General features: G+C 47.1%; 1 protein-coding gene across 1 annotated transcript; it reads left to right on the top strand.

Moving 5' to 3' along the window:
• The first annotated feature begins 102,109 nt into the window (after positions 1-102,109).
• Positions 102,110-241,670, top strand: LOC119432741 (uncharacterized). The gene is made up of 11 exons (XM_049658375.1): positions 102,110-102,283; positions 103,913-104,132; positions 105,205-105,336; positions 105,803-105,945; positions 106,617-106,797; positions 108,665-108,790; positions 111,429-111,539; positions 112,334-112,447; positions 113,334-113,438; positions 162,202-162,242; positions 241,632-241,670. Exons 1-11 carry the CDS (start codon positions 102,110-102,112, stop codon positions 241,668-241,670), a joined length of 1,386 nt encoding a protein of 461 aa, XP_049514332.1.
• The last annotated feature ends 1,750 nt before the right edge of the window (positions 241,671-243,420 follow it).

Genomic DNA, 243,420 nt, shown 5'->3' with positions numbered 1-243,420 from the left:
GTTCTGATTATGAGGCACGCCGTAGTGGGAGACTCCGGAAATTTGGACCACCTGGGGTTCTTAACGTGCACCTAAATCTAAGTACACGGGTGTTTTCGCATTTCGCCCCCATCGAAATGCGGCCGCCGTGGCCGGGATTCGATCCCGCGACCTCGTGCTCAGCAGCCCAACACCATAGCCACTGAGCAACCACGGCGGGTTCAATATTGTTCAATGACAACGAACACATGTAGGATTTCAAAAGAACGCATCGATTGTAAGAAAATGAATTATTCTAGCAGGTTACTAGATATATTGAGAACGCTTTGCAAAAGAGTCAAACGACACATTCTTCGAACGTTTTTTCCACTTTTCCATAAAAGATAATCCAGCTACACTGTGGACGCTCAGAAAGCGAAGCGATAACTTGCAGTTATCAGTTCCCCTGCTTGATCATAATGGTGTAATGATCGACGACGACCTCGTGAAAGCCACCTACTTCAATTACTCCTTTAGCTCGGTGGTCAACTCATGCGCATGTCTTATGTAGACGTTTCTTATCTCGGGAACACGGAGAGAGAACTGATGGTCTGCGTAATGTTTGATCAGCGTAGTCTATACAGAAAACGATACCGAGCAAGCTTAAAGCGCCGACAGCTGCAAAGCGAGAAGATCGTTTTTACGTCTTGCTCTTCTTATGTGCATGCTCATCATGAAATGAGTACACTTCTACAAATTCATTAGAATAAGTAGCCGTATATAATTGAATCGGAAGGTTGAGAAGGTTGACAATGCGGCTTTTGCAGCGGCTATTCTTCCATACACAGCTCACTGAACTCGCGATGAATCTGACGCGGTTAAATGTTTCTCGGTTGGTTGTATATATATATATATATATATATATATATATAATATATATATATATATATATATATATCGGCCGTATAAACTTGGAAACATTCGCTTACTACTAACTAAATTAACAAGCATGGTGTCACGCGCGCACAAGCAAACATGAACACATCTCACTCGATCACCTCGGAAACTCGCTGTCAAAACGCTGTAGTGAGGAAGCACGGCAGCAGCAGCAGCGAGCGAATTGACCTTCGTACTGCCTCTCGCTCCAACGCGAACTAAGCGGCGAGAACACAGCTCACACGAAGCTATCAACACTCGGCGCACTTGCCCCCATCGCATATCGCTTTCAAGATAAAGGCATGCGCGGCCGCGTCATACGCAGCAGCCACCAGAGTAGAACGCCCCCTTTCCCTTCCTCCAATACTTTGCACGCAACGGAAGACGGCGCGATTCCTCTCCGCTTTCCTGCCCTGTGCGTGCGAGATTGAGCCGCCATCTTCGCTCTCTATCGCACGCTTTCACTCGCACATAGAGCCTACGGTGTACGGCGACGGTGTTATCGCCCTTGGACTTTATACGGAAGATCAGGGCGACCACGACGGCAGAAATGCCAATGCAGTGTCCATATAATTGCAATATGAAACATTTCAACCTGTTTCCTGCCCACTTTCCGGCCCACTTTTCAGCGTGACACCACCACCACCGGCGAAACTTGTGAGCCTATAAAGCTTCGCTTAAAGCTGCGGCGCTCACCCGCATAGGATACGCTACACGTGATCACGTGACACGCGCGCGACCAATCAGGTTCGTTTGGTGTGTCGAGAGGAGGGACATGGAAGGAAAGCGGGTTGGCGCGCGCTTCTCCGAGCTTCCCTCGCCTCAGATCAGTTTCGGCGAAAAGATGGGAAGGCCACGCGCGGTGCGTTCTGCAAAGGAGCAAGCTACGTTTGATGAACGCCGGCGTGCACTCGCTCGGGAAAGGGCTCGCCGTGGACGCGCCGATTCGTCTAGCGTGAGGGCTTTCGAAGCCGAGGCCCGCCGTCAGCGACGAGCAGAGAATCCCGAGGCGACAGCTTCCGAACGTTACCCTGACGAATGTCACATCTAGATACACACACAAGCTTCGCTTACCCCCATTTTCTCGACGGTGGAAGGGCTGTTGCTTTTTCTCCGCGGCTCATGTATGTCGTTTTAGTGTTTAATATTTTAGCAGCTAACTGCGGGCTCAGCGTTGGTTGTGTCTAGTGACTTCATCTCTAAAACGCTTACAAAACGTGACCTGTCAAACTGCCACCACATTGTCTTTTTTAAGCGAAGCTTTATAGGCGCTAGTAAGGTAGTGCGTTTGGCGAGTTGGTGCATAGCTAAACAAATGAATTATGGCGCGAGGAAAAGAAGAAGCAAAACCAAGGGGGGACAGGATAGGGCACCATTGGCGTCCGATCCCTTCCCCCCTTGGTTTTCCTTCTTCTTTTCCTCGCGCCATAATTCATTTGTTTAGCTTTATCGGCTCGGCTCGCATGTTTCAGCGGCGGTGGCGGTGGTGTCACGCTCAAAAGTGGGCCGATCCTGGGGATAGTGCAACAAAGGTCCAAGCTCAATGGCACAGTATCATCATCATCATCAGCCTATATTTATGTCCTCTGCAGAACGAAGGCCTCTCCCTGTGATCTCCAATTACCCCTGTTTTGCGCTAGCTAATTCCATTTGCCCCCATTTTCTCGACGGCGGAAAGGCTGGTGATTTTTTTATGTTTGCAGAAATAAATGACGAATTACACGCAAAAGTAGGAAAGTTGCCCTTTTAGATTATTTCACATTCGCTATGCTAAATGTGTGAAGAAATAAGGGGGAGTCGCAAGAGGAAGAGGGGAGGGGGGAGGGTTAGGGTTGCACGCCGAACCTCCGCAGTGGGCGCCGGGAAGCCGAGTGACGCCACAGATGCTGCGGTAATAATAAAAAAGTTCTCGCAGTTTCACCTGAAAGGCGAAGCATCAATTGCGATAGCAAGCTTGTTGAGAGCTATACGGAGTAATGATAGTAGCTTTATCAGCTGTATAAACTTGGATATGCAGCAGCACCGGCAGCACGCAGAACTGTCGTCGACGCCGTCGGCGTTTTGCCCGCGTTCGCACAAAATGCGTGCGGCGTTGGTGACTGCTGCCGGAGCCTCTTATATAAATAGGCACTTGGTGCCGCAGCTAAACGTCGCCTCCCTTCCCTCCTCCTCCCCCCCCCCCCCCCCCCACGGCCTTTCGTGCGTCAGAAGAAGGCGCGTTTGCTCTACATATATGGTGATTGTAAAGGAGGAAAGAGACGCCTACTTCTGCAGCCCTTAAGGGAGCACGGCACAGAACGCGCGTTTGTTCTCCGCCGTGCGTTCACTCCCCGTGAAAGCGCGCGTCCCTCGCGCCCTTTCACTCGCACATACAGCGTTCGGCGGCGCGCGGCGTTTTGGCGCTGAGCCGTGCTCCCTCAAGGGCTGCAGAAGATAGCGCCAACCTTTCCCTTTCCCTCAAGAACCACTTATCATCATCATCGGCGCGCGGCGACGATTTCATCTCCATTGACGTCATACGGAACCTCACGGCGACGGCGACGGCGACGCCGACGGCAGAAATCTGCTTTGGAGTGTCGATATAATTGTTATCGCAATAATAAAAGTTGTCGCAGTTTCACCTGAAAGGCGAAGCATCAATTGCGATAGCAAATTTGTAGAGAGCTATACGGAGTAAGGTTAGTAGTTTTATCAGCTGTATAAATTTGGACACGCAGCAGCCCCAGCAACGCGCAGAACTGTTGCCGACGCCGTCAGCGTTTTGCCCGCGTTCGCACAAAATGCGTGCGGCGTTGGTGACTGTTGCCGGAGCCTCGGATATAAATAGGTACTTGGTGCCGCAGCTAAGCGTCGCCTCCCTTCCCTCACCCTCCCCCCCCCCCCCCCCCCCCACGGCCTTTCGTGCGGCCGGAAGAAGGCGCGTTTGCTTACATATATGGTGATTGTAAAGGAGGAAAGAGACGCCTACTTCTGCAGCCCTTAAGAGAGCACGGCGCAGAACGCGCGTTTGTTCTCCGCTGTGGGTTCACTCCCCGTGAAAGCGCGCGTCCCTCGCGCCCTTTCACGCGCACATACATCGTTCGGCGCGCGGCGACGATTTCATCTCCATTGACGTCATACGGAACCTCACGGCGACGGCGACGGCGACGCCGACGGCAGAAATCTGCTTTGGAGTGTCCATATAATTGCTATCGCAATAATAATAATGAAAAGACGGAATGTGAGTTTGATTCAATGAGGTATCTCCACGTCCTTTGGCCAGAAGTTATTTCAGCAACTGTCGCGCTTCGACGCGCGATCAACGCTCACTGTGCACTTGGCCAAGCATGACGTTCTGCCCTTATCCCGCGGGCGTCAGCCCGTTAAACAATGACGCAGAAATGCTTCGCGTGCCAATGCGTCACCTGCCGCAAAAATCTGCATGCGGAATATTTCTGCCGCTTCTCTGTCGTCCGTTAGTTTGTGTTTTTATTCATTCGCGGTGTGCTTTTGATCTTTCACATAGCGGACATATTCACTTTGATAGCTTGTGTATTCCTGGACACCTTGCATGCCCGGACTATTATCAACGTTTAAAATTTTGCTACCAATGTGCAAACCACGTCAAGAGGAGTGTGCGCACTGGTTGTCTTCCAGAGGAGCCCTTTACCTTACTTCAAATGATAGGCGACTAAATAGTGGATATACATAATCGAACCCGGACATATCTATTCTGAAGGAGATCACAAGAAAGTTCGATATATAGGTTATACTATATGGAAAAATAAAGGTGTTATACAAAAACTATCAAGGGGATTTTACTGCTGTTTGTTACACACAATAATTCGTTATATATGGGTTCGATATATCCGGGTTCGACTGCCGAACAGAGGGCAATCGCCAGGCCCATGCGCCACGAGTCCTTCACAGGTCTGCTACCCCCGGTACAGTCGTCATCAAGGCGCTGGGCGTTGGCCATGCACAGGGTTCAATCCCACGAAGCCACATTCCACGTGCGGCTACAGCGCACCAAACACATGCACGCAGACGGCCAGCAGCAGCTTTCCGCACTGAAAGACGGCCGCCCTGGGTTGACTAAACCACTTTGCTATTTCAAAGCGAAAGCCTTAGGCGCCTATGTTGGCGGTGCACTTGGTGAAACTGCGCCGTGACGCAAAACGGCCAGACGTGACGCAAAGTATGCTCAGATTGACGTCACATTTCTCAGGGAGGTTCCTGTGCACAAAGTAAATTGGTGGCTTTGAAAATAAAATTTCGTTCTGGGTGGGAAGCGAACGGGAGCGAGACGAGCACTTTTCCCTGAAGCCACGTCTGCCCCGTGGTACTGTATTACTAAAGGAGTACCTAGTGCGTGCGTGATTGAACACCTCACGTCGGAGCCATCTCGCTGACTATAAAGGTGTGGCCTAGTGCGTGCACTAACATTCTTCACTTTAGGCACTATGTTAGGTGTTCATATCTGGCGTTTCGTATGTAGTTTCCTTACGATACGTCCCAGAAGTGTCCGGGCTGGGTATACTTCTCCCCGCCATGAACCTTAAGTTGCGTAGCTCTTCGGATATGTTGCAATGAAACAAAATTGGCAGTACCAAAAACGTGGCGATATAAATTGGTCTGCTGGCCGTTAAAACGACATTTTCCGTGCGGCGCGCCGTATAGCGCTCGGTTCATATTGGCAAGACCCCTCCGTGCCAGGCCTTGGGGTGAAGCATAGGAAAACGAACGTGTACTGCAGAAACCAAAGGCAGGTAATTATGTGCTGAAGAGGCGCGTATCCATTGCTAGGCGACACCTGACTGGGCGAAGCATACGCAGAGAGGACGCTTCTGGACCCTACTCTAAGGAACTTTTTTCACACCGTAGACGTACGTTGTAAAAGGTAGCTGAAATAACAACGCCAAAACGCAAAATTTATATTTTTTACCACAGGAAGATTTATTGAGCGGTAAAGGCAGGTGTTCTTTCATTTAGGAAAGCAATTGTATTTGAGGATGAATGACGAATTTGGCGTTTTGTGGCGCAAGGGTCCAGTATATGACCAAAGAGCGCCAGGCCACAGTTAATGGGTTGGCAATGGGGTAATGAATTACGACAATTGGTTGTGACATGGCTGAAGAGGGGCGTAAAATACAGTCGCTTTAAAGTCCGTAGCAATTGTTCTTCTGTTGAAGGAGTTGATACCTATAGGGTAAAGTTGAAATGGCGCTGTGAATACGGAGAGCGAGATGCATTTTGCTCGTTCTCTTTTTTTTTTTTTTTGCTATACACAACGAACACTTATACATGGCTTCAAAACCCACGTATGTGTATAGGCGGACGGATCTCATAGGCGTAAGGCAATCAGATTGAATTTCTAAAGAGGGGGGAAAAAAAAAGCGAACCCAAAGAGGTCTAGAATAGTTAGCCTTTTCAGAGCCCTGTCTAAGTCCGCGTAGTCGTGCGGTGTTCAGATTTGCAGAACGAGAGATGAGAAAAACGCTTCATAATAATAATAAAAAAAGAAAAAGGGCGAACAATTCACGTAGACGTAGGTACAGTGCATAAACGCACGAACCAGGCTCTGTGATCCGCCGTAAGGTAAAAAAAAAAAAGTCGCTGTTTCTCCCGAAAGGCAAAGCATCAATTGCGATAGCAAATTAATAGAGATCTATTCGGAGTAATGATAGTAGTTTTATCGGCTGCATAAACTTGGACACATTCGCTTATAGCTGAATTAACAAGCGTGGTGTCAGCGCGCACGAGCAAACATGAATAGATCACACTGAATGACCGCAGACAACGACTGGGCGGAGGTTCGTGGGGTCTATCGCTTCAACGCAAACTGAGCGGCGAATGCACAGCGCATACAAAGGTCCGATCCGTGTGGATATAAGAGAGGGTGCGGGCGACCGCCACAAGCAGGCAAAGTACAAGCCCAGTTGTTGGCAGAGTAGAAGCTGTCCCCCCCCCCCTCCCTCTCTCCCGCGCAGCCTTCCCGCTTTCGCGTTGGAGATTGAGTGTCCCGTTGCGCCCGGTTGCAAGATGCGCATTTGGTGCCTCAGTACAGCGTCGCCCCGCCTCCCTCCCTCCCACATCCCCACATCGTCTTGCTGCCGAAAATATACACTAGCAGCGAAGTAGAATACACTTGGTTGCTGCAATATTAGCTGTTTTTGTCTGTTTGATCTCTGCGTCACCAGCTAGCAGCACCATACAGGCCGCTCACGCCTCCGCCCCAACGCCCTGTCCCGGTGCGTTTACCCAATTACCGGACAAGCTAAACCTCTCTAATATGACACTCCTTTCTGCCATTACCTTTCCAACACCAGCTGTAATATATCATTTTACGATTTAAATTTCGCTTCTTTTCCAGTGAATCTTCCCTGTGTTGGGTGGTGTATATAACCTAACCTATTCTGGGCGACACGCAAAGGCAACAACCCTCACGGCGTGACATCGGAGCGTTGCATGGCGGCGTTTCAGCCAATCGCGTTCAACCGCGGTTGCTAAGGCGCTGTGCCTGCGTGCGTGTCTGCGTGTCTGCGTGTCTGCGTGTCTGCGTGTCTGCGTGTGTGCGTGTGCGTGTGTGCGCGCACTCATGCGATTTTAATGGATTGTGAATTTACATGCAGCTGACCGAAACCATAACGAATTCGAGGATGAATACTCCTAACCTTTCGTGTCATAAATAACAATTTTCCTTACGCCCTAACCCGTATGTGCGTCCTCACGGTTAACCAGACATCGTCACTAACAATCTATCAGGCAAGAGCAAACGTTTTCAATTTTTCATTTTTTCCCCGCACTATTGGTCAAAAGAACGCTCTACCCTTGTCATTGCTAAGCAGTACTGATCCTTTAGAACAGATTAATTACTGTCTCACTTTTAGAAAACTTGATTATAATTTGTTTTCTGAATTCGTGTATATTTTTTTCTCTCTTCTTTTGTACTTTTACCCCTCCTGCGAGCCCAGATGGGCCTGCAGTATCACGGAAATAAATAAAATAATTATTAAAGAAACTACGTTTATCCTTGACCGTGAATGATCGACGCCGCTGCCTCAAGCCCGACCAACATGGAGCGATTTTCTCGCGAAAAACTGGCGAACGGCCGCGCTCGGCGTCCGTCCTGCGGCCGGCGGCTGTTAGCCGTCGATCAAGGCGGGCTAGACACGGCGAATGAAGGCTGTCAGCGCGGACCAATCAGAACGTGGTAGCGTCCGACTTCCTGCCGTCGCTTTCGAATCGGCTAGCCAGCCAAGGAGCCTAGAGCGAACAAGGCGACAAAAGCTGCGCGCATGGCGTACAATGATCGACTGATCACAGCTGTCCAGGCGCGACCAATATGGTTCAGTTGCAGAATAGAATAATAGTTCAGTTGCAGATACAAAACTATTTTTTCACTGTTTACTGGGAATTGAATCACGCTGTTTCTAGCAACATTGAAATCGTGGCGGTGGCGGCCGCCCGTTTTTCGCCGCATGTGGGTGCAGCACGGCGGTGGCACGCTGGCGTTCCGCCGCGCTGGTGCAGGCCGCGCGAAGTTCACCGTCAAAGTTCGCTCCATGTGGGCCGGGCTTTACAAAAGCATTTTTTTACCTTCCTGCGGATCACATAGCCTGGTTCGTGCGTTTATGCACTTTACCTACGTCTACGTGCATTGTTCGCCCTTTTTTTTTTTATTACTATTATGAAGCGTTTTTTCATCTCTCGTTCTGGACATCTCAAAAACGCACGACTACGGGGACTTGACATGGCTCTGAAAAGGCTAACTATTCTAGGCCTCTTTGGGTTCGCTTCCCCCCCCCCCCCCCCCTTCTTTTTTAGAAATGCAATCTGATTGGCTTACGCCTATGAGATCCGTCCGCCTATACACTTACGTGGGTTTTGATTGATTTGATTTGATTTGCTTTATTTGTCTTTCCAAGAAAGAAAGGAGCAATCACAAAAAGATACTGCAATGAGTAGCTCTACGGGGTGACAGCCCCCTTAGAATGACAGCAACGGACAGATTGTAGGACAAAAAATATATATATAAAAAATGAATAAGATCGGAGAAAATGAAAAACAATATATACACAGGAATAATTATACATGTTGATAGAAGATTGTTAAACAATAGGATAACAGGAACCTGATGTAAACAGTTTTAGCTACATTAAACAAATTATGAAATGAGGCAACATAGAGAAAAAGCGGGAACATTGGAAGGATTGGTGCAAATACAGTCGAATGAAATCAGGTAATGTTATAGAAAATTTACAAGAACAAGTCACGAAGCTCTTGCCATGTTGCATGAAGCCTTTGCTAATGCATGAAGCCATGTATAAGTATTCATTGTGTATAGCAAAAAAAAAAAAAAAAAAACCCTGCAAAATGCATCTCGCTCTGCGTATTCACAGCGCCATTTTAACTTTACCCTATAGGGATCAACTCCTTCACCAGAAGAACAATTGCTACGGACTTTAAAGCGACTGTATTTTACGCCCCACCTCAGCCATGTCACAACGAATTGTCGTAATTCATTACCCCATTGCCAACCCATTAACTATGGCCTGGCGCTCTTTGGTCATATACTGGACCCTTGCTCCACAAAACGCCAAATTCGTCATTCATCCTCAAATACAATTGCTTTCCTAAATGAAAGAACATCTGCCTTTACCGTTCAATGAATCTTCCTGTGATAAAAAATATAAATTTTGCGTTTTGTCGTTATTTCAGCTACCTTTTATAGCGTAAGTCTACGGTGTGAAAAAAGTTCCTTATAGTAGGGTCCAGAAGCGTCCTCTGCGTATGCTTCGCCAAGTCAGGTGTCGCCTAGCAACGGATGCGTGCCTCTTCAGCACATAATTACTTGCCTTTGGTTTCTGCAGTACACGTTCGTTTTCCTATGCTTCACCACAAGGCCTGGCACGGAGGGTTGTTGCCAATATTAGCCGAGCGCTATACGGCGCGCCGCACGGAAAATGTCGTTTTAACGGCCACAGACCAATTTATATCGCCACGTTTTTGGTACTGCCAATTTTGTTTCATTGCAACATATCCGAAGAGCTACGCAACTTAAGGTTCATGGCGGGGAGAAGTATACCCAGCCCGGACACTTCTGGGACGTATCGTAAGGAAACTACATAAGAAACGCCAGATATGAACACCTAACATAGTGCCTAAAGTGAAGAATGTTAGTGCACGCACTAGGCCACACCTTTATAGTCAGCGAGATGGCTCCGACGTGAGGTGTTCAATCACGCACGCACTAGGTACACCTTTAGTAATCCAGTACCACGGGGCAGACGTAGCTTCAGCAATAAAAAAAGACGTGGCTTCAGGGAAAATTGCTCGTCTCACACCCCGGAAGCTCGAGTTCGATTCCCACCCAGACCGAATTTTACTAAATTTTATTTTCAAAGCCACCAATTTACTTTGTGTACAGGAACCTCCCTGAGAAATGTGACGTCAATCTGAGCATACTTTGCGGCGTCTACATTACTACATGACTACTACATGCCTGAGCTTTACGACAAGTCTTATTGCACCAATTGTAATGCATCCCTTAACGTCTATCATTTACTCTGGCCGTGCTCGCAAGCTCACATAAACTCCGAACCGGACAAGTGCAAGTTTGAAGAAGCAATCTGGAGCGAAGAACTCGTTCCCCAACTCTGGGCCGTCCAGCAGGTCCACGACGCCGCCAGGAAACTCAACCTCCCTGTTTCGTCGTGGGAGACGCCCGCTCCATGAGAGTCCCAAAGCTCTCGTGGCCTGTAGGATCTGGGATAAAGTTGATTTCCTTCCTTCCTCCCTTCCTTGCGGCGTCGGCCGTTTTGCGTCACGGCGCAGTTTCACCAAGTGCACCGCCAACATAGGCGCCTAAGGCTTTCGCTTTGAAATAGCAAAGTGGTTTAGTCAACCCAGGGCGGCCGTCTTTCAGTGCGGAAAGCTGCTGCTGGCGTCTGCGTGCATGTGTTTGGTGCGCTGTAGCCGCACGTGGAATGTGGCTTCGTGGGATTGAACCCTGTCCGCTATGTGAAAGATTAAAAGCACACCGCTAATGAATAAAAACACAAACTAACGGACGACAGAGAAGCGGCAGAAATATTCCGCATGCAGATTTTTGCGGTAGTTGACGCGTTGGCACGCGAAGCATTTCTGCGTCATTGTTTAACGGGCTGACGCCCGCGGGATAAGGGCAGATGTCATGCTTGGCCAAGTGCACAGTGAGCGTTTATCCAGCGTCGAAGCGTGACGTGGAGATAACTCATTGAATCAAACTCACATTCCGTCTTTTTATTATTATTATTATTATTATTATTATTATTATTATTATTATTATTATTATTATTATTATTATTATTATTATTATTATTATTACCGCAGCATCAGTGGCGTCAATCGGCTTCCCGGCACCCGGTGCGGAGGTTCGGCGTGCAACCCTCACCCTCCTCCCCTCCCCTCTTCCTCTTGCGACTCCCCCTTATTTCTTCACACATTTAGCATAGTGAATGTGAAATAATTTAAAAGGGCAACTTTCCTACTTTGGCGTGTAATTCGTTATTTATTTATGTAAACATAAAAAAATCACCAGCCCTTGTTCGGTCGAGAAAATGGGGGTAAATGGAATCGGCTAGCGCAAAACAGGAGTAATTGGAGATCACAGGGAGAGAGGCCTTCGTCCTGCAGCGGACATAAATATATTCTGATGATGATGATGATGTGCTAAGGAGCTTGGACCCTTGTTGCACTATCCCCAGGAACGGCCCACTTTTCAGCCTGACACCACCACCACCGCCGCCTAAACTTGTGAGCCTATAAAGCTTCGCTTAAAAAGACGATGTGGTGGCAGTTTGACAGGTCACGTTTTGTAAGCGTTTTAGAGATGCAGCCACTAGACACAGCAAACGCTGAGTCCGCAGTTAGCTGATAAAATATTACACATTAAAACGACATACATGAGCTGCGGAGAGCGATGGAACGAAAAATCTTAGGACTAACGTTAAGAGACCGGAAGAGAGCGGTGTGGATCAGAGAACAAACGGGGGTAGACGATATTCTAGTTGACATTAAGCGGAAGAAATGGAGCTGGGCAGGCCATGTAATGCGTAGGATGGATAACCGGTGGACCATTAGGGTTACAGAATGGATACCAAGAGAAGGGAAGCGCAGTCGAGGTCGGCAGAAAACCAGATGGGATGATGAAGTTAGGAAATTTGCAGGAGCAAGTTGGAATACGCTAGCGCAAGACAGGGGTAATTGGAGATCGCAGGGAGAAACCTTGCAGTGGACATAAAAATATAGGCTGATGATGATGATGATGACGATGACATGAGCCGCGGAGAAAAAGCAACATGAAAATGGGGGTAAGCGAAGCTTGTGTGTGTATCTAGATCTGACCTTCGTCAGGGTAACGTTCGGAAGCCGTCGCCTCGGGATTCTCTGCTCGTCGCTGACGGCGGGCCTCGGCTTTGAAAGCCCTCGCCTCGGGATCGTAGGCTCTTCGCTGACGGCGAGCGTCGGCTACGGAAGCCTCACGCTAGAATCAGCACGTCCACGGCGAGCCCTTTCCCGAGCGAGTTCACGCCGGCGTTCATCAAACGCAGCTTGCTCCTTTGCAGAACGCACCGTGCGTGGCCTTCCCATCTGTTCGCCGAAACTGACCTGAGGCGAGGGAAGTCCGGAGAAGCGCGCGCCAACCCGCTTTCCTTCCATGTCCCTCCTCGCGACACACCAAACGAACCTGGTTGGTCGCGCGCGTGTCACGTGATCCGTGATCACGCGTGTAGCGTATCCTATGCGGGTGTGCGCCGCAGCTTTAAGCGAAGCTTTATAGGCTCACAAGTTTCGGCGGTGGTGGTGGTGTCACGCTGAAAAGTGGGCCGATCCTGGCGATTGTGCAGAAAGGGTGCAAACTCATTGGCACATACCAGGGACAAAAAAGAGAGAGAGAGAGGCTGAAAGAGAGAAATAAATGAAGATAGAGAGAGAGAGAGAGAAAGAAAGAAGATCACGAAGATCAGAGAAGGAAAGAAAGAGATAGAGAGAGAAAGGAAGAAAGAGAGAAATAAAGATAGAGAAAAAGAAAATCACCACGAAGGTCAGGGAAATAAAGAAAAAGGAAGAGAGAGAGAGAGAAAGGAAGAGAGCGAGACACAGAGAAATAAAGAGAGAGAGAAAGAAAGAATATGTCGACGAAGGTCAGATACACAGACGACAAGCTTCGCTTAACCCCCTTTCCTCGACAGGGCAAGGGCTGGTGATTTTTGTTGTCTGTTTTTTTTTTTTTTCGCACGGGGTCAATATCAATGCTATGAAACTTGATCCGGCCAGTATAAGCGACATCGCTGCGGTGACACAAAGTATTGCGGACGACGGCGCAAGGTGAATTGATAACGCAAGCAAACTACTGCAGATGGCGGCACCAGGTGCGCTCATGACGCTCCGATCATTATAAGCCGTTATCGCTCTTTAGCGCCTTATCCATCCTCGTCGAACGCGTTCGACGAGGATGGTTGTCAACGCAATGCTCATCATCATCATCATCCTACCGCGGTAGGATGATGATGATGATGAGCATTGCGTTGACAACCCGGACCGACTCCCGGTATATAATGTAGCGATTCCGTTCTCTCGATTCTATGCCACTCCTCACGACCGGCTGATAACGCGGACGGAGCGTGAAAAGGCAAGGCTTCACAGTAGAATCGTTACATTATCCCTGCCCATTTCTACTTCTCTGGAATGAGCGCAATTAATAATCACTATAGTGCGTCATACGTGCACATATTCTTCAATCCAGGCACTTAGAATTTACATTGCAAAGAACGGTAAACAGGTTGAAATGTTTCATATTGCAATTATATGGACACTGCATTGGCATTTCTGCCGTCGTGGTCGCCCTGATCTTCCGTATAAAGTCCAAGGGCGATAACACCGTCGCCGTACACCGTAGGCTCTATGTGCGAGTGAAAGCGTGCGATAGAGAGCGAAGATGGCGGCTCAATCTCGCACGCACAGGGCAGGAAAGCGGAGAGGAGTCTTCCGTTGCGTGCAAAGTATTGGAGGAAGGGAAAGGGGGCGTTCTACTCTGGTGGCTGCTGCGTATGACGCGGCCGCGCATGCCTTTATCTTGAAAGCGATATGCGATGGGGGCAAGTGCGCCGAGTATTGATAGCTTCGTGTGATCTGTGTTCTCGCCGCTTAGTTCGCGTTGGAGCGAGAGGCAGTACGAAGGTCAATTCGCTCGGTGCTGCTCCTGCCGCGCTTCCTCACTACAGCGTTTTGACAGCGAGTTTCCGAGGTTATCGAGTGAGATGTGTTCATGTTTGCTTGTGCGCGCGTGACACCATGCTTGTTAATTTAGTTAGTAGTAAGCGAATGTTTCCAAGTTTATACGGCCGATGAAACTACTATCCTTACTTCGTATAGCTGTCTGCTAATTTGCTATCGCAATCGTTGCTTCGTCTTTCGGGAGAAACTGCGACATTTTTCTTAAATCCATATACATATATACAACCAACCGAGAAACATTTATCCGCATTAGATACATCGCGAGTTCAGTGAGCTGTGTTATGGAAGAATAGTCGCTGCAAAAGCCGCCGTTGTTGAGGAGTACGCAAGAGATCCACAATAATAGTAAGGTATTAACGGGGCTCATATCACACTATTTAAGGAAAATCTCTGACTTGCGTAATGATGCAACATTCTCAATTTTCCGATTAAAGTATATACGGCTACTTATTCTTATGAATTTGTAGAAGTCTACTCATTTCATAGTGGGCATGCGCATAAGAAGAGCAAGACGTAAAATAGATAATCTTGCCTTAAGCTTGCTCGGTATCGTTTTCTATATAGACAACGCTGATCAAACAGTACGCAGACCACGAGTTCTCTGTCCGTGTTCCCGAGATAAGAAATGTCTAATATGACGTCCGGATGAGTTGACCACCGAGCTAAAGGAGCAATTGTAGAAAACCGCGAGGTTGTCGTCGATTATTACACCATTATGATCAAGCAGGGGAATTAATAACTCCAAGTTACCGCTTGGCTTTCTGAACTTCCACAGTGTAGTAGGATTATCTTTTATAGAAAAAAAAAAAACACGTTCGGTGAAGGTGTCGTTTGACTCTTTCGCAAACCGTACTGAATATATTTCGTAACCTGCTACAATAATTAATTTTCTTACAATCGATGCGTTCTTTTGAGATCCTACATGTGTTCGTTGTCAAACATTGAACTAAAAATTGGAGGACGCTTAAGCTTCGCCTTTAAAACACTAGCTCTGCAATTAGCGTTCCAACTCAAGCTGTTAAAAATTTCTTTACGATTTAAATTTGGTGCCTCTTCAATTCAGTGTCCCCTCTGCTGGGAGGGTGCAATATGGTTTCCTCCTGTCGTGTGACTTCACTGCCCATGCGTTATCAAAACACTGCTTTAACGCACCACCAATGTTCCCACTAATTGCCATTAATGCATATGTTGTTAGAAGGGACTGCCCTCTCGACTCAGTCAGAGTACTTGGGGACGCTCAGCCGTTATATTTAAATATAGTTTTCTAAAAATGTTGTCCATTCACTTATGCCTGTGTATTGCAATGAAGTTCCACAGAATTGTGAAGGGGCAATGTACAGAATTCCTGCGTATACGTTTGTTTGACACACGAAAAAAGAAAAAGAAAAGAAAAGAAAGAAAATTCGTCGACCCTTCCACTCCGTGAAGATGGTTAACCAGCGAAGCTGAAACGTGCAGCCCCGGTGTTTATCAATGCGTTAATTCCGACGGTTAGTTAAAGCATTTCTCAATTATGAAGTTACACGCACGTTCGGATGCGACGGATAGAACGTCGTCACTGACGGTATGCCCGCAGGCCGCCGTTGTCGTTTGTGTTCGATGTCTCGAGTTTTCTCGGCGGCATGGTCAGCAGCATTCGCCCGCCTTTGCCGCTTGCGATTCTTCGAAATTAAATTGCTTCAACATCAAATCTGTCCGTCACGTAAGACAATGAATGGCTTGTAACCCTTAAGCAATGGCTCAAAGCCTCGTAAACGTGGCCTCCCCGTAACGACGAGAGAAGTGAAATCCTTCGCTGGAATTATGAGCGGCAACGCAGCCAGCTGTAGAAGACGACGACGAGGACGAACGCGGGAGCAGTGGCACGAGTGCAGGCCGAGCACGAGCACGAGCGCAACCCAAGGGGCGCCAACGAGCCAGCTGCGGAAGACGACGGCGCTCGAACCAATGCTGATGATTATAGTTTTCGGTACACAGGCGATTTCGCACAAAGCTTTGCTTTAAAAGCTCCTTGCATATACATATAATAGAGCGTGCAAAAGATAGAGCAACGGCAAATTGATGTAATTCCGTACAGGTATGCGCAGGAAGTCGAGGAAATCTCTGGAAAAGGAGATTTCTGCTCATTCAACTTGCTATTAAAGCCAGCACGTCGGTTTTCAGTTGCGGGGCTTCCGGTTACAGGTGGAGAGAACGCGTAATGAAGAAAGAAAGGTAGGGAGAATAACCAAGTACGATGCCCGGTTGCCTACCTTACACTTTGGGAGGGGGAACGGGCAAGAATATATAAGAAGGAAAGACAAGAAAAAAAAAAAGAAAGAGGCAGTAGTTTTGAATACATTCGCAGAGGAATGTTCGCTAGCATTATGAAGCGTTCGTATACAGTGCAGTCGCACTTCAAGAAGTTTCATGGGGCTTGCGTGGCCTTACGCATGTAAGAATGCTTAGGCCAATGTCTCAGGAACGTTTCCTCCGAGAGAGGTCTGTCATCCCAGGATTGTCCATGCAGGCAAGTTCGCAGCAGATGAGGCACATCCGTTTCGTGTGCCGGAGTTGTATGGTTCAGGTGGCGTCGCACCTAATGAACGTTAGTCGATGTGTCGCTTACTGTTTATTCTTTTTTTCGAGAAGGGCTGCCCTATGGCACAGAAAAAAAAAGAGAAATGAAGCTTATGAATATGAATGCATTTCTGCATCGTTTACTTGCTCACCCGTTGTCCAATGTGTTGTGGCTGTTGAAATGCGCGATGTTATATCATTGCCGTATTTGTATAGAATATCATTGCGCACATTTTTTCATCCTTACAGGAATGTGCAGTTTGAATTTCAGGCATCTGTTGGTGCTGTTCCCACGCTTTCCGTGCTGCGCGTCCTCGTTTCTACAGCAATACTATGATAGCTGTTAAGAATGGTTCAACCAAATTATTTGTCCTACCGGTGATAATAATGACCAATGATGAATAATTACCGGTGTGTTATCCTTGGTAGATCAGGTGGGCGCCACGGCAGCAGCAGAGATAGGCTTTGAAGATCAAAATCTCAAATGCCAGTGCGTGATATTGTTGCGTCCCGAATCGGCCGGGCGCATTCTTTGATTGTTTCCCATCGAGGCACGCCCTTTCATCAGCGTCGCCCAGACGGCGACAGTGCCCGACACCGACGTTGACGGGCAAACAAGCGCCCCAAATCGGCAGTGCGCATCATTCTGAACAGCGTTCAGAACAGCGTTCTGCCTTCTGCTGCTGGCATTAGTGTTGTGAGCACTCATCCTACAGGCACACCAGCGTTCCTGCTAAGCTACTGTTTATGAGCGGCAAAGATAGTAATTGATTATGGGGCGCACAATTTTGACCACCAGGGAATCTTTAGCGTGCCCCCATGCACGGCGACACGGGCGTTTTTGCATTTCGCCCGCATCGAAATGCGGCCGCCGCGGCCGGGTTTTGATCCCGCGACCACGTGCTTAACAGCGCTTCAGCTAGCCGTTAAGCCACCACGGCGGGTAATAAGCGTTGTGGGAATGCCGGTGGCTGCCTTCATCTTCTGTTTCTTCTGTATTGAGCAGGGCCATGTCGCGCCAGCATACAGTTAGAACACCGTCCGATGAGTTCGTGCGCAGCGCAAGAACTTGCTATCGAGTTCAGTGCTTCGTGCGAAATTGACGAAATATTAAAGAGCTTTATATGGCTAGGCGAAATCGTATATGGCTAGGCGAATTCGCCTGCGTACAGAAAACTATCATCATCAGCATTGGCTCGAGCGTCGTCGTCGTCTTCTTCCGCAGCTGGCTTATTAGCGACCCTCGGGTTGCGATCGTGCTCGTGCTCGGCACGCGCTCGTGCCACTGCTCCCGCGTTCGTCGCCGTCGTCTTCTTCCGCAGCTGGCTGCGTTGCCGCTCATCATTCCAGCGTAGAATTTCACTTCTCTTCTGTCGTCTTAATGGGGAGGCAGCGCGCTTACGGGGGTATAAGCCATTGCTTAAAGAAGTACGAGCCATTCATTGTCTTACGTGATGGACAGGTTTAATTTTGAAGCAATTTAATTTCGAAGAATGGCAAGCGGCAATGGCGGGCGAATGCTGCTGATCAAGACGCCGAGCAAACTCGAGACATCGAACGCAAGCGACCACGGCGGACTGCGGGCATACCGTCAGTGACGTCGTTCGCTCCGTCGCAGCCGAACGTGTGTGCAACCTCATAATTGAGAAATACTTCAATGAACCCTCGAGATTACCCCACTGATGAACACAGGTGTCGCACGTTTTAGCTTCGCTGGTTAACCATATTCATGGAGTGAAAGGGCCGACAAGCTTTTTTTTTACTGAACTCCTGCAAAAGATATTTCGCCTCACCTTTTCTAGGCGTGTCACCGCGGCAAGATTGCACGGTAACAGCATTTCGCTCGGTGACGATTCAGGCTCCTTTGAGCCACTGAAGGCCGTCTTCCCTCCAAAGTGCCATTTCCTTGGCAAGCGACGGCGAACAGTACGTCGGCAACTCAAGATAAACACTCTCAGCACCACCGTTCTCTTCTGAAGTTGATCAAAGCGGAGCGATTAATTAACGCTTTGACGCTGCCACCTCTCCTCTGTTCGGACAAAGCTGGAAGCTCAGTTGGTACTTGTCGGACGGCTTGTGTGCGTGACAGGCATTGAGGCTTGAAAAGGAGGCCCCGAGTTGGTGACGGGCTCTGCAGGCGGACTGACATGCGACTATACACGCCCCTTCAATCGCCTCGGGTACGGGCGACACTTTGTTAGACGCGCTTGTCCGATGCGATTTTGCCTTCGCGTTTTGTGTTCTGTCTCATTCACTATGTACTGGGTCTGGAATTACCTTGAGTTTCGTCGTACTGATGTTGCCCCATTTATTTCTTATCGAAATGCTTGTGCTATGGCAAGGCCTTCGGTCAATTGGTGCTGTCGGTTTTCTTTCACTCCTGCCCCCGTATCCCTGCTACGTAGTAAGCTTAGCATGAACATGTTTGCGCACATAGGGCTGTTTCTTTATCTCGTGAACACATCATTTCTTCCCGACACACCGATTTTGACGTTTCCATAAGATAAAAACTTCTCTTTCGTCGCTCCTTCTGGTTCCCTTTTCGAGTGGCGCAAATCTGTTAAGTCGCACGTGTCCTTGAAGTGATCAATAATTTGAGCATACGGAAATTTCGACGAAACAATGGGTTCAGTATTTCGGTGCAACATGCGTGTCTTCAATAAGCCATGTAGTGGTACCATATCTCGATAAGTTGCCTGTCGTTGTCACTTTTCTAAGCTCACAATTACTTGTAGTTTTTGCGTGGCGCACAGTGGGCTCAGCGTGATTTATAGGTGCTTTCTAGGCGATGAATGCGCCATGTGTGGCTAGTGCTCGCACGTTTTTCGCGTATTGTACGACGAAGAAGTGGCTCTTGTGTGGAACCTCGTTTCCTACTGCTCTCATTTGACAAAGTATTTTTGCGTGTTTGCGAGAGGCGCCGCTCCCGAGACCTTCCGCGATGGAAGCGGAGTCAGCTAGGCGTCTGGACGAGACAGACGTCACAGCGTCAAGCGCTCCGAGGAAGCGCAACCACCTCATGAGCGTCTCAGGCAGCGAGGACGCCATGCTGTACTACTCTGCTTTTGAAGAAGACGTGTCGGATGACAGTGACTACTTAACAGTTGTAAAGCAAAAAGGAAAGAGGAGAATCGTCACTGCTTCCTCGTCTTCAACAAGGACGATGGCGACGGCAAAGAACACTGACACGGTCCATACCATCCTCTTCTTGCACGAGACGCCAACCGATGACCTGAATCGGCTAAACAGGCAAGCCATATCTGTCACACTAGAGGCTCTTGTTCCGAGTGAGATTATGTATGTGAGAATATTATTGGAATCGATGTCAAGAACAGAGCAGCGCTGGACATCTTGAGCACAGTCAAAGTGCTGGGCACGATAAATGTTCGCAACACAATACCACAGGACAGGGTACTTCATCAGGCGTGATTTATGATGTCGGTGAGTCAGTCAACGACAACGACCTGCCTAGTTTGGTTAAATCCGCCACAGCAGATGTAAATATTATTGAAGTCCGTCGCCTAGGAGAATCTCGTTGTGCGAAGATAACCTTCAAGGGAGGAAGCTTGCCGCCGTACGTGAAAGTTGGATTTTTTCGTCATCCAGTGCGACCTTTCGTTCTAAGACCACTTCAGTGCCGGAATTGCTTGAAGATCGGGCATGACTGTGACAATAACTTTTATTGGTCCTGAGAAACTGTGGCGGCTAACCTAACATCTCCAACTTCACATTGAATTAAGCGACTTCATTATCATTTTGTTCCCGGAAAAAAACAAAGTGTCTACGGCTATACCCGTCATTTGGTGCTAGCCTCTCTAGACTGAAAAGTAAGTTGTAAATTGCTCCTCTACAATTTCAAAAGAGCTACTCTTACAGTGCGTGGAGGCTTAATAAGCCATAAGAGATGCAAAAACGAGAGATAGGTGGCGACGCCGCCGTGAAGTTTCCGCGCCAGCTCATCATGACGTCGTGAATTTTGATGCCGTCTGCTCGGGCTTAGTTAAATTACTGTGAGGAAAGATAGGATACGTTGCATTTCAAAGGCACCAATTGACTGAACTTGGGAAGTTTTGGAAACGTTTACTTCACCACAACGGCTCGAATACGTAAAGATACGTTGAAATCTATGACGTCACACTTGCGTACCGGTTTTGGAATTGTGGCAGGAAAAAAAAAAAGAAAGAAAATGCTAGGCTTTTTTTTTTTTTTGTCCCAGCAATCAACCTCGTACTGTGAAATTCTAATCAAGAGTTTTGAAAGATTTATTAGAATATTGATTAAGAAAATTGATTTAGTGCTTATCTTTATTGGTCCCTCCTGACCTTTCAAATCGATGTCGTTAAGGCATAACCTATAGACTTAAATTCTTTCTCATGAACCTGGATAGTTTAGAGATTAGTTTAGTGAAAAAAAAATAAGAGAAAAACGAAACGCCATTGCTATCATTTTGCAGCTGACGATCATCAGTAACAGCGATTGAGTGAGATATAAAGGAGCTGTGGTTATATGCTTACGTCATGCTTAACCACCCCATTACAGCTTCCTTCATTTTTCAGGAGAGCATATGCTATCGAAGCGGATAGATCTGCACCGGCCAATTTATTTCCCTGTTTGACATTTCATGCGCGACCCTTAGAACATCGCTCTTTCTATTGCACCGACGCCCGTCATCAATCATTCGGTTTTAATACTGCGAGAAAAGGCAGCGATTGTAAAACAAAGAAGCAAGACCGTAGATCATAATATACTGGGTTCCTAAAGCCCTAAAAGGTGAAGTAACATTTTTCCGTCCGTCAGGCGAACATTGGCAATCTGCGAAAAACTTCTTTTTTGTTTTTGATTGCTGGGAAATGTTCTTTCCGTCTTAGAGCCGAGAGAATTGTCAACGTTGTTCCGAATATAAATCAAAGTTCAGAAAGTTCCATCCATCACTTTCGAAAATAATGAAACATTGGTCGCGAGAATGAGGGACCGCAAAATATCAACTCTGAGATCTGCGCGAATTGCCGGATGTCTTACTGTCGGTGTTTGCTTTTATTTGTGTTTTGATTATCTACACTCTGCGTTGTCCATCTTGCGCGCCATGTAGGTACATTGTATCGATGAAATATACGTGGATATAAGCGTACGATGAGAAGCAGGAAGAAGTTGCAAACGGCTGTGCTTTCAAACTACGATGAATAGAAGTTGTTTTTAGAACTCTAAAACTATATGAAGGACAATGGTCCATGTGGTGCTTGCTAGTGTTTGATTTATTTTGCGTCAAAATTGCCTCATAGCCAGAAACGCGGAACTCCGTGAGACGCCTGGCGCCCTCTCTCGGTGGTCGTCCGCTCGCCGTTGTGTAACTGAATGTACACATGTACACCTTTATAGACGTTACGAACTTAAGCAGCGTACATAGAGCTTGCAGCGCGAAGTTATCATGAGAGCACTGCCCTAAAAGTTCCCTTTTAACGGTGGACGGCAGTCCAGTCTGTCAAACATCAGGCGCATTGCTTGCCTCTCGACACTATAGCTTGGAGAAACAGAAGTGTGTGAATGTGTCCTCACAGCTGTACGTGTCTCACGTGGGGCTGTGGACCATTTCAGTGAGAAAGGCGCTATAATCATCATGATCGGCCTATCTTTAATTAGAGTGCAGGACCGAGTGCAGGACGGCTTCCCTTGGCACTCACTTTGTAACTCTACTGGGAAGGTACTCTGTAAGAGCCCACCTAGTGGACTTGTCCGTTCGTCTGCTGTTGAAGTTCTGATTGGCTGGATTGGGGTGCGCTTTAGCAGTAGCCATGCGCTACGGCCAATCAGCACATCAGCAGCAGACGAAATGGACATCTCCATTAGGTGGACTCTTACAGAAGATCTCCCCTGGACTATCGGTTAACTGCCTTACTCACCACGTGGCCGGCCCTGCTCCACGTTTCCCTCTTATTATCAACTAGAATATCGGCCACCCCTGTTTGCTATCTGATCCACTCGGGATGAAGGCGTAGGACTTGGCGAATGCGACGCCGAGCCACAAATCACACAACACGGTTTCTTCGTGTCGTGGTAACCCAAGTGGCAGACAGTAGTTTTGCTATCACGGAACAACGAACGTAAGCGACATATTGCGAAAAAAAAAAAAAAGAAAAATCCGCTAACTTCGGCCCTGCAGTTTGGCTTCACGACGATAAATCACGGAATCGGTTCAGGCCCTTGTCGCACGGTCATGAACATATCGGAACGCAGAGCAAGAAAATACGGGAACGATGCTCGCTCTGGCGCCTAAGCAACCTTACAAGAGCGCTTGCATTATGCATAGGATCTCTGCGGCTATAACCTGGGGCGTCGTGTAGTCGTAAATATCGACGCGCACAGGCCGTGCCGTGGGCCAAATTGGCCTTGATTTAATTAGCGCCGCCGCCTAGTCGTTCCTCACCCCCCCAAAAGAAAGAGAGAGCTAGAGAGAGAAAAAACAACAACAAACAAACAGGGAAGTTGTCTGGCCTTAGGTGGGGTCACGGACACGTCGCTTTGTTAGTTTGGGGCGATCGGCAAACTTGTATCGATCACGCATGTTCGTTACGGTACATGGCCACAGCGGCGTAGTCGTAAACATCACTTGGCGCGGCGTTTCGGAAAAGTTATTAACCGTATCAGGGTAGAACGGGGAAATTTAATTTGCGCCGTTCGGCGACCCGTAAATGATTCTATAACAACACCGAGCATGCTAAAATATGTACACCGCTTGCCAGGATAAGTGGAGCCGCATTTCGTGCGTCACTGTACTTCTGTGATCAAAAGTATACGGACATCAAGATCGCCGAAGAAGAGCTGATTTTATTCCTAATTCAGACGCCCACACCAAAATTTACGAGTGCACTGAGAAGTTTTCGATGCCAAGTTTGGACTGGATTCCTCAGTCTGGAGTTGCATTTGAATGCGAAGAGAAGGCCAATAATAATAATGATAATAAGGACCGCACAAACAGCGATGGAACGAAATATGTTAGGCCTAACGTTAAGAGACGGGAAGAGAGCGGTGTAGATCAGAGCAAACTGGGGTAACCGATATTCTAGTTGACATTAAGCGGGGAAAATGGAGCTGGGCAGGCCATGTAACGCGTAGGATGGATAACCGGCGGACCATTAGAGTTACCCCTATTGAAAAATCCATATGCCCCATAACTCCCATAACCAATAATCCGATATGAAACATATAGGATGCCATACAAAAACCTGTTTTTCCTATGTGTCATATGATGTTATTGGATATAGAAGTTATGGGGAATACGGGGGTTTTTCAGTAGGGACAGAATGTATACCAAGAGAAGGGAAGCGCAGTCGAGGACGGCAGAAAACTAGGTGGGGTGATGAAGTCAGGAAATTGGCAGGCGCAAGTTGGAATCGGCTTGTGCAAGACAGGGGTAATTTGAGATCGCAGGGAGATACCTTCGTCCTGCAGTGTACATAAATATAGGCTGATGATGGTGATGATGACGAAGGAAAGAAAATAGGCTTTACCACGGAATCCGTCGTACGTATGTTTTTGCTCAGTATAGCGTACATGTCGTAGGATTTCTCTGGTACTAAGTTTAGGTTAAGCGGGTTGCAGCGTCTCTCGTTGCAGAATTTTTTTCTTTACTGTCCGTCTAATCGTCGTCATGTTTGAGGTGTTCCATCACGCGGGGGGGGGGGGGGGGGGGGGGGGGGAGCGAGTACGTACTACTCCGCTAGTAGCTTGCAGTCGTACAGCGTGTTATATGTTTATCGTCGATAACGCTACGAACGTGCTGCTGTATACATTTGGTTCCCATCACCTGAATAGCCCGTTGAGTCGTATCCCGCTGCGTATACTATGCGTGCATTTCACAGTAAATCCTGTAGGCCGCACCATATTCCTAAAACACGTTTACTTTTCCTCCACAGTATTGTTATTGTGTCCCCAAGACAAGTTCATTACCAGGACCAGCATTGATCACGCAGGAGAAGATTGAAAGAACACTCCGCAAGATTGAATGAAGGAAAGAATCAAAAGCAGGGCAGGCAATGAGAGCACAATTCTTATTGGGCATACTTCACAAAGAAAAAGAAAAAAAAATAATTCACCGTGATCGGCACCCCTACAGGCACAACCTACCGTCGAACTTCTCTCTTTATGCGATCTTATTAATGCGAAAGCATTATATGGCTCATGAGGCTGAAAATCCGGTGTTGGCGGGAGCACGATGCTCAAATGTCCAAGTGAGCCAATCGAGGCAGTTGGTGACGTCAATTAAGGCAAGGCTAAGTTAATTAAAGCAGGTGTAATTAGGATAGAGGTTATTACGGCATTCGACCCCACGACCATGGGTGTTAAGGCTATGTTGATTAAGGAGCAGTTAAGAGATTGTTAATTAAGACACTCGAACCCACGACCTGTGATGCTAATTAAGGCGGAGTTAATCAAGACGCACCTAATTAAGGTATACATAATTATAAGGCGCGTATTTAAGATTGAGTTCATTACGACACTCCAACCCACGACATTTGGTGGGAGTGGAACCCAACGGTCGTGGGTTCGAGTGTAAAAGTGTTTTCCGAGCGTCAAAGAAGCCCGCGAATACACGCAAGATTGCCGCGCGACTGGCCGCTCGAGGCACTCTGCGTGTATTCGCGGGCTTCTTTGACGCTCGGAAAAACAATTTTATGTGAAAGCTGTATCGGAAGTTTTAGAGCGAAGCTCTTTGTGAATAGGGTTCCGTGGATTTTTTGTGTGCGTAAACAGAACCTTGGGTCCCGCGCGAACGCGCTCGTGCCACTGCTCGCGCGTTCGTTGTCATCGTCTTCCATAGCTGGCTCGTCGGCGTCTCTCGGATATGCATTTCGAGTAAATTAGTTAGCAAGAGGCACCATCTTTAAAGATCAGTAGTCTCCCAGGTAGGCGATAAAGGTTTCTCAAAGATTTGCCGCTGTGCGACCCGTGTCGGCCATGTCTACATTCGCACCGCCCTCTCTTTGTCGGCGATCCAAGCGCTTGCGTATCTAGTTTCCTCTCCCTCCGCTCTCCCGTGGTGGCGGCACATAAACAAACCAGAAAGACAAGTTGCCGTGCTCCATTTTGAATTTCGCTTTTCTTCTGTCGGCGTAATGGGGAGGCTGCGTACTGTCCGGACTCTCGAGGAGCAACGCGCCTATGAAGAGCGACGGCGAGTACAGATGCGAGAGTGTAATTGGCCGGCGGGCCGCAAACACCAATTGTCCACCGATCGAGACAAATAATGACCACCGATCACGACAATAAATGTGTGTGCGTACCTTTCCTCTCGATGACTCCCGATCTAGATTATAAATGTGTTCGTACTTTTGTTCAAAATTATGTGTCATGTCGGTGTCGTATGCTAAACAGCTTCGCTGGTCATCCACCTTCACAGAGTGATATGGCTCATGATTTTTCATGTTGCTCTACAATTTTCTCATTGACACTTTTCGTGTACTTATAATATTTGACGAGTTGATTAATAATTAAGACTCATTATGCAATTAGGTAGAATGCAAAAAAATATCCGAGTATCTCCAAGCGACGCCAAACAACATTACCTCGGTTCTGTACAGCTATGTGGCATTTGCGTATGTTGAAATCTTGGTGCATAATAGTTGGGACACCCTGTATACCACAAGACCTTGGAAGCGACATTAAAATATATTTTAAACGTTTTCTGTCTTTAGAACACTTCATGCTGAGTGTCCTTGCATACAGAGGAAGCCAACAGCAGGCTTTCTATAGCCTCAAAATTTGGTGTCTCAATCCTTAAAAAAAAAAAAAAAGGAAAAGATTATCTCAGGACTGCTGCGAGTATTTCTCGGGCCTTGATTCGCAGCTACTCCCCGATATAAATTTCGATCGGCATCAAGTTTGCGAAGAGCTTCTGTCGTTCCAAGGAGTCGACGCAAAAGTGCATTACCGTGTAGGTGGACCAAAGTGCTTTAGAGATGCTGCACGAGTTCGTGCATCCATATCGTATTCTCTTTCATCATTCGACGCGCCGCCGGTGAGGACGAAACTCTTATGAATCGAACCACCTTTGCTTTTTTTTTTTTTTTTTTTTTTTTTGTTACCAGCTTCCGGTATTCCAGCTTTATTCCATATCCGAACTCCGGCATTTTCGAATTTAATTATGCTGGGAATATAGAACCGTGACCATGATTCTGAGATTTAAGATTCAATATGAAGGATAAATTGTAGACGGGAACGTCCGGCACGTGCTTTGTGACGTGGCGCCTTCTATTTTGTGTAAGTTCTTCTGCCGTTCAGCCTTCAGGTCTTGTCAAATGTTTCAAAACAACTCTTCTTGTTTTATGTCCTTGGATATTGAAAACGAACGTGCCTCTGCCGTCTTTACACTATCTGGTTTGTATGGAGAAGGTGCTAGATGAATTAAAAAAAAAATAAGGACTGTAGTGAACGCTGAGGCAATGACAAAAGTTCAAAGGTACCGTTTATCGCAAAAGTTTACGGGATGAAGTTTCCCCTGTAAAGGTGAATTACTGCATTGGTAAGGCGTGGCACTTCAAATTTAATTAATCACTGTGTATGTTGCGAAGGCTGCTGGAACATTTTTTTGAGGTTGTGTGACCACGCTTCTCGAGAATTCAGCTTCTTGGCAGATCCTGTGTCCCGATCCAGTGTGCCATCCTGGTTGATGGTACACCCACTATTATTATTATTATTATTATTATTATTATTATTATTATTATTATTATTATTATTATTATTATTATTATTATTGCTGTTATTATTTCACTTTGCGTATTTTCAAGACAGCACGAAGTGAAACTATCTAGACTTAAAGCCAAGTGATGTGCGACGGAACTGAACATTAAGTGAAGGGACGTAGAGACATTTCTTCTATGCTGACCTAGTGTTGAAAATGGAAATGCAGCAGTGGTTGTTTGGTATGTTCGTTGATACGCCAGACAGCGATAATGAGCTTTACTAAGTGGGTTTTCTATAGTTCGCTGTCTTCCTATTCGATGTCAAATATGGTTGTATGAAAGACTAGCTTCTTTTCTTAAAGCTAGCGCTGCCACAAGCGTTATCGGATGCTACCTTTTCCCGGATCTTACGTTTATTTTCCATGGTCCCCTTAAAAAAATTCAGTAGCCCTGTCGAGAAAATGGGGGTAAGTGAAGCTTGTCGTGTTTCTTCGTTGTTCCTCCGAACGTATTGCTCTGACGAGTACCACGCTGAGCTCGAACCACGACCGGTCACACGCACTGCAGCTGGTTTCAAAGTTCCGGTTGAGAAACTCGCGTTAAAACCTGGCCGTAGCACCGGCGAAGGTGGCACCAGTGTTGCCGCGCGCGGCGTGCACACCGGTTGTCGGGTTCCTGGAGGGCAACAAGACGCTGCCGTTTAATCTCAACATCGCGCTCCCGCAACTCGGGCTCGGCGGTCTTCGCTGACCTCAATTAACATTGCGCTCCATCAACTCGAGGTCCGCGAGTCTTCGCTGACGTTTCGCCAGGGCTTCGTAAGCCTTCACGCTAGAATCGGCGCGTCGACGCGGAGCCCTTTCCCGAGCGCATTCATTGTGGCTAGATTTCCATGAAACTGCTGCAAAATTAAATCTGTCCGTTACGTAAGACGATGAATGGCTCATACCTCCTTAAGCAGTGGCTCATACTCTCGTAAACGCGGCCCCCCCATTACGACGACAAAAGATAAGGGAAATTCTACGCTAAAATGATTAGCGGCAACGCAGCCAGCTGTGGAAGCAGACGACGACGACGAACGCGGAAGCAGTGGCACGAGCGCGTGCCGAGAACGAGCACACGTGCAAACCGAGGGGCGCCAACGAGCCAGCTGCGGAAGTAGACGACGCTCGAGCCAATGCTGATGATGATAGCTTTTTTGCGTACATGGACGCCAACAAAATCCGTGATTTATAACAAGCTTCACTTGAAAAATCGGGCTCCAATCCATGTAGTGACGGGGGTTGGCCAGCCAAGCGTTGGTGTCACTTGATCCGATAGACCAGTGTGACATAGCCTTGAACTGGATCCTGCCGAGCCCGAGCACGACGCCATTGTGCATATTGACGTAACTGTTCCTTACGTCAGTCAATGTATTCGCGCTTCTCTTCAGGTGTCCTTACTGTGCGTGGCTCGCTTTGGCCAGAAACAGCTGCGTCCTGCCTAGCCTGAGCACGAAGCCGTTGTGAATATTGACGTTGCTGTTCCCGTTGCCACTCATCGTATTCACTCTGCTTTTCGGTAGTCGTAACTATGCGGGGCCTTTCCATAGCGCTATCACAACCCAAATGAAATCATTTGCTAGGCGGGTTTTTCTTTTATTGCGATAGCAATTATATGGACACTCAAAAGCAAATTTCTGCCGTCCGCGTCGCCGTCGCCGTCACCGTCGCCGTCGCCGTGAGGTTCCGTATGACGTCAATGGAGATGAAATCGTCGCCGCGCGCCGAACGCTGTATAATGTGAGTGAAAGGGCGCGAGGGACGCGCGCTTTCACGGGGAGTGAACGCACGGCGGAGAACAAACGCGCGTTCTGCGCCGTGCTCCCTTAATGGCTGCAGAAGTAGGCGTCTCCTTCCTCCTTTACAATCACTTTTCGCCTATTTATATCAGAGGATCCGGCTACAGTCACCAACGCCGCACGCATTTTGAGCGAACGCGGGCAAAACGCCGACGGCGTCGACAACAGTTCTGCGTGTTGCCGGTGCTGCTGCATGTCCAAGTTTATACAGCAGATAAAGCTACTATCATTACTCCGTATAGCTCTCTACAAATTTGCTATCGCAATTGATGCTTCGCTTTAAGGTGAAACTGCAACAACTTTTTATATATGAAAGTCCAGTGACGTCACTCCCTGCTTTGTGTGCTATAGTTGCCGCTTCCCGGCAACTGCAGCTTATGAAACCGTAATCTTTACCGGAAAATGCTTGCCGCGAGCTCTATGCGCGTCGGCTGCCTTTCCGACTCTTTTTTTTTATTGCGATAGCAATTATATGGACACTCAAAAGCAGATTTCTGCCGTCGGCGTCGCCGTCGCCGTCGCCGTGAGGTTCCGTATGACGTCAATGGAGATGAAAGCGTCGCCGGTGGTAAGTGGTTCTTGAGGGAAAGGGAAAGGTTGGCGCTATCTTCTGCAGCCCTTGAGGGAGCACGGCTCAGCGCCAAATCGTCGCCGCGCGCCGAACGCTGTATGTGCGAGTGAAAGGGCGCGAGGGGCGCGCGCTTTCACGGCGAGTGAACGCACGGCGGAGAACAAACGCGCGTTCTGCGCCGTGCTCCCTTAAGGGCTGCAGAATTAAGCGTCTCTTTCCTCCTTTGCAATCACCATATATGTAGAGCAAACGCGCCTTCTTCCGACGCGCGAGAGGCCATGGGGGAGGGGGAGAGGGAGGGAAGGGAGGCGACGTTTAACTGCGGCACCAAGTGCCTATTTATATAAGATGCTCCGGCAACAGTCACCAACGCCGCACGCATTTTGAGCGAACGCGGGCAAAACGCCGACGGCGTCGACAGCAGTTCTGCGTGTTGCCGGTGCTGCTGCATGTCCAAGTTTATACAGCTGATAAAGCTAATATCATTACTCTGTATAGCTCTATACAAGTTGGCTATCGCAATTGATGCTTCGCCTTTTAGGTGAAACTGCGACAACTTTTTTTTTTTAACTTTTCCACGCACGGCCGGTGCCTCCGCGGCGTGTGCCATCTGGTGTTGCTGCAAGAAACCCAGTTGGGCACGCGGCGCGCGCCTTTCGCTATTATCGGCTGAATTGTCTGTCGACGGAGACGAAGACATCGCGGGATCCTAGTCATCTACGGCTTCGCCGTAAAAATGTGTATCAACGTAGTTGTACTGCATACTTTCAGAAATACCTATGATGGCGGCGTCGTACGTCATAGCGGGCAACATTCTTGTAATTATAAGTCGCGGTTATCGTTTTTTTAAACAACCCTCGACGACAGTAAGCCCACACGCTTTTGCGTGTGGGCTCTCAATAATTCTGTTCTCAAATGGTCAACAGCTTCCATGCACTACCGATAGGCAACACCTCCTGCCAATCAATTTAGAAGTGAAAACACGTTCGGACAGAACTGCGATCCGCTGACTTGATTTGAGCAATCATGGTTTAAGTAATTTTTATCGCTTTCGTCGCGTGGCGGTGTCTAACCCTCGTATTCATAAATCCATCTTAACTTGAAGCGCATGCATGACTTTATTTAAATTATGCCTGACGTGAACGCGCTGACGGAAACGCAATGAGTGTCCTGGGCATGTTTCATGCCAAGTGTCATTTAGATGAAGTCAAGCATGGGCTTAGAGTTAAGATGCATTTATGAATACGTGGGTAAGTCTTACGAAGCAAATGGTATCACAGTCACGACAAACGAACAGATAATAAGGCATTGATCTAGAAACGTATACGGCACATTGTTGCTATATTGTGTAACCTTCGATATTGATCAGGGATGTATCCGTGACTGTATTCAAATTTTCACCGAACTTGTAAAGAATCCTAAATGTTTAAAAATAATTTGCTATGTGTTTCATTAACTGCATCTGCTTTTTAACTCATATCCTTATTACGAGCAGGAAATGGTTAAGCAGAACAATTTGTTTGCATTACAAATCATCATTAAGGGTCGTTTTGTTGGCGCCGTATTCTTGTGCCGGTTTAACAGATTCCATTTCAAAACAGGTGCTAAGAATATCTGGGTCCGGACAGGCCGCTACTGGAAACTGAACCTGGCAACGTTCAACACTCGCACCCTATCGAATGAGGCTGGTTTAGCAGGACTATTTGAATAATTATCAGCTATTGCCTGGGATATTATTGGCCTGAGTGAGGTTAGAAGAACTGGTGATACTTATACATTACTGACTAATGGCCACGTCCTCTGCTACAGAGGTCTTCCAGATAAGAGAAAATTCGGGGTAGGATTTCCAGTCCATAAGGACATAGTGGGCAACATTGATGAATTCTACAGCATTAATGAGAGGGTAGGAGCCGTCGTAATAAAGCCTAATACGAGGTATAGAATGAAGGTAGTACAGGCATACGCCCCAACCTCCAGTCACGATGATGAAGAAATAGAACAGTTTTATGAAGATGTTGAATTAGCAATGAGAAAGGTGCAAACTCAGTATACTGTAGTAATGGGCGACTTCAATGCAAAAGTGGGGAAAAAGCGGGCTGGTGAGCAAGCAATTGGCAACTACGGCATCGATTCTAGGAACACTAGAGGAGAGATGTTGGTAGAATTCGTGGAAAGGAATAGGATCCGAATAACGAATACCTTCTTCAGGAAGCCCAGCAACAGGAAGTGGACCTTGAAAAGCCACAATGGAGAGACAAGGAATGAAATAGATTCCATACTCTATGCCGATCCCAGCATAGTGCAGGATGTAGAAGTGTTAGGTAGGATAAAGTGCAGTGGCCACAGGTTAGTGAGGTCTAGGATTTCGCTCAATTTGAAGAGAGAAACAATAAAATTAGTCAAGAAGAGACAGGCCAACCTATATGCAGTAAGGGTAAAAGCAGACCAATTCAGGCTGGTGCTCGCAAACAATTATGCAGCTTTAGAACAGGAAGATGAAGACAACATAGAGGTAATGAATGAAGCGTAAATAGGCTGATCTCAGAAGCAGCAATTGAAGTGGGAGGTGAGGCACCAAGGTAACCAGTAGGTAACCTCTCCCAAGTAATAAATGACCTAATAAAGAAACGAGAAAGCATGAAAGTGTCAAACTCAAGAGATCAGATAGAATTCGCTGAACTGTCAAAACTAATAAACAAGAAAAAAGTAAGGGATATTCGAAATTATAACGTGGGAAAGATTGAGGAAGCCGTAAAATATGGAGGCAGCATTAAATCAGTAAGAAGAAAGCTTGGCACAGGACAAGGTAAAATGTATGCACTGAAAGGTAAGCAGGGTAATATCACCAGCAATTTCGATGACATAGTAAAAGCAGCGGAAGAATTCTACACTGACCTATGCAGTACCCCGAGCAGCCAAGCTACTTTCATTCGAAGTAGTGATGAACAGGATAGAGAGCCTGCTTTTATAATTAGCGATGAAGTTAAAAGGTCCTTGAAAGACATGACCTGGAGAAAAGCTGCCAGAGAAGATGCAATAACAGTCGATTTAATCAAACATGGAGGAGATATCATGCTTGAAAAGCTCGCGGCCCTTTATGCGCAATGCCTCACGACTTCAATTGTACCAGAGAGCTGGAAGAATGCCAACATTATACTTATCCATAAGAAGGGAGACGTTAAAGAAATGAAGAATTACAGGCCCGTTAGCTTGCTTCCAGTATTGTATAAAATATTCACCAAGATAATTTCGAATAGAATCAGGGCAACACTTGACTTCACGCAACCAAGAGAACAGGCTGGCTTCAGGAAGGGATATTCTACGATGGATCACATCAATGTCATCAATCATGTAATTGATATTATCTGCTGAGTACAATCAATCTCCCTATATGGATTTCATAGATTATAAAGAAAGCATCTGATTCAGTAGAGATACCAACAGTCATAGAGGCACTGCGAAATCAAGGAGTATACGAGGCATACGTGAATATCTTGGCAAATATCTACGAGCATTGCACAGCAACTTTGGTTCTGCACAAGAAAAGTAGAAAGATACCTATCAAGAAAGGGGTCAGGCAAGGACACAATCTCTCCAATGATATTCACTGCATGCTTAGAAGTATTCAAGCTCTTAGACTAGGAAGGTTTAGGAGTGAGGATCAACGGCGAATATCTCAACAACCTTCGGTTTGCTGATGACATTGTCCTATTCAGCAACATTGGGGACGAATTACAGCTAATGATTGAGGACCTTAACCGAGAAAGTACAAGAGGGGGGTTGAAGATTAACACGCAGAAGACAAATATAATGGTAATTAGCCTGGCAAGAGAACAAGAATTCAGGATCGCCAGTCAGCCTCTAGAGTCTGTAAAGGTGTACGTTTATCTAGGTCAATTACTCACAGGGGACCCTGATCATGAGGAACAAATTTACAGAAGAAAAAAATGGGTTGGAGTGCATACGGCAGGTATTACCAAATTCTGACTGGGAGTTTACCACTATCGTTGAAAAGAAAAGTGTGCAATCATTGGATGCGACCGCTGCTAACACTTGGAGGTTAACAAAGAAGCCCGAGAAAAAGTTGAGGACAGCTCAAAGAGCAATGGAACCAAAAATGTTAGGCGTAACGTTAAGAGACAGGAAGATAGCGGTGTGGATCAGAGAGCAAACGGGGATAGCCGATGTTCTAGTTGGCATTAAGAGGAAAAAATGGAGCTGGGCCGGCCATGTAATGCGAAGGGCAGACAACCGGTGGCCCATTAGTGTTACAGAATGGGTGCCAAGAGAACGGAAGCGCAGTCGAGGATGGCAGAAAACTAGGTGGGGTAATAAAATTAGGAAATTTTCGGGTGGAAATTTGAATCAGCTAGCGCAACACAGGGGTTAGAGGAGATCGCTATGAGAGGCCTTCGTCTTGCAGTGGATGGTGATGATGTTAGACAAGAGTCTCTCTGGCTGCTGCTAAAGGTAGCCTTCAAAAACATTAGTATGATTTTTCCAGGAAAGGCTTCTCAGTTTGACCACCCAGAAATCATTACGGCGCCCGTCGGGATACCGAGGTTCGCGCAGGCCGTTTGAAGTGCTTCGTCACTTGACGCAACCAATCGCGTAAGCTGAGTGAGGGTTGACGCAGTAGCATGGCGCCGAGTGGCAATACGGACCACACAGTCGTTTCGACCATAAGTGGTGCTTTCATATAACCATCTGCTTTTGATAGGCGTGATCGAACGTGCCTTCACCTCATTCGCCTCAATATCGCTAGCACGAAAGATTAAATTTATTTTTCCTGCACCCATGCTGTCCCACATGCGGTGTTGGCGGGGGGAAGGGTGAGGGGAGGCTTAGACCACTTATTATTATTTATTTTTTGACATGGAGACGCTTTAGAACCTCAAGGTCTGCCTTGAGGAACGCTTTAAACATGAGATATATAAACAGACGATTTAATCTGTGGGACGTTCTTGAACCGTGGCAATGCCCTGGATCTAAACTCCGCCCCTCTGAAGCGCTTATAGTGCGAAATACAGCTAGCCTCAAGGATTGTCTGCAAACAACTTTTGTGCTATAGTACATTTCGCTAGCGTACATGTGTTAGATAGATAGATAAACTTCAATTCAAAGATAGTTTTGTCTTACCCCAATGGGGCATCGCTAATGGTCGGGGCCTTTAGTCCAGGGCTCTGCTGGCTCTTGCCATCTTCTCTGCTCTCTGGATCAGCTTGAGCTGGTCCTCGAGGGCCGAGCTGGACAGCAGTGCCTCCCATCGCTCACTCGCGGTGTTAGTGTCATGGTGTTCTATGTTTTGTAGCGTGCACTCCCACGTAATGTGGTATAGGGTGTGTCTACATAGGGTATAGGGTGGTATGTCTACAGGGACGTACATGTGTTAGTGCGTCCGTTTTGTCACAAGCCTGTGGCTAGGCTAACCTCTCCTGATAGCATTGAACTCGCTTGCTTAACTTTTTTTTTTGTGCGTACTGTACATTAGAGGAAGACGTGTGGCGATCTACGCCCGCAAGTGACAGCGAGCCCTCGATCTGCCCTGCGCTCTCGCCTGTGAATGAGAAAATGAGAGAGGAGTGCGTCAGCCATGAAAGCTGCCGCGCTATATATAAGCACCCACGCGTGATTACACGGACACTTTCCTCGGTTTTTTAAGCGATGGGAACTCTTACTTCTTTTCTTATCGCCCGGAAATGAAGAGTCGCGTATTCCGTAAAATATTCAGCTCGTGTATTTTGAAGAAGAATGGGTGTCCCACTTTTTTGGACACTTCTAAACGCTTTCCCGTTATCCTCTGAATGTTCTGTCTCAGTCTTTTTTTTTTTTGTATAGCGATGGAATCCTGTGTTGTCGGTGTGGCAAAATAGTGGCCACACTTCACCCAAGTGCGTGATGCTCCGCTTCTTGTTTTAAACAGCTTTTTTTTTTTTTTTGTCACTTTACTCGAACACTTGGTAACGTCAGAGAGGTGTTTACCGAGAAAGCACCTCGAGCATTATTTATCCAGTGGTCACCTTTGTTTTCTTTTTCAGCTCTGAAAACTCTAAACTCCAGTCATGCCGTCAAAAAAAAAAAAAAAAGAAAAAGAAAATTCCGAAGGGACGAGATACTTCTAAACGGCGACCGAGCCACCCATTTTCTCCGCTCAACTCCTTTTGACCTCGACTCTGTGATGTGCCAGGGAGCTGTATTTCTCTTGCGGTATGTAAGCTTGCAGCGCGCTCGGCTGACCGTGTAATAAGCCTGTAGTGGGGTTCTCCACTGAACTGAACTTGACAGAGTGGGGTTTTGCGTACTCTTATTCGTCATAACGCTTGCGTGAGAGCGATGTCAGTAGTGTGCTTTAACTTTAACGTTACCATTCGTGTAGCACGCCGAGGACCCTTGCACCAGCGGCCAAAGTCTGCAAAGTGTGTAGAGCACTTGGGCAATAGCGTGGACCGACGTTAGATGGCGAGTGAAGTTTTCGTCATGGCGTTGTTATCCTTACGATTATATTCATTGTCATATTTTTAGTACATTGATGCTATTCGTTTGTTTATTTCTTTGTATGTTGCTGTGGAACACGGGAGGAATGAAGTTTCCGAGGTACTTCCGGCACCCTTTATATCCCCACAGCAACCGACTTAGAACAGAACTGTGACGTGAACGTACAACTAAGTGCACCTCAGCCGGCTGCATTTAGGTTCTCCAAGCAGTTAATATCGTTATTACTTTCGGCGTTGTCTAAATGAATTTTTCACATAGAAATCTGAGTTAGTCAACGTGTGCGACGTGAAAAGTGAACTATGGAAAGCGTCGTTCGGATTACGTTGAATTAAAAAAGAAAAGGTGTGACGGCAAATATAGCCCGCTTTTATCTCCGGAAAACGCTAGTTTAATAACTTATCTGACTTTTACGGACTCCCAGGTAGTACAAAATAGAAAACTCCGGCTACTTTCCAACCTCCTGCGAAAAGCCCACAAATATGAAACTTCCTCACCGTGTTCATCAGGCTGTCTACCTTATTCCTACGAAAGTTCAGCCCCCCAAACAGCGAGTAGTTCGTTCGCCGCACTTTAAAACTTGAGAACGTCTCGGGAAGCAATTTTTTCTAAAAATGTAATTGCGCACGACACGCACAATCAGTTTCAACAGTTGTCATATTGCACACACATCCACCACGCACGCACGCTCACTCACAAGTTGTGAGTGTGTGCGTGTGGTTTGTGTGTTTTTTCTAAGTCCTGTGTGTCTATAGCGCTCTACGTTTTCTAGTAATGCATTACCAATTAGCCCACCTATTATAAAAAGTTGTTTTGGTTAGTGTTACCAGCATGACGTACAAGATGTAAGACCGGATGATTAAAATAGTTTTTTTTTTCTGTTCGTGGTCTTGTTCGGCCCGTCCAGCTGTTTTGTGTAAATTGCTGTTTTGTGGAAATTGCATTGAAAAAGAGCCGTCGCATTCTTTGATGCGGTGCCGAGTAGATAGCATTGCTTTGCACGGCAAAACTTGCGTAACATGTTGTTTTGCCGAACGCAGTGATCACTCTGTTGAGCTAGGCGATCGACCTCATACACGAGGCCCAACGTAGACACAGTATTTGATCACAGAGGATATTTGAAATACGTGAGAAGGGTACGTGTAGCGGACTTGAGTATGCTCATGATGTACCTTTAGATGTTTCGGTGTTGCATGGAGTCGGCCATAAATGAGCACCGTTATCTTCCGGTTCCCGCACAGAGCGGGCACATAATGAATTTAAAAAAATTCAATTAAGGCTGCCAGTGTATGCAAAGACGCCGTTGCTCTTTGTTCAGTGGAAACTGATGCAGGGAAAGTAGGCTCACAGCCACACACACAGGCGCCACAGCTGGTTGTGCACGTCGCATGTTTGCGCATAGCCAAGAGTTTCCGCTGTTTGTAATTGTTGCTTCAAGCAAAGGCTACACAGTTATTACCCGACGCCTTTGTGCACATTATATAGAGAGCGCGAGGACTAGGCGACTGAAATTCTCTGGAATTCGCTCAGTGGTTGTTTTAAGGACATCACATGTGCGATTCACACCTTCTTTCTAAGCAAAAGTGGTGTTTTCACGTATCTAAAGCTTTCGTTAACCTCTCGGACATGTTGTTTCAGCACGCAGTTCTTAGGTCTTTTTATGCGGTTCTCTATAAATTCGCTCGGATTTATATTGCCTTCCAGCGAATGTGTTCTGGAGAAAATCGTACATCGGTGTCTTTTTTTTTTAAATGTACAATCGCAGAAGCAAGCGTAAGAGATAAAACCAGATATGTGGGAGGGAGTGCAACGTCTTATGACCATGAAGATGCTGTCACGTTGTAGTGACGGTAGAGAACCAGACAGTACCGAAACTGTGAATCACGAATGTAACTCTTTATTGAGTGGACAAGATTCCTTCGCTATAGAATGGGCGCCAACATTCGAGAATGTTCGGATACATGAGGGCGTGTCTTGCGGCGAGCGGTGAGTTTGTAACAGTTGTCAGTGGGTTAAAAAAAAAAAAAAAAGGTCAATGGAAAAACGATAAACATTGCACACCTGTCGGTACTGTGTTGACACATTTCTTGAAATAGAACCTCTCCTTTGGGCCAGTTGAACGTCTGCATTAACTATTCCGCTTGCGTCAAGCGTCTGCGTTTTAGCGATTGCGTCAGACTTGGAAAACGCCGGCTGCCGTTTCTTTGCACCAGGCGCACTATATGTGGATATCCCCAGCTCTAAGTATAATAGACGGCACGCTAGGAGATGGTGGCTGCACATCATGTAGAGAGTACGAGGAGTGGGTGATCAAGCGCTGCACAACAAAACTACCCTTGCCACCTCTATTTCTTCCGCTGTACAGAAACGGGACTTTCATGCACACAATGACGCCGGCTGCCCTAGTGAAAAACCGATTCCCCATTCATCAGCTGTGCGGATTTGGGCAACGTTTCAAAAGTTACGAGTGACCCCGAGGCACTCTCCAGTGTGTGCAGTGTGTGTGCAGCCGAAAACAACGCCATCTTTCTGTCATATTCATGCTTATGGCCACCGCGAAAACGTAGCTTTCATGCTTCCTGGCACGGCTCCCCACGCACTGTCGTCTGTTCAGCCTACTTACTAGCAGACGACGCGGGAGCCTCAGCCCAGAGGAAACAGGGTCCAGCTTGACGCCATGTGCCTGGCTCTCGGGAGAGGTCTCCATAACGTCTGCGATGCTGTACGCATTCAGTGCACGTCCCGTTATGCCTCTATTAGCCGCGATCGTTAGCGCGCACTTCGATACCAGGCTTTCCGCAGAGCGCAGCTCGTTTGAACAACTGCGCCAGGCTGTGTCCTCGGATCACGAATGTGCTTTGCGCGCGGTCTCTTGGGTTCTTTGAACAGGGCACGGGAGTGCTAGCGCATGGGTGTGCGTGTGTCCGATCATCGCGAGTCGACGTCCTGCTAATGCGCTGGGGTCGCGAGTTTGGCGACCCCTTTAGCGACTGGACGCTCGCTAATTGGGAAGTTTTGGGTGTGGGAGTCGGTTTCCTTAGCCCGCGCGCTGCGCTTCCCACTAATGATGAAGTTCCATGTGCCGTCCACTTTTGACTAGGGTTTAGCGTGTCTATTTGCGAGACACTGAAGGCGCCCTGTGTCCCGGAGTGCGGGGGCAGTTGACAGTTTTTTTTTTTTTTCGGCGGGTGCTGCCTCGGCTGCGTTTAGTGGTAAATATGTGCCGACAAACGGACAGGCTAGTCCTTGAAGCGGGATTTGGATGTATTGAATCGCAAGAAGCGAGAGAGAGAGAGAGAAACGTTTAATGATACGAAACGCAGAGGTCGGTCTCTGGTTGTCCTACGTACGACAGACTTAGGCTGGGGTTGGCGTTCGAAAGAAAGAAGGCATATGTTAAGAATGGGCTTATGCGGGCTATTATAGAATGTTTGTACGGTGTCTCCTTACATCGAAATTCTATAAATCGTGTTCGTTCTTGGGAAGTACGTGGTATAGCGTTGCCATTGTGTTCGCACTCCACTTTTAGCACTTCTTTATTGCCCAGTTTTCTTTTTTTTTCTTTTGCGTTTTTGCTCTAATTCTATTCACGCTACCTTTACTCTTGTGTAGTACTGATTTTACACTGTATGGAGAAGGCAGACGTTTTGCAACAGTCGATGGCGTTTTCGAACCAGCGCGTTTCACATTTTTCTTCCGTCCTGCGATTTCCTTTACGCTAGCTAACCTGATAATACCAACGACGTGTGCCGTATGCGAGGCAACCCAAAGGCTTCACGTCTTCGTCGTACTTTCATATCCACTGCGCGTGCGTAGTAATATCCGCCATCTGCCAGCTTTTCCGTTGCTCATACCGAGTACGCGACCCAGACGGGGCACCTTATAAAATGGCAGCGGCGACGGTGAGACCACTGCTTCCTACTTCCACTCTCTAGGACAAACGCTGCGAGCCGGTACGACCGTTAGTCATTCACACTCGTTGGAAAATTGGAGTACCGCACATACACCTAATGCGCATTAGACTACAAACTTGACCCTCCGCTGCAGCTCCGACCAGCAGCCAGACTGTAGCGAAGCTTGGCACCTCTTCTATCTGGGCTACGGTTAGGAGTTACCCTCACGAGAGCTTATTCAGCGCTAATTTGAATGGCCGACAGCGCTGTATGGTGATGTCTGCCGGCGGCGAAAACGTTGGCCACTTATATTTGATATGCAAAGACAATCAATGTCCAATGCGTTGACGCTACTAGAGAATCGTCGGCTGTCCCTGTTGGCGCTACTGGGACACCGTCCCTGCCGATCATCGGCCCAGAAAGCCAGTGTAGGTACTTTCGTGCTTTCGGAAAACAGCTGGTTTGGGCGAGAACCTCTGACTGTATGCTTCTCTTCCAGCGAATTCACACATTCTCCCCACCTTTCCTTCCAATATTTCTTGTTTATGTTCTTTTTCTTTCCTACACCGTAGGGTAACAAACGGGACGCTTTTCCGGTTAAGATCCTGACCTTCTTTCTTTCCTGGCTGTCCCTCGTGGGAGGCTTAACGGGAGCATGTCGCCACACTAGATAATGAAGGCGCGTACGCCGAAGAACTGTTTCTGCAGGCTTACATGATGGTTCAGTGCTGTCTGGCAGAAATACTGCAAAAGAGAACACACAGGGAAAATTTTAAAGAGAGATAGACAAAGGGTAGAAAGAAAAAGAGGCGGAAGCTATAGCATTAACGTCCGAACTGCGCCGGAAACGTTAAGAGCCTCCCCGGCGAGAAATTGTTCCTTTTACGCCAAACGCTCTTACAATTTCTTCGTAATGTCCACATTTCGGCGAGCGCTGTTCCCGAAAACCAACGTTTACCAGCCACAAGGTGACAGCCTTTGTTGCTTGATCGCCGCAACTTCCGACTAACTACGTTGGAAATTAAGGGGTCCAAGGTTTCGCGACGTTACACGTTGTGCTGGCGCCAGAAGTTTCTCTGCAGCTGTGGCAGTGGAAAAGGCTGAACTACAGTGAACTAATAAATCAAGTGGGAGCAAAGTACCAAACTTAGGGACCGAATACGAGCGGCTGCAGTTAAGTTTAAGGGAGTGTTGGGATAATCGGTGCAGATTTTAGATTCTTCTTTTTGTGTATGTGGAATTGAGCGCGTTAGTTGGCGTTGAAAACGAAATAGAAACACGCAGATGGAGGTTGATTGTATTCAAAAGCAAAATAACACGGCGTCTTTGTTAGCTCCCCCGTCTTTAATCTCGGTGAAAGCGTTCTTCTGGATGCATCTTCGGAAAGTGCGCTGAGCTTAGGTCGCTGGTTAGGGAACTTCTCTGCTTCGCTTTACTGGTTCCTACTGGTTTAACCATTCTTCGCGTTCTACAGGGATTCTTTGAAAACCTTCTTGTACTTCTACAGGGACTCTTTGAAAACCTTCTTGTACTTCTACAGGGATTCTTTGAAAGCCTTCTTGTACTTCTACAGGGATTCTTTGAAAACCTTCTTGTACTTCTACAGGGATTATTTGAAAACCTTCTTGTACTTCTACAGGGATTATTTGAAAACCTTCTTGTACTTCTACAGGGATTATTTGAAAACCTTCTTGTACTTCTACAGGGATTCTTTGAAAACCTTCTTGTACTTTAATACCTTTCTGAACGTAGAGGTAATACGTGCTTCTTTCAACATCGTGCACTCGGTACGGTTGTAAAGAAAAGATAAACGCGAGCTGGACAACATCCTATTTCCTACAGGCAGTGAGTCTAGAGGTGATCAAGTTCACTGAATAGAGAGAGGTTCTTGCAAGAATTACTAGGTTGAACTCGGGCGTTAGTGTCCGAGGGAGTAGAAAGTGTGGACGTTCAGGAATCGTGGAAATCACGCACTGTGCATTGACATGCCTAAAATTCGTCCTACTGGCTTCCAACGGCATTGTTACTTTTGTCCACTTCGACTAAATTACTGCTTTATAAACGCAACAATTTGCAGCCATTATACATGGGCTCATTGCCGTGTTTAGAAAACTATGACTGCTTCCAAATTTAGAAACATAATGTGCAAGAACTTCTGAAGCCGCGGGCACGAATATCTGAAAAATACCATCATTTTTTCTGGTACCGTGGTTAAAACAATGTCCTCGTGGTACGGTTCGAGATTTCTTTGCGAGCGCACGATAGTCTTCATTCAGACAACAGTGAAACTCTGTTATTACTTTTCTCGCGACGACGCGTCTATGTGGCCGCTAGGCGTCGCGACGCGACAGCGTCTGCCTGTCGTGTCGCTTGTTGCTGTCGCTTGAATATCGCGTGGATGTGTTTGTCGCTTTTGAGCAGCACGGCTGCTGTGCTCAACGACAGTGGTTTGATTTCCACATCGGTCACACATTATTTTATTCTTCTTCAAGCAATGCGAGACAGCAACCCGCCGTAATGTGTCAAGAATGAGGGGGAAAAAAGCTTCTTCCAATAAAAAAACCGGTATAAATCTGAAAGCAATGGGACTCTTTTCAAGATAAAATATCGCTGTGTCGCAACAACACTGCCATAAGCGTTTCGCAAGCCCTAAAATCTGTCTCCTAGACTCTCCGCTAGTGTACGATAAACTCCAGGAAAAGTGCGTCGTGTTTCCACCTCGAGTAGTTGCGAAATAAAGCAGCTTCAAATCGGCTCTGTTCATAACATTTCTTTTTTTTTTTTAGCGTATCTCTTTATGCCTGAGAGTATGCCCCACAGCGCTTGCAGAATAAGTCTTGCGGGTTGCGCAATCAGGTTAATTTCACGACAATTTCGAGAAGCGTTCTTTCTCGTCTCCGCATCTTCAGTGCTCGCGGCGCAAGGAACGAAGATTTAACGTTTCTTTTCTCGGGGTAGGCTGCGCAGCTACACGAATGCAAAGAATTGTGGGCAGATATGGCGACTCCCTTGACGACGTTTAATTCCGCGTCTTGTTCTCCCCGGGAGTATCTTACGCAACCGCACTTAGAGCGAGATAAAGGAGAGCAGACGACAAAGCAATGACTTCACTTCTGCGATTCTAAACTTTCGCGCGAGCGCATCAATTAGAGTGCTCGCCGTACGTGAAAGAAACCGTAAATTCTTTGTTTCTTCGAATTTTTTTTTTGGAAGCTCGGAAACCGAGATTGATGTTCAAAGAAAGTTGTGCTTAAACACTAGCGCAGATACGTCCGTTCTTAAGTCATATGAATGACTCCGCACAGAGTCTTGATGCTCGTTGTTGCCGAGATGCCTTTAAGACGAGCAATATCCGATTAAATAGGAGCTTTCCGCGTTGCACTGACTGTTGGCCTATTGACAGACGCAAATGCTTCTCCTAGAATGGTACGTTTTCAATCGAGTTCCTTTCAGTGACCACTGTATTTCTAGTTGGGTGGAGAATATGGTAAGTAATGTAGGGATAAACTGGGCAGCTCTTTCGAAAAAAAAATCACAACAAACGTCTCGTTTTTTTTAAATATAATTTCACCCCCAGCTACCTTGCAGCCTAAACTCGAGGGGGGCTAAGCTGACTTCTAAGGCGATCAGAAGAAATAAGCAGCTTAGGTAGCAAGCGCAGGCGCAAAGCTTCAAGCGCTAAACACGTGCTTCACGTGCGAAGCAAACAAAGCGATTGCCAGTGTGCGCGCTGGAACTGATAGGAAAGAAAAACACGTCTAGTTGAACTGGCATGGTTATGCCTCTTCGCATTCTGACATTCGCATTCTGACATTCGCATTCTGACATTCGCATTCTGACATTCGCATTCTGACATTCGCATTCTGATATTCGCATTCTGATATTCGCATTCTGACATTCGCATTCTGACATTCGCATTCGGACATTCGCATTCGGACATTCGCATTCGGACATTCGCATTCGGACATTGCATTCGGACATTCGCATTCGGACATTCGCATTCGCATTCTACCTCTTCGCATTCTGACGCTCCCGACGGAAAAGGAAGTTAGTAGCAACAATGGCCATCTCAGAGGAGATGCCAGAAGACCGACCACGCGCCTCTTTTCGTTAGACGATACTGCCTTGCTATGTATACCTCCCATTAGATTACACAGCTTCAGCGAGAGTTTTTTTTTTTTCCCCTTGGTGCTTGGCTCAGCCACAAGTTCGCCTGACACTACCAGGAATTCGAACGAAGGCACAATTCTCATCACCAGCTCTCAAGCAACTTTCGATGATCTTGCTGTGCGAAATATTCAGTGATCATAACCATCTATACACTGATGGTTCAACCACCATGGACGGTTGTGCAGTATCAGTGATATTTACTGCGAACGTCACCACATTAGAGTTCAAGACATCACACCAGACGACATTGACAGCCGTGGAGCTTGCTGGTCTTCGTAGCGCACTTCGCATAATTCGTGAGGAACTACTGCTTGCTTTCCACCTTAAGCCCTGGACCCTACGAACAACTATTCCTAGAAATCCGAGAGCTCCTTCATCGCCTCATCGAGTCACATTTCAGTGGCTCCCTAGCCACTGTGGCGTAATGGGCAACGCACATGCCGATGAAGCTCCTCTATCTGCTCATGAAAATGGCGTGCAGGAACCAATCCCGCTCTCAAGAACATATGCAGCAGCGAAACTTCGAATTCTTGCAAACGATGCGACATACTCGTTGTGGAACACACCTAGTTTCCAGCACACACGTCTGCATCGACTGGACCCCTATCTTCGACTTCGGCCTCCACCTGGACTATCCCTACCCGAGACAACCGTACTTTACTGACTGTGGCTTGGCGTGGTTTTTACTAAATCCTTTGATTTCCGCATCAAAAGGGAAGATAGTGCTGCGTGTGACCACTGCGGCAGCGAAATAACTATCGGACACCTTATTTGCTGTTGTCCCCGATCCAGCGAACACAGGCAGTAGCTTGCGACCGCGCTGGCGCGTGTTGACGACCGGCCGCTCTGGGGGCAGACCGTCCTCGAACGCCGGCCTATACAGTTGTCACACGAAAGTCCGTCAAGGCACTCGTGAAGTTTTTGGCGTTCGAGTGGACTATCCGACAGACTATAGTTCCCACGGACGCTTCCAACCTCCTCTACTTTTTTCCTGACCTTGCTTTTTCTCTACGCTATTGTTTCCGTTTTTCATTTCCCTTACCCTTCCCCCAGGGCAGGGTAGCAAAACAGAATCTTTTTGGGTTAACCTCCCTCCCTTTGCCACCCCGTCTCTCTCTCTCTCTCTCAAAGGAGTCGGTGAAAAAAAAATCGACACCCCTTCCACTCCGTGAAGATGATCGAACAGCGAAGCTGTGAACAGCGCTACTTGCGGGGGATGGGACGCGTCGGCGTCCGCGGGCGACGGCGTTCCTAGCGTGTTCCTCACGCTTTTTTTTCTACGACATTCCGAGACAAGAGTCCTTGATCGTATATACAACCGACGCTAACGCGAACTCCTGTCACACCCCACTTCTCCGTTGACCTACTTTTATGTTCATTTTATGTTGACCTACAGGGGTAAAGGGCTCACTCCAACCCCTTACCTCCTGTTGAGCTCTTCTTTTCTTCTACTCTCCCTCTAGGTCACGTGGTTCCCATTTTGGGGAACGACATCAACGGCACAGGGTCTGCATAAACAGCTTCGCTGTAATTAAACAGTACTAGCCAGGTTTCATGTGCTTTTCTTTCCGACTAAGTACATTCACACACTTTGAACACCCATTAAATGGCTGTGACCAAACGGCACCTCTTTAGCCATCTCCTCGGGGCGCGGGTGTTCGAGGCTTTGATAGAATTCCGCGTTGGCGTTTTTAAGCAAGTTCATGTGGCGTAGAGCCGATGCCACTTACTATAGTCGCCATGTCATATATTAGAAAATAAGCAGTATAGCACACAAAAAAAAAAGAGAGAAGGAGAACAGTGTCTACAACAACCTACTCGCAAAGCGGCGTCACAAAATTTACTAAAAAACTAATGTGGCGTACAACAAAAGCATTTCTTAAAATACATTTGCGGGTGAAGTTATGTTGACCGGAAGGCCCCGCAACGTAGAGTTTGACGTTGTCAAATATCAATCGACGTTTTGTGTAAACTATTCAGCCAAGCGCTTGAATAAAGCCGCGAGGAAAAATGAGCTAAATGCACTGCCCGTTACCCCAAAAATATCTTTCAAAGCAAAAAAAAAAGAAAAAAAAATCCGGAAAGAGTTTGTGGACTTGTTGAACTGACGCTTATCCTACAGAATCTTCATAATGATCACTTTCTTTTCTGGTACTTTTTCTTTTTTGCTACCTCCATGTTTCCCTCAAACTTTTGTCCCTTCACAACCCCGCTTCAGAGCTTCTCGGTGTCGATACTGTGAGGTATTCTCAGCACTCCCTCGCAAGTTGCCGAAGTTTCTCCGATAATCCCTTAGCCGTTATCCACTCCTATTATAACCGTCATCCTTTTTCTTTTCTTCTTCGTCTTGGCTTAAGTGTTTATATTCGAGGCTTCGATCTCCGACTCACTTCGGAATGCTTGTGATATCTCTTTGCTTGTCTTATTTATATCGTCGTATCTGGAATATCGCCCAGTGATCGGGGCAGCGTGGGGTTGCAGTGACACCTATATCGATTATCACTCTCGCAGTGCTTCAACTGCCCGTAGGTTCTTTACGTCGCACGCGAAATTTACATTAGCCACCCTGTCGGAAATAGCGACACAGGCAAGACAGCATTAATGCCTCTTGTGACGTTGACACGGTGGCGGCTGTACACGGCGCCAGCTACGCCTTTGCTGTTAATGCACAGGTTTGCACCAAACGTCGCAAACGTTTCATGCACGGAGGAAGGAAAAAGATAGGAGAGAGCATTACGTTACGCAGCCAGCCTTGGCAAACGAACGCTCCGTGAAGCCATCCCTTTGCACAGTGTCGGCCCAACACGTGACCTCTTGCGTCGAGATCACGGAGCAAGGATCGAGATTTGCCGAGACGTTTGGTGCCCGGTAGCTATGCCGGTAGCTTTTAATCGGTGCGCGCTTGTTCGGCTGCCCTGACGTGGCTCTGCCTGCAGAGCGGGAACACTAAAACCAACCGCGCACTATGACGTGCGATCACCTGTTGTGCCACCACGGTCGGCTTAAATCGCGTTGCGCGATGCTCCCTCCTATAATTTTCCTTCCTCCACGGTTTCATGCAAAAGATACAGAAAATAATATAGCGAAAACACTTCTGAACTTCCCATACACACGCTGCTCAGAACCGTTTGTTTGTGCGGCGTTTTGCTTCTGTTTTCCTCCGTCTACTCGCCGTGCAATTTTGCTCGTGGCCTTGCAATTGTGGGCATGTGTATATGAGCTTAGCGAGTTACTGTACACCAGAAGCGGCGTAGAAAGCTTCGTTTGGTGTTTTATAATGTGCTCCGTGTTCGGGGAAAATTAATGCTCGGAATGTGTGCACAGTTCTATTTCAAAGTTGAACCACTGCTCCGACTGCGCTGGGGGTGTTCTCCTGCTCTCTTCGAAGTCTTGAATCGTCCTCTGGTACTTAGAAAGTTGCCATCGAAGATTGATGGTGTCCTTTGGCTGTGCAGTGTGCTTTGGGGAAAGAGTAGTGGATATTCCTGCATAGGATGACAGAGGCAAAGGGTGAGCTATACCGGAGCCTTTAAAGCTTTTGAACGTATATGCTGCTTCGTACAATGCACATTTCTCTGATCTAACATAGCCAGCGACTGTCACGGGTATTAAAGCATTTCATCAAAAAGAATGACTGTTAAGCAACCACTCTGATAGCCGCTAAGAAAGAAGAAACATTCTGTGGTAAGGACTCTATAGACAAGATTTAAAAGCTATATTAAAAAAGTCTGAGGCCTGCGCGGCACACGCAGCACAGTCACAGCATAAGCTTGTTGAGCGGCACAAGAGTAGCTCCAATTTCGGCAACACGCACAACAAGGTCTTCGCGGCAAAGTGTCTTCCCCTCGATTTTGACGAGAACGATCTGAACTGACCGCCCGGCGACGGCGAGCTGCTGTTGTAATGCTCTCTGCACAGCAGTCTGCTGAGCCCGATGATGCCTGGTTGTAGCAGCGCACGTAGCTCTACGATTCGCTTCTTTAGCAGCGGTTCCGTCCTTTCTGTCGGTGTTCTTTTCACCGGCAATTCAGCGCTCTTCTCCCTTCAAATGCCCCACGTTAGAGCTTCTACATCCTGTATCCCTTTCTTTTAGAACTTCGTCATTGTTTCGAACGCGCCGGGCAGCTGGGACGATTTCGCGCCGCTGTTTTTGAAGGCATCGCCACTCGCGCGGCGCACGATAAAAAAAAAAATGCAAGATAAAATGTATAACGTTGTCAACTGGCTGCAGCTGTTTATGGTTTCAAGGCCGCCATGCCTAAAGCCCCTATATATAAAAAGTAGCGTCACGCTTTGAAGAATGCCGCCGCCTCCTCGCACACCCTGTCCGAGGCCGACTCCGCGTCGGTATTGGCCTAATGGCATCACGTGGACCGTCGAGCCCCCGGGCGCTGGCTGCGTTTGTTTACGATCACGCTCCATCGCCATTTTCGCCCGAGAAGCGTCTACCGACAGGCGAGGAGCATGACGATAGCGACGAACACAGTCGGCGATCGTCGAATCTGATCAGCGGCGAAAGATAAACAAGTGCACGTGTTTCAAGCGGTGTAGGCGGCGCAACGGTCGAAAAAGGAGCGCGAAAGAGAGGAGAAACGAGGAGGAGGGAAGGCGGAGGAGGAGAGTGTCGCTACTTTTTACATATAGGGGTTTTAGCCATGCCCCCTCCGTCACTCCTTCATGCGGCTAACAGTGACACAACGAAATAAGAAGTCAACAAGTCTTCGGCAACGTGCAAAAGAACTGCTTGCGCTCTTAGCATGAAACGGTGACGAAGCAGTAGATAAAGAAGCTGGCAGCTAGAAGCACCCAACAGAGATCTTCGGACGCGATTTATAAAATAGTGAATCCGGCGACGGGGTCTGACTGGGCTTCGCACATGCTGGGTCGTGCTGCCTATCACGCTGCTAGCCATGACCGCAGCCATATTCATCGGTAAACATGCAGGACCACCTTCCGGAATCGGGGGACCCTCGCGCTCGGCCGCGAAACGTCTAGTCATCATACCTGTCCGAAGAGAAGCGAGCTCAAGATATCAGCCCGCTACCGCGATGGCGACAAGCAGCAATCTCTAGTCGTCCCCTGCCGCAGTGAGAAGCAAAACATGATGCCTTAGTTTTGGAACGCCCAACATTGTGCACTGTAATGTGACGTCGCCGTGGCTCATATCTTCCTGTGCGTCACGCACGTGGCGGCTTCGGTGCAGCTCCGGCGATGGCCACTCTGCGGGACTTCGTGTGAAAACTGCCACGTCATTCGTGGCCTCGACGATCGGGCTTCGCGGCTGGAAATGACGTGGCCGTTCTTTCTTGAGGCAGCCAGCGAACGTTATTCCGTGGCAGTGTTCGACTTCTGAAAGGACGCTCTGCGCGGCGGGTCGGCTTATACAGGAAGGGTGAGATCGATTCCCGCAATCTTTCGCCGCACCAGTATGCCGCGAGGAAGCTGGAACGCTTCGCGTGCTTTCAAAGATTCTTCCGTGTTTTCTGTTTCCGATAACTTGCTCTCAGCACGGCGTACATGCTGCAGGCGACGTTCACGGTGACCCGGCTTCGGCGCTGGGACCTCCAGAGGCTGTCTACGGTGCACGGGAGTTTCCCACGCAGCGAAGAGACCATGACGCGGGACGGAAGGTTCGTGAAAACAGCTCTTGATATCCTCCTCAGACCTGAAGCCAGTTCAGGGACATAGAATTGATTTCGGTGTTTGCTCTTATTACCGACTGGCATATTACGAATGTGTAAAAGTATTTTCTTGTTTATATACTGGCGTTAGCCGCGAAAGGGGGCAACATCTACACGTACGTGGAGAAGATAACCATTTCCTCATGTTCATTGCCGAACAAAACAACTTTTTTTCTATAAATAAGATAAAGAAAAAGAGATAGATAAAGAGAGCTAGCTTTAATGTTAAAAAGGGAAGTGTCAGCCTTAAGAACATGCGTCTAACTTGCTACTCCATATAGAGGAAAGGGGAGAAATGGGACACAAAGAGAGGAGAGATAGAGTAAGCAGGGAGAGTAAAGGCATGGAGGTCAACCAGACGATCGTCCGGTTACCCCACACTGAGAAGGGTAAGGGACCGAAAATGATGTGAAGGGCTTCGTTAAGGTGGTGATGAAAGACGGGCATGATGTCATGCACATGCGGGAGCGATGCTATATGAGAAGGCAGGTTGACGTGTTGCCCGGTAGGGTGACACGTTGAGGCTGCCGCCTGTAATTGTTTTGCCAACTCGCGGTATTCGAAGCGCACTTCACGGTTGTTTTTTTCGTCTTCTGCGGTGGCACAGCGGTGTACAGATTGTTGCTACTAATTTTTGTTAAAGATGACGGCATGACAATGCTTAAGCCGCGTGCATCCAGCTTTATATCCGAGATAAATATTCCTCGTAATCGTTTTCGAATTACTCGCACGAGGATTGAAGGAACCGCTTATCACGATGCCACAACGGAGTTGTAAAAAAGTTAAAATTCCATTATTATAAATTCTGGAGTAGTAGATGCCAAAAACGACGATATGATTATGAGGCACGTCGTAGTGGGGACACTCCGGATTTTTTTCGACCACCTGGGGATTCTTTAGCGTGCATCGCAATCTTGGTACGCAAGCGTGCTTGAATTTCGCTCCCATCGGATCGAATGCCACGCGCTACTGCCGCAGCCGCTATTGAACCCGTGACCTCGAGTTGAGTGGCGTAATGCTGTAGCCACTAAGCTACCGCGGCGGGCGAATGACGACGTTGTTTAGTGCTTCAATGTGTAGAACTCGGCTTCAGCGCATATCTGTCACAATGTTTCAGGATCTACAGCATGCGCATGTGCGCTCTGGAGTGCCTCAAATGCGTAGGCTCGTATTGTGAGTATAGCAGTGTCGTCAGTAGCGCAGAGAGGACGTAAGCTTAGAAACAAATAGACAGGAACGGCGCTGTGCGCCTAAAGGCGCTCTGTGCAAATTGTTCTTATCGCTTATCCGTCACAGTTATAAGATTTGCTGTTAGTATACTGTAGTTTGTTTGCTTCCTGTTCGTGTCAGAACTTTCACAAGGGCGATAGTGAAATTTTGGGCGGGCTATGCGGCCTTATAGTTTTTGAAGGTGATGATTTTTAGTAAGTATTCGTAGGGACGTGATTAAAAAAAACTCCCTGGGCCGCATTTACGAATGTCTTCATTGAGACTTGACTAGCCTCTTATGTTATTTAATTGTCGCAATAGTCTGAACAGACACACAAGGTAGGTAGGTAGGTAGGTGGGTAGGTTGGGTGGGTAGGTAACGGATGAAAAGGGTGGGTGGGATGAAAAGGCATAGAAACTTTGTTCGTCTCCCCGCAACAGTGTAAATAGTCTAGGGCACAAGAACTCTGGTTATTGAGCGGAGAAGAAGAGAGAGGAAGCATAGAAAGCCAGGGGGGTCAACAAGTCAGACACTCGGTTGGCTACCCTCTACCAGGGAAAGGGCGGGAGGAATTGAAAGGAGAAAGGAAAAGGGGAGTCACTAGCACAATCGTAGACACACGGCGTCTTATAAGTGTCTTCTCAGGTACGTTTATATTAGCAAAGTCGAGCTCGCTCTGCGACGGCGGGCGTATGGAGGCTAGCTACGATGATCACGACGACGATAATTTCTTTTTGCGTCGCCTTCGAAAAAAGGCAGCAAATAATCAGCGCAAGCGAGCTATAGCCCGCTTGCGCTAATCATTTTTGTATACAAGCATAGCAGTCTAACATTTTGCCCATGTCTTCTCTCCTTAGTCTTTCCTTCTATTCCACAATAAACGAGGAGGATAGGCATTCTAACTAGACTACAATATACACCCGCGCAAATTATCATGGACGAGTTCGCGCGGATGACATGCAAAAAATTTCAAGACCAGTAACCGAGAAATGTCTTGGTAATGAGCGTGCACGAGCTAGTCCCGTCCGCGAAGGGACTTGCGCCTTGGAATCGGTAACGCGCGGCGCAGACAACGTTGGCGCAACATCTAGACATTTTTCATAATTTTGCCTCAAATGATTAACGACCACGTCCGGACAAACCGCGCCGAGCATCGCGCCTTCCCCATTTTTAAAGATTTTTAGCATTCCTTACAGTAAATACTTTATTTTTCAAGATTCTGAAGCTCTCCGAGCACGCTGCCTGTGCAGTTTACTTTTTTTTCTCCGTTTTTCTTTTTGTCTTCATAATGCCGAAGCCGCCATTAGATGCTTTATGGTCGTCTTCGTGCTTTTTGCAATTGATAAGATTGAACCGATGGAACAGTTCATAACTTTCCTGAGGAGCTTGGGCAACATTGTTATAACTCTCTTTTGCACGTCTGTTGCGTTTTAGCGAAACAAAGGACAAAAACAACTGCAGCCCCTAGCGATATTGGAGTGAAAGGCAGCGGATAATTGATGACGCGAATCCGCAAGGAAACCTTCTCCGAGATATAACGTCTGGTTCGCGTTTTGCATACCTTAAAGGAACGATTCATTGGAATGTACGACGGCCTGGAAAGGGTCTTCATTAACTAGCGTACGGATTCGAACTATAGAGAAAAACGGAGCGGTTTTTTACGAGCGCACCTGAACGAATAGAGCACTTTTTGCACCGAGGCATATAGCTGCCTTTTGCATTAGTTTGACGAAGTCTGGTTGATTTCTTTGTGTTTTATTACTACGGCTTTCTGATGGTTTCGCATATGCTCCGCTTCAAAGTCTTCCTCAGCGTGATACGACATCTCGTGCCGGTATAGTTCTTAATGACCCCCCCCCCCCCCCCCCCCCCCTCACGCTATTTGAAGGAAAAGAAAAAGTTCCGCTGCGGCTTCGAAATGAAGATCCGGAGGGCGCACTCGACTGTGGCTCTTCGTCGTTCTGGTTGGTCGAGCAGTTCTGACCAATAACCGCCTCGAAATCGTAATTTTGAACGAGTACCCGTGTTTCTTGCATTTATCAAGTTTTCATGCAATTGGACGGCAGTGGTCTGGGCAAAGTGGTGAGGAAATTGTGTCTAAATCAGCCGTGGAACGACTTGAACACGCGGAGATTATTCGAATTTTTTTTTTTATTGGAGATGTGACTCTGTCGGGGTATTCTGTTGCTCAGGTGAACGTTTTTTTTTTCTTTTTTACTAATCTTTTGGCTCGCATGACATTTTCACGTTAATATCAAGCACTCGGGATTTATATTCAAAACGGGTAGATATATAAGGTTAAATAGCACGAATTGCGAGAACAGTGCGAATTTTTGCGGGTTCGAGGTGGACGCCAGGTGAGTTGAAGCGATGACCGGGGAAAGTAATTTAGCGGCGACCAAAGTGGCACTTCGAAGAATTCACTTGTAGCCCAGCAGTAAGGAAGACAAAGAATAGATGAAATGCGTTCAAAGTATGTCTCAAAGGTCGGCGGGAACACGATGACGTCGTCGAGGTAACAAATGCATATAGACCACTTGAAGCTGTGCAAGAACGTGTCCATTGCACAAGCCGAACGACATGACTCGAAACTATTAAAGGTCATCTGGCGTAACAAATGCGGTCTTCTCATGGTCCATGTCGTCGACGGCAATCTGCCAGCAACCGGAGCGCAGGTCTATTGACGAAAACTACGTCGCCCATGTGGGCAATCCAACGCGTTGTCTACGCGTGGCAGTGGATGGACATCTTTATCTGTTGTCTTGTTTAGAATGATACAACCTCCAGTTGTATCATTCGGCGTGGGGCACGCGATAGGGCCGTCTGTGAATAGGTGGTGCATCGCCCGTTTGTATGTGATGAGCTTGCCGAAGGAGATTTGTCTCAAAGGCCTGTCGTCAATGTCAAAAATATGGGAATAAGACGCGAGCAGATGACGAAGGTCGGCGGTTTGTGTGGGTGTAAGGTCCAGGCCTATCATCATGGTAATGTCGTCGTGCGCTGGAGGCGACATTGCGAAGCGAGCATTGCAGGCACCGGAAGAGTTGGTGGAAGACGGATGAGGCGAGAGGGAAGAAAGTTCGTACCCGTGCGACGGCGACAGAGTGGCAAGAGAGATGCCTTTGGGTAGTACCTGAGGGCAGAATCCGAAATTCAGGAGTGGAAGGTAAGTTTTGTTAGCCTGATATGGTCACAACGGTGTGAGGAAACGACATGCCGTGCGAAAGTAAGGCACTGGCGCAGGGAGGGAGGGCGGTGGTAGACGAACAAAGTCGGCACAGCATAGCTGGATCTGCACTGTGTCAGGAAGGTCAGTAACATCAGGGAAATCAAGTTGGACTACACCAGCCGAGAAATCAAGTCCAAGGATCAGGTCATGAGGGCAATGGTCAAGTACATGGCACAAAACAGATGTGTGGCGACCGCCGACGCCGACGCGAGCGGCACACATTCCCAGCACAGCGGGAGTTGCCCCCATCACGCGGACTCGGCAGGAGTGAGCACTTTCCTGAGCCGCTGCCGGAGATCAGCGCTCATGACTGAGATGTGTGCGCCGGTGTCGATCTGGGCGGTTACGGTTACTTCCACGGCGATTAGGCTCTGATCTGTCGGCAAGGTAAGGAGAGGATTTGCAGGTCGGCGGTCCAATGCAGCGTCACCTCCGGGAGCTGCGTCCTTCAGTTTTCTAGGAATGAGCGTACAGAATGAACACAAACACAAGCACTAGGAGCCCCACAAAGTGTCACAAAAAATAAACAAGCCTGAAATCTCATCAATTCTGTAGATATTCACGGACATGATAGTTCTAAAATGAACATGAAATGCAACTAAAAAAAATTTCATTTTCGAGAGACTCCGCCGTTGCATTCACTTACCCTAGTATCGGTAGATGATACGACTGGCACAGCAAACCTTCCTTTAATTAACGCGCTGCTATATTTGCCCAAGGACCCCTTGTTCGCAATGAGCTTTGGCGCGAAAGGAACCAGCCTATGAAAGCTTGAGTATCGGCAGCAGTGATATGGCGCGTATCTTATTTTTGAGAGGCACCTTGGCTTCTTTTCGGAGGTCCCGAGGCAGCCCTCATCAAGAAGAGGCAGCAACGGCTGACGAGAACAAAACACTACTTAATAAACAAACCTGACAAACTGGAAATACGCGCGGGAAAACGGTGCCGCAGTAGCTCAATTGGTAGGACCATCGCACGCGTAATGCGAAGACGTGGGATCGTTTCCCACATGCGGCAAGTTTTTTCATCCATTTTCATTTCTATAATTTATCATTTTCTTTAATTCACTTACTAAGTACAAGTTTCTTCCCCAGTGTTGTCCTTGGTGTCGTTTTTTTTGTTGGCTTCTTACGATATAATCCGCAGGAAGAACGACGTTAAAGAGTTCAAGAATTATAGTACCATTAGCTTGCTATCGGTGCTGTATCAAATATTCACCAAGGTAATTTCCATTTGAATCAGGGCAACACTTGACTTCAGTCAACCAAGAGAACAGGCTGGCTTCAGGAAGGGATATTCTACGACGAATCATATCCATATCATCAATCAGATAATTGAGAAATATGCGCAGTGCAACCAACCTCTCTATGTAGCTTTCATGGATTATGGAAAGGCATTTGATTCAGTAGAAATACCAGCAGTCATGGAGGCATTGCGTAATCAAGGAGTAAAGGAGGCATACGTGAATATCTTGGGAAATATCTGCAAGAAATGCACAGCTACCTTGTTTCTCCACGAGAAAAGTAGAAAACTACCCATAAAGAAAAGGGTCAAGCAGGGAGACACAATCTCTCTGAGTGTTTACAAGAAATATCCAAGCTATTCGACTTGGAAGGATTAGGCGTGAAGATCAACGGCGAATATCTCAACAACCTGCGGTTTGCAGATGACACTGTCCTATTGAGTAACAATGGGGTCGAATTACAACTAATGATTGAGTACCTGAGCCGAAAAAGCGTAAAAGTAGCTTTGAAGATTATTCTGCTGAAGGCATGCAGCGATAATGTTCAGTAGCCTGGCAAGAGAACAAGAATCCATAATTGGCAGTTAACCTCTAGAGTCTGCGCAAGAATACGTTTATCTAGGTCAATTATTCACAGGGAACCCTGATCACGAGAAGAAAATGTACAGAAGAATAAAAATGTTTTGAGTGCATGTGGCAGGCATTATCAAATCACGACTGTGAGCTTACGACTCTCATTGAAAAGTGTACAATCATTGTATTCTACAAGTGCTAACTTATGGGCCAGAAACTTGGAGGTTAACAAAAAAGCCCGAGAACAAGTTAAGGACCGCGCAAGGAGCGATGGAACGAAAAAAATGTTAGGCGTAACGTTAAGATACAAGAATCGAGCAGTGTGGGTCAGAGAGCAAACGGCGATAGCCGATTTCCGAGTTGACATTAAGAGAAAGAATTGGATCTGGGCAGGCCACGTAATGCGTAGGGCAGATAACCGGTGGACCATTAGAGTTACAGAATAGGTGCCAAGGGTCGAGGGCGGCAGAAAATTCGGTGGCGCGATGTGATTAGAAGTTTATCAGGTATAACTTGGAATCAGTTAGCGCAGAATAGGGGTAATTGGAGATAGCTGCGTGATGCCTTCGGCCTTCAGTGGAAATGGAAATAGGCTGATGATGATGACGATGAATTATATGAGGACACTTCTGAGGAGCTACAAAAGGCAGCGGTGCTCATATAGGATGCAGCTGATAATGATTGGAATACTTTGGCGCATTTTAACAACATGAGCACACCGAAAAATATTTCAGCAGAGTAGGGTAAATGTGACCTGTTTACGAATGCAGAGGGAGTTTTAAGCAGTGTTGCTTTATGCCAATTCATGAAACATCTTTTTCTACATATGCATTCTGGCTTTAAGGCTGATTGATTCATGAGATAGTTATTTGATTGATTGATTGATTGGTGAGATTGATTGAACAGGGCGGCAACGACCAGGACTAGAACACTCAACGTCGTGCCGAGCTTCATAGCGGCAGCTTTTGAATCACCACTGTGGATGATGGAAGGGCAATGGATGATGCTGGAGTGAAGCACTCGCAGTGCATTTTTCTCATTCATCCTTTGCTTTATCTTCTCGTTATTCTCTTCTTTGTTTTCTAAGAGCGGGGAGCTTGGGAGGGGGGGGGGGGGGGAGGAGGAAGGAAGGCGGCCTAGCTTCTCTTGTTTCGTAGAAGCGTTTCGCTGTTCACTGGCTTGGAAAATGGCCTCCGGCGAACTCGGCTCCGGGCACGACGCTCTTCTCCGATCTCAGCTCGCAGTAGATCCCACTAATTCTTTCGCCGTACAAAGCTGCACGCTTCCGGAGACGGAAACTCGACGACAGGGAATGACGACTTGGAAAGGGCGCAGAAGACACACGAGGGAGAAGCTTAAGACAGAAATGTTTCTATACTACGTGGGCAATCTCTCCTCCCGGAACAGTTTCTGCGTATGCGTATAAAGGTTTCCTTTCGAGATTCTGTGCCCGTCTGATCTCGATTTTGCATTACGCGCACGGGTAACTCACTGTACTGCTAGTTCTACTTTCCTTCTTGGAAAGGGCATACGCCGTGTACGCCTGGCGGTGCGCTACGTATATGTTACATTTATTTCTCGGTGGATTAATGATTTTGTTGCGACGACTGCTTCGGGTGTGGTAGCAAACTCCATAATTACTGTAGGGACTCATTTTGAGCTCACGTCATGTTTTCGTGCAGCAATTCAACTTTGTGGAGAGGGCGACAAAATATTTTTGCCAACGTTTTTCATTTCCATCCGCCCGCCCTCCAGCTCGCTCACCCAACTGTCAGTGCTGTGTCACAGATGGTCGCGCATTCCGACTGGATTTAGAAACCGCAGCAGCGCTTTTGTGGCCTTTTGCAGCAGCGACATATGGGACACCATGGTCCCAAGATTATGTTAAATTAGGAACGTCATCCGTATACCAGTTTTTGAGCGTTGGAAGTGCTAGACATCCAACAAAATAGTGAAAATAAACGCGAAGAGGACAGGTGAAACATCAAGCTCACGCGAGAGGGTGGTGCTGACACCGAAGGCGACGATTTATGGACCTGTTCTCTCCGGTGCGACACTTCGAGCAGCCGTAAGAGTGTTTTGAGAGGATGTGTGTCGAAATACGACGTGGCGCATCGCCCACTGCCGTCCCCCATTTCCTGCATGCTCTATGCGTGGAAAGCCAACGCGTGCGTGGTAGAGCTTCCTGTATCAACGTGGTGGGACGGGGCCGGATGCCGAAATCCTGGAAAAAATGGCTGCCGCTTTATGACACCTGACTCGACGAAAAATTTGTGTTTTCTTGTGAAATTTCGTCCCATTTGGCTGAGATTTATCGGGAGATGCTATCCGTTTAAAACTGAAAATAATGGAGCCTGAGGTAGGCGCTCCGTCTTCAAGCGGACGCCTCAACTTTCCGCCAGCGGCGCCGCCGCCAACCTCATTCTCATTCACGATATTTGACGGAGTGTTGCAAAGGTTACCGTCACAACGCGCAGTTTTGTTTTCTGGCGCCATGCAGCAGGGCTTTTTGTGTCGTATATATAATTGATTAATGCAGTCCATTGTAGGCATGTATTTTAAGGTCCCTTGCGATGCCTGGTGAATGCTCGCACTCCGAAAGCGGCTTATGATGCAAACGCAGTTCGTGATGCATACGCGGCTTGTGGAGGAGGAGGAGGAAGGAAAGAGAGAAGGCAGAGATGTTTACCCAGAAATGTGTCTGGTTGGCTACGCTACGCTGGGGGACGGGAAAGGGGGAGTGGAAAGATGGGATAGAGGAGTGTGGGGGGAAGGGGGGGGGGAAGCGCGGTGAGTTCGCGCACGCGAGCGGAGAGCCTCACCAAGCCAAACGTCTTCACACCGCAGACGTCGTACGCAGCACTGTCGGTCACTGTAGCCGTGGCCTAGTGGTAGAGCGCCCGTCTCGGCTGCGGGAGGCTGTGGGTTCGATTCCCACCGCCGCCGGGCACCCACTGGTTCAAAAGGGTACAAGCGTACCCCGGCCTGGCGTTCGGCTTCCTTCAGGGGTGATACGCTTGGGAAAGGAGCCTGCGCCCTGAATTCGCGTCGAAACCAACGTGAGCACGGAAAAAAGTGGTGTCTGGGCCGCTCCCATGGCGATCATTTCCCATGTGGCGCCCCAAGCACCTATTGAGGTGGGGGCACCTTCGGGTTGAGGTCAAACACCCATTCACTGTAGTGTAAAGCCTTCGTGAAAACCACTCCCAACCACACTGTGGCACAGTGAATTCTGGTATTTGCGAATGCGGCAATATCGACGAAGATTACAGTGCTAGATGGATAACAATGTGAAATGTGTTTGTACTCATGCACGGATGCGAACCAGTGCCAGATTAAACCCACTGTCCATGACTGGCGAATATTGGCAGAAATACAGTTATATGCATAAATGAGAGCACGAACCTGTTTTGAATAGCCTTTAAGGATAACTTAATGTATGTCAAATAAGTTCCCCCTGCCTTTACTTACAAAGATACCGGGACGGCCTTAATTATCGGAAAATGCGTGTTTCTTATCGTACAGATTACTTGACTGTAACTTGTAACGTTGCACCTTCTGTGATTGTGCCCTCGGAACACCATAGTCACGAAGCCTGTCGATGCGGCATAGTATTATTTTCTCAATGTAGCGTGTAGGAGCTTGATTCGATTCGACGCAGTGCAGCGCTACATCTCTCAGGATGTGCTAGACAAAGAGTGTTACTAATCTGGGCCCGAATTCACAAAACCTTCTTACGCTAAAAGTGTTCGTAAGAGAAAATTTCCGCCAATCCTGATGCTGGACATATTATTAGCTAAGGCGGTTGGCCAATGGCAGAGAGTACTTACGAAAGAAAAACTTTGGGAATTCGGACCCTGTTTCCATTGTTCTCCGATTACGAGGTCGCCGTGAAGGAGCGCTTTCCATTCATCATACGGTTTCTAGCAGTCGAGACGACACGAATGTATAGGGATTAGGTGTCGAGGAACCTGGTGCGATAATAAACTATCCTTCGGATGAAGCTCGCATTAATAACGTAGCAGCGATATTTCGATAACAAAGGGCCGTTCTGGGCTCTTGGCTGGTTGGATCGGATCGCTTCCGGTAATTGATTCGCAATAGAGATTCGCCGGACTGTAGCGGCGCCCGAGTGAAGACAATCCGATACCAAATAGTGCAGTACACATCCTGCTTAGAGGTTATTACGACGGCGCACACAGTCGAAAACTCTGTGTCGTCGTCCTCGAAATGTATGGCGCTGCCCTGATTCTCTGATCAGGAGTGTGTCGCGATCCTCTTGACAAGTGCTGATCGTCCGATAGTTAATAGTCTCTTTTGATTATACGGTTTCATTACCTCGGGAGCAATCGAACGGCTACGGCGGCTAACTCGAGGGCGTATATCGGCGCTTAGAGCTCATCATTTACTGGTACATAAATAGGGGATCATCATGATTACACTATGGAGAGTCTGGGATTTAGGTTCTGCGGGGCTAAAAATTTACATCTCGAATGTACCCCCCCCCCCCCCCCCCCAGCTACGTTTCTTTCTTTCTTTTTTCCCCCCATTGACTCCATGTGCTTTGAGAACATCGCTCCAGGCTGTTGTGCTACCACCTACGTACGTACTTTTCGTGAATTAAAGAAATATTATGCATACCCCACCCACCTGTTCGAACTTATGTGTAGCGAAGGTTTCGCGGAACTGGTAATTAAATGCTATTAGGCTGAATACAATGCGTACAATTAATTGTCTTTATTATCCTCATATGCAACACGCAATCTCATGTGATGTGTATTTTTTAGCGACATAAACATAGAGGAGTTGACGGCATTTGCTGGTGACAGCTGCAACTCTAATTTTTTATTAGAATTTAGAATTGAGTAATTGTAGTTATCTTTCCCGCTGACCGTCATTCACCGGCCAAGGAATGTTCAAAGTTTTTCATTCATGTACCTTTATTAGTTTTAAGCCGCAGCTTACGTAGCTTTAGCACCTTCCCACAAAAATGGGCAAAAGTATAACCAGAATTATAAATATTGCTTAAGGTGGTGGTCCCACTTCGGCGGCACGAGCCCCCGTTTTCAGTACTTTTGGAGCAACCGTGGCGGCTCTTCTACTCAGGATATGAAGTTGTGGTATATACCATAAAAATCTTAATTCTTGTAGATTCCAACTATATATAATATAAGGAACTTGATTAATGTGATTTAGAAATAAATGTTCAAGAACAAGCATGAGATACATGGTTTTTGCGAACTGTGTCTCAGTTGTGACCATATTTAGAATAAACTACCGCACTTACTGCATTGCGGCTTGCTCTGTAGCTTTGGGACTATATTTATCTAATTCCTAGACGCAGCAAAATAATTGAGTTTTTACTTTTTGGATGATTTGCTTTTGAAGACTGTCAAATATCGCAAACTTCTGTTGTAAACAGCCCGGCAACTACACGCTCAAGGAAGCTAAATTTTCGATAAGTAGTTAGAGTTCAAGGAATTTCCATCTAGGACACAAAATTTTATTCATGTACCTTTCTTAGTTTTGCTAATAATGCGGCCAAAATTAAGCAATATTTAGAATTCTGGTTTTACTTTTGCCCATTTTAGCGGGAAGGTACGAAAGCTACGAAGCTGCGGTTTAAAACTAATGAAGGTACATGAATGAAATTTTGCTTCCTATATGGACATTCCTTGAACTCTAATTTATCGAAAATATACCTTCCTTGAGCGTGTAACTAGTTATCGGGCTGTTTACAACAGAAGTTTGCAATATTTGGCAATCTTCAAAAGCAAATTATCCAAAAAGTAAAAATTCAAAATTATTTTGCTACGTCTAGGAACTAGAAAAATATGTCCTAAAGCTACAGAGCAAGCCGCAATGCAGTAAGTGCGGTAGTTTCTTCTAAATATGGGCACAACTGAGACACAGTTCGCCAAAACCATGTATCTCATGCTTGTTCTTGAACATTTATTTCTAAATCACATTAATCAATTTCTTTATATTATATATAGTTCGACTTTATAAGAATTAAGCTTTTTTATGGTATATACAACTTTATATCGTAAGTGGAAGAGCCGCCACGATTGCTCCAAAAGTACTGAAAACGGGGGGCTCGTGCCGCCGGAGTGGACCGCCACCTTAATCAACCACGGTGGGTTACGCCAACACCACCTAGATAGCACAAGGCCTACACACTCCCTCCGATCTATGACGTCATGCTACCTGGCCCGAAATTTCCATTGCCAAGGCTGGCGTGACGAAAGCGGTGACGTCAAAATCACCGTTGCTTACGCGGGAGCATCCCCATTAGATTCTATGGCAGGCGGGCCAGGTGGCATGACGTCATGGACCGGAGTGCGTAGGCCTTGTGCTATCTAGGTGGTGTTGGTTACGCTGAGACCTTCGACTAGTCATCTATAAATAGCCATCGCGCTTGACCCGCACATCGGATTTGTCGATGATCGAAGAGCGGGCTCGCCGCTATCTAGGTGTTCAATGTTACTTGTTTTGCTGGGCACAGGTTCGCCCAATAAAAACGTTAAATTCGTAAAGCAGTTTTCAAATTGCATCTTGTTTCACCGTCACTACTACATGACAATAATAAAAGGCGAAAGAAAAAGTAAGAGTTGTTAATATAAGAATGTAAATGCCTAAACAAAAGGAAAGAGCGTGTAATGACACTAAGACTAAATGTCCCTCACGAAAAGTTCTCGCTGAAACGAAGCCCGCGGGTGTCAGTGGTACACATGCTTCAGATGCACGAATGAGGCACTATAATTACACACGATGCACTAGAGCCCATATTTTCGCAAGAACCAACGTCTTAGAAGAAGCGTGGAAGCGCTTTTATTGCTTTGTAGTGCAGCACTTTTGATGACCATCGGCCTAGCACTTTGGCCGGGGAAAAAGTTCGATGTCAGTGAAGTATGTCTTTTTTCTCTTTTTCCTTTTTTTTTTTTGCGCTCCCCCGTTCACAAGCTATGGCGACATCCAAACAGCAGTTCTTGCAAATGTACATAGCCAGACGTCAATGAGTGATGTCATGCGGACGGAGGCGATGTTTACTTTTCTCGATGGAACAGCGCTGAGGAGAGGTGTACGCAGAAAGAAGTATACGGTGCAAGAAATTCGTCGGCCCAAGGGGGCACGCGGAGCTTTTCGTCCTCTCAAAATTGGGTGTCGCGTTCCCTGGCCTCGGGGTTCGCTGCCCTTCGTTGACGCTGGGCTTCGGTACGATGGGCTTTTAACGTGGGATCCGCTGCCTGCCACTGCGACCGAGCCTGGGCTTGGGCTGTCTTTAACGCAGGATCCGCACGGCAAGCGCGAGCCTGCTCCCGGTGACGTTGACGGCGTTTCTCGTCGAAAGCGGCCTGTTCCGCCGCCGATCGAACAACGCGAAGTCTTCCCATCCGTTTGCCGAGCGTGCACTGAAAAGGAGACTCCACGCAACGCGCGCGTGGCCATTTTCTTCCCTTTCCCTTCCCCGGGCGTGCGCCCGCTCCTGATTGGATGCTCCCGTCACGTGTTACGGGCGCGCGCCTCACGTGTTTCACCAGCAGTCTAAGCCTTTCCCGCCGTTTTCCTTCACTTGCGCGTAACGGTTTTTGGCGGTCACACATTCAACGGCACCGACACTGTTAAGCAATACAAGCATCGCTTGAAAAAAAAAACAGTGGCTGACTTATTCTCCCATTTTATTCTTGCGTCTTTGGCTTCATGAAGGCTGGCGTACGCGCGCGTGCTACGCGACTTGACGCACCTGCCAATTCTCTTGAAAAGTCTGTTTTTTATGTCCATGTTCTATGGCGGGATAGTACGGATTATGTCATGGCTAATCCGGTTGGGAAGTCTACATGGAAATATTTTGTACAGAATTTTACCCGCGTAAGATCAGTAGTTGAAGCTACAAAGCAAAATCTCATGGCTGGATGGTCTGCTTGCAAGACAATTTAGTGCGCCGTGGCGCAGATGAATGCATTGCTGCTCACAGTATAGCTGCAGTATTACAACAGCAGACAAAGATCGTAGATATATTCCATCCTCCCTAGGGTATGTCGCGCACGCGTCTGTTGAAAATCTCTCTAAAAAATCACCGACGATGACGATTGTCCCTAATGCGAAATTTGAGCGCAGCTCTATACGTGTTTTCATATCGCGATATATTGAATGGCGCAGACATTCTGTCTCGTGCGGCTCGTTGCAAACGGACCGAAGTGTGGCGCGACTGCTTCGTGAACAGACGACGCGCGCTTCTCTGGCGCCATGTCGTAGCCATCGTCGCCGCAGAACAGTTGTTGCGCAGCACTACGCCTTTCTTCTCACGCTTTTGACATACCCTCCTCCTCCGTTTTCCTCCTCGCGCCCTCTTCGCCATCGCCGTCTTTCATCCCCGGTGCGCTCCACGTTCGCTCGGTTGCGCCGAGGGACGCCGACGCTCAACGCAGAAAGGGGCGCTTAAGAGCTGCGCTCTGAAATATTAAATAAAACGTGTTAGAGAAAGAATTGCTTGACGTTGGCTTGACAGAAGTATGCGTGAGATTGTGGCCTAATGTCCTTCGAAGAACCACCGAACTCCTTCCACGGTTCGTACAGTGGGATCAACGTGTTAATGACACGGACGGCAGAAGGAACTGATGCGGGAAGATTAATCCCGGCGGATGCATTCATTCGTAACCATAACTGGCACCAGACGCGCACTGCGACAGGCAAGCTCTTGATGGGATGAAGCTTATGTCTAAGGTTTTGGGGAGAGTGCGACTGAGACGGACGTCCGGAGATTAGGGAACCGGATCAGATGGCTGCATGACACCGGGCTTAATGCCGCGTGCGCTTGGCGGATCGGTGAGCACGCGAAATATCCGTGACGCTGTTGGTCTATCTCTGGCGATGGGCAGCTTAGCGCTGAGACTACTGCCTCCTTGACTGGAATACCGCGAAGAACAAACCGTCGTGCGGGGTTTCCTTGTCTATCCACGACAAAGCGACTTTCTTTGGTACATTCTGCTCATAATTACTCGGCGTAGACCTGACTATTGTAAAGGACCACTAGAAAGAAAAATAAATTGAGTTGCATTAGTGAATTAGCATTCTGCAATACAACAGGGGCACTTTTGTTGGGAGAAGAGGCTTGATGAGCGACAAAAGACGATATACAGGTGGTGAGATGGCCTTGAAGTTCCCGCACCAGCGTGCGGTTGAACTCGTGACCTGGAGCTCAGCAACGCAACGCCATAGCCACTGGGTTACAGCGGCGGGTGATACTTGTTTCAACTATTTGATACGGGAATCCACGCATTTTCATAGCGAGAACTAAGTTTCTCACGTCATAGCCGATTTGACTGAATTTAGGAACCTCCCAGAGCTTCCAGAACTTTAAACCACGTGTGCCTAAATACGAGAATATATGCTTTAAGATCCCTAACGTCACATTGATGTCCCGGCGATGGAGTTCCGTCGCAAAACTGAACTTTGATGTGTTTTTTTTTTCTTGTAGTAATCAACATATAAACGTGACATAAAGAAAACAAACTTTTGAAAGATTGCTATCCGTTTAATCTAATTGTGTTTCTTTTTAGCGTTCCTTTAACGCTACTGAAGCGGCCAATTTTTTTATGCGATTAGCATTCTGTGCCTACTTCAAGCGTTTTGAATCTGTCTCTCTGTCTGTGAGAGACAGACAGACAGACAGACAGACAGACTCTACCGCAGCGATGGCCTAGCGGTAGAGCATCGGCCTCGTATGCGGGAGGTACCGAGCTCAAATCCCGGTGCCGCCGGGAACCCACCGGTTTTTCTAATAGGTAGAGATGTCCCCTGGCCTGGTGCTCGGCTGTCGTGGGGGTTCACATCTCGAAAGAGGGCCCAATAGAGACTTCAGGACTTGTCTCTGGGCGCCTCGATCTTGTCCAACCAGAGACGGCCTTGTGGACGAACATCCCCCTCGGCTGTGGGAAGCAAGTGCTGCCGCCGGGTACCTACCGGTAAAATAGGTACAAGCGCCCTCCCGGCCTGGTGCTCGGCCATTATGGGACCTCAACGCTTGGAAAGGGGTGTTTGACCCCAACCCGAAGGCATCCCCACCTCAATAGGTGCTTGGGGCGCCACATGGGAAATGACCGCCATGGGAGCGGCCCAGACATCACTTGTTTTCTGTCCTCACGAGGGCTTCGACGGGAATTCAGGGCTCAGGCCCCTTTCCCAAGCGTTCACCCCTCAAGGAAGCCGAACGCCATGCCGGGGGTATGCTTGTACCCATTTGAACCAGTGGGTGTCCGGCGGCGGTGGTGGGAATCGAACCCACAACCTCCCGCAGCCGAGGCGGGCGCTCTTCCACGAGGCCACGGCTGTCTAATCTTAACAAAATGATTTATCGGCAATTTTTCATAATGATCGACAATTTTCGGATTGACAATGTTGCTGTGATTATAATATTTGAGAAGTTTTGAGAAGTGAATTAATAATTACTCATGTAATTAGGCGAAATAAAATAATAACCTGACTTGCTCCAAGCGAGGGTAGAAACAGCATTACTTTTCCAGCTACGTGGCACTCGTATATTTTTATATTCCGGCACAAGACATGTGGGACACTCTGTATATTAAATGCTTCCCGACTAGCCGTTGACTAGGGGTCCAGGATCTTTCCGTACGCTTTTGTATGATCCTCTTTTCTGAATAAATGATGATGATGATGACGTAGGTAATGCCGTGTCCATTAGCCATGTCGCATCTCAAAGACAGCTTTTCTTTCATATGTCAGTGTTCAGCGAGTCCCAAATCTTGTGCACGAGAATGCGGCGGCCGTTACAGCCATGCCGTATATTTGTTTCAGGGTCATTTGTTTCATGAATGTGGTTGTGGTGAGCTTTTACACTGGAAGAATGAAAGACCACGAAAAGGGAACTGGGAAGCGCAATCCTTCCTTCTGCAGCTAGAGGTCAATTGTACTACTAAACGTCAGCTTTTCGCACGCCAAAAGAATAAAACCAAAAGAATACTTGCTGCAGTGCGCTTGGTACACATTTACCTAATGAACGTCCCTGCCCAAAATGGCTCTCTTATTTCGGTTACTTCTGCATTTAGTTCCTTGTCTTATTTACTTCTTGTTAGCTCTTGCGCTTTTATCTGCTCTTCGTGCATAACCTTCCGCAGATACAGAGCTTCTTTCTGTGGTGCTGACTTTTTGCTAGTGTGAATGCAGAACTACGTAAAAGTCAAGTGAGACGAGCGAGAGATTAGAAAATTAGAGCAGCAACATTTAGTACTCGGGCACGTCTCGAAATGTGAATGTGTTTTGAGAGAGATTACGACGTAGATGAGTTCCTCTGGGCATCGCACATTTGCTGAATGACCCCTGTGGAGGGTTGTGTATACTGTACTTCCACTGACTACAGTAACGGCTTTCTTTATACTGTCTATTACTTGGAACTCATCTACCTGCCTAGCTCAATTACGATTACGAGGTGTTCTTTGCGAGCTACTCAGAGCGATGTATCGTTCTGTATTTTATTTATCCAGCGCAGACGTCTCTCTTCCTACAAGCTGTGATGTTCACAGTAAACGCAAGTTCCTGCAAACATGATTAATTCTGACGATGGCAATGTTTTCTTTATCGTTCTTTCCTCTTTTTTTTTCTTTTTTCATGGTTGGTTAATTCAGTTAGATCTGCTCTGTCAGACTGCGTTGCGAGAGCTTAGGACTTGTGTAAGTTCCGTTCGTTGTTTCATGTTAGATTATGAGCTATCTTGCATTCCTTATCTGTGCTTCATTAGCGTAATGCTCTAGCTATTGCTTATTATTTCTACATAATTATTTCAGAGCTTGTAATGCCACTGCGAATCGTTCTGTGCGAATTCATGCGTTTATTAATTTTTTTTCTTTACGGCTCCACCATAGTAATCTAAACTTGGACTGACGAATGTTTGAGTAATGGAATAAATAGTATATAAGTATCTTGCCTAGTATCTGCCCGGTAATTAAGTAGGTGACTTAGTAACAAGAGAGAGAGAGAGAGAAAGAAGCTTTATTTTGATTGGGCACGGGTTGAGGTGGATCCCCGTGGTGGGTGGAGCCTTCAGTCCAGGACCCCAGCAGCAGCGGTGGCCGCACTTTCGACTCTGGCAATCAGCTTTCGCTGATCCTCCAATGTCGAGCTGGTCATTACCGTCTCCCACTGCTCGTGCGTTGCATTTCGGTTGCAGAAGTTATTAGGGGTTTTTTTTTTTTTGGCAGGCCCATGTGGTATGGTATGGGGTAGCTCGCTCTGCACAGGAAGAACAACGCGATTATTTAGTGACTGAAGAAAGTAACAATGCGCAGGGTGCAGGTGTCCGACTGTGTAAGGAAAGCAAGTGTTTATACCTGCGAACACTGAGAATTCTTGCGTAATGTTTACGAACTTAGGGCTCGTTCTACGGTCTAACTAATGTCGCTGGAAGTTTTAGTCAAACTCTCGTTGGAAGTATTCTGCATGTCGGTGAAGAAACATCTGAGGGCTACCTGCTTTAAGCAAGTTTATATAGACAAATTCCGGAAGCAGGATAAATCCGCAACAGCAGAGTCACTAAAAATGAAGCTGTGATCTGAAAGTAATGTACTGCTTGCTAGTCCCTCCTGTTCCAAATTTGCTGTTACTTGTGCGCTGCGTGTGAAAGGAAATCACTGTTAATAAAGTGCGTGTGTATTCCACAAAAGCCGCGTGTTCAGGTAAAATTAAAGCAACGATGCGTGCATGATTAACCTTGCACGTAATATATTGCGTGCGCAAGGTTAATGTTGCTAACCCTGGGAGTGTTAGCCAGCGCCACTCGCTGCCAGGGCGGTCCCAAATGTGACGCATACGGCGGTTGAACACGGAACGTCAGTTTCGCGATCGCGGGTCTCACGACTACGAGTTCATGTGCGACTGCTAATCGTCATAGACACATATCGAAGCGCAGTGAATTCGCTGCCCCTCACGCGAGGGCTATTATAGTTGATTCGGTTAGCGCAATTATTTAGCGCTTGAGAAATATCGCTGCACGACTGATTGTGCGCCAGATGTTCTTTTTTTATTTTATCGGATATTCTTCCCGGGGCTCTTGCGGGGGAGCTTTTGGCGATACTTAGTGGAAACGACAGAAAGGCGTGCGTTTTCTGGGCGAAAGCTGTGAAACGTGTCGGCGTTTGGACGCTAATTACTACGGCGAGCGCATCGCGGCCGAGGTACGTACTGCCATGATAAGGTGAGAATGCGATTTCGCGCACGTGTTGACGATTACGAGCTGTAACGGCAGGTCTTGTGAGTGCGCCTCTCTAGTGGACAGCGTGATCTGGCACGATGGTCAGTTTGAGTTCAAATATGCGTGTACACTGGAACGAATGACCGTCCTTACGTCGCAGGAAGAAGAGAGAGAGCATTTTAGTTATAGAAAGGCAGCTTGTGCGCTCTAAGCTGTTACTCGGCGCTGGTGTAGGGGCGAGGGAAACTGAAGAAGGTAATAAGCATGGTGATTACAAAAATACAGAATCTGAGGGCACCTAAGCACTTATGAGTTGTGAATGCGAAAGCATTAACGCAGGCGAGAATTTGCGCGGACAAGGAAGGCGCGGATAATAATGGCTTGGGAGAGTGAGGGTGACGTGGCGTCGCGGCGATGCCCTCTCCCGTCACGCAATGCCGCGGCAGCAGGGGTTTCCTTTCCCCCACTCTGCTCCGTCGAGGCCCGAGCCAGCAAGCGCGAGCCAGCGTCACGAAGTGCACTCGTGACGTTACGTCGCAGCCAATGGGAAGTTTCGCTGCTACAGACACCGCCGGCTTTTTCGCTCAGTGGGTCACTCGACGCTTTTGCGCACAAAAAACAAAACTTTATTACGTCCATAAAACATTCAGCAAGGTGCGAGATCGAAACAAGGTCGACATATCCACTCGAAGAGTTTGGAGCCCCTGCTTACTAAGCAGTCGGCTTGATATTGATATACGTTGTGTCTGCAGTATATGATATAACGGCCAATGAGTATGTGCACAGCCCCAGATTGGATGTTTTTGCAAGAGTATATTATACAACAGTGTTACGATACAATGCTTAGTACTATACTACAAACAAAGTGCTGGAAAACAGTACGTACGTATATAATAGGATTTTAGGAAATACCAGTATCACCCTTGTGTTACAAGAAATTGAACTACATGGCTTGAGCATTCTGGTACTCACGTGCCCTACGTTAATACTGGTGTGATGAATGCTGGTCATCAACGCAGCAGCTTGGATATTTCAATCGCATTACTGAGTCCGGTCTTGGCGTTGTGCAGAAATTGTAGCACATAGCCCGTACTGTTAGTGTAGCACATCTCGGGTTGTTCCTTTCTAACCTCATTTTAGTATCGTGAAAACTTTTTTAGAGTTAGTGACTTCTTATACTCCTTGCTTTAAACTGACCTATTTCAACATTAGCTACTCGTTTTTGGCACAAGTTATATACGCAGACTGCATTATGCATGATCTGTATAGATTTACTTTATATCAAGTTCTGTATATACTTTTATATAGTGCATGTAGGAAGTTTTTATATTTCTGTTTCTTTTTTATTGATATTATTCTCTCGCGTCTGTGTTTAGCTATGATTTTGGAATCGCGTGCTCTTGAATAGGCCAACCTTTCCATACTGTCGCAGTTAATAACCAACGAGTGCATGTCGGGTGAGGCTAAGGACCCGAAATAAAGTCCTCTGAGAATGGTCGGAGGACTTTATTATATCAGAGAGGAGGCTAAAGTCTGTCCCTCCGGCGTGTAAGCTGGGCAGACGCAAAATATGTGCGTGAGTGTGTACGAAGTGCAAGGCATCCGTCGAAATCTGGGCTCCTCCTACGACCGACGACCAGATTGAACTTCAGAGAATTCAACAACAGTCGTGCGAGTGTTGGTTGTAGTGGTAGGCACGTTTACTATTTAAAGAATTTATGCTGAGTTCCGAAATGTTCACATTGAAGCATGCATAGCAAAGGTCGCTTTCGCGTTTTCTGAGTATGAGTTTCCTTTGTAGCGTCGTACTGGACGGGTCGTTCTTACCTTGTACGTATTTCGACGTCGCCTCGCAAGCTATCTTCTAGCGGTGTTTCATGCGAATCCGGAGGTAGGCCAGCACAATGTGCATGACTTTTTTTTTTTCTGGGTCGTTAAAAATTCCACTGCTCTGCTGCGCTGAAAAATGTACACGACGTTTTTGCTTTCGAAGTCACGGCGCCCCGTACGCGAACAGCATATATGAAATAGAATATTGTGAAATCTCTGTATAGAATGACCAATTTGTGGAGAGCGGAATCGCCTGGGCTTTCACATCTGCATGCACCCTCGCTCCTGGGAAATAGGCGCAGGATTTTGATGCGTCTTTGTTGCACCCCTGAACTTAGCTTTTAGGCAGAAGTGTGTTTTCCGAAGGTGGTCACGCTTCAGGCGTAAATTCTGATTCCGAACGTTATGAAAGGGCCCAGTTTGTCCATACACGTGCCACCAGCCATTGCAACGCCTATGCTATGCAGTCTCAAGGTTCGCACGCTCAAAGCAAAACATGTTTATTTGACCGTGCAAAGTATCTTGTACATGGTTTTCATTGTAGAGACTGAAACATAGCATACCAGAATTACATATATAACAGCCAATACGTGCGCATTCTTGAATTGCTGCACGACCCGCAGGTCACAATGAGTGTCTTTTATATTGTGTCCACGTATGTATTGTGTGCGTATGCATGCAGAAGACAAACATAATGTTCAATAGCCTGGCAAGGGAACAAGAATTCAAGATCACCGGTCAGCGTCTAGAGTCTGTAACGGAGCACGTTTATCTAGGTCAATTACTCACAGGAGACCCTGATCATGAGAAAAAAATTTACAGAAGAATAAAATTGGGTTGGAGTGCATACGGCAGCTATCGCCAAATCCTGACTGAGAGCTTACCACTGTCGTTGAAAAGAAAAGTGTGCAATCATTGCATTCTACAGGTGCTAACATATTTAGCAGAAACCTGAAGGTTAACAAAGAAGCTCGAGACCAAGTTAAGGACCGCACAAAAAGCGATGGAACGAAAAATCTTAGGCCTGTGAGGCCTAACGTTAAGAGACAGGAAGAGAGTGGTGTGGATCAGAGGACAATCGGGGATAGCCGATATTTTAGCTGACATTAAGTGGAACAAATGGAGCTGGGCAGGACATGTAATGCGTAGGATGTATAACCGGTGGACCATTAGAGTTACAGAATGGATACTAAGAGAAGGGAAGCGCAGTCGAGGACGGCAGAAAACTAGGTGAGGTGATGAAGTTAGGAAATTTGCATGCGCAAGTTGGAATCAGTTAGCGCAAGAGAGGGGTAATTGGCGATCACATGGAGAGGCCTTCGTCTTGCAATTATCACGTTTACTAGGACAAAGGAACTGCGATTACTTATAGCGCATTATGCGAGATCGCTGAAATCGTGTACACTTAAAGTGTGTAAAAATGGACCCTTGACGTTTTTAGTTTTCCTCCTAAGAAATAAATTTGGCTCCTACGTATTGCTTCAATGTTAGGCTAAAGGGACGGGATAAAAAAAAATCTAGTGTGACGTTTACTTTGAGCCCACGCGCCTTGCAGTAATCCTGAAGCTGCCAGGCAAAGCCCCCCAAACTGTTCATGAAACTTAACACATAAAGAAAGTAACCATACTTCGAAATTATTTCTCTTTCCTTTCTCCTAACGAGAAATAATTCCATCGCATGAACGCAACGTGTCGTAATAAGGGTGACGATGCAGTCACTGCACTCCGTCAGGGTTGTGACACTTGGCGCAAGTCCTGAAATTGCGCGTCGCTTCTGGGGCCGAACATTAATTTTAATATTGCGTGCAACTAGTGTGTCATGCATGCGTTGTGTTGGAAACCCGGTTGTAATCTTAGGATGGGCCACTTCGCTATAATGTGCGCTAAAAACGTGCAGCTTGGTTAAAGCAAGGCATGGCACTGAACTGAAGGGAGCGGCCGTTTTCTAGTATAAGGTTGCGCTTACCGCTGCTTTTTTTTTTTCGAATATCTCGCATTTTGGCGTCCGAGTTGTTTAGTATAACACTTCACACTGTTATTTGCCTCTTTGCTGAGAGAAAAAAAAAATTCTGCGAAGTTGCGTTCGTCGGCACCCCTCGCAGGAAGTTATGCCCGAAACCTGGCGGCTATGACGTTACCTGGTTGCTTCCTGCGAGCTTGAAGTAGGGGAAAGCATGGCCTTCGAGATTCGTTGCAGACGCCAAGAAAGGAATGGCGACACAAACCAAGGCAACATCGTTTTTTTTTTTTTTTTTGTCATCTTTACTAACAGGCAAGCAACAACGCGAAGGTCGATGCGGACAATGCGACGAGATTTTTCTGCATATTTGGAGCAACAGCACAGCAAGCATAAGCGTGAAATCTTTTCTGAATATATAGTAGAAAAAATACGCAGATCACTCTGTCAGATCTAACTGGCCATGGATCCCTCTAATGCGGCTGAGTTGCTTCGTGAAATTCCTGCAGCGTCTACTTTGCTCGAAGAAAATGGACGATGATTCTGGAAGCTTGCAAAAGTGAGCCGGAAAAACATATTGGCATATAGCCTTCGTAGTGTTTTAAAACCGTTCCTTACGGCTAGATTCGTACGAGAAATATTAATTCCTGGTTAAGACGCAGGTGAAATTATGCACACATTTACGCCGCGCACAATTAGCTACATCTCATGGCTCGTAGCTTCAACAGTAATGCATCTTATTATTCGTAGAGGCTATTAATGATAGAAAAGCACGTGGACACGTGACCTGAAAGAACAACAAGAACAAAGGATAAACTTGGTGGACTGCCGCAAGTGAAGAAATAATGAGTACGAGACCACAGCGGCTGGAGGCGCACCGGGAGCGCTGAATATTTCGAAAGCTATTATTTTTTTGCCAGAGCATCATTCGTCGCACAGCTCTAACGAGGACCGCATCACGCGGCGACATTAATTCCCATTAGAGCGCGACCCAGCATGCCATAAAAAAAGGTTGCGTAGGGACGACGCACGGTGCAAATCCCGTAATAAATTTCTTAGTATTCACGGTAAGCTTGCCCGTGTTAACCCCGAAAGTGCACGAATAATGGGGTGCTGAGGAATGCGGGAGTAATTCTTGCATAATCACGGCTGTGAATGGGTTGCAGGGTTGCATCACGCTGTTGTCTTTCTTTCTTTCTTTCTTTCTTTCTTTCTTTCTTTCTTTCTTTCTTTCTTTCTTTCTTTCTTTCTTTCTTTCTTTCTTTCTTTCTTTCGACAGTGTAGCTAATTAAGAGCCAAGCCGTCCGCTGCGACACGCGCTCTGGGGTTTCGAACGCAAGGCTATGGAAGTATAGATCAAGAAACAGAACTATAATTACAATTTGACATTTCCATACCGAACAAGCGCAGTTTATTTAGGCGCATAGACATATCGATATTGCACTGATTGCATGACTAAGGCCCAAAGTGCGTTTGCATGTCGGACGATCGTTGTCTGAAGGCCGCCGCTTTTGTAGACTAGGCGTGCTGTGACGCGAAATCGAAGGTAAAAAGAATACAGCGCAAGAAGAAAATGAAACGCCGAGGACACAAGATCACGCCTTTCTTTCTTCTTAAAAGCGTCAGGCGAAACACGAGAGACGCCGCTGAAATATCAAGCGACCTGACTTCCTGTATTTTCTTCTTTTTAGCGAATAGCTTTTTGTGGGCTCTTTCGCCCGTATGCGTGTTGCCCCGTGGTGGTGCATGGTGGTGCATGGTGGTGCATGGTAAGTGGTGGTCGGACTTTGAATGCCGATACAAAGGCTCCCATGCAAAGGACACATGGGGTGTGTTCCAATTCTGGCCAGCATCAGATATACTCTAAGATGACAGCTAAGCAGACAGCTAAGCAGACAGCTAAGCAGACAGCTAAGCAGACAGCGAAGCAGACAGCGAAGCAGACAGCGAAGCAGACAGCTAAGCAGACAGCTAAGGAGACAGCTAAGGAGACAGCTAAGGAGACAGCTAAGCAGACAGCAAAGCAGACAGCAAAGCAGACAGCTAAGCAGACAGCTAAGCAGACAGCTAAGCAGACAGCTAAGCAGACAGCCAAGCAGACAGCCAAGCAGACAGCCAAGCAGACAGCCAAGCAGACAGCCAAGCAGACAGCCGAGGAGACAGCCGAGGAGACAGCTGAGGAGACAGCTGAGGAGACAGCTGAGGAGACAGCTGAGGAGACAGCTGAGGAGACAGCTGAGGAGACAGCTGAGGAGACAGCTAAGGAGACAGCTAAGGAGACAGCTAAGGAGACAGCTGAGACAGCTTCGAGCCCAAGTTATGGAACGCGTCTCGAACCGTCGGGAAGCCGCATGGAGTCAGGGCACGGCAGCGATCTCTGAACGAACATGCATCACCTTGCATGGCTTTTTGTTCTGAGGCCTTTCGTTATTCGACCGCTGCCAAGCTGCGCTGTTGTCACCAGCCCTTGGCATTCGCGACGGAACGCGCAACCTCATATCTTTAATACAAGCCCGTCATAGTGCAATAACAACGTGGGATCACCGCCCACATGAGGGCGTTTAGATGGTTTAGATCTACCGGCATCTGTGACGTCACTAGACTGAGCCATAAAAGGGCCGGGCGATCGCTTGATAACATGCCTAACCTCGCATGCCTTCCCGTGTGCGTCAATTTTCACAGCATGTTTTTCAGGATTCAGACTACTGTATATGGTCCAGTGTGGGCAGTGCGGTGTGGGTCAGAGAACAAACGGGGGTAGACGATATTCTAGTTGACATTAAGCGGAAGAAATGGAGCTGGGCAGGCCATGTAATGCGTAGATGGATAACCGGTGGACCATTAGGGTTACAGAATGGATACCAAGAGAAGGGAAGCGCAGTCGAGGACGGCAGAAAGTCAGGTGGGATGATGAGGTTAGGCAATTCGCAGGCGCAAGTTGGAATAAGCTAGCACAAGACAGGGGTAATTGGAGATCGCAGGGAGAGGCCTTCGTCCTGCACTGGACATAAATATAGGCTGATGATGATGATGATGATGATATTGATATGGTCCAGTTATCCTGCCGTATACTGATGGATTGTTGGTCTGTATTATTGTTGCTTTTTTGCGGGGACTTTAGCCACTATCTTGAAGTAATTGAAGGGACCCAAAGACTCGAAACAAAAATGCGGCGCCACACTAGCCGAAACAAACTAAAAAGCCTCAAAGCTAGAGGAAATGGTAAAACAAACGTAAACGCGAAAAAGAAAAGGGAACTCGAAAACATCTTTCAGCGCCTTGAAAGGGCGGTAGAGTCACAGGACATAAAAAAAAAAAAACTTAATAATTACGAGGACTGATCTTGAAGGAACAATCTTATTGCTTTCGGTGTGACAGAAGTTCCTATTGAAAACAGAGCAATCTTTGAAGAAAACGCCCTGTAGGAAGTTTGCAAATATAGAGTTTATTTCAGTATAAGCGCTTTTGAACGCATTCACAGAATTCCAAGGGCATCCGGCCAAGGCATACTATCTTTAACGTACAAGGTCCTGCACATTTCGCTTAGCGTGTCCGAAAAATTATTTTGCACTTACCGCTGCACTGTTATCGCTGAAATTTTGCAGAAGGATCGCATTTTGGAGTCCACGTCGTTCTGTGTAACACATGCCACAGTTAAATATCTTGGGTTTCTTTAAGAAAAAAGTGCGAGAGCGAGAGATAATGGAGGAAGGAAAGGCAGGGAGGTTAACCAGACTTAGTCCAGTTTGCTACCCTACACGTGGGGAGGGAGATGGCGGAGTGAAAGAGAGAGAGAAGACACGGGAGTCTTGTTGGCACTTTCACATGCACTAAGCTAGGTGCAGCATGTCTGCAGTCTGGCACACAATTCAACTTTGCCTTCGCTCAAGGGGATGCGAGCTGCTGCTGCGAAGGCGCAAGAATAAACTGGTGTCACAGCCTGCCAGGCAGCTACAAAAAACAGCCGGTCAGGGAGGGAGCGGGCAACAGGCGGAAACCCTGCCTTCTTTCTGCAGGGAACGCTGCTTTCTGCAGCATCCGGCAGGCGGCGACACAAGTTTATGCTTGTGCCATCGCCGCAGCAGCTCGCATCCCCATAAGCGAAGCAAAATTTTCACTTTTTAAAAGCGAAGCTTTATATGTCTAGGCGAAATCGCATATGGCAAAGCGAAATCGCATGTGTACAGAAAACTAACATCATCAGCATTTGCTCGAGCGACGTCGTCTTCTTCGGCAGCTGGCTCGTGCTCGTGCTCGGCATGCACTCGTGCCACTGCTCCCGCGTTCGTCGTCGTCGTCTGCTTCCACAGGTGGCTGCGTTGCCGCTCATCATTCCAGCGTAGAATTTCACTTCTCTTCTGTCGTCGTAATGGGGAGGTCGCGTTTACGGGGGTATGAGCCATTGCTTAAGGGGGTATGAGCCATTCATTGTCTTACGTAAGGGACAGATTTAATTTTGAAGAAATTTTATGGAAATCTATCCAGAATGAACGCGCTCGGGAAAGAGCTCGTCGTCGACGTGCCGATTCTAGCGTGAGGGCTTCAGACGCCCAGGCGAAACGTCAGCGAAGAACCACGGAGCCCGAGTTGAGGGAGCGCGATGTTGACGCCAAACGTCAGCGAAGAGCCGCCGACGCGGAGTTGCGGGAGCGCGATGTGAATTGAGGCACAGGCGGGGGAATGCTGCTGACCATGCCACCGAGCAAACTCGAGACATCGAACGCAAGCGTTTGTGGTTCGGCAACAACTTGTCTCTCATCAGTGTGATCCAGGCGTCGCAGGCGACTGGCAAGCGCAAACGCGCTGCCGCCCGCTGCTGCTTGCGCCGTTCCTACAGTCCCCCCACCACCATCACCATGATGGCCAAAACATGGCGGCCGCCCACAGGCGCTGGAAATTCTGGTCTTTAGCGGATGCTTGGCTGATGTGCCTATGGCTTGTGATGTTTGCCGAGGGAAGATTCTTGATTCGAGATGTATATGCACAGAGAAGTCCGACGCATATCTAAATATTTTAAAGGCTTCTGTGCCCCTTTTGTCAGAGTGGCAATTATCCATTCTTGCGGATTGGTCGAGAATTGGCGCATACCGAGTGTCAAGTATACAGTTGCACCTACCCGGTGGACCAAACAGTTGTCTGTTCGTTCACCTATCCAACTGATGTTTACGTTAACCTCCATGCTCGGCAAGACAGCAGCCCTTTGTCTATTCCGGCAAGTACGCGGTGACCAGATTCTCTGCCCGGCAAGGTGGCAGTCGGCAAGTTTTCTATTCGGCCACGCACCCGTCGGCACATTGCCAGGGGCCCAAATTGTTGTCTGCTTCGCAACACGGCAGCCAGCAGCCAACAGCAGCCCGCCAGAGCAAGCCGGCAGTACGTCAGCAGAAGAGGCAAAGCAAGCAAAGGCTTTAATAAAATACAACGACAGACCGAGTTCCGGGGAACAAAATGAAAGCCTTCTTCCTGTGTCAGCTTCGGAAGCAGATCGATAGAACAAAAGAGCAAAGGCGTAACGAAAAGCAATCGATACGCAGAGTTCCTTTGATCACGCTGCCATCGTGAGAAAAATGCGCGGCATTCGGGACAAGACGAAAGTTCCTTTTTTGCTCTTCTTTCCTGAAGCCCACGCTAACGAAACCGACGTCGTCGAAGCGTCTGCACACCCCGTCGTCGGAACTTCTCGATCGATGTTCGTCCCGTCTGGGCTAACTACTCCTCCGTGAAGGAAGGGGTTAATAAAAATGACGCTCGTGTGCTGGGATCTAGGTGAACATTAGGGATCCAGATTAATCTGGAGCCCTACACTACGGCGTCCCAGGGTTTTTTTTTTTTTTTTTTGTGGATGCTAAACTCACTCACTCACTCACTCACTCACTCACTCACTCACTCACTCACTCACTCACTCACTCACTCACTCACTCACTCACTCACTCACTCACTCACTCACTCACTCACTCACTCACTCACTCACTCACTCACTCACTCACTCACTCACTCACTCACTCACTCACTCACTCACTCACTCACTCACTCAATCACTCACTCACTCACTCAATCAATCAATCAATAAACAAATCAATCAATCAATAAACAAATCAATCAAGAGAGAGAAAACTTTGTAAGCTGACGCTGCTTTTAACGTCTGCTTTTTTATCTTAAAGTGTTGTTGCTTTTAGAACGTAGAAATAGGAGAATGTGTTCCACGTGCACCCTCGAAATGTGGGATTCCGTTTCATTTTCACTTTAGTGCCCTAAAGGCCCCTCTAGGGGGTATTATGGAAGTAGGGGGGTTACAAGAATGGAAATAATAAATGATGAGCACTTTGTTACGTTGCGCATCGAGAGTTAAATTATTCCATGAAAGCAGGTGAGCTGGTGACAGCCGTGATATCGTGAGCAGGGTCGTTCCGGTCTTGGCCGTTTGAAGAAGAAGCAAAAAAAAAAAAAAAAAAGAAGTTGCAACTGCCCTCCTCGTAACGAGGCTAGCATCCAGAAAGACCCATTGTGCACCTTTCACGAGATCGTCTCACACTACCGCTTGGAAAGGAGGTGGTTCTCTCCTCCTCACCAAAAACTAAATAAACCACAAGCTAGCACGCTCAGAATGTTGCAAACCCGCACGTACCCCACTCCGTGGTCCCTTAGCAGGATAGACCCGCACTTCCCGTAGTCGTGCCCCAAATGCGGAGCCGACTCATGCTCTTTCGATCACATGCTCTGGCTGTGCCCAGCCATAGAAAACTCTATACTTGCCACAAAGGAACAGTGGGAGGAGTTCCTAAGAAGCGACCACCACCACATCCAACTCTAGGCAGTCCAGAGGGCCCACGAAATCGCAACGGGATTTCGCCTCCCGGTGCTATCGTGGGTGGAGCCACCGACTTTACCTGAGGGAGCCTTCGGCTCCCCCTGGCCAGTTTCTCAGGACCAATAAAAGTTCTTGTCACTGTCACTGTCTGCAAAAGTGACAGTATACGCAACAGTGACTGTTGCTTTGCGCAGTGCTTCAACTGAGAAGAGAGAGGGAGGTGGGGGGGAAGGAAAGGCAGGGGGGTTCACCATAACCGAGTTCGCGGTTGACTCCCCTGCGCTGGGGTGGGGGTTATAGGGGTTGGAAAGACGGGAAAGAGAGAGAGAGAGAGAGAGAACAGGAACGGGTAACAGAAAAACCGTTCCCATTACAGTCGTTGACACAGACCTGTTGATCTCAAGAAGCGCAGTTGCGCTTACACGACCTTCTGATGCGATGTTAAGTCCCGTCGAGGTTGCAAAATTCTTTCATCCGGCAGAGGCTGGTCATCCAACTGGTTGAGTACAACGGAAAGCGGTTTTCTCTGCACACTCTACTGCGGGCACTTGCATATGATAGACCATGATGAACTGTTTCCTCGTCGCCGCAATCGCCACATCCTGCAGTGTCGGCCATCCCTATGCGGAACGCGTAGGCATTGGTCAACGCGACGCCCAACCATAGCCTACACAAAAAGGTCGTGTCTCTTCGGGGAAGTCTTGGCGGAAGTCGAAGGCTTAGGGTTGGATACAGGTTGTATAAACGGGCCCGCATAAAATGTGATTCATTCCACACCATGCATTGGCGTGGCGGAGCATCCTTGCAGCATCGGTCCTTGACAGCGAGCGGGATTGTTAGGCGGTGTTCTTCTACATGAGCTAAACGAACAGCTTGATCGGCATGTTCATTGCTGATAATACCACAAGGACTTAGCAGCCACTGAAAAATGATTAAACGTCCTTTCTCAGTCAGGTGGGGTATGGCCTCTGTAATTTCGAACAGCGACGGTCCATGCGTGCCGCGCCGTAAGACTGACAATAAACACTCGAACTGATAAGGCCCTTTACTAGTCCAACCTATTAGAGAGATTTAGACACTGTAAATGTATATCAATCAATCAATCAATCAATCAATCAATCAATCAATCAATCAATCAATGTTTATTTCACCAGAAAATTTTGGATGGTCTTCAGGGCTAAAAGCTGCTCTATAGGCAGCTTGACTGGGTCCCTGAGGGCCCTTATATCGGCAGCATACTACGTTCACAGACGTCATATGAGGTCACTGAAATCGTTTGTGTACAATCTTTTGGGCGTTCGAAGCCTCCGCGCACGGTAATATGGTTTTTTTCGTCATTATAAAAACAAAATAAAGAAAACGAAACTGACTACTTGATTCTTTATAGGCGGCTATGTTTCTTCCAGGTAGCAGCAATCTTGTCACGGTCCACCATCACATAGCTAGACGCTAGAAGCCAACCTATAGTATTCTCTTGTGCTCGCTGTTCTTCACACACTGCTTGGTATTAATATCGGGCCTCCCGCATCGCGTCGCTTACTGATGGCGGTGCGGTTATCACGGAACCGTCAGCAAGGCCCCTCTTTTAACAGAGCGATGAATCGGGCTTGTTTGTGTATGCGTTCATTGTTCTTGGGCTATGTATACAGCACACACTACAACGGGGACGCGAGAAACACCGACCAGGACCGTGTCAGTTTCTGTTTTCCTTCATGGCCGTTGTTCCTATCGTGCCCCTTATAACGTGTGCTGTACAAGGACAATGAAAGCCCCACTCGTACGCGCCAACGAGAGCTCCCCGTGATATTGTCCTTGCTGCTCTTCTAACTTTCGTTTTTCCTTCACTTACTATAGTGTAGCTGATGGGACACGTTAATATGGTGTGCTTCTTTTCTCGTTCGCTCCCGCCTTTCCGCACGCTCAGTTACGCCCTTGTCGGCGTAATAAGTTTAAGGTACATAACTTTACGGAAAGAAGGCAGGATTGTGCCATTGTCGCCTTGGTGTGTGTGTGAGTGAGTGAGTGAGTGAGTGAGTGAGTGAGTGAGTGAGTGAGTGAGTGAGTGAGTGAGTGAGTGAGTGAGTGAGTGAGTGAGTGAGTGAGTGAGTGAGTGAGTGAGTGTGTGTGTGTGAGTGAGTGAGTGAGTGAGTGAGTGAGTGAGTGAGTGTGTGAGTGAGTGAGTGTGTGAGTGTGTGAGTGTGTGAGTGTGTGTGTGTGTGTGTGTGTGTGTGTGTGTGTGTGTGTGTGTGTGTGTGTGTGTGTGTGTGTACACGTTCGTGCGATAATGCTTCGCTCTTAGTGAGGGCCTTAAAGTACAGTCTCGCTGTTTGTGTCATATTTGCTCATGAACGATCCCCAGCAACTTGCGGAACCTAAATGTTCCGAAGGGTTCTGTACACTGTCGTGGTTGTCCGCTGGTAACAGCAGCCACGGCAACCGTGCGACCACCTAGGGCGGACATAAGGTTCAGCTCGGGTTTTCCACGAATGCGTGTTGCGTTGGCACTGTCTAAATAGCACACAGCACATTTGCATCATAGAAGCCGAGCCTGGCGTGGGGACTGGGTGGGTGCCGTGCCTAGATGCGACACAGATCGTTTGTTCCCGTCCGCGCCACGCTCATTGTGCCAGCGTTCCGCTGGCAGGTATTGTCCGGACCACTCGCTTGCTGGCCGGAATTAACGCTGGTCAGCAAAGGGAATGGGCGGGGAGAGGGGAGGAGAAGGGCCAGCCGGCGAACATGGCCATTTCTCTCCTGTCGCAAGCACATGGACTGTTTAGTTTTGTGTTGTGCGCCAAATGACACCGTCAGGCGGTGCTGTTAACATTTTTGGGGGCGTACTCGTCGTGGTGCCACTCAAAACACTTCATTGTTAGCGAGAAGTCGCTAAGTCATTATTTTGCACGTATATGCGTTATGCTTGTTCTCAATAACATTTATATATTATTCCTAACTGTATTGTTATTGGTTTGTGTTATAGCTGTTGTGAGTGTTTCTATATAATTTTATACTTGTAATACCGCGTTTGTATAGCTTAGTTTTTTTTTACCTTAAAATTTTTTTGCGCACTGAATACATTTTATAATATTGTGTATTCGAAATTTCCTATCACCTAGGAACTCAGTATAACGATGCTGCGAAAATTTTAATATACACGCGTTAGATATTATAATTAATCTTGTTTATTGTTCTTATGTTCCTCATCGTAACCGCCCACTACCCTCTCTAATGCCCTTGCGTGGGTCATGAGAGTGGTACTTGGAATAAATAAATAAATAAATAAATAAATAAATAAATAAATAAATAAATAAATAAATAAATAAATAAATAAATAAATAAATAAATAAATAAATAAATAAATAAATAAATAAATAAATAAATAAATAAATAAATAAATAAATAAATAAGGGCTGATTTTTAAAACTATCTTGGTTGTTTCGAGATTAATTTCTTATTTTTTTAAAGTGTAGCTTCTGAGTAGCTTCTGTGCCGGCTAGTGAATGATTATAACCGGAAACTACAAAACAAGGCGCGATTTTTCGATACAATCACACATTCTCGAGACTTGTTTTCTCTTGAAAACTACTTTTAATGGACCTGGATGGGTCACTAATAAGCACTTTGGCATGGTTTTAGAATTTGGGACGAATGGATGCGCATGTAAAACCCTTGGAATAAAATGGGGTCTAGGCACCGAACTTAAGCATAGCTTCTTGAGTAGGGTAGTATTCGAAGTTTCGAATACTAATCGAGTATTACACACTAACTATTCGTATTCGAAAATGAACGATACGGTGCTTTCTAATACTGAAACTAAACAAATATTTCGCAACTAGCGACTGTTAAACTCAGGTTACTGTTCGCCGTCAGATTAACAAAGAACCGCAAGTTATCAGAACTGAAACAAAGACAGAAGCTTTAAGCAATGCAGAAAATAATGGGTAATGCTAGCTGTGCTTTCGATTTTGCTGTGGTAGCTACCTACATCGAAACCTCGGATTTTTGTGTGTAGTGCGTAATTTAGCGTTTCTTGCGGTCTAGTCATGTAGCATGCAGTTTGAGGTTTTAAGCTACAACCAGTGATGGTTTTCTTGGAACATGTCCTTTTTACATGTGTCTGCGCACAAAAGTTATTGAGCAGCTTTTCCTTTTGTTTTTAGAGCGAAGTTTCATATGGCTAGGCGAAATCGTCTGTGTACAGAAAACTAACATCATCAGCGTTGGCTCGAGCGTCGGCGTCTTCTTCCAGCAGCAGGCTCGTTGACGCCCCTCGGGTTGCGCTCCTGCTCGTGGTCGACATGCGCTCGTGCCACTGCTCCCGCGTTCGTCTTTCACAGCTGGCTTCGTTGCCGCTCATCATTCCAGCATACAATTTCACTTCTCTTCTGTCGTCGTAATGGGGAGGCCGCGTTGACGGGGGTATAATCCATTACTTAGGCGGGTACGAGCCATTCATTGCCTTACCGTAACGGGCTGATTTAATTTTGGAGCAATTTAATTTCAAAGAATCGCAAGCGGCAATGGGCGGGCGAATGCTGCTAATCGCGCCTTCGAGCAAACTCGAGACATCGAACGCAAGCGACAACGGCGGGCTGCGGGTATACCGTCGGTGATGTTCGTTCTTTCCGTCGCAGCCGAACGTGTGTGTAACCTGACAATTGAGAAATACTTTAATGAAGAACCCTCGGGATTAACTCAGTGATAAACGCCGGGGCCGCACGTTTCAGCTTCGTTGGTTAACCATCTTCAAGGAGTGGAAAGGCCGACGAATTTTTTCCCAACCGTTTGTCGCTTTTTAAACAACTTATTTATCGTTTTTAGAAACGTAGTCGTACAGCAGCCATTCATTTTTGAAAAGCTCGTTTGTATTCTCACGGTGTTCACTTCTCTCCCGCTTTCTTCTTTCTATTCCCCTTTCCCTTCCCCTAGTGTAGGGTAGCAAACTGGACGCTACCCTGGTTGACCTCCATGCCTTTCTTCTTCTTGCTTTCTCCCTCTCTCTCTTGTTGGCATTGAGGCTCTAAAGAAGTTGAGAGGCTATTTGTGCAGTTATTTAATTGACAATTAGTGATCGTTTGTTTAAAACTAATGGTAACTATCCGTGATAATAGGCTTTGTCTTTTTTTTCTGTAATTAGTATTCCTGCTACAAATATGTGCGTCTGCTTTTGATTATTCGATATTCGACTCGATATTTGCTAATTTCTATTCGAATTCGATTCGTATTCGAAAATTTTAGCATTCGCCTACCTCCTTTCTTCAGTAATTTTAGCATGGAGATTTACTGGCTCTTTACGCCATTGAACAAGTCAGTGAAAAAGTCCCTGGGACACTAAGCAAGGCATTGTTGTCATTGACTTGACAAAGAACTCGCTAAATTTAGCGACTTTCCCGATAAGGTGCCAACTTTGCAGCGCACTATATATGCCGGACTTGCGAAATGGAGGATAAGGATGATTAGCCGTTTCTACGTCAATGTGACAGTAGCGCGTCACATATTTTAGCGTGTCACGACAGTACTACGCGACAGCGTTTGCAAGTGGTGCATCCTCCTTCTCGTGAAACAATCCGGAACACATTTTCGCGATTGCATTGTGTGGATTGAGGAGAGCACACTTCGCACATTCATGCAAACTCGGCTAATGACAGTAGCAGCAAACCACAATGGGTAAGGCGAACTACTGTTTTTTTTTTTTTTTTTCTTTTTGCGTGGTTAGACATACGGCGCGCAGAAGGAGAGGATTCAGATGGAATTACACGGTTCAGTTGTAACTTAGTGTAACAAGCAAGTATTTCACGTGATAATAGTTAAATACATTTCGAAGGCACGCATGACACGCAAAAAGCGTCAGCTTTGCAAACTGTTTTATCGCAAATTGAAGGACGTGTTGCAGTGTTTCAGTATTGCGCAGGCTGGCACCGATAACGTCCGCACGAGAGGAGCCAAGCCTGTTTATACTTCAAGCGAGGTGAAAACGAGGTTCTATTTATGTTGTAGGAGTCCAGTCCGCACGCATCCAAGTGTATAGACGAGAGCTCGCGAATAGCCACCGTGTTCAGCGATGGCAAAGTGCAAGACCAAAACTCTTCCGAACCGCAAGAGTAGCAGTTTGATAGGAGACGCAAGGAATGCGAGGAATCTAATGTGAACACGTGAAGGACTTTTACAGACGATGAAAACGAGCAAGACACGCAGGAAGAACTCAACAGCAACATCAAGGAAAGCAACAACGAAAACTGCTACGCCGACGAATGAAAAAAAAAAAAAAAAAGGTGGTGCACGTAAGTGGCGAAGAACAGCGTAATCTCGTGGTCCCCGTGCCAAGTGCGATCGAAGAAAGCCGAGACAACACAAGCAAGAAGACGCCAAGAACGACATATATAAAAAAAAAGCTCTGGCAATTAGAGGGATTCTTTTGGGTAGATAGAGCTCTTCCTGGTTGGGGCCAGGGTTATACAGTTGCTACACGACAAGTAGAGAGGCACTACAAAGAACACTGTGGCCAGCGCCCAGGGAGAAGCGGACAGTCGGCACTTGCGTTGGCCTCTCGTCGGTCCGTCCGTCCACTCGCTATCCTGCTTCACTTATCGCCGGTTCAGTTCTTGCTCTTGTGCGTCGCCTTCCTTCCGATTGGCTGCCCAGCGCGACACGGTCCTAGTTTGGCGACGCGAGTATAAAAGAGAAGCAGCTGCTGGTACTCGGCACAACGATCTCGTCTTGCCTATATCTCTCCTTCGTTCAATTTGTGATGCAGGCGATTGAAAGCCTCGCGGGTCGAGAACGCGAGTGGCATGGAAGGAATAACCGAGAAAAAGATGCTTGCAGAAAGCTTGAGCCGCCTAGGAGCGGATCGCGCTAATAGCAGGAGGTTTCGTGAAAGACAAAAATTGTCGTCCACCCGAGAGTACACGGCCACAAAGCTTCGTGTGATTTCCTTCATCTGCGCGGGTTCCCGCAGAATTGATTTGCCATACTGAGCGTCCCTGCAGTTCGAGTTGTCGATTAATTCGGCCGCGGTCCGCGATCTGGTAGCCTTCGATATTAGCTCAGGTGTTAGAAAGACGGTTCCGAATATGCGTTGGTCCCTGGGGCAATCGCCGGACCAAGGCGATATTTTTCTTCAACTGCGAAGCTTTCTTTTCTTAAAAAAAACGTATTGGATTTCATTTGTATCTGCCGATAATTTCGTCCCGAGTTCGTGATGCGCGTATTATTGTGCAGTATAGTAGGCGCCATTGTCGTCATTATCGTGGTCATCGTCGTTATCTAACATAAAACTAGTGAAACTTCTGCTCAGATGTTTCACTTTGCGTAAAACCATGGCAGATTTCGCGCCTGCAACACATTACCAGCACAAAATAAAACCCCAGAAAGAAGGAAAAGCAGCAACACCATTACCACGCGCCGTGCAACTTGTAAATGTAGGGCTGCAGGCGGAGCCTGCGGCCCTACATTTAAGGGGGGGCGGCGTTGGGAAGAACATGGCTTCCGGAAGGAGCGCCGCCCAACGAGATTCGTCGGCGGTGCTTCAAAGGTTGTCGCTACGTTGAAAAAAAAAAAGAAAAGGAACAAAAATATCTAGGGACTCTACTTCATACCAGAGCGGCACGCACGGAAACAAACATTCGCATGTAAAGCGCCCTTTGTAACGTGAATCGGCGAATCGGCTTTCCTGAATCGGCTAACAAGCGCATTGTGCGAAGAGAAGTCGAGTACGCGGAAGGTACTGTGCACTGCCGTCCCACCACCTCCGTCTTTGTACTTGTTTAAGAGATCTCTTTTTCCGATTACCCGCGCGGTAGCTTAGTGGCTATGTCATTTTGCTGCCGAGCCGATGTCGTTGGTTCGATTCCCGGTCGCGCCAGCCGCATTTTGATAGGGGCGAAACTCAAGAACGCTCGTGTACCTAAATTTAGGCGCACATCAAAGAACCCCAGGTAGTCAAAATTAAGCCGGAGTCCCCCTATACGGCGCACCTTGTAATCGGATCGTGGTTTGGGCACGTAAAACCCCATTTCTTTCCCCCAGTGACAGTGCATTAATCATACCACCACTCTTCTCCTCGCCGGCCCCTCTCCCGTTATCATCTATACTAGAAAAGAAAGGAAAGAACTTATGCAACGTCTTCTGCCTAATTTGCCTGGGAATCCAAGCGATTTCATTCTCAAGGGTCGTTAAACCCACCCGCCTGCGGATCAGCGGCCGACCAAGCGGATAATTGGAGAGCTCTCGATTTGCCGCTGCTGATTCATTCTTTTCGGTTGCTGCACGCGATTCTCTAGACAGACAGAGAGAGAGAGAGAGAGAGATTACTGCAGTTTTATAATTGTTATTGCTTGCATATATGGCTCCATCTTAGAAACTATATAGAAGCACCTTGAGGGTAATCGGCGCCGCAAGGAAGTGTCAAGAAAGAGGAGATTTTCTTTCTTGTCCTTGTTTATTCTGTACGAGTATGTTGCGAGTTCCAACGATCAGCCTAACCAACTTCTTCAAACCAACAGCTCCTTCTTTTTGCACTATCGCTCGCGGATAGTGCGATTAGGGGGGGGGGGGGGGAGAGGATTATGTGAAGGAGCGATTTGTCGGCGGCGGGCATCGGCTACGCCAGTGTTGCAGAGCGCAAAACTTCGCTTGAACGGATTTCAAAAATGAGCCTGGCTCCACTGATTAAGTTCGTTCAAGTGAAATATTCGCTATTCAGAAATTTGCTTAACTGAAAGATTTTTGCATAGAATGAATAGGAAAACCACCGGGGATTTTCTAGAAGTTCGTTATTCCTAAATATTCCTTACACCGACGTTCGTTCAACTGAGAGTTTACTGTATCACCATTTATTACTGCGATGTGGACACTCCAGGAGAATTTCCGCTGTCCGCGTCGGCGTCGCCGTGAGGTCCCGTGAGATCGCGGCTGCGCGCCGCATGCCGTAGGTGCGAGGGAAAGCATGCGAGGGTGAGCCGAGAAGGATGGTGGCCTGTTGAAGCGGCGTGTTCTCGTGCGCGCACGGGAGAAAGACGGAAAGGGAGCGCACCGACTTTTCGCTCGCGCAAGGGGAGGGGGAGCGCTGAGATGTGCGCACGCTAGGAGGCAGGGTAGCACCGGCCGCGGTTGGGTGCCTCGATGTCCTCCTCCCCCGCCGATCCGTGCAGGGTGGCGACATTCATTGATGGGTTAGGTGCCGCCGATGTTAAGCGCGTCCGCCATTGAGGTACCCAAGCCTTCGCTGGCGCGCATGCCAAAGCAAGCTCGCACTGTGCGTTAATCTCCGCGCTCCGAAAATGATGCCTGGATGTGGCGCGCCCCTGTGCACGAATCACTCCAGTAATGGTTGGAGAATGTTTTCATTTCCGAAAGAACCAAAACGAAGACTTGTCTGGATCGTCCTAATCAAGTGAGAGAAGTGGCTACCGACGAACTACTCGCGCGTATGTAATGCGAGTACATAAGCGTTGAATTCGGCACGCCTTTGCAGGCACGTGTGAAGTTTTTCCGAGAACTCTAATGTACTTTTTCTTGTTTGCTGCATGCTGCATCTTTCTTGTAGTAATTTTTTGGCATTAGCATTTTTTTTTGCTTAACCCGCTTGGGCCCGTGCAGTGCCTGCTGTACGTAATAAATAAAAAAAATCAATAGGATACATCTTAACGGCCCATTATAGTTATAGTTGAATCCTACTGCGTGGGTGGCCTTGTTTGTGTTCCACTCGCAACTGAGTTATGTGCCTGCGTAAAACGTGAGCTCGCTAGATTGAGGCGCACCTTTTAGTGTACCGCGAGACTTACTATTTGTGATAGAAATAAGATCCCCTTTTCATCAGTACAGCAAGTAAGCTGGTACATCTGATATAAACGATGACCTAGTACCCAGCTATTTTCTTTTTTTCTGTTTTATCCTCCGTTTTTCGGGCGCTAAATTTTATTTTTGATTGGTATAGCCAGGGGCCCATTGGTGACCGTAATCTCATTATTTATTTCTTAAAAAGCCGGATGACGGGTCGAGTTTTTAAAGTGTTTATTTGCCATGGATTGAATCAAATATAATAGTTTTTAATAGAGTGGCAGGCTCACTTTTAGAGAGCAGTTTTGAGCAGAACAGGGTAGATCGGTTGAAAAACTGAGGCCAGACGCTGGTGTCACAGGTGTTCCAATTCAGAGGTAAGACAGCTTATTCCAGCATGCTCGTTCTGTGAGAGATTGCACATGCCATCAGGGACCATATGCAAATTCTTAGGCTGGCTGCCCTACATGACTATTTTGCAAGCAGAAAAGTATCTCATTAAGTGTTCTCACAGGGAAAAAGCGCGAGCCACAAGGCTAAAGGACATACTTCGCTGCAAATTAAGACACAGAAAAGGCAGAAACATAGACGACGCATGAGCGGCTTGTAACTTGCGAAGTCACTTCAGGTCACGGCTGTCACTTGAGCTTGATACTTGTCAAAAAGCACAACTGCTTTCTGACAAGTGTCCTGGAAATTCCAGAGATGCCATGTGACGGTTCGCTCCATACGTGTCCCCCCAACCCCTTCGGGAGGGCATCCATTGTTCCTTTTCAGTAGAATTTACCACCGCCGACGAGTAACCGCAGCATCGACAGGTCATAGTACAGCTAGGCTTTTTACGTATACCGTGTAGCAATACCAACCAAAAATGTCCGACCACGGAAAAAAACACCGCATATCCACGGGGTGAATAATGATGAGTGGGCGAAGCTCCGGAGGGAATCCTCGGTAAACCGTGAATCTTCCGTGTAATTCGCCCAGTCTCGCCGCACTAAATCGAACGATTGACTTCCACCAATGACACGCGCCATAGGTGACGTCATTCCTATTTGATAACAGCGCCCTTCATTATAATTGCACCATCTCCCGCTTAAGGGGACGCTAGCACAAACGCGTTGGAAACGTGCAGTACTCTCTAGTAAGGGGGAGAGGCCACAGCGTCTTACGCAGCCGTTTACACATGCCGGAACGTGCACCGCGTTTGCCGACGCCATCACATGACTGCTGAGAGAGTATAACCTCCGTATTCATAAACGCTCCTCGACTTGAACTTGACTTGCCACCGCCTTCAACGCGTTTCGAACGCGCTGCCCAAGGCGGTAGCAAGTCAAGTTCAAGTCGAGGAGCGTTTATGAATACGGGGGTAAGGCGGAGAGGCCACAGCGTCTTACACCAGCTTCTTAGACGGGCCGTAACGCGCTAGCACAAACGCGTTAGAAACGCGCAGTCTTTCGTTAATGTTGGGTATTTATTGTCATCGTGGTGCGTGTGTCCATGTGCGCTTCGTGGCGTAATGGTTAGCGCCGCGCGTTCGGAAGCGAGGGATCCGTGGTTCGATTCCGCGCTACGGACAAAACTTTCGGAATTTTTTTTTCTCATAAAAGTAGACGTGGCTACCTAGTACTACGACGACGACGACTACTACTACTACTACATACTACAGAGGAGGGACAGACCCACACCCTAAGGAGCTTCGCCCCTTAAAACCAATCATAAAAACAGCGCAACAGCGGGCGGAAGATAGAAAGAAGGAATGAACGAACACAAGCGCTGGTGCACGAGTTGGAAGTCAGCGCATGTGCCCAGTCATTCCTTATTTCTGTCCTCCGTCTGCTGTCTTTTTCATGGATGGATTACAAACTAGCCCATTCATAAACATTGAAGCTAAAACCGCTAAAACCGGCTAAACCGGCTAAAACCGGCTAAACCGGCTAAAAGACCACCCCATGGTCAAAATTAATCCGGAGGCTCCAACGATGGTGCCTCTCACATTGTAGTACTAGTAATTGATTGTTTATCTAAACAGTTAGATAAATGAAGGAAAAGGAATGGGAGGAAAATCGCTACTGACCACAGTAACTGTCTATCGCAGTATGCTGACACCTGAAATGCAGTGCGCCATTTTCCGGACGTTAAACGCCATGAAAGAAAACCGATGTGCGGAAGAACTTGAATAATTACAACAAAAGTTGATTTGTTGAACTTTGGTAATTAGCTGACGTCAGACTGCGATGTGTCGTGCGAGTATAACGGCCGCCTCTTCAGGCAAACTAGCTGATGCGGGAGAACTTCGCTGCCTGCTATACAGGACAAGATGCATAAAGTAACATATGCATAAGCCGTGAACGTTATGTTTCCGCATTAAATTCACCGATGCTACATTGGCGTTGTGGGCCCTGGTAGAACGGTGCTGTCGTTAAAGAAAGAAAATAGGAAAGAAAAACACTAGTAGTACAAGAAATTCGGTGCGCGGAAGCACGTCGTGCTGACAAAAGCGAAAACTTGTGCCCAAGAGAGAGAGAGAGAGAGAATACAAGGAGAAAAGTAGTTCCTCGTGTTTTTTTTTTTTTTTTAAGATTTATTTTTCTTGCCAGCTATAAAAACCCGACATGATGGATGGGCCCGGGTCACAAACGCAGTGCTCGCGGTGCCCTTGCTGTCACGCTTGGTACATGCATTTAATTCCGTCCTTTCTAGCTAGTGTAGCGCTATAAAACCGAGCGCCTTCATATAGAGGTCTTCACACCAGGCTGAACACGTCTCGGCGTTACGGACCACGCGGCTGTCAGTCTGCGGAAGTGGGCTGCACCGTTGTATGAGCTCGCGCGCGATAAGAACATTAAAATAAAGATAAAAAAAAGAAACCATTGCGAAAGTTTAAAGCCGAGTTTTCGGAGTGTCCGGAGGACTACGCACGGTACAAGAAAAAGTTATGTGTGGATACATCGTAGAAAGTTACACGCTGGAAGTAATGAGAAGCGCGTGGTAACTAGGACTGAGAAAAGTTTGCTGCTCCAACTTTTTTGCGTTCTCGTTGAAGGGAGACAAAATCAATATGCCAGGATTAGATACAAGTATTGCACTTTTGTAATGAAAAACGAGTGAGCTAAAAAAAAAAAGATCGGGCCGAACCCACCTACTGTGAATATCCGAGTACGCGAACAGCCGAAACGCGTCATGTGTGAGGCGTTTACTGCAACTGGGTTCCTCTCTTACGTTTCCCTCGGGGCAGGCTGTGCCACATACGGCCGCCTCCGCTAAGTGGCAACCAGTGGCACATATAACCAGCGACCCAAGTTGGCGTCAAATAGGTTCATTGAACAGCGAGACGTACCCAGTGGCGCAAACGCAGTTGCACTTACCCACGGGAACGACCCACATTTTTAGACTGCACTGGCTTCAGAATCGGCCCATATTTTTTTTACCGTACTATCTTCGTGATCGGCCCATATTTTGCTTACACTTGATGCCCTGAAAGAAACTGGTCTGACAATGCCAATAGTGCGATTCGCAATTAAAGAACTGGGGTTGGTTAACCATTGTTGTGGTGCCACGTTCAAACTTCGAAGCCTCGCGCTTTTCGCCCAAGCATTCTTTTTCCTGTACAAAGACTTCCTTGGTGGCTCGTACTAAATGTACATTTTCGTTTATTCCAAGTCGTCGAAGCAGTCGGTTCGTGATATTCTAGGCCGCCGTTCCTGTACATAGCTTTTTGCAGGCAGGAGTGCACTTACGCCCAGCATCGAGGTACAATTTAAAAGACAACTAAGCTACACTATGTTTCATACGTAGAAAAACAACGCGGCGAAAACAACGCGAGTGGTTCGGTCATAGAATTCTTGCTCCGCCGGTCACGCAGTGTGCTTGTTCTTGTTCTGCGACCCATTTCTGCGGAGTAAATACTTGACCTACTGCAACTACAACTTGTCGATGTAAGGCTACGTTAAATGAAGTGTCATTTGCGCACCTATGCGGTTCCAGTATGCGACGCACTAAGTTTTGGTCACGAGCGCAGGTGGTGCGCTGTGGCCACTAGTCGCAGAAAAGTGTCACTCCGCTCGGTCGGTGGCGAACTTATAGTCAAATCAAATCGTACGAAGGCTATTTTCTTTCATTACAAAGGAAGGAGCGCCTCATAAAAGCTGCTAAACTAGGCAGCCTGATGAGGCTCCCACCCCCATAACTGGCAGCTGGGACAGCAGTTACACAAATGCACACGCAAAAAACGTATAAGCAAGCACTGTTTCGCTGAACTATGGGGGAAGTTAGACATATATAGGAATAACGAGCAGCATACATAGATGTAAAAAAAAATGAAAAAATAAAACTCAGCGCCATTCCACTCTGTGAAGACGGAGGACCAGCGGAGCTGTAATATGGTGATAAACTATATTGGTTTAAATAAAGACACATGCCACATCAATTTATAATTTTCTACCGTCCTTATTATTTTGTTACTAAGGTGACTATAGCTTTGTGGTCGCTATGGTAGACGGCCATGAGTTCTGTAACGATGCTTGAACGGGAACGGGCGCGAAGGCGGCGGGAGGCAATCCCGCTTCTGCTCACGCCGTCATTCTTCGTAGGCATGCCGTTCTTCCTTGGTCCGCACATCCCGCTCATCCCGCTCTCATGTGTAGGGTAGCAAACCGGTTGTGCTGAACTGGTTAACCTCCCTGCCTTTCCTTCTCCACTCTTTCCTTCCTTCCTTGGTCCGCACAATACGCGGCCTAACCATTACACGGTCGGAACGCAACTGAGATAACGTGGCTATGCAGTGCGTGACGTCACCAGACAGAGACACGCCCATTGGCTACTAAACGCAGCTGGGGCACACCGGCGATACGCTTTTGCTTTGTATCGAGGCTACGGCGTTTTTGATGTACGCACTCGGTCTACGCACGCAGCGATCCGCTGGAAGCTAGCGTATATCAGCTCCGCTGTAAAAACAAAAATAAGCACGAGATTAGGCACATGTCCTAATAAATTGTGTAAACAAAGCACAATTCTTTTATTACAAAAAAAAAAATGGGCAGAGAGAAATAAAGTGGCCTTTAGGAATTTCTAACAGATCTTTGTACGAATATGTCACGTAGGTTCTTCAAGGAAATTAAAGAAAGGCCTATGTTATCATCACACTTAAGCTCATTTAGCGATGTGGGCAGTGTAAAGTAAACCGACGCACTTGTTTCCATAATTAATGCGGCAACAACTAATATACCGATGTTCAGGACGGCCAGTGCTATATACACAGGGTGTCCCAACTATCATGCCGCAAGATTTAAAAAAATATGCAAATGCCACGTACCTGGACAGAACCAAGGCAATGTTGTTTGCCGATGCTTGGAGATACTCAGACTATTTTTTTGCATTCCACCTAATTCCATAATTAGTGTTAATTAACTAATTAATGAACTTCTCAAATATTATATGTTGACGAAAGGTTTCAATGAGAAAATTGTAGAGCAACATGAAAAACTACCGATGCAGCTTTCTGTTGTTCAACACGTGCTACATCGAAGTGTTTTTTCCGAGCGTGAAAGAAGCCCGCGAATACACGCAACATTGCCGCGCGACTGGCCGCTCGAAGCATTTTGCGTGCATTCGCGGGCTTCTTTCCTTGATCCTTTCTTTCCTTGACATCCTTGAATATTGAGTCTAACGTTCTGTACGAACCCTGTTACCGTGTACATACATCTAAGTACTCGAGCATTTTGCATTTAGCCATCGTCGAAATGTGGCCGCCATGGCCGGCATCGAAGCCGCCATCGCGTGCTCAACATCGAGACGCCATGGCCAGTAAGCTACCGCGGCGGTTATTCACCTAGCTGATGGAACCTCGAACTCCGCCTGCGCTACACTCTACCATGCACCATTTAAAATTGTGGAAATGCTGCAGGTTTTGTATGCTTTGTCTAACTCGTTAAGCTTCCCCAATGCGAATGCCTTCACAATACGATAGAGCAAAGTCTGACGGCCAGCCGACCAGGCTTTAAAGTTGTTAGGTTGGTTTTTCTGCTTTTATGACCGGCCCATACCCACTATAGAGGGTTGACGAAGAATCGGATGAGTTAGCAAGACAAGTAGTCAAATGTGAAACAAAACACGACAAATTTTGATCACATCAAAAGAAAAGTGAGAACTGACAATGGTTTATCAGTTTAATAAAGGAAATCGTCCATGATTCGGTTAGAAACTTTTCAACAGCTGCGCAAATGTCCCTCTGGAAATGTCCTCAAGACGAGGCTCCCAAAGACAGACTATCCTAAGGGCAATGTTCAATCAAATACAGATGAAATGGTGTGACTAAAATATTTTTCCTTAATGATGAGCAACACGTCGCCCGTCCCTTTTTTTTTTCGGTAATCGAATAATCGCGATTTGACGACCTCCGGTTGAGACGCAGAGAGCACGCTGCATCTGGCACGTGCCCAGTATTGATCCCAAGGGATCATTACACAGCGCACTTTTTCTGATTCTTAAAAAAAAGAAAGAAAACAAAAGGTGATCATTTACTTCACCGGACGCTATTAAAGAGCCATTATTCAGTGAAAACGCTTCACCGCGATTCGTCTTTTTTAGTTATTTGTTGGGCTATTTTTGCGCAGTCATCCTGGTATAGGGGGCATGTTAATGGCAAACCGATGCGACGCTACAAGGATTGTGTAGTAATTACATATCGGCGGCATCGAACAACGTCTTCACTGCCCTTGTTTCACTTACAACAAACAAAAAAGAAGAGAGAGAGCGAAGATGAATCTAATTCGATGCTTTTTTTTTTTTTTTGTAACATGTACATTTCACTTGTGTTGGTGGAGTTTATGTCACCGCCACTGAGTACGGCACAGCGTAGTGTTTAGACCGACTTGCTTATTTCTTTATAGTTACTTTTCATGTATCGTAATTGATATTGCGCTTTATTTATCGTTGTGCTGTGGTAGTAATATTGGATGGTTTGTTCCGTTTAACGTTTGCAAGCAATACAGACAGCTGTTACGAGAGATACCTATAGGGGAGAGTTCCCGACTAATTTTGAGCCGCCGAGGTTTTTAATGTGCACCCGAAGCTCTCTGCACATCTGTATTTTGTATGCCACCTACATGCGGTAGGGTTAGAGAGAAGAGCCCGTGACCTTGGGGTCAGTAGAAGAAACGCCGCAGACTTCCCTGCGATGATTTTGCCCTAATCTTACGTGTATAATCATTGAGGAGTTGGCACTTGATTATGTTGATGTACTACTGTATTTGTCAAAATTGTACGGGATACGTTGCCTGCGATTGCCAAGCCATCGACAGGCTGTTTAACAGAGTTGTTGTGGCATGCCATAAGGTGCAGTGGCCTGAGAAATGAAAAAGAACTCTCATAAAAGGTCTGGAGTGTCAGCAACGCAACAAAACCGTGCCAAACACCCGAACGACATATATGGTGATGGTGTGAAACTAGCCCGTATAATTTGACAAAGGCTGTACTTTAATTCCATTCTGTTTGTGACATTAACGTGATGCCGTTCATGCGTAGTACTGACTTTGGGGCTGTAATATCTTATAAATAAGTAAGTAATAATCAAACCGATGTACCGTTTAAAACTCCTTTATTCAGATATATAGTATAGTGCTTCATTCCACAAGGACTCGAGCGTCGGACGCGTTGTTTTGCTTTTTCTAAGCACTTCCTACGGAGCAACTTAACCACGGACAGTTGCTTCGGCATGCCTTCGGAACCTGGAGCACAATCATTTGGCAAATAAAGAATGGGAACACAGAAAGATCAAAGCAAAATGTTAAACGTTGTGGCTTAGCGCATTAGTGAAAAGCGAACAACTTCGTTCGTTTTGTCATCATACTAGTTTCGCGAATGGACCTCGCCCGTGCATGGCTGTCATAATTAGCACAACACACAACTGGAAGAAGAAGAAGCTGCAGCACTCTGACGCTGGGATGGACTACTGCTACAGGGAATTCAAGCTTGCCACGTTTCTGCTCACGGCTGGTAAGATTAGATCGTACACAGAAAGGACTTGTGGTTCTTTAGGTTTCATTTCTGGCACATATATATTTTGTTGGTCATAAGAGGCAGGTCTGCGCTATTGTGATGAGCTAGGCACGCCTACAATGGCTTGCAAGCTGTAGGCTTCTGCTACTTCACTGATTATATATTGTGTACTTTGCTAATGAGCTTTCTTGAGCTTTACTGTTTATTGATGAATACTCATATGGTAGGTTTTCGAATATTGTTCCTTTCGGCCGGCTGATATTCAGTAGGGCTATTCAGTAGGGCTATTCAGTAGGGCTATTCAGTAGGGCTATTCAGTAGGGCTATTCAGTAGGGCTATTCAGTAGGGCTATTCAGTAGGGCTATTCAGTAGGGCTATTCATTAGGGCTATTCCCGACTCCCAGGAATTCAGTACTCTTGAAAAGCCTCGCCGTACCAAGACGGCAGGAGGGCTTTCTTGGTCTCTAAGAACAACAACAATAAAGGGATCACTATGGAAAATATGAACACGTCTGAACAAACTATCGAGCTTGGGGTGATTAGTTTTACATTAGGAATGAGAAAGCACTGTATTGTAGGTGTATGATACATACAGCGCCTATGTGTGTCTCACGTCTTCCCTCCGTCCATATCTCTTGCACTGCTTTCTCATTTCTAATGCGATAGTGGTCATGGTTTTCTTAGGCTTAATCTCTGCTGGTCGCTTGCAGATCCGGTCAGGGATAGTCTGAACCGGCTCTTCTGAGCTGACGATAGCTTGCAGCCTTGGCTATAAACTCATCGTTTACTGCTTCAATGAGTGTTGATAGGTTGTTCAAACGCGCCAGAACCTTTCTTCGCTGCCGCCTCCGTCGAGCATGTTGCCGCGTGTGTAGCCGAAATGTCTGTTTGCGCTACGTTCTGTCTCGATTTTGCATGCATTTGCATTCTCTGAGAAGCATGTCAAGTTTGGCGTCGACTTCGAATCTGTAGGGCTCTTGTATTCTCCGTCCCATATATATATATATATATATATATATATACACCTTAAACTCACCCGACTTCTTACGTAATGTTTACGAATTAAGGCTCATTCTGCAACTTTACGACTGTTGCATCAAGTTTCGTGAAAATTTTTGTTTTCGTTTTTACCTCACCAGTCTCCGACGATACCCTCGGAATCCTTACAATGGCTGAATGAACACCAGAAGAGCAATTGCTTCGAGCAAGTTTATTTAGGCCAGTTCACGTAGCGGGCGAACTCGGCAGCACCAAAGTCGCTAAAAAGGTCACTGCGATCTTTTTTAAAAACAATGTGTAGCTTGTCAGTCTCGGCTGTCCCGAGTTTGCAACCGCTTGCGTCGGCGTCTAAAAGTAAATCATCGTTAATAAATGCGGCTTTTGCTGTCGAAGCAACCGTTAAGAAATTTTTGTGTGTAAATCTGTTTTACAACCGCGAGCAATATGAAGCAGCGCAACCGAAATGATTTCAAGAGGCCTTAGTACCAAGACGAAAAATATCCACATGTATTTCGTGAGTAAATGTGCAGCAGGAAAGCTACTTCTACATGTTAACATGTCACATTCGAATCTACATATCAAGAGTCATTGTTGGCAAGGAAAGAATTAGGCGTTTCCCGGCATACTGCTCACGACTGTACGCAGTGGAAATAAAATAGTCTCGAACAGTTTGTTCCACAGTCATGAACGGATTGCAGTGCAGTAGTTAACCGGACAGGGCTTGAACAAAGTGTCCAAGTGGGCAGACGAAAACGGGTTCAATGTGAACCCCCCACAAAAATTCTTGTGTTCTTTTCACCAGGAAGAAAAGGCTTATTGCAGATCCTGAGATTGTTGCAAATAACTGTGAACAATCGGCACAAGTTCCTAGGCATCACTTGACTCTAAACTTACGTTCATTCCACACATAAAATAACTCAAGGTGAAATGCCTTGAACAATGGAATAGGAGGAATAAACTTTTATTGCGGAACCAGCACTTTAAGATGGCCGGGCCTAAGCCTCCCATGAGGGGACGTCGAGGGCTTGCCTCGCCGCCGCCTCACGGGCGTGCTGGGCCGCCCAGCTTTGGTCGTCGAGGGCGGAGCTCCGCAGAGCCTCACGCAACCTCGACGAGAGGGTCGTGGTGTTAATTTGTGTGTACTGTGCTGGGCACTCCCACAGCATGTGCTGAAGCGTAGCCGGATGAGTGCCACAGCACCGGCAGTTGGTGGTATTGTACCCTTCAGGGAATATAAGGTGGAGGCGGGCGGGTGAAGGGTACGTATTTGTTTATAGCAGACGTAGGGTGGTAGCCTGCGCCCGGCTGAACTTGGGGTGAGGTGGGGGGAAGGTTCGGCGACTAAGGTAAAATACCTTAACGAGATCGTTATAAGTAGTCCGATTGTTCCTGGTGTCCAACTCGTCTCCAATGAACTTACTGAAAATTTCATCTCACACATCCTGGGGCAGCGACAGGAAGGTTTAGGGAATCTTCAAAAGAGCCTCATGCGGTCACGATTGGATTATGGTGCCGACGTATATCACTCTGCCACCCCGAGCGCGCTAAGTATGCTAGATCCCGTCCACCATTTAGGTATCCGCCTGGCCACTGGCGCATTCAGAACAAGCCCTGTCGAAAGTTTATACGTAGAATCAAATGAGTGGTCACTCCATCTGCAGAGAACATACATCAGCTTCACCTATTTTCTCAGAGTGCACTCTAATCGGGAACATCCTTGTTCTGTAACCGTTATTTATTTGACGTGGGCAACGCTTTTTCATAATTGACCCTCTATGAGGCGGCCTTTCTCACTGCGTGTGAGAGAACCTAGCGAAAAGTTAAATCTACCACTTCTCGAATATAGCCTAATGGCTCCAGCTAAGCTGTCACCCCCCTGCAGTGGCACGTGATAGAATGTGATTTATCCTTTATAGAGGTCACAAAGCACGCTCCCGAGCTCAAAATCGCAATGCATTTCCGCGAACTTCAATCGAAGTGCTCGTGCTCGGAATTCTACATCGACGCGTCAAAGTCACATGCTGGCGTATCTTACGCGGCTGTTGGCCCCTATTTTTCTAAATATGACGTATTGAACCCCCTCACAAGTATCTTCACTACAGAAGCCTATGCAGTACTGTCTGCGGTGAAACATATAAAGAAATTAAAGCTAGAGAAAGCAATAATATTCACAGACTCGTTAAGTCTTGTAAAATGGCTAACATATATCTTTACAAAATCATAAAAATCCTGTTTTTACTTACTCTTGTGCAACATTTATTTATCTCATAGACAGGGAATAATATGCTGGGTTCCTGGCCATAGAGGAATCGAGGGTAATGTGCTTGCCGATGAAATCGCCAAATCAATAGCATCACAAGGTAATAACTTTTCCGCTGCGGCCCCTGCCATAGATCTGAAGCCTTTCCTAAGAAACAAACTGCGAAGCAACTGGCAACGCTTGTGGGATGATGAAACGAACAATTAGCATCATGTGATTAAGCCTAAATTAGGTTTCTGGCCCTCCACTACGAAAACACGAAGAACTGATGTCCTATTCTGTCGTCTCAGAATAGGACACACATATGGTACTCACAATTTTCTATTGAATGGTAATGATCCTCCAACCTGTGGGAGATGTGGCGAGAGGCTCACCGTCCTCCACGTCCTCCTGGAGTATCGGTAATCTGAAACAGAGAGAAAGAAATATTTTCCTCTAGCATACCGCTATCACGTCCCTCTACATCCCATTATGTTTCTTGGTGAAGAACCGCTTTTTAATGCCAAAGCAGTCGTCGATTTCTTGAACGATGTGGTCCGGCATGTTATTAGCCCAATTAATTCGTAGAGGATGCTGCTGTGATAGTAGTTTTGTATAGCACATGCTTCCAGGCCCTTGTGTTTCAATGGCTCTGTTTAGGCAGTAGTGCTTCTTGCCGATCCTTGCATCTGAAATATTTTGTATATCGTATCATTCTTTCGCAATGCATTTTTCATGTTCATAGCACACCTCATTATTCATTGCTTATTACCTATAGATTTTACGAATTTTACAGCGACTATTTTTAGGCCCCTTTACAGCCATGCCACATCTAATGTTTTGCCCACACCTCGTATTCACCATACATGTACCACTGACAAGCCATTGTCATCGACTTGGTGCGCTTTGGCCTATCTGGCGCTTGCGCCAATAAACCACACCAATCAATCAATCAATCAATCACACAATCAATCCATCAATCCATCAGCAGTAGTTAACCGGAGGAATGACAGACATGTACTCGCTTCTTGGTGCAGTATTCTTCGTGGAAGGGTTCGGAGAGGAAAGCCTGGAGCAACAGATCGCTGCACTGCGCCCTGGCCTGATCGTCTGCAGCTCCAGCGGCAGCTCCATGGGACCCGCGCAGAGGTTGCGAGCGGAAGCCGAGAGAGACGTGCAGGTTTGTCGAGTCTCCCTGCGTACACGCGAAGCTCGCGCCGACGGACGCGCCACTGGTGGTGGCCTTGCTAAGTACACTCGGGAAAGGAAGCAGCCGTCCGCCATTGGTTTCTGTCGTTGCTCGCGCTTCTCTGTTTGATTCGCATTTTCGGGGCCAAATAAGCAACATCCATCGCATGTGTGTGGTGGCCGCGGCTTTAAGGCACCTTGAAGAGCAATTGTTGCGCGGTGGGGTGCTCAAATGCCTGCAAAAACTTGCCGGCGCCGCGATTCAAATCATTCTCACGAGGCCTCATGAGCGGGAGCAACAGCTCTCGCGCATCGTAAGTACGCTTCCAGGGCGTGAATTGTGTAACGTACAGGGTCGGCCACATTTTAGGGGCCACATTTTAGGGGCCGCATTTTAGGGGCCACATTTTAGGGGCCACATTTTAGGGGCCACATTTTAGGGGCCACATTTTAGGGGCCACATTTTAGGGGCCACTTTTTAGGGGCCACTTTTTAGGGGCCACATTTTAGGGGCCACATTTCAAGATCTCATAGTAGCTGATGTTTAGCAAAAAATTGAGAAACCCATTCTTTCATTTATCGACATCACCATTGTGCGTCTTATCAGGCACATTTCCTCCGTGATGTAGAAGAAACATTGAAGTTATACCGGCTTGAATACTGATGACGCGTTTCCCCTAAAAGTGGACGACGCCAGTATACAACGCTTTCAATGCGCTGTTTGACAATAGTAGTGTGTAACCAGTAGTGTGTAACCAGTCTGAGAAAAATGAGAAAAAAAATTCCGAAGTTGTTTCCGTAGCGCGGAATCGAACCAGGGACTCCTCGCTTCCGAGCGCTTGGCGTTAGCTCACTACGCCACGAAGCCGACATGGACACACGCACCACGATGGCAATAAATACCCAACATTAACGAAAGGCCGCGTTTCTAGCGCGTTTCTAACGCGTTTGTGCTAGCGCGTTACGGCCCGTGTAAGAAGCTGGTGTAAGACGCTGTGGCCTATCCGCCTTACCTTCAACGCGTTTCGAACGCGCTGCCCAAAGCGGTGGCAAGTCAAGTTCAAGTCGAGGAGCGTTTATGAATTCGGGGGGTATACTCTCTCAGCAGTCATGTGATGGCGTCGGCAAACGCGGTGCACGTTCCGGCATGTGTAAATGGTTGCGTAAGACGCTGTGGCCGCTCCCCCTTACTAGAGAGTACTGCACGTTTCTAACGCGTTTGTGCTAGCGTCCCCTTAAGCGGGAGATCCGATGTCCCCGACGCCAGTATACAACGCTTTCAATGCGCTGTTTGACACCACTTTTTTTACACGCCTAGCTTACGCGTGCGTTTTGGCCACTCCCTCGTGTCACGGCTGCCAAGCGTGAGCACAGCTGCAATGCCACGTGATTGAATTTTATTGAGATTAAGTTTACTTTAATGGAACACGTTGAATAGCTTAAATTAATGGTCCGAGGAACACACACATGAAGGACCCACATAAGCAAGTTATTCTTGACCTTAATTTGAGGCAGCGTCGTGCGGTTGAACTTCTGTGTCGAATTTAATCTACACGGCTCCTCACCTTCTCAAAGACAGGATGCACTTTGCACCACCCACACTAGCTCTTCATTCACGCAGGTGTGCTGTCTGCGTGAAGACGTCCTGGAGCGCGTGGACCAAGTCGTGGTCCCGGCCTCTAACGGCACTCACGTGACGCTCACCAGGGGGGCGCTGTTCGACAACATGGCTGCTCAGCCCGACGGACGCTACGCCTGCGTCGCCATGGTTCGAAACCGCTCGGCGTCCGCGGCCGCAACCCAGTCGGGCGGAAGCAGCGGCGGAGTCACCGTTGTCGGAAGTGAGCTATGACGACAGTACGGCTGAAATGTGAAGACGTCACTGTAACTTTTGCACCGCTGTTACCGTCGTGTTCAATTATCATGGCGACAAAAAAAGTCGCTGGTGGGATTCTCGTAATGAGTCAGCGTTGTACAGGACCGTTGGTAGGCTTCGTGAGAGGTGTCAACGCGATAATCTTATCGGGAGATGGAGTTGGCACGAGCGAAGAAAAGAAGAGAGAGAGAGACACTCCTCCGAAAGATGTGGTGTAGAAGGAGTGACAGAAGTGACGTGAAAGGAGGAGCGCGGGCTGAGGATTGTGGATGCGCGAGCGACGTGACGTGTCATTGTCACGTGGTAGGAGCGTCAAATGTCACGTGACAGGAGGAGCGAAAACGCAGGTAACCAGAGGAAGAGAGAAAGCCAAGAGATAGACGAGAGATGGAGGCAGGTGGGAGACAGAAAAAGCTCGCGGGTGACCATGGATAGAGATCGATGGATAATCATTGAATGATGAGAAGCACAACGCTAACGCATTTCAATCGTCCAGGTATAGCACGAGGATCTCAGGTTTTCATGTCTTTATTTAATCGTGAAACTATAGTAAGCTCTTGAAAGGAACTTCCGATCTTATGACATTCATTGATTATTATAAAGACAAACGAACACAGGTTATTAGCTTTGCTGAATTACTAGAGGAAATGTGTTATTCCTTTCAGCTTATCGGGGAAAAAGTCAGCGCAAGCTTAGCAGCACTGGTACAAGATCGTGAATGACTGTACCCAGGACTGTTGTGTAGACTGAAGGTCATTAGACCAGGTAATAATTTATCTCCCTCTCTCTCAATCTGTCCATCTCTAAGCTGTGACAGTGTGTGGCGCACATGTATAATCAAGTCAGTGTTTCGGTCAAAGATCTGAGCATTTTATTTGTTCGATTCGTGAATTGACGGCTGCGTTTTCAAGGGAGAGCTTTTCGATATAATAATCGGCCTTTATAGCTGGACATTCTTCACGCTGGCTCAGGTTGAAACACAAACTGGCACCGCAGTATGCGTTCAATAATTACTCATTGCATTCCCTGTATCGCAGCTGTCCTTCCGGCTTGTGCGGATGGCTGGCGTTGCAACTCTGCAGTCGCCAGCGACAAATGCACGTCGGTCTGTCGCTGTCCTTTTGGAATGCACGCCATCGAAGGCATATGGAGGTGCAGTTACTCATCGGGTAGGTCCTGGTATTGCAACCGCATTTACGCCTTGCGCCTTGTTACCACAGCCAAAAATTCAGAAGTGGATCTGCTGAGCTTCCGTAAAATGCCGTGCATTTTTTTTCTTTCTTATACTTGGGTTCCAGGGTGTCTTCCTAAACTCCAATGTAGACCGGCTTCAGTGCTTGTAAATATTGAAAAAAAAAAAAAGAACCGTTATCTTTACAGACTTTAAAACCATAAAAGAATATGAAGCCTATTGTTTGTGTATCGTTCACAATGAACTTCTCTTCAGTTATACGCAGTAAATTTGTACTGTGCTTTCCTTGGCTTCATTGTCTTTTCGACTTGAGATAACCGTTATTAAAAATCTAGCCTCTTGATTCCCTTGACTCTTGTGACTTCTGCTCACGCGTTGCGTCGTTAAACGTTCCTTTAAAGGCGCATTCGTTGATGTCAACGACGAACTTGGTTTCGTTACAGAGCCTTCCAAAGTGGAGCTCGAAGTCCTGGACGAATTCGGGAGCCATTACGAAGACGGCGACCGCGTTCTGGTGGTGTCGCACGACAGCTTAGTCCTGCGTTATCGCTACGGAGTGAGCGCCGACGCAACCTTGCTGGAACAGGTAAAGCTTCGTGGCTGACTAGCTTCGTCAGTATATACTCCGTTTCGTGCATAGCGGGCAACGGTACGAAGACTCAAGAGGCTGCTCTTACTGCTCGCATTCGCGATGAAAAACTAGTGCGTCACATATGAACCGGAAAATATAGGTACGCGTCATCTAATTGTACGTAACATTAAGCCTCACTATGTTGTATCGCATAATATGACGTAAAATTACCAGGAGGCCGTCGCAGATCTTAAGCTATTTACCCCTGATCGAGCGGAGGGAAATATTCACTTCTTCCACCACTGGCCACAGCGCAGCGTTTCCGGTCGCGACCAAGAAATATTACGTCGCATACTGGTATATGGCACGAAGAGACACAAATATTACGGAATTTGGCGTAGCATTGCATTCCCAGGTTGTATTAGTCATATATAAAGTAGCTTTTTTTTTCTTTTTCGTGTAAAGCATCGTTCATGAAAAACAAGTGGACTGCGAAACTGCCAGCGCAAAACATCATCTGTGACCGCACTACTTACGTAGCTCGTATAGCTTCGACGGCGCTGCCGCTCGCGTTGCCGTACAGTTAAGCAATGTTTATGACGATTACGAATGCACTCAAAGTCGTGATGAATGCGCGCTAAGTCGCCCAGTGTCGCCCGCGTCCGCGCGTGAAAACGTCGACGCAGGTCTCCGGGGAAGAGCCCTGGAGGCGGCCCGTATCGTTCTCGTCCAAGTCCGGCATCCGGCGACACGAAGGGAGTCTCGTCCTGTGGGAGGTCGCCCGACCGCTGGTAGTGTTCGTGCAGGTGACTCTGCACAGCCGGCCGCCTCTGGCCAAATCTGTTATGCTGAACCTCGTCGTGGTCCGTGAGTGGCATTCTGAAAACTTTGTACCTTGGGGCCGCAGTTTCACACTTCGTCAGAAAACGTAATATGTCACAAGACAGGTCTGACCAAGTCTGCGATAGTGAAGGTAGTTGCTGTCCGTAAGTGCACTGGAAAAATTAGCGTAGCTTGCACTGGAGGCGCAATGCTAAAGAGACAGCGGAGCTGATGGGCACCTAGCTAGTCCTGACTTTTGGGCTAGGCTAAGCACGACCAAGTCATCCCGAGGATTTCCGGAATTTATCGATTATTGATCGATTATCGATTAGCTATTGATTGGCTATCGCAAGATATTGGCCACGTATTTGGGCTAGGCTAAGCACTGCCAAGTCATCCCCAGCACTTCCCGGAACTTATGGATTATTTGTCGATTGTCGATTAGCTATTGATTGGATATCGATGGCTGACTAAGCTTAAGTAGTCCCAACCATGCTTAGCTAGACTTATCCAGGCTCAGTTCGCTAGTTCACAGAGGTATGTGCCATTGTGCTTGGACCCTTTCTGCACTACCGCCAGGATCGGCCCACAGTTTCTGTTCGCATGTTACGGACTAACGCTCGGCAAACAGCTCCGCTATTAAACGGCTGCTTTCTGATTTCAGGAAGCAGGCTTAATATCGTAAGTCGTCAGTGTCTAAATCTGAGATACCGAACCGTCTCCTAAAAGCTTCGTACATCTATCCCGCAGTTCTGTTTTTAACAGAACCGGCGGTTAGTCCGTGGTTCGCGAACAGAAAAATGTGGGGTGATCCTGGCGGTAGTGCAGAAAGGGTCCAAGCGCAATGGCACATACCCCTGTGAACTAGCGAAGCTGAGCCTGGGTAAGTCTAGATAAGCATGGTTGGGACTACTTAAGCTTAGTCAGTCATCGATAGCCAATCAATAGCTAATCGATCAATAATCAATAAATTCCGGAAAATGCTGGGGATGACTTGGTAGTGCTTAGCCTAGCCCAAATACGTGGCAATACTTTGCGATACGCAATCGATAGTCAATCAATAGCTAATCGATAATCGATCAATAATCAATAAATTCCGGCATATACTGGGGATGACTTGGTCGCGCTTAGCGTAGCCCAAAAGCCAGGACTAGCTAGGTGCCCATCAGCCCCGCTGTCGCTTTAGCATTGCGCCTCTAGTGCAAGCTACGCAATTTTTTGTACAAAGCCAGATCAAATAACATTCACGTTAGTATTTTCAAGATATTGAAAAGCTGCAAGTAAAACACGGACATGGCGAACAGCAGCGTAATCGTATGTCCTACGTCCGTGCTATATGTGTTGGAGCACTTTGAATCTATCCAGCGTAATCAGACGACTCGACCAAGAACATGAAACTGTAATTTCATCTACATTTTTTTAGAGAATGCGATGCGAATGCAGTCGCGATGTGCATGCATGGAAAATATGCGCTGCACCAGCATCGCTTCCTGCATTTTCTTCTTTGATAAACGCCTACTCGACTTTCCAGCAGCCGATAGACAACCTACCTTCGCTAGTTTTTGCTATGATTTTTAAATTGAATACCTGTGCCCACGAATCCCATGAGGGCAGTGTCTATCGAGCGTGCGCTTCGTTTCCTGATCTCGAACAAGAGCAGCTCATGCGCTCTAGTGCCTGTCAGATACGAAACTACTTGGACCTGTTTCTTTCTTAGTCTTTCATTCACAGACATCATGATCCCTTATTTATAATGACCTGCCATTAAAGCAGCGGTGTTTCTGGGCGTAGTTGACAAAGTTTGAAAAGAAAGCTGAAGTTTTGCGTGTCGCTTTGCTCGGCTGACGTTTGTAGCCGAAAGCTGCAGTCCGTATACCCAAGCAATCGTTATGAGCCGTCGTTCTTGGCGCAGCACGCCTCACTGTCGGCATGCCCTGCCACGAGGACGGCGACTGCCGGAGCGTCAACGGGCTCTGCATGGAACGCCAGTGTCGGTGCTCGTTTGCGCTCGACGTCAACGGAACCTGCGTTGTTGTCGGTGAGTGAAAAAAGGCCTCTCGTGGAAGCCCGCATTCGCCGGATGACGCTGTTGTCGTTTATACAGGGTTCGTACAGAAAGTCTTTTGGACTACGCGAAAAGAACTCGGACTACGCGATTGTTTGGCTAACGTAGAAATGAAGGCTTGTACGTGGATTTGTCTAATCTTCATCCTTTCGGCTTTACACTTTACTCGCAACACTTTACACTTGACATCGCAACTAATCAATCAGCGCTTAACAAAACATTATCAGTCATGGCGCTCTTTGGCCATACCTGGCCCTTGCGCAAAAAAAAAAACACATATCATCATCATGATAATCCTTACGGCTTCAAACTTTTTTGGGACATTATCTATTACGGGTTAGCTTTACACATTTCGAAGCACTCGTAGCTCTATAAATAAAATGTAGCAATTAGACTCTCGGCACACATCCGTAATAATGGCGTATTGTGCCATTTATAACAATTGAATCCTGAGGTTTTACGTGCCAAAACCACAATTTGATTATGAGGCACGCCGTAGTGGGAGACTACGGATCCGGGACTCCGGCCGGGATTTCATCCCGTGACCTCGTACTTAGCAACGCAACATCATAGCCTGCTAAGCCACCGTGGCGGATCATTTATAACAGTGTTGTCACAATATTGACGAAAATTATCAAACCGCGAAATAAAAAAATCCTTTTAGAAAAGCAGATTTTCTGAGCGCCAGCTTCGATGTCTTCCACGCAGAACTCTTGTTCTGTATGGTAGACAACGAAATGAGATATGTCTTTATTGGATTTCTTGAATCGCACAGCAGCCACGACTGCTAAATTGCGGAATCTGCGGAACCGTTCTTTCGCGAATAATTCCAGACGTTAATTGGAAATGGTATAAAGTTCGACCCAAAATGAAGTAAACCAAAATGAACTCCGTATTCGAAATAAGCGCAACATTTATGTACATGGTTTCAGCACCATAAATAGAATAACGATTTTCAAGAACATTTGGTCGAAAAACCAGCGCTCTCCTTTTAAAGTAACACTAAAGAGCAACGCCAAATTAGTGTAGACTGACAGAGTATCGTTTCAAAACTCAATTTTTATTATTTTACGGTATTTTACTCATTATTAGAAGAGAAAATAAAGGTAAAAGTTTTATTTCATGAATTTTGCACTGGTACTTCCGTGTGACGTCACTCATTTCAAAGTATTTCTCGTACTTGTTGAGTTGGTGGCGCAGAGAAAGGTCTTGAAACTTGCTAAGTTCAGTTTTTGGCTCTTAGAATACGATATAGTACAGTCAAATCCGGATATACCGAACCCACATATAACGAATTGTTGTGTATAACGAACAGCAGTAGAATCCCCTTGAAACCTTTTGTCTAATATTATTTTATATATCGAATTACCTATATATCGAACTCTTTTGTGATTTCCTTCAGGTTCGATATATCCGGCTTCGACTGTAGCCCATCTTTGTGCCGAAAAAAATAATTAACCAAACCGAAGGAGGCGCCGTCAGAATCCATGACGTCGCGACGAGTTGGTGCTGGAACTTCAAGGCGTCGTCGCTGCTGGTCTATCCGTCCTTCGTATTTTCTGGATTACCAGGCGTGCTCTCACTGCAAGATTAGATATTGTGGTATTGTAGAAGGGTAAATTACTACTCTGAAATAATTTTTCTCTTTAGTGTTTATTTTATTGCGATTGCAATTATATGGACACTTCAAGCGGATTTCTGCCGTCGCCGTCGTCGTCGCCGGCGTGAGGTTCCGTATAAAGTCCAAGGGCGATAAAATAGTCGCCGCGCACCGTATGTGCGAGTGAAAGCGCGCGGGGACGCGCGCTTTCACGGAGAGCGAACGCACGGTGGAGAGCAAGTGCGACTTCCTGCGTCGGGCGAAAGGCCGTGGGGGTATGGGAGGGAGGGATGCGGGGGCGACGCTGTACTGTGGCACCAAATGCGTATCTTGCAACCGGGCGCAAGGGGAACTGGTGATGCAATCTCCCACGCGAAAGGAGGAAAGCGGGAAGGCAGCGCGGGAGGGAGGGGGGGGGGCGACTTCTACTCTTCTAACAACTGCGTACTTTGCGCCGGTGCGGGCTATCGTGTGCACCGTATCTTAAAAGCGATCTCCAGACGGCTCTGACCTTTGTTTGCGCTGTGATTTCGACGCTCAGTTTCCGTTGAAGCGATAGACCACACGAAGCTTCGCTCGCTGCGGCGGCCGCGCTTGTTCACGCCAGCGTTTGACAGTGGTTGTCTGCGGTCATCGAGTGTGATGTATTCATGTTGGCTTGTGCGCGCAGACACCACGCTTGTTAATTCAGTTATTAAGGGAAAGTGTCCAAGTTTATGCAGCCTACTACTATCCCTACTCCATATACTATCATCCCTACTCCATATACTATCCTAAACTACTATCCCTGCTCCATATAGCTCTCTACTAATTTGCTATCGCAATTGATGCTTCGCCTTTCGGGCGAAACTGCGACATTTTTATTTTGAACTAGGTGTTCTTTAGTGAACGATTTCTAAATAGATCACTCGCCTATATAGGCGTCTAAATATAACGTATATATACACGTTATTAGTGAGTGCGCAACCATATTCAGCGTAATACTCGACCGGCGGCTATACTTTCGCCCAGGTTGCGCGAAAAATGACGACTGCGCAAGGAATCCCGGGACCACGTGCGTGGACTCTACTTGCCGTTGTCCCACGGGAAGCGACTTGAGAAACGGCAGATGCTGGCACCGCGGTAATTTCATAGTGTACTTGTTAATTGCAATATTCATTCGCATGATCACTAACGGGCCTTTGCGTAGCGTTTTCCTTCAATTTTGTTGCCTCGTCTGTGATCGCAATATGCACATGAAAAAAAAAAAAAATCTGGGCCCGAATTCACAAAAAAGTCTTACGCTAGAATTGTTCGTAAGAGAAAACTTCAGCCAATCCTGACGCTGGACCTATTATTAGCGAAGGCTGTAAACCAATACCAAAAAAGCACTTGCAAAAGAAAAGCTTTGTCAAAACTGCGCCTGGTTCTTATGCTTCACTGAGTGACAGTAATCATATAGCATCATGAGATCCTGTTATTCGATGATTATCAATCAACAGCCACATGATTTCTCTGTCATCTGTGAGTTACGTCATTATTACTGACTTCTGCTGCCTATTGTGTGGCTGTTTTCGAGTTTATGACGTCACATATGAGTTAGGACAGAAGAGCATCGGCGGTTTTCATTGCGATATCGATCACGTAACTGACAATCAAGGTGCGTTTGTGTCGTCGCCTCCGCCGGGCTGTGCCGGAGAGGTTTAACTTGCGCGTAAACGGTATTAGCCTTAACGGAACACTGGCTTACTGGAAACGGGAACTACAGTAACAACGCTGGCAGTGACATCGTCTGTCGATTTGTCGAACCACAACATGTTGGACGCGTTCTCGAGACTTCGATGCCGAAAATATACTCTAGCAGCTAAGTAGAATATGCATACTTGTATGTATAATGACCCTGACAACTTGCGTGCTCATTTGCCTTCTGCTTGCAGCTTGCAAGAGTCACTTCCAGTGCTCGCACGAGCGCCTGCACACGGTTTGTTTCCGTAACTCCTGCCAGTGTGCGCACGGCTTTCGAGACGTTGACGGGACCTGCACGCCCATAGGTGAGTACGCTTTTGTTACTTCCCGCTTGCGTTTTGTCTAAAGCCACATCATCCACCTGGATGGAGAGTTCGGGCGAGACCACGAGATCACAAAACAGTCATTCCTGATAAAAACACACCTGGTACTACTTTAATAGCTTTATCAGCAACCTGACTGTGGACTCAGCGGGGCCTATTTGAAAGGATCGCAGTGTTGAGGTGGTTCTTATTAAGTAATAATTGAGAAACGGGCAAATGTAGGGAATCGGAAAGCCAGTGTAGAACTGTCGACACCGTGCCCTTCTTAGCGTACTTTCATCTTCCTATGGCACGTGATAAGTTATTGGTCCTAATTTCTTTTTCTTTAGTTAAGGTGGATACAGCACAAGCAGAGCTACTAAACTTAGAAGGCGATTTGATGAACATATTACCCTGTTCATGTTAGACCTAACGTTAAGCCTAATGTTAGGCATAACGTTAAGAGACAGGAAGAGAGCTGTGTCTTATCAGAGAGCAAACAGGGATAGCGGGATAGCCCATATTCTAGCTGACATTAAGAGAAATAAATGGAGCTGCACAAGTCATGTAATGCGTAGGATGGATAACCGGCGGACCAGTAGAGTTACAGAATGGATACCAAGAGAAGGGAAGCGCAGTCAAGGACGGCAGAAAACTAGGTGGGGTGATGAAGTTAGGACATTTGCAGGTACAAGGTGGAATAAGCTAGCGCAAGACAGGGGTTATTGGAGATCACAGGGAGAGGCCTTCGTCCTGCAGTGGCCATAAATATAGGCTGATGATGATGATGATGATGATGATGATGATGATGATGATGATGATGATGAAGATGTCTTACGCACGCATTTTTTTCACTTGCCGTTTTTGTGTAACCTTTCTACGCTTTCAGAGTGCTCGCACGATGTTGAGTGTCGAGATCCCCTGATGCGCTGCCGAAACGCATCGTGTGACTGCTCCGAAGGTTACATCGACAACGGTGAACGGTGCACGCCAAGTGAGTTGTTTTCAGATGATGCATACGGAGCCGCATGCAGGTGTGAGCGTGCATTGATCAACTATAGCCGAAAAGGGAAAGCGCGCGTATGTCCGGAACCTACCTTTCGACAAGGGGACGTGTGTACTATTTGTGCACAATTCGAGTGCCAACAATTCGGCAACTACGGGTTGTACCGTTTCCAACTTCACCCGTATTTGTAAATTTATAACGGAGGACTAATTCAGACTGCGAAACGTATACTTGGGATTACTGCATGGCTAGAAACTCCGGCTACAGTGCAATTAGATTTCTATCTAATTACGCGTAACAGGCATTGTAATCAGAAATTTTCTTTTCGCGTTGAAATTTGCGCAGATAATATTACGTCTGCGGAGCAGTTGCAGCCTTTGCCCTGTCGAAGACGAGTCGCCTTGTTGAAACGTTGGTTACAGCCCGAGGCATTCATTCTTCGATCACCCATCGTGTACCTGACATAACTCTGAAATTTTAGTAAAGCTTGCGCACCTGGGCTCATTCCACGATTTTACGAACGCTGCGTCAAGTTATAGGAACAGAAGAATAAATTCTGTTCGCGAAAATATTTTAAAGCTCTTCAAAGATGGGGCGGCGCAAGATTGTGAGAAATTCACGCCGAGAAATGTGGCGGTACCTGAAACGCCATCTTGCGACAGCGCGAGACGCCGTATAAGCCAGGGAGTAGTTGTTTCGAGCAAGTTTATCCAGAAAAGTCCCTTAAGCAGGCGGGATCGGCGACAACAAAATTGCTGAAGAAGTCACTGATCGTTACTGTACGTGTCGCTTGTCAAAATCTCCTGTGGTAGGTTTCCTGGTGCTCGTGTGCTTCTTTTAAATGTAAATGATCGTTAATAAAGTGTGTACGCAGCACACAATAAGTTGTTCGCTCAGGAAAGAGAAAAGAAGCACTTAGCTGCTCCTAATTGCCAGTGGATTTACACGTTATACATTTTGGAGTCTTCAGATTTCAACTAAATTTTGCTTATGATCATTCCAAGCATGACCAGTGGTTATTGGAGACAGATACTTGGTTAAAATGATAGTAATACTTGACATCATGGGCATCGCGCGAAAAACAATGGAATGCTCGAGATTCTCTGTTACGCTGGAGTAGTTGTTTGCGCGTTCGCACCATTTTGCAGTTCTCCTGCACTCTGCTGTGGAATGAATTTACTGTTCCTCAGCATTTTATTATTTAACCTTCCCGATGCTTTTCTTGATATATCACCTTATTGTCTTTCTTTCCCTCAAAGATGTGTGTTAACACTACTGCGTGTTCATTTCGAAAGTGCTATACATGCTTCTGCACTGTCTGCTATTGCTAGTCCCCATTATTTCTGTTGAACTTAGACTCAAGCTAAGTGCCGTGTTTCTGCTGTTGTCCTGCCTGAGAGCGAATGCATTATTTCCGTTGTCAGGACATTATTTTGCATTTAATCGTGGGACCCGAAGTTTGGGTGTCTGAGATATTCATCAAATAAACATCGTAAAAATATAAAATCGTAGCTAACGTTAACGGCTGGCGGCGACGGTAACTCTGGCAAAACTAGTTGCAGCTTTTCTAAAGACGGTGTTCAAGTTAAGCAGGTTTAAAATGTTAGCATTTTAGAATAACAGCAGCGTCGATCGGTTGTAGCGCGAACAGCGTTACCTTAAGCCTGAGGAGACGCAAAAACGAAATATGGTTTTGAAGTTCATGGAATAAGCTCCGCGTGTCTTGAAGATATGGGCAATGAGATCTTGAAACTCTAGTTCATATTGTTTATGAACCAACTAGGACAAACTAGGACGGCATTCTAAATTAACCAAAGGCTTAATCTAGTAAACGCTGCGAACACTTTCTTGAGAGGAAGCTTTCGCTCGGGGCAAACTCCGCTTCCGTATTCAGACACGTATGAAACGATGGAATGCTGTCGTTATACAACCATTGAATCGATCAGAATGCAAAATGTTAGGGACAAACATGAGTTCTACCGACTGCAGGAAGCAGAATTTCGAATTAAGGGATCAATTTTCTTATGAAAACAGTAGAAAACTGGTAAGGTAAAAAACTCATCGACGCTTGAAGTTAAACATATCCGTGTCTCCGACCCAACAAAAATATCGCAGTTTTCTAAACTCTAGATGTTAGATCAGCTCAAATGGACAAATTTGATATACGAGTTTTGTAGCTTACGAAAAAGTGTAACGATGTTCACGAGCGTTTTGAAAAATTCCTATTCGCAAGTTAGTGGCGTAATTAAAAGCATAGTGCATAATACTTCGATTTTAACCTGTTTAATTGTACTATATTAGGCGCAGTTTATTGCGTAATATCCTTTATTTAATGGGGAGTTACAGATATGCTTATTGTGTTGTCTGTGTGTGTGTGTGTGTGTGTGTGTGTGTGTGTGTGTGTGTGTGTGTGTGTGTGTGTGTGTGTGTGTGTGTGTGTGTGTGTGTGTGTGTGTGTGTGTGTGTGTGTGTGTGTGTGGAAGGGGGAGGATTTGAGTAATATTTGTAAAATAATTGATGGCCTAATATAAAAATTGCTTTACCGTCGGGGAATTTGACTTTGACTTTTAAATGGTACAAACCTACTTTTAGATAAAACTTCTAAAGGGAACTCTTTACTTTCAAATAAAACAAAAATGGAACAAATCACGCAAAGAACTGAATCCGAGCAAGACAATCTCTCCGTTCCCGTGCATTGAGATATGCGCTGCATGATGCAAAAGCTTCCTCTTGGCTCATTTAGGTTCCTCCTAGTTATCGCCCTGTTTCTGTACCGTATATTATTGAGCGCACTATCTTCTTCAAACGACAGCCTTCCATAGGTGCTCAGTTGATGCGTCGACTTTTTTTTTGTTTTGTTTTCTTCAGATACACGGCATTACTCTCTCTACTTACACCCGCAGGGCACAAGCAGTGCGAGGGGCTTAAGAACTGCTCAGAGCCGAAAGCGCTCTGCACCGGTGGAAACTGTTCCTGCCCCGAAGGGTTTGCTCCGGTTGGCAACAGATGCGTCCGAGGTGCGACTGTCTCGCTAAAGACTATTTCCTGCAGCTCTTACGTGCATTTAGGATCAAAGCTTTTACGAGAGCCATTGAAAGCCAGACAAAGGCGGCTTACGCTGAGCGCAGAGGCTTCGGCTGAGCTGTCGCGCACTACGGTGCTTTTTACGTCATGCCTCAAAGTCGAAATCAGTAAGGCTATGTCTCTCAGAGGGAGTTGTTTGCACGTTACGCAAGGCGGTGCCCAAAGAAAAAAAACAAGTGTCTTAAAGTTATTTTGTTACTAGAGTTTTAGCTTACCGCAGACGGGGGGGACTACAGTAACGAAGCAGGTAGCCGCACATTTTGACGGTTTGTCCAACCATAACACACTTGACCCGTTTCAGTGCGAATGCACTACTAACCTACTACAGGAAGCTATTTCTGAATCATTTACTGTAGCGGTTGGAAAAGCCAGTGTTTTTGCGGTGAAGTTCGGAGTAACATGGTGGTGGTTGCAGGGTATTACCTATCAATGCCTCCTTTACTAGACGCCTGCCGCGTGGTCCAACAAACCCGGTTCCGTGCCCTCTCCCTTTTCTCGTCTGCGCGAAAAGGCAACGAGCGCCGCTTGTGGCGAACGTCTGCAACCTAGATCACGTGCTGCGGCCTCTGGGATCACCGTGGCAGGAGCCGAAGTTGCATTGTCGCCGTTGCGACCGTTGCGAAGCTCCATGGCGAGTACGGGGAACGTCCACCTCCACGAAATAATGTTACGTGTAGCTGATACCCAAGGCTTACGTGTAGCTGATACCCAAGGCTATTTACAATTTATTTACACGCAAACCAACGGAGGTCAACATGGCGTCACGCTATATCAAGCGGGAACACGTCGTCTTCCTCCTCTTCAGTGCAGCCAAACTGTGGCGGCTGTTCCGTATCAGTATTTATGAACGACAAAAAAAAAAAACTGCTCTCTGTGATTACTCATATGCTTTAAATTGAACAACTAAAGCTTTTTATGTCTTTTTAGCTTCTAATTTTTTTGAGGTAGAATTTGTCCCGCTGACTGTGGAACCACCGTCCGACTGCAGTCTTGGCTTCATCGGCCTCTTGCGAACTCACAACACCACCACTTCACACGAGACATCTTTCCCCATACGTGGGGTGCCTTTCCCTGTGGATTTTGATGGGCGTTCGTCCCTTGCTCACAACGAGTGAAATGTATAACGAAATAAAAAGTTACGGGTGCAATTGAGGGGATCGCTATTCGTGACGTCACAGCATTTTTACGCAGAAAGATACTTGGACAGGCCAGGATTGCAATGTGGTCAAGTTGATTCTTCATGTCAAGGCGAAATAATGCGCAAAAAAAACGACGTGGTGCCAAAAAACCCAGACTAAACAGAAGCTCACAGGAACATGGACTTGAAGTGATCAACAGCAGTCGAACAAAGGAATTTCTCTGCAACCAACGTGTCTACAAGTGGACTTGTCCCTGTCGTGACGTAGGCAAGTCCCCTTGTCGTAACGTGGACGACAGAGACATCTCTTGTACGACCGCTGAGGACGACACAAGAAAACACATTGGAACTGTGCTTGCGTACTCGCCGTTTTCGGCACTATAACTGGGCCTGTTTTGGTTAGGAACAAAAAGTTGTCGCAGTTTCACCTGAAAGGCGAAGCATCAATTGCAATAGCAAATTGGTAGAGAGCTATGCGGAGTAATGATATTAGCTTTATCAGCTGTATAAACTTGGACATGCAGCAGCACCGGCAACACGCAGAACTGTTGTCGACGCCATCGGCGTTTTGCCCACGTTCGCTCAAAATGCGCGCGGCGTTGGTGACTGTTGCCGGAGCCTCTGATATAAATAGGCACTTGATGCCGCAGCTAAACGTCGCCTCCCTTCCCTCCCCCTCCCCCACGGCCTCTCGCGCATCGGAAGGAAGCGCGTTTGTTCTACATATATGGTGATTGTAAAGGAGGAAAGAGACGCCTACTTCTGCAGCCCTTAAGGGAGCACGGCGCAGAACGCGCGTTTGTTCTCCGCCGTGCGTTCACTCCCCGTGAAAGCGCGCGCCCCTCGCGCCCTTTCACTCGCACATACAGCGTTCGGCGTAGATAGCTTGGGCGGGTTCCTTCCGGCTCTAGGTGTATAGAGGGCAATATGAAAACGTTTTTCTATAGCCCTTCTTTATTTACACAGTTTCTACCTAAACTTTTTTTTCTTTCTTTAGCGCAGCTTCTATCATAAAGAAATGTTTTCCGCAGCATCTGACAGCCCCAAGAAGTGCGTGACCAACGACGACTGCAAATGGAGCGACTTGTGCCTGAATCGCCCGTGCGTGTGCCGTCGGGAGCCGTTCTCTTTGACCGGTGTATGCCTGGAATGTGAGTGAAACAGTAGAACACTGTGTTTTGCGTTAGCTTTTCCGAGCAGTGCCCGCGTCAAACAAAAGCCGCGCACAACAATAAGGGGGAGGAATATCTATAGGAAAGGCGGGGATGTCAACCTGACGCGCATCCGGTTTGCTACGCGACGCAGGGGAAATAGATTAGGGGATGAAGAGCAAGAAAGGAGATGGTAGCACCAGCAGTGCAAGCGTATCGGGCTGCCCATCACGCCTACATTCAGTCACTGCGGCCAGAAGATTTCATAAAGTGAAATAACGCCCGCGTTGCTTTGTAAGCCTGCGACACATGGGGCCGTGGTCCAAGAACCCTTTGACAGCGGAGCACTTCTTAGTCGACCCTTCGCCGTCTGTCCGGCATCACGCAGGTCACGTGTGCAGGAGAGGAGGAGAGGCGCGCTGGGGGAGGAGGCGACCAATGAGAGGCCGCGCTGGGCGCGAGGAGGAGAGGCGATAAGAGAAGGTGTTTCTGTGCGGGCGCGTTCTTTCGGATAGCGCGCAACGCGCAGAACTGCTGTCGACGCCGTCCGCGTTTCCCGGCGTTCGCGCCGAACGCGCGCGGTGTCAGTGACTGCAGCCGATGCCTGTGGCGGCGGCGCAGCAGGTTTTGACCAGAGAACTTGACACTCGTCGAGTAGCGTCGGAAGTCGCTGCCTCTTCTCGCCACGCAACGTTTCCATATAACTTTCATGTTGTACATCTGTGTTTACTTGTGTTTACGCAATTGCATCACGCGCAGCACATGCACATGTAACACTCGTAACACTCGGTGTAACTAACCTAGCTTCGCTATTCGACCATCTTCAGGGAGCGGAAGGGACGGGGATTTTTTTTTTCTCAAAAGCGATCTACGGTGTGGCTCGTTTAACGCAGTCTGAGGAATGTCGCCTTTAACTTTACAACAATTAAAAAAACACTAAATATGTGTGTGTTTGTCTCTTCTGAGTAGCTCGAGTAGCACATGGATGTGTCTGCCATTGCAAGAAGAATCGAGTAAGCTCTCGAATTAGGCTTTCAGTGCTCGATCGTGCGGAACGCGTGTTTTCTATCTTGTACTTGGGGTGAAAGTTTAGTGACAAATGAAGCTTTGCTTCCTTCGAGGAAAAGGAGGTAAGATAAAAATCTGCGATATGAACTTGAAAGTGGTCGCGGCCTCTTGTTGCGTAATAGCAGAGAAGCACTGCAATAGTGACAATTTAATGCACTATAGCACAAGTAATTAACTACAGACGAAAAAAGAATGCATATGTGCCTATGTAAAGCTCAATACATATATCCATACGCATTTGTCCTCTTTGGTATAAGCGCCCGATTTCACTGCTATCGTAAATGTATTTCTTCGCCTCATCACTAGTAAATGCCCTATCCCAATGCGGCAAGTTTTGTACATTGAGCAGGATGGAAGATTTCGATTACAATTGTGTTCTACGTGCGCTGTTCTGGTGGACCTGCAACGTGTTCTCTCTGCCAACGGCCGCGGCTGTTTTAATGCAGTCAGTCTCTAATAGTCGCGTTAAACTTGCAATGCAACTCCAACTTCGACATTTGAAACCCGTGCGGCCCACGGAGAACCACCGCGTTCGCGTTGCATTCAACGAACGCGCATCAAGCGTTCCCGAGGGCTGCGTATCTTAATGAGACATTGCGAATAGCTTTATTGTGCGCGTACTAAGGTTGTATTGTTCGTTGTAGATATCGTCTGATCCTCCACCCAACGCCTGGAGTAGCCTGTATACGATGTTAGGGTGACAGGTGGAGTAACACGCCCCCGGTTGTCAGCCAATCCAGCGGCCGTGGCCATACTAACATCTTAATCTCCTCGTCAGTGCCTCGTTACAGCTATTATCTGCCAATCAGTTCTGCGGAAGACCGCAAGATGGGGTAAGAATTATGAAAGGAAAAATTTGTCATTGACCCGACAGTAGTAGCCGAAGACACGAAGAAAGCCCCGTACTGGTCTCACAGAAGTTACAGGTAAAAATGAAAAATCACCAGGACTTCCTCGGTCGAGAAAATGTGGGTAAGTGAAGCATGTGGCAAGATGACGCTGTCGCAGGCGTTCTGCTTCGTTCGCCCAAAACTCAGGATCGGCGGCTCTTCGTTGACGTTTGGCCTGAACATCGCGCTCCCGCAACTCGGGGTCCGCGGCTCTTCGCTGACGTTTCGCCAGGGCTTCGGAAGCTCTCACGCTAGAATTGGACGAGAAGCTTCGCTTACCCCCATTTTCTCCACAGAGGAAGGACTGCTGATTTTGTCACTTTAAGTCCCACGTGTGTCAAGGGTAGTTCAAGGGCCTGATACAGGTCACCGAGCCCACAGGGTTATCTGCCATTGAGCTTGGACCCTTTCCGCACTATCACCAGGATCGGCCCACTTTTTAGCAAGACACCACCACCACTGCCGCCGATACTTATAAAGCTTCGTTTAAAAATTTCGACCTGGTCTGGGAATAGAACCCGGGACCCACGCCTTTCCGGGCTTGTCGCTCTACTAACTGAACCTGAACCAGGAGACTAGCATATTACAGCGCGATAGCGAAATAATCGACAACTCGAAGCACTGTGACACTAAATATTGTAAAATCAGTTCTGCGGAAAGCCGCAAAGTGGAGGAATAATTACCGTCAATCATCAGTTCGTCCTCGGACCAGGACGAATTTTTCTTCACCTGCAAAGCTTTTTATTTCTTTTTTTTTTTTTCTGAGAACCTCCTGAGGGTTTCCTATGTAGCTGCGGCTATACTGTCGGGTGGATTGCACTTGTTTCTCGCGCAGCTGCCATCTCTTTCTTTGGTGACCGTATTCAAAAATCAGCAGTGCAATAACAGCGTGAGTTATCTTAGCCTATAGCGCTAGATATATTAGAGAACCGTCTGTTAGCTGCGGCTCATCGCGCACAATCTTGCTTGCCTTCCGTGTCAGCTGACCGGCAGTCGAGTAGCTACGGTCGGAGCACCACAAGCTCCCACAAGCTTTTCGTCGCCGCGGCGGGCATCGGCATTGTCATCGTGACGGCGGCCGCACTCGTGCTGTTCTTCGCTTCGTTCTCGAAGAAGGAAGGCGTCGAGATGGAGTCCATCACTGGTCGGGACGACGGTGGCGACCGACCCGCCAGCGAGGAGTGGTGAGCGAATACCGATGGGTCATGTAGGCCCAATCCACAAAGCGACAATTTAGAGAAACGCCAAAGGAGTTGAAAAAGTATTGTTCTATGACGGCAATGTCGCATTAATAGGTTCATTATGCAAATATAATAATAATATTCTAGAGATACACTAAAGCAGTTATAAAATGTTTTAAGACGGTAATTTCGCGGTAATAGGTTCATTATGTGAAGGCAGCCCTAATAATAAGTTATTTGCAAAAATAATAATCGAGTCCACGCTCTCATTTTTTTTAAAGTTCGCGCTGAAACCTCTGCGTCGGCCGTATACGTCACATATTTCTAAGTATATTTTCTTAATTGAGCCGTTGTGGCCCTGGAAGATGTCCTGAAACCTGCTAAGTTGACTTATCTCCCCTGTAAAATGCAACGTAGTGTTTCTTTACCTTAGAAAGGGTGGCAGTTTGGGCTAGTTAGTATTCCATAGTCTATTAAGTTTAAAAGCGCAAACGAAAACGGGACGACAAGAAACACAGCCAAGCGCTTTATTTAGTTAATATGTTATCTTTACCGATAGAATAATAACTATACCCCCGACTAGGCACCGTCAGAAACTAGTGCGGTAACTTGAAGGATGTCTCCGGATGTCTTTATTTTTTTTTGGCGCCTTTTTCTGGCTTATCAAACCTCCTGTCACAATAAAAGCGGACTTTTTGGCATAATGGGTAATTTTCTTATTCGTCTTTAGTGTCCCTTTAAACTCGTGCACACACTCACACGATCTCACTCACAATGCGATTGCTATCTGCCGAGTTTAACACGTTATCTCGCAAACTAACTCACGCGCGAACATATATGCTCCGAGGTTTACTTGGGCCTTTTTGTGAAAAGGGGTGTGTGAAAAAGGGGTGTCTGAGCCCAGTGCGAACGTTTCGCCAACAGGACTTATCTTCGTCACTGCCTTGATAGCCTGACGAATCCTTCGTTAATTGCCTGAAAGCCTTGTTGAAGCGTTGGCACCGGGCTGATGCTTCCATTGTTAGTACACTGGTGATCATTTTAAGTCTTTGTTTTCCTTGAGCGTCTGTTGTCTATGTTTTGAAATCGTACTGCCTCATATACACCTTGGTTTCGATTCGTTCTGCATCAGTCTACCGGTACGTACATTCGGCTGGTTGCTTTTGAGTGCTCTAGCGTCGCCGTTTACTTTCGGCTGATCTAAAACAAGAGCTTGGAACACGATGGCCTGGTCTTGTCATAGCGCCGCGCTGCGGCCCAGCTGGAGCGCTCCGACGCTCTTTCACCTTGGACCTAAAAGCGCGACCGAGAGCTGGTGGTGTTCCGGTCACGTGGCTCCTGCAACTTCCGTTGTTGGCGCGGATTGTGCGTGCGCTGGAGGAAGGGGAAAAGTCGCCGCCCCTCCCACTGCGTGAAGATGTTCGAACAGCGAAGCTGTGCATTCGCGGCCGCATGTCTGGCCCGAACGGCGCTACTTGCGGGGGATGGATTCGCGTCGGCGTCCCATACTAGCGCGTTGCGACGGCGTTTTTATAGCCCGCGCCTCCCCTCCTCCTCCTCCTTGGCGTGCGCTCCGATTGGTCTGCTCCTCTCCACCAGGCGAGGGGGTCACATGAGCTCTCCGGCTCTGCTCCTGCGTGACGCCGCCGTCATCGACGGCGCACGCTCGACTAATAACAGCTCCGCTCTTAAAACTAGGACGGAGCATTGCGTAAGGCAGCTGTTGTCTGCAAGCCAACCTCCCGCTGACGCCGTTCCTTCGTTCCTGGGGGGCCCATCTGTGCGTTGACTCTTGGGAAATAGGCCCTCCAATGTTGCTGAATTACAAGGCATTGGTTAGCTCGTGGTAGCTTTTATAGTGTCACCCTCCTGACGATCGGAATTCGCCACCCGTTCTCCGCTCTAATCTCCCGCGTACTCTCGGAGGGCTCGGCAGCTAGAATTTATCGCTTGCTTATTCCGTGGTGAAGGTCCATTTTTCATTAGCCTTTTTTAAAATATTTTTTTCAATCACTAGGCATCAAGATTGTCGCATGACGGTTCCTCCTAGCTTTTTTTCGTTTCATTATGGTGCGCGCCTCGCATGATTTTTTTTTCTTTCCTTCATAGCACGGTGTTACGCTTTTTCGAAGTGTTTGCTTACAACATATGAAAGGAGACGTGTTTCCACTTCAGGCCTCCGACGCTCTGGCGAGCGGCCGAACGTTTGGCTCGTACACGCATTCTTTGGGTCCAATCTAGCGCGGGCTCTGCGTTGTTTCAATCAGAGTCGGAGGACGGTAGGAACCAGCCGAATGTACCTTAATCTGAATAGCTGCCAACCATCCCGAATATGTCGTAACGTTTACGCATTTTGGTCCATTCTACGCCATGTTTTAGAAATAAATAAATTATGTTCGCTAAAAAGTCCTAAAGGTGTTTCTAAAATTGCGTGCTGCCGGGGGCTCAGCCAGGCCTCGGCTATATTGACATGCTGATCTGAATCTGAAAGATTGTGTGGGTGTGATCGAGAGCGACAAATTCGTGCGTTCGCTGAACTTTTCTAATGAGGGCTACGCGCAAGACTGAGCATAGGCCGAGGCAAACCGTGGTGGTTTGCCCGAGTCTTAATCGAGTCAGCTGCGGCAACTTAATGTACTCAGTATTTCAACGGCGTCATTATTTGCGAGTTATTTGCTCGTCGACTACACGAAGCCGTGTTACCGCGAGATTTCGGGTTATGTAACGCGCAACGGTGAGCAAAGAGGCCTGCTGTAGTTTCTGTTTATATAGTCTGTATACTCTACTCGGAAAAAGAAAAATGCGATGTTCTAGCACTATTGTGTCATTAGGCGGGACTATGTGCAGGCCTCTCAATATTATAATATGTTAAATGTACGAAAGAATAAATATACGAAAATTTGATTAAATATTCTGAAAACTATTTGATTACTCGACAAATTCTTTTTTTTTCCCTAAAGATTTTTTGCTAAGATACGCCTGTGAGCAGGCACTTTGCTTTATGTATAGTCGCAGTAAGAGTGGTCTGCGCCAAAAGCAGAAACCTTTGTAAGCCTTATTCATAAATTATTCACGTAACGGCGGTTAAACTTTCTGTTGCCGTTTTACATTGGTTATAAAATATGTGTCACCTCCGTGCAGGCATGTTTGTGAATGCGTGCTAACTTCCTGCCGTCGCTTCTATAAGCAGGCAGCTATAAGCGCGAGACCGTACTCAAAATTGAAATTCGTGTTTGCATTTATTGTCAGTATTTCTCTGTGACATCATCTAGGATAAAGCCGTGGCATGTTCCGAGTTTCGCGGGCTTCTTGGTCGTTTAGCTTCGCGGTGTGTCGGTCACAGTTTATTCGTTCGAGCACCTATGACTTGACCGTCAGCTACCCCTGAATGCGATGATCGACGCTCCTCGCTCGCTTAACTGACGAGGTCGGTGCGGTGGCTGCGATTTGCGCGCTCGCAGGTACTCGGAGAACCAGCACATGGACGCCACCATCGAAGAGCCTCCAGATACATTCAGCATCACTCCCACGGAGAGCCAGCTCAGCTTCCAAGATAACGTTATTGTGCACACGACGTAGCGGTATACTAAATTTCTTGAATATCACGAGTCGTCAAATGAGATTCATTAAGACGTTACGGTTACTGCAAAGGAGTGTTCCCGTCTGCATCTGTTCAATGAGTGATCGCGAGCTTAAAGATACTTCGTTTTCTCTGCGTGTAAGTGCCTCCGGAAGCTTTGTATCGAAAAAGAGAGGCAATAAGAAGCGATCTTTACATGCCTTAGTAGTCTTGTATAAATAAACGCAGGCCCTATGTTAAGCGGTGTTATCAGCGTTCAAGTATGGGCAAGTATGGCCGTCAAAGTACTGCGGCTTTCTCAAAATATTAGCTAGTAAGAACTAAGCCAGAAAAGAACAGTAGGCAATAACGATTCAAGCACATAAGCTACGCACGGTATATGAATAATTGAAACGTGGTGTACTCGTATTGTCGTGAGAACTTGCACACGAATAAACGAATACGCCGGTACGAGAACACACGTGTGTTTGTGTGTGAACGAGAAATTTTGCTAGTTACAACGGAGATGTCAAACCGGAATAAATACCGATTTGGTTCAGCTTCGGTTTCAACGCGTTCCGATTTCATTCCGGTTAAGTTTCGGTTCGGAGAAATAAAAAAACTTATAACGGTTCGTGAACCGGTTCGCAGCACTGAACCGGTTTGCGAACCGATTTGGCACAGCAAAATTTATCTTGCCCTATGGTGACACGCTGCACAGTGCTATCGACTTGTCCGCACTGTGGATTCGCAAGATTTTTCAGGAGGCTCCACTGACAGCAATCAATATTTTTGCGTTAATATCAGTGAAGTACAGGAGGCATGCACATCTTAGAGAGTGGCGTCGCAAGAGTGCGCGGAATGCGGTGAAGCGCCTCGACGTGAATTGAAGCTCCTCTTTCCCACAATTTATTTTATTGTCATTCATACTGAGTACGGGCAAAACAGTATATAATTCGTAGTGGTGTTTGAACAACGAAGTTTTGTAATCGTGTCGAATACGAATATTCGAGAGAGAACGACCGCCGAATAGTGAATCGAATAGTCAATTAAAAAAGTGAAATGAAAAGCTTCGTGAAGTCTGTTCGTCAGCAAAAGTCTTGTTCACATATTCGTCATCTTGATACGCGTGCACTACATGTGATGCAGTACGTTCCCATCCGGTGCACCATGACAATGAAACTAATGAAAAACAGGAACAGCATGTCATCAAATGCGGGTAGTATAGAGCGTATACGTACTGCTCGCTGAAAGAGCTAAGGGCCAATACTGCCGTACCGCGATTCGTTTTGAAGGAAGGCACGCACGGTGTGATTGGTCAAATAATAGATTGCTTTGTCGGAATCGAGACGGGAAATTTATAGGCTGCCAGAGACGAGACATACTCACTCAACGGCTTGGTAACTATTGTGCACAAGTGAGCTCCTCCGTGTGTTTGTTCAGGAATTCGATCGCCTGCGCAACTGCGTTCCTCCTAAATTAGAATCAATCAGACGCGTCTCCAGGTGCATGAGTCTTTCTCCCAGTACGCAGAAAGAACTATTGCCCCTTTTAGTGTTCGAACGAAACGAATATTCGACAATATCGAATATTGAATTCTCGAGTCGAGTACGATCAAATAGAAAAGACTATTCGATTCGTATTCAAAATTGCGAATATTCGCACTTCCCTAGTAGAAAATAGCCTTCCTAGACGTATAAGCGGGCTTATTTCGGTCGGCAAAATTTCACATTCACAGCCGAACTATCGTAAGTTGTGCTTTTCTTTGTAAATCGCACATTGCAATTTAGCGGCATAACACTGCAGGCATTAAACAAGAACTTTGTCTTCAACATATTGAAAAATTAAATTATTATTAGGCTATGACAAAAGACACATCTTGAAGTAAAATGACGTAAACTCCTTTGAACGTACAATTCAAAGTGCCTTATTTTCCATTCACCACTATCTCGACAAATCAACTATAAAAGTGATCATATATTGAGCATGTAGTACGATCATCAGGTGCGCAGCTGAAAGTATCAAGCAGTCGTATTGGCTTTGAGGATGCAGCGTGATCCGGTCGTCGAGATGCCGACAACGCGAGCAGCTGACCGCGCGGTTCCGTGCTGTAATCCTTTTCTCCCTCTGTGCACTCGCTCAAAACTACGATGCCCGTCTTTTCACTGAATTTCTCGCGTTGCCGCTATCGCCACCATTTTAGCGATGGAGCTTTCGAAAGTGAGATATCGGAAATGAGCCGAGGCGCACTGATAAGCTCTAGTGAAGACGCGTTTTTTCTACAAAGGGGTGTAGTTTACCAATATAATTACGTAGATACGGATAAATTTACATGTACATATTAGAGATGAGCCTTAACTTCCACGCCCTGACAGCACCATAATCGGGTTAAGTCAGCTAGTTTCTCTTTTGCTTCAAGTAATTACTACTGGAATGGTGGTACGTGAGTGCACTCTGGCATATGATCTGTGGTGTCGCAGAGAGCGGGGATTCATTTTTAGTACTTAAATTGCAATTAGAAACTTGAAGTCTGTAGCAAAGAAAAAAAAAGCTTGCAATTGATTTTTCGTTCAGTTTCCTGCTTTAAAAGAAATCAAAGCAGGTTAGGACATTCATGCTTCTGAACGATGGACGAAGGACCGTTGGTGTTAAACACCGCGATGATGTTTCTTACGCAGCTGCATGGGCCGCAAAGTCTTGCGCTGACTAAGCACGGACAATAAAAAAAAAGTCTAAATCACGCAAATTGTGCTCCAGGAATGATTTGTGGAAATGTAAGAGCGCTGTACTCTGCTTGGAGTTGCCAAATATGCGACGAATAAATGCGCGCAATGACAGCATATTTGCCCCGCCGTTTACAGCTGTTGTTACCACGCACTGAGAAGTGTTATTATGACTAGAAGCCGGGCTGACGAACTCGTTGGTTTTGCAATGTTTTTTTTTTTCCTTCTCGCGGATACAACCTTTTTTTATCGCCATGTATCATAGGGTTTGTTTTACACTTTATCTTATTCTGCGGAGGCTCTGAAACAATGTGTCGGCCGCAGAACGCAACTGACGTCACCGAGCTCAAAAGTCCGAGCGTTTTCGCTTAGGTGGCCCTATAGTTACCAGTACATTTACCTACCGTCATCCACCATTCTCGCACACACCGCAACTTGTGAGTCGCAATAATGTCAAAATCAGTTGTAGCACGCACACGCACGCACGCACGCACGCATACAAATACACACAAATAGTTTCGTTCTCATTATATATATATATATATATATATATATATATATATAATGAGAAGGAAACTTTATTTGTCGCCCACTCCCAGCAAGTTGAAAGTACGGCAGTAAGTCAAGGCGTAATGGTCATTTTCGGGAACATGGAAACTAGAGTGGTAAAAGGCTTTAAAGCGCGATCATTGCACCCTGGGCCAGACCACTTTATGAAATGACGGCCCGTCGTGCGAAGCCAATCGAAACACATTAGCTTGCTTTCAGAAACATTTGCAATCTTAAACCCCATGTTTCTGCGGCACCACATCTCAGCGTCTTAGTCACCGACCCGGTGTTTTGTAATCTCTAACGCACGTTTCAGTTCATTACTAGAGTGCGAACACGCTGTGCCCAAACTATAGTATAACTCTGGTACTTAAGGCCGCTGCGCGTAAGTACTACATCTCTCAACAAAACAAAGTTACGTGCGCTTTAATCTTCTAAAGCGCTCGCATTTCGTTAACTTCGGTCTCTAGTATTTCTATTTTTGTTTTATCGCTTAGGTTACCGTATAGCCTTCGTTGAAGACATGCTTCACCGTGTGTCACAACGCAGCGTTTTCCAGGAAGCCGTTCATCTGTTCGCAATTTTCTCCTACATTTTTGAACTTGGGTCGTTCCTGCTGGGACGAGGGAGGATCTCGATGCTTTCTGCTCGATAAATATAACGATGACGAATGCTTTACTACCCTCCATCCGATAACACCTCCCCGCCCCCAAGCATTAGACATCTCATGTGATTCTTTGTTCTGTTATTTTTTTTCTTGCCGAGTACAGTAGTCAATAATTCTGGGAATACAATGACTCGAAGTGATGAATGATAGACCGATTGGCATAATTTAAGTTTGATGTGTCTCTAAATTGATGTGTGCGACAAGCCATGTTCATGTCATCTAAGACTGCGTTATTTAATGATCCACTATCTTTTGCTACATTCTCTAGCTTTCGTTCTGGTTAAGCTTCATTGATATAATGTACATCGAAGCTGGGCGCCACATGTGCCACGATGTCAAGCCCTGTTTTGTGTCCAGTTTCCGGGCCTCTGTCAAGCTGTAGACCGCAGATTTCAGTCCAGAAAACCGTTGCAAGATTATTTACGAAAAGTAAAAGTAAATTTCATTCAACTGAAAATGCGTGCGGCAGTCAGAGACGATAGAATAAGAAGACTGCGGTTTTGTTTCGGTCAGTGAAACCATTTTTTGAATGTTGGGGTTCTTCAATGTGGCACACCAAAATATTAGCGCAAGAGCATGTTTCTACTTCCGTCCTCGGGAGTGTGACCTCGGTGGACCGAAATGGAATTTGTGGCAACATGTTCTGCAATAGGCTTATCCTACGAAAGCCATCCTGGCCGTCGCCATATAATGCCCTCTGGACTGTTGCAATTAGGATATTTAAATAGAAGCGATAAGCGATATTTAAATATTTGGTGGCCGGTTACCACGAATCGCGTGTTATAATTAGCCTCTTGCCCTCCGATGCCTAGCTACGCTAATCCCGGCACACTTCACCGGGCAATTTTCCTTGCTCTGCGGTAACGAACCGTGCTCGTCGTCAGCGCATTCCACCTGTGACTGCTGGGTACAGGTATTGGGCACTGGTGCATATAACATTTTTTTTTCTTTGAATATGTTTCGCTGTCATGACTGTAGAGAATATTATGGCAGGCATTGCTGACTTCGGGAAAAACTTTCTGCTGACACCTTACTGACCCGTTCCCTATAATAAACGTGCTCTTAATACCCGTCCATTGAGCCGCTACAACCATTTCAAGCTTGTCAGCTGTAGATTACCTTTAAGAAAGTAACTGCGGGGATATGCAGCAACACCGTCTATGCGAGTCTTTTGATATGACGCGTTGACGCTAGGGGAATGCCAGGATTAAAGAACAAAAACCTCGGCTGTTTCTTGAACGTGTGTGGTATGCGCATCTGGTGACGTTTATTGCGTCGCTGTGTCGTTAATGTCGCTGGTTTGCTAATCATACGCTGTTACTTGCACATAGGTGTCAATTCACTTACCTTAAAGACAAACGGCAACGAAATTTCACTTCGGCTAAATTCGTTACAAATTAGTAGTATATACCACTAAAGCAATCTCGGCAACACGGCACGGCTAGTAATTAATTTTCATATTAGCAGCCAGTTGTCCTTGAGCTAGAATACTCGAAGCGGTGGAGATTACTGGCTCAAGAAATAGAAATGCATAATCGACTAATTAACAAAAGTCAGTAAGTGACTTTTGAGTTAATTACATTATGGCACATATTGAAGTTTACGAATTGTAGCCGGTGAGCTTGTAGTGTATATCCTCATGGAAGGACTCCTTAGGATCGCTTTGGTTTCGAGGTATGCACCTTGAAACTAGCGGTAAAATTGCACTGTTATCACACTTAATTTTTAGAAAGACCGGCTGTTTTATGCATTGAAGCCCAAAAATAATGGGAACGCCCATGTATTTTGTCGCACACTTTGAGAATGAATATCTCGAAACTGGCGTTGTCCTGAAAATTCGGTCTAAGGGGATGCGCCTTGCGAACTCATCGGCAACAATTCAGAAATTTCAATATGTGCCGTACTGCAATTGATGAAAAAGTTATCAGTGAATGTCTATTAATTCGTCGGATGCATTTTGATTTCTCGTAGAAGTAATGTCATGCTCTGTGGGTAACCATGCTCAATGGCCAGAATTGGGCTATGTTGTACAGACGATATTGAAGAATTCTGTATGGTCTAAAGAAACATCCGGTATATCTACACTTTCTGAAACTAGACATTTTACGCGGTCTAAAATATTGGTGCAGTTGGTTGGCCTTCAGTAATTAGCACGAAAAAAGAATAATTCAACATGTGTCCGTTGAAGGTGTTCATTGATGCGTCCAGAAGGTTGCCCTGCTAAAGTTGTAGAGCATGGGACTTGTTGGTGTGATGTCATGCCAAATTGTAGCTTAGAAACACACACATACGTCGAAAAGAAGACTACAGTGCTTTAGAGGCTTTTCGTTGTCTTTTTCTGCCTGTGTGTGTCCCAGTGCTACCATTTATCATGCTGCGTCCATAGGGGTTATGATCGTGGTTGATTTTTTTTCTTTTTCTTTTTGAATTATGCCCAGTCTGCTGTTAACTTGTCTCCGAATGTTTCCTTTTTTTATTGCTTGTTTCTTTCATTTGTCGTTTGTTTTGTAGTTTTAATCTCCTTCTGTTATGTGGCCGATCCCGCTCATAGGTATTAGTCATGTTTTGCAACAACATGGACATCACCCCGCTGATAAGGTGTCGAAATTTAGTGGTCTTAATTTGTCTCGCTGCTCCCATCATGCGTCTTGCACTTGCATTTATGTGTGCTCATTTAAAACAGGTAAGCAAAGAAAATAGAATCGTACGATTGAAGTTGGCGCGCAAGTAGCGCAAACCCCGACAGTTTTATAAATTTAGCGACCTGCCGGAGGTATTGTTACGTACCATTTCGTATAAGGATAAACGTGAGAATCAGTACTTATGGTTCATTAACAAATGTTTATATGCATACGGCAGGCATTGCCAAATCCTGACTGGGAGCTTACCACTGTCGTTGAAAAGAAAAATGTATAATCATTGCATTCTACCGGTGCTAACATATGGGGCAGAAACTTGGAGGTTAACAAAGAAGCTCGAGAACAAGTTAAGGACCGCACAAAGAGCGATGGAACGCAAAAAATGTTAGGCCTAACGTTAAGAGACAGGAAGAGAGTGGTGTGGATCAAAGAGCAAACGTGGTAGCCGATATTCTAATTGAAATTAAGAGAAAGAAATGGAGCTGGGCAGGCCATGTAATGCATAGGATAGATAACTGGTGGACCATTAGAGTTACTGAATGGATACCAAGAGAAGGGAAGCGCAGTCGAGGTCGGCAGAAAACCAGATGGGGTGATGAAGTTAGCGCAAGACGGGGGTAATTGGAGATCGCAGGAGGAGGCCTTCGTCCTGCAGTGGACATAAATATAGGCTGATGATGATGAGGATGATGATATGACGATGCAGCAGACGCACCATCTTCCACTATGCTCTGGTACAAGTTTAACGATCGTGAGGTGAGGAACACAGGCCAAGAGGCACATCTTCAGTCTGTTATGGCTGTTCGAGAAAGAAGCCAATGCGAAGTCCCCGCATCGCAACTTTCTCAGTGTCACAGCGTCACTTTTCACCGCAGCTATGACTGCAAGAAACTTTATACATGAAACTAAAGCACCCCAAGAGGACGTGGTCACTCGTTTCTTTCGAATCTTTCTTCTTACCGGGAACGATGCCAAGGCGCTGGCTAATATCTCCCGGGAGGACTGAGTAGCCATACATAGAAGCTCGTTCGCCTGTCGTTGCAGCGCGCACTTCAAGTTCGATCGCAATTACGCCAATTGCCACCACGTCGGGGCCGGCTTAATAACACGCGAGGTCATATACGTTGGCTCTGAGCCAAGTCGTTCTGTTCCAGGGGGCGTTCGATAATTTGAGTTTCTTGGTTTCCAGCAGCGCGAAGTCATTCGCCGCCAAAACAAGTCACAAAAAGAAATTTCGGCAATGGACTCTATACTCCTCTACCGAACTCCTTTGCCTCATTAGAAACGTTGTTTTGTGCACTTAGAAAATGTTAGCAAGCCTGTTTTCTTTAACCCAGTGGTGCTCTAATGGACCATCGCGCAGTTCGACTAAGTTCCACGGTTATTTATTGAGAAAACCTATAGGGTTGCAAAATTCAAAGGTTGTCTATAGACAACCTGTAAAAGTCAGGACAAACACCGCTGGACTTTACACTTTATTCCAGTACACTTGGCAGGTTAGACTAGACGTTACACCAGACATCACAAGGAAGACACTGAAGACACATCACAAGGCCATACACTGTCGAAATTTTGTTAGGACTAGGTAGCAATGTCGTCTTGCCCGTTACATCATTTTTGTACTATTATACCATCTCTAGGCACCTGCCGTTTACGGTATACAGGGTGTCTATTTTTAAGTTTTACAGAATTTTTAGAAATCGCCTGTGGCAGGTAGCGTAATTCATATTATTGAGCTGGGTTATTCAATGAGGCGGACATTAGTAGCGCGAGAAATCTAAACACATGTCAAGTAATTAAAAAAATCACTAACTGGCTTCTTAGTTAATTACTTTACGACACATATTGCAATTTACGAATTGTGGCCGGTGAGCTTGTCAGGCGTATCCACTTTGAATGAATTTACAGAATGACACCAGTTTGGAGATATGCGCCATCAAACTCGCCGTAAAAATGCGCTGTTGTTCCGCTTACTTTTTTACTAATATGCTGTTTTATACATTGAACCACGAAAGTATCTGGAACGTCCATGTATTTCGTCCCACACTTTGGGAAATAGTATCTCGAAACTGGTGTCATCCTGGAAATTCACTTTAAGTCTGGCGAACTCACCGCTACAATTGGTAAATTGCAATATGTGTCGTAAATTAATTAACTGCATGCTGCACATGAGCACATGATGGGCTGTAGCGTGAGAGATACGATACCAGGTGGCGGTAAAACTGACGATACGCAAGCGGATCAGATCGAACAATTGCTTCGTCTGCGTTTTTTACCTTCATGCTGAGTATAGTGTCTGTTGCGCACCCGCCGCGGTGGCTCAGTCAGCTAAGGCGTTCTGCTGCTGAGCACGAGGTCGAGGGATCGAATCCCGGCCGCGGCGGCCGCATTTCGATGGAGGAGAAATGCAAAAACGCCCGTGTGCTTGTGTTGTAGCTGCACGTTAAAGAACCACAGGTGGTCAAAAATTAATCCGGAACCCTCCACTACGGCGCGCCTCGTATTCAGAACTGATTTTGGCACGCAAAACCACAGAAAATAAGAAAGACGAAGGTCTGTTGCGCTAAAGCACATCACGTACAGTAAGTATCAACTACACAAACATTGTCTTGCGAAGATAGTGGATGTCAATACGACAGGGCATGTATATATAGTAGATAGGAATGAAAACGAAAGAAAAACAAATTACTCTGAAAAGGGAAAAAAAATCTAATCACCGTCGAGCCGTTCGTCATCCGCAGCGCGCTCTCGCGCGTGGCTCGTGCCTCTGGGGATTGGGGAGCAAACGTCGACGAGCAGGCTGCCGTCAGAATCGAAGGGAACCGGCGGGAAAAACACGACTACGGGAATCCACAAGAGACCCGTGACGTCAAAGCAAGTGCGACCGCGGTGCTTGTTTCCGCCTAGAGGAAATGAGCGTTCAGCTTTGCGTAATCTGCTTTGCTCGAGATGGTGGCCGACACGCGCGGCTTCTCCACAGGCTTGACCAGACACGGCGCCCAAGTATACCTGCGGCCAAACGAAGAATTAAAGAGAAAAAGAACGAAACAAGGTGCTGCGCGACGATACATCCACGTCCCCGCGTCCAATACTGCTAGCGAGCGAGGAATCTTCTTCTATTTTTTTTTTTTTTTTTCAATGATTGTGATACGCGAGCTTCTTCTATAGTTGCTGGTTCCGGCTAACTTGGCGGTTGTCAGAAGGCGCCGTTTCCCTGCGAGAGAAGCGGGGAGCGGAAGCGAGAGGATAAGTCCCGGATTCTCGCCGACAGAATTTTGCGAGAGTGAGCTGGTGGCTGTAGCCGGGAAAGCACGCCGCACCAGTGCGGCGTTGGTTCGGGGAGATGAGTAGCATCGTTGCTGTATTTTTCGTGGATAGTGGTTCTTGCGCTCGTTTGTTTTCAGAAAGTTCTTACTTTTCTGTTGTTTCTTGTGAAATTGTGTACGCCTAGGGTATGTATGCTACGTAAGGTCTTGTGTTGTTTGCAGACGCACGGCCTGCTCTATAAGTTCCGCTTTCCGCTGCTGATGTAAGCTTCATGGGCGCGCGCATACTACAAGCACGCTATCATTCCTGCCGAGCTGCTGTGCGTATGCGCTGTTAGGAACGGAAAATACATTAAATGTGAAGCCAAGGTTACCTAATATTTCACGGTGCTGATTAATGCCGGTGGCTTCCCGTCGTTCCTGTTCTCGTGTGCCATCGAGTTCAGACGCTTTTACCACTTCATGGCGAATAAGCAACAGCGCATTGAAAACGAAGGAAGGTGTGGACAAAACACAAGCGCTGTGTTGTGTCCACATCTTCCTTCGTTTTTGAGTGCGCTGTTGCTTATTCGCCACGAATCAATATCAACTTGCCCAGGTTTCCATCCGCTTTCACTTCGGCTGGCGGCGTTCCTCATCAAGCCAGGTTGTGGGACGCTCGGTATAGGAGTGACCCGTGTCGCACCGCCGCTTATAGTTGGAACACCGTCCGAGAAGTTTCTGCACAAAGCTTTCGGGCGGAACGTCCAAATTATTTACTCGAGTCACGAGCGACGATCGGAAACATAAATATGAACAAAAATTTTTTTTTAAATATCCCTTTGAACACATGGAGAACATCAACAGTTTTTCAATGTGGATACCAAGCCGCTCTCAAAAGATTCCGGTGGTAACACTTGATACGTCGAAAGTGAACTCGTGAAGTGAATTGAACGCCTTGACTGCGAACACGCGCGCACGCGCACACGCGCACACACACGCGCACACGCGCGCGCACAGACACACACTAGAAGGTGCTTAACGACCTGCGTGATCTTGTTTTTGTCGTTCTTTGTCTGCGTATAATTTTACCAGGGAGAGTGAGTGAACCATCTTATGTGTCGCCCAAACTCACTTTATGCAGTGCTCACAGTTGGCCACTTTCTCTTCTTACAAGGCGGCCGGTCTGGCTGCGGGAAATGCATATGCGCAGTATATACAAAGAGAACTGATTAACATCTTTTCCTACCGGGTCTATTTTGTTATGTAGGCTTCGAAACATGCCTGAAGGCATGTGAACGTTAGCCGACAACAAGTGCAAGGCTAGATCCCTATTGACTCTCGTCGACGTTCTATACAATTCAAACCGGACCTTTTTTTCTTGATGACCTACCTGCATTTTCTTTGTTTCTCTTTCTCTCTTTTAGTAAAAGCCCATATGCTTTGTTTCACTGAATGTAAGGCTGCCTCTCGAGGCTTCACAACGATGCACAGGCAAGGGCAATGCAAAAGTGAATCTTGTTGCCAATATGGCCTTTGAAATGCGGGAGCGACGCCATGTGTCATAGCCAGTAAAGGTTATAGAGGCCAAATGGCGCTATTTCAGTGCTACTCGGGACACAAGAAGCAATGTGTGATGACGGTCGTCTTCTGCAGACGACGTAAATCAAACGGCCTCTCTCGACACGCATGGTTTGCCGCTTGAAACTAAAAACGATCGCATCGTTTTTCAACAACGTTTCTGATGGTTTTTCTGGTAGGAGATAGGTTAGCTCGGAGTTAACGCAGTCAAATTGAAAGCGAAAAACGTTCAGCAGGATCGGCGTGCCAATAATATCGTCGCTCTAAAGGAAGAGGCCTACTGTTTCAAGCAGAGTTTCGCAAGAGTTGGGCGAGATGACATTAGAACGCTGCAAAAATCTGTTGCCAATGTTTTGGGCTTTGGGTTAACGGTAGAATACAAAAACTCCTATCGTGAGAGGTCAAAATTAAGCTTATGGCTTTTCGCACGCGTCACATAAATATTATGAAAGTTGTAAGGCGACCCTTCCAGAATTAGGCTGTTTTCAGTTCGTTCCCAACTCGGTTAGGAAGTACGTCAGAAGAATTTCGACCAATCTCTTTAACACAGCAGCGCAGATTACCTCGTCGCGACGGCTGTCACGTTCTTGGTGCGGTTGTTTGTGTACGAGACCAAGGTCTCCACATTGCGGCAGCGTTGTATAAAGGACGAGAGCCGTGCTTCCGGGTAACGTTATCTTTTGTGGCTTCAACGCATCTCACTGCTACTGTAGCACCTTGCCCTCTCTTATAGTAAAGTATCAAGCTGATATAGTATCGAGCTGAAGCAGTGAGTAACCCAAGTGCGTGCAACGCTTTGAGCACTGAGCATTGCAGTGAGCACTGAAGCTGAAGCAGTATATATATAGTATCAAGCTGAAGCAGTGAGTAACCCAAGTGCGTGCAACGCTTTACGCGGCAATAAAAATTTACAAAAAAAATAACGACTTTAACCAGTTACGTTTTAAAGTACTCGCACGTTTAACAAGAAAGTGCTAACAAACTGGAGTAACACTGTGTCAGCCTAACATCTTTCTTGGCCTGACGAGATTAAGGTATTCCTCGTCGAAACCCTGGTTGCCTAGGGCTAAAATTTCAGGTAGTTTTTGTTTATTTCTCCTTGGAACTGAAATAATCCGGTGCCAAATGCGCAAGACGGTCCACGAAATTGTAGCGTATATAAAGGGAATGTCGGAACAGCTTTGGGCTTATGTGCCTGTACGTCCACCATCAAGGCGTTTCCAAATAACGCTATAGACGCCAAGGGTGCAAATACGGTGCTAAGCAACTCTGTTATAGTCGGCGCCCATCCTGCTTGCGTGGAACCAGGCGCTGCCGTGGACCGGAACTGAAAACCCTCTTCCCCACATCTTTCCCTCTCTTCCTAACTTTCTTCGGGTATAAACGGGAAAAACATGCCTCACTAAAAGCTCTCTGGTGTTGTAGATGCCGCATAATTGCGGTATTTAGCCGCAGTCTCGCTAATTTATGCAGCATGTTAAAAAGTTGCAATTGTCTCAGGGGAACATTTCGGCATTTCGCATGTCCTTGAGGTGTTGGCCTCGAAGTAACGTTTCCTTCTAAGGAGACCACTAAAAAAAGTTAGGGATGAAGGGGTCAAGTGGAAGCTCTAGCTCTGGGACCTTTCTCCTTTCAAATACATGTATGTGGGACGCAACAATTACTTACTCGAGACAACCGTTAAACCAATTTCAAGTAAAGTTGCTGTATTTGATAAAGTCGAATTGTCGCAACTGTAGCAAGCAGATTTGTCACTTCCATACCTTTTACGGAAATTCGCAAATTTCGAAATTTTTAGAAATTGAAGCATGAAGCGTACAATTGCGTAACTCGCCTCAACAATAGATAACGCCGTTCTGCAAACTTCACCTAGCTGTTAGAGCATCTAAAGCATACACGTTTCGTGCATTAGCTTACAGCTTTAATGAAATTGTTAAAATGCTTTCAAACGATTTGAAAAGTTCCTGCCTATAAATTCTTGGTATGTTGAGAGTGCTGCATAACGAATCATTTTGACCGATTTAAAAGTATTACTAAGTACATTTTATGTAATTATGATAGTGTAATTTATTACTGAGTTGCAGAGTGATAACTTGGTACTTGAGTATTTTTTTATAATTCGGAACTAGCAACAGTTTTCGTAAAAGAAAGATAGCCTAAATAAAACATCTGTTTTCTATGAATGAAAAATTCCAGGACTCTAACGTGCCAAAGTTATGATCTGATTATGAGAGGTGTCTTAGTGGAGAACTCCGGATTCATTTTGACCACCTTCTTTTTTTTTTTTTTTAACGTGCACCGAATTCACGGGTGTTTTTGTGTTTCACCTCCATCGAAAACGCCAAGAAAAACGATTTCCCCTTTCCCATGTATTCACGTAGGAGCGCTCGAGCTAAAGCTTACTATTAACAGCTTCACTGTAATAATATAAGAGTGTATGCAGTTTACCAAACTGATCATTTTTCCTAACAGCATGCAGCAGATTGTTACACTGTTTGCGCGATTTTACCTAAAGAGAGCGTACCATATTTGCACAATATATAACGTAAGTTCCCTTTCTGTCTTCAGAAAGTGTCACACGTTATATTCCAATTCGGGGCACAAATATAACGCGTTTTCTCTCTCTCTCTCTCTCTCTCTCTCTTCATTGCAACCTTGAGGAGCACAATCGGTGCTGTTGTGCAGGGGCGTCTAACGAGCGGTCTTCGAAGTCGCGTGGTTGGTTACCGCGCAATCCGTGAAAGCCTTTGCGTGTTCGATTAATGCCGCGGGCATTTATCAAGTGCTGCCTGTCCAATGACCTTTCACTTTACTTTACGACGATAATGCTCGGTAAGAATGAATATAGCCCTGCGGGAATTTAAGTAAAATCTAATAAAATAAATCCTTCTTATGCGTTATTTTCTGTTCTTTTGCAGCATTACATCGCCTTATACTAAGAACCAGGTGTTTCATCGAACACTTTCAGAACTTTTTAAAGGTTGCCTGTGGCAGATAGCACAATTCTAGTTCATGAGGTCCTCTACTCGAACATTCGGACATTACTTGCACACACACAAAAAAATTGAAATGCATAATCGAATAATTAACTAAAATTCACTAATTAAGTTTTTAACTAATTACCTTATGGCGCATAATACAATTTACAAATTCTAGCCGTGGAGTTTGCAAGGCGGATCCCACTCCGAACGAAGTTCGCAAGATGAAACCAGTTTCGAGATATTAATTCGCGAACTTCGCGGAGAAACGCATTGGCGTTCCACTTACTTTTGTGCTTCGATGCATAAAACGACGTTTTCCTAAGAAAGGAACTGGAACGCCGTTTGGACGCCCTTAATCCTACTGCTGAATGTGCTGGTTGAACGGAGGATTCGCGTATGGATTAACGACTAACAGCACTTTGATGGATTGCGCCATTCCATTCAAGAAGACAAAGTACGGAGATGAATCAGCAAGTCCCCTCCCCGCCCCCTCCTCTCAAAAAAGAAAAAAAAAAACACACACACACACACCAAAAAGAATACTATCAAATTGAATATGGCTTTCAAATTTAATGGCAGCAATGCGTTCGACATAAAGCAGAATTGGTGCATAAATAGTAAAAAAAAAAAAAAAAGAAGTCGAATCCACGTGTCATAGGCGTAGAAACACAAAGAATATTTCCCGCTTCCTAGGAGCTCTCTTACTTGTTTCGTACTTGGTTGCGCTAAATTTTATCGTTTAATGTTCCTCTGACAACCTGTCAGCTGTACCGAATAAACTGAACACTGTTGTGGGTGTAGCTACAGCACCATAGCCGTGGGCCTGACCACACTGTCCGCACGTCAGCACTTTTTCATGTCTGAATGGCTGTTTCGGACCAGAGCGTCGGAACGCATGGTGGGCGTGTTTGTCGCCATGCCTGGGGGAAAGAAGGAAGCATTAATTAATCATTCCCTCTTGACCTAATTACGAATAGAAAGTGTCGGTGGTGGACTCCGTATTGTGTATTTGAAGGCTGTCGTCTCCGTTTCTCTTTCGAGGGTGATTTGGGACGATTGAACTTCAATAGGCAGTGGCGTTGTACCGGGGAAAACAAAATTAAAAAAAAAAAACATGTCTGCCCCAATCACAAAATACTTCTACGCTATACTTTGTCTTAATAGAAAATTTCAGCCAATTTAATGAAAACGAGCATATGCGAACGAGACGCTTTGTGGATTTTGGACGAGAAAACTAGAACTTCTGATTGAGTTCGAATCTGTGCTCAGAAAGCGAAGTAAGACTCGGTGGCAACGACTGCGGTGAGTTCTGTCGGCTATTTTCGAATCTCACTTGGAAAGTCCGACCGCAATTAATCAGTGCTTGTATCGGTTAGTGCGTTAACAACACTGCTTCGGGGATAGCGTACTATATAAGTAGGAAGTTTTCTATGATCTTTTGTAATTAGTGTGACCAACCTGTTTTCGCCTTTTGTTCTTCTTTTCCTTTTCTTCTTTTTTTTAACGGTTTCTGCGTATTCTTTCTATTCTTACTGGCGCACTCTAAACTTTGCCATTGCTTTACTTTAGTTTTTTTTTTGCTTCTCATGCTGTTTCACACTTTTCATCTAATTATAATAATTTAGAAGTTGAATACTTAAGACTAATTATCTAATTAGGTGGAATGCAAGAAATAATATGAGTATCTCCAAGTAAGGCAAACAACATTACCTGGGTTGTGTCCAGCTACGTAGCATTCGCATAATTTCAATATTTGGCCCGTGTTAAGTGAAACACATCACACAGTAATTAGAATTTTGATGGGCCCCGTTGCCGATGATGATGATGATGCCCCAAAGACGGTGGCGTGTACTCACTCTTGGGGATCAGCCAAGAGCCGTTTTGCTTTCATAATTAGAGAGATTGAATGAATGTTGAATATAAAATATTTCATTTGTTTTTAAATCCCACCGGCATAATGTAATCCCACCGTCGGGCGCGTTGGCACAGGCAGTGTTAACATCTATTAATTAAAAACACAGGCAGTGTTATTAATCTTGGAAGCTACGGCATGACTGAACTTTACAGCAACTTTACACAACTTCCGCAAGAGGGCACGCCCAACAGCTCGTAAAACTTGATTTAGCTGAAAATGTCTGATTAGATCAAGCAGGCTAGGTGACTATTTGGCGCCCCTCCGTTTCCAAGGATCGAGATGCCAATAAAAACCATCATCATAATGAATATCACCAGCTTTGATATTAATACTTAATTAGCTGAAGCAAGTGAGGTGACTATTTGTCGCCACCCAATTTTTATATAAATCCTACTAGAAATATATTATCATTGTTATTTCCTTCGCCCTTTTGTTTCGTCTTCTGTAGCTGCCCAGAGAGAAAAAGGTAATGCTCTTGAAACATGTTTGGGAGGCTACCAGGTAACTGACAATTATAATGGAAGCATGATCATTGATTTCTAGATAACGTGTCAAACGATCAGCTTTTCTCAAAATATGCATAAAAATGAAAAGTCTTCCCTAAATGTTAAACGTAAAGACGTGTTGGATTCGAACCTTGAACTGCGGGGGGTCGTGGCGTGCCCCTGTAATCCAGCTGCTTGGAGGCCCGTGCTTGAGGACGGGTGGAGACTGGGAGCTCTGCTCTTCGTTTAATTATGGTGATCCAGTGTCTGCGCTAAGCTGGGCCTCGATATGGTGACCCCAGGGGAACCCGGTGGTGGCCAGGATGCTCATAGAAGACCAAACAGCAGCTTGACGTTCCACGATAGGATTTTCAGCTAAAAAAAAAAAAAGTGCCGCGCGAAATCTGCGATGGATCAAAATGCTGGCGTATCGGTGGCTATATCTCCCAAGATGAACTGCCTCGATAGTCTTTGAGCAGGTATATTTTCTACAAGCTGTAGATATCCCAAGTAGCTTCATTTTAGACTGCACGAATCTATCTCTGCATAGGCTATGGAACCATGATTTCCTATGTGAAGTTTATTTATTCATGTATTTGGAAACGACAACGTCCTTCGTGAGTGCAAGCGTTACATGACAGGGACTTGTGACTTATTGGGGTACAAAATAATCTGGGCCGCAGGGCTCGACGGGATTTGCGTGCAACAAAAAGATAGGATGAAATGAGTGTGGGGCCGGTGGATGTATGAGCCCGGGGCTCTCGCACGGGCATGTTTGTTTGTTTGTTTGTGTGCACGGGATTGTTTGTGGAAGTGAGATGAGCGTAGCACCGTTATGACCTTTCTTTTTACCGACACACGAAGTGTCTGGCGCCGAAACTCAAAAACACTTGGCGGAGTCCTGAGCAAAACCACCTTTTCTTTTAGATAATAACCCGATCTGGAAATGTGAGCCAGGATTATGGGAACTTTGTTGTCGATGGTGCACTTGGCTTCTTTCATTTGGTGACAGTGATATTTCTTTGCCCGATATACTTTTCTTCTTTCTACTCGCTTTCCGGTTAAAGAAAGATTGCCCTTAGTTAAGACTCATGCTTCGACGTAAGAAGGGCTTCAGCCCGTTAACAACTAAGAGCAAAGGAACTGACTCCGATTTCTGCGAAACGTACAGCAGAACAGCGCAACTGGAGGAAGCGTATACGTTAATCCGCTTTTCTAGGAGGAGAGCTTTGTTGACAAGCTTTTCGGAACAACAAGAAAAACGCTAAAAAAAATGTTGGCTGTGTCGCACTGAAGTTCAGTTGCACTCCTCCGTCTCTACAAATTGGATTTGAGAACTTCTCGCTTCGTCAGCCAATCCCTCCCAAGGGGCTCATTCGAAGCCGAAGTGTTTGAAAATATTTCTTTTGCACCAGCCGAAGTCTAGAAATTCTTTCGGCATCGTGAAACTGCTGATACTCTTATGCTTCCTATGTTTTTATTATCCCTTGACCACTTCATGCAACATTTTATGCCCTCTTTGGGAAGCTCTCTTTCTGAACTTGACCTATAAATTACTGTCTTAAGGAGCCACAGTTAAATTCTGCCCTTGAAGATGCGCGGCATATATAGTTTGCTCCATAAAGCAGCCGTTTTATTTCTTTAAAAATTATGTAAACTGCTAACTTCACATTATTTATAAATGTGCTCCAATATTCCCCCGAGACGGCTCAAAGACAACCAAAAGAACAGCGGCCATCTTAAGTATCCGAGCCTAATGTTGACGTCTATTTCGTTGTCGTACGTGCACTAGAAAGCCTCGAATTGTCTAATTTGACAAAATGAAAATGGTCAGATGCCTAGATCCCAGGAACCCCAAATCGACCTGAAGTCTCTAAAGGACACCTTATCTTCAAAATTGTCTGCAGGCTTCACTTAATAGCGATAACGGGTGAGGAGGCACCACGGGTGTACTATGTACTCGTTCATCTTTGCTTTAAAACCATCATGACGCAATCCGTCAGCGTCCGTGCGTTCAGTTTATCACTTTTAACGCGACAGCGTTAAGCGTCCGGTGTCGCAGAAAATCTGGCGTCGGCGTCGGTGTCGTCCGTGGAGGAAAAAATGATCCGCAACCACCGTATCCGCAAGGTGTTAGTGCAGGAGAAATCATTCCGAAGCACCCCACCCGGCCAGGCCAGGTGAACAAAAATTGAATTTCTCACAGTGAAATCCGCCAGAGAAATGGTAAAGTACAACTTTAGCACAACCTACAGGCATGGTGGCGTCGAACTGTTGTTTGTAAGTACGAGAAAGCATTATTCTGTTACGAGGAAACTCAAACACAAACCTCATTTGCCAGCATTTCTACCGTAAAAAAACACCGGCTCACTCGGGTAGCCTACTTGCGAAAATCTTTTCCAGATGGCGCTGGCATCCTCGGCAAGTCAAATTGAGACTTGGCCTGAGAAATGCGTTTTCGACACGGCGCGCGTCGAGGCAATAGGAAACAATTAATAAAATAATGAAAAAAGGTCCTAGGGCCTTCATATTTTAATATAAGACGACTTACATTGCTCTGGAGAAACGTCTTTCTAGCAATGGACTTCTGTTTAATAGTGAAACCGACTTTAAGGTGATTGGTGTAAGCTTCGTCTTTGTAAGCTGGATTTCCCACGTTCTGTGTTGCAGTGAATGAAGCCTGCTTGCTGGGTGCGAACGATGCGATGCGAACGGGTCCCGATAACGCTATCGCGTTGTACTCTTAAAAGCGAAGCTTAAGCGTACTCCAATTTTCTATGGATGGTGCCTATTTATAGCAACAGCATCGGCTTCTGGAAAAGCGCCTGGATGCATTGCGTTCGCCAAGTAGCGAGCAGTATAGAGGCAATGTGTTCATTCATGGTGTAGGGTGATTGCAGCGGCCGCGTTTTGCAACATTTGCCTTCGAAACACCGTTTCACTTCCCTCATCGTAATACAGCTTGCACATTCTGATGACGAGGCGGAACGTGCACAGATTTACCAAAACATTTGCGTTTTTCTTTCCTTGTTTTGCGTACCGAAACCACCATCTTTATTATGAGGCAAGCCGTATGTTTGGACTCCGCATTCACTTTGACCACCAGGGGTTGTTTAAGGTGCACCTAAATTTGAGTACACGATCGTTTTTGCATTTCGCCTCCCTACCGATATGTGGTCGCCGCGGAAAATTCGAACCCGTTTTCTCGAGCTCTGCAGTGGAACGCCATGCAGTCCTAGCAACAATGAATGCAGTCCTAGCAACAAGAACAGGAATCGGTTCGCTACCACTGTGAATGTGCGTCCTATACAAGACACGTCCCTCGTCACCGATATTCTTGGTCACCAGTGGCCTGTGCCACAAAGATCGATGATTCGATCTCAAGACAGTCGTTCGCTCGACGACATAACTTGCTGCTGCGACCTAAACGCCGTCATTATCGTCAGAAGCACATGGCGTGTAGCTGTCGCTCATAATTTCTATTCTTGCGCGAACTTCCTGTCATCTACGACGGCCCCCAACCGTAGCCTGTTCCTTGGTAGCCAATGCAAAAAGAAAGTGGCGTCTGCAGACGAATTTCCCCTGACGGCAATATAGTGTCCACCTCTTAAGAGCGCGCTTTGACGAATGCCGTCATGGCGTCCATCCAGCCCGCCTTGGCGTCCGCTCATTACGTCGCGAGCGCACGTCGCTGCCCGCTAACAGCCAGTCGTCAATCACGCGCCGCCCGCTATGTATGTCAGAAGACGTCTATGACGCGAGACGACGCGCTCAGTAACCTGGCGCTTATGCGGCTCGCCCTCGTCTGCCGCGCTTCTGTCGGGCGCCACCGCTTCCTTTGTTATCTTTTCGATGCCTCTCTCTAAGGCCTCGTTCCGATGGTTACATGGGAGCGGGTCAAGTTCCGTACTTTGACAGGCAGTCTCGAGCTTGGCGCGGCTGCCATCGCTGTTCTCTTTGCATCGTACCTCCCTCAATTGCTTTCGAGCCTTGTGTTTCGTATAAAGGCTTGCCACAACGTGCGTGTCTATTGCCTATTTACATTGCTTCACTGTCGATCGCGAGCTTTCAATATGAACGTCATTCAGAGTTTGTGCGTGCTAGCCCAGAGAGGTCGTCGTTCCTCTTAATTACGTGCCATAATGACCAGAATTGAGCGCACTGACGAGTAGGCTCACGTACCATGTGTATGCACAGCGCGAATAGTGTGGCGTTTATTGTTTCAACGCAACGTAGCGGCTATGAGAGGCGACTTAGTAGATGGCTTGGGATTATCCTTGACAACGAATGACTCATGAAGGCTCTTTCCAGTGGACGCCAGTTTTTGATTCTGCTCTAATCTAGAATCGACGATCGCGGTAGGTAGCCGAGCCCAGGACCTCGTGTTTAGTATAGCAGAACGCCATGTGAGTGACCGCGGTGGGTAAGTTTAAATCGTATTGTCCCAAAACATATGGCTTCTAAGGCTTTAATGCTGAGGCTAAGGCTAAGTTGCTAAGGCTCTAATGACCGGCAAATTACAGCTATAGTTCTGCAGATAAGTACGCAGTTAGTGTAATCTGTCAGTGTTAGCCAAGGAAGCTGAAAACAGCAGGCTAACGAAACAAGCGTTCACGAATCTGCGGATTATGCACAGAACACTTGGAGGGAAAGATGAAAGCATCACGTTACGAAATCGAAAGAGGAGGAGTCGGGAATAAATATTAGACTTGAGTGATTGGTTGATTGACTGATTGATTGACAGACTTATTCATATATTAGTTCGTGTATTTTAATGCCCTCAAAGCAACACTATAGATTACGAAAGCAATACAAGTGTCAGTATTTGTGTGTGTGTGTGTGTGGGGGGGGGGGGGGGGCGTAAACCTTTCGTCAGAATTGTATAAAGTTCTTTGGTCTATGCCCTCAAGCTTCCTGATGATGTAAATAATGATTTCACTTTATTTGATTTGATCAGTGGGGCTTTAAAGGACGTAGTTGTTCAGGGCTCCAGAGAGCACCGGCAGTTCTTGAACGAGCTACTAAATTAAAGTACAAGTGGGCTTTGCATTTCACTCCATTGACATGGGGCTGTCGTGTCAGGGAATCGTTCCCGCGACCTTGTGCTGCAGCAGCAGAAAGTCATAGCCACTGGGCTATCACGGCAGATAAGGCTTCAGTAGATGCTTTTGCCTTTACTGAAAAACTGCGATTTGTGATGGCCTTGCATTACGTATATAACCGTTCGTCATGGGGTCAACAGAATGTGTGCGAAAGGAAGCGAAACGTGCTGAGAGATCAGGGAAACATTGGTCTATGGATTCTTCACTGGGAACCAACACTTCTTTGCCAGTGCATCTGCGATCGCGAAAAATAAATGCTTCCTCATTGTATACAGATTCAGGTTTGCTGTGTGTTATCGCTTTAAAATTCTTTTTTTTTTTTGGGGGGGGGGGGGTGCGTAGATCGTTGCATTAATGCATCATTCTTCACACTGCCGCTGTCTCTTTTGTCTACCCTTCGCCTTTTGTGGTACTGTGAGTTACCAAAAGAATTAACAAAGCATATGTAATTGATTTAACATATCTTACACTCCCCTTGGGTAGCGCTCCATTTTCTGAGTAGATAAAGTACAGAGAACGGATGCTCTTCCGAGCAACCTCCACACTTTTCTTCTCGTTAAACTTTCTTCTGTCTTGCTTTCCATGAACGAAAAAGAAACAACACGAGGCAAGCGAACTCTTTTCTTTTGTTTTGAAGGGTGTAAGTTTGACGTTCGCGTTTCGCGAAGAAGAGAGCCAAGAATAGCCGCGAAGGGGCAGCGGCCTCTGCGAGGTGACAACGGCTTCCGGAGGGTCGCGTACTCACTTCCTTGGCTTCGACCTGTCTCCCTGCATCCTTGCTTATACGACCTGCCCATCTACGCATCGCGTGGACGAATCGAGCCTATAAAGGAAACTGGCTGCCATTAAGGGCACGCGGGTTATCTCTGCTCGCTGGCGATTGCTGCCGAAGTGTCCGGCTCCCACCCCGTAACCCGCGCTTCGCGCGTCGAACTCTGTGTCGTAACTTCCGTGCAGTGCCGGTGTGCACTGCAGTTCAGCGATCCCTTGACTTCCCTCTTAATCTCGTTTCGCACGCGTCTCGCTAATCAGGTGGAATATTTTGGAAGTATGCTCGAAACGTTCGTGAAATATGTCACATGTGACATGAAAGGAAATGTTTTACTTTATTGAACAGAGATGATGAATTGTCATTTAATTGGCCCTGCTTTCTCCCTTCCTAGTTCAAATGGTAGAGTGACCGGCCCGGAAAGGCGTCGGTGCCGGGTTCGATTCCCAGACCAAGACGAATTTCTCTTCAACTGCGAAGGTTCCGTTCTGAGCAACTCGTATTGGATTCCATTCTAGCTTCCTGCTACAGCCGGGTGGATGACAGTTTGTTGCTTTCATTAACTTTTCTCTACCTTGCCGGCTTCTGCGGAACTGATTTGCCATATTCGTGTCGCTGCACGGAACTCGCGATACGCAGATTAGTCGTGTAGCGACCGGCCCTGAAACGGGAACCACCTACTGAACTCCGAGTGCAAAAGGAAATAAAGAAAAAAATACCGTCGTAGATAAGGCACTGCGTTACTTATTCTGTTAGAAACGCTGGCTGCTGCAATTCCAGGCGAAGACAGCGGAAGGAAGCCGTTCTGCCCACATGCTCAGCCTATGTGAGGAAAACGAACGAAAAAAAAAAAAAAAAGATAAACAGCCTTGCCCAGCCATTCTTCGCGGCAACGAACGTTGTAGAACGTTCGTTCCCTCTAAGTATGTGCCGCCATTTCCTCTTGCATGCGAGCGTCAGGCCAAAGATAAAGACGCGAGGGTATCGTAAAATGCTGCTGGAAGTGTGTTTGTGAGAAGGTAGCCTTCCCGGGCCCCCGTGGTCTTAATGAGCCTATTGTTAACTTGGGAACCAAGACGGCCGTATTGGAGAGGCATTGCTGCAAGGCACCTTCCAACAGAGCACACTCACTGGCTAATCTCTGTTTAGAAAAATAACTCTGTGGCATTGAGTTTTCGGCAGAATCTCGCGACATTGCTTTTTACCTCGATGCTGGGATTACGTCATCCATATAGCTTCATATTAGACCACATAAACTTGTGCATTAACGCTCCCATGCAAGACAAAAAAATAATTTACACGTCCGATAGCGCACCGGTTGCCGTGCGTCTGAAAATGTGTGCTTCATGTTCTCAAAAGTATGCATCAAACACTCTGCAGTCAAATGACTATCAAGACGTTTTACAAGCCAAGCTTGTTTATGTCTAGCCTGACCGTCCGTGTCTGTTAACTTACGCCCAAGCGCATGCACACCGGGAGCCGCAAGAGGGCCCCGCCGAGCAGTTTCATCCATCCTGAGCCCATACCATTTCCTATACACGCATACACCTTGCCACGTCTCTACCACGTCATACACCTTGCGCTGTATTCCTATAAATGGCCACACTGCGATTAATGCGCAACGCTTTACCACATGGTATGGGCTTGCGCAAACACGCCACAGCTCACACGCATAACACACACCCCCACACGGCAATGGGAGGCAGCGCTGTCCAGCTCCGACTCGACGGACCAGCTCAACCTGGTCAACCGAGCGAGAGGGGCAGCTAAGGCCGCTGTACTCCGGGAGGGCGGGGGGGGGGGGGGGGGTATTCTGTAAGAGTCCACTGTCCACTTCGGCTGTGGCCATTGGCTCCCGCTTTACGAGCGCGAAGGAATTGGCTGGCACTTTCGCGCTCGTGATGCGGAAGCCAATGGCGACAGCCGAAGTGGACAGTCCACTAGGTGGCCTCTTACAGAATACCCCCCCCCCCTGGACTGAGGGGACCACCCACTGCAGACCACCCACTCCATCTATCTTCACGGATTGGTAGGGCCGACGAATTTGATCTATTCCTTGAAGCGGGATTTGGATATATTGGATCACAATATTTTTAACTTTATTTCGTTGTAATCGAGCTCAGAAGGTAAATGAAACATTCGAGTACCTCTTGCTGTGCTTTCCTTTTCTGATAACGGGGAGGCAGAGGGAGGGGGAGAATGAGGTGTCGTTTTCACTAAGAATCCCGCAGGCATTACTTATCTAGTACTGCGCAGGGCATCTTTAGTACGCGATAAGCATTACTTGAAGTAGTGCGTAGGTGTTACTTTTTGAATATGGTGGTAGAACGTTCAAATTACCGGGGCTGCAATGCAAAACGACCTTTGCTATTTCTTGAAGGGATGAATGAATTAACAAGAGGCTAATAACTCCCACGGTTGTTCTGTCACCGGGAAATTTTAACGTTTCCAGCCTGAATGACTTCGCAAAAGTGCGCGAAATTCGAAAATTGGTTAGGTGGGGTGGCTGCGTTATTAGTGCAGCGTAGGGCTGCGCGCTCATCAAAATTTACTGCCAGCCGCGCAGACTAGTGCTATACGCCCACTCGTAGCCGAGGAAGCTGAGAACCTCGCATATGGTGTCGGAGCGCCTTGGAAAGTTTAATCATTCGCGCTTCCACTCACAGATTGCATGCCGGGGCCTGTGTTCGTGGAATCCTCGATGCTGGCGGGTGCCGACTCGGGCTGCGCGTCGGGATGCGGCGGTTCGTGTAATTGCGCCCGTGGGCGCAGACGCAATTAGTTGGATCGCGGTGGCGTGAAAATTCACTTCGGTTTCTCCTCGCCATAACTCGGCTCGGGTATGCCCTATATCACCGTCGTCATTATACTCGACCGAGTTCAACAGTGGCTGCTCGGGTTTTATTTTGCGCGCTAGCAGCGATGGGTTAAACTACGCCGTAGTTAACTTACAGCAGTTTATACAGGAAATATAACCGAAAAAGTCTCAATGACAGGTTTCATGATCAACGTGTAAAGGATCAATGTAATGCTCGATAACCCGGCAAGTGAGCGTGATGGCTTGCGCTAGCAGTGATGGGTTCAATTTATAGCAATTTGTTCAGCCCTTATACCGCAAAAGTCAATGGGCAGCTTTTGGGATAAATATGTGATAAATCAATGTAATGTTCGATAGCCTGGCAAGTGAATACAAGTTTGGGATTGGTTCTCGGCCTCTTGAAGCTATAACGCACTTATGTAGGCCAATTAGGGTCGCTGGGCGACCCAGGTCATGAGATAGAAATTTCTAGATTGCTATAGATGAGTTGCAACGCCGTATGGAAGGCACTGATAAATCAAAACTGCCGCATTACCGTTATCCTTGAAAAGTACCTATAATCTCGCAATTTTACCATATACTAAGAATGATGCTCTTATAGGACGTGAGAAACTTGGGGAATAAACTAACGGCCCCACAACCAGCGTCGGAATGAAAAACAGTAGTTGCAACGTTGAGAGATCGCACGGTAGCGGTATTATGTGTTAGGAACGAAACGGGTACAACTGGTATTCTGGTTTAGATTAAAGTTTGCTAGCGGAATTGGGCAGTTCGTGTTAACCGGTAGCGCGGGTAATCGGTGGTTTTATTAGAATTCCCAAAGGGGCTGGGAAGCGTGGGACGGCAGGCACATAGGTGATGTCTGCCGACTGTTGGCGACAGCAGTTTACTAGGGGGATTCGCAAGTATTGAACGCATTAAGCTTATCCACCGGTAATCGGAGGTTAAAGGACTATAGGCCTTCGCCTTGCGTTTGAGACTAAGTAGGTTTGAAAGCTGAATTTGTTGCTGAAATACATGTAAGCTGAAATGCTGAAGTAGCTGCAAGTGGCGAACATTAATTCGGCACTTGGTGCGAACACTAATTCGCACGAAGCTCTAATAACCCTAGACTTTTTATGAAAAATCTGTTTAATAAACGTAATGCATTGTTACTTTGCAAAATGCAAGACTTTAGTCTCGAATATCTGTTTTGATTCTGCAACTGTGGACCGCTTTATACTTTCGGCTGTCTTAATTTTGTCATTCCTTAGTGGATGTGTCTTGATTTTTTTAAGCAGCGGAGCTGTTTAAGGATGAGGTTGAACCGTGCCGAGCGTTGATCAGTACTGAAAGCAGAGCATAGGAGGAGAGGAGGTGCACAGAGAGAAAGAGAGACAGACAGTGAGCGAGAGAAATAAAACGAAATAAACTTTCTTGGCAACGGGTACTTTCTTGGCAACCGGGGTACCCACGGTCCGAAGGCGAGCGTCATAACAACTGCGCTATACACACACGCTTGCAGAGCTCCGCTGTTTCATCAGATTCCACAAGCGTGGAACTGGCTTAATTTTTTTTTCTTTGCGCCTGATATCTAGCAATTGCAACGTCAGCATAAGCGATTTTTTTCGGGTTATTTCGGGGCAACTTCTGGAAGCCATATGCTATGTGTCGTGCTGTGCAACTGCTAGGTTTCGAGGCCCAGTAATGCATCATAACAGACGCCCTCTGTCTCCCGTTTACCACGGTACAAAAACTTGGAGGACGCTTAAGCTTCGCATTTAAGAGTGGAACGCGATACTTTTCAAAAATCCCTGACTGCTTCTAACGCTTCCTGGCAACTGCAGCTTATGTAACCGTAATGTTTACCGGGAAATGCTGGCGGCGAACGCGAAGCACGAAGGCGAGCTTTCTGGTTCTTTTTTATTTTTCCCGCATGGGCGGGCCCCGCGGTAGCGCGGAGGCGAGCGCCATCCGGATCGTTCTTGCAGGTTGTGTGTAAGTCATACTTTACGAATTTTCTGGTGCATTTAATTTGAGAAATTCAATTAGTTCAGCAACGCCTATGCGCCACGCGGAGGGCCTGCGCAGTTCGGGATGATTTTTCTCTAAGGACTCATTCACACTAGGCCGACAGAACACTAATTCTGGTCTGCCGACTGATGCAAGCGCTGATTTAAAACAGCGCTTGCATGTAGGCTCCCTAGGTAGCCCATTTGTCAAAAGAATGCGGCACGTACTGTGTCACATGTTGACTGCGAATTGCGTTGCCAGAGGAGGGCAGTGGTGGTTCGAATTGCTGTGCGTTTCGGTTGTTCTTTAATACTGGTGCAACACGGGCGTTTTCGATCGCGATCACGCCCTCTCGGGATCAAATTTTGGATCGTTTGTCGATGCCAGAGCAAAGTGGGAGATGCGCACTTGCGTCACCTGGCCTTGTGAGAAGGTATAGGTGAGAAGGTATAATTATCAAAATACCACGTATCCTCTACGATCAGTCACCTCGAAAACTCTAACCGTTCCTAAATCTCGCACTAATTATGGATCATTTACATTCTCGCATACCGCATCGCAGCTCTGGAATAAATTACCAACAGATCTTACAGCACAACAGCCATTTATCAGTTACAAAACTAATCTTCGCTCTTTCATGCTCGCGTTACTTGCTTCATAAGTATGTACCATATTTGTACTGTCTCACACATTCTTTTTCGCGCGCGCTCAAGTCTTTATATAACAGCATATAACATAGGGGCCCCTTCCACAACTCCTGCGAGAGTTATAGGGCCCCACCTTTATATCATACCCAATGTACAAATATTCATGTGATTAATAAACTCAATTCAATATAGCGACTGCACGTGAACACGCACGTGCAGTCGCTATACAACACTTCCGTCCACAGCAGCCTCTTTAACATCACACTTTTTTGCTCATAAGAATGACGTTTAAAAAACAATTATGGGGTTTTATGTACCGAAACCACGATCTGATCATCAGGCACGCCGTAGGGGGGGGCTCCGTAATAATTTGGACCACCTGGTGTTCTTTAACGTGCACCTAAATCTGAGTACACGAGTGTTTTCGCATTTCGCCCCCGTCGAAATGCGGCCGCCACGGCCGATATTCAGAATGACGTTATTATGGTGGCTATTGTGACGATTCCCGAGTAGCGAACCAAACTTCATTTCTAGATTTAAAGATGGTGAAAAACTTGCTTCTGTTTCAAGCTGCTGATTTGCGCTGTTAATAAAGCGCATATGTCAAATATTATGTGTGCTCAAGGCAAATCCCTTTGTCGTGTCTTCCAGATTTTAGCGATATTTAAAGTTGACAGGTTATCGAGCATGTATGCGAAGAAAGATTCAGTGGCGGTTTAGCTGTGAATGCGAGAGAAACGCGTTAGCACCTGTTCGAGGTCCGGGGTCCATGATTTAAACCGCGTTCATCATATTGTAAAGTGTTGTTCCGGAGCTTACTCGACAGACTTCCTTGCTCTACGAGGAGCGAAGTGCAACTGACGATCTCCAGGAGACCACCGTCTGTTCAGCTATGTATGTATGTATGTATGTATGTATGTATGTATGTATGTATGTATGTATGTATGTATGTATGTATGTATGTATGTATGTATGTATGTATGTATGTATGTATGTATGTATGTATGTATGTATGTATGTATGTATGTATGTATGTATGTATTGTATGTAGTGTAATGTATGTATTATGTATGTATGTATGTATGTATGTATGTATGTATGTATGTATGTAGGTATGTATGTATGTATGTATGTATGTATGTATGTAGTATGTATGTATGTATGTATGTATGGTATGGTATGTAGTATGTATGTAGGTATGTAGTATGTATGTATGTGTGTGTGTGTGTGTGTGTGTGTGTGTGTGTGTGTGTGTGTGGGTGTGTGTGTGTGTAGTGTGTGTGTGTGTGTTGTGGTGTGTGTGTGTGTGTGTGTGTGTGTGGTGTGTGGTGTGTGTGTGTGTGTATGTGTGTATGTTGGGAGAGATACGTACTGGATACGTACCAGATACGTACCAGGAGAGATACGTACTGGGAGATCTGAAATTACTATTGGAAGTCCATTCACTCGCAGTTTTATGCGAGTGAGGAGATAAAACTTTGTTGCCGCTCAGTCGATTAATGAGCAGGTGACGTCAGTCCAAGCCGCCTCCATCAGCGTACTTGATCGCGGGTAATATGTACGCTGTCAGGTACTGGTGCTGCGAAGAGCTTTAGTTTATCTTTCTTACTGTAGAACTCAAAAGGGGAACAAAAATAAGAGCAACGCATTGTCGCTCCTGTTCTCACTCCTGAAAGGCTTCGAGCCATTCGACGCTTGTCTTCTGCTCCAACTTTTGTGACGACGCTGTTACGCACGACATCTCATTGTGGAAGCCGAACAAAGGGCGCTGCCTCCGGTTACATCCGTAGTAGGAATTTCGGCCTCGGACACTATGGCTTGGCCGCGACAGTAGGGTCGGGTTTCTTTTATGTTCGGCAGAGGACAAATGGAGCGTACAAAGAGCAGAAACAGAGTGATTTCTTATATATTTTTTTTTACCTGTAGCAGCAAGAATATGAGAGATATGACCAGAGTCCATGCCCGATGAAAACTTAGTCTAGCACCCAGGCTGAAATGGCCGCGGGGCCATAGAAGCAGTGAAGTCGGTTCGGCCAAGATAACTTCTTTTGAGATTGCAACATTACTCGTACACAAGTACATTAGAATAAAGGTCACCCTCATGATAACTATTGTCCCTTTTTACGCTCCCCCCCCCCCCCCCCCAACACGGCGTGCCTCATAAGCATAGCGTGGTTTTGGTGCATTAGACCCTAGCATTTGATCAGTTTTACTTCAGAAGTCCTATAGAGCAGTTGTGTACGCATACCACATCGTGGTGCATACAGTCGTCTGAACTCAACGGGTAGTACACCTCAAGCTACAAACGTCGATGCTTAATTAGGCGCAAAGATGTACGTGAAGACCACCTCTACGGCAGGGTTATGTGGCGAGGGGGACACAAAGTGAGGTGATAATTATCGCTGTTAGCAGTGCAATTAACAAAAATTGAATAATTAAGTGTTGAGTGGCTGCAGTAAGCAAGCACGTTTGTATTGAAAAGTTAGAGGCAGTCGTGTTTCTGCATAGTTCCACTTGGCAGAATTCTTCCAGCGTATCCGTGCTTTGAGATATTGAACTGCGAAGTTTAATTATCGTCCGCATGATTACGCATGCAAGACAGTGAGGACCGGCGCAAAGCTGTTCGCTTATCTCGCTATAACAGAAGCTCCCATCGTTACAGGTGGCGCGGTTCCGTGTTTTGATAGCGGTTCCGACTTCTGAGCTTTGCGAATATGCCAGTCGAGAGTGAAAGGGGGGAGTTATCACTTTTGCCTATGTTTCCTCCCTGTTGTCAGACTAAGCGCCGTACGCAAAAGGTGCGTCACATAAGGGAGGAGTTTTGCGCCGGTCTTCACTTTCTTGCATGCGTAATCATGCGTAATCATGCGTCACTGTCTTGCATGCGGTTGTACCCATCGCACGACGAATGTTGACGTTAATGCGATTAGCATTGCAGTAATGTAGCGACCAGTGTTGCGGAATGGGGACTCGGGATTTTGAATGATTACCGAATCACTCCACATTTTCGAACACACAGAATGCAACGAAAATGAAATGGGAGCCCGACATTCCGGAATGGAGTTAGAATAGTAATGGGCGTCTAGTCCTGGAGCGCTAAGTGGTGAACTTTAGCGGGACTTCAAAACACGCCTAATTTGCCAGTTAGATTAAACTTAGCCACTTTATTGCGTTTGTGAATTCTTACTCAATACGGTCTTTCATTATCTACCTGCGGTTGGGTACCTCTGCCGCGGTAATTATAAACAACAGTGTAGCAGTGGCATGCTTGGCCTACGGCAAAGAACGCAGGCCGAAAGTGGCCACGTCTCAAACGGTCCCATTTTACCCGAGTCCTCAACGAATTAGAAAGTGCGCCATGTGTTTTTCACACCGTCGAGCATTCAGATTGAGCGATAACAGGCAGCCAGAGAGGTATGCTGAAATGTAGCCCGTTAAGGTGGACAGTAAACGTGGGAAAAAGAAAAAAAAAAAGGGGGGGGGGGCAGTATATTTCATCAATTTCTTCGGCCCCTGAACTCATTTACTGCGCCAGCAGCATTCTCCTTGAACACCATCTTAATTTTGCTTGCCTACGTTTTCGTCAAATAATTGCACTCACCCACTACGAGAGACACGGCGCGAGATTATCTTGTACTTTTCTTTACTCGAGTGATTGATAATTGGAGAGATTACAGGCAAGAGATAACGGTCACAAAGCGCGTTTGTTCTTGCGCGAAAAACGCACGTAACATTATCTGTTGCATTATTCAGACTTGCAAAATGCAAATAAAGTAAAACAATTAAAGGAAACTGTCTCATTTACTACTGGCATTGGAGGAATGGAATCGACCAGCTCAGCCACTCCAGGAGTAGGAATAGTCAAACTCTCACCATTCTGAGGAGTTCGAAGGATTGGATATCCACTCTCCGGGGATCTCACTCTCTGGAATGGAGTGGGAATGCAGTGCGTGGTTCCACTCTGCAACTCTGGTATAGCGACACACCGTATTGCCGCCGCAGAGGTGTGTATGATGAGGCGTGTGCGCCTCATCGTACGGCATGTATGAGGCGTGTGCGCCTCATCGTACGGTATATATAAGGCGGGTGCGCAGCCGGATTCCTCACTCGCGCTTTGCACGGGACACGCGTCGCGCCATCTAGTGGTGCGGCCACGAAGTCCGCGCATGGCGCGAGTGTGAATATATATTGCGTGAACATACACAGGTTTGTCTGAGTGTATACAGCATGACGGGGGTTCGATTCCGTCCAGCACCGCGTGTTTCTTTTTTTCTTATTTTTTGTCATTGAATAGTGGCACTTTCCCAGTGGCATATGCCCATTGACCCAAGTCGCGTCAAAGAAGTTTATTGAAAAAGGGTGCATGCCCATTGACCCAAGTTTGTCCGACGGTTGGTTTCAAAAACCCTGTTCCCTCTGCAAGCAGCCCGATGCTGCACTCATTAGACCACGGCGTACCCACTTACCCAAGTTGGCGGGAAAAGTGTTTGATAGACGGGCAGATTGTCCCCTGAAAGTGCGCGACGCTCTGATACATTGCTAATCCCATTAAAATTAGCGGTATCCTCCCTCTTGCCTATTCCCTGTGTTGTGTTTGGGCGATTTATACTAATTTTAATGTTCACAGGTTGGCAGGTACGGGGAAAAAATTAGACGCATTTCATAGGAGAGTGTTCATTTTTTTCTGCAAGTAGTGGCACTTGCTCTCGGCACTTGCGAAATGCATTCTCTATGGAGAAGTACGACAGGTTAACCGGGTGTGAGATCTTCGAAGTTATTTGCTGTGCTTGCAGAGGATGCGTCCGCGAGAAATACCGTAGAAAATTGAGGGCAGTTGTAAATGCTGCGGCAATCCTTCATATGCGTTTTGGTTTTCTACAGGAACATTTCAGTAACACAAAAAAAAAAATCAGGGAAAGTTCGCGTGGGTTGCTAATCCATCTTTTGAGCCTCACTTCGCTCGCGTTGTACTATGTCAGCAGTTGCGTGGGTTCATTCGCAGCGCTGTTTCGCCGACGCGCGCATTTGCGATAATTAGCGATCGCCGGCTACCCGGCTAATTATGGCGTCGCGGCAATCGCGACTTGTGCCAAGTGAGTGAAAGGCCGCGTCAGCCAATTAGCGCGCCTAAAGCGGACGTGAACGGGTGCGCGGTGCACGATGGCTGTCGCATCGGAACGAACGGGAAGTTTCGGTCGTCGTAGGAAATAAAATGCCCTTAAGCTATGCAATACGATGCGGACAGAAAGCCGCTTCGAAAAGGGAAAAAGAAAGGGAACACGTGCTGTTGGAAGGCAATGCACGTGTTACTGTGGTTGCCGGTGGAAGCGCGATCAGCGCGTTCTTAGCCACCACTTGCACCTCTGTGCCTGCATATGCGGCAGTGGTGGAACTGCACTTTAACTTTGCTCCAAACTTCTATACAGGGCGCATATTGCTACATCCTACAAGCAGGATGTCTGTGCGGTATTAAGAGGAAGAAATAGAAACTGTCAGCAAACCGACCGTGGCAAGAGCGTAGCAACAAAGGAAACCAGCTTCCGGGCTTTTGTCCCGGGCTAGATTCCCGAACCAGGATGGCTTCTTTCTTCACCTGCGCAGCAGTGTGTTTCAGAAACTCGTACGAGTTTCCTTTGTTGATTCAGTGGGGCTAATTCTCACCTAATTGGGGTCATATACTCTCGGACACTTTTCTGTACCGTGAAGAGGTGTCTACGGAGCCGAAGTGTACGTGTGCCGCCGCAGCTACAAGTAGTCCAGCAATTTTGTCCATGTATTATAACGTCAGAAAGAGAGAACATGATTGTTTAACTTCAAGAGCTCGTCTACTTGAAGCTAAGCGTAATATCGACGCGAGATAGGCTGGCACCTTGCATTAGGTGGCTCGCTTTCTTGTCTTCAGGCATAGAGGTGTCCGCCCGTCTGGAGAGCCAAGCCAAGTCTTCCGCGTAAGTGATAAAGCCCCCCTCCCATTCGGGCTTTCAACCCTTGCCTGGATTGCCGTCTCAGCTTTGTCATTTCTGTCCGCACTGGCATAGTATTTGAGAAACTGCCGGCGATATTCGATCCACAATGTCGACTTGTGGTTTCCACGTCCTCGCGGAATCCTCTAGAGCGAAATACAAATTGCGTAGCTTGCGCTCTTGTGTCCAGTCGTTAAACTTCAAAGTGGTCAAGTCAGTCGATGGCGTCTTCAAAAGCGCCTCCATGAAGCGAATCTGGTGTCCGGAGTTGATTGAGGATGCACTGCGCTGGAGTGGTAACCGTGGAAGGGGGTGGATTCATCGTCCTCGCACGATCAAGTATAGCAGACCGTTCTGCGGCAGGTACCCATGAAGGCGACGGCTGGTACGTATAGTACGGGTGCAGGGGTAAGCTACGCCAAACTACTCGCTGGGCTTGTGTCTGGTGTATACGCATCGGCGATCGTACCATCTACGTACCTCGCACTTCCACCAGACAACTGGGACGAAGTTAATAAGCGAGGCCTTGTCAAATTATTAGTCACAATAACCAGTCAGTTATCGATATTTTGTTATGTTTACCCTCTCGAATTTTTTTCAGCACGTGAAACCATCGCACCTCCTTTACGCACTCGTCATAAGTAAAATGGCTTACGCGTGTTCTAGTGAGTGTTCTTCCCATGCGTCACTTGCTGCGCCCCTTCTTTCAGCTCTCATCCTAGATTGATTATCACTTTCTGCAGCAAATGGCGGAAACGAGAAAGACTCATCCACTACTCACAAGCGTCTCCTTCGCAAGAGTTAAGGAGCTCTGCACGGACGCCGAAAGCAAAACCCGAGCGAAATTCGCCCTGTATATTCGGCGCGGGAACACGTGTAGTAAATCCCGCCTCCTTAATTTGAGATTTGTAGCAAGCGAAATGCCGTTCCTGTCCAGCTCACAGGAAGAGGTCCAAAGGGCCATCATCCGACAAGCAAGACGGCGCGTCGAAACCAGTGGGGCCCTTGCCTAGGGGCCTCACCCATTGAGCGTTTTATTTTTCAATAAAGCTGTTCTACTCTAGTCCGGCGATCGCTTCCAAGGAAAACGCTGCCGCCGAGCCCCGATTCTATACGACACCGATGTCTGTAGCTCCCAGACACCGTCACTCGTCGCTGGCCAATCAGAATGCGGGTGGAAGCTCTACGTCAATATGTAACTTCAGCTACACTAATATACAGATGCAGCGGCGCCTGCTACACGTATTATCAGCATAAATTCGAACGAAAAGAGCTGCGAAACTATACTCCAGTGCGTTGTTGTGTTTCCAATTTCTTCTTCATTTGTAACAGCGGCTTAGTTCGGAGTCTGAAACGTACACATTGGATTATTCTAAGCCTGGAAACTGGCTCTGGAGCGATTACACGTCGCATTTCTGTGAAAACGGGCATAAGAGGTGTTCTCATCAATGACTTCCCGTTCGGGTTTCAATTTACGCGAATGGCACAACAATTTCCTTCTTTATGCGTTTAGCCGAGGCGTTCAATCAAGTCGCCGAGAAGGACGGACAGAATATGGTGCGCGTGCGCAGTATGAAGGATCCAAAACATTCGACCAATGATAGCGCTAGACAGACAACCCAACAAATGGGAACTAAGCGTTATTGCATTCGCGACGTATCTGTCCTAACAAACTACCGAACATGATGCATATTTCTTGCCCCAAAGTCTGCATTTTGTTTCACGCCTTTTGTGTCACCGACACTCCAGCCACCTTTTTCTAGTCTCTACCGCAGTTTTATTAAGCCATTCTATATAATCCCTGAGACGAAGGCATCGAATAGGGTTACATCATCGTTGACCTCTAGGTATGGTGCGACGTGCTAACAAAAATTGTGTAGAACTTATCGTAGAACTTTTCTCTTTTGATATCTTCGCCGTATGAAATATTTCCATCACCGGCTTATGCTGCATCGCGCTTATCCAGTAATCTATTTTCACCTCCGTAACGTTACGTTTAAGGCTTTTTTCACTGTCGCTGCCCATGCTCTCAACGTAGTATTTACTGCCCAGCTTCCTTGGTTGTCTTCTTCACTATCAGTGGTGTTTCTCTTCTTTTTCTTTCTTTTTCTGAATAGATACCTTGAAAACTTAGCCACCAATCACTTCGCCTGTAAATTTTTCAGACCATGTTCGAAGCATATCATGCAGTGGGGCGCTCAATCTTTAAAGGTACGCCCAACCAGTCTCTCAGTACTGCCCGAGTTCGTAGTTACTTGTTTTCTTTTTTTTTTTCGTGCGCACATATACCTAGCCTTCCAATGGCGCATTCATAATTCTCTAGTCCGGCTAGCTTTGTCCAGGCATGATCAGCGTGAGCGTTCTCTACCGGGCAACGCACGAACGCCTTAAGACGCAGTTAAACACGGAAAGAGCATTTACGTGCCCAAACGGAGCTGACAACACTCGCAGCGTCGTTAGAGTGTAGCCCGCTGTTTTCCAAGGAAAGTTCCACTGACGTGAGCAGGCACAAGTCCGGTTTTCCAGAAAGTAGATGAGGGGAAATGTCATGGCCACGTAATCCACCAGCTACTATTCAAGAGTGCGCCTCTTCTATCTACGCAGGTGGAGCTGGCCCAGGCGCTGGTCCTGTACTGCTGGGTATGGTAAGTAATTCCTCTTTTCCAGCAATCTGGGCCGCACATGCAGATGTGCTGCACAAAAGGAGATGTGTTGGAAGTGAAAGGGAGAGTGCGATCTATTGCCCGGCGTCTTCCCTCTGGTGGCAACTACGTTAACTGAGGGGAGGCAAGGGAGAGGGAGCGGGTGGGGGCGTTGTGCTACTGCCTAAATCTTGCTTCCCCCAGCAGAACTGCCTATCTCTCCCCTTAGTTTTCTCCCTAGCACACAATCCACTCACGTTGTTTGCACAAGTAAGCAGGAAACTGCACGCGACAGCACCGTTTGGCCCATCTAGTTCCCCGAGCGCTTCCCAAACTTCGTATGCACCCGCTGGTCGGCAAAACCTTTTGTCTACGTCGCGCGGCGCGGGGCGAGTGGACAATAGCCACCCAAGGGCATGCGCATGCCGTAGACACACACACGTGAAAGTAGGAAAAAGGAGGCAAAGAAACGCGCTTTGTCGGGGTCGGGCTCAGCGTCGCTCGTGAGTCGCGCGGAGTGCGAATGGCGGCGTCCGCTAATTAAATGCGCAGGATGAAGCACATTCATCGCGCCAGGTCTACGCTGTAGCGCCAGCACTTGCTATGTAAGTGGCAGTGACGGACCGGTCGACCTCAATGAGGAAAGTCCGAGTGGTTTGCAGCATATCCCCCCCCCCCCCCCTTTCCTTTCTTTCCTGTAGTATACTTCTGCGTGATGTTCACAATGGATGTTTGAGAGAGTCCGAGCTAGTACGGACGCCCGCAGTTCTCTGTAAAACGCGACAGAAGTGCGCTAAATACATTGAAAGAAGGAGAGAGAGAGCGAGATAGAAAACATTTATCAAAATAAAGAGGAACCACAGGGTCCTTCGGCGGGTCCTGGGCTTGGGTGGTTTCCTCAGTCCAGGACACCCATGAGCCGCGGCCGCCCGGCGCGCTCTCACGACCAGATCGAGCGGTTCCCCGGGAGTTAACGCTAGATAGCAAGGCTGTTGTGTGGTTGGGTGTGCGAATGTAGGGTTGGCGCTCATGAGCTGGCACGCCCAAGTGGCGTGGTAGAGCGTGACCGGGGCATTACATTCTGGCCACTGTGGCGGCTATTGTGTGGGGTACACGGCGGGAAATAGTGTGCGCTAAGATGTTTGTCTGGAAGCATCGACAACAACTTCCTAAGGTTTCTAGGCATGGTGTGTCATAGCTTGCGCTTCCTGCCGGTCGACGCGCTTGCTCTAGGATACCGGCATTCTCGACGAAATCTAGCAACGGCGTGCTAGCTAGTATTAGCGTAAAATTACCGACAGTTCGCACACGAATGAGGCGTCGGCTAGTTCTCGTTTAGTCATAAGAGAGAGACAGAGAGAGAGCGAGAGAGAGAAACAAAGAGCGAAATGTAGACAGGTTAACCAAGGACGTGCGCGGTTGGCTACCCTACACTTGAGGAAAGGGAAAGGGGAAGAATAGATAAGGAGACAAAAGAAAAACAATAAAGAGTCAGCCATTCACAGACTCAGTCGCATAGGAATGTCCGCTGTCGCAAGCGTTCGTGCAGTCCAGTAGCCTTCAAGAAGTGCAGAAGGGCTTTTGCGGCCTTTCGCATGCAAGAATGCGTAGGCCATGGTCCCAGCATTTCTCCTCCGAGAGCACTTCATTATATAACAGGCTGAGTTTAGCTTGTAGAGTACGTCGTTGAGCGTCACGTCAAAAGATTTGTTGTTTCAGGCATAAGTTGCTATACACGCTTATGGCTAACTGTGCTACTCTCGTACGGGATGATCAACGCTGTTGTTTGATGATCAACAGTGGAGTCAGCGTTTAGGACAAAAAGGCATGTCAGTCCTACATCTGTGAATAATCAGTAGCACCTCCCCCCTCTCCACCTTCTCCCATTGGTAAATAAAAAATGAAATGTAAAAGTCCCCGATGAAGACAAACATCTTTGGTGAAACGTTATCTCTGGATACATCTCTTGATCGACCGCTGAATCATATCAAGCCTCCATCTTCTTGTGGACCCATTTCTTGTTTGGAGCTTGTGCATGATCTAATATCCACATACATCATACTGCTTCCTCCTCATTCTTTTTTAAGTACGAGAAAATGAAAAGAATGTCACGAAATTAAAACCATGGAGGTCGGTCAGAGAACATCATCGTCTTTGATATTTCACTCAAATACGGCTTAACATGTTGTACAAACCGTCAACAAAATGCAGCAGTCCTTAGCCACCACACCACATATTTGCCAGATGAGACTTCTCTTTTGCGCTATACACACGCGAAAGTGAGAGCTTTCACCGATTGGAGGGGAAGAACGCGAAGAGAAAGCATGCGTATTGCACACCTCTCGTGGGTGTGTGCGCGGCGCGTTGCAAAATGCTTTGCATATCGCGGTTTCCAGGCGGCTTGCTCTCCACCTAAATTTGATTATGCGCCGAGTCAAACGACACGGAACCCGCAAAAGTGCCCGGATTTTCGCTATTTTCTCTCGCACGCCGCGGTCTTGTCAGAAATAAGAGCAAACACGAACCACCTGTTTTTTTTCCTCTGTGCCACAAACGACCCGCGTGGGCTTGACTTGTTTTTACCGCTCCTTTCTGAAGCACCGTTTGCAAATGTTTTCGGTGGTCTCCTGGGCCGTGGATATTTATTGTGCGTTTGTGCGCTCGATCATTTGTGTTTTTTTTTTCTTTATAGAGTATTTCGATATTGTTATTCAAACGAGCGGCTGCTTATCGGCGTGTTCTTGGAGCTCCCACATACGAGGAAGTGAGAGTCTAAAATGCGCGGTATTCGAGATGCTTCGCATTATGTTTCTGCCTTTTTTCTGTACAAGAATGCAAAGTGGGGCTAGTCGTTTGAGCAACGCTCAGCGAAAAACGGCGCAGCAACAGGACCAATGAAGGACCAGCGCCTGTGTTCCTCTGTCTTTCATTCGTCCTGTTGCTGTGGTGTCTTTCTCGGACTGTTACTCCGTTTGTTGCGCCGATTCTTTCTGCGCGAAATTACTTTAGCAGTCCTAAGTTCACCAACGCACACAGCGCGGCGGATGCAATGAACAATAGCTCTTAATGGTGTCCCTTGGTATTTCGTGTTGTTGTCCCTATCGTTGTGATGCGCGTGATAGTTGTTGAAGCAAGGAACAGGTGAAACCACCGTGAACAGTAAAACTTCTTCTTCTTTCTGGGGTTTTACGTGCCAAAACCAGTTATGATTATGAGGCACGCCGTTGTGGACGGCTCCGGAATAATTTTGACCACCTGGGTTTTTTTTAACGTGCACTACAACGCAAGCACACGGGCGTTTTTGCATTTCGCCTCCATCAAAATGCGGCCGCCGCGGCAGGGATTCGATCCCGCGATCTCGTGCTCAGCAGCGCAACGCCTTAGCTGACTGAACCACCCCGGCGGGTCGTGAACAGTAAAACGAAATTACAAGAAACGCAGTAAAAGTAGCTGGGGAAAAAAAGAAAGGTGAAAAAATTTCCTGCATGCCGAAGAAATCAAAGAATCAAGAAAAGCTTGGCGCTGCTTACGGCTCATTTATATGTCGGCGTCTTAAGCGCAGCCTTAATTTTCGCTACATGTATGCAATGAGGACTAGCCTAGCATTTACGTTGCGGTATAAGAATTGAGATTGATCACAGGAATCCGCAGCCGGATGGATAAGCTTGTTGAACGCGGGAGAGCCCTCCCTCTCTCTTTTTTTAATACTCGATCAATAAGGTCCGTGAAAGGGTCTCTCACGGGGTTTGGGCTCGTCGAACAGACAAGCGTGACGCGTAGATCCCGCGGTGGCAATCGCGTCGGCAAAGTATCAAGCGGCTACTCAAGTGGCTACGCTGCCACTGTGATAAAACGGCTCAAATTTCAAGCAGAAGCCCGCACGTTTTTCCTCTCGAGGGAGCCTCGCCCCTAGATGCAGCAGAGTCAAGGCCACACGCACAAATTCCGCTACACAAGACGCACAGCCTGCGACGTCAACGATTACGGCTCGTGAATTCTGTAAATCATTCAATGCAGAACTCGTCATAGCGTCTCTAGAAATGTGCTGCGCAGCAAGACGAGGAAGAGAAGACCTAAAATAAGGATGGCGGGGCTTCTGAAGTAAAGTTAACGTGGCCCCTCGGCTGTCAGAGCCTCCAAGATAACAGGCCTGTGCTCTCCGCTTTATGACGTCATGCTACTTAGGCCGACACTGCCATCGCCAAGCCCGGCGCGACGAAAGCGGTGACGTAAAATGAGCGCAGCTTACTCGGAAGCAATACCATTAGACTCTATGGTAGTCGCGCCAGATAGCATGACGTCATAGCTAGAAGTGCACCCACCTTGCGCTATCTAGGAGGGGTTGATTATACTCGAAGCCAAAGGGGGGGGGGGGGGGGGCAGTATCTACGTTGGCAGGAAAGCTCCCCCCCGGCTGAATGGCAAAGCGACGTTCAAATTCGTCCCATCTACTCTAATAAAGAACCAAACTGAAAATATATTGCGGTTTTGAGTGAGTGCTAACTTTATTATATTGCGGGAAAACACAACTAGAAGTGCCTCACGAATATTTGCAATGGGGCCAGGTGGGGGGGGTAAGGCTTTAACGTAGTACTGACATATTTCCGAAGGTCTATATAAACTGCCAAACGTTTACCGCCTGTATGAGAATGGCACACAGCTGGGAAACATCAAATATTTCAAATTGAATTCCAGAACGTTACGCGTCGCCTCTCCGCCTTCAACTTCGCGCTACGATAAACAGCCACACAAGTAATCGTGGAATATATCCACCTTCACCTTGTAGACACGTGATGGCCGGACGCAATGCTTCACAACTACGTAGCAAGATTTGCCCTAGAAAACAGTAGAGCTCACGATGGCCCGGCGGCGGGCGGATTTGGCCGGATATCTCTTGTCGGGGGCTGGGGTCCGCGTGAGTTACGATTCGCCGTTTCGGTTTATCGCATAAAGCGGTGTACTCTGCTTCAAAAATATTGCGTCTCTTCGTCACGGGTGCTGAGTGTATAGCTCCCACGAGTAAGAAAACGTACTTCACCATGATACGAAGAGACGGCAAAAAAAGACAAAAAAAAAAAAAAGACAAAAGGAGAAGTGCTTTCCGTGTACGCGAGGGGGCGTGCGTTGTTTAGGAGGGTGCGTGTAGGCGAATCTGTGAACAGTGTCAAGTTGGCAAAAAAGAAAACGGCCATGAGTGGAAGTTTGTGCCATTGTACAACTCGTAGCTCATCCAGAGGCGTGATGACACCGGATTGCACGAGGGGCCTTGACACGCGAGTGACACTTTGTCTTTCGTCGCTGTGCAATTTCAAAAAAAAAAAAAAAAAACTCTTGCACCACTGTTGCGACGCGTCCGTTCGTCACAATATATATATATATATATATATATATATATATATATATATATATATATATATATATATATATATATATATATATATATATGTACAGGTTGTTACCAGTGCTGGTCTAGACGCAGGCGTCCTAGAAATACAAGAAAGGAAACATGCTTGCTGCCAAAGAACCCCGAAGTGAAATGCTCCACGCTGACCGCTGTTTGAGAAATGTTTACACCAGCTTGTTCTCGTGATTCACTTCTGAGTTTTTTTCACTTAGAGGCGCTTCACGTTTTCACTCTCAGAGATGAAATATATCTTTTTTTTTTCTCGAAACTCTGAGGGAGAAGTATTCAACGCAATGATTTTTTTTTTTCATTTTGCGCTATCGTTGTTATGTCGGCCACTGCATAATTCTCAGCTTCCCCGATTTCGTCTCACATTTTTTTTAGTTGTGATGGTCGGTATGTTTCTCCGTCATTACCTCATATCATACAAAATGGTATCTATCTATCTATCTATCTATCTATCTATCTATCTATCTATCTATCTATCTATCTATCTATCTATCTATCTATCTATCTATCTATCTATCTATCTATCTATCTATCTATCTATCTAAACCCGCCGCGATGGCTCAGTCAGATAAGGCGTTGCGCTGCTGAGTACGAGGTCGTGGGATCGAATCCCGGCCGCGGCGGCCGCATTTCAGTGGGGGTGAAATGTAATAATGCTCGTGTGCTTGCGTTGTAGTGCACGTTAAAGAACCCCAGGTGGCCAAAATTAATCCGGAGCCCTGCACTATGGCGTGCCTCATAATCAGAACTGGTTTTGGCACGTAAAACCCCAGAAAGGAGAAGATATATCTAATTTATTTATTTATTTCATTATTAGTATTTCTTTGGTGATCGAGCCTATGTTTTCTACATATTATTGGACTGAGCGTACACGAATGGCTGGCATCACGAATTTACGCGAACCTCTTGTACATACTGATTTTTTTCTTTTCTATAATAATTAAAACATTAATTATAAATAATACAGACGCACTAAAAAAATGGGACCTGAAACCATTTGAGATGCCTGCGCTGGAGGCGACGCTGGAGCTACGGTCCCCGGAGGGTTTGTTTCCAGCGTCCACAATCATCGTGGGGATTTATTTCTCACTTCATCGATAGTTATACCGCGTCCTGCATATACGGCCAGAAGATGAAAGTTTTCTTTCTTTTTGATGCGAAGCATTCTTGTCGAGCTCAACCCACTTTTGCGAAACCGCTATCTGGCCGGTATCCGGCCTCTGGCTGCTTGCGTGGGCCCATCGCAAAGATAGTGCAGCCCAAAAATGTTCTCGTGGGTATGTGTCATTACTGGGTATGTGCCCTTCTTCAATGAACCTCTTTCACGCCAACTTGGGTAACTGGGTAACACAACAACTTCTGTGTAATCACGCTGGCATCTGTGTTGTATATAGCTGCGTAGCGCCCGCCGGCTCCACCCTTACATGTCATTGAGTATTGGTGCGAAGTCAAGCGTAGTTTTTGAGCGAAGCTTTATAGGCTCACAAGTTTCGGTGGTGGTGGTGTCACGCTGAAAAGTGGGCCGATCGTGGCGATAGTGTGCAGAAAGGGTCCAAGCCCAATGGCAGATACCGGGGACAAAAAAGAAAGAGAGAGACAAAGAGAGAGAGATAGGAAGAAGAGAGAGAAAGAGAGATAGAGAGAGAAAGGAAATGACAGAGAGAGAGAGAGGAAATCACCAGCCCTTCCCCTGTCAATGGGGATAAGCAAAGGTTACTCCTTACCCTTCTCTTTCCTACTACTTTCGTTCCCTTTCCTTCTACTTTTGTTTGCCTTTCGTGCAACTTTTCCTTCCGTTGCTGTCACGAGTTTCAGCGCTCCAGAAACGGACAGAGACGGAAAGCAAATATGTAGAAGAACATTTATCTCAAACAGAAAAAATGGTATTGAAGAAAAACAAACAGCAAACTATCCTAACACACTATAAACACTATACAAACACGACACACTCCAAAAGCTAGCTATACAGATAAATAAACAATCGCTCACTACATATTAGTCCTCCGCTCGACTAACCCACGCGAAGTCACGAACAAAGGAACGTTCTGACCGTCGCCAGTCGTGTCGGACTCCCGCTCAGCGTGGCAAAAGACGTTGGCCTGCGTGGTTCCGACGCAGCGCTGGCGTCGACCTCCGTCGAGAGCGATGAGGTTGCGTTCTTGCGCCGAGACCCGCGTGGCACTGGACGCGGTCTGGGCCAGTCGGCCGTTGTGCCACTCACGTGGCCTTGGCGATTGCCTGCGCTGGCTGGGCCCCATCGAATCCATCTTCACTTCAGTGTGCTCCTCAGCTCTCGGCAGCCAATTGCATGACGAAAACCGCTCATGTGGGCAATGTTATTCGTTTTGAAAGCGAACAAAGGTGACCTCCTATAAACGAAGAGAGCGTTTGATTGGTGTTGTGCCTGGCGGTCCTTCGGGACAACGGATGCCTCACCGACAGGCGTGCAGCTGAAGTTCACGCTTCATCGTTTCTCGAGGTTGGGGAGCGTCACCGTCACCCGTGACTAATGGAGGAGCAATTAGACCCCAGGCTGCTCTGAGAAATTGGCTCGTGCGTCGCTAAAATGGCAACGTCGCTCTTGGTGTGTTTCGTGAAGCACCTGCACCCGCCCGGACTACGACGGGGCTCGGCGGTAGCTTCAGCGAAGGCCAGTCTCCTGATTGACAAGCTGACCCTCACGGAGAGGTCACTAATTCTTCCAAGGTGCCAACGTCAAGCATTTCCGTGGGAACTGCTTCCACGTTTGGTTCCCAAGGTGCCACCCGTTGCCTGGTATGCGGGGGCGATCGAGCAACATTGGAGGCGGAGCCCGGCGGAACGGCGCCATGTGATGGGCGGGGTTATGCGAACGGTCGACGACTGTGAATGGCCGAGAAGAACCACAGCGAAATGCCTCGACGAGTGAAAGAGGGAAATGAACTGATAAAAAGCAGGGCTTGAGTGTTGTGTGGAGGCTCGGAGATGTAAAACGCTCGGACATGCAGTGACGTTAGCCTGTAGACGGCTCCAAGAATAATGGAGCCCTTCGTGTAAAATAACATGTACATTTGTATATAAAACCTTTTTCTGATCTCACTGCACCTCTTCTTCTTCTTTAACGACACGGTATGGAAACCCCACGGCCGACTACCCTCGGAATGGAAAACGGCAAACGTCATTCTAATACCGAAGCCGGGGAAACCGCGCGAACTAGGCCAACTACGACCCATCTCGCTCACCTCCTGTCTGGGCAAGCTTTTTGAGCGAGTCGTCCTCACCAGACTCGAGAGACACGTAGAGCAAAACGATCTGCTTCCGGCCACAATGCTTGGCTTCAGGAGAGGCGTATCGGCCCAAGACGTCTTCTTACTGCTAAAAGACGAAGTCCTGAATCCCCCGTCGGGTAGTCCAGATAGGATCTTGCTCGCACTCGACATTCAAAAAGCATTTGACACTATCTCGCACTCTACGATTCTTGAGGGACTCGATGACGTAGGATGTGGTGATAGAATACATTGCTACGTGCAAGACTTCTTGAGCAACCGCACCGCCCATATTGGGATAGGTACGACACGATCACTTGCATATGACCTACCGGGGCGAGGCACCCCTCAAGGCTCTATACTATCACCGCTCCTTTTCAACATCGGCCTACGCAAACTGGCAGTACAACTGGAGGAGCACAGAGATCTCGGGTGTGCCATATACGCGGATGATATTACGCTATGGGCCACTCGAGGCTCGTACGGTGACCGGCAAGATATCCTCCAAAGAGCCATCGACACGGTCCAGACCTTCCCGAAACAAGCAGGCATGAAATGCGCCCCGGCCAAGTCGGCATACCTACACATTAGGCCCAAGCATACACAAGCGAACAGAGCACCGACCCTACAACTCTTTCTCGATTGGGAACCCATCAAGAGGACAACAAACATGCGGGTTCTCGGGATGCACGTACAAGAAACGGGCAGCGTTTCCATCGCACTCTCTGAACTCAAACGCACTGTAAGCAGCATCACCGGACTTATTAACAGAATCGCGCGCGGCAAAGAGGGAATGACGGAGGCGGACACTTTGCGATTGGTCGCATAACTTACGCACTGCCCTTTCAAGCCACGCGCCGCACCGAGACCGACCAAGTGGACAAATTGATTCGAATCGCCTGTAAGGCCGCGCTCGGCCTTCCGGCGAGCACAAGCACGGAGCGCCTCCGGGAGCTAGGGCTGACCAACACATATGAAGAGCTCGCCGCAGCCACGATGATCGCCCAGCGAGAGCGTCTTAACGCGACGCCCCAGGGACGTTGTCTATTAAGACGCCTGCACTACCCCCTGGCGCCGCAATTCTGCGGGGACGAGACTCAACTGATACCACTCGCTCTGCGAAAACGGCTACATGTGTATCCCATCCCACGCAACATGCACCCGACATACCACGCAAGGCGAAGACGAGCCAGGGCGACAGCCCTGCTACAGAGGCAGGGCCACCCGGACACGTACTTCGCGGACGCAAGTCTCTACCCCCCCCCCCCCCCCCCCCCACACACACACACACACACACAACACGAACCCCCGCCTTCGTGGGCACGCTAGGGCACAATAGGGCACGCATGGTCGCGGCTGCGTCCTTGCGCACCTCGTCCAGCGCAACGGCGGAGGCCGCAGCCATCGCCCTAGCCGTACGAGCCGCCGAAGCAAACGGTCAATCGGCACACGTGCTAACGGACTCTCAGTACGCATGTCGACTATACATGCGGGGAGTTTTGCCGGCCACCGTCGTGCGCATCCTCGGACCAAGACTCACTCACGGCCATGGGATCACATGGTGCCCGGCACACGCCGGAGTGGATGGCAACGAACGGGTGGACCGCCTGGCTCGAGATACGACAGGCCGAGCCGCGGATCACTCCACCCTAACGGAGCCCCCCACACCCGGCGCGCCACGAGAAATACTGGAGCTGGAAAGACTCGGCCGACAAACAAAGGCTCCTCCCCATCCCAAGCTCAATAGGGTGCAGGCAAGGGACTGGCGCCGCCTACAGACGAACACCTTTCCTCACTTGCACAGACTACACAAGATATACCCCGACAGACACAAAGACAAATGTCCCTGGTGTGAAGACACCCCGACACTCCAGCACATCACATACGAATGCCTGAGGCGCCCGGCACACGCCGTCTTGCCGCTAGTCAGGAACTCACTCGTTAACTGGTCGGGGGAGGCGCGACTCACCGAACTGGACTTGGGAAGCCAGCTCGCGACCCTCGACCAGGCCCGGCGAGCCGCGGAAGGCAGTGGGGCCCTGGAATAGGGGCTGCCACACATATACACCAGTAAGATTTTTGTTTCAATAAAGTTGTTCTTCTTCTTCCCTTCACTTGGCACGGCACCATCCATGGAACCTTCGTGGCCACACGATGCAACATTGCAACATTTTGCTGTTAAGACAACGCGGCGGGTCACCGCCCGATGCTTGCGTCGGCGGTTACGTAAATTTGACGTCAGGAGATTGCAATAAAAACAGATTGGAATAGTTTTGCGTTGTAGGGCCCCTGATTTCGTAATCGCGACTTCTGCGTGCGGTTTGCATTCTCAGCATGTACACGTTTTTCTTTTCTTAGCTTCCATCACTGCATATTGAATTCTATCTCCGGGCGTTAGAAACTTCCTCTATAAGTCTGGTACTACTACAAAGCCAAGCAAGGAGCAGACACACTTCCATTCTGCAAGGCGTGTACATCTTTGTACCTCATATTTCACTGTTCACTTCATTACTTATTCACCCCAAAATCCGACGGTAGGCGCCGGAGTCACGTTCTCAGCAGAGCGTGCATGTGCTCATCTAAGAATGTTCCTTATGTCCATAGGGTATGCACGAGTCGACGCACAAGAGATCAGACTTACGCCAGAGAATCAAACGAAAATGGCTAACACAAAAACACGAAGGCCCGGGCGCTGGGATAGACTTACGTAATTCGCGGTGGCCTGCAGCCTAGTATTTTTCCCCTTACGGAAACCTGCCGCATCATCCAATCTACCACGTGTGCTTTTCCGTTTGTGCCGAGTGAAGAATAGTTCAAGTTGGTAAAATTGATGTAGCACTTAAATTAAACTGCGCTTGTTAACTGAGTGATGTACGTATTGGAAAGTAGCCGGATGTACCATCAGGCATTAGTTCCTTTTTACTAGCCTCGCAGACAAGATATGTGTCTTTTTATGTTGCCATTGTCTATTTCTTGCCTATCTGTATTTATTTCAATATGGAGCCACATGGTCTGCGTTGCAAGGTCATCGTTCGCTAGCAGTCGCACTTTAACAAAGTTCGCTGCCACTGTAAAATGTGCAACAAGTAATGTGTAAGGAACCCACTTGTAAAGCAACGAGCCGAAAACGCCGGGACGGAAGCCGGGTGGGGTGATCCGCTTTCGTAATTCGAAGTGCTTGGCACCAGCATTTTGTCTCTATAAAAACGTGTAGCATCGCTGAAGCCAGCAGAAGCGCTTATCCGCTGCTGCCCTAAGGAAAGAAGCGCCATATTTTTAACCTAAGTCTAACCACAAACTGGCAAACTGTGTAGCACTAAAACGACAACGACAGACATAACTACACACGGTGTCCTTATGTATGTCTTTGCCCTTGTGAGGCGAGTTGCTACTCAGTTTCCCGATAAGACAAATGAACTAGCCCTTTTTCTAAACGCGCTGTTTCCAGCGCCCTCCGTTTACATTTTCCGAGGGCACACCGCAATGTTCACGTCAGGTACGCGGTTAGGTTGGTCTAACAGCGGTGGAGGTGGACGTGTTTTAAGTGGTGTTCTTCTTAATACTCCATTTTACTGATGTGAAAGAACGGAGTAGGCGCAAGCAAGAGTTTCAACAATACGAGTACGCTAGCTAGCGTGAACACGATCAGGGTATTGCGGGTGGATAAAATTAGGATTAAACGAGCGTGCAGAAGAATACAAAAGAAAATTCCTTCCACGCGTGCGTGCCCTTAGTACTTTAAACGTATGTCTGTACCCGCAGGGCAGTATTTCGTGGCGAGAAGGGCACTGCCTGAAAAGCCTGCAACAGGCATGGCCAGCGCAGAGATTCAACCCATAACGGGGTAGTTGCTAAGAACACTGAGCAACTAACTGTGTTGTGTAGAATAAGGTGTAACGGCACGTGGCCTGAGAATCCCATCCCGCTGTCCAACACGCACAGCGCGCCGGCCTTGGTTCGCTGTCTTCATCAACTGCCGCGCTTTCGCGTGCATGGATTCAGGTGAGCGAATTGTAATGAAGTGCGCAGTACACATCGCTCTTCCAAACGCCCACTTCATCGTCATCCCTGCCTCCTCTCTCATTTCTTCTGCTTTATGCCCCGGCACGTAAAGGCACTTTCCACGAGGAGTGACAAAGAAAATGATTACTTGCTTACACTACATAACCCGCAGTGGAGGGTTCGCTGCAAGTTTGCTATGTAAACCCAGGCCACCGCTATCGTTAGATTGCACTGCGCGGCTTGCTGCTAATGGAATCTTCGTCCCGATCAGAGCCCTCCAGCTTCGCTACAGTGGTCGCTCAAGGCAGTCACTTAGCTTTATTACCAGGCTGTGTGGGCTCCACTATGAACAATGAAGCCCGGTGATTACTGCTATTGCTGACTTACTCTCGTAATATTGCCTGAATGCTGTTTACACAATAGTGTTTCTGTATACGTTCTATACACTAACTAGTTTTCGTGACCCTCCAGCGCCGTTGGAGCAATGTGATGGTGCCTCTGCGGGGGCACGATAACGCAGAAACGGATCAGGTCGGCGGGTCGAAATGGATCGTTGGGTTCAATACAGAACTTTAGCCTGTCCATGTATCCACTGCAGTTCAAGGGATATCGAAATACCAGAGGCATGCATGCGAGCCTCAGCCCAGGTAGGGACGAAACGTGGTGGTTTGTTTCTGACCTTCAGAAACGTTTGTGTGTGTGTGTGTGTGTGTGTGTGTGTGTGTGTGTGTGTGTGTGTGTGTGTGTGTGTGTGTGTGTGTGTGTGTGTGTGTGTGTTTCATGATGTTCGCATCGAAACAAAAGAAAGGAACCACGATTATGTTGCTGCCAACGCCTTTGCGCCAGCTGCTAAGTAGTAGTTTCAACAGTCGTATGCATTCTTCTTCAACTCGAAGGTGCTAGGCGGCGCCAGTGACTGTACTCCTCACGCCTACGTCATTGATATTGAGTAGATTATAATATGTATACGGTGAGGCTAAAATGCTAGCGTGGCGGGGCAAGGGAGCGTTGGTGTGTGTTAGGTCAGACCGACTGCTAAAGATGCAATGTCGATGGAGGCGAAATGCAAAAACGCCCGTGTGCTTGCGTTGTAGTGCACGTTAAAGAACCCCAGGTGGTCAAAATTAATCCGGAGCCCTCCACTACGGCGTGCCTCATAATCAGAACTGGTTTTGGCACGTAAAACCCCAGAAAGAAGAAGAAGAAAGATGCAATGTCTCTCTCAACCGTTTCGGTGAATTGCCAAAAAAAAAAAAAAAAATCAGTCGCGTCGGTTCGGGTCAGTCGGTCTTCTAACTTCACCCACTCACGTCGAGTTAGCCTAAACCAAGCTTGCGTAAGTTGTAGCTTCGTGCAAACTGTATGCCTGGTTTAATAAAGTGAAGCCCAGAATAGGGGACTTTTTTGTGTGTGCTTCGAAATTCAGACAGTGGGACAGGGAAACAAGGAGAAGCAGGGAAGGTAACCAGACGGACGTCCTGTTTAGCTACCCTGCACGGGGAGAGGTGATGAGGCATTACAAGAAGAAAGGAGACTCGATGCCTCTGACGTCTACATCGTCCGTGAGTCGTTTCGCTACAGTGTTCTAGGATGCTCATATTTGTTCTGACTGGGATCTCCCTCGTCCTTCTGCTAAGACACAGCGGCCGTGTTCATCGCTCCCGTTGGGCTTAAGGTGCAAATACCGTACTATTAAAAGAACCGAGAAAAAAAAATAATTCAAGTGAGGTGCGCCAAATATTCAGCCCAAGGCTAATCTGTAGCCTCCCTTTGATGTCGAGACATCTTAGAGTGAGGATTAATGGAGTAAGGTTGTTGCGCATCATACATTTTCGTTAAAGTACGTAAAACGTCGAAACATGGAAAGCAGGGTATCTTTTGAAGATGCCACTCATGTGTTGTAAGGTGTAATGAATTCCTGGAAGCGCGTGTTAGAAAAAAAGACAAGTATTGAAGTTGGAAAGTTTTTGCCCAATATTTACGGGACATGCGCATAATGCTCGGGAAGTCTCCAGAAAACGTAGTGCAACCAGGGCGGGCGGTGTTGAATAATTCACGAAGTAATGGTCGTTCGTGCACGCGAGTCCTGAGTTTAGCTGTTTGCAGGGCTGGGAATGCGTAAAACAGCGTTAAGGTGAGACTTCGGGAAAAAAAAGAAGAAGAAAGATAAACATACCAAGCGTATGTATTCCAAGCACCTTTTTTTTTTTTTTTTTTTTTCCCGCACGTCGTGGCTCGTCCAGAACGGGCGGTTGTTCCTTGAAACGCGGGGTGTTTAAAGTGCATTCTCGTGTTCACCAAGAAGACTCTTCTTTATTTTTTCAAGACAAGCCATACACACAAATTCGACTTCTGAAACCGTCAAATGAAGAAACCTCCAAAGGAGCAAGGAAGGTCAATTTTAGAGTGACAACAACCAACACACTATAGCTTCACACGGGACAGGAGAGAATGCCCTTACAGAAAGTCTTAAGTCATGCTACGATGCTAAATTTAACGGGACCGCTGTGCGCAGCTTCACAGGACACGAGAGAATGGCCTTACAGAAAGTCTTAAGTCATGCTACGACGCTAAATTTAACGGGACCGCTGTGCGCCGCCACACGCTGTAGGGTTTCTTGAATAATTTGGAACCTCACCAAGTTAATGTGCCTCATTAAACACGTTAAATTTTTGAAATCATGTCAGTGATTACTTGAAAATGCGGATTGTGAAGATGTATTTCTTATTTATAATATTCCTGAAAGGAATTTATAGGTTGAAGTGAAGCAACTGCTAAATTACGGCATAAGTTCTGCGTAAATTATTTTTTTAAATATTCCTTTCTCATACGTTTTAATGCATTGACGAGTGAATGCCACTTTCACTTCGAGAAAATGTCACTCACTTGGTAACATATGTAACAGTTGGGCCCCGCACCTACGAGGTGACTGAAAAGTAACACAATTTTCAGAGGCTTTTTTTTTTCTTTTCAGTGTTCGTTTTCACTTGGTTATCAGCGTTATCTAATTGACATTCGGTTTGAGACGACACGCCTGAAGTACTCGAAATTTCGTCCCTCTTTTTCGCCAGTGTTAAGCAACGGAGGCGTGTCTGATGATATTTACATTACGTAGTGAATATTTGCGAGGTGTTGTATGATCGCGTAGGGGCGCGAGTACCGGCTATTTACCTGAAATATGCGGTGAGACATGTATTAAGAGCGGGCGAACTCGGCCCAGATTTTAGATGTTACGACTAACGACTGTGCGCGTTATTTGACCGTTGCAATTTTTTTCTTTTGTTTTCTGGGCATAACTTTTCATAATAAAGAGCCACTCTTCACGCATACTTTCTTGAGTGCTGAGTTCTTCACTATCACTCCAAGATGACAATAATATCAACACCTGACATATATGACGTTGTACAGTGGTGCTGAAAAAACGCCACTGTATTTGCAGGATGTGAGTGTGTATCGGGTTGTATCGTGTGTGCATGAATGTAGCGCACCATCTCTCAGCTAGGAACGAACTGAGTTAGATTATGTATTCACCTTGTATCCAGCGAATTCCAACACGTAAATCAGGAGTGTCGTATCGGTAGACGCATGGACATTGAGAAATACGCCTAAGTTGGTTTGACGGCGCATAGAAGAGGGGGCATCGCAGTCTTGCTAGAGCTTCAAGTTTTCGTCGCCCTTATTTGCACTGGTTGTGAAAAGACTCTGGGCGCTATGCAAACACTGCTGAGATTGCTTTCTGAACGTCGCACTACAGCCCCCCCCCCCCTCCCCCGCCCCCCATTTATACACACACACCATCGGATGTACAACTGAGAACGATCAGTGATCAGTGCGTACACAGATATCTTGAGGGCTAGAACCCAAGACAATCGCCCGCTCCAACGTGAATCTGGATTGACGTAGAAGGTCTCCTGGCGGGAAAGAGGATGTTTACATGGAAACGTAGAGACATCAAGCAGGAGGCGCCCCTCGCATGCATTTGTAAGGGCTAGACATGTTTGTAAGTGAGTTAACTATGAGTAGTATTGATTTCGAAGAACGACTGAGGAATGTGAAAGACCGTAAATGGGTAGCGAGAGTTCTGTAGTACTTCTACAGGGAAAATATTGACTCACAGTGGAGGAAAAGAACTAGGAAGCTTACCAGGAAGTACCAGGGACCGGTATAGTAAGCAACATGGCAACAAAGAACGTCAGAGGTTGAGGAAATCTACCGTGTGGCCACGATGGAAAAGAAAAAAAAAACTGATATGAGTAACTACCTGAGAGGTAAAAACGAAATCAGAAAAGGACCAATTTATGATAACTCAGTGACAAGCTTTTTACATCTCAAAGCGAGATCAGCGTGCCTTAGAACGCTTAGCTATAAAGCGAGGGACACGAAGGAAGAAGAAGCATGTGCTTGCTGCAGTAAAGCTAGAGAAACGATGGAACATGTTTTATTAAATAAGATATCTACCCAGCTGACGGTTTCGGCTCCGCTGTCCTCCTTGAAGCCCTTGGGTTCAGGGATAGGAGGAGGAGGAGGAGGAGGAGGAAAGAAACTTTATTTTGACAGGGCATTTGCGACCTCCCAGGCCCCCTGGGTCCCCACACGACCCCACCGCTCTAAAGCGTTCGCGTATAGCAGGGGAAAATGAAACATGTCCGCAATAAAGATTAGTAAACGGCGATCGTAGGTTTGGTGGCAGAAAACTAGGCAGACCACAAACAACGGAGACGTACAAAAACTGCTCACCCAATGGTGGGTCAGCAAGTTTCTTTCGGGGAATTTTTTTGTGTTTTTTTAAAGGATAGGTGGATAGGATTCTGTTATTGTTTTGCACTTTTAATATTTCAGTCTGAGAAGATTTAAGCTAAAAGGCGTGCGCTGTCGGCGTTTTGTTTCATGGCATTTGTTTGTGGGCAGTCATTCTCGAAATTCCGAGGAATGACTTTGTCAAGAATCTAAGACAAGGTATGAGCAACTTTAGGGATAGAATAACCCGCATACACCGCATCTCATATAACAAGGCGTGGCATATACGTATAGCTAAATATATACGGGAAGTTTCGCTCACGGAACGCCGGTGCCGGAAGCCGACACCGGATTTCCTGCGACACGGGGCCCTTAGCGCTCTCGCGTGAACATGTATAGCATATCTGATTACCTCAGTTATGCTAGGTGACTATTTGACAACGTCCAGTTTAAAAAAAAAAAAAAAAAGAGGATGCCAATAAATAATCATCCTCATCATTATACTTCCAAAAAGAATTGATTTATTGTGCTTTACGCGGCAAAACGAGGACATGATTATGAGGCATGCCGTAGCGAGGGACTCCGGATTAATTTTTACCATCTGGCTTTCTTTAACACGCACCCAATGCGCGGTACCTTTTTTTTTTTTTTTTTTTTGGCATGTCACCCTTATCGAAGTGTGACTGCCGTGGATGGGATTGAACCCGCGACCTCGTGAGATACGTGTGATGTCTTATGTGTTCCTAAAGCTATCAATGAGCAAATGATATCCTTTGTCTTTAGCAGGTTTTGCGGACCCTAAAAGCGAACGCTGTCATGTTCAACATGAAAAAAAAAAAAAAAAAAAGTCGCTCTATTTCCAGTCGCTTTTTTTTTGCTTTCCCGCATCAAGGCTGTAAGTGCAGGAAAGCACGCTCCTCAGGATGGATCGTGGTGTAGTGTTTGTACATTTATTTATTTATTTATTTATTTATTTATTTATTTATTTATTTATTTATTTATTTATTTATTTGCCTACTTATTTACGGAAACGAAGCTTTTCTATGTGAAGTGGGTCACGTGGTCACGTTTGCGCGACTCGCCGATTTGCGGGGCAGGGACGTAATCGCTCTGCTGCAAAATGTGCCCGCTTCACAAAGCCTTCGCTTCACATGGATTTCAAAATATACGTTGGTGCGGCATAATATTTAATAATTTGTTTATTCAATTCTATATGTTTTTGTTCATTTGTATTTATTTATTTATTTATTTATTTATTTATTTATTTATTTATTTATTTATTTATTTATTTATTTATTTATTTATTTATTTATTCATTTGGCCTAACATTCCAAACCTAGCTTATCCAGTGATAGATGGGCGAACGCGGTGCACACGGAGCACTTATCTGTATCAATTGCACAATTGTAACATGGGCCCTAATGTATATGTAAATGTTAGATTGTAGTCATAGGTTGTTGCTTACACCCGCCGTGGTTGCTTAGTGGCGATGGTGTGGGGCTTCTAACCACGAGATCGCGCAATCAAATCCCGGCCACGGCGGCCGTATTTCGATGGGGGCGAAATGGGAAAACACCCGCGTACTTCGATTTCGGAAGAAGGAAGGAAGGAAGGAATAGAGGGAAAGACAGGGAGGTTAGCCAGTTCTCAGACCGGCTGGCTACCCTGTGCTGGGGAAAGGGGGCAAGGAGAAAAAGGAAAGGGGGAATACGACAGTGCTTAAAGTCTGTCTCTGAGACGAGTTCTCCGCGAAGAAGCAAAATTTATGTGCACGTTAAAGAGGCCCAGGTGGTCGAAATTATTCCAGAGTCCCCCACTACGGCGTGCCTCATAATCAGATGGTGGTTGTGACATGTAAAACCCCTTAATTTCTTTTTTTTATTACGATTTGCTGAGTGACCAATGTATACATCTTAAAAGAGCATAGCTAAAGAGGGAGGTCAACGCTGGTTGCAACAGGCAGTCTCCTTAACGTGGTTCAAAATAAAAAAACAAACAAACAAATGAAAAAGAAAGTCTCACAAGTGGTATGCTGCGTTGGTTTAATACACAGCATTAGTTTGGTTGAGAAAGGAACTTGCGGTGCGCGGTGTCCTCAGAATTACAAGAAATAGCATTGCTTCTTTCTAGCCCGTTTACTAAGGGCTATTCGCGTGATCTTCCTTTTTAATGAATAATAATTTTTTTTCATTCATGCAATAGTTATTCATTACTGTCCTCGAGGCTATGATGCAGCCGCGTGATCACCCACATTCAGGTTTTTCATCTCCCACACTCGGTTCTTCGTCTCCCACACTCTCTTTGGTTCAGCGAAATGCACTCTTATAACTGAGTCATCTCCAGTAGTTCCCGTGAAAATTATTGGGGGATTGGTAGTCTTTCCCGCTTTTTGTTTTTTTTTCTTTTATTATCTTTCTGTTATTTTCTGTTGCAACTGATCGTGCCTCGTCCCTGCTTATGTGCAGCGTACGCATAAGAAGAAAAAAAAAACAAGAAAGGGCAGAGTTAGACGCTCTGTCGGTTCTCGTTAATTACGAGCACGTGGACGAAGCGAAATTGATTTCCAGACCGCAGGGCGAGTCACGCTCGGTGAAATTCGCGCTCCACCGTGGTCGAGCTAATTGCGTCCGCACCAGCGGTTACGCGTAGTACTAATGCGGCGCTAATCTTCCGCCGCTTGCCTCGAGCGGCGGCGCGGATTGCGCTAATGAAAGTGAATGCGTAGTGCGTCCGCGAAGGCCTCCAATGAATTCGATGATTTAAGAAGACCCCAAGACGTGACGCTCCCCGAGGCACGGGGCGTTTGGGAAATGGGAAATTCAAAATGGCAACGTCAGTAACAACATTGGAGTCTGGGAAATGTTGGTACTGACGTTGGGATCTCAGATTGACGGGTCACTTATGTTTGCCAGTATGGCTGAAATCAATGAAAGGCAAGGGAAAACGTGGCAAGGGGACAATTAGGGGTCAAGTTTCAAGTACTGAAGGCGGGCATCCTGAAGCTTCGGGAGTGCCATGACATGACAAGACCATAATCCAGTCCATTTATTTTCCAACGATCGGATACATGCATGCAAAAACAGGTCTATATGTTTGTATTGTATGCATGAATGTGTGTGTGTGTGTGTGTGTGTGTGTGTGTGTGTGTGTGGGCGTACAGGGGAAATATAGTAAGGTTCCCCGGTTGAAGTTCTTTGCACATACATACATACATACATACATACATACATACATACATACATACATACATACATACATACATACATACATACATACATACATACATACGTACGTACGTACGTACGTAAATTTTTATTACTTCCGTGCTAAGAACGTTATGCTCCATGACTGTTCTCGGCGTTCTTGTTGGCTCACGTTTGATTTGGTTTAAAGACGTGCAACTCGGTTTACAGCGGTCATTAGTAGCGTGTCCCACAATGTGACTTTTCCTGGCTTCGGCGAAGCTCCTTTGGGTCGAGCCTTATCCCTCGTCGCGCCGTCGTAGCCACGCTAGTACTCGCCGCTCCCGCTAGAGGCGCAGCTGTGCTCTTTTTCTTAAAGTCCCTATATAAGAAAAGTGCCGCCATCTACTCTTTCCTCCGCCGCCTCCTCTCCTAAAGCGCTTGCTTTTTTCTTTACTTTTTGCTTGCGAAAGCCAAGTCGACGGTGCCGCACCTGGAAAGTCCACGTTGAAGCTTTCAGGTTCTTATATAGGGACTTTTTCTCTCTCGTTCCCGACGCGCTCTCTCTGTCTCGTCCGTAGCTAGGGGCGCTGCGGTGCACAAGGGCTATATAAGCGCTGTATATACTGTACACATGTTCAGTATATATATATATATATATATATATATATGTGTGTGTGTGTGTGTGTGTGTGTGTGTGTGTGTGTGTGTGTGTGTGTGTGTGTGTGTGTGTGTGTGTACGCCATGCTCCAGCTTCCGGAGAACGCTTCCGGCGTTTTGCCGGACTGATCCCCCGGCCGGTGCTTCGCCCATCCATCTTCATTCCATTCGTGGATATGCGGTGTTTCTTTTTCTTTATTTTTTGCCCTTGCTATTGGGTACGTCCAGCCTTGCTGTTTACTATCTTGTCTTCCTTATGATCAACTGCATGGGGCATTTCTTGGCACAATGGACATTCTTAGGAAGAGGCGCGGTACTGTTCATACTCGGTTACTATATATATAAACTTATGCTTTCAAAGCGCGAACTCACGCAAAACATCATTCGATCCATATAGGTGCCAAAATGTGGTCTTACACGGGAATTGAGGTCGAAGCGTGTAGGTTCGCCAGAATCCATACTGCTCCAATTAAAACAGGTGGGGCGAAATACGACTCAGAAATGAACTTCGTCTACACCACGCACCTATGTCCCACTTTCGTAAGCTTGCTCTTCTTTGCAATTTGACGTCGTGTTGGAATGGAAGAATTATCATTCACCGGAAATGTAGCATCAAGCTGCCACGGAAACCCGTACTGGTTTCACTGATGGGAAGCTTCGCGGATGAAGAAAAATTGGTACTTGATCCGAGGATCGAAATCGCGACGAATGCGTTTCTGGGGTGATCGCTATACCATCTGAGCTAAAGAGAAGAATAGTAGATTGCAGGGCGAGGCCGAACTGATCGACACCTCGAAGCGTAGGCAGACGAAGAGGGCAAATCAGTTTTGCGCATTCCCACAAGGTGGCGCAATGTTCAAGAAACAGAAGAAACAGGCATCCACCTGGACTGAAGCATGAAACTACACGCGTTAGAAAACTCTCGTTCCGTTTAGGCGCTGGTGTTCGCTGCTGCTTATCAAAACCAATCATGCGTGCTACTGGCGTTCACGAATATAACGTTTTATGGAAGGATAAATCGGGAAAAGAAAAACGCGATGAGGAATGTACCGAAATCGCCGCATCCATTCCTCACCAGCAAGCGTGGATGGACGCTGTTGCGCACCTCACGCGCTAGAACTGCAAGCTAGTCGGCAACATCTTCTCGATATGTTTTTCCATGGGTGGCAGACACTGCGTTTTTTTTTTCAGCTTTTCTGTGTGTAGCTTGCGAATTGCTTCTCCCTGTGGTTATCCATCACCCAAACTCCGAGTGCCAGAAATGGTAGATGGATGCGCAACATTCTACCACACCTTTTATATATATATATTCTTTTTTTTTTTGTCTCACGTCTTCTTTCATCTTCTTCTTGGCGGTACAGTAAACAATCAAGTGTAGACGCCACACGCATATGTACTCGCATAGTATGTACAGTCATACTATATTTATTGTGATCCACATACTTCTCTTTATTGCTTTCTGTAGCGAAATCTTTGCCTAAGAACACAGTTTCGGTCGCTTCTTATGTTTACATTTGTTTGTGGTGCCAAAAGGTGACCGCCGTATTTCTGTTTGTTCCTTCCTCGCTGCGACGAGCTTTTCGCTCTTGGCGTACGTTCCCATCCGAATTGGCCGCACACATGCAGATTGTGCTTGAATGGTGGTTCTCCTGCTTCGACAAACAGAAGAAAGGCGAAGGAAGACACAGTGCGCGCTTAGTTATCTTCCTTCCTTTCTTTCATTTTTGATTTGTCTGATATGCGATCCATTATCAAAGAGTCCATTATCGTGTTCGTAGTTGCGCAGGCCGGCTTTCGTGATCCCAAAGTGATGTACTTTGTAATTGTTATGTTAAAGTGACAGTAAAGAACAGCAAATAAATTTGTAGTATCAGACTTGTACACGTTACAGAAAAAGAGTAACCGATTAGAACTACAATTAGTTCTTTCAGAAATGTAATTGATTAGTGTTACCAATTACGGCCCCACGAAAGTAATTTAACAATTAGTAAAAAGAAAGTAATCGATTATCTTAACGTTACTTTTCTGCCTACTTTTGTTAACATTGTACAAACACCGTAAACAGGACGAGTTCGTCTGGTTCTTTCGATGCGTCCTCTGCAACTCTTCACACGTTCTTAATCTTCACTAAAAATTGCTTTTCAAATGTTTCTTCGGTAAGCTTCCCTCATTTTCTTTGGAATACATTTGTAGCGGCATTGAAACGACGCAGGAACGGTCACCTAAGAGATGTACTCTAAAACTCGCTCGATGTACGCGCTCGAGAGAACGGCTGTGTATATAGTAACGCACGAACACCTTATTTGCCCACAGCATTGTGGTTACAAGATGCATCGATGATCGATCGGGTTCCGCTCCTCCGCGAAGCACAGCGCTTCATTGTTGCTGGTGCTAGGGGAAGGTGCTTCCGGTAAGGCCAGTGAAAAATTGAAGGTTGTCCACAGGTGTTCCCTGGCTTCAGCGTCCGAAGTGGACGCCGCTCTCAAGCCATAGAAGCGGCGTTTATATCCTCCCGAGACGCCTTCTACAATACATTGCACATTGCCTTCGACATTTTTTCGACATTCACTCGGAAGTGTTTACGCAATGTATTCGTTCTCTGTATGAACCGCGGTGATTGTGTAACTGTAAAGAAGCGGCTTACTCGAATTCTTGTCTACCGCTTTCGGGAAATTTGACACTAAACTGATATAGACCTCTGTGTCGTCCCAGACGGCCGAAAGCTACCTGGACGTGTGTTGCGAAATCACTGAGATGGCGTGAAAATACCGGACGCTGCAGCAACGTCGCAATGTGTAATGAGCACGTAGTTCCATCGTGACATCTTCGTTTAGGAAACGAAATGCAGTTTTTACCACAGCAAACATGAGGAGATGATGGAGATGGTTATTTTTTTCACCTACATGGCATGTAACCGTGGTATATAAATTTCAAAATTGGTTTTAACCTACATAACGTAACATAACATAACACCTTCATAACATAACTCATTAGCCGTTTAGACTTAAACAACTAATTGTAACAGACATCAGCAAACGTTCACCTACCCTGAAAATGTGGCGAAATGTGCAATGTAATTTAATCTAAAGCTGCATATTCATCATCATCAGCCTATATTTATGTCCACTGCAGGACGAAGGCCTCTCCCTGCGATCTCCAATTAGCTGCATATTATTCAGCCCTAAAATACTGCTCGTGTATTACCGTCGCAAGAACAGGTAGGTGTATGTGAGTCACAAATAGATCAGACAGATGTTATCGTACAGTTTTAACTTCCAAGAACATCTGTCTGTATCAGAGAAGTCATAGAACGTACGAAGCGAAGAGAAGAAAAAAGAAAACAGAATTGAGAAGCAGCTTTTACCGCCAATGAAGAGAGCCTATAAGCGCTTCCAGAAGAGGTCGACAGAGAGATAAGCTTAGTACGAGAGAAAAACTGAGAGGTCGAACTTCCAAGAGAAGTATTCAAATCTTGCAGGCCTGCCATGTGGAGGTGATCGAGGCGCAGCTGCGGGCCGCAGATTGTGGGAAGGAGACCACGCAGGTAAATGTTTTCATCCTTTTGGACTCTATAGTCCCCGCCAAATTTAAGTGCTCAAAGCTGCGTCGCCTGTTATACTTTGTATCGGCAAAAATGTAACTGGTTACGTGTAATTGGTTACATAAAAAAAGTAATTGAGTTACAGCGAGCGTTACCGAGTAAACGAATCAATTGCTAAATTACAAAATGACCAATAAACGCAATTGATCACGAGTAGTTAATCACATGCAATTCGTTGCGCTCGCTCAAGTGTGATAGTCATACAGTATTGTTTGAGACCATTGCTTTTGTTAAATTTGGCGGAAATTTGTTTTTAATGTGAAGCATATTGGGACTCTATAACAGGCACTTTGCGGTATAGGCGTATTCCTTTCTTGGCTCGTTTCGGACTTTTCATTTTAAAGAAAATAGTGTATTGAACCAAAGTCCCCGAGCACAAGAGCCGGGCAGCCTTAGAGATCCAAATGTCTTTCCGTTAATCTGATATCTCGGCTCACTCTTCCTGCTATAGTTATTGTTTGAGATATGCTTAACGGTTCGTGGGGGAATCGGATGAGCTGTGCGGCCGGGGAAAAGAAGAAAAAAAAAGGAAGAAGTCATGTTTCGTGGGACGGGTCGTTTAGAGCGGCCAAGCAAATTTCGGCTCCTGCAATTTTAGGCGCTACATTTATTCGCCGAATATGTTGTCGTCGCCTTCATTTTCCCTCTGTCCCATGCGCGTGCAATTGGGAACGATATATGAAGTTCAACAGGCTTTCCCGTTTTCTCTCTCTCTCTCTCTCTTTAATTCTTGTTTCTCTTTTGTTATTTGTTCGCGTCACTGGGTTATTCCAGTGACGCGATTTAATGGTGCGAATGACTGGTACAGGCGGGGATCGAAGACGCAGAAAAACAAAATTTAACAAAGCCAAAGCTGACATTCCTCAGCACCAACGCGGAGTGTTTTCTGAAAGAACAAAGGAGCTAAAAGATTCTGCGAGCGGCGGCAAGATCAAAAAGCAAGGAAGTGTCACGGTATAACCTAAGGAATTGAATCGCAAAGAAGAAGTGCAACTTGAAGACGGAACAGGAAGAACTAAGCCACACAGAAAACTTCGCTCCCCCCTCCCTGCTAAAAAGAAAGAAAGAAAGAAAGAAAGAAGAAGACGGAAGAGTGTGAACATCCACGGAAACAGGTCGGAACAAAACGGCTGAAGATTGAGCATGGCAAGAATTAATGAGATGCACGATTAATTCGTATCCGGTACAACGCTGATTGCATTGTAACGAGGATTTGAGTGCGTCCACGAGTAAAGAACAAAAAAAAAGGATAATCAATTGTCGTAAAGTGCCTAATGAGACAGGTTAATCTTTCATTTGTGCGCCAAGCCGAAACATTGTCGTGGTGCTTTTGCAGCACTTGGAGACACGGGTGGTGAAAGGTTTTCTAAGAAACTGAGGGGCGTCCATTGGTGGAGACTACACGGTTTCGAGCGCCACCTGCAAATGATTCGCGTGGTACGCTTTTGCGGCAAGCAAGTTTAAATTCCGTGCTATTACCACGTGACAGCACCCTATAGTTAGGCTTGTGCTTTGGAAAGGACGGAAAACTAGCGTGATTCCACAGCGAAATGAATTGCGATTTCAATTTCAACTAATCAGCACTGTGGGAAAGTGAAGTGCTGTCGTGTTAACTGGAGTACCAATACATTTCGTCCCAAATTTTAAGGACTTCATTCTCTCGACTTAGGTTAAGCACGAGAAGACTTCTGCTAGTGAATATGATTTAAATCTTGCTGGGCTTGCATCACGCAATTGAGTCATGTGCCCCAAATGAGAATTTTGAAAGTTAATTGTGGCAAGACCTAGTAATTCGCTAACGCCACCTCACGATTTGTCGTTCAAATAAGGCCCGCTTCTTGGCGTAATCCAACTGACAGGAGAATGGTGCAATCTACCGGTGAAGGATTTTAATAAGTGTATTTCCACTAAAAGAATATCGCCGTGTACACCGCACCTTTCAACTTTCTAAGGTCGGCAGCTACGAACAGGTGTTGCGTCTCTAACGCGAGGCGGTCTTTAATGACTAATCTACAGAGAAGACGGCTTTAACGACAGTTGAGCGTTCTCGAATAGACAGAAGTTTCGACGGACACAGAAAACGCACATCGCAGATGCACTTGCGTCAACGATAGCATCCTCAGCGCTGAAAAAGAGTTATGCTCACTTGGAAGCAGGTTTTCACCACCTGCTCATCTTCGCTAACACGCCATACGCTCGACAGTTTGCGACCGAGTTCATTTGAGCATTTTGTGAACGACAGTCACTAGACGAAGGAAGTCGCATCAGTACCTGTTGAGACGCAGTAGAAACTGAAGCCTGGTCCTGCGATGAAATGCGAAATTAAACGTCAAACTCGCTCTGCATGCTTTGAAGCTGGAGTTCTGAAGTTGGTGTTTTCTATAGCAAGTCAAGTTCGGCGTGTTTCTTAACTAAGAAACCTTTTTTTCCCCTACCCTGATCTCAACTTGAACTCAGCTGTCTTTTGAGACCTGCTATGCATGTCAGTATGAAGAGGGTCTTGCACTAACGGCTAAAGATTGCAGAGCTTATAGGGCATTTAGGGTAGCGATACGGACAAACGCTAGATGGCGAGTGAATTCCCCAATTGCGGCATTGTTATCACTATGAATATATTGCCTTTTTTCATTGATTGATTTATTGAATTTTATGATTATTTATTTTTGCTCTGGTGTCACCTCTGTTCAGTGTAGGTATGTGTGTGTTTTGTTTTTGTTTTAATCTTCCAGGCTTTCTTTCTTTTCTGGAGTAGCATGCCTGGCTTGTATAATATATATATTTTTTTTTCTTTTTCTAGTATTTCTTTTCCCAAGGAAATTCTTCGGCAGACGCTTAGTGTGAGCGTTTGGCGGACGTGAAAGTTGTTTAGTGGGAGTGACGTCACGTTTCCGTAGCGACAATTATTACTGTCTTCTTTTTTCTGTTCCGTTTCACATTTAGCGTTAAAACTGTCCAAATTATACAAAATACAAGAGTGAGGAGAGGGAGGGAGGTGGAATTTAAGCCCCTCTGCCACCAACAATACCGAACCAACGTATTGGCATCTAAACAATTGTACATTCTACTATCAACAATTTCCTCGCCTCTCTCCTTGCTTACGCTTCTTCCTGACAAGTCTGTTTGCATCACTGTGGAAGAGTCAGGACTCCTTAGCCAATAGGAAGGCCGAATGTCCCCCGAGGTGTGTTCATCTGCTCGCCGCCGCTGTAACTCCCTGTATACGACGTACATGCTCAAAGGTCCTAACATGTCACGCATGGCTGTAACGTATCACGCAGCAAGCAAAAACAAAACTCTGTACTCCCGCCAATATATAGACAATTACGCCCGGAACTATATTCCGCTGCGCAAGGATATTACCTGTGTACGCCTCGCACCTTCGGCAGTGCTGCAAATGACTTCTGAGATGAAGTAAGGAATACTACACGTATCCCCCCCCCCCCCCCCCCAAAAAAAAAAAAAAACACACGCAAACAACTCTTTAACTTTTTTTTTTCTTTCTGCTTCTTCCTTTTTTTCTTTTTCCTTCTTTTAATCTTTTTTTTTGTGCAATTGCAATGGTAAACCAACGCTGAATAGGCAAATAGATTCTCAGGAAGCCCTCAAGGCGGAGGCAGATTCACGAAAGCGAAGAATGGATAACAATTTCCCCCGTTCATAACAAAAACTGTTTGTAGCCCAATCCAGAAACAACCAGAACTTAGAAACGTCAGTTGTGTTGCAATGAAGTGGTCGGTTATAAAGATCTGCCATGTCGAGCCAGTGCTTCAAAGGGAACGCGCAATGCGACGCATTATAACGCAGGAAGCGCTCCGAAATGATGGACAGAGCCGTGGGAGACAGCAGATCGACCAGTACGCTGCTGCCATCTCTCGCTGGCGGCCGCCACTAAACGGGGCCCAATATCGCGTTCTCACTTTGCGACACGGCGCTCTCAAAATTTTTCGGGCCATCGTATCTTCGAACAACCCGCCCATGACAAATAACTAAGGTCTATTCCAGGCTGTTGACACGCAGGCGGTTCAGACGATCACTCGCCGAAATGTCAGATTATTAAGAAAATTCAGACTTCTACACGTTGCAGAAGAAAGGTACCCCATTACGATTATAATTACTTCTTTCAAAAATGTAATTCATTAGTTACCCATTACTTCTCCGCGAACGTAATTGAGGAACTACTTAAATGTGGCCGATTACTTTAACGTAGCCTTCTTCCCTACGTTTATTAACATGCACAAATACAGTAAATCAAAGGAGCTGGCCTAGTTCCTTTCGTATGTCCTCTCCAGCATTTGACAAGTTGTTTATCTTCACAAAGAATTACTTTTACGAATTTTCTTTGCCAATGTTCTCTCATTTTCTTGTCAAGACATATGTAGCGACACTGAAAATTCGCTTATGTGCGCGCTTGGACAGGAACAGCTGCTGTTGTAACGTACGTAGTTTGTGCACCAGATGACGGTTACTCAGTGCCGTGATGACACATACGTAACGTATCCCATAATCTCATATGTTCATAGGAGAGAACATGTAAAACATGTGTTCATATGACAATATCGGATATGTGGCGCATATTTCATACGACATTAGTTCCCGTTGGCTACCCTGCACGGGCTAAGGGTATAGAAAAAAAAATAGAAATCAATTGCGTATGTATTTCAGGGGTTGAGGGAAGCGTTCTCAACGCCTACTATTATATGCATGGGCCTCAGGAACTTCAGAAACGTAGATATAGCCTTCTTCGCGGAGGGTAATACTAAGAAATGCAAGAAGCGCAAAAGAAGTGACGAGCTGTGATTCCAGTTTCGGGTATAGGCTCTGACTCCCTGGAGTCCGATGCGTATTCAGATAGCTCGAAATCCTGTCAAGAATATGCTCAATGTGTGGACGACGGTCTCTACATGAGAAATCTCCGGGCAATTCGACTGTTTGTGGGCTTAGCCTTGTGGGCGCCGACCGTATAGAAGTTTAGTTTTCTGCAGCTCATACTTTTCGAATTTGCTGCCATCGTTCGCGCTAATTATTATATTTTCATCGCTCTTACGCTTACCCCCGTATTCAGATATACATCTTAACTTGAAGCCCAGACTTGACTTGATTTGAAGAACGCCTGGTGGGAACATGCATGCCCAGGATGCTCATTGCATTTGCTTGGGCACGTTCACGACAGGCGTCGTTTAAATCAAGTCAAGCAAAGGCTTCAAGTTAAGGTGCATTTCTGAATACGGGGCTTAGTCTTACACGGTTACTTACCTTTGCATTTTCTACGTTTGTCGCTTTGCTCTTCATTTTCTCTTAGTGCTGTTTTTGATGCATTCTCGCCCACATCTCGCGTAGGACTCCTTTTAGCGGAGGCCTTCGAGGTTCCTTAATTAGTTCAATATACGGAAGATGTGTGGTCTCCATAATGAAATTCCCGCAACGGAAACTTTATGGCGATGCAAGAACGGCGAGAAGCTTGAGAGAACATGCTGCGCCTTAAGTCTACGTCACCACGGTAATAGCGGCGCAACAACGAGACCATAGCACAACTCCCGCACTGCACTTAACGATTGCTCGTTCGAGCCCCCAAATATTAAACTGCGTGTCCAGGCCGAAAAATGGAACCGCTCTCTTATCTCTCCTTGTAACAGTAGATAAAGGCGTGGAGCAAAGGCTGCATAAAATGGTTATTTTGTTTAGCGCAGGGTAAGCTGTGTACACTTTAGGTCGCTTTAAATTAATATAATATGAACGATTCCCGAAGACTCTGGTTTCTATTTAGGAGACCGCTGTATCCTCTGGTGGTCCATGAGCGTGCACACATTTCCATGACAGTTTGGCTGCTATAGTTGCAGTAGCCGTGAATACTCGGCTGAAATAATTTTTCGCACGGTTCAAGTCAGAAACATTCGATGTTTATTCAAAACTTTCCAATTTCACACTCAACTAGTAGCAGCATATTACGCGCCGAATTCAGTTATTCTACCGATACAGTCTGTCCGGGCTCTACCGCTAACACTGCCAGTAATGCAGTGCTCTACCCTAATGCAGTGCTCTACCCTAATGCAGTGCTCTAACCAGCAATGCAGTGCTCTACTGCTCCACCCGGCCCGACCCGGCCCACAGGCCGGGCCGGGTAGAGCAGTTCTTTAACCGTGCTCGTGCCGGGCTCGGGCACGACATGAGCTTTTTGACCCGGGCCCGGACCGGGATCAGGTTTTTTGACGCGTGCCCGGCTCGGGCTCGGACTTTCTGGTGGTGTTCATGTAACGTGCAACGAGTTATCCTCGCGCGTCTCGACTCTCAAAAATGTTGCAGTGGCTTAGCTTGGCTATGCCAGGATATACGTAGCGTTAGCAAAGGTTCAGCTGATTATTCTTAGCTTTCCTGGTTGTCTAGATTGTCAAGGATTAGCTTGATTGTCATGCTTACTGCTGCTCCAATGACACACACAAACGCCAGTCAGAAGCGCAGTGGCTCCAGCGCAGTGTCAGACGGCGACTGCACAGCGAGCGCGCGCCGGCGCCAGTGCGTCTACCACGGCTACGACGTCACTCCTCTGGAATGCGCAGACCGGCGGCGGTGAGTCGCGCGCGGCGGCGGCGGAGTGCGCGAGAGGTGCCGGCTCCGGTGGCTCCGGTGCGCAAGCCGTGTGACATCACCGATCCTTGCGCATGCGCAGCTCGGCTCTTGATGTGCCGCGCGAAACGGGCTTGGCTAGGCCAGTGTAGCCAACGCTACAAAACATGTCTTTTTCAGTCTCGGGCCGAGTTCGGGTCGGTATCGAGCCGGCTTCGGGCCGGGCTCGGGCCTAAGCTTAAGGGGTGGCGGGCCGGGCGGGGCGGGTAACGTAGATTATTTCCGGGCCCGGGCCGTGTCCGGGTCTCGCCATAAAACTTTTGGTCGGGCTCGGGCGGGTAGCCCAGCGTAAAAACGGGAAAATATTGGCCCGTGCAGTGCTCTATCACATACTCCAGTTTGTACCTTCAAGTATGAAAGCTGTTTATGGAATGCAATTTTTCATGATCATACATATTGGCCACGCAGGGCACTGTGTTATAGTGCGCCTTAATGAACAAAGCAATTCGATCAGGAAAAATGAAATGTCACACTTAACCATTCATACACAGGAATGTGAATGTGTGCGTTCCTTTTATTATATGTATAACACTGTCATCTGACGCCGGCATTAGGTTGGGCACATGGGGGATAAAATCGAGTTCCTTTGAAGTTTATTTATTATTCATTTTATGTACGTAAACTAGAGATAGGCAGACTATATACTAAAAAAGAAGCAGAAACTTGCGTAAACCAGCCCAGTATCGCTTTGGCAAGAGAAGAAATATCTATTCTAGATGTATCATTCAATATACAGTCGCATAACCCTGGACGTGCAGCAGTCTAGATGAGCTTTTTTTTTCTTGGTACCTACTTATGCATGGTTATATCCGCATACTGGAAATAACATTTTATATTCTGTTCTCCTCAACAAAAATATCAGTTGATAGACAACGCTGTGTCGTGTCGGCCTTTCTACGCTATCCGTTATCTCGCGATGCTCTGAAGAAAACGCCACTGGCGTGGTATGTGTCAAGGAATAAAAGAAATAATTCTGACCCATGCACAAAATCACAAGAGCAAGGAAACCAGCGTCGATATTTGGGGATCGCATTATGAGACGGACTACGATGGGCTTCAAAAAATTAAGTAAGTCGTAATGGAAACCAGCATCTAGGGCAGGAAGCCTCGACCCGTATGGTCGGGATCAACGAAGCCAGAAAAGTGAGTTATGAAACGACGCCTACCCGGCAGCAAAGAGCCCGAGCAGGTTTCTTTCTATGTACTGTAGTGTCATCCACGTGTACGTCCCCAACGACGAAAAGACTTCTGGATACAACAAACCATGAAGAAACGCCCCTTTGAAACCGCTTTAGTGGATCGAAGGAATGCGGAAGATGCGAAGACTTGAAAAATAGGCAAAGGTTGTCTTGCGCAGACGCTACGAGGAATTCGTTCTTCCGGTTATTATCGACGGATACTTTTCGTTGAGCCTGCATTTCATCCTTTAAGAAGTGACGCACCTCTATCGCTCACATTCTAAGGTTTCTCGTCGGTAAAACGCGGGGCACATCCATGACATCCATGCTCCAACTATCCAGGACGCTTTTCCTGAGATGCTTGCGATATAACACACCAGTACTGCCCCATGATGGAAAAAGTAATATCTGCGTCGGTGGGTGATACTCTGCGACTGAAAGGACGGCCCTACAATGTATTTTGTCAGCTCTTCGTAGCGGGTCTTGTGAACAACCCGTGTCGGAGATACTAGAAACGCAACCATCATATGATCACGAAAGGACACGACGTCGTGTTTCAGTGGCTGCCGGGTCATTGCGATATCTCAGGCAACGGCCTCGCCGACGAAGCTGCTAGGAAAGCACACGAAGGAGCAAACCTTGTTTCTGTATCTTTATCGGCGACTGACGCAGGCCAACACTTAAGCAAGCTAGTGCACCGTATGGAATTGGAGAAGTGACACACACCTGAATTCACCCAGCATCGATTGCCTTCTCTCGACCCATCGATGCGATTGTGGCTGTTACCTGGGCTTCCGCGAAGTGAGGAAACAATACTGTGCCGCTCACGCCTGGGCGTTGCATTCACCAGTGCATATAAATGTTTGATTGGAATGGCTAATAGCAGTGAGTGCAATGCCTGTGGTGTCGATGAGACTATAGAACACCTACTGTTCTACTGCCCATCTTTTGAAAAGGAAAGATATAACCTCTGCACTGCTCTAAATCAGTTGGATAGAAAACCATTCACCTTGACCAAAATCTTGGGACCATGGCCTCGCATATCGCGGCTACAAAAGGCCACAAAAGCGCTACTGCGACTTTTGAAAGCTATCGTATTGAGTGACCGTCTGTGATCCGGACTCAGTGACTGTCAGTGATATGGAGCGATATCCACGGCGCACTTTCTCTTCTTTCCTTGATCTTTCAATCCCCTTTTTCCTTCCCCCAGTGTAAGGTAGCCAACCGGGCTCAGTCCTAACCACCTCCCTGCCTTTCATCTATCATTTTCTCTCCTGTCTGCGTTCTACAAGTCATTCAAGGCCAAGCCCTTTAGACATGTCTTGGGCTACCTCTTTGTGCTTCAACCCTAGCAACGATTGCAATCACTCGAAGCACCCACTCAGCACATATGTAGCGGCCCACACGCTCCGGGCCCATATTCGCCTTATATCAAGTCCCTGATCACCATCTTGTGCGCTTGTCAGAGAATAGACCCAAGACACCGTTTTCCAGAGCAGTTGCGGCTAACAAACTTTATGCGTTGACATTTTCTCTCGCAGCAAGAACACCATCTCCCTCGGGGTTAGTGAAAGAGCCTTGCAGTTACAGGAATTGCGAAGGCTAGCCTGTCCTCTGCAGCTCTCAAGCAGAGTTGGAGCTTTATATGCTAGTACGCGAACTGAGGACATGTTTGCATGGACGGTTCAGGACGCTGAAGTTCGACGGGTGCCTATCGGTCGTCATCATGTTCGCACGTCACAGCATCTACGGGTTGTGAACTCGCCGCTCTTCGCGCCGCTATTTAATATACATTTAAAAAAATCGCAGTAGCTTGCACTAGTGGCGCAAGGCTAAAGACACAGCGGAGCTGATTGGTTCCTAGCTGGTCATGGCTATACGAAGTGTTTATATAAGCATTTCCTCGTGTTCCGTGGCATCGGGGAACGCCTCGCGAAGCACTTGCAGTTTGAGCACACGTAGGGGAAGTGGGGCGAAAGCTATGCACAGTGTACGGGCGGCGCGCAGCAGACGAAATGCCGGGATGATGTCACGGCGCATGCGCAGTATCGCGCAGCTTGTGGGAGCTCGGCCGAGCCGCCGCCAGAGGCGCCTGCTGCAGTCACGGACATCGCGAGCGTTCGGCGCTAATGCGGGGAATCGGAGAAGCGCAGTTGGCGTCGGCAGCACCTCGGCGCGTTGCCTCGTTGGTACTGCTACAATATTCTCTTTCTCTCTCTCTGTCGCTCTCATTTTCTCTTTCTCTCTCCCAAGCATAGCGCGCGACGCGCGCACTCTCTCTCGCTCTCATTTTCTCTTTCTCTCCAGAGCAGAGCGCGCGACGCTCCGCGAGGTGGTTGCTAGGCAATGCAGTGGCGGGCAGCTGCGTCGTCGCTGGTTGCCATGGCTATGGCGCGGCTGGCTTTTCGTGAAACGCGCACGTTTTACGGCTAGCTTAGACAGCTTCGCTGTTTAAAAGAACGACCTTGCTCATGGGCGATATTTGCGATTCTAAATCAGCCCTTCAAATTGTGCGAAGTTTGAGACCTGGAAATTATGATTGATGGGTGTCCCAAGTCTACTACATATGTCATTGCGTTGCTGATAAAGGACATGACATAATGTTTCTATAGCTTCCGGGACATTGTGGCATCGTTGGTAAGCACCTCACCGATGACGCTGCCCGATGTGCCCCCGCTGAGCACCTACACTCCTTACACTGATATCAAGGGTAGACGCTGCAAGATGGCTTCGCCGTCTCGCGCTTAACATAACGTTCCGACATTCGCATGCTCCACAGAACTTTAACCGTCGCTTATACAGCCTGCATCCATCATTAAAAGTGCACTTACCACCAAATCTATCATGCCGTGACGCAACACCGTTGTGTCGGCTGTGGGTTGCTGCGGCCTTCACCAACTCATACAGCTATCACATTGGAATGGCTGACTCACCCTTGTGCGCTAAGTGCAGTGTGAAGAGATGATTAAGCATCTCCTGTTCCACTGTTTAACGCTTCGACAAGCAACATCATACTCTCCAGTGCGCTTTTAGTAGACTAGATGATCGGGCTTTTACCCGAAGCAAGGGTCTTGGGAGTTTGGCCTCACAGAATTATCAGCCCAGAAAGCCACACGAGCTCTTCTGCAGTAAATGAAGGCGACAAACTTGAATGACCGACTGTGTAGACGTGACACTTGCTTAGTGCGGGGGAATGAGTCAGACTCGTGTGTTCTCTCTCTCACTCTTTCTTTCACTCCGCCATCCTCCTCCCCAGCTGTAGGGTAGCAAACAAGACAGTCTCGACAGGTTATTGCTATGAATACCAGCTTTTGTCGACTTTCAAATCTGAAATACACAGGCAGTACGTACATACGTAGTTTAGCTGCCTTGCAACCTAATAGAGCCTGTCGTCCAACTCGACATTCGGAGATTTGTTATGTACCATGTCCTCGAACTAACTACGGGGTTCAAACTCTTTGTTTCTGTCTTTACTACATAGGTGAAAACTAACAATTGAGAACTTGAGTACTTTATCAAAAACAGAGTTATAGAAAATGAGGTGTTTATTTAAACAATTATATAGAACATCTAGTTTTCGTGTTATGTAAATGTTTTATTCGCAATTTCTTGTGAAAGACCACATATGTATATCATAAGAAGCCAACAAACAATGACACCAAGGACAACATAGGCGAAATTACTTATACTTACTAATTGAATTAAAGAAATGATAAATTAATGAACATGAAAAGGGATGAAAAAACAACTGTCCGCAGGTGGGGCACGATCCCACGTATTCGCATTACGCGTGCGATGCTCTCACCATTGAGCTACCGCGGAGCCGTTTTCCCATCCACTTTCTGGGCTATTTATGTTTTACTACTAGAACTTAACCCTGGTAGTGTTAGCCAGCGCCACCACTCACAAACCTAGGGGCGGATGTGGAACGTCCTTTCTGCCGCAGGCGTCACGAGCACGTGATCTTTTTTTTTTTTTTTGGGGGGGGGGGGGGGTGATGGCAACTGGTCAATAAACCCACATATGCTACCAGAAGGCATCAATGTTGCCGGATTCGAGCCCTCGTTATGTAATGAACGAGAAGAAAGGGAACCGAGGGGCCCGATTATTATTAATCATATCATAAGAAGCCAACAAACAATGACACCAAGGACAACATAGGGGAAGTTACTTATACTTACTAATTGAATTAAAGAATTATGAATTATGCTACCATAAATTATGCTAACATTTAATTATGAATTATGCTACTAATTGAATTAAAGAATGAATTATGCTACCAGAAGGCATCAATGTTGCCGGATTCGAGCCCTCGTTATGTAATGAACGAGAAGAAAGGGAACCGAGGGGCCCGATAATTATTAATCATATCATAAGAAGCCAACAAACCTCCTTCGAACAAATCTCCTTCCCGGGTTTCGGCACCATCAAATATGTTGGAGACAGAGACTGACGTCCGTCGGATGCGGTTTATTGAACCAACTGGTACGATGGCGCTGGCGCGAGCCCTCCTCTCACGCGTTCTAAACCTCCTCCTCTTCTATAATTTTCAATAACCTTCATGCCTCCCGCCCCCTCTCTCTCTCTCTCATTCTTCCGGTGACCAAGGACGTATACCTCCAGCAGCGGTGATTCGTCCTGCACAAGGCAAGGAAACGGAAATAAACGAGTGCTAGATGGGAGCGAGGCTGTGGACCTCGACACAAACAAACAAACAAGCAAAAGTAAACGTATTGGTACAGAGGGGGACGGGGAAGGACGAAGGTACATTTTTTACTGACACGGTCACTCACAGTTCTTGACGGAAGGGTATAATATGACGTGAAATGAGAAGACATGACAAAGTTATGAACACAAAAGCAAAATAGGAGAGGAGGAACAACGTTAAGTAATTCCACAAGTCTATCACTGAACTAATTGCAATCAACGGCTAGATTTTTTTTTTTCGGAGGACTCCTGCATGACCGAACGCCATCTATGACAGCTTGCTGTTATACTGACTACAACAATTTTCATTTGAGGAACACAACAAAGTCCTTGTAGGACTACCTTTGTCTTTCGGTCAATTCTTTTTTCATGTACACTTTTGTATCTGTGTCACTCTCCTTTTCTGTCTCAATACGGGAACCAGTTTAACGAAGCGATGACAAAATCGCCTCTCATTGGCTTTTCCGGGTACACAAAAGGTGCTGCTAGAATTTTTCCAACACCCCATGCACTGTGTCTTCTCTGGACCGAAATATAGTTACCTCACTCACTCACTCACTCACTCACTCACTCACTCACTCACTCACTCACTCACTCACTCACTCACTCACTCACTCACTCACTCACTCACTCACTCACTCACTCACTCACTCACTCACTCACTCACTCACTCACTCACTCACCCCATGCCCTATCCACTGAAGGGAAGAGAAGACAGACGAAATAAACTAGAAAGGCGGGGAAGTTAACCAGAATAGGAAGTTTAGTTTGCTACCCTACACTGGGCAGTGAGGGAGGGCGAGGTAGAGAGATAAGAAGAAAGGGCAGAGAGAGACAGCGAGCACAGACATAGGATCACAGCCGGTCACGATCACCGCACACTATCAGAAGACAGGATCACGTGACTCACGATCAACGCTATCTTAGGCTAAAGTCGTTCGTGCATGTCTGTTGTCATTAAAACCTCTATCAGTGCCTTCGTCGCCCTTTGCTACGATGCCCTAAAGTGGACGGCATTCCCAATTGGTCTCTTCCGACAATAGTCTGTGATCGACGGGGTCAATCGCAACTGAAGGTTTGTTAAATAATGCTTTTAGACGGTTTGGGTTATTCCAATCAATGTTATCGCGAACGTGAGACCTATGTTTTTCGTACTTGGTATTGTATACAAAAAAAAAAAAATTATGGAAAAGCGACACTAGCCACTTTTTTCCTGCCCTTCTCGCCTCTCTTCATTGTTCCCGACGTGGCTGTTGAAAGGACCCTGTAACCTTTTTTTTTTTTTTTTTTTTCTGTGAGTCTTTTTCGCGTGTCATACGAACCACTCCATATCGACTGGCTGCTTCAGTGGGTGTCTTCTTCCTTTTGTGTTGGCTGGCTTGCACTCACGTCTCGTGGCAGTATTCGTCCGGTATTTTGTTCATCGCCCTTTGTCCTATTCGAAGGGATCAAAATACTTAGGTCAAGTTGCAGCCGTCATGGGCAGAAGGTACCCCTCTTGTTCCGGGGCGTTTCCGTCTTTCGGCGCCGACTGGGCGGGCCCGGTCATGTTTCTTCTCTCGTGCTATACCGTTTGTCTCTCTCACTTTCGTCTGACCCGGAAGCCGTTCTTGGACTGGGCCTCTTTTGCCATCCTTCCCGTTGTTGCTCACGAAAAAAAAAAAAGTGCAGTGTTGTAGACGCTACTCTTGTCATTCTAAACGCTAGGCTTGTCTTAGACTACCTCAACAAGCAGTGAAATTCTGAAAAACTGATTGCACATAGTTACAATTATTTAAAAACTGACGTCGATGTGCTAACCGAGCATCGCAAGAAAAGAAAGAAAAAAAAATCACCGACGATTACGATACTCCCTAATGCGAAATTTGAGCACAGCTCTGTACGTGTTTTCATTTCGCGTGTTTTCATTGGCTGGCGCGGACAATCTGTCTCGTGCGGCACGTTGCAGACGGAGGAAACCGTGGCAAAACAAGTAACACTCATGGCATATTCGAGTGGTCGTTTCAGAGCGCTCTGGCCGTACTACAAAAGTGGTGAAAAACAACTTTAAAGCTGTATTACGACAATAACCGGGCATGAAAGTGATTATCCAGCTTCGTTATCATCAGATGAGCCAGTTATGGAAACGCTAACGCTTGGTAACTGTTTTACATCACCTTTGCGGTGCTACCAGAGCGCTGTAACACGACCACCCGAATATGCCATCAAACACAACGAATGCGTCGAAAATCTTACCTGCGGGTCAAACGCGTCGGCTTTTATACATGACTCGTCGAAGGTTCGAAAGTAATCGCTGGTGCCCGCATGGCTTCCAGGAATCACTACACTATTCGCGTCGCGCATACAATTCGTGAGAACAGCCAACGAATAGAACTATCGATAACATTCGAGAAACTTCTGATACATGCAGGCGCGTCGTACGTCGAGGGATAACGTTTAACATTTGTTAGCGGATGAAATGCAGTCGTAGCGAAGTGACGCAGCTGTTAACATTCAGACGCATCAGATCACCCAGAAGACGACTATGATGGGGGGTGCGCTCCGGCAGAGGCAGGTGCCGATCGACAGATACGACGACGACGAGAGGAATCATTCGAATACTGGGTTTATTAGTTTGGCATTTGCTTTAAGTTTACACTGTACACTTTTACATACAAAATGAGGTCATACCGCTCGTCGGCACCCTGCCTGCCTGCCTGCCTGGCCCGGTCTCCCGCGGTGAAGAGGCGCTGTGGGCTGCTGTCTCCTTGCTCTCTTTCACACCACCAAAACGCGACTCTTTAAGCCCTCAGTTGCACAAAGAGTCCCAAACCAGCCAATCACATGGGGGGCTCACATCATTGTAACCAGTAGCACCAAACTTTCGTGAAGGACCTGGCATTGGTCAAAACAACGGCACAATCCACAACACGCAAGGGGATAGGTTCGCTGAAAGGCCCCTGTCTTCTCACTCTCCCTCACGTTAGACATCGAGTATTGACCCTGATGTTCTCCGGCACCGGAGGCCAGACTCGAGCCCGAAAGGGTAGTCATGTATTACCCGCATCGTTCCCTATTGTTTACGCGCAAGCCCGCGGGCTAAACATCTCTCTCAAGAAGCCGGCATGGAAGCTGCGACAATGTCCCCACGGAGCCACGGCTTTGGACCATAAGGGTTACTGACAGAGCGTTGCCCTGCCAGTGCTAAGAAAACTCAGCCACACCCCGTTCAGCAGTGGATGGTGATCGCACCCAAAAGCACCCATCGGTCGCAGCCGGCTTAGTGGTCGTAAATGTATTTCCGTTTTCTCCAGGCATTGTCAACAGGTGCGCGCGCATGCCAAATAGTGACACTGAAACAGGGTGGTCGCGTGCCGCGTTGCCCAATCTCCGTGGCTACGCCTTCCCGTCCGGCGGCGAGGCATACAAACAAGCCGATGTAGCGGCTGAGATAGTCAACGTGACATCTGGGAAGCCCGGGGCCGCTTAGCGGTAGCGGCGGCTTCCAACACACACCCCTCCTTATCTTCACGCCCGTCTTCCCAAACGCTTCCCATTCATGGTAAAAAACGATGTACAGTGCGAAAGGACATGGACTGATAGAGACGACAAACACTGCGCTGTTTGTCGTCTCTATTAGTCCTTGTCCTTTCGTGCTGTACGTCGTTTTTTTACCATGAATTATCAACTATATAGCCCAAGCAACCACCGTCGCTTCCCATTCAGCTCGAACCGTCTTGCCTATTGTTCCGAGCGGGCGTGCGCATCCGGCGGCTCTTCTACAGCGCTGCTACGCCGCATTTCTATCCCTGAGTGAGTGTCCCCCGCGTCCCCTCTTCGCGGAGCGGACCCGCGACCTTCGTTTGCGGTAATTGGCCGATACAGCAGCGTGACAAATCGTCCCGCGCCTTGCAACACTCGCACAAGCTGGATCACACAACGACAGCAACAGCAACTCCGTATACCTTATACTGACTTCTTCGCGACACAGTGACCGAAGAAAGATAAAGAAGGCATCGGTGAAAAGACGACCGCGCGCTACTCTGGCGCCATCTCGTAGCGGTCGTCGGCACTGCGCTTTTCATCCTTCGCTGTTTGGCTCGTTCGCTCGCTTACGCCGCCGACGCTCGCTCAAGGAACGGGCCATTAAGAGATGCGTTCTAAAAAGAAAGAAAACACGCATGTAGTACAGTGCGTATCGACAGGAAGTCTATGAGGGCAAGAAAAAGTTCACGGAAATACAGCAGAGCTTATAAACGACGTCATGGTATGTTTAGCTTGGCCAGTGCTCAACGATATATTGAGATGAAACATGGTCTGCATGGCGCGGTTGCCCTTAGGTTTTTCTTCAGCTGAGACGAGTACTGTAGACGCAGTAACAAGCCTTCTGTTGAACGACTAGACAACAGTCGGCGCCACGACGTGTCTTTTGCGTCCTCGGTGAACCTTCGCTGGTGAGTGCTACAAAGACGGGTTTGTTATCTGCCAGCCCCTATAAGATATAAATGCGGCATTATGTTAACACTGTCGGCGTTCTTCTTCTCCTTCTTCTTTTTTGAAATGAACTCCGGCTGTATTACAAGGTTAGGATTGAAATTAAACGGGATTTCATATCGCAATATAGCACGGTACCTTTTGTAGCTAAAAAGTCGCCGATACGCGCATCAAATGCAGGAGCGTCAAATAGGTTTACCTTTTTCCTAGTGCGTGCACATTATATTTTAACTCTATGTGTCCTTCGATTCCTTCCGCCCACTTCCCACGCCCAGGCGAACCAACCAACGCTTCTCAGCATAAATTTCCAGTCTTTTTCTTCATTCTTTCTGTCTCTAGGTCTACCTTTTTCTCTGTGGACTGAGTAAAAAGTTCTTTACTTAGTCTTCGTCATACTCGGGGGGTCACAAACCTCTTGATTATTCAGATCTTCCGACGCATTGGAAAAACGAGAAAGGCATGCACAGATTTTTTTTTCATTCATTCGTTTGTTTGTTATTTGCTTCCTTAGTGAACTTATTCGTTCCTTAATTTAACCATTCCTTCTCTAATTTAGTCATTCGTATGTATCTTTGTTCATTCATTCATTCATTCATTCATTCATTCATTCATGCAATAAAATTATAACGTCTTAGTCAAAACTGAAGGCTTCTGTGGTCGCCACAAAACCATGTTTGCAATTCTAAGGACGCTATGTTCGTTTGCAGAATTGAGCAAGGAATCGGCAAGGAATTAACGATAAGCATGGCAGCTACACCTCTGACAGCGAAGCTCTATGTCGCCACCCTTGTATATATGTATGTGTGTGAACAAGAGAAGAAGGGAAACCGGGGGGCTCGATTTTTGTGAATCATGACACCGGACAATCAAGCCCAGATCCACAGGATGGTCCACATCCGTCCACCATGGCTCTGGGTGGCGCTGGCTAACACTCCCAGGGGTAGGTCTATAGTGAACACAAATACCGAAATTAGTGGACGGATTGATAGCCGTCGCCGCAGCACAGTTGGCAGTGCAACGCACGCGTAATACAGAGGTTGTGGGTTCGGCTCCCACCGGCGGCAAGTTATATTCGCCTTCACTTTCATTTCCCTTTTCTTTATTATTTTCTACATTTCAATTTCAACCGTGGTGAACTTCCCCGACGCTTTCCTTAGCTTCATTGTCTGTTGGCTTTTATGGTCATGGTTGACAAAAATTGAGGCCCTCGGTTTCCCTTCTTGTTCATATTTGTTCCCTTCTTCTCTTGTTCTCCGTATATTTGCAGTCATATCAACTGACATACACAACACTGGCACTAGAATTACACTGCATGCAAGTATTAAGGCTAATGAGAAACAGAACAGAAAGAACATTGGAAGCCCCAATTACAATTGCAGAACAAGGGTGATCAGCACTACCACGTTGAGAAACCACCCGTAAGTGGCTTCCGGAATGTGTGAGAGCTCGCTCATACACTTGCGCCGTCTCTGATGTACCAATTGCTCAGATTGGCATACATCTGGGAAGGAATTACGAAACTTGCGGATTACTGGCATAAAATGCCGCGCAACGAAGTTGCCTATTATAGTGATGTGGTGGTGGTGGTAGTGGTGATATTATTTCAGGTGCGGTTAGCCTGGCAGGACCTGGCCTGATCGCGTTGCTTGCTGTTCCTTGATTGACGTTTGCTGCCGATCGCGCCACCGGTGGCAACTCCGCTGAAAAGGATAATCTAGGAACGAGAAAAAGTTGCTACGATGGCAATTGCACAAAGAAAACTGGCAAAACGAAAGCCCATGCGAAAGACGCACAACACCGCGGTTTCAGCATGAAAGAAGAAGAACGTATTTTTTCACCAAGAGGGGACGCTGTTCTAGCGTGATGACGACAAAAATTTGCTGTTGGCATTTCTTTTTTCTTTTTTTTTTGGCACTGAGCCATGTTTCCCGGGTTTTTGCTAGTTTTGTGCTCTTTCGGCATACACCAGGGGAAAAAAAAGCAAGAACTATAAAATAAATGGTGCTCGCCAGGCAGCCGAGCACCATTTAAAGCCTACAGTCAATCTTTCACGATCGTAAAAGCGAGGTCGCATCGAAGCGCACGAAACAAGGGGCATGGCAACAATGCCGGCGAGTACTCACTCGGTCGTGGCTTTCAATTTCAGTTGACCAAAGTGCGCTTCTGCTCTTCTTATTTTCGCAGTCTGTACCCTCGCGTGCAACCGTGTCCTGTTCTCACTTCTGTTCGTCAGCGGTACTTGATACCACAGCGAAATCGGGGGTGGAGAGGCATTTTGATACAGCTGTTCTTTATTGTTTTTTTTCTCTCTCTCTCTTCCTAAATTTTCCTCGTTCGAATTGTGGGAAACGAAATAACGCTAAAGCCGGAGTCTCCGGCGCATATCTTTTCCTTCTTTTTTTTCCCCCCCATGGAGAAACCCAAAACTTCAAATTTTCTGATGGTTGCCACAATTTTGCTACATCCGTCCAGTTTATTGTCACCCTTAAGAAAAAAAAAAGAGAACTTTCCTTTTTCTCCTTTTGTGATCGTTGGCCAACTTCCGAGTAAAAGAACCCCACGATTTCGTACAAGTCGCTGGGCACAAATTGAACTTACTCTCTACGCTCTATTTCACGTGTAGAAGTCACTTGCACGTCACGGATGCCGTCACCAAAGAGCTCCTTCGGTGCGCCAAACAACAGCCGCCGGCCAACTGGCTATCTCAGCTGGCTTGGCAATCATTTATATACCGGTTTGCCGAGAAGGCTGAAGTTAAACTTTACAGAGTGAACAAAATGCGAAGCTTGCAATAAGGTATCACGCATACACGTGTGCGGTCGTTTGATCCCGTGTGGTCGTTTGCTTCGCTTTAACCCTAGTAGGGATGCGCGCGCATCTCAGAATCTCCGGAGGCGAGCAATCTCCGCGAGCAATCTCGCAAACTGGCGAGGAATCCCGCGCTCGCCATGAGGATTGCTTGAAGAGCGCACTCTCGCTGCTACCGCTGCCTTTCACGCCTTGCTGCGACGCTGCGGCGAGACACCCCGTTCCCCAATTCCCCTTTCTCAGAGCGGGGAGACTCCCTCCCCGGAGCACGTGGTGAAGCGTGGTTTTATTGCGATAGCAATTATATGGACACTTCAACCGGATTTCTGCCGTCAGCGTCGCCGTCGCCGTGAGGTTCCGTATAAAGTCCAAGGCCGATAAAATCGTCGCGGGGGACGCGCGCTATCACCGAGAGCGAACGCACGGCGGAAAGCAAACGCGACCGTCGCGCGAAAGGCCGTGGGGGTATGGGAGGGAGGCGGGGCGACGCTATGCTGCGGCACCAAATGCTTATCTTGCAACCGGGCGCAAGGGGAAATGGCCACTCAATCTCTAACGCGAAAGCAAGAAAGCGGGAAGGCAGCGCGGGAGGGAGGGATGGGGGGGGGCAGCTTCTACTCTGCCAACAACTGGGCTTGTACTTTGCCCGCTTGTGGCGGTCGCCCGCACCGTCTCTTATCTCCATTCGGCTCTGACCTTTGTATGCGCTGTGCAATCGCCGCTCAGTTTCCGTTGAAGCGATAGACCGCACGAACCTTCGCCCGCTGGGGCGGCTGCGCTTGCGGCCAGCGTTTTGACAGTCGTTGTCTGCGGTCATTCAGTGTGGTCTATTCACGTTTGCTTGTGCGCGCTGACACCACGCTTGCTAATACAGTTAGTAAGCGAATGTGTCCAAGTTTATGCAGCCGATAAAACTACTATCTCTACTCCGAATAGCTCTCTACTAATTTGCTATCGCAATTGATGCTTCGCCTTTCGGGCGAAACAGCGACATTTTCGTTTCTTATAAATGTGAACTTGAAAATTCACTCTTCGTGATATGCGGTTTACTGTACTATTACATCCACCTATTTTTTTAATTGCAAATCATGTAAGAAGAACGAAGGTGAGCGACCATGTTTTCCACAAAGAGTGTGGTGCCTCGATAGGGCCAGTTATTCCGTCAAGCGAATCGGAGGCACGTTTGGTCCACGTGAGTCGCGCAGTTAGCGCTGCTTTCGTTTTTGGTCATCCGGGGAAAACGATAGGCGAAAGTGCCAGATGGTGCGTACCATAGGTGAGTATACCTAGGGTACCGTTAGGAAAACATCAAGCACGCACACACGCACACGCTCGCACGAACGCTTAGAGAGAGAGACAGAGACTACCATACAGGCACAGACATACACACGCGCAAAGGAAAGGTCGGGGAGCCGCAGGCCGAAACAGTAGTCCAGAGTTTGGGCACACGAGCGCATTTCCCGCGTCGCATACGAGTGACCAGCCGACCATGACTGGCGTCTGGGCGGCCCCGTAGGGGAAACGTGGAATGAGAAATGTCGCGGCATAACGAAATGCAGTGACCTCGCTCACTCGGGGTATACGGCCTTCCTCATGTTTTCGCCATGCCCCCGCGCCCCGCCCCCCTCCCCTATATGCTTTCTTCTTTGTGTACCCGTGGTGCGGTATAATAATGACTTCCGTCACGCCGGATTGGGCTCGAGTCACCGTGCCTCCGACACCTTCCGCGCTGCTTCTTGTCACGCTCTTCTCTGCTGCTCGCGCAGTTCATTCTGTTGAATGTTGTTTCCCGTTTTGGAAACAGTCACCTCGGTCACGCAGTTCGTTCTGTGGAAAATAGGCGAGCGTTGGTATTCCTCGAGATAGGCAAGATAGGATTTATCCTTGGTCAAACTGCGGGCTGTTCTAAGCCTTCCAATTGTAACAGTAGACCACTGTTAGGGAGCAGTTGCCGTGAGGTCTGTCAATTGCTTCTTTTCATCTTTTTTTCTATAGATATTGGATTTACTGGCATGGAGTAACTCATCAGAAACTCTGGAAACATTGATATACATACCAGTTGCACTAAATACCGCGGTATTATCAAATCTACTAAGGTGAAATGACCCCGGTAGTTCTCTCTTTTTCTTTTTTCTGATAATTTTTTACGCAATACCATGTATAGCTTGCGGCATAGTTGTCTGGGAATATCTGAACCGTGGTCGTTTCGCAATGCATCGAAGCCCAATGTTTCGGACTAGTCTCACGTGAATTTTGCCTGCATCATGCAGCGTGAACAACGTGTAACATGTCCTTCTAAATTTATTAAGTCGAATGCACGAATAAATTACTCGAGAAGGGGAAGGCTGTGTGGGTTGTCGCATGAAGCGGCTTTGCTGTAGAAAGCGTCCATCCTGTCGTGGTGGAAAAATGGTCTCACTTAAGTCACCCTATGAAACGTCTAACTGATAGTGCCTCTCGTAGTAAGTCACGTGCTACCCGCCGTGGTTGCTCAGTGGCTATGGTGTTGGGCTGCCGAGCACAAGGTCGCGGGATCGAATCCCGGCCACGGCGGCCGCATTTCGGTGGGGGCGAAATGCAAAAACACCAGTGTACTTAGATTTAGGTGCACGTTAAAGAACCCCAGGTGGTCCAAATTTCCGGAGTCCCCCACTACGGCGTGCCTCATAATCAAATCGTGGTTTTGGCACGTAAAACTCCATAATTAAATAATTAATTAGGAAGTTAGGTGCTAATTTCTGGCTGAGGTTCTTTTCAGATAACACGAACAAACTACGTGACGATGTGTAGCTCGTTGCTTGTTTTGGCAACAGCACATGACGTTCCACTGCGTGACTAAACGATGCCTGCTGTCATCTACTGCTCTACAAGAAGTAAAATGCTAGAGGCTCTTGTCGCAACAAGCAGAGCATGAAAAGACACGAAAGAGCAAAGCTAAATCATTCTAGACTTGTAGGGTATTCAGTTTACTCTATATGCAGCTATTTGGCGAATCTTAAGTGGAGAAGGTTGAAGCGAAATTCCAGCTTTTTAGAATTCCATGGCTGACCCGCGGTGCCGATGACATTGATGTGACATCAAAAAGAACAATTTGTTCGATGACGACATACGACGTCATTTCTCTTCGGGTTTCGGCGGTGGCAATATGGTGCGTTGCAATATTTCAGCGGAGCTGTTAAGGCCTCGCTAGGATGGTTTCTCTGTCGTGCGCCGCATCGCCGAGCTGGGAGAGAGTGAAAGCAGAGCATAGGAGGAGAGGAGGTGCAGAGAGAGAGAGAGAAAAAAAGATAGAGAGACAGACAGAGAGCGAGAGAAGCAAAACGAACTTTCCTAGCGAGGCGGGATTCGAACCCGGCTACCCACGGTCTGAAGGTGAGCGTCATTACCACTGCGCTATACACCCACGCTTGCGGTACGTGCATTTATGTGAACAATATGGTTGCATTGTACCGGCGATTGCAACACAACTTGCTACGGGCGAGAGGAAGAGAAAAGGAGAGCGAGTGAGAGAGAGAAATAAAGAGAGACACAGAGAGAGAAAGGAGGGGAGAGAAAAAAAATAGAAACCTTCTTGGCGAGGCGGGATTTGAATCCGGCTACTCGCGGTCCGCAGGCGAGCGTCATACCCACTACGCTATACACCCACGCTTGCAGGGCTCCGCTGTTTCATCAGATTTCACAAGCCTGAAACTGGCTTAATTTTTTTCTTGAATGGCATTCGCATGAACACCAACATTCATCGTGAGATGAATTCTGCCGGAATTTCTTATTACAGGGGTATTGTTTCTTTCTTCTTCCTTAACTACCGCCTAACCTCGCTATCATCCACAGTGCTGATCTTATTCCCTTCAAGATGAATGCAGATTGATTTCCTCAAAGCCGTTTTTCAATGCGAAGCTTCGATGGCCAGCATTTCGGCCATGCATTATTCAATCTGTTGACGGAGTGTTTAGGATTTATGGAACATAGTCCATAATGTTCTCCTCTCTCTTGGATGAGGATAAAGTATCTGCAATCAGTTCACAATCTTCAGTCATTTATCTCTATGCACTTGTCAAACACGCGTGTGTGAAGTCGCCAAATCATGTGCATTTTGCGGAACTGGTAAAAAAGCAAGAGAAAAATTACGAACTCTACAAAATGCTGCTTTGAGATTTTGCAAAATAAGAATAGCAGTGTGTGGTACAAAATGCCAAACGTACAGTGCACTACCCACATTCTGCAACGGTGCGATTGTTAGTTTAGAGATGCCCCTGTGCGGAGCACATTTATATATTTACGTCACCCGAATTCATTGACGGATAGAGACAGGAATAATCTTCATCGACGAAAGTCGAATCCCACCCTGCGTTGTTTAGTGGTGGGGTGAGGGCCGTCAACAAAGTGGTGTAAGGGTTACGGCCAAGTATAAATTGTTGGCTCCCGAGTAGTTGAGGTACGGCGTAGATCAGCTACTTCGCTTCTTATGTCAACAAATAGCTGATTAACTTTCTTTGCAGTGCGTGAGTTTGCTCTGGTAAACTATGCGATCAAGCTAAAAGATTAAAAGGCTGCCGTATGCTAACAAGGAAAACACCATACCGTACTACGAGAGTACTCACGGTTCACTAAAAGTCTCTATTGTTGCTTGCAAATCTTCATTCGCTGCATCGTTCGTTCCTTTATGTAGACTCTCCAGGCACCATAATTTCATCCGCCAGCAGGCAGTGACAATATTGTTGCTGTTGTTGTTGCCTCATAACATGGCTGGTACACCTATCATGATCTTTTTTTTTTCTCTAGTCTAACTTTGTTATCGATCTGCGTCTTGTGTTTTTAGTTATTCTTCCCTACTTAGCGCATTTTACCAGTTTCCTTTATCTAGATAAATGTTTATGTCATCTGTTTTAGTATCGACCGACGTATTGCGCTAGAAGCAGCCACATGTGGCACGTTATTGATTACACGGCGGCCGAAGCCTGGCGAGCGCTACCGAGAGGCGATTTATTCACATTAGGCCCAATTAACTGCAGTCATTTGCAGAAGCGCGTCGCAACGTACTTCCGGTTTCCTTTTGATCGCTGCGATCTTAGTTTTCTTTTTTACAGATTTGTTTCTATTAGCTTTTATCCACATGGTTAGCCTAAAAAGGCTAACCATGTTATTTTCTCCGTTCGTGTGGAAACTGGGTTGTCGGTATTTTTTAAACAATTTTTCCATACTACGGCCTTTACTTTGCTGGTAAACAAGCCTGGCTATGTTATTCATTTTCCTTGTTATAATTATTTAGGTTGGAGGCGTCAACATTTGCTGAACGACGTCACAGAAGAAGCAGAAATGTCTCGGCAGAGCGCTTTAATTATGGGAGCCCTCTGGTTTCGGTGTAACGCGCTTTCCGTTGTCGGCATAGACGCTGTGAACGCTCTGCTACTTCATTTACTGGCTCATAAATTTCCAGCTTATATGCCAACCAGTGTGAGGGATGAACGAAGCAGGCGTAACATCCACCCTATATGAGCCCTTTGCGCGCGTTTAATATTAACGACAAGCGTTGGCAGTCCCGGCGCGACGTTAATTACAGCGCTCTCGGATCGTCTCGCTGAAGTGCGCCTGCACGCCACCACGACCTAACTATGTAGGTTTACAGTACTGGCTCTGCGTAATGTCTTTCTTACATGCGACTGCTTCTGCTTACTTCTCTAATAGACTGTAGCGAGTTAGTGCGTACTAGTTACGTCTAAGCAATGAACAGAAATAGGAGCAATGGGTTTGAATGATAATACAGTGCGCTGCCAACACTTTCTGCATAACTTGGGAAGATTGTGCGTGGTGACTAAGTCTGTCTCACTTTTTTCCCTATACTTTCATTTCAATGTAGCTGTAGCAACGAATAGATGCAATGTAGTCTACAAACTACGATAGTGTAATGTGAGAGCCACGAAGTGCCCCAGTATTTCTGTACGTTAAAAAATTATGTACATCTAAATGCCACCAACAGAGTCAGAGTGATTTTTGCTGGGACCTGAATCACGCTAATCGATTGCCAGCCGTCACCGAGGCTGAACTGTCCACGATCAGGCGAGGATTACTGATTTGCCACGGTTATTGGAAGCAGGTCGTCTGCAAAGATCACGGCCGTGAACCCTTTTGTTCTCTCTCTGTGCATTTTTTTTTCTTCTTCTCACAGCTCCCTTTAGGAATGGCTTCCGCATTCCTCTAGCATACTGTCGTGACTTTAACCATGGTTGGGGATATTTCAGGCGCCGGAAATGCTCTAAGTTGCTTACAGTGCGATAGTTCCCATTCCTGTCTCCCTCCGTCCGTCCGTCTGTGGTAAAATACGACGATGGCAGATACACATGCGGCACGACGCGGGAACCAAGAAAGCACGAGGGTTGGTGGCAGCAGAAAAAGGAAGAAGACGCGAGCGAATGGGCAGCTGCGACCACGAGGGCTGATCGAACGAGGGCCGAGCAAGGTTCGTGGAAGGAGTCCCGAGAGGGCTACCCAGGTGTACCGCTGGGCAGCCTCGTGACGGGTCGCGAGCCACCGAACCGAGGTCCTGCTCGTGTCCCGTGCCTGGCCGGTTCCTGAGATCTTCCAGTTCCTGTGCGCTCGGGAGTCTGATGCTCTCGCAGTTCCGGCGTCGGAATCTTGAGCCGCCAGCCAAGCGGCTGTCGCCGCGTCACCGCCACTGCCTACCCAAGCCGCCTCCGCCGCATACAGCGTGTCAACAAAGGTTCCTACCACACCTGAGCGAGCACTGGGAGTGGGGGGGAGGGGGGGGGCGGTTGGCGCGACGCCCGGACTTTACGCGTTCTTGGGCAAGTGACTGAAACTTTGTAGTATGCCGCGCCATAAGACTTCATACGGTAGAAGATAATCTGCTAGAGAATCTTGCTTGTTTCTGTGTAAGAGAATAGTATGAATTTTATGTCCGCCTGTGCAATCCGTCCATCCCATTATCGCCTTCGAGTTTTGTCTCACCGCACCGCTCGTCAACAAACGTGACGGTCCACGTTATTACTCTACACCGTTGGTCCATCTGTCTCAAAACCAGTCAATCGTTGGTGTAACGTACTACTGCACGTCCGTCTCTTTCCTTGTGTGTGCTTTTATTGCGATAGCAATTATATGGACACTTCCAGCGGATTTCTGGCGTCGCCGTTGTCGTCGTTGTAGTGTGGTTCCGTATAAAGTCCAAGGGCGATAAAATATTCACCGAGCGCCGTATGTGCGAGTGAAAGTACGCGTGGGACGCGCGCTATCACGGAGAGCGAACTGACGGCGGAGAGCAAACGCGACTTCCCGTCGCGCGAAAGGCCGTGGGTGTATGGGAGGGAGGTAGGGGGGAGGGAGCGACGCTGTGCTGCGGCACCAAATGCGTATCTTGCAACCGGGCGCAAGGGCAATTGCCGAGTCTCGCACGCGAATGGAGGAAAGCAGAAAGGCAGCGCGGGAGGGAGGGGAGGAGGGCAGCTTCTACTTTGCGAACAACAGCGCTCGTACTTTGCCCGGCTGCGGCGGTCGCCCGCGCCGTATCTTGAAAGCGATCTTAACACGGCTCTGACCTTTGTATGCGCTGTGCATGCGCCGCTCAGGTTCCGTTGAAGCGATACACTGCACGAACCTTCGCTCGCTGCGGCGGCTGCGCTTGCTGCGGACGTTTTGACAGTGGTTGTCTGTGGTCATCGTGTATGATCTATTCACGTTTACTCGTGCGCGCTGACACCACGCTTGTTAATTCAGTTAGTAAGCGAATCTGTCCAAGTTTATGCAGCCGATAAAACTACTATCCCTACTCCGAATAGCTCTCTACTAATTTTCTATCGCAATTGATGCTTCGCCTTTCGGGCGAAACTGCGATATTTTTATCCTGATCTTTCCCTCTCCCCTTGCACCTTTCCCAGAGTAGGGTAGCAAACTCGATATTTATCTTCCGGTTAAACTCCCTGCCTATCGCATCTCATTTATCTCTCCCTCTCTCTCTCTATGCACCACCTTCGACATCGTTGCTGTAGGGTCCTTCGACAACAGACGCATCAAACCGAAGGTCACTCCTTGGACTCCTGCTGGTCGCAGAGCTATCGCTGTAAAAGTACTTTACGCAACAAAGACACTGCTAGACTTGAGTAGGCAAAGGCGATTTGGCGGTAAATAAAACACAAATCTTTTATTTTGGTGGTCATCAATCGGCGAATCTGCAGAAATGGCGAAATGTAAACTCCATATATGAGGAGCACGTGCCGAGAGTTCATGTTTAAGTACCTAGAATTAGAAAAAGAAACTAAGTGATTCGGGTGTATGTACCAGAACCATGATCTGAGATAATGAGGCATGTCGTAGGGAGGGAATCATAGCCACTAAGCTACCGCGGCGTGTTTCCTAAGATCGAGACTCGGAAGGTACTGTCATTGAAAATAACAAAGTTTGCAAAGCTTGCAAAGATTGCGAAGATTGAAATTAAAGATTGAATGTGGGCGCCATGCTGCTGCTGATGAACGGAGGCTGCATCGATCGCGCGTTTCCATTGCCTGTCGAAAGATGGCGGACTAATCTCTATGGCGAAACCAGCGCAGCATAAGCACTGGCGGGTCACACGCGGTTTAGGTGGATGCAGCGCTACGATGTGCGTGTAGTTAAGACTATTTTGTTTACGTTGTGGGCGTGTTTACGGACACACGAGTAATGAATTAGTGCACTAAGTGGTTCTTGCGGAGTGCAGTGTACTGTAAACGTGCTTAGTTGGGATTCGCGTTACTGGGCGCAAGAGTTGCATCATTAGCCAAACGTGCAAAGCAGACAAGTCGTTGCAGTGATCTTCTGTTCAAGCCTTAATAACCTTCCTCAGTGAAAATTATATTGCATCTCTGTATTAGCACTTAGCAAGGTCTTGTCCTTAACTGAAAGTTATTTCATATTTATCAACTAGCACTTACCTTGTCCACGTGCCTGCGCGGTTGTGTGTGCGCGTGTGTGCGCTTATTTATTTATTTATTTATTTATTTATTTATTTATTTATTTATTTATTTATTTATTTTGTAACATTTGATTTTGTTTGTTTTACTTGTGGTTATTTGCAGCAAGTGCCGAAAGTGCCGCAAATGTAGTTTCGTGGCTGTTTCTTCTCATATCTTGACTGTTTACGGACTTTAACGAAATGCGCTTCATCGCCGAAATATTAACGTATCAGCTAATTTCTCAGACTTTGATTATCGAACACTTAATTGTTTCTAGAGGAGCAGGTGACGGCCAATACTTGCCACGATTTAAAATGTCATCCATGCAAATCACCAACTCACGATAGCCAGTGCATAATTGTATGCATTCAACGGACACCGACGAGGAATATAAAGCAGTTTAGATTTATGAAACTCGCATTCAAACCTACAATCTAATTCATTCGGCGCGACAGAGCTGATTATTACTGAAATGAGAACTAGGCCGAGGTGTGTTTGATATTGTGGCGGTACCTCGGGCCTGGTACGGCAGTGTGTGACGTCAAAGTCTTTAAACTATATTTTCTTGCATTTTGCCCATTTTGCCACCCGAACTGTGTGGGAGCTTACTATAGGCTGAGTCTTCGGTTCGAATGGGGTGCAGTCTGAGAACAATTAATTAGGCCCGACCAAGTGGACTCAGCACATATTCATTATGTCACGGGGATTTGTTGCGAGAACCACCTGTTTTTCGCTTCCATATTCTGGACTGCCAAGCGTCCACTCATTGAACAGGAAGCTCTGCCTCGGGATTAACTCAGACTTGTCTATTCAATCGCATCGAAAACAATAAAATATGGGGTTTTACGTGCTAAAAACCCCGATCTGATTATGAGGCTCGCCGTACTGACGTGACCGCGGATTAATTTTGACCATCCGTGGTCCTCTAACCTGTACCTGACTGTAACTAAGGGCACCGAGCCTTTTCTTGCATTTCGCCTCGTGAAAATGCGGCCACCGCGGTCGGCAAGTGAACCCGCAACTTCGGCAGCGCAATGCTCATAGCCGGATTGTTCAAATACATGCAGAACGCAGAAATTCTTTCGTTAAATAACCGCTGGGTATACTTGAATGAATGGAGTTTGGCACATTTAGGAGAACAGGTGAAGTCTACCCAGTGTAGGTGGACAATTTCAGTTAAGGGCTTCAACTTTATTATTATTTTTTAGACAAGTTTGCGGAAATAGGTGGGCTTTAATTACAAAGAAAATAGAGAAATGGGTACGTGTTACCATATCCCAAACTCCGTATTAAAAAGAGTTATCGCAGTTCTGCAAACATCACCTGCTAGTGCATATAAAGTGGGCAAATATCGCATGAAAATTTGCAGCCTACTTGAAATTGTTGCAAGGCTTAGAAGGGTATGGCGAATATTATTCTTCTAAAAAAGTTATAAATTTCAGAGTATAATACATCAATTTAATCCCCTTTAGATGCCTGAACAGGTGCATTTTACATGATTGTGACATCAAATTCGTTAATCGAGGAGTTACGTTGTTGTAAGCTTTATTGTTCGCTTCATTTCTGGATTTAGCAATCTTCAATCATTTTTTTAAGTACAGGGATAGCCTAAACAAAACAATCTACTCCAAACATGTATATTAAATTTCGCTATTATGTGCAGCAAACCTCAGCAACGTCGGTGCAAGGTACGTACTAGCTGAAGTAGTTGTTGGTCATTTAATGTAACAAATAAAACAAGAAATTGGGGAAGATAGTAAGAAATGACTGCTGACCGCATAACACTATTTTCTTCGTTCACGTCAATTTAAACAGGAGTCCCTGAGCGGAGCGTTACTTGACCGCTTTACTAGTTCACGAATGTAATTTATACAAGTACTGGTTCACTGATATTACTTTTTAATGCTGTTCGTTAGTGATCTCCATTAGTTCCCGTTACTTAACGAGCCGTCATCTCACTCGCTTCATGCTCGCCTGAGGGTAAGGCGTAAACAGTGACGTCATTCGTGGGCTTCTGCTAAAAGCGTGACAGTTGCGCTCTCGCGCAATTGAGTTTCGGTTTTCTCGGTGAAATTGGACGGAAGTCACTACACAACAGGAATTAGCAGTGTCGGCTTTTTCTTTCTTTTTTTTTCGTTTAAAAACCCTGTATGAACTTCCGCGACGATGGCCTTGCATAGGAACAAGTTTTGTGTTGAGCGATGTATAAGGTAACTACTCTAATTATAACGATTACTTGTCTAACGAGTACCTCTAGACCCGCTAAAATGCATGCCTCCGAGGTGAAAGCGATCGAAGCACAATAGCTCGATTATCGCATCTTCCTTAGCGTAAGGAACTTCGAACGCACTTTTTGAAATACACTGAATTATGAGTATAAGCACTTGTTACAAATTTTATGTCCGAATGGGATGTTGAATATTTTAATCCTGCAGGCACGGATCATCCTCGTGAATAAATACCCTTGAATAAATAAGCGGAAGTGTAGTACGGAAATTGGGCTCTCGCATTTCCCCAGCGTATAATTAACATGGAAGCAAAGCGCACGTTTTGATATAATTGCCGGCACAAAGATGTACGTAATTATCGTTCATAAGCTCCACAAGGCTGCTTATAGACGAAAAAAAAAGGACAGTGGTGTTTCGTCCTGCATGCATCTCGAATTCCGAAAGTTCCTTTTCGTAATTAGTTGGCCAACCAAAACACGAGCGCGCTAGCCACGGTGTACGCAGTAATTTAATATCACCTTGTGTTTGCCTTGTTAATGCTATTTTTTAATTTTCGTGTCCTACCCCTGCTATAGTTTTCGAATAGGGCTGCAGTATGCATAAACAATAAAAATAAAGTCGTGCAATATGCTTTATTCTTCAGTTCCTAGCTGTTTATAACAAACGAAGCGCAGATCATTAGAGGCAAAGTAGGGCAGCTGTTTTTCGGAGGAATGCATGAAAGGGACGGTAATGTTGGTGTATGCGAAATGAATACTTTTGTCCCGACCACTCGGGAAGTTTTGTTGATGACGTCCATATTCGGCCGAACTTAATGATTTCAGTAAATACTTTTAAAAAATGAGAGAGAGAGAGAGAGAGAGAGAGAGAGATAAGGTTTGTTGGTATTTGAAAAGGTTAGCGTTGTGACAGGCTCGCCATGTTATTCAGGGGAAATTACGAGGAATAAAAGAAAAGGAAGTGAGAACAGCTCACACATTAACAAATACACTCCATGTTTTAAGGCAACAACAACAACAACAACAACAACAACAACAACAACAACAACAACAACAACATACACTCCCTCCCGTGCTTCTAAGGTTCTCTATCAACTTCGTTAAATAATGACAGCGGACCTACCAACATAAAATCGGAAAGAAAGCACGATCGCAGACAAGAAATAACAAATTTGCTGAAAAGTAATGAAATTTGTTTTATTACTCTAGGCGTTGACAGTTGAAAAAACAAAAAGGAATTCAGAGATTTTCTTTTTTAGAGATGCCCTGATCACAAATGAAATTTGTTTTATTATTATAGGCGTTGACAGTTGAAAAAAGATAAATTCAGCGATTTTCTTTTATAGAGATGCCGCTAGAAGGCCCTCTTTCTATAGCCGCAGCTAGAACAATCCGCAAACTGAAATAATATTCATGGTTGTTTCTGAAATATTCGCGCAATGGTTGCCGGAAGTCTGGATTGCCGTCGCGCATTGTTTCTATGGAATGGGCTACGGTGCTACGAATAGAGTCCGAATACTTGGGCGCGTCCGAAAAATCTGGTTCTGAAAACCGGTTGGCATCTGTATATTTGTATTCGGTTGAGATCAGTTGTGCCCTAAAGTGGAATCATATGAAAAATTGTGAAGTTATCGGTGTCGTTAGGCCAGCCTGAAACATGCGCTGAAGATCGAATGTATTGCGATAAATTCGCATAAGCTGGCAGGTACTCGTATATAATTTCGGGCTTCCGGATTTTCCCAGATGCAGGGCTTCACAGGCTCTTCCGTAATCTACGCGAGTTCTAGTATGAGCGCAAAGAAAAAAGAAAGGCGAGGGTTGGGGGGGGGGGGGGGGTGTTTGGTGGCTGCATGTGTTGTGTCTACCTATCTGTGTGCGCGGATTCTCCGAAAAATCGTTTCATATCTACCCGAGAGACCCGGTGGACGGATGCGGTAAAGTGCGCATGCGCTCATGGCACGTGACGCTGCACACTCCTCTTGAAAGCATTGCGCCCGATAATGACCTGTAAAAGGCGTGCCTACTATGACGTCTCTGTTGGCACGTGTATAGCCAAGCTGAACAATCTGCCGTCAGAACTTAGGCCGACGATCGTCAAGAAAAATTACTTCCTTCCCGGAGCTGTCCGACGTTTATCATGTAAGTAATATATTCAATCAATCTTGTGAAGAGGCATACGTGTATGATCGTGCGGCAATTATACTAAAGATTTCCTTGGGTCTTATGACCGAACGTTGGACGCGATCCGAACAACTGGGACCCGTGGGCATTATTTACGTAACTTCTAGACACTTACTGACCTTTGAATCTGGGTATCATTTTTTGTGGTGATTCGTTAACATGTTATTTTATTGTTTAGTGCTTCTCGTAGCTTTTATGTTTGTACATAAATGTACTCAGCTCCATCTGTTGGAGCCATTTCGAAGAAAAAAGACAGTTTTCGTCATCAGTAATGCAAGACCAACTAGCCGAACAATTATGTCTTCATGTTGAAGCAAACCCTGGATACACTCTAAAAGGAGTTTGCACCCTTTGGAGCTTATCTTGTCTCAAAATTATGATCGTCCTCTAGTTTGGATGCCTTACTTTCCTTTGCGGCCAATTGCCGGCCAACTGCCGCAATTTATTGCTTTCTCCGTAATATGCATGGTGAGGGTGAAGTTGCGCGTAAAAACATTGGCAGAAAGCACGGACGAACACAGCAGACTTTGCTTCGAGCCATTAAATGCTGTCGCAATAAAATCCCTCCGTCATTTGTAGGCCGACTGAAGCAGCTGTCGTGTCCCCTACCCTTTATCTAGAGGACGTGTCCCCTACCCTTTATCTAGAGGACTGCACCAATTCGTAGACTCCATGGCCTCAGCAATATATATATATATATATATATATATACATACATACATACATACATACATACATACATACATACATACATACATACATACATACATACATACATACATACATACATACATACATACATACATACATACATACATACATACATTTGTCCCACTTTGTGATTAAACACTCGGGTCTCGCAGTCGGGTGACTAGATTCGAATCCTGAAAAATAGCTTCTCTTCTCGTTCTCTTTTAAATCTGCGGTAAAGACGGTTACGGACGGAAAACATCAGAATTTACCACTGCCCTGAAGAGCCCGTAACAGCTGACGGTGCAACAGACGCTGCTTCGGCACTAATAACTGTTTGTACAATTCCTTCGTCGTCTGTACTTATCTATCGTTACTTCAGTAGGTCAGGCGAAATGTGACTGGACACAGATCATTCAGTAGTCGCCATAAAACCTCCCATAGCGTAGTAAAATTAAACAAAGCATAAAAGCATTGTGCAGGAGCTATCGAAGGCAATTGTAAAAGTATCTTGCGAAGCTTATAGTGCTTCGTGCGATACACTGCGCTTAGCCAGATGGGAATTAATGTTCGGTTTCGTACCCTGCACTGGGGAAGGGCAGAAAAATGAGAGAAAGTACGCGGCAAAGGGCAGTGCAACACAGCCAAAACGCACCGTATGGTTATAAGGCAAGTCCGCAGTGCGGGACGGCGGATTAATGTTCTACCACCTTGCATGAGGCTCTATATGACGTGCACCTAAATCAAGGTACATGAGCCTTTTTTTTTTTTTCGCATTTCGCACCCATCAAAATGCCGCCGCCGCGTTCGGGATGGAACCCGCGACCTCGAGCTTGGCAGCTCAACAATTCAATTATGGGGTTTTACGTGCCAAAACCAGTTCTGATTATGAGGCACGCCGTAGTGGGGGACTCCGGAAATTTGGACCACTGGGGTTCTTTAACGTGCACCTAAATCTAAGTACACGGATGTTTTCGCATTTCGCCCCCATCGAAATGCGGCCGCCGTGGCCGGGATTCGATCCCGCGACCTCGTGCTCAGCAGCCCAACACCATAGCCACTGAGCAACCACGGCGGGTAAGCTCAACGCCAAAGCCCCTAAGCTACCTTGGCGGGTGCTGCGAGAACTGGTGTGCTGTGAATTTTATAATTTGTTGCTATACTATGCTATGCTGTGGTCTGCGACGCACACGATGGATGCTTGTTGTTGTTGTCGTCGTCGTCGTCGTCGTCATTGTTGTTGTTGTTGCTGCTGCGATACCACGTGCCCTATGCGTCGCCGACTTTGTATCAGTGGTGCAAGTTCGATGACATCCAACCTGCACGGACCGCCTCACTAACGGGCGAGAGGGCCGAAGAAAGCAGTTCGCTTTATAAAAACAAATGACTAAGAAGGAGACTGCAGTGTCTATGAATGTAACTCATTGAACGCCATGCGATCCCTCTACCACCAAGCTAAATAACCCTTAGACGCAACACACGGGCTCTATAGAGACTTCCGTTGCTGGCCGCGAATATTATATGCGCTGAGCCTGGGAAATTCAGCGTACAAGATCAGTGCAGCTTACCGGTATGGATAGAAAACCCTAGCATGACACATTTATCTCCTCTTCTGAAAGGCAGTTACTACTCCGAGCGGCTAGAGACTCCGGACATCTATCTATAACTCGCATATCTATACATAGGTGAGTTATAGCCTGCTGCTGTCAATATTCGTGAGTCGTAGTGCGCTCACAATTACATACTCGGCGTTCGATGCCAGCAACTATAGTGTGTTATTTACATCGCTCACGTTTAGTTTCGCGTGAATCAAAACAGCAATATAAGAGGCCACGCTTATAACGTATTGGTTGCCACTAATGCAGTAGCGCAGCTTTCCGTCTAGTCAACAAGCATATTGGGTTAAAGGTCATATGCATATTACGGGATGCAATGTCACTGGCCATGAGCTTCACAGCCATTTTAAATTATCAAAGTAATATTGCACGGAATGGAAGTTCTTCGGGCAGGACAACTGCGGATGTTGAGCAAGATTACTCGGCGTCCACAACTCCTTGCCCGATGGCACCATTGAAGCATACATCACCAATATCCGCGTCGGGCGCGAATTAAATGTGGCAGTGAAAAAACTGTGAGCCCTTCCACTGGGGTAGAGATGGAAGACCAGCGAAGCCGTACTATGGTGGGAATGATGTAATTCCAATTATGAATACGAAGATGTGATGGTATTATTGGTTATTTGAACTATTAAAGAATGAGAAATATATATGATCCGGTGGTTTTCGTTTATTTAGTGACCACAGGGACCATAACCATGGTCGCTACGGTACACCGCCATAGGGTGTACGGCAAAGGTTGGCACTTCATAAACACGCCCCCAACGCCGCTCGCGTTCGATGCGAACGCGGGCAAAACGCTGGCGCCGTCGATAACAGTTGTGCGCGTTGTTTGTTTGACCGCACACAACCGCTGTCAAAACGCTGGCGTCAGAGGCAGCACAGGCGGCGGAGGCTGGCAGGGCTGCGCGCATGCGCCGCAGTGGGAGAGCGGGCACGCATACGCATAGTCTAGGGTGCCTCGAGGCCCTTCTCGTCCATCCCACCGTGGCCTTACGCCGTCGAGCTGTTCCGATGGTGCTGGGCGGCAACCACATACCGTGGAAGCGGGCCGTGACCTACTTCGGCCTGCAGATAGACCACCGGCTCTCGTTAGTGAAAGCGGTCAAGGCGCTCTGTGCTCAAGTGCTGAAGGTCCAAAAGGTGGTTGGCCGTGTGCTCCTCCGCGGCAGAGGATGCACACCACAATGGGGTCTCCGTCTATACGCCGCCACGTCCACGTCAAGGCTTCTGTATGCACTCCCCCTCGTGGCCCTCCCACGGGCTCGTGTAGACCGCATGGAGCTCCAGCACCGTAAAGCCATCCGGATGATTCTTGGCTTGCCAGGGACCTCGCACATCGCTGCCACCCTAGCCGAGGCAAAGGCTTGGCCGCTGTTCCTGCTGCTGCTACAACGTGGCCTCATCACGTTGACAGGCTACATCACGCCCCGGTTACCGCGGTTCTGCTGTCGAGGTTGCGGAGCCGACCTCACTCGCGCATGGGCAGCTTGTGTCAGCTCTACGAGGACGTTGTTGGTCGCCCACCCACGCTAGCCGTACCGCCACCTCCTCCGCACCATCAGACATTGGAGGCGTGTAATACACCGGAGGGCCTCCCAAAGAGGCGATCCCCAACCTGCGCCTTGTTCCAGGCGTCGGCATTCCTGCTGAAGGACCGGCTGGACGGACATCTGCACATCTACACTGACGGCTGCGTCCATGCAGACTCCGAATCTGCCACAGCCCTGGAGGGCAGAGATCCCTGCCCTCCTGCGCTAGGGAGTGTGCCGGCTGCCTTTCGCAGCTAGCTCCACCGCCGCTGAGGTGGCCGGCCTCCAGCTGGCTGCGGACCTGCTGGCGGATGACCCCCCGGGATTCTCCGGCTGTGATCGTCTGTAACTCGCGAACGGCGCTGCTGGCTCTTCGTCGACCGGAGACCGCCGGCATTGGCGTAGCCCTGCTGGCGGTAAAGCTTCGCGTCCTTGTTTCGAGTGGCTTGAAGCTGTCGCTGCAATGGCTCCCCTCTCACGTCGGCGTCCAGGGCAACGAGGAGGCTGACGCCCTGGCAAAGGCAGCACACCATGCTCCTGTACCATTCAGCACCGCTGTAACTGTCTTTGACTACGCAAGGCATAGGGAGCCTACATGCAACGCCGTTCGTTGCATGTAGGCTCCCTAGCAGGCACTTCGCTGCTGGTGTAAATTTTCGGCAGTGGCGTAATCGTGTTGCTGCCGAAAACTTACGCCAGCAGCGAAGTAAAATACACTTGGTTACTGCCGTATTAGCTGTTTTTGTCTGTTTGCGCTCTGCGCCACCAGATGGCAGCACCATACAGGCCGCTCACGTTTACGGTTCCGCCAACAGGCCCCAACGCTCGGTCCGCCTGCGTTTACCCGGTAACTGGACAAGCGCTAAACCTCTCTAATTGACCGGGTGCTCTGCTCCCAACTGCACCAATCGCTCGGAAAGCGGAAAGTTCCGAGAAGGTGCACAGGTAAACGCACAAGTCCAAAAAACAACTAATATTATTCGCGCTTCATCTCACGCCGCGCGTTAAAAATCAGCAGTGGCTTTTTTCTTCTTGACTATTTTATCTAGTGAGCTGTTTCCATGCGCTTTGTTTGCGATTAGACGGAAAAGCGGTCCACACGCGATGGAAAAGCGCCCATGGTCGACCGACGACACGGTAGGCATAGCACACGTTGCAGCGGCACCTAACGGCGCTCCACCCGGATCGGCACGTCGCCATCGGTCGCGCTCCCCGTCCACTTCCTGATCGCGGCCTCTCAAGGCAGGAGCGGTCTCTCCTGCTGCGCCTCCGGATCGGCTGCTCTTGGACGGCTTCCCGGAAGGACATCACAGGCCTGGCTCCAACCCTGGCCTGCTCAGCGTGCGGAGAGGAGGAAACAGTCGAACATCTACTTTGTTTCTGCCCCGCCTTCTCCAAAGAAAGGGCTTCACTCTACACGTCATTCCGACGCCTAGGACTCCCTAGAGACTCAGCATCGCAGCAGCTCTTTCCCGGTCGGCACCACGGCTCCGCCTTCAGGCACATTCTCACATTCCTGGTGGACCCGGGGCTGTCGTGAAAATTGTGAATGCGCCGCCTGACTACACTTGACGGTCAAGGGCTGTGTAATCGATCGACCTTCACCCTCTTTTCTTTCTCTTTTCCTTCTTCTTTGCATCCCCCGCCCCTTCCCCAAGGCGCTTAATCGTGCTCCCTAAAGGGCTGCAGAAAATAGCTTCACTTCCTCTTCCCAACCACAATCTCTCTCTCGATGCCCTTCTCGCCCACCGCTCCCCTTCCACTGGGAAGTCGCGTTTGCTCTCCGCCGTGCGTTCGCTCCCCGTGAAAGCGTGCGTCTCTCGCCCTCGCGTGCTTTCACTCGCACATACGTCGCGTTTGCTCTCAACCGTGCGTTCGCTCCCCGTGAAAGCGCACGTCCCTCGCCCTCGCGCGCTTTCACTTACACATACAGCATATGGCCAATGAGTTTTTTTTTTCTATTGCTGGACACGATCATCGAAAAGTGAGCCCTTAACAGCTTCGCTGTAAAAAATTACCTTAACATCATTTCCGGCTCTCCATGCTTCATTAAGAGAGTCATTAAAAGATGGAAACAAATTTTAACACCGAAGCTGTTCTAGCTAACCGTAAAAAGTGGCTCCTGCTGTCGGAAAACCTCGCCGAGCTATGACGTCACTGTGTTGCCTAGCAACCACGTCGTGGAGCGGCGTGTGCCTCGCCTCCTCTCCGCACTGTGCACACATTACCTTGACATGGGATGTTAAGGAGAGGGAAGGAGAACATGCGCGCGACGCGCGCAATGCTCGGGCGAGGGAAAGAGAAAATGAGAGCGAGATAGAGATACAAATTCTAGCAGCACCAACGAGGCAACGTGCAGAGCTGCTGCCGACGCCGCCCGCGTTGCCGACGCCGCGCATGCGCCGAAGCAGTAGCGATGACATCACCTCGCGTTTGCCTAGCAACCGCCGTCGCAGGTGCGCGCTCTCTTCGCCCGACACAGACACACTTCTGCCTGCCTGCGTTTGTGGCATGCCAGGAGCGCTGTCGCTCGTGCGCCGACGCGTCCAGCGCTAGTCACGCGAAATGTCGCGAAAGGGAACGGTACCTCCGAAAATGATCGCTCGAGAATATCCTACATGCGCAGTTAAGTTAAACCAAGTTAATACCTAGCAGACCGACAGACTATGAACTTTATTTGAGGTCCTGGGGAGTGACTCCGAGACCCCAGTAAGGACTTGAGGATTGATACTTTAGCTGTGCCTAAGCTTTGCACGACCAAGTGCAAACTTGCGCGCTTTTTTTCATACTTTACCGCAGTGTCCACATTTGTGGACACCGCGGAAAATCTTGGCCTACCACCAAGATATTGTGTGGTAAAGATGAAAGCAATCATTCTGAGTCGACAGGCACAAAAATACGTGGCATTTTCGGAAGCGAATTCGGCTCTTCGCTGCGCATCCCTCACGGCGGCAACGCTGTGCATTTGGTGTGCGCACGCGCTCCGGCCAGTGATTGTACCTGTCATACATTATGGCAGTGGTCGGAAGTGACTGCGGTGTGGTCCTTCTCGACAATGGGCTTAGAGTTGTCATTGCTTGGCCTACCGCGCTTTTTTTTGGAGCATTTCTATTGCAAGTGATCAGGCTGTTCGCAATGTCTGCTTGGAACGCCACCATGTCCATGGTATTTCTCTCTAGGAGCTTCTCAGCGCTTGCGTTCATGAGGTACTCTAACCAGCTGTAAACACAGAAAATGAGAAATCACCCCCATGGGCCACCGTATGCGCCGTCTTGCTCCGCGCGTTCATCTTCCGAGAGATCTGCATCAGATACGTCGCCACTTTGAATTTCCGCTAAATGTTCGTCAACAGCCTGGTCACCAACCTTCCTCCTCTCTACCGCATGCTTTAGAAATGCCTGAAAAAAATAAGCGGTTTGTATTATTTTAGCCAAGGGGCGTCATGTGCTATACAAGGCTGCTCGCTCGGAAAGGTGGTTTTGAGGCGCCCTGTCCACAAACGTGGACTACCTTTCGCTCGTTGCGGATCGGCACTCTTACGCTTGGTACTCGAAGCAGAGATATTATTTGACAATCACGAAACATTGCTTTTTACGAATAAATGGCTTCTGAGTATTTTTGATAACGTTAATACCACTGAAAACAAATAAAAACGAAGAGCTACTTACGGTTCGCAGCGTAGAAGCTTGAAGCTGCCCTTTTCCCACGCTTTCTGATCAGTATTTCGTATGTCTTCAGCGCGATGGCGCCACTTGTCAAATACAAAAACGAAATGCGCGTTCGCCCGCGGTTTTTAAATCACATTTTTCAATCTCTGTTTGGAACTCCGCGAATGCAAAGTTGGTGTTCACGTTTGTGGACACGGCGCCTGAAGGAGATATGCCACTCCGATGTGTGGAGGGATATAGGATATAGGAGAAGAAATCTTCCCTTTGTGTGATCAGTCTATAGAAAATGAGCTTCAACAATTTGAATAGTATGTGTGCAAACTGCTTCTGTTATGGTATTCCTCTAAAAGTAAACTTCGCTTTCGACACCAGTGTTCTTGCCTTTCGTAGTGGGAATCGAATTCGCGGCCAAGGTCATAGCCGCGGAGTCCTGGCACGTGTAGATACTGATTTTCATGAACACTCTCTCTGTATGGCACTGACACCTGTAATCAGTTCTGAGAGGAATTTTCTCGAAAACACTAAGTGTTCCAAGTCTTGGTAGCGAGGATAGAGCAACTGCCACAGTCGCTTCACGCCGCTATATTTGCGTCGCAAGAGTGCATTTGTCGTGTCCCTCAGTGGCTCAGAAAATGTCACACTGCCGACGTCACGGGGAGTGTGATGCTTGCGAGTAGGTCATGCAGAGTTTGACTCGAGGCTGCGTCATCCTGTAGAAAGGGCACGGGGGTGCATGTTCCAAACGTTTGCTGTGAAAAGCAGCCATATGAGAAGAGAACTGGACCGAAAGTACGTGTGCATTCGTTCCTGTTGTTCTGGCATGGCACTGTGTAATACTTGAGCAGATGGAACCAAAGGCCATGCATTTTAAGGCTTAAAGTTCTAAGCTGTAGGTCCACCGGTACTGTTTTCTTGAATAAGCAGGTAATTCTTGCGTTTCGCGCCCTGACCTTTAACCTGACCTCACCTGAACTTCACTGGCCACATCTTTGCTCTTCCGTCAGTTCCAACAGTCTTTGAGCACTTTACGTTGATTTTTCGTGATTAATGTACAAATTAGGACGATGTACTCGATCAAGGCATTAAAATGTTTGGCTTAGCAGTTTGGTTCTAACCGAACCAAAATTTAACAGAACACTGTTGGATTTGCTCTTGAATACCGCGCACCCAAAAAAGTAATTCCGCGAAGCGTCCATCCATTAGCTCGGGCACGTATACATTTCCAATGAGGCTGCGAGCATTTAACCCAAGCTTGCATTTTCTTTTATTGACATGATAGACGTAAATGGCGGCTGCTCCTACTCGCATGAACGGTTGGTATTGTTATTTGTATAGTTTTGTGCATTTGAATGTTGATAGTTTGTGCAGAAGAACGACTAGAACCGTTAGTGGAAACACAAAGTCGTTACGCCATAATAGTCAAAACAACGCATTGATATTATGAAGAAACTTTCGTATAGCCACAATGCGAACAAAAAAGTCACAGGCCTGCGCGGCACACGCAGCACAGTCACAGCGTAAGCTGGTGGAGCGGCTCATGAGTAGCTCCAATTTGGGCACCACGCACAAGAGGGTCTTCGCGGCAGTCTGTTCGCCTCGTTTTGACGAGAATGATCTGAACTGTCCGCCCGGCGTCGACGGCGAGCTGCGGCTTGTAATGCTCTCTGCACAGCAGTCTGCTGAGCCCGATCAAGCCTTACAACTGCAACACACATGTCGGGCACGCTGCGTTTGCAGGCACCTTTACTAGATGGCTCCACCATACTGGCGGATGCTGGGGATCGCGATTTTTTTTTTTTTTTGATTGCGCGCCTCGTCTGAATGGCATCTCGTCGTCAGCGCCTGCGCACGATGCGTTTGCAGGCGCCTCAACTAGATAGCGCCACCATACTGGCGGAGGCTCGGATCGTCTGCGCCTGCATTAGAGGGCATTTTTCCGGCGCCCAATAGCAAGCGCTTGCGTGGCTCAGTGGTAGAGTATCTGGCTCCCACGCAGTGGGCGCGGCCTCGATCCCGACGGGAACCGGGTAGTTTTTTCGCATTTCCAGCGTAGCGGTTACGTTCGCCAGACGCCGTCGGCGGACGCGGCGGCGGCAGTGGCGGCGGACACCATCGCGAACCGAAACGGCTATTGGAATGAGCCCATAACAGCTTACGCTGTCACTCGTTCGACCTAAACTAGAATACGCATCTGCCATATGGAACCCGCATCATGTTAACCTCATAAACGATCTAGAAGCAGTCGAAAATCGCGCTACAAGGTTCATCCATTCTTCTTATTCGTATGACGTCAGTGTTTCAGCTTTGAAAACTAAATCTGCAATATCGCCTCTCTCAGTTCGCCGTCGCATAGCCACTCTATTACTGTACCACAGTTATATTACTCATCACTTAATCGTGCACCTTACACCAGGCCAGAATCGTATATTTCTCACTGCGCCAGCCACACCCTTCAAGTTTTTCGTCCATGGGTCCGAACTGTTACTTTTTCAGCTTCCTTCTTTCCACGTGCAGCTAAAGATTGGAACGGCCTGCCCCAACATATTGTCGACATCACCTGTGCATCATCATTCGCTGAAAATGTAAATACCCTTTTCTGTACATAAACACATGTGGCACTGCCATTCATGTTTTGCTGACCCAACCCCTTATGTAATACCCTCACGTGGGGCCTTTAAAGAAATAAAATGAAATGAAATAAAGTGAAAACGACAGTATCACCGCCATAACATACAAAGAAACAGTACGAATAAAGAACACTCTTTAACGAAACGCGTTCTACATCTGTTAGAGGCGCCCAACAATGCCGCTGTCACCGAGTGTTATCAAGGCGCCCTTTTGTATTGCTGCCGTGTCCCGGACACGCGTACTCGAGCGAAACCACCGCCGTTCAGAGCATTCGAGTGTGCATGGTAATGAACGGGTCCCACGTATCAATGCACACGCGATGTTCCCACGCACCAGGTTAGATAAAATGGTGGGTAAAACCGTCCCGACGTCAAAGCACGACAAGCAGTTGAAAAGAAAAAAGGAAAATATAAAACTGTGGCCAAAGGCCAGGAGAAACCTAGACCACAAGAAAGAACTTCACTCCAATACACCGATGATAGAAAGATGGGAATGTTCGACTGCTGTTTGGGGTGACCCTGCCCCAAAATGTTCTTCTCCGAGTGTCCGGGTCATCGGCACTTTTATTTTATTTTTTGCTTCATTTTTTACCGCTGTTTCTGGCCGTATTTGTGCGGTGTATCCGTGAGGAAGAGTTATATTGAAGAAAGATTGCGAATGCGACTGCACTGCTCTACGTAATGGTCAAGCCGCGACGAACCACTCAAGTTCGCAGAGCACGATCTTTGATGGCTTGCGGTGAGTGAGTGCGGTCGGTGGTCAAAAGGATGGGTATTCGTTGCCTGTCCGGCTGTTATGTCTATTTTCTTTCGACCTGTACATTTTATTGCGATAGCAATTATATGGACACTCCAAAGCAGATTTATGCCGTCGGCGTCGCCGTTGCCGTCGCCGTCGCCGTGAGGTTCCGTATGACGTCAATGGAGATGGAATCGGCGCCGCGCGCCGCCGAACGCTGTATGTGCGAGTGAAAGGGCGCGAGGGACGCGCGCTTTCACGGGGAGTGAACCTACGGCGGAGAACAAACGCGCGTTCTGCGCCGTGCTCCCTTAAGGGTTGTAGAAGTAGGCGTCTCTTTCCTCCTTTACAATCACCATATATGTAGAGCAAACGCGCCTTCTTCCGACGAGCGAAAGACCGCGGGGGGGGGGGGGGGGGGAGGGAGAGGGAAGGGAGGCGACGTTTAGCTGCGGCACCAAGTGCTTATTTATATCAGAGGCTCCGGCGGCAGTCACCAACGCCGCACGCATTTTGTGCGAACGCGGGCAAAACGCCGACGGCGTCGACAACAGTTCTGCGTGTTGCCGGTGCTGCTGCATGTCCAAGTTTATACAGCTGATGATGATGATGATGATGAAAATGTATTTATTGTAGGATAGCTCGAAGGCCTATAATGTGGAATAAGAAGGGGAGAGGGAATAAAGCTACTATCATTACTCCGTATAGCTCTCTACAAATTTGCTATCGCAATTGATGCTTCGCCTTTCAGGTGAAACTGCGACAACTTTTTGCAACATAGAGCTATTCTACACTATATTTTTTTCTTGTTCTGCATGCGCCTCTCCCCCGCTTTGAAAAATTTGGGGCTCTATCAACTTGCATAAAGTCAACCTGCCTAGGCGGGACAATTTGCCCGTCCCACAAACTCGCAGGGCCTTTAAATAAAGTTATTTGACTGACTGACGATGTAACCTAGCCTTCCAAGAGCCCATACGCAGGGTTGAATGAACTTTATGTGCTTGCATGCGTGCCTGCCTGTGATGATTACGCGGAGCCTGATTACGCAGATTACGGTGGCAGTGATTACATTGAGGTCAAATAAGGTTTTTTGAGTGATGACAAACCTACTGAATTATCGTTGAAACCCGCGGTCGTTCTTTCAAGATTGCCGATCACCTCGGTAGTCGACAGGTGGCATCACAAGGAGTACATTGTGTGTGTCATGCACAGAGGCATCAAAAAGAAAGTCACAAAAAGAGAGACAGTAAATTGGAGGCAAAGGATGGAAACAAAAAAGACCACGAAGATTTAGAAGAATGACAACAAATAAATTAGATAGGAAGATCTCTGTGGGTAACGCAGAGGGCAGTGCTTTGTTATTTCAAGACCGAGAAAGAGGAAGAGAAAAAAAAAACGTTAATAAACACGGCCCCGTGTCCAGGATTCGGCTTTGAGGCCCCAGCTGGTTGCCTAACGACAAAAACATACCAGGTCAAATATTTGCAACATGATGAGGCATGTGTCTTCGGGAGCGAAAACACGGAGAGGCCGTCCGCACATCCCAATGGAATGCGAATATATTCACCTTGCTAGACCTCTAGATAACACCCACCTTCCGAGACGTTGGGATTGAAAACTGGTTGAAGCCGTGAGCGGTAAGGTGTCGAGATACGCAAGATATCTTTAGGGTATTGGTGGAAAAAGCGGCAAGGGGGCGGGGAGAGGGGCATGAATGGAACTTACCCGTTTACATGCATAGGTAACTGAACACGGTGGATATAGAGGTTTTAAGGGACAAGAGAGAAGGTCAAGGAGATGTATAGGCAAAAGGCTAAAGTAATAAGCATATAAAGTATGCCTGATTAGCTCAAGCAGGTACGGTGTCTGTTTGTCACCGCTCCGTTTCAAAAGGGAGGTCAAAATATCCTCATCATCATCATGAGGTTGACATGGAAGCGCTCCGCATCGGGTAGAAGAAACTCTGTGGAGACAGTCGACACCGGTGGAGCGCACAGAAATCTCGCGGTCGCAAATGTATAACGGTCGACTAACAACGAAAACAACTGCATAGCAGCAGCAACCACAACAAAAAAAAGCAATGAATTAATAAAGCGGACTCCCAGTTTTGATCTTGAGAAGTTTGCTATTATTTGCACCCCTGAGGAAAAGCACTGCAAAGCAATAGAATGGGGGCAGTTCATAATAATTTCATACTCATGGTTGGCGTTTAATTCCTGAACTGTGTGTCTGTCTCGGTCATTCGTACTGGGCTTTCAAGGCAGTGCGTTCTCAAAATTAAGGGCACTGCAGCTGGTGGGACAAAAAAGTTAGGGTCTCTACCTTTATCGTGAGAAGAAATTTTCTAGTTAAGGTTTTTATCTGGCACCCTTTAGAGCCATTAGAGGGTTTTAGCTGAGCGCTTGCTGTCCGCTCCGCTCAGACCGGCATATGCTAGCAAATGTCACATAACCGCTTAGCGGGAACGCTATTGCGCTTGCGCACAACGCTCATACCGGCAGCGGTACGAAGACCGCATCCCTCGCTCCGCTACAAAGCCGACTGAGCGGAGCGTACCAGCGTGTCTACTTGGCCTCTTCGTCGTTTTGCAGCCGAGTTGATAACGCGTCGCTCGCGTCTCGGCAAGACGCGCTTATCAAATGCGAAATCTACGCAGTTGCCTGCAGTATCTCAAAGCGTGAAATCTGAGCGGAGCGGAGCGTAAGCAGCGCTCTGCTAAAACTGTCTATTGACGTTTATTCAACATATCTCAAAAACGACGCATGCAAGGATTTGACTGCGCATGCGCAGTATCTTAAATGTTTAGAGCACGCCTGCAAGACGCTGCAAGCAAACTGATGTTCTCGGTATGAGACATTTCCACACTTCGGCGGAAAAAAACAAAACACCATAGAAGAACAGAGAGAAGATGACAGGACAGGAATGACGCTGGTCTTCAGCTCCGCAGTACCTTACTGTCCTGTCGTTTCATTTATCTGTTGCTCCCACTGTGTTGCCTTTTTGCCCCGAAGCGCTGGAAATGTCAGAGATGCCCAAGTTCTAACTAGCTCAGGCTTTGTGCATTGAGCGATCTCTTCGTGTTTTCTCTTAATCTGCTGCCGCCTCCCGGAGCACCTCGCCAGAAACTATAGAAGGAAACGAGGTTTCGCGAACGCGCAGGCCCTCTTGTGGGGCCACATACCGAACGTTTCTCGTGCCGGGCGGCACTTAATTTTCCCTGGCCCCTTGTATGCTCGCTAAATCATGATTATGCGCGCGCGAGCCGTTGGTTGTAGTTGCCCGCCACCGCCGGGGCTCGGGCCGCGCGCTTTCTTTGTCGCGTTTTCTTTGGCGCGCTTTTTGTAGTGCGCGCCCAACTTTCTCGCGAACCGAGGCCATCCGTTACCGAGCTCGTGCTCCGGCATGGGACAAGCGATGAGCGGTGAATTATAGCCCGACTCTCCCTTTTTGACCCATGAATAAGAGCGTGTACACCAGGCTGGGATATTGCATGGCCGCACTTGAGCGCTGCTTCTGCAGTGCGCCCTCGTGCGCCATTAAGGCGATTTGTTTTCGGTCTTCTTTCTCTTGTGAGTTTGTGTTATGCATGCCGCCGCGTTGAGTTACGTTGGGTGGTCACAACCTAAGCCTTACTGCCTGGCTATGCATGTCGGCTGTATTATCCGCTTTCCCGAATATATATACCGCCAAGGACCGCGAGTCTAGCTCGCCGGGTCACGACCTCGCTAGAGGAGCGTGCCGCCAAGTTGAAAAGGTGAAAACCATGCTAACTTTGGGCAGCGATGTACAGTGGTTATGAGCACTGTGCGTTTCTGTACAAGTTTATTTTGCCGTTCATTGGCGATAAATGACACGACATCCCCGTCGCAATAACTCGCACTGAAGCGTGTCATGGGTGGTGCCATATTTCCCATTCCTACGTGGCTTAGTTTGAATTCGCCAGGTAACATCTTTTAGCACCATTGGGCGGAGAACCTTGATAACGTTCGGAGTATGCGCAGTGAACAAAAGTTAATTTCCTCGAGCATACGTAAGGATCTTACGTTTGTTTGCGCATCCTATTCAAAACTGTCTATTAAAGTAAAATTGTGTTATTTTCTAGACTCTGTTTGTTTCGTAGCGACCGTAGTAATATATCTTGCCACCAATTTTTCACGCTGATTGCACTCTTGTTGACGCGTGTATCAACTGCCATGCTTTGAACGCACGTCATCGCTGCGGGCAAACTTCTGCACGAATCTCGCTAAGCGACTCCGCGTTCTCAATGAGAGTATCATCGAGGGTGTGGAGCTCGAATCAAGGATTGTAGAATGCAGCCACTTGAGGCTTACCGGCAGACACGTCAAAGCAAGAGGCAAATAGAATCGTTCTTCACTGAACAGTTCCTGAGGGCCAATTGAGGGCAGAGCAAACATCACGGTATTGCAAGCACTTATAGGAGGGTGTAAGTGCGGTAGAATCATCGCAGCGAACTATACTACGAAGCGAGAAAGTTTAGTAGCTTTCGAAGACTCGGTAGAACTGATGACCAGAGGCTTTGAGCGCGTAAAGAGGGAGTGTAACTTCAAGGAGTCGAAAAGATTGAAAAACACCAAGACGAGAGACCGGAGAGTGGCGACGCTAACCTGTTTACTTTCGGGGACGTCTTCGGCGCCCTCCGGGCGACCGCGCCGCTTCGGTTTCTGCGGTTCTTGTTGGGTTCGATCTTCGCCACCATTTTGATGGCCTCTTTATCTTTATTTATCCCCGCTCTTCTGGCTGCATCTTCGCGTTAGAGACAATTTTTGTTCATTTCTTGTGCTATATATATATATATATATATATATATATATATATATATATATATATATATATATATAGTAACTGGATTTTTCAATGGGCCAAGCGTGCAAAACTTCACTGTTATCTTAGGTTTATTTACCCAACAGTTTCCGTCGGTGGGCCGACCTTTTTCAAGGGAGGGCTTTTTTCCCCTGAAAAAGGGCGGTCCACCGACCGAAACTGTTGGGTAAATAAATCTAAGATAACCGCAAAGTTGTGCTTCTCATATATATATATATATATATATATATATATATATATATCTGTGTGTGTGTCTTCAGGTACGAACCCAAGTTTCAGACACCATACCTAAATTCTGCAGTTTTGCGCGCCAAAACAAGGATCTGATTATGAGGCACGTCGTAGTGAGGGACCCCGGAGTAATTTTGACGACCCGGGGTTCTTTAACGTGCACCTAATGCACGGGTGCACGAGCGTTCTTGCATTCCGGCGCCCGTCATATTGCGGCCACCACGGCTGGGATCGAACCCGAGCGAGACCTCGTGCTGCTCAGCAGCGCAATGCCATAGCCACTGAGCTGCCACGTTGGGTCAAGTCACCATGCTTACAGGAACATAGGAACTCTTATGTAATTCGATGTGCTTTTCTTTGCATCTCGTGAAAAAAAAAAAAAAAACGATCCTCATCATGGAGTGATGAAGTTCGATGTAACATATATCACGTAATACGTACGCTGCAAGCGAGATGGCAAGAAGAGCACTAAAAAGAAAACATCCACCGCAGTCACAAACGAAGCGCAGCTGTCAGCGGATCTTTCGCAGTGAATTGATAAACTAACCCAGTTGCGTCAGTGTTATCGTGTGTGAGCATGCTCGCGACACGCCCCAACGATCACTAGGCTAATGCGTTTTAACACATTTCAGAGCTTTATCTGTAAGTGTACTGTCGGCAGACGTCTCTTGCAAATATGAAAAGCCTCCGAAATTCTCCCCGCTGTCCACGAAGAGAACGCGATGGCGGTGGTGGTTCTTTTCGCTACAGTTTGACTCCTGCAGTCCGACTTACAGGAAAAAGGCTAAGGCTAATGGATGTGTCGGGTGACGCGTCCAGCTTTCTGTGAAGAAAGAAAGTCTTTATTTGAAGGAATGCAGAGCCGAGTGGTCGGCCAGAGTTAGCGCGCTCTAGCGTGCTACTCCATCCTCACTGGGAAAGGGGGAAAGGGACACGTGGTGTGCTGAGGGATGATGATGACATCACCCGGAGGGATCAAAGGGACACACCATGCGTCGTTACGCGGTTTAAAACAGTGGTTACTTAGCAGTGGGCGGAACAGTACACGCCGTGTTTTCAAAGGAACATCGTGTTGCAAAATGCAAAATGCCACCTCTCAACCCTCTGCGGGACTTCGGCACCGGTGGTGTAACCACTGAGTCTGCCGATTAAATTTCGCGTAACATTCTGACGGCTGTTGTAACGCAGCCATTGTTATTGCCGACAGCAGCAACATCACAGAGAGGCTTAACGACCCGGCCTGAAAACATTAGTATCACGACATCGCCAGCGCACTGAGTGCTCGCCGAGTTGCGAGATCCGTTCCAACCCGTTCGATGCACGACCGGGACGACCCCCGCAAAATCGAGCCAGGAAGTCGCCTGCGGTCGGCACGTTATGCAATCAAGCCAATAGCTTCGAGGCCAGCCGATTAAATCGGGCGTGTAAAACAACTTCAAGACACTTTGGAGCGCGCGGAACGTGTCTAGACTGAGGACGAGGAAATAAATAAAGACAAGAAAGGACGACGTCGGAAACCAGACGCGGAGTAATCAACCATAGCTAGGGGGGCGTCGCCGGGGGCAGAAGCCTGACCCCCACCGCCCGTACGCGGGAAGGGTTATGGCCGACGCTGCGCCAACAAACAGCCACGAGTCGTGGTCGAGCAAAAGCCTGAACGAACAAGGTCGGGACCACGCGAAGAGCACGCGCGCGACCTTGCCCGGGCCGGGAAAAACCAGTTTCCGTTGAGTCTTCGGTACACCTTGTTACATGCTCTTTGCTGATGACTCTGAGAAAACAGCGACGTGCGGCTGATAAGCCTGCTGAACCAGCGCCCCGGTGCCCGAAATACTGTGCGAATATGTGCTTCGGGGCCTTAAGGGACAACTGTGAGGGTTTTAACGCGATATCGTCGAAGGGCCCCGTGTCGCAGAAAATCCGGCGTCGGCGTCGGTATCGGCGTGGGCGCCGGCGTTGTCAATTGGCGGAAATAATCATCCCGAACCAACCCGACCGCTCAGGTCCTTCCGCGTGGCGCAAGGCGTTAGGGAACAAAACTGAATTTCTCGAAGTAAAATCCGTCAGAAAAATCGTAAAGTACGACTTAACCACAACCTACAGGCGTGATAGCGTCGGATTGTAATTTGAATATACGAGACAACGGAATTCGGTTGCCGGGAAGCCTGATAAGCAGCCAGGGATCTTTGAATGCAATCGCGTTCCACTCTTAAAGGTGAAGCTTAAGTGTCTTCCAGTTTTTTTTTTTTTCTCTTCGACTAAGGTATGGTTAGACACTCTAGAGGTGATTTACCAGTATAATTTAGAATTACAGAGAGCCAGACTGACGACACCTTCGTGAGCCGTTGCTGAAAGCTCTTGGCACGGGGAGATTGCCGGTGTTAACGTGGTGAGGTTGATTCGAACATCTGTTTTTCAGAACTAAATGTTTGCTATTGAATACCACCTGAGGAGCCTTCTTTTCATAAGCCATATAGATACGCTGTAATTATTTTCAGTGGTGAAGCAGCGGGGATGATCGTGACGACGAAGCAGGTAATAAAGCATGGAGTCCGAGTGACCCAATATTTAGTGCGATAGCAATTATATGGACACTCCAAAGCAGATTTCTGCCGTCGTCGTCACCGTGAGGTTCCGTATGACGTCAATGGAGATTAAATCGTCGCCGCGCGCCGCCGAACGCTGTATGTGCGACTGAAAGGGCGCGAGGGACGCGCGCTTTCACGGGGAGTTAACCCACGGCGGAGAACAAACACGCGTTCTGCGCCGTGCTCCCTTAAGGGCTGCAGAAGTAGGCGTCTCTTTCCTCCTTTACAATCACCATATATGTAGAGCAAACGCGCCTTCTTCCGACGCGCGAAAGGCCGTGGGGGGGAGGGGGAGGGAAGGGAGGTGACGTTTAGCTGTGGCACCAAGTGCCTATTTATATCAGAGGCTCCGCCAACAGTCACCAACGCGCACGCATTTGGTGCGAACGCGGGCAAAATGCCGACGGCGTTTTGTCGGCGTGTTGCCGGTGCTGCTGCATGTCCAAGTTTATACAGCTGATAAAGCTACTATCATTACTCCGTATAGCTTTCTACAAATTTGCTATCGCAATTGCTGCTTCGCCTTTCAGGTGAAACTGCGACAATTTTTTGTAGTTATGCAGAAAAGAGACTGTGAAACGAGAGAAAGCATAGCGGATATGAAATTAATAGAAACGTAGTAAGACAAATAATAAGGGAAAGAAAAAATGAAAGTGTGCGAAAACTTTCCGCGAGTGGGAGCCGGACCCACCTCTTTCGCACAACGCGTGTGGTGGTTTACTAATCAGGCTATCACGGCGGCCATCTTCCCGTTCACTTTCACAGGTATTTGTGTATGCGTACAAGATGAGCCCTGGGTGTGGAACATCCTTTTAACCACCAGCGTCACCAAGTAGAGGCAAGCACTTCGGTGTTCGAGCTTCGATTTACTACACGAGCGTATGTGCGCGAGCGAGACGCAGAATCCAGATTGGCAGCAAAGCTATAAAAGGCGTGGTACGCAGGGCACAAATATATGCGAATGAAAAGACTGGGGACGAACAAACTAAGAAGAGCCAGCGGTGGAACAGAAAACAACATGGGGCCGCAAAGATCTATCTCTGTGTGAGCGGCTGCATCGGCGTCCACGGTCATGCTGGAGAAGACACGGTGGGGGGTGTAACGAACCTTGACGGCAGTCCTTAAAATCAGGCGGATGAAAGGAAAAAAAAACAGACGCTAGAAAGTTTAGTTGAATAACAAATGTTCATCCTTGCATTCGGTGTTCCCGGGACTGCAATGTGTCAGCGATAGCGATGGTCGCGAGGGGCGGAAGGAAATGTATATTGAAATAGAGGAAAGCCTGAGATCTCGACAGAAGTAAAGTAAACAGTATACTAAGCAAAAGAGACGCATGATTGTACGTACGTATACCATTTGCCGTACAGTGCTCTTCCCGAAATAGCGTAAGGCAGAGGTAAGCGGACGGTCTGAAATATACAAGCCTATGAGCAAACAACGAGGAATGCGGGGGAATTCGGTCAATAGGTTTTGTAAACAGCCGTTGGCAACGAGCATTGTAGTTGTTGCCGCGGGAACTGAGCGCTCGATGACCTACGTAACAAATATCGAAAAAAAAAAGTAATGCAAATACGTGCCCTCTTGCGAATAATATAAGTACTCCTCATACAAGTTAGAAAGGAAGAAAGCGCTTCGTTACACTGGATCAATAATCCTATGCTAGCAGCACCTATATACTTGAGATTTGATCTTTTACCAACCACTCTTTCTTTCTTTCTTTCTTTCTTTCTTTCTTTCTTTCTTTCTTTGACTAGCGGGAAGGGGCCTATTGGATGAGAACGAGACAGCGATGCCCACCTCAACATATATAAAATATTTGATCGTAGCTGCGGCAGCCGTATTTAGAAGGGGGCGAAATGCAAACACGCTCGTTTGCTTCGATTGAGGGGCACGTTAAAAACTAGCACAACGCGAAAGACGAAGCACGTAACTGACACACTAATACAACGCGCAAGACAAAGCACGTAACTGAATCGTCACCGAGTCAAATCAGCGCGTACAGCGCGTCGTAATTGCAGCCTCCGCGATCAACTTCAGAAACATTTTCAGAGCTGATTGCGGAGGCCAGGCTCCGCTGTGCTGAGTACGGTGAACGCCACTACCAACGCCACCTAGGTGGCGTTGGTAGGGCTTCTTGATGCCAGCGTCCCTTCGAATGCTGGCATCGAGGCGTCGTAGGGCTGAGACTACCGAAGCGTTCACTGTCGGTGCGCGTTAGTGTCATAATGCAGTACTTCTCTTTTCTGCTCGTAGGCGGCGGCACCGCCCCGAGCAAGAGCGCGGGTACACGGAGGAGTGTTAGATATATAAGGCGCGTCTGTGTAGCTCTCTGCAAATGCGTTTGTGGCGTTATGGGTTAAACGCTCGGCGATCTATCGTCGCGGACCGAAAGGTCGTGGGTTCGATTCCCAAATTTTGCATGTTTGTGGAACTTTTTCTTCTGGTTTCTTTCTTTGTAAAAAAAAAACCAGGTGTTGAAAATTCATCCGGATTTCCCCCTTGACGGCGTATACCTCGTATTCAGATTGGGGTTTTGGCCCAAAGTATAATTTGAAAATATATATAATTTTTTTTTTCGCTTGCAAGTGGAGGGTCAGTAATCACACAACGCGAACGTTGTTCTAGCACTACGTAGTTTTTGTGGCACAAAGCAATGCAGGGAGCTCTGCGTCCGCCATATCACACACAGTGCAAGAAATGTTCTGGACTTCCTACACTTTCCTACGTCTCTTTTAGGCCCTCTTTTTTGTGGTGATTCTTATTTTGTAAACCAGTTAATGTTCAGCGTCTGTCCTGTTCATTGTATGCTGTTTTGATTCTTTAGCCGCCTATGCAAGTTTTCTGCTTTAACTATTTTACTGTCTTCTATATTGTTATTTTCCCAGCCCGTTGGAAGGACCCTAATACAGGAACAAGTATGGTGAGTAGAGGTTTCAACTTATGCTTTCACTTTTGCTAAATACCTTTTGTCAACAAGGTTTGGATATTACACTAGCGCCACGAAGTCCGGCTTACGCAATTTGTAATATTGCAGTGAAGTGACTTTATTGATTTACCTGTAAGTATTTATGTGCATTTTTACCCATTCCAATCGTAGCACAGAAATGCTATGCGACTTTTGGATTGCACCCATTTGTGTATTTATATCATTCTGTGTGCTTTTTATCGTATGCTATATACATGCGTTGTATCCCAATATACGCGGTTAATTATTTTGAAATATAGTGTATCTGTATTGAGTTTCACATTGGTTCTACTCGCTGTTTGTCTTCACAGCATGGCACCGAATCTCTGTCAAACTACGAGGTCTGTTAGAAAAGTATCCGTGCTTTTTTTTTTTTTTGCGAACACGTGATGGATATGAAATAAGCGCGCTTGCATCAGCCGACCTTATACCTTCGTGCGCATGCGCGATTTTTTTCCCGCCTGCTGATAGCATCACTCGCTGGGACGCAGCGTTTGAGTGAGGTAGTGCGCAGCGCTCTCGTCGGCTTTTTTATTGCAAGGAAAATTACGGAGCAACTGGAAAAGCGCTACTGCATCAAATTTTGCCAGAAACTGGGCGACAGCCAAGTGGAAACCATTCGGAAGATTCAGACGGCTTTCGGTGACGATGCTATGAGCAGCACACAGATTAAGGAGTGGTACAACCGATTTAAAGACGGCCGCACATCGGTGAAGAGCGAGCCACGCTCTGGTCGGCCATCAACATGCCGAAATGACCATATCATTGCCGAAGTGAACGCTGTGGTGATGCGGAACTGTCGTGTGACTATCCGAGAAGTTGCGGAAGAGGTGGGCATCAGCACTTTTCCTGCACATTCCATTATGACACATGGAGAGAGTTGAGAAGAAATTGGTGCCGATGCTGCTCACGGTGGAGCAAAAGCAACTTCGTGTTGAAGTCTCACAGGACATGCTGGATTCCAAAAACAGTGTCCCCGACTTCATGAACACAATAATCACTGGTGACGTGTCCTGGGTGTACGGGTGCGACCCGGAAACCAAATCCCAGTTGTCACAGTGGAAGCATTCCACGTCACCAAGACCAAAGAAGGCCCGCCAAGTGCGCAGCAACGTCAAAGTGATGCTGACTGCTTTCTTTGACTCCCGCGGTGTGGTACACTACGAGTACACACCACAGGGTCAAACAGACTCCAAAGAGTACTACAGGGATGTCCTCCGTTGCCTACGTGACGCTGTGCGGCGCAAGAGACCGGAGCTGTGGTCAACAGGAAATTGGCAGCATCCATCACGACAATGCTCCTGCACATTCAACGCACTTGATTCAGACTTTTTTGGCGAAAGACCAGACTCCTGTAGTTCAACAGGCTCCTTACGCTCCTGGTATGGCCCCCTGCGATTTCTGGCTGTTTCCAAAAATCAAGAGGCCATTGAAAGGAGCGAGATTTCAGTCAAGACAGGACATTATGGCTGCAACGACAGCTGAGCTAAACTCTATTCCGAAAGAGGCCTTCTGGGACTGCTTTCAGCAATGGCAGCACCGTTGGGAGAAGTGTGTGGAGTCCCAAGGAGACTACTTTGAGGGTGATTAGGTTTCGAACGCTCCAGTTATGCCAGTTTTTTTTTTTCTTCGGCCAAAGGTCGGATACTTTTCTAAGAGACCTCGTACTTGCACTTGTTCTTCATGGCTTCCACTATTCTTTATTGGAA

The sequence above is a fragment of the Dermacentor silvarum genome, chromosome 11 (genome assembly GCF_013339745.2).
Source record: "Dermacentor silvarum isolate Dsil-2018 chromosome 11, BIME_Dsil_1.4, whole genome shotgun sequence".
Classification (NCBI taxonomy): Eukaryota; Metazoa; Arthropoda; class Arachnida; order Ixodida; family Ixodidae; genus Dermacentor; species Dermacentor silvarum.
This window is presented reverse-complemented; position numbering and strand designations above follow the sequence as displayed.

Excerpts from the sequence above, each read along its gene's own strand:
- LOC119432741 (XM_049658375.1), top strand. The coding sequence starts at position 102,110 with ATGACAGACATGTACTCGCTTCTTGGTGCAGTATTCTTCGTGGAAGGG. Across the intron at positions 105,946-106,616 it reads ACGCAACCTTGCTGGAACAG|GTCTCCGGGGAAGAGCCCTG; the intron begins GTAAAGCTTCGT and ends ACGTCGACGCAG. Across the intron at positions 112,448-113,333 it reads CGGGACCTGCACGCCCATAG|AGTGCTCGCACGATGTTGAG; the intron begins GTGAGTACGCTT and ends CTACGCTTTCAG.